The sequence below is a fragment of the Xyrauchen texanus genome, chromosome 45 (assembly GCF_025860055.1).
Source record: "Xyrauchen texanus isolate HMW12.3.18 chromosome 45, RBS_HiC_50CHRs, whole genome shotgun sequence".
In the NCBI taxonomy this organism is placed as follows: Eukaryota; Metazoa; Chordata; class Actinopteri; order Cypriniformes; family Catostomidae; genus Xyrauchen; species Xyrauchen texanus.
In genome coordinates this window covers 15,741,205-16,005,446 of record NC_068320.1, presented here as the reverse complement: position 1 = coordinate 16,005,446, position 264,242 = coordinate 15,741,205, and the positions used below count along the sequence as shown (strand labels likewise).

General features: G+C 38.8%; 11 protein-coding genes across 21 annotated transcripts; 6 read left to right on the top strand and 5 right to left on the bottom strand.

The window, feature by feature from the left end:
* The first annotated feature begins 67,446 nt into the window (after positions 1-67,446).
* Positions 67,447-125,271, top strand: LOC127637205 (protein shisa-like-1a). Of its 2 annotated transcripts, XM_052118158.1 has the most exons (5): positions 67,447-67,614; positions 89,389-89,565; positions 100,956-101,169; positions 112,062-112,355; positions 120,577-125,271. In XM_052118158.1, coding segments are annotated over exons 2-5 (576 nt in total). In that variant the 5' UTR covers positions 67,447-67,614; positions 89,389-89,498; the 3' UTR covers positions 120,578-125,271. The 2 variants fall into 2 exon arrangements, with proteins under 2 accessions (XP_051974118.1, XP_051974117.1); XM_052118157.1 differs by lacking the exon at positions 120,577-125,271 and having other exon boundaries at positions 112,062-112,359.
* Positions 125,272-132,052: 6,781 nt separating this feature from the next.
* On the bottom strand, positions 132,053-140,822 carry si:dkey-14k9.3 (C2H2-type zinc finger protein). Of its 4 annotated transcripts, none has more exons than XM_052118611.1 (9): positions 140,535-140,822; positions 139,893-140,098; positions 137,519-137,596; positions 137,264-137,359; positions 137,076-137,186; positions 136,533-136,656; positions 135,821-136,406; positions 135,523-135,578; positions 132,053-135,414 (listed from the first exon to the last, which is right to left on the bottom strand). In XM_052118611.1, the coding sequence occupies exons 2-9, from the start codon at positions 140,040-140,042 to the stop codon at positions 134,078-134,080; spliced, it is 2,538 nt and encodes an 845-aa protein (XP_051974571.1). In that variant the 5' UTR covers positions 140,043-140,098; positions 140,535-140,822; the 3' UTR covers positions 132,053-134,077. The 4 variants fall into 4 exon arrangements, with proteins under 4 accessions (XP_051974571.1, XP_051974570.1, XP_051974572.1 ...); XM_052118610.1 differs by having other exon boundaries at positions 140,612-140,822; XM_052118612.1 differs by having other exon boundaries at positions 139,893-140,094; positions 140,612-140,822.
* A 1,716-nt stretch (positions 140,823-142,538) lies between these two features.
* akr1b1.1 (aldo-keto reductase family 1, member B1 (aldose reductase), tandem duplicate 1) lies at positions 142,539-147,698 on the top strand. The gene is made up of 10 exons (XM_052118461.1): positions 142,539-142,669; positions 142,936-143,103; positions 143,408-143,524; positions 143,638-143,715; positions 143,810-143,932; positions 144,031-144,137; positions 146,786-146,867; positions 146,994-147,077; positions 147,234-147,316; positions 147,419-147,698. The coding sequence occupies exons 1-10, from the start codon at positions 142,607-142,609 to the stop codon at positions 147,459-147,461; spliced, it is 948 nt and encodes a 315-aa protein (XP_051974421.1). The 5' UTR covers positions 142,539-142,606; the 3' UTR covers positions 147,462-147,698.
* A 25-nt stretch (positions 147,699-147,723) lies between these two features.
* Positions 147,724-153,486, bottom strand: akr1b1.2 (aldo-keto reductase family 1, member B1 (aldose reductase), tandem duplicate 2). The gene is made up of 10 exons (XM_052118462.1): positions 153,418-153,486; positions 151,701-151,868; positions 151,471-151,587; positions 151,088-151,165; positions 150,786-150,908; positions 150,278-150,384; positions 150,086-150,167; positions 149,914-149,997; positions 148,787-148,869; positions 147,724-148,339 (listed from the first exon to the last, which is right to left on the bottom strand). Exons 1-10 carry the CDS (start codon positions 153,481-153,483, stop codon positions 148,297-148,299), a joined length of 951 nt encoding a protein of 316 aa, XP_051974422.1. The 5' UTR covers positions 153,484-153,486; the 3' UTR covers positions 147,724-148,296.
* Positions 153,487-153,980: 494 nt separating this feature from the next.
* LOC127637417 (PR domain zinc finger protein 4-like) lies at positions 153,981-167,484 on the bottom strand. Of its 2 annotated transcripts, XM_052118459.1 has the most exons (12): positions 167,343-167,484; positions 166,946-167,020; positions 165,758-165,873; positions 165,466-165,654; positions 163,230-163,994; positions 162,571-162,720; positions 162,328-162,446; positions 161,766-161,851; positions 158,479-158,606; positions 157,979-158,389; positions 156,779-156,947; positions 153,981-154,512 (listed from the first exon to the last, which is right to left on the bottom strand). In XM_052118459.1, exons 3-12 carry the CDS (start codon positions 165,870-165,872, stop codon positions 154,209-154,211), a joined length of 2,436 nt encoding a protein of 811 aa, XP_051974419.1. In that variant the 5' UTR covers position 165,873; positions 166,946-167,020; positions 167,343-167,484; the 3' UTR covers positions 153,981-154,208. The 2 variants fall into 2 exon arrangements, with proteins under 2 accessions (XP_051974419.1, XP_051974420.1); XM_052118460.1 differs by lacking the exon at positions 166,946-167,020.
* A 61-nt stretch (positions 167,485-167,545) lies between these two features.
* Positions 167,546-172,787, top strand: psmc2 (proteasome 26S subunit, ATPase 2). Its single transcript, XM_052118211.1, has 12 exons — positions 167,546-167,714; positions 167,950-167,987; positions 168,092-168,173; positions 169,678-169,777; positions 169,912-170,043; positions 170,151-170,223; positions 170,387-170,482; positions 170,810-170,974; positions 171,085-171,172; positions 171,800-172,002; positions 172,201-172,297; positions 172,475-172,787. The coding sequence occupies exons 1-12, from the start codon at positions 167,645-167,647 to the stop codon at positions 172,630-172,632; spliced, it is 1,302 nt and encodes a 433-aa protein (XP_051974171.1). The 5' UTR covers positions 167,546-167,644; the 3' UTR covers positions 172,633-172,787.
* Positions 172,788-175,742: 2,955 nt separating this feature from the next.
* On the bottom strand, positions 175,743-200,158 carry LOC127637256 (prestin-like). 3 transcript variants are annotated; one of them, XM_052118208.1, is made up of 19 exons: positions 200,051-200,158; positions 198,832-199,106; positions 195,132-195,271; positions 193,220-193,330; positions 189,679-189,851; positions 186,751-186,915; positions 186,389-186,541; positions 186,195-186,277; positions 185,681-185,828; positions 184,201-184,314; positions 183,910-183,987; positions 181,864-181,959; positions 181,475-181,581; positions 181,056-181,125; positions 180,572-180,664; positions 180,237-180,365; positions 179,408-179,617; positions 178,153-178,207; positions 175,743-177,841 (listed from the first exon to the last, which is right to left on the bottom strand). In XM_052118208.1, exons 2-19 carry the CDS (start codon positions 198,984-198,986, stop codon positions 177,702-177,704), a joined length of 2,220 nt encoding a protein of 739 aa, XP_051974168.1. In that variant the 5' UTR covers positions 198,987-199,106; positions 200,051-200,158; the 3' UTR covers positions 175,743-177,701. The 3 variants fall into 3 exon arrangements, with proteins under 3 accessions (XP_051974168.1, XP_051974169.1, XP_051974170.1); XM_052118209.1 differs by lacking the exon at positions 179,408-179,617; XM_052118210.1 differs by lacking the exons at positions 193,220-193,330; positions 195,132-195,271; positions 198,832-199,106; positions 200,051-200,158 and adding an exon at positions 192,656-192,823.
* Positions 200,159-205,768: 5,610 nt separating this feature from the next.
* tspan33a (tetraspanin 33a) lies at positions 205,769-218,617 on the top strand. The gene is made up of 8 exons (XM_052118994.1): positions 205,769-206,117; positions 209,842-209,896; positions 210,791-210,918; positions 211,237-211,311; positions 215,915-216,010; positions 216,165-216,290; positions 216,472-216,633; positions 216,811-218,617. The coding sequence occupies exons 1-8, from the start codon at positions 206,019-206,021 to the stop codon at positions 216,910-216,912; spliced, it is 843 nt and encodes a 280-aa protein (XP_051974954.1). The 5' UTR covers positions 205,769-206,018; the 3' UTR covers positions 216,913-218,617.
* Positions 218,618-221,749: 3,132 nt separating this feature from the next.
* smo (smoothened, frizzled class receptor) lies at positions 221,750-234,430 on the top strand. Of its 2 annotated transcripts, XM_052119093.1 has the most exons (12): positions 221,750-222,574; positions 223,825-224,033; positions 224,142-224,354; positions 227,559-227,731; positions 227,927-228,146; positions 228,623-228,746; positions 228,826-228,918; positions 229,030-229,138; positions 229,267-229,452; positions 229,584-229,732; positions 229,900-230,034; positions 231,580-234,430. In XM_052119093.1, the coding sequence occupies exons 1-12, from the start codon at positions 222,310-222,312 to the stop codon at positions 232,185-232,187; spliced, it is 2,484 nt and encodes an 827-aa protein (XP_051975053.1). In that variant the 5' UTR covers positions 221,750-222,309; the 3' UTR covers positions 232,188-234,430. The 2 variants fall into 2 exon arrangements, with proteins under 2 accessions (XP_051975053.1, XP_051975051.1); XM_052119091.1 differs by having other exon boundaries at positions 228,826-229,138.
* A 477-nt stretch (positions 234,431-234,907) lies between these two features.
* Positions 234,908-245,805, top strand: cax1 (cation/H+ exchanger protein 1). Its single transcript, XM_052118974.1, has 20 exons — positions 234,908-234,968; positions 238,473-238,628; positions 239,136-239,248; positions 239,389-239,497; positions 240,294-240,410; positions 240,523-240,584; positions 241,354-241,536; positions 241,753-241,938; positions 242,119-242,218; positions 242,348-242,489; positions 242,737-242,920; positions 243,579-243,678; positions 243,935-244,053; positions 244,161-244,198; positions 244,284-244,396; positions 244,557-244,702; positions 244,903-244,997; positions 245,069-245,147; positions 245,248-245,356; positions 245,548-245,805. The coding sequence occupies exons 1-20, from the start codon at positions 234,920-234,922 to the stop codon at positions 245,619-245,621; spliced, it is 2,274 nt and encodes a 757-aa protein (XP_051974934.1). The 5' UTR covers positions 234,908-234,919; the 3' UTR covers positions 245,622-245,805.
* A 464-nt stretch (positions 245,806-246,269) lies between these two features.
* klhdc10 (kelch domain containing 10) lies at positions 246,270-262,341 on the bottom strand. Of its 3 annotated transcripts, none has more exons than XM_052118914.1 (10): positions 262,083-262,341; positions 256,181-256,273; positions 254,911-255,072; positions 251,170-251,324; positions 250,876-251,024; positions 250,602-250,686; positions 250,434-250,500; positions 250,305-250,352; positions 250,084-250,223; positions 246,270-249,345 (listed from the first exon to the last, which is right to left on the bottom strand). In XM_052118914.1, exons 1-10 carry the CDS (start codon positions 262,165-262,167, stop codon positions 249,136-249,138), a joined length of 1,194 nt encoding a protein of 397 aa, XP_051974874.1. In that variant the 5' UTR covers positions 262,168-262,341; the 3' UTR covers positions 246,270-249,135. The 3 variants fall into 3 exon arrangements, with proteins under 3 accessions (XP_051974874.1, XP_051974873.1, XP_051974875.1); XM_052118913.1 differs by having other exon boundaries at positions 246,272-249,345; positions 254,851-255,072; XM_052118915.1 differs by lacking the exon at positions 256,181-256,273 and having other exon boundaries at positions 246,273-249,345; positions 254,851-255,072.
* Between the last annotated feature and the right edge of the window lie 1,901 nt (positions 262,342-264,242).

Sequence of the window (264,242 nt, the reverse complement as noted above, 5' to 3'; positions counted from 1 at the left end):
GTAAAATATTGATCTGTTTCTCACCCACACCTATCATATCTCTTCAGAAGATATGCATTTAACCACTGGAGTCTTATGGATTACTTTTATGATGCCCTTAATGTTTTTTTGGATCATCAAAGTTCTAGCCACCATTCACTTGCATTGTCTGGACCTACAGAGCTGAGATTCTGCAAAACTTTGTTTGTGTTCAGCAGAAGAAAGAAAGTCATACATATCTAGGATGGCATACAGTGAGTAAATGATGAGAGAATTTTCATTTTTGTGTGAACTATACCTTTAAATGGGTTACAAATGTTATAAATTTGAAAATGAATATAAAATGCTGTTATTGTAACTTCCATTCAATTAGTTTCCAAACCAAGAAATCAAAATGCATAGTTGACGTTCATGCTGGTAAATGTAAAACGTAAATCTTTAAATTAATTCAAGGCCAGAAAAACCATAGACATTTAGGGGGATACTGATATTCAGAAAAGAGGTTGATCATTTGATTTAGGATTTCCGATGACTGATTCTAACATTTTTACATTTGTTTCTCCTCAATCTTAAATATTTGGTTACTTACATTTTTGAATGTATTGCTTTTGTGGGAATAAAAATTGGCACTGGAAAGAAAATGAACTGATAGTGATAAAAGGCTTGCAATGAGTTGTCATGAGGCCTCCTGGTCATACATCAATCAGATGCCAGGCAGACTTAGACTTGGTTATGAGTGTGTCAGGTATATTAGTGGCACAGTAGAGATGCAGAGGTGTTTGTGACTCACATTTTAAAACCTCAATTTAAAGTTCTGTGCTCTGGAAATCCCTTGACATTGTTTGTGACTGAATTTTAGTTTTAGCAAATATTGGGAAGCAAATAATGGTCACACTTCATATTAGGTGCCCTTAACTACTATGTACTAACATTAAATACATACAAGACTAAGTATTTACTGTATAACTACATGTTGTTCTGCAAAATTCCCACATTTGCTGCTACTGAGGTTGAGGTACGGGTAGGTTTAGGAGAAAGGGAGGGTTAGGGTTAGGATTAGGGGTTAGAGTTAGGTTTTGGGTAAGGGTTTGGTTAGGGGTAAAGTTAACATTGTAACTGCAAATGTAATTAAATGCAAGTGCTTTAAATGTAATTACAATGCAACAACATGTATGTACATAATAACATAGTAGTTAAGGCCACCTAAAATAAAGTGGGTCCCAAATAATCAGTTGGAGTGTAAAGCATATGTAGTGTTGCTAGCTTTTTTTCTGTAGCACTGTTGTAGTGTTGTAGTCAATGGTGCCTGCATCTGTAAGGTGGTGCATAAGGTGTGTACCATGAGTGCTTGGACTAACCTGAGAATATTTCAGCCATCATGACATGCATCCCGTATTTCTGTCGGCTGTTTCAAATTAGAATGAGTGATCCTAGATTTACAAATTAAACATCCTTTTGAATTTTTTCTGTGAATTGGCCAAACAGGTTAGCAAAACGGTGCTCCGGGACACTTCAGAGCACAGAGAACAAAAAGAGTGCTGAATGAAGTGGATATTTTACTCCAACCAATTGAAACAAAGGCTAACTTTTTGAGACTCAACTTTGAGACGCTTCGACTGCTGTGTCATGTGAGCAAGTCTTCTAGAGTTGTAGTCAGTTTAAATTCCTAAGTGTCCTAATCATTTACTGCACAAATTGTAGTCATCCTAACTTAGTTATTCTAAAACTAAGTTTTAGAATACTCAGTTTTATTATAAAACTGCAAGTATTATAATCTCTTTATGGCGACACACCCAAGCTTACTTTGGTCTCCTTCCTTGCAGGCATTACATATGCTCCAATCAATCAAATCCAGCCCAAGCACTAGAGCTCATCAAATCTGATGATGATGAATGTTCTACACACAGTTTCCTTTAGCTATAGCATAGCACACCATTGGTATTTTTAGGTAAGGGTTTCTTACCTTCCCGTGAGAAATTTAATTTGCCGAGTTGACATGGTCGTTCGTCAGCCTCATGGAGGTTGGTGACAGTGACAGCGGTCAGATTGCTGTTGACGGCTCTGTGATGTTTTAGCACATGGTATTCTGTGACCCATCACAAGAACCCCATGGACATACATCCTTGTAAAAAGCTTTTATTCCCTTGAATATTGTCCCATTTCTTTGACAATGAACTACCATTGTGGGAAATCCTGTTTGCTTAAGATACCTTTTAGAGTAATAAATCATGATCCAAATGCACTGATGTCACGTGTAATTTATTTCAGATTGCACACAGGCAGTTTTGACCAGTTTGCGTAATGATTAATAAACTACAGTGGGGTCCAAAAGAGTGAGACCAAGTACAAATATTTTGCATTCATTTCTAATTTGATTAAAAATAATAAATTATATTATCAGCATAACAATTGTTGTGAAAATATGTATTTCATAATTTCTTAGTATGTGGCATGTTCCCCTTTTGCTTTTATGACAAGCATGTACTTAAGTTGGCATGGAATCCACAAGTTTGTGCAAAACCTGATGATCCATGTAATCCAGCATGATTTGAGAATTTTCCAAAGTGTGTTAATGGAAGCAAATGCTTATCATTACATTAGAAATTGATGTGACTTGCTTTGCATGAGGCTTGGGGAAAGTGTCAACTGGACCAGAACAATGGCATATAAACTCTGAAAATTAACCTCACAGTAATTAACTAACAGCATAAGCCCGGAGCACATGGCCCAAAACCCCTTTGTTAATTAAATAGTAACGCTTCAGTGGTTTGAACAACTGCATATTCCAGTATGAAAGTTTTTTTGTTTGTTTGTTTGTTTGTTTTTTGTGTGTTTGTTTTTATAAAAAAAAATATGTAAGGGGTTTGGGTTGCATGCAGACTTCATCTTGTCCTAAATGCGAATTGCTTATTGGCTCCAAATTGCCATTTGGAAACTACTTGGTTTAAAAGGGTGTCAGGATATTCAAAATAATTTCCTCTCACTTTTAATCTTTGGCCATTTTAAATATAAACACGTACCAAATATGCTTTCAACTTTTTACCCTTTTTAACTTTGTTTTCATCTTGTTTAATTTACATCTCACTCAGATTTTTGTATAGGTTGTTTCTGCACATCCTTGCAGTCCTACTTTGAATCAAGATTATATGCTTTTCACCACCTAACGGTATCATAATGTTGCACATCTGGATTAGGAGAGCGACCTAATGAATGTTCATCTCCAACTGTTCTCTGTGTCTGTCATAGAGACCTGCATAATTAGATTTAATTGGCTGTTACTAGAAGGTAAAAGGGCTATTTTGGCTATTAAGTGCAGGATGAGGAACAACAACAACATTGGAAAAAGCCAATATAATCAGAAAGCAGATAATATTTCCCATTACTTAAACTGTCGCATGTTTGCCATTTCCCAAATGAGAGAATATTGAAGAGAATAGAGCTCCATTAAATTTCACTCTCAAAAGATTAATGTAAATCAATTTCTTCACTCATGACATCATTAATGAATCTGTCCCCTTAGTTTCCCACATGCCCCCAGTAATACCCCCAACAAATTAAATGATTTAGTGCAAATTGCAGTAATTGAAAGTGAAGGAGAGAACCAAAATGCTGGCATTGTTCTAGGCTGTGTTTTGAAGTCACAAGAGTGCTGCCCTCCACCGCTGTCTGTCTCTTTATTAGGTTGGCTTGACAAGGCAAACATGCTATTATTTTACAAACTCGGTTTAGGATTTTTCCAAAATCTCTAACCAAAAGCTGTGTCCCAAATGACACACTATACACTTACAGAATGCACTATGCACTCAGCAATGTAATGTATTAACTTTCAAAATGTAATACCATTCCAAATGGAACACCCTTTTTTACTACACAGAAGCATTCGCTGTTTAACAGCTGATGGAAGTGATATGGTGCCACTCAGTTCAACACATATCTAAAATTGATGAGAATATTCACACATCCTGGGGTGACGGTAAAACATCCAACTCACATTTGTAAGATGTTGCCACATTCTACAATATTTACAATTGTTTTGTCAGACCAGCATTGCAACCAGGTAACTCCCATTCCACGAGGCACGTCAAGCCGTAGGTGCTGAGTGCATGAAATGTCCAACATTCCACACTCCATTTTGTCGATTGAAGAAGTACATCATCTGTCGTCTCGTAGTACACTTCTTTTTGTTGCATTTTTGAAAAAAAAACAAAACATGCACTAATTACACAACAAAACGTGTGCGGTTTGGGATGTACCTAAAATGACAAATTCTACCGTTAACTACTACTTAAGCTTTCAAGCTACATCCACCAAACTTCGCACAGACCATCAGACTGTGCTGACTTTGTAAGCTTTATCTTTTTTAACTGATCGGACTTACAGTTTTCCCGTAACAGAAGTTTAAATTGGTGAAAAAATACCCCAAATCCTACATTGACAGACTTTTAAAATGGGTCAAAAGAATGTCAAAGAACAATTAGAAACTCCAACTGTCAAAACTGTCACACACAAATATACCCATCCATCCATCCATCCATCAGTTGGTTAATCTATCTATCTATCTATCTATCTATCTATCTATCTATCTATCTATCTATCTATCTATCTATCTATCTATCTATCTATCTATCCATCTATCTATCTATCTATCTATCTATCTATCTATCTATCTGACTGCTTTTCTGTATCTGGGCCTGTAAAACCTTCTATCTTCAATCTTGTAGAACTGTTTAACCTTTTAACTCAGGCTTTGTCAAGCCAACTTCAAGGCTGGTCTTGACAAACTTTATTTTTCTAATTGTTTTTGAGCTTCTTAAGGTGGAGAGATTTTTTGTGTGCCTTGGTTCTCTTCAGAGTATGAAAATAGAATGTTCCTGGTCTCCATTTTCCATTAGCAAGGTGCCCTGTTGACTCATAGTCCATATGTGACGTCCATGTTGTTGTCCATTTTCATTGCTTTGCCTTTTAAGCAACCCCTCAGGATTCTTCAGTGCTCTTTGCTGTGGTCTGATGCGAGAAAGCTCTTGTTTACGCATCTAGAGAGCATGAGTGACAAGCTCAATAAAGTTTGATCTCAGAAAGTATGTTCTTTCCCTGAAGAGAAACACAAGTGCTCTGTCCAGCAAACACCATTGTACCAAGGTGAGCTTATCCTTCACTTGAGAAAAATCCATTGAATTATGCATGTGGCACAGAGGCACTGTAGTAAAGAGGCAAAGATTGAGGGCAACTAAGTCCACCAGCATTACTGAGTAAAGCTTTCAGGAGGAGAAAGTTGAAACCCACCAGGGGCCGAGAGGAGACAGAGAGGGTGAAGCTTGATATCAGAGCCACAGACGTAGCCAGAGCTGTGATAATACTATGTGATCTGATTACTTTTTCCATCGAACCATAAGAGAGATGGCAAGAGGCAACAACTGAGTGAGTAAGTACAGAGGTAGAGCAGTCTATCAAGGTGTTCACTCAGCGTAAGTGGTCATTGTCACTCTCACCATGGAGTTCTGCTTTCCACTCCATTGGCTAATGGCTCCGTGTAGAAGCCAGAAAACAGGTTTACACTGGCAGGTACAGATAGCAGCAGGGGCAGGCCTCAGGACACCTCTATCAACAAACCTGACAGATAAGAGCAACTGCCTAAGATTTTCAGAAGTGTGAAATAAAATCACATGAAGTTAGCAGAAAAAAGAAATTGTTACGCAACTTAAACTTGTTTGAGGCAAAAGTCTCTAGTTTCATCCAATATGCCATTTTTCAAATTTGAGCTAAATGTATTTATATTTATTGCAAAAAAGCATGCTGTTACACACAATAACCACGTACATGGACAGTATGCTAAGTTTCCTTTAAAATATCCTATATTTACTGTGCATTTTCACATTGTGAATCGATGGGTTCATCCAAAAGCTGGAAAATGTTGCTTTCAGAGGCTATATACGGGTGAAAATAAGATGCATTTTGAAAATGTCTGAGACCAGTGCATACAGACAGCTCACTGGAGGTTAAGTCATTTACTACTTAAGTCATAACGGGGAGCAAGGGGACATCCTATAGCTCTCTAAGTGCATTCCCTCCTAAAATCTGACCAAAAGTTCAGTTTCAGGCTGCAGATGATGTTTGGAACTTTCATCCTGTTTGAAAATAGAAAATAATTAAAAATAGTAGCATTTCTGATGCTGACTTCCTCCCCTGGAGACATACACGAGTTTGAATCAAGGGCATGCTGAGTAAGTCTCCTAAGCAACCAAATTGGTCCGTTTGCTAGGGAGGGTAAAGGCACATGGAGCAACCTCCTCATGGTCGCTATAATGTGTGGTTGTCGCTCTCTGTGGGGTGCGTGGTGAGTTGTGCGTGGATGCCCCGGAGAATGCTGTGGGCCTCCTCACGCGCTGTCTCCACGGTAACGCACTCAACAAGCCACGTGATAAGATGCATGGACTGATGGTCTCAGACTTGGAGGCAACTGAGATTCATCCTCCGTCAACCGTATTGAGGAGAGTCAGTATGCCACCATGAGGACTTAGAGTGCATTGGAATGGGGCATTCCAAATTGGGGAGAAAATGGGAGAACAAAAAAATTGAATCTTTTCTACAACAGAATCAAAAAAGTTTACTATAGAACAGGAAATTAAAAATAGAAAAATAGAAGCATCACGAGTGGTCTCAGACTTTTGGGTCCCACTGTACATCCAACTACTTCTCTTGGTCCCATATGGGCTCTTTACCACAAGTACTTCCTTATGATGGTCATTCTCAGAGACAGGACTGCGCAACCTGTACAGGCCAAAATCCATTACCTCCCTGTAAACTTTCTCCTGCCATCAGCACCATAGCTCCCTCCTAACCCTATCTGTTTTTCTGTAAAGCACACTCCTGAACTCCTCCATTACTTTTTGTTCAGTCCATGTAACTACCAGAGGAATTAGGATTGAATTGCTTTAACATCAGCAGTGGAAACTCTCTAAATGGAAGTACTAACTCTCAGTTCTTTATTAGTACCTAAAGTACTCTGCTGTCTTGTTCACAGCACATAAATTACCGAACCTTCAAATTCAAAGTCTATTTTACAAGATAAGCTCATTCACCCTAATGTTCTATCCTTGCATATGTGAAGTCCACTGATAATGTAATAGTACTTGTAGTGTCTTGAATCTGATCCTTATATGGAGAAGCACTTGCATTTGAAAGGTTACAGAGTATCTTGTCCTGTTTTGACCTGACCCCCCCAACCCGTTTATTCTTTACTTATTCCATTATCTTTCACTCTCTCTCTCTCTCTCTCACTCTCTCTCTCTCTCTCTCTCTCTCTCTCTCTCTCTCTCTCCCTCTCTTGCAGATCTTATAAAAGATGCATTACTTTCTCAGCATAAGTACCTACAATGCTTTTATTGCAGTCTTTCAAGGTCATACATCTAATGCTAAAATGCATTAGTAATAGGAAGAGGTGTGTCAATATATTATATGCACGTACCCACATTAGTGTTTTTGTAAGACTGAGCAATAACTTTTATTTCCATCCTGTTTATTTTCTTGCCATTATGTTAATGAGTTAAAATGAATAGTTTAAGTGCTGAACATGACCAGAGCATATTTCTGGACCTCTGATATAGACAAACTTACTCACAGAGCTCAAAAGGTACTGTGTAACAAGAAGTATAAATTATGCTTTTCGTATTGACTTCACACCACAGTTATTAAGAATAATATATGCAAAATACTGACACTTAATGGCACTGACATTTGATGGCAAGGTGACCTTTCATTAGTAAGTCATATAATCAACAAGCAACCTTATCCACAAAGTGATTACAAATAAATATTCAACAATCCCTCATTTAAAAGAATTAGAGAGTGCACCTAAAAGGTCACTTTTGTCTTAAGTTAGTGGTAGGGAATACCACTAACTTAAGAAACCACATTAGCCGTTTTCACCATCAAACGATATCAACTTTGCCACCCAACTCGGAGAAAGGGAAGATAATAACCAGATCTGTGGCAGCTATCATAGCAAAGGATATACAGCCTTATTCTGTGGTGGACAACCCAGGGTTTCGCCACCTTTTGAAGACGCTGGAGCCGCGTTATAAGCTCCTGTCATGCAGCCACTTTACTGAAAAGGTTATACCTGAACTCTACCACGAAACCAAAGCCCAAGTAATGGCGTCAATAAGCCAAGCTGATCATGTAGTAATAACATGTTATTCCTGGACTTTGTTCATGACAGAGTCTTATGTTACAATAACGGCACATTACGTTAGCTTGGACTTTCAGATTATGTCACATGTGCTGCAAACGAGAGTCTCACACGGGTGCTCATCTGGCGGAGCTACTGTCTCATGTCATGGAGGAATGGCAGCTATCAGATAAAGATGTAGTGCTTGTGACAGACAATGCGTCGAACATGATCGTTGCAGCTCAAGTGGGAAAATTCCCTCATGTAAAATGTTTTGCGCATATGCTGAATCTCATGTCCCAGCTGGCACTTAAAGTGGCCATGCTCTCCAGGCTTCTGGGAAGAGTCAGACGAATATCAACATTCTTCCACTGCAGCACCACAGCGAGCCACTGTCTGAAAGTAAAACAGCAATGTCTAGGCCTGAAAAATCATAGGCTGATAACTGATGTTGCAACTAGGTGGAACAGCCCATACGACATGGTCGAGAGGTTCTTGGAACAACAGCCTGCAATCTGTGCCACCTTGCTGTGTCCAGAAGTCAGAAAAGGAGAGTCAGACCTGTACACTCTCACTGAAACAGATGTGGCAAATGCAGATGATGTAGTGAGGGCATTAAAGCCTATGAAGGATGCGACCACACTGATGTCAGAAGAGCGCAATCCAACAATGTCTCTCATTGCTCCTCTAAATGCGCAACTCCTCCAGAATATGTCAGACACCATTGGAGACTCACCCATGATCCATGAGATCAAGAATTCAATCAAAACCGATCTCTTGAAGAGGTACAGCAGTGAGGCAGAGAAGAAGATCCTTCATACAGCCTCTGCCCTGGATCCCCATTTTGAGGGAATGCCTTTCATCACAGAGGAGGAGAGATTGGAGATAAAACAAACAAACGTAAAATACACATAATATTAAAAGTAGCTACAATGAGTAAAAAAACTTTATTAATTAGATTTTAATAAATACTGTTATCCACAGAGTACACTGTCTGCTAGTTTAATGCTATTTTGTATTATTTTGTTCAAACACATAATGTTTATACAACTAGGAGGACAAAAGTGGATGAAGCGCCTGGGGGAACAGAAACTCTGGAAGAAGATTCACCCATGGAGGACAGCCCCTCTGCTCCCAAACAAAAGGCCTCATCGCTGCTTGTGAGTTTGCTGGGACAGTCTTTCACTGGCACTGAAGGCACAGTAGAAACCAAGACCCCCTATGCTAGGGCTGAGGAAGAAATGGAGATACACTGTAATGCCCCATCTCTGCCGCTCACCGATGATCCTTTGAACTGGTGGCGGTTCCATAAGGTCACATTTCCCCTTCTCTCTCGGCGTGTCTACAGAGCGGGTTTTCTCCACTGCAGGAGATGTGGTCACAGCTAAAAGAAGCATCTCAAACCAAAGCATGAGGATCAATTAGTGTTCTACAGAAAAACCTACAAATTCCCAAATGCTGAGCAGTGACTCATGTTTGTGATGTTTTGCACATTCAGGAAGTGCCCTGTGCCTAGTGCTGTTATTGTATATTTGTTATTTGCTTTTATTTTGTATATATATTGTATGTAATTGTTACACTGATATTATTATATATAGTAAACATAAAACTGTATTTAAAATATAGAATAATTTTGTTATCAGACTTTTGGACCTCACTGTATGTGTGTAATGCCCCACTTTGCTGAGATGAAATTACACAGCAGATTTGCTTAACTGAGAGAGAAAGAGATAGATGGCCTGCCTCCATTATGTGTCTGGACTCTGAGGAAACCAGAAGCTTCTTCCTCTCACAGCCACACTCTAAAACGATAACCTTGTTTTAATTCTAACTGCTGATTTACTGTCACCATCATCTTTCTCTTTTTTTCAGAGAGCAAAATGTTTCTTAGGACATGTGAAACAAAACAACAGAGACCATTTAAATTGGTGCCTTCTTTAAAATCAGTTTTACACAAAGAAACTAATAATACGTTTGAAAAAAAAAAACTGAAATACGCTCACATGAGATAATGACTCCAGTCATATCAGAATACAAGCAGTTTTATTTTACATGGAGCATTTTACTTTATGGGTGCTGACACCCTCTCTCACTGAGTGCACCTTTAAGACAAGAAAAACATTATTTTTACGACTGCAGAACTCTGAGAATTGTCAGCACTGATTTAGTCAACTCTGAGAAGTGTCAGCAGTAGATTTTATCAGTCAATATTGTATGTCCTGAAAAGATGACTCTGCTGAGTCATAATGGCTAGCTTCAGCTACTGACGGTAATTTGAAACTCATTTAAAGCAAATCTCAGGCCAAATCTGTCTGGAAATGAAAACCTTTAGTCAGAAGGTCAGAGCTTAACAGCCAGTATACAGCTTAGAAGTGCTTAGAAAAGTTGGTAGCTTTGATTAACTCTTTAGTCGGTACTTTTTTCTCTGCTTTATGGTTGGTAGAGATGGAAAAATATCTGTATTGCAAATTGTCTCTGCTGTGTATCCCATTAATTCATAGTTAATAATAACAAGCAACACTGTGACCTTTTAGGTGCACTCTCTAATTCTTTTAAATGAGGGATTGTTGAATATTTATTTGTAATCACTTTGTGGATAAGGTTGATTGTTGATTATATGACTTACTAATGAAAGGTCAACTTGCCATCAAATGTCAGTGCCATTAAGTGTCAGTATTTTGCATATATTATTCTTAATAACTGTGGTGTGAAGTCAATACGAAAAGCATAATTTATACTTCTTGTTACACAGTACCTCTTGAGCTCTGTGAGTAAGTTTGTCTATATCAGAGTTCCAGAAATATGCTCTGGTCATGTTCAGCACTTAAACTATTCATTTTAACTCATTAACATAATGGCAAGAAAATAAACAGGATGGAAATAAAAGTTATTGCTCAGTAAATGTATTGATACTATATGCTTATGAGGGTGCAAACCTGAAAGTAATTTTGATGTCACAACCCTAGAAGATAAATTCATTAAGTAACTGGTTTTGTTAAAGGGGCAAAAGATTAACAGTATGGTGATATTGAGGACACGCCTTGCTTTTATTTGTTTGTTTGTTTATATTTAATATAAAACCTTAATTGATTCTATAATGTTTTATAGGAGCAGTTTGGAGGAGCAAAAGGTTTACTGAGGTTTATAGCACTTTCAAAGGTTCTTTATGGAACCTTTAATAACGGTTCAATTTAGCACCAAAAAGGGTTCCGCTATTGTTACAAGCCGAAGAACACTTATTTGGTTCTTCTTGGAACCATTTTTCTTAAGTGTAGAAAATGGTTACCAATAAAATTTATTATTTTGATTAAATGTGAACATTCTGATTAGAGAAACAGAAAAAAAGGAAGAAACACAAATCAAAGGTGTGAATTTTAAAATTAAATCAATATGAATTAAACTAATATTAAATAAATATAATTCAATCGAACTAATGTGATTTCCATTTTTTTAAAAATTGAGAGTCTAATATTTTATCAAATATTTGAATGTATATACTTTATGATGGAGACCTGATCTTGACCATATACGTATACGTGTGTATATGTATATATATATATTTGTGTGTGTATGTGGTCTGATGGGCTGAGATATATATATATATGTTATTTTATTTGATGTGGAACAATGTTGAACTTGTTTGCGCAGAAGTAGATTGATAAATGCTGTTTAAGTGCGTCTTCAGGTGAAATGTCCTTTTCTCCATTTTTCATCAAATAAGGCTTGAGGGTGTTCGTGAATAAGAAAGAGAGAGCAGTGAGAGGAGGGAAAGAGGAATACTAAAGTGCAACTCTTCTAAAAACAACAACAACAAAAACAAATCACCCCAAATGCCACAATAGATTGTAGAAAGCAATTTATTCCATCCAGCTGAGAGACCTGCTGTAAATCAGACTTATAGGAGTCTGTAGATACTCTATGAAAGGTAAAGTCTGGCCGTGGCCCTTTCGGTGGCACTGATAAGGTTGGCCTAATGATTACATGACACTCCCAACAGCAGCTCTAAATAGCCGTCTTGGAGGTAACAGGATGCTGAAAAATTGGTTCAGAAAGATTAACATATGAAGCTGCGCCCCCCCAGAAATATGTTTCTCTTCACGGAAATCCCAGAATGAGCCCTCTACATGAAACTGAGCTATAGAGCGAAAAGATGGAAAGAAGAGAGGGCAGAAGATTACAGTAATGCTGTGATTGAAATGTGACATACACCACAATGACCTTGGATCAGAACAGAATTTATGTGGCAATTCAAAGCTGGGATAATTTTGTGGCAAAAATGTGATTAAGAAGGATAGAGAAACAAATTTGGAGGCAGCTGGCAAAATAGTAGTGTAATATCATGTTTCAGCTTATATAACAATAGGACAAGGGATGGGAATAGGATATAGGATTTCAGCATTCCATATGAGATTGTGAGTGTCTGACAGGCATGTGAAACATCACATTGCACATGGAAAGAACACCATACTAAATACATCACAACTCTCTGTTGCTGTTTTACATATTAACATTGTAAAAGTGATGTTATCTGGCATTATTAGACTTCAACCTTAATTTGAAGCCAATTCCATTACATCTGTTCCTGGCAGAGCATTGCACTAACAATGCCAAGGTTATAGGTTTGATGCCTAGGGAACAATGATTATAAAATAATTAGCAAAACACTGCTTAAAGGTGAACTCAGTCATTTTTTATTCATTAAATAAGTTTTATTCCTAAAGAAATTAATTGCAATTTTTAAACATGTATAAAATCATGAGCACTCACACAGTAATCTCAGTAACCTTATAAAAGCAGTTTTATTCTACATGGAGAAGGTCCCCTCATGGGGGCTGCCATTTTACAATCACATGACCAGTCAAATACTACTTGCTTAATCTCAATAACTGCCCTGACATTGGAAACTTCTACTCATTGGTTGAATTGAGGGTTATCAGTTGACTAAAATTTTTAAATCATATTTAAATCACAGAAATGTTCTTAGTTAATAGTTAATAGTAAATAATTTTACTCTAAATATAGTTGAGCCTGGGTCAGATCTACCCTTGTGTGGTTCTCTCAGTGTCTTGGCTTGGTGCACTTGCAGTAGAGCCATGGTTTGCAGGGCGGAGGATGCCTGTCCATCGGCACTGTAGGCCTTAGTTGCCAGTGACGACGTGAACCTACAGGCCCTGGACGGAAGTCTTGGGTGGTTCTGCCAGGTGTCGGTGCCTTGCGGGCACAAGTGCACCACAACCGCCTTATCCATGGGGAATCGCCGAGTACCTCCCTGCAGCCCCACCGTCGAGGGTAGTGAAAGTGGAGGCGCTCAAAGATCGGGTCCGGTAAGTAAAAGGTGCCCGCCACGACTTTGTGAGCTCCTCGTGCACCTCCGGTAAGACAGTGACCAGGGAGAGGCATGGCCATGAGTGGCACTTCATGCCCAGGAACCAATCATCAAGCTGGCAGAGAGGCTCCCATTGGAATCCCCAAATCGTCCCCAGTGGTAAAAGAAACTGCCTCATACTCGTTGGTAGAAGGACCGAGGCGGGAGCTGCTGGGGTGGCTTTTTCTCTGTCGAAAGAAAGCCGTGACTGCATTGTTGCCATGGTCATGTTCTTGCAGTGAGAACAAGACCCGTCCACGAACGCTGTTTCCATCTGGGCAGTGCCCAAGCACATGAGGCAGCACTCATGGCCATTGGAAGTGGAGAGGTAACGATCGCAACCAAGAATTATACACAGATGGAAAGGCATCTATAAAAAGATGCTGTCCATCAGTGCCACTCATATAGAAAAGGAAATATACTCTTTTAGGGGAAGAATATACACATTTAGTCTGCTGAAGCGCCCAGGGGCGTTTCATGCACTCCATCGTGCATGAGGGGGAGAAGACGCTGTAATGCGGCATTAATCCAACAGCTTTGTAGATGTGAATGGACCGGCTGAGGAATTTAGCTAGCTGAAACACAACTGTTTGGCTCTGAAGAGAAAATCTGAATGAGTGGTTGCAAGCCAGCTACTTTTATACCCATATGACCAGGGGAGTAGCATGCAAACTCCACTCGCCAATTCCCATTGGCCTTTTCTCAAAGATCAGAGGTGTTTGGGGCTCCCAACGGCAACCACTAGTATCATTACATCGACACAATGTCGAGTGAGTGACAGATAGGGAATTACAGTTAAGCTAATAGTGTACACTTGAAAACTCTTGCCTTATACTCTGATTTATTAAAGAGACCTACTGCACATGGAACAAAGTATTTTTTATAAATTAACTTTGTAGAAAAAACATCAAACACAACAGGACAAACAGCAAGACACAGGGTCAGCAGCAAGTTTATGCTGGTTTATGCTCTATTTCTGTTAAATGCATTCAATGGAGTTACAAACAAAGGTTCGGTAGGAGCCTACTAATCTGATCCTATTAATCAATCATGCAAAAACATATATAAGCAGATCTCACCTCTCTCACGGCGCTCATCGCTTCTGGCAAGCAGCCATGGCTGACCCAGACGAGCTCAAACTCTTCACCTCAGATGACGAGTTTTCTCTCTAGTCAGAAATTACCACAAGACTCTACCATCCCGACTTCCAAAAAAAAGAATAGAGGTCATTCAACACCTTGCACCCCCCCAAACCGGCGTCACAGAAGAAACTCCTCTCCTTCACCGGCTATCTCCACAGAACGGCCTTGCCATTCTGTCACGTTGGCAAATCCTGCTCCGTCTTTGCAAATACAGTTATCCCAGTGATCACAAAATAGACCATCAATGGCTTACATCATTCCCTTGCTGCTGAGTCTATCCCCTTCCAACATAGATCAAATAAAATTCAATTCAAGTCTTCTTGACTGATCAAAAACAAACCTGAAGATTTACCAAGTTTACCAGGAAGCCAAGAAGCCCCGGCCCCAAAAGTCATGAGCATTACCTCCCAACACTCAGCGTGCTGTCACACTCGGATTGCCAGCACCTCTCAAAACCCCCCCAAAAATGTCTAATACTGGGGTCTTCCCTTGCCCCCCACCCCCCTTTCCCCCTTGGATTGCTTCCAGTATCCCACCTTTAACTATGCATAATCCAGCCGCACCTCCACTTTCTAATTCATTCAACCCCCTTTTCTCCTTTCCTAATCAGCCTATTCCCGGTCCAGTTCCCAGCATGAGGCTGCCTCTGCAATAGGTAATGTTCCCGGATTTAGCTCATTCCAAACTGTCTCTCTTTCCTAATTATTCTATACTCGGAGCTGACCCTATCGTGAGGGTGCCTCCGCAAGCGGCAACCGCTCCGGTTCCCCCTCAGGCCAGTTTTTCTATTCCAGTTCGGCCCCCAACTTACACCCTCTATACCTCAACTCCCATTGCAGCTCCATCACACGCACTCACCCTGGAGCCACCACCAATCTCTAGCCATCTCTGATTGCAGATTTGATCAGTTGTTGATATAGAATTGGCTTCACTTCTCTCCTCAGTCTCTAACAGTGAATCATCTTGCTCCCTCAACTGTGGGGCATTCTCTGTAATTCAAAAAAATTCCAATCCTAACCTAAACTGCATATTTACCCTAGATGAATTCCTTTGGAATATACATAGATGTTATCTGCTCCACTTTCCCAAATAAACACAAGGAACTAAACGACTACCTAACTATAATTGCTGAACTCTCTCTTTCCTTCAGAGGCTGCAATTTCTATACCTACCACAAACTCTTCTCTGATGTGCAGAAAGAGTTGCCCACTAGAACCAATGTCCATACTGGGGTGCCCTAGACATGGAACTCTGCAATAGAGTTTTTCTTGGCTGTCGCAATGTCTCTTGTGCCATTTGTAGGTCTTCGGATCACTAAGCCTCCTCTTGCCCTCTAATCAACACTCACATTCCAGAACCTAAATCAACTCCCGAAACCATCATCAATTTCATATGTCCCAAAACCAAGGAACTCAAAAATCCCCTCAAATTCAAATACAAACAATAGAATAACTATTTTCAATTCAGGAAGGCAAGTATGCAACAACTTCAATGAGTTTGGTTGCCCTAGACAACACTGTCGCTTCCTCCACATCTGTAATTACTGCAGTGGTGCCCAAACCCACCCTTTTGCCCAGTACAAATCCTCTGCATGAAATAATAAAGGTCTAAAAAGTACCTCTCCTCTCCCATCAGTGTCTCTCTCTTGGATAAAGAACTAAAAAAATCACCCAAACAAAGACTGAAATGTTTCTCATTTCAGGTCTAAGCCAAAGCTTTGACCCAGGCCTAGAAATCCTACCAGATAACAACATTATCTGCAATCATTTATAGTCAGTGTTGGCAGAACCAGAGGTCATCAACACTATCCTAACAAAGGAACTAGATCAATGTTTCATGATTGGTCCCTTTGACTAAAATCTTCCTATTAGTCCCATTGGGATTGCTACAAGGAAATCCTCAGGAAAATAGCGTATTATCATCATCATTTCAGCACCCTGTGAAAATCTCTACCAAAGCATCAACAGTCTAATCCCAATTGACGAGCACTCCCTTCAACATCATGATGTAGACCAAGCTATTAAACTTATTAAAATTGTCAGCCAAGGAGCCTGGCTCACTAAAGTCAACATCACCTCTGTTTTTAAATTTATGCCAGTACACCCCGACTTCATCGTCAACACTATCCTAACAAACGAACTAGATCAATGTTTCATGATTGGTCCCTTTGACTAAAATCTTCCTATTAGTCCCATTGGGATTGCTACAAGGAAATCCTCAGGAAAATAGCGTATTATCATCGTCATTTCAGCACCCTGTGAAAATCTCTACCAAAGCATCAACAGTCTAATCCCAATTGACGAGTACTCCCTTCAACATCATGATGTAGACCAAGCTATTAAACTTATTAAAATTGTCAGCCAAGGAGCCTGGCTAACTAAAGTCAACATCACCTCTGTTTTTAAATTTATGCCAGTACACCCCGACTTCTGGCACCTTTTCGGAATTTGCTGGTGAGAAAAATAATACTTTGTTGAATACTATGTTCATTCATTCAAATCCTTTTGGGAATTTCCCTCCCTAATTTGGCATGCCCAATTCCCAATTTGCTCTAGGTCCTCGTGGTGGCATAGTGACTTGCCTCAATCCGTGTGGTGGAGGATGAATCTCAGTCCTTTGCATCTGAGAATGTCAATCCACGAATCTTATCACGTGGCTATCACATGGTCTACCCACCCTAGCAACCAGGCCAATTGGTTGCCTAGGAAGCATGAATGGAGTCACAAAGCACACCCTGGATTCGAACTTGCAACTACAGGTGTGGTAGACAGTGTCTGTACTTGCTGAGCTATCAACCCCCCACCCCCCCACCCTACCCCCCATACTCTCCTTCTTTGGTTTTCTCCACAACTCAGAAATATCCATAAATTCCAAATTTGATCTTAGTATTCACCCCACTTTTTCAGACCTCCAAATTCTAAATAATGACACCATCAAATTCCGTATTAAACAAAGCAAAACTGATTAAATTAAACGTCGCCATTCCATCTTCAGTCTACAAACCCCAATCCAACCCTACCAAGCTCTGAGTCACTACTTAGCCTACAGAGAAACCCAAATTTATTCCCCCGTAGACCCATTATTCGTTGATGATGACCACAAGCCAGTCTCGAGACACTGGTTTCAAAAACACCTCAAATGCATCCTGCTTAAATCAGGTATACATCTCTTCTCCCTTCATTATTTCTGCATAGGAGCTGCAACAACAGCCTCCCTAAAAGGCTCACCTGACCACCTCGGAAGGTGGTCCTTCAAAGCCTTCCACTCTTATATCAGAACATAGCTAGCAAATATTATACAAGCTCACAAAAATCATATCTCTTCCCGATAAATCAATCACACAGCATTCTGAACCCCCTGGTGCATACTATGTTTCTCCCAAATTGCAGTGAGGGCCCTCCCATTCGAATGACGTGTGAGCAACCATGCATTGGTCATGGACTCTCCCATTCGAATCATGGCTAGGGCTCTCCCATTCGAAAACAGTCTCAGCCCCCCCCACCCCCCTTTTCAAAACACAGTGTGAATATTTACCTCTTCCTAGGATCAGGCAAGGAGGCAAACTTGTGAATCTTTAATTTTGAACACTCTAGTTGAATATCAGTACATGCAATGGCATCTGTAACTGAGAACTAGTGAGTTTGAATGATGTTGCATCCACACCGCTAGGTGTCATTGTAAATCCAAGATCACTCAAACAAAAACGTAACTGAGTGCACCATAAAAATAGTTCTAGATGGAGTATAACATGTCATGCTGCAGTACGTCAAGTTTGCCACTACTCTTTGGTCATTTCTCAATCACATTCATCCCCTTCTCATGATAATTTCTGGTCCTTTAACAAAAGGGGCAAAATGGCTAAAAAAAGTAAAGTAAAAAAATTAAGAAATTTTGTACTCTTACAGCACCCCCAACCGCCCTTGTACCTGTCCTCTTTCCCAAGAATCATCTCTGCTCAAATCTTCTTTTACACTTTTCTGGCAGCCTTTTATAAAAGAACAGACAGACAGGGAGGTCAGGGTATTTAAACAGGCTACCAGCTCTGAATTATGCAGGAGCTGTATTGTGGGTATGTGAGGCAAGTTTGTTGGGTTTCAATGTACTATCTCAGTGGAGGGAGATCAAAGGGAGAAAGATTGGAATCCAATACCTGCTTCCAGCCCTGTAAACCAGCTTCAGTCTGGGGAGAGAATGGAGGTGCATCGGAGACAGAACCGAACCCAAAGCAAAAGAGGAGAAACTCACATCTATGCTGACAAATTTTCACAATGCCATTTTCTAAAATAAAGTGAGGTTTACATTTGATAATGGACAAAAGAATCTGTAACATTGGTACAGATGCTTAAAGTTAAATAAAGTATTAATTTATTGTAGAATACACAACTACATTTGAATGGCTCTCAGTGGAGAAAGATGCTTTCTTCGTCATCTACTATTGCTAACCAGTCAGAACCTGAGTCACCAACTGCGCAGAAGTAGAAGTAGCATCTCTGAACACGTGTTCCAAATCTTTTTTGTTAGCTAGCTTATAAGTTATTGGACAAGGGGGAAAAGTTACCTTTGTATGAATATTTATCCCAGGTGTGAATAACTGTGTAAAGTCAATGTTCTCATTCATAATCTCTTTTTACTTTAGTACTTGAGATTATTACATTTGCTGTAGTCACAAAATTTCACCATTTTGACACCTTTTCATCAGAAACAAAAGAACACTAGCAATAAAGCCAGGTGTTCACTACATCAAACACAAAGTTGTCATGCTGCTGCAGATTTTGCTAGACACTCTACTACAATTCCCTTCAATAAAAAACAAAGCATGCTCAATCTGGTTCTTCTCAGATTCAAAGTGTATGCCTTGTTTTTTGTCACTTGCAATTATACGGAACAGCTTTGGCTGGTGGCAGATGGTCTGGCAATCAGGGACCGAACCCTCCATTACACATCTGCTTGCCAGAGTTGAGTTTATGATTGTTTATTTGCTTCAACACAGGAGTAGATAGTAAGCTACAAAAGCAAAAACTGTGAAATTAGAAAAAGCACAGTTTGAAGGGATCAAGATTTGATCTTAGTCTTTGTATATTGTTATAATGAAAGGACTTGTCCAATCAGAGTCATTCACCTATTTTTTCTTTTTTATTATTTATTTATTTATACTGTTTTTGGAAGTGGCATTCCAGATCCAATTATCTCAAAAATATGTGGGGGCACATTAAAAAGAGATGAGTGTAGACCCAGTCAAATCTGTTTGGATCAATGGCACAACTGCGGAGAAAAAAAACTGCAGACTGACTAAGCAATAGCAGTCATTAACAAGCATAAAAGAAGAGATAATCAATATTCGTCTGGACCCACCTTTCACACAGACAAAAGCACTGAAGGGACACACAACCAATGCAAATTAGCTTTATGAATGGGTGAAATGGAGAGATAGATCCAATCTCAATGAATTCTCCCTTTAACTCTCTCACTTGCACACAAACAAAGAACCATTTATATTGATATTACAAATGGGTAAGAATTAGATTAATCACTTGATAAAGTCTTTGTCCAAAACCGGGTTCTCTTTTCTGCTGAAATAAACTTCCAAATCTCTGTAAAAACTATGGAATAATCGATAGGAAAAGACGCAAAAAAATAAGCAAGGGAAGGGTAGTTTTATCTAAACAAAATCCAAAAACATTTTGTTTGTAGAAAATTTGGAGTAATAAGACAGACAGACAGTTTCTTAATAAGTCTTTTTAAGTGTGTCCAAATGTGTCCATGAAGATGGGTTTTCATCAAAATGTTTCACATTCGCATTTCAAAAAATTGGACTAAAGAAATCAAGTGTTTCCTTTCAGGTTAAGTGCAAATTTAAGATTTGCATAAAAACAGTTGGATGGAAACCCAGCTATGTTTGGAATGGAATATTAGCATATTCATAATTCTTTATGAATACTTTACAATTTATACTGTATAGTACTACTTTTTATAAATAGTAAGTGGAAAAAGTATAAGCACTTCAAACAGAAGTATGCTATTTATTTGTCATATGACCCCATCAGGTTGTATGTCTAATTTAGTGAGTGGTGTCTAGTTAGGAAATAAGTTATTTTGTATTTTAAATCCAGAAATGTCATGTAAAAGGTGAGGCTTTAAGTTCTTCTGGTACATTTTTGACACTGGAAATATAGGTCGGATCCAGAATTCCTGCAGTCAATTTTGTTGTTTAATGCACATTCCGGGAAATGTATCAGCTCATCTGGGTATTCAATGCATACAGAAAATTTGAATAATGTCCACTACACAGTATACTATATTCTTTAGCAATAGTATGGCAGTATGCTGTTTGAACATTGCCAGTGGCATTATTCTCTTCTGTTTTGTTCTAGTTATTTTTTATCTGTGTTAATTACTCAAAGGTGTTGAGTGAGAGATGACAACGGACAGAAAATAACAGGCTCATTGATTTTCAAATGAGTGTGAGATGCTTATTGATTTTTAATCATGTGAAAACTGCAGTAAGGCAGCATGTCTTGTCATGACCATTCCGTGTCTCCAGCAGATATATTCATATTAATAATGAACCACAGCACAAAACAGAAAAGACAAACTGTTCTTTGAGTTTGACAATTTGTGCCAGTTGGCTTAGTCTTGTCATACATTCATGGTCCTTTTATGGATATGTTCCATAGCGAGTTAGATATACTGTTCTGCCAAGATTAACCATTATCTTATTACATAGCTCTCTGGAATCAACCCTCTACAGACAAGTTGGAGAAAGAATCACCACCGGCTAATAATATTTTTTTTACTTACCAGACTTTTGACATCATGTAAGCGTAATACAACTGAAAACATAAAAAGATATTAAACAAACTGAGAAGGGGTCATCTTCACATTTGTATTTAAAGTATTCATATATTTGATTTAATGTGATATAGTTTGTGCAATTGTACATTTTGTTTCATTTTTTGCTTTTATCATTTCAATAACATGTTAGGTTTTTTAAAAAAAAGTACAAATGTTACATTCTTTCAATTTTTATGATGTCATGATATTACAAATATAGTAATGATACAAGCAGTTGTCACTATAAACAACAGTTTACATTTGAATTAGTGCATCGTGCATTAATGAGAGAGAAGTTGCACAGTGTTTTTTTCCCTCAGTGCAATGTATGATTATAATGAAAGTTTATTTCTTACTTTTTCATCACCAACTGACTGTAAATAACAGAAAGGATATTTAAAAACACATGAAATAAAAATGTGTGTGGATCTCATTTGGACACAAAATAAATGTAATGAGCCAATGAAACTTTTACTTGCATAATGGGTATTGACTTGCTTGTCAAATATTTATTGTACAGGTTTTCAAATTAAAATCTACAAGCTCTCCAGTTTTGCAACACATTTACCTTCTAAAAGATGTCCAACAGGTGCATTAAGGGTCTGTAGCCATGCTATAAAATGGAAAATGTTTAAGCAAAATCAGATTTTACATCGCTAAATGCAATGGAAATTTAGGCATATCACGGCTCAACTAAAGCGACGGTGACAGCGGAATCATGACACCTCAGGATCCACTGCAGCTGAATAAGGTAAATTTCCATCAGAGTGCATGCTCAAGAGACACAGCATGCAGTAAAAGACGAGGTTGAATCCAGCTTCTTAAACGCAAGCTTTTTATTCAGTAAAAGGATCGCTGTGCTTAAGTTCTTCACAGCAACACAACACAATCACTGACGAGTGAAATCTGAACATTTACTTGCAAGTGGCTAATAACAGACATATTTTAGTCACATAGCCCATAATTTGTTGCATATGTAAGTGATTTACTCACTGTGATGAGGACTGGGAATACTTGATGCTGATTGATGGATTATGGCATTCTGTTGTCATTTTTTTTTTTTTTGTATATTGATCACTAAGCTGTATAATTGACAATTATCCTTGGCAACCAATCTCCAATACTATGTTATTGTCATGTCTGTCATAACACTCTTTGATCTCTTTATAAAAAATCTATATTTCATGCCCATTATTTAGCAGGATAATGTAGTCAGCTGATCATCATTGCAAAATGAACACCTTCCAGATAATGCAAGACCATCTCTCTCTGCTTTTGTAATAATGACTGAATGACTGAACTGAAGTACAAAGGAAAAACGCAGAAACAACAAAATTTGTCAAAATTGAGTTTGAACCAAAATTGGATGACTTAGGCTTCATCCACACTAATCCGTTTTTGTTTGAAAACTCCCATTTTCAGTTTTATAACATCATAGTTTTTCAAAGTTTTTGAAACAAACAATGGGTTTTAGGAAAACAGATTCATGTGAATGTGGCCTTAGACTATGATCTGTGCTCTGACAGACAGGCTTGGCTCTACAATAATCAGATAGAAGTAATTTTGAAGTTATTCCTGTTTCAGTGGTGGTGTAGTTACTGAGTTTTGCTTTTTAAGGCAGTGTACAGTGCATTATGCCTCAGTTACCTGTTCTGCCACTGTGTTCTAGTAGCTCAAGTGGTAGAACATAGTGCTACCAATACCAACATCATGGGTTAAATTGCTAGCAAATGCAGTCATTTACAAAACTGTCTGCTTTTAGGGCACTACAAATAGCTTTAGATGCAAAAAAGGTTTAAAACAAAGATTAGTTTATATCTGGACTTAAATACAAATCTGACAAAAAGCCTTTTTGTAGTATCAGTATAGCACTGATATATAGCACACGGGCAGGATTCTAAACTGATTCTCCCTCCCCTTTTTTTCTGCTTCCTGTATGCTGAAGTACAGTGTAAGACCTCTAGTTTTGAGCTCCAGGGGCCACAGCTTGTGAAAGGGAATTGCAAGCAGGGGCCCAATAAAAGCAACCATTTTAATGGAGATGTTAATGTATTCTCCTGACTATACAAGCCATGCTACACTACATAATGATTTTGCCCTTTCAGCTGTCATTCAAACTTTACATTGTGCTTGTTTTTATACTAGTGCATGCTGGGACTCTGCTTTTGTTTTGTTCACAGCTGAAGCTAAGGATGAAAATTTAGCTCATTAAAAGTGGTTGGGCTCCAAGGGAAAGGCTGGTGGACTGCCTGTCTCCCTTGGTGACGTTTAACGTTTGTTTGGTCGGTCTAATTTGCGTAAGCAAGTCGTTGATCCTTAGTGACTGTTGTCAGGGGTGACTGTAATACTGCTACCTCAGCCTGACCCAAGGAGTAAAGTAAAAGCAAATAAAACCAGAAGGAACGATATGAGAGGAATAAAAGGAGTTTTTATACTAGAGCTTTTGGTGCGAACCCAAGTCTGTTTAACATTAGAGTTTGGTTTGTTTGGTCGGTATGAAATCGGTTTTCCTATCTCCACTTGTAATCGAACTCTGGTTTGGACCAAGCAATCAAACGAAGACAGAAGGAGAAAAAGGAAAAGAAACAGAGGGAGAACATTTAAGAGAAGCCCATTTAGGGGGCCTGGGTAGCTCAGTGGTAATGATGCTGGTTACCACCCCTGGAGTTCGTTAGTTTGAATCTCAGGGCGTGCTGAATGACTCCAATCAGGTCTCCTAAGCAACCAAATTGGCCAGGTTGCTATGGAGGGTAGAGTCACAAGGGGTAACCTCCTTGTGATCGCTATAATGTGGTTTGCTCTCAGAGGTGTGAAGCCTCCACACGCACTATATCTCTGCGGTAACGTGCTCAACAAGCCATGTGATAAGATGCATGGATTGATGATCTCAGACTCAGAGGCAACTGAGATTTGTCCTCCACCACCCGTATTGAGGCGAGTCACTACGCCACCATGAGGACTTAGAGCACATTGGGAATTGGGCATTCCAAATTGAGAGAAAAAGGGGAGAGAGAGAAAAAAAAAAAAGAGAAGCCCATTTACACCACCTCTACTAACGAAGGTCCTGCAGAAAGTCTATTAATTGAAGCAGTTCAAGGAAAGCAGCTGCTTATTGAGGCATTTAAACGCATGTGAGCGTGTCGAAAGAAACTGCAAGAAGATGAATGTGGATTTACTGGAAGAGCCTGACAGCTTTTGACCCAGTAGGACTTGGACTGTATATAAATTCCTCAGTTATCTCAGGTGTTCAATAGAGCCGAGCACAATCCTCTTTAATTATATATTTTTTCCAAAAAGAAAAAAAAAAAGCAATAGCATTGTCCTGCACATTCAGCAAGTTCAAGAGTCCAGTGAACCATGCCGATATCCAAGAAGAATTTCATTTGGAGTGCTCATCAAATGTGCTAAATTTCTGCAAACTTCATCCTAAAGGCCCTTCAATACTTTTAAAATGAATGTTGAACCTTTAGAGGAAAGGAGGAAGAGAAAGAGATAGCTAAATAAAAGTGAAGAGGAATGCATATTTTGTTAACTCTACCCTAAACCATTAACCTGACCATCAGCAGAGTACAAATTTAATGTTAGAGGGAAAATGGAACCTCTGAATCCCGGTCGTCACTTATTATGCAAACGAGATTACTTCCAGGATTTAATGCATTGTACAAACCCATATATCCCACATTGCTGATGCATTTGAAAAGATAAACTGACATGAACCGATGCAAAAATGTCTGACTGGAGATGGCACTTGTCAGTAACTCGGCATGATGGGGCCGATGCCAAAGTACTGGAACATTCAGAAGCAACACGCCGACATTCTGTGTGATCATGTTACAAGGGCTACTCTTTTCTCCTGTGGCTGAAGGACAGTTTCTCTGCTTGAGTAACTTCTGTTTCTCTAATCTCAGGCTGAAAAATCACAAGGCCAGTGAGACACAATGTGACTGTCCTGAACTCGCAGAATCTGGTCATGACAACTTCTCCCAACAATTCCCTCAGGAAAATACCCAACTTTGATATTAAATGTTTCTGATATTGGATGGAGTGTACTTACACTGTTAAATAAAATAAAACATTTTAAAGGAAAAAGGTAAAAATACTACAGTAATTGTTTTTCTTTCTTAACTATAAGCAATACTATATATAAAAACTTTTTTTAATTTACAGTAATTTTACCGTAAAATATTGTACGTTTTTTATATAAAAAGAAACAAATATATAGTCACCAAAATGCCTTCCTGTAAAGACTGAAGCACTGTATTTTTACACTAAATGTCTATTTTCTTTTTACTGAATATTGTTCATTTTTGACAGTATAAGTGTTATTTATTGCCATTTACTTCTAGTACTCTATCCTCTTCTTCTAGCATCTGGCTATCTCTCAGACCTGCATCATTTTAATGTTTTTAATAAGTTTAATCTTGTGTTCAAAATGGTTTAATCATGATTTATCCATGTTTTTCTGATTTTGACAAGACATTCTTCTTATTTGCTCACAGTCAAGTCTAAAGGTTTCCACTGCAGTTCCTGACATTTAAGCCTGAATATTTCATCATTATAATACATTATTGGAAAAAATGTCAGTATGATCCAGCCCACCACATAAGGAGTTCTTTAACTCAATCTTCCAGGCTGACAAGGCACATCAGACCACACGGCTTTCCATCAGCTGTCAGGATTATCAAGACCTGTATTTACTGCTCAAGTGAGAGCAGTACAGCATAATGGGAACCAGGAGGGCAGTCTTAAACATGCTCACAGCTCATAAAGCAAGAAATGCTTTTACTGTGTTTATATAGCAAGCTTGTTCAACACGTTTGAATGCATCCAATCAACTAGATGTTAAGACTTCATGCTTGTAGTTTGGTACCTATAAACTATTTGTCTGATTCTGTCAACAGGTGAGGCACCACAAATAAGCTTAATTTTCTCTTAGCTTTAATGATGTATGGCAATGAAGGGCCTGGGTAGCTCAGCGAGTATTGACGCTGACTACCACCCCTGGAGTCTCAAGTTTGAATCCAGGGTGTGCTGAGTGACTCCAGCCAGGTCACATAGGGAACATCCTCCTGCTCTCGATTAGTGGTTCTTGCGCTCAATGGGACGCAAAGTAAGTTGTGCATGGATCATGGAGAGTAGCATGAGCCTCCACATGCAGAGTCTCTGCAGTGTCATGCATGGCAAGCCACGTGATAAGATTCATGGATTGACTGTCTCAGAAGCGGAGGCAACTTAGACTTGTACTCCACCACCCTTATTGAGGTGAGTAACTGTGCCACCACAAGGACCTAGTAAGTAGTGTGAATTGGGCATTCCAAATTGGGAGATAAGGGGATAAAAAAAATGCTGTTTGGCAATAGTCAATATTGAACTTTCCTAAATAGTAAATAAAGTGTTTGGATGTAATTTGTGCTTAACTCTTTCCCCGCCAAACACGGAATTTTCCGTGTTTTATGAAAAAACGCTTCCCCGCCAAACACGGAATTTTCCGGGTTTCCGTGTTTTAGGTGTTATACGGTAAGGAAGACCCCTCCGCATGTTTTGAAAGAGTATGCAACTCTTTGATCAAAGAAACAGACTGCGATCGTCTCAAACATGAAGAAGTGGAGTATTGAGAAGCTCAAAATATCAGACATAAACATGCCTTTTTATCAGCTTTTTGTCTGAAATGTTGTTTTTTGACAAAACCGACCTCTGTTCAAGTCGCAATAAAAAAAGAACAAATGAAGATAAAATAAAATCGTTTTTTTTTTTTGCCTAAAAGCAGAGGCTCAGATCTTTATTTTGATATATAGCATCTTCATATATTCATGGAAGAAAATATTCTGCGGGCCATTAAAGTTTAGCGAAAATCGTCAAAAACCCTGGCGGTGGCTGGCAACTTTTTTTTAAAAACGCTGGCGGGGAAAGAGTTAAAAGTGAGGTTTAAAGGTGCACTCAAGCAAAACAGTTTCCACATTCAAATGTTGAACACAAAGAAGTGTACTAAAATGTTTAAAATGCTTTAAACTCCAAGCATGCAATGAAGATTCCAGTCACAACAGTGACGTAGAAAAATTATTTGACACTGGGATTGACATTGGGGCCAACATACTGAGGCCGACATGCATTCAAGTCAAGTCAATTTTATTTGTATAGTGCCTTTCACAACACACATCGTTTCAAAGCAGCTTTACAGAAGATCAGGCATTAACAGACTATAAAACTGTAATGTCTATAATGTTGATGAATCATCATTGTGTAATTAGATAAAATACGATTGTTTATCATGTTTAAAAATAAGTAATTAAATAATAATTGTATTAATAACCCCAGTGAGCAAGCTGAAAGCGACTGTGGCAAGGAACACAGAACTCCATAAGATGTTGATTAATGGAGAAAAAATAACTTTATGAAGTATCCCATATGAAGTATCCCATGTCTTGTGGTTGGAGATGGCATCAGTTCATCCTCTGAATTCATCATAATAGACTGAAGTGATGTTTGGCTGGCACCGGCTACATTTAGTCATCATCATTCAGCGACACGTAGCAGGGGAGTCCAACACAAAGCAGAAATGGTGCTGATCCAGCCGGTTCCGGTGACCTCAGGATAGGAGTCCCGAGGTTGAGACAGGAAAACAAATAAAAAAAATATAAGCATAGATGCCATTCAATTTATTGCGAGTTATAAATCATGATCAATGTTACTGGTTTCAGCAGACCCAACTAAAACAGCCTAATTGTGGGTTGGAGGATAAATTAGATGTTTGTCTAAATAGATGAGTCTTTAGTCTAGACTTAAACTGAGGCAGTGTGTCTGCATCTCGAAAAATGTTAGGGAGACTATTCCATAGTTTAGGAGCCAAATATGAAAAGGATCTACCTCCTTTTGTGGATTTTGATATTCTAGGAACTATTAACAGGCCATAATTTTGCGATCGTAATGAACGTGATGAATATAGCGTGGTAGAAGGTCACTTAAGTACTGCGGAGCTAGACCATTCAAAGCTTTGTACTTTGTTAACAGAATTTTTTAATTCATATGGAATTTAACAGGAAGCCAATGTAACGATGATAAAATGGGGCTAATATGGACATATTTCTTGGTTCTCGTCAGCACTCTGGCTGCTGCATTTTGAACCAATTGAAGTTTATTTATTGAACTTGCTGGACATCCTCCCAGTAATGCATTACAATAATCTAGTCTTGAGGTCATGAACTCATGAATTAGTTTTTTTGGCATCAGCAACAGAGAGCATATGCCTTAATTTAGCAATATTTCTTAGGTGGAAGAATGCTGTTCTACAAACATTGGTAATTTGATTTTCAAAGGACAGATTGGTATCATATATTACACCTAAGTTCTTCGCTGTTGAAGATGATGTAACAGTACATCCATCGAGAGTCAAATTATATTGTGGTGGCTTATTTTTAGAGTTTTTTGTTCGAATAATTAGTACCGCTGTTTTGTCCGAATTGAGTAGACAGAAATGTCTTGCCATCCAATCTTTTATTTTATTGATACACTCTGCTAATTTCGAGAATTGTGAAATCTCATCAGGTTTTGAAGAAATATAAAGTTGTGTATCGTTAGCATAGCAGTGGAAACTTATTCCACGATTCCTGATAATATCTCCTAGTGGAAGCATATACATGGAAAAAAGCAGAGGCCCTAAAACTGATCCCTGTGGCACTCCATATTTTACTTTTGTTTGGTTTGACAATTCCACTCCACAAATGCCAACATAATTCTCTATCCTATTCAAGAGAATGTCGTGATCTATCATGTCGAATGCAGCACTCTAAAAGATCTAAAAGAAGAGGTGCCGAGATTACAGGTGATACTCTTTTAAGAGCTTAGTTGGTATAAGATCTAACAAACATGTTGTGGCTTTTGATGTTTCGCTAAGTTTTGTTAGCTCTTCATGAACTATGACAGAGATGGATTGAAGTTGCATGTGAGGAAAATTATTAGACACTGTTTTCTGAGGTGCTATGACAGATGATTGCATAATTCCATATTTCTGATTATTTCAATTTTATCTGTAAAGAAATAGTCATTACTCTTGTGCTGCAATGGAATATCTGGTTTTGTTGAGGCTTTATTCCTAACCAATTTAGCCACAGTACTGAATAAACATCTAGGATTGTTGTGGTTATTTTCTATGAGTTTACTAAAATATGCTGACAAGGCAGCATTTTGTGCCTGTCTGTATCTACAGATACTATCCTTCCATGCACCACGAAATACTTCTAATTTTGTATTTTCCACAAAATACTCTCCATTTTCCGAGCTGCTCTCTTGAGAGCATGAGTGTGATCATTGTACCATGGTGCAGTGCTTATTTCTTTAATTTTCTTTAATCGAAGTGGGGCGAAAATATCAAGAGTGCTAGAGAAGACTGCATTTATATTTTTTGTTATTTCATCAAGATCTTCTGGGCTTTGGGGTTTATTGAGTGTATAAGATAGATCTGGAAGATTATTAGTGAAGCTATCTCTAGTGGTCGAAAGAATAGTTCTACCTGAACGATAGCGTGGTGTAGATTGAGTAACATTAGCTGATCACATCATACAAGAGACGAGGTAATGATCCAAGATGTCATCGCTCTGCTGCAGAATTTCTATATTATCAGCATCAACTCCATATGACAGAATTAAATCTAGCATATGATTATGGCAATGAGTTGGTCCTGTTACATTTTATCTGACTCCAAGAGAGTTGAGAATATCGATAAATGATAGATTTTCATTATCTATGTGAATGTTGAAGTCACCAACAATTAAAGCTCTATCTACAGTAGCTACAAGATCTGATAAAGAAAAATTAGCAAATTCACCAAGGAAATCAGAACAAGGCCCGGGTGATCTATACATTGTAGCAAGGACAAAAGACGACAGAGATTTTTTATTTATATCTGACGGTGTCACATTTAGCATTATTAATTCAAAACTTACAATTTTATTCTTTACAAACTTACATTTATATCCTGTACTCTGTGTAACACCAAAAACTTCACAGTAAATTGTTGCAACACCTCCTCCTCGACCCTTCAGATGAGGCTCATGTTTATAACATTGGGGACATACACTGAGATAACATTACAATATGCCTGCAAAAAGGCAATTTCTATGGCATCGGTAACTAAAACTTTTTGTTTTGTGTGATTCTCCATCCATGCCAAAAGTTGTCTGTTTAAAGTCCAAGACTATTGTATCTGCCAGCCAACACAGAAGTGCACTTTTATGGAGAAAATGACTCTCCATGTCAGGAGTGGGAATCTTGCTAGATAGTATAGATTTTGTTGTTTAATGTTTCAGAAAATGTATCAAATGAATGTCAAAAATAAGACTCACCTATGTGCAATATTGGTAAGTGTTTTTAAATAGGCTTTATTCCTGCGAGCCAATCAATCTATCTAATAAAGTCTACTTGTATCAAACATGAAAGGCTCTGTATTTTACTGGTTTTCTGTGCGATGTTATGATTGTTGGACACAGTGCAGGTCTGTGGTGAGAAGGGTCTTAATCTCTCCCTCTGATCTTCATATTCACATTCACAGCTGTTCAGATTTCTCAAAGAGTGGGTATCCACCTGCCCAGCAGGGGAAAAAGATTTGGTTAAAGTGGTATATTGTTCTAATTCTAATTTAGTTCTTTGTTCTTTTGTATTTTCATGCATCCATTAGCAGAGACACAGTCAGTTATGCAATGATCACTGGGTGAGATATTCAAAGCTAAGTGCTAATTCAAAGCTACTTTTTTTATACACAGTGTCAGTTTGTTTGCCAAAAATAGATCTGATAAAGCAAGTGTTTCCCATGTGATTACTAGAAAAAAAGATTGGGCAGATTGGGCAGATTGGGCAGCACAGTGGCTTGGTGGTTAGCGCTGTTGCCTCATAGCAAGAAGGTGCTGGGTTTGAGTCCTGGCTCAACTAGTACCTTTCTGTATGGAGTTTGCATGTTCTCTCTGTGTTTGTGTAGGTTTCCTCTGGGTGCTCTGGTCTCCCTCACATGTCCAAAAAACATGCAGGTTAAGTGAATTGGAGACTGAGTAAGAGAGTCCACCTGCCATTGTGGGTTGCATCAGGAATGGCATTTGGTGTAAAATTGGCCAAATCAAATATATATATATATATATATATATATATATATGCAGACTATCATGAAGCAGACCCTGCACCTATGTGGGAAAAATGCCAGAGATTTGGCTGGATGAATCACTTAATTTGTGCAAAAACCAAAGTTAACATGTTAAATATCTAGGTGAAGAAACCTATGTGAGTCAGTAATTGCAATAATGTAATGGCCATTTAAAAGTACTTAATCTGATTATTTTTGGAGGGCTCTTAAAAGTGTGAAATGGATATTTTTCACTAACTGCTGCTTTCACATCACCATAGTTGCTGGTGAAGGGCTTGTAACTGTGTGCATCCTTCAGTGCTTGTAACTGTGTGCATCTATCAGTGCTAATCAACATTGGCATTTATGGTTCTGGTTATTGGCTAAACAAACCTTTACTATATGCAGAGCCAAGTGCAAAGATGGCAGATTCCAAATTTTGCATACTTCCAGACGGTCATGCAGCAGCCAAGCAACTGCCAGTGAGATGAATGCAAATACTAATGGTTAGCTTTAGTGGATAATAGATATTATCTACCTCATTGGTGCTCACTAGTTTAGCATATGTAATGCATACGTATAGGTTATTTTATTGTCTGGCATTTTTTATAAAACCCAGCCCTATAAAGTACTGTTTATGCAGAAATTCACTTTAACAAACCAATTTTGTTAAAAGGAGACCAAATCTGAACCATATTCAAAATACTGTATAGACTAAGGTCAGTGCTTTAACAATATTTGATATGGTTTACGGATTAACCAACTTTACATATCCAGGAGATATGTTAACCACTAAACTGCATTATGAGAATCAGTTTTCACAGATGCGCACAATATTTGATCTCTCTCAGCCCATAAACTCATTGAAATTCTCTCCATGTCCTGTCACTACACAGCGATGAGTGAACCATTGACCCAACACAAATACTGCTTCAGTCCTGGCCTCCTACAGAGTCATAACAATTTATGCTATCTGTTAGCAAATCTGATTGTCATTTGCCAAGCTATGATACTGATACTATGATACAAATCTCCAAACCTCCATTTCCTGAAAACACCCACAATGAAATAGACCTCAGAAGAAGCTAATCTTTTATCATTATTACTGGCACAGCAATGCTTTCTATAATACTGTATGTGACCTGCAAGGCATCCCTATAACACTGTAGGGAAAATAATTTTATGTTTAATAGATACGAATTTGTGTGTTCTTTAATCTATTTTTAATGCTGAATATGCAGACAACTTGTATTACTCATCAGATTCACAGAATGTCAGGTGATGATTCTTGAATTATAAATCATCTCTGGGAGAGTAAGCATTTGGGGAAGCTTCACATTATAAAGCAAATCACTGATCACAGAAAGATTATAATTTTTACAATTTTTTTATGATACACTGTACCTATTTACATCCTTTCTGAGTTACTCTAGAATTATCAATGTAGAAAAAAAAAACTGTGGTAACATCTTAGACTGATACATTCATGTTTTGTTAAAATATAAGATGTACTGTACTCTGAAAGAGGTAAATCATTAATTTGTTGATGTATTGATCATTACAGTCTCAAAAGAAAAGGAATTTAGTTAATATGAGCTGCAGAGGGATGACGAGAGTATGATTTGCCCTATAAGAAAAAGTTACTGTATTCCATGTAACCTTTAAATATTTTACAAAGATAAATGTCATCTCTGGCAACAGAATGACTGGCTGATTTTTTTCATATGAGGTACAGTTTTAGGTGTAATCACATTCTTATTGTATGCATGTGTACATATAGGATCAATTTAACTACAAATACGGCCAAGGCAAAAAGAGTGAAATTATCAAAATGAAAATCACATTGAAATAAAGAATTTCAAGAATTTAGGAAATAATTAATCCATTTACTTTGATATATAGTATTTGATATATTCCAGGTCTTCTTCCTCAGGATTCACTGATGCACATTGTTCCAAAGAAAATTAGTATTTGTCTTTGTAATCTTTCATCCAAAAATGCTCATTTGCGCAGACTCTGAAAAATAAAGCCAAGCCCGCATTTTTCAATCCACCCCCTCCAACAACCTGTCATTTACAGATGACATTTCACGATCCAATCAATTCCTGATGGATAATTAAGTCCTACCCTAAATCTTTTCTTGTTGAATACCTCTTTTTACTAAGAATTACACCATATTATGGAAGAAAAATGGGTTGCAAGCAGTTTCATGTTATCGAAGCTTCTGACCATGTTAGGTACCGCATAATTAATTAAAAAGCTCCATATTGCACATGTGAAAGAAACAGAAAAAAAGACAATACATAAGAAAATAAATGGAAACTAGAGGGACAGGAAAATGCACCACTATGCCAGCTACTCAATCCACCAGCCTTCATACTGCACTCCCACCCCTCAAACTGAATACCCAAGTGGCTTTTTTAAGACTTGCCTCTAAACCAACACAGCTGCCAGTAATTGGCAGCATTAATTTAAAATGCACTCTCATTGGTGTTTGATGCAGGGTGTGCACAGGGCAATTACAGAGTGATCAGTTCCTTCATTTTTGAGTTGGGGGCATGTCAATTTAAGAATCATGTTGGGAGTGAATTAGTATTAATCATAATTAAGTTTTCACAGGGAGAGTTTGCTGTAACATTATTGTGTGTATTTTTGCAACAGTAACCAATACGTTACAGAAATTTTCAAACCAGCCCATCTGGCACCAACAATCATGCCAAGGTCCAAATTATAGAGAGCAAATATTTTCCCCAATCTGATGGTTGATGTGAACATTAACTGAAGCTCCTGACCCATATCTGCATGATTTTATGCACTGTACAGATGCCACACAATTGGCTGATTAGATATTTGGATGATTGTTTGAGCTAGATGGGATGTTTAAGTATTTCTGTAACTGCTGATCTCCTGGGATTTTTACACACAACAGTCTCTAGAATTTACTCAAAAAGGTGCCAAAAACAAAAAACATTAGTCTGAGGGGCAGTTCTGCAGATGGAAATGCCTTGTTGATGATAGAGGTCAACAGAGAATGGCCAAACTGGTTCAAACTGTCAAAGTCTATGGTAAATCAGATAACTGCCCAGTATAATTGTGATAGTATAGTTTCTCAGAATGCTATTCTGAGTTGCTAGTTGGCACTGTTTTGGCGGCATGAGGGGAACCTAGACAATATTAGGCAGGTGGTTTTAATGTTGTGGCTGATCGGTGTATACTTTAACCAGGTGTAAAGTGACGAATTACAAATACTCATGTTACTCTAATTAACTACTTTTCCCAAGAAATGTACTTTTTAAATAGTTTAAACATTTTATAATTTTACTTGAGTATATTTTATGTGCTGTAACTGTACTTTAACTGTGCTATTTTCCCACAGTCTGTGTTCGCTACTTCCCTGTCCTGATTTTATTTTTACCAATCAACATGATTGGCTAGGGAGATTCTCGTGACTCCCATACAATCAAATCACACTTAATAAACTTGAACGACAGCGGCAGATCTGGTGACAACTGTTATGGATGTGGAGAATGCCTTAAGCATTGTTTACAGCTGAACATCTCGGCCGCACATGGAAGGGCTTTTTGCAGTGAAAAAGGCCAATTGCTTGATCGTGTCATGTGAGTTTAACTTGCTCAAGCCAGATATCAGCATTAATCCTCTCTCTAATTTGAAGAAACATATCAAGATAAATGTCATATTTCTTTCTTCTGCTTACTAGATTCTGTGTCTATAACGTAGCCTGTAATTTAGCTTTCTATCATTGAGATTATTGGTTTATGTGAGAGATTAATGCAACGTTATCAATAGGGCTGTGCAATAAATTTATCTAGATGTTTATCAGAACATGTTTTATTATAAAAGAGAGATATCCTCGATCAAACTAGTAGTTTGGAGTAGTTTTTTTATCTTTAGCCTAAGTTTTACATCTAGAAGAGGGGTGTTCATTACAATCGTGATAGCAAGAGCACCACTGGTTGGTTGATCTAGATTAAATATAAAATATTGACTTTTTATTTCCTGACATCTGTAGCTGTGTGTTGTTTGGTTGACAGGAGGCTAATGTTTGAGCATTAATGCGGGTAAATTATCTAACAATGGATAATTCTGACAATGCCTGTCTTGATGAGGATTTAATGTAAATGCAGTCATTTATGTCTAAAGTGAATTTAAACAGTGGGACAAAAAGCATATTTGCATTAAAATGTTGGACTTGAAATGTGCATGTAACCGAATTGAGCACTGTATAGTAGGCTATGTCATATTAAGGCTATTAATCAAACAACAATAACAAGGAAATGAGAAAACCATTCACTCCTATTGGCTGAATAACTTGAGTAGCTTTAAAAGTATTAATGTAATAGAATAAAACAGTGAATTTTTTTATAATAATATTTTTTTCAAATATTGTTCGTTTTTTAATAATACTGACCCCTGATGTAGAGAGTGTGTTAATTGGTATTATAAATTACCAGGAATGTAGAGATGATAAAATAATTTATAATTATGCTTAGTATTGCTTAGCCCCGGTACCAAACAACTTTTACCATGCCTGCTCTACCTCCTCTATTGCGCAGGATATGACGTGCCAAGTGATCCTACTTATTTAGCTTTTTTTTTTTTTTGCATTCCTTGCATTGTTTGAACATGTTTTATGCACAACAATAATGCTCTGTCGGCATTAAGGGAAATTTAGACCCTACACATAAACTGATTTTAATGTATTTGTTTCATACATTACAATTTAAAATGATGATCAGTGTATTGAAAATAGCTTTTTAATATTTTAATTTCTGTTATCATGTCTCCCTTTTATTTTTTGGAATCAGATTTATGTAGTGTTTATCATAGATATGTGATATATTTTAAAAGTTGGCATACAGTGTTCATTATAATGGGGCATAGGTTTTGCAACTCAGTACTCAATACTCTCTACTCATGAGTACTTTTAAATGAGCTACTCTTTTACTCTTACTTGAGTAGTTTATAGGACAGCGAATTTGACTCTACTCAACCGAAATTTTTTGGGAAGTAACAGTACTTTCTACTTGAGTATCATTTTTCAGAACTCTTTCCACCCCTGCTTTTACCTCATGCAATTTTTTCTTTTTTTCTTTTATATTCTCTCCTCTAGAAACATAGCAACCCTCACAACCATCACAAACAATTCTCTCTTCTCCCAAAGTCTTTTTGTCAGCCAGACTCTCTGGTAACCTTGCTATTAATTGCTGAGAGCTCTGTGTTCCCAGCTATAAAGTGTGAAGGGCGGTCATACTTTCACTAAAGAGTGTGACGTTGTTAAAGTTTCACGAACTCTGCACACAGCTGGCCAACCCAGTTAGCATCCTTTCTTTTTCTATCTTGTCCTCTATGGCTCTCAGTCCCAAGAGTGAGAGAGTTTGCCATGAAAAACAGACTGCTCCCACACTCTAGTGTTAAAGAATTAAACCAATCAACGTTTACTGATGTGCACACAGTCCAGCATACATAGCACCATTTTATAAATACACCAAGGCTTCTGTTTAGGAAACATTACTTAATTATGGATGTCATTGAGGCTGAAATTTACTTTGTGATTTCTTTGTGATTCTAGCGTTAAGGAGTACTCGCTAACAAAGTATTTTAAAGTTCCTAACATAGTCAAGAATGGCATGGACAATCACCTGTTTTGGACATCCATAAGCAGCCCTCCCATGACTGTACATTTTTATATACAAGAATATTTGCACTTTAGGACTATATGAACACATGAACTCATGAAATATATCTGATAATAGAATGAGCAAATCAAGATGTGATCAGACACACTGAGCATTCTGTCTTCTGTAATCAGCTGTAACTGTAAACGTTTTGAAGACATAGTCTTGTATCGCACCTTTTGTACCCAAATAGTTTGAAATGTCTATAATACTTGAAAACATGCTGGTATGAGCATTCGGAACTGAAAATTGCATCATTGATGGATCCCAAACACCATCCACAGACTATGAGGAGGAGTGGTGAGAGAGTCCAGACCTGCGTTTGGCTCTTATCTCTCAGCTTGTATAAACGGGCCTGAATGGAACACCATGCCAGACTCTCTGTTTAGCAACATAACTAAAACAATACTGGCAGTAGCTTTATGTGCCATGAAAAGATCATAGGCCCCGGCTATTTTCTCTCACGCTATTTTGCACTAAGGTACTTCAAATGTATGTCCAAGAGTGTGCGCTGGTATTGATAGATTGTAAGACTTGCTGTCAAAAGAGACTTGTGTTTGTACTGCCTATACAAGAGTGAAACTGATAAAGAAAGAAAGAGATTAAGGAAAAGGTGTGTGTGTGGCCTCCACAGATATATTCAAATATTTATTTTCTAACAGCCAATGGTGCCCATTAGGAATAGGCTTAAAGGATACCTATTATGCCCCTTTTCACAAGATGTAATTGAAATCCCAGAATGTGTCTATGAAGTTTCAGCTCAAAATACCCTACAGATCATTTATTATACCATGTTGAAAATGCAAAGTTTTGAGTGGGAATAAAAATGAGCGTTTTTGTGTGTGTGTCTTTAAATGCAAATTAACTAGTGCTCCATGCCCTGTATCCAGAATTATATTTACTTCTTCTGGAGGTGAAGCTGGATCACGAACAGTTGGTACTGATCCATCCTTCAGGAAAATATTTATTACAAAACCTGCTTTGTACTGACCCTGGTTCACAAAGCAGACTGGTGTAAAATTATTAGTGCAAACATAAACGCATTTAGGTAGATTGGAGGGCACAAAAACAAAACTAATCCACTGCGTCTTCAGCGGCTCATATGTCAGGAGTAAATGAAGACTGCTATGTTCATTCTTGCATCCCAAAAAAAACACCTCAATCGCTTAGGAGACATTCTTGTCTGCAGCTGTTCCGGCGTCGAAACAATGGCAGACTATGTACAACTCGCTCAGGGTGGGTCTATGCTAAAACGACAGTGCCTTTTGTACAGAATCTGCAAATGGCTTGTTCTGAGACAGTGCTTATGATTAATGGGGATTCAAAAAATGGACTGGGTGGATTTTTATCATTATAGGGTGGTTGTGTACACACACTGCCAACACACATTTATGTTCAAAAACCATGTAAAAGTGAATTCTGTATAATAGGTCCCCTTTAATAAACATACTAAATAAATTTTGTGAAAATGTTAGACTGCATTACATTGTATTGAAAGTAGCTGCATCCAAAATCACAGTAATTAACATTCACGAAATTGTTATTGTGGGCAATTCAAAATATCATAAATAATTCACAATAACCTTTTAGCCAAATTTTTTAGATTTTTTTTTCAATTTTTTCCATCAGTGAATCAAGATTCACAACAGAGTGCATATGCGGCATAAATCAGTGGTTCTCAACAAAGGGCCGAGGCCCACTAGGGGGCCTCAAGGTGACTACAAATTATTCAAAATAAGTAAGTTATATTCAAATATGATAACTTAATATAAATTCTGAAATTATATAATCATGTAGGCTTACAACATAGAAATGTCTAGGTTACGGATGTAACCTCCATTCCCTGATGGAGGGAACGAGACGTGTGTCGAAGAAACGACAATAGGGGTCTCTCGCCTTTTGCATCTCTGATCTATGAGAAAAGGCCAATAAGAAATTGGCAGACAGAATTTGCATGTCCCGCCCCCGGACATACGGGTATAAAGGGAGGGAAATGCGTCTGTTTCATTCAGGATTTTTCTGAGGAGCCGAAAATGAGGTTCGGCCCCAACAGTGGCTCGGTTCAGCGACGTGGCCAGGAGGACACAACCTCTCGTTCCCTCCATCAGGGTTACATCCGTAATCTAGACGTTCCCCGTCTGTCGCTCGCTTCGGCGTTTTGTCGAAGAAGCGACACTAGGGGTCCAATTTAAATTAAAAACACTTTAAAAACATGACGGCGGACGCGCTGTCACGACAGGTTTGTAAGGGAATGCCGTCTCCATACAGAGGTTAGCCCACTGGGTCGTTGATGCTATTGCCTTAGCCCAGGGGTGTCAAACTCAGTTTCTGGAGGGCCACAGCCCTGCAGAATTTAGTTCCAGCCCTGCTCCAAAATGCCTTCTTGTAATCTTTAAGCACTCCTGAAGACCTTGATTAGCTGCTTCAGGTATGTTTAATTAGGGTTGGAGCTAAACTCTGCTGGACTGTGGCCCTCCAGGAACTGAGTTTGACACCCCTGCCTTAGCCTATCACACCCAGGCCATGCCCGCCCCCTTGCGGGTTCGAGCACACTCTACTAGAAGTGTGGCATCCTTGTGGGCACTGAGCCATGGCATCTCCGTAGCAGACATCTGCAGAGCAGCGGGTTGGGCAGCACCCAATACCTTTGCCAGGTTTTACAATCTGAGGGTCAAGTCAGTCTCGTCCTGTGTTTTGTCAGGTCCGAGCTAGTAGAACTCGTTATGCGGCACAACCGACCGGGTGTTCCGCTTGCACCTTGCGCCCTTCACCAAGTTGATCCAGTGCGCCTTCTGTCCCAGGTCAGCCACTGAGTGTCGCTGCCTGGATGTTTCTCCTCCCTAGCCCTCTGGCCCGCGAATTCAGCGGAGCAATTCGTGGCCAGACCCACTACGAGTCTCAATGCTCTGTACTGGGTTCGGGCTCCACGGGCATAGTTCCCTCTTCAGGCTAACTCCCCGTGATGTATTTTCCGTGGTATGGTCCCCCTTGCCAGCGGACCCGTGTTTCCCCAGGGCAGTCCCGCTGCCCCGGCCGCCGTGCTTGTAGAGTCCCCCCTCATTAGGCTGGACCTACCACCACCCTTTTAGGCCTCTTCCTCAGTCTCTAAATCCACCCCCTGCCGGGTGCGCAGAGCAGGGTAAGGGCTTCGAGTCTTCTCTCAGCACCCTGGCCTCAGGACGTCATCCTGCTCCCAACATGCTATCCCCTGCTCCACCCGGAAAGACCTCCTTCCCCAACTTAAGATCCTATGTGAGAGACATAGTGAGAGAGAAGGCCGCGGCTTACCTTAAAAGTCAGCATAAGTTTGCGGCACTGAATTTGCATTGAGAGCACAGAGTGCGCCTATTATGCCTTAAAATGCTGATTAGGTAGGCAGCTTATATGTTTTGGAACAGAGCTACAGTGCTTAAAAGCATCAGTCTATCAGAGGCTATCTTCAGGCCACTCTATTGCTTTATTGTCCTCTGTGAGTGAGAGTGATAGGGAAACCGTGAAACTAGTGAATCTCCTCACTTAAGAGTGTTGTTCTCATTCACTCTAATGTAGAATTTTACATTCAAGCATGTCAAGGTCTGACTCTCATAACATTTTTGGATCTTTTCTCCATGGAGCCTCTGCTCCACATAGACTAGATCTCTTTGATTTGCTCTCTCTTCTTCTTTTAAATATATACTTTATTCAGCCAAAGAAGGATGCACTTATTATTTCCTCACAAACTCAGCATGTTTCTTTAAATTGTTCTGGAAATGTTATATGTTACCATCAGTACTTTTTCTTCTTGTTTAAGCAATTTAATTCCACTCTTATACAATTTCACTGCTTGCTGCTGGGTTTTCTTAACTGTATTGTTGCTGACAGTTAATAGTAGTCTAAAAGTTGTTGCTAAATTAATGCATTTTTGCATATTTCACATTCAGAGAAGAATTCCCAAGGGTACAGCATGAATATTTAAATATTTGTTATTAACTGTAAATATAATCAAAAACATAAATAAATTTAGCTATCCCTTCACAAAATGTCCCGGCAAATGTTGTGCAATAGTATTCCCATCCTTCAATATTTGATCCTTCATAATTTTTCTCTTCCGGTAAAATTGACCAAAAATCATGATGATTCATCTTGCACTACATTGATTTTTGTCCAATCAAATGCTCTCAAGTGATTTCATGGGATTTGATTTAATACTCACAGTACTAATACTTTAATACTGCATAGAACTGAACTGACACCAATTACCCTTCAAAAATGAAAACAAATGAGAAATCTTGTAGGTATCTATTTTTATGGTTTCATTACTCCATAAGAACCTTCTGTTGAGATGGACTGTCTTTCTTTTTGTCTATTTGATGTTTCTGATTACAATGGACAGGTAAGAATGCTTGACTAAATTAATTTTTATCTCTCTCAGCCTTTCTCATTCCCACTCTTCTCTTCACAAATGTTATTTAAGGTTAATGTGAGTTTTCATACAATTAATTTAACACATCCAGTGTAACATGCACCAGCAACTATGAGCTTCTACATCAGACTGAACTCACAAGCCCTTTACTGTGAGTCACTATTTCCTCATTAAAGGCTCAACATTTCTGAAAGTGCAAAGACTTCAAGACAAAAGTTCAGACCAGGACAAACCAAAGCTTTTAGTCTGCTGATAGGCTGTATGCAAGGGTCAAGTAATTTCTGATCATTCCAAGTTAATGTTTTACTTGGCCTATTTCAGCATTATAATCTCATATTTTTTTGCACACAAGTCAGAGGTCAGAGGTTGATAGAGTATATATGGTAATGTGAAACAGAAAAGTCTCAGAATTTAGTACAGTGGTATTCTTTGTAAGAAGAATATATGGATTCCTTGCAAATAGATTGCATGGATGCCAGCAGTGCAAAACCAAAAAGGCAAATGAAACTGTTCTCATTAGAGCTTAGATTTTAACTAGTGAAAAGAGGTGTCTTCTTAGAGTTGGTGTCTTCTTAAGGTGATGCAACTTGTTTGAATACTTTCTCCTATCTCATCTTAATATGCAGAGATAACTATAAATAAGCAATTATCAGGCCAATTCCTTTGAAAAGTGTAAACACTGTGGATCTGAGGGGCTATTAAAACGGCTTTGTTTGTTTGAGCATCTTTTGTCATGATGTCACTTTACTGCGGCTCCAGAGTAATCAGTCGCATGACATCTACGGCATTTCCATTTCAAATTGAGAATTTTCTGCGTCAGCTGAACAACTTCCATTGGGATGAGTGGGAATGTAATGGAGAGCTTTCTTCAGGTATTATAGACCTTTTTGATCCTGACCATCTCAACATCCCAAAAATGGCTCCACCAATGGTGAAAGTTTAGCCTGCCAATGGCAGATGGGGGAAGTGTTCAGGTAATCTATTTGAAAACAGTAATTGCTTTTGCAATTCTGATTGCAAAATGACAAACTTCACTTTTGAGTTGAGGTAGAACTGATTTCAGTTCAAATATTTATGCACAGTTGGTGCAATTGTCTTTAGAAAAGGTCTTCAGGTATTGAGTGTCATTCGAAAGATTATATGCAGCTGCAAGATGTTAGTCACTAATAATGAGAAATGAGGAGAAATGGTTCTCTCCACAAAGCATAAAAACAAGGACAGAATGAGATCCATATTACAGCAACTTCACTTAATGTTCTCTTTGTTTTTGTCAGCATTAAACTCTCTCACAATCCAGTCACAGAACTTTTATCCATTATTCAGAGGGCAACATCCAGCTGGCTGGCTCTCAGTACATTTGACCTGCTTGCACAAATACAACAGCTCTAATTATGCCTCATCTCTTTGTCATGGACCACAGACTGGAATTGTGTTCCCTGGACTAGTTGTCAGGTTTCAGTTTGCAGATGACTACAGACTGCAAAGTGACAGGCATGCCCGTGGTGTTATCTGTCCGAGCAGACCACTCCATGACATGGTTATTTTCAAAGCCAGGTGGGCAACATGTTTTGGAGCAATATGACAACAGGTACTGTGTGTTTGTCAAAGAGATGTAAGGAAATGACAGCTCCATTTATGGTGGTGTAAATAGGACTCGACCGAGAGGTTATGACTCTGAAAATGAGGACCCATATCTACAGCTTCGTGCAGGGACTGCTAGTAAGCTGCCACCAAGCCTAAATGGTTCTTTAAGATCCATCCAGTAAACCAAAATCCACATCTCATAATAGGGTCCATAATAATGCAGTAGAACTGTAACCTTGATCAAGGTGTGAATGACATTTCATCAGCTCATTATTTTTATTGTTCTCTGATGGTTCCAAAACCTCAGCCAATCATCGGTAATCAGACTATAAATCATTGTTATGTTTTGGATTAAACACCACTTGCTGTATCTGACATTTCATTCTTTATCCATGTCTCCCTTTTTTCACCACAGAGTCAACATGGATACCTTTTTAGAGTTTCCATTATCTAAGCCCCAGAGCTATGCATCATATTCATGCTGAAGGACCAGGCAGAAATTGCCAACCCCCCCCAAAAAGCATGGGCTATAACAGCATGACAAGCTTTGAAAGTGCAAGGTAACTGAAGTGTCTCTGTCAAAAGATATATGATATTTTTGTAACAAAGATTGAGATTTAGTGGCTAGACTTAAAAGTGTGTCTGCAGCCTAATACGGTTATGGTGTGTCCATGTTTCATCATCAGTTTTTATTTTTAATTTTTGATTGAGTTGTTGGTTTCTGTGTAAATTAACATTGTAAATTGATGTACATATGACACATTATTGGCAAGAATTATTCTGATGTCAATTTTAGATCTACTATTTTTAGTGAATACATTTCACAAATGCCAAAGAGCACTGCTTTATCATTGGCTGTTTTGCACAGGCAAACATATTCTGAACTGCTCTCTCTCACTTCACAAATCTTACTGATCATTGCAGGTCTTATCAGGCAGTCTCTTTGTATTGGAGCCAAATACAGAAATTCTTTTCCTGAGCCCAAGCAAGAGGTTCTGTTCATTCTACTGGTGGAGGTCACTTGAAACTCGAGCCCAAGTTTATCAGTCTTTCTAGAAGTTTGGATGATTCTGAAATAGAACCAAAACAAATGTGACTATATCATGACAAATGCCTTTGTGATCTTTAGGGAGGGGCCTTGAAATGTTCTGTTATCCATGATTATGTAAAATGCTGTCGATTTGCTTTCTACCTTGTCATACTGTGAAAGGGGTGTAGAAGACATCCATGCACTTCAGTAGCACGTGTGTGTAGCTGCGGGCTGTGCATTTTAAGTCTAGTCCTTCAGTGTGAGTCATGCCATAAAGAAAACACAGTTTCACAATGAATAACATGCTATGCCTATCATACATTACGTAGCAGTCAACTAATAATACCAAATTACATTTTAAAAACACATCCATGCACCAAAGCCAGAACTTGAAACAACACTTAATGCTCAAGTCTAATTTTAACTGCAGCATTACTGTTTTGTGAAATGAATTTCAAAAATCATAATTTTTCATATGAATCTGTTATGTATGACCTTGTCTTGTTTTACCGTTGCCCCTTTGTTTTCCATTTTTGTCCCTTTTGTTATTCCATAGTCTTCTTGTTAGCGTTCGTGTTTTCTGTCATTGTTCTCACCTGTCCGTATTCTCAGTGTTGTGTTTATTTCCCCATTGAGGGTTTTCCTTTGTGTCTGTTTTGATTTTGTTAAATAAAGTAAGCCTGCGTTTAGATCCAGTCTCCTCGTCTGCCTTCGCTGCCTTCTGTTCCTAACAGAACGAAAGACCAAAAATGGATCTAGCGGCTTACTGCAAGGAGCCTGTGCCCACGCCTTCCACGGTCAGCGAGCCTGTGCCTACGCCTGTCACAGTGAGCGAGCCAGCGCTCACGCCTGTCACGGTGAGCGAGCCAGCACCCACGCCTGTCACGGTGAGCGAGCCTGCGCCTACGCATGTCACTGTGAGCGAGCCAGCGCCTGCGGCCTCTACCGTCCCAGAGCCAGCGCCTGTAGCCTCTACCGTCCCAGAGCCAGCGCCTGTAGCCTCTACCGTCCCAGAGCCAGCGCCTGTAGCCTCGACCGTCCCAGAGCCAGTGCCTGTAGCCTCGACTGACCCAGAGCCCCCTTGGACTTCATGCCTGCCCTCTGTTCCCCCCTGGACCTCTTGTCTGCCCCTTGTTGCCCCCTGGACTGCCTGTCTGCCCCTCGTTGCCCCCTGGACTGCCTGTCTGCCCCTCGTTGCCCCCTGGACTGTCTGTCTGCCCCTCGTTGCCCCCTGGTCTGCCTGTCTGCTCCTGGTGTTTTTTTCTTTGTGTTTCTTTTATTTCGGATCGTCTGGGATCCGATCCTTTGAGGGGGGGCTATGTTATGTATGACCTTGTCTTGTTTTACCATTGCCCCTTTGTTTTCTATTTTTGTCCCTTTTGTAGCTCCACAGTCTTCTTGTTAGCGTTCGTGTTTTCTGTCATTGTTTTCACCTGTCCTCATTAGTTTGCCATTTGCTTCTATTTGTCACCTTTGTTATCTTGTTTTGAGTTCTGTTTGTTCATTGGCCCCTTTGTCCCTTGTTCATGTATTTATACCCCGGTTTTTGGTTCAGTCCTTGTCGATCGTTGAATGTTTGTGAACGTTGTTAGCCCGGTGTGTTTTCCCTGCCCGTATTCTCAGTGTTGTGTTTATTTCCCCATTGAGGGTTTTCCTTTGTGTTTGTTTTGATTTTGTTAAATAAAGTAAGCCTGCGTTTAGATCCAGTCTCCTCGTCTGCCTTCGCTGCCTTCTGTTCATAACAGAATCTACCAAGGAGGTCTATAATACTTGTGTCTTGTGGCTATACTTATGAAACACCATTTACTTCCATTGTAAGAGTCCTTTTTTTAAAGGAAAGTCGAAATTATTTATTATTTATATATATTTAATTAATTATTATATATATATATATATGTAATAAAAATTATGCCACAAATTCTGTCAAGTGACCTTAACTTGTATTGAACCCGGAACATTCCTTAAAAACAACAGTTCATAGTGACCATGTTTGTTAGGCACAATTATTGAGACTTATCATGATTATAGAGATTATTTGAATTCAATACTTCTGTGCAGACATGTATGTGATATTGCTCCATTTCAAGCTTCACTAAGCCTTAAATATCCTCATTCATGGCAGTAAAATCTTCTGTGTTAAGCTTGAGTGATCAGTCACCCTGTCATGTTTACTATGACCCAGAACGGCCTACTCGTTCTGAAAAGCAGCTCACTTCTCCCAGAACACTTGACACCTCTCTCAGTACACTTGACCCCTCTTTCAGTCTCAGTGTTCATGGTACAGTTACCATGGAGTCTCTGGCATAAGGATGGTAGAATTCAAAATGCCATCTACTATCTCAGGGGAGATCATTGAAGAAAACTTGGAAAAACACACCAATATGAAGAGCTTCTGTATGAAGCCTTGCCGAAAGGCTTTTTACAAGATGCAGTATTGTGAATTGCTCTTTGTTCAAAATCCATGTGAATCTTTCAGTAAGGAAAGTTGCTTCCTTTCTCTCAAAAGGTCAGGCCTTTGGTCTTGCTGTTAAATATAATTATTGAAAATTCAAGACCAACTGAAGCTTTTCAATAGGGGCAACATCAGCCAGTTGTCACCATGGGAACCTTTCGGCCAAGAATAAGAGGTAAAAGAGTGCCTGCCTACAAATTATCTTAATTAAATTAATGTACAAAATCATAATTAAATTTCTTGCTGAAATTAAAAAAGGCAAAGAAGCATCTCTATAAAACCGTTTGTTCTTTAAATGGATTACAACTGCAACAGCATGAAAGACTCAAATCAAGTTAAATCAGGGACATGTTCATACAAAAACAACAATTTCAAAATAGGTGTGTGTAATCACAGACTTCTATTTACTGTTAGTTTGATTGCTCAAATGTAAAAGAAATCTAAATCACCTGATTGCATTTCAACCTCAATGAAATGGCTGTTACACAAACAGGCACTGCAGATCTTTCTAGAAATACTAACTGTATAAAGACCCTTGAAATGGCTTGATGAGCGCAGTTTTCTTTCTTGTGTTGATACATTTCCTCTTGAAACAGGAAGCTGGTGTGGAGCATTTTGAAGGGATTACAGTTTAAAAAAAAATATCCAAAAGGCTTTAGTTAACAGCACTGAACCATGATTTGTTACATGCTAGTTAGAAATAGGTGGTTCCCCTTCTGTCACTCACTCGACATTGTGTCGACTGTAGTGACACAAGGGGCTTCTTTTGAGAGCCTCGGATACCTCTGATTATGAAAAAGGCCAATGCCAAATTGGCGAACAGAATTCACACGTCCCGCCCCCGGACATATGGGTATAAAAGGCGGGGATTGTGCATCTGTTCAGTCAGATTCTTTCTTCAGAGCCGAGTGGTTGTGTGTTCAGCGAGCTGAGACACTCACTACTGTTCCACTCACCTCTTAAGAGCATTGCAGTTGGATCCTACGGTGCATTATCAGCGGCTTTCTCCCTTCTCTGCACGCCAGTCCAGTCCACGCCCCTGGACACTTCGACAGTGTTTCCTAAAAGAGTATACTTCCTCTAAAAGAGTTTACACATTGGCGTTGAACGTCTTTTTAAAGATGCGTTTTTTTCAAGATACCTTTCCGCCTTTGTGTAGTTCCTGGATGCGGTAGATATCTCTCCACTTCTGATGGTCATATATGCTGCCTCACATTTATGGGCTGCGATACACTGAGGCAGTGTTTATGAATGGTTCATGTTCTCATTGGGAGAGCCTGACCATGGCAACGTTGCAGTCGCTTCTTTAAAGGAAATACCACTCCCGGTCGCCGTGTTTGTAGAGCTCCTCCCTCATTAGGCAGGACCTACCACCGTGCCAATACCATATGTGGCATAACAGGCCCATGTGACGTATTTGCCACATTTTCACCTCCCCAGCCTGGGCAGGATGTCGTATCTGTGGAGTCTTTTCCCCAAAAAAGAATAGGACTGGAAAAGAACGCCTTCCCCGAGATATGTTATAGCTAGATGGCCTCAGCCACATCTAACACTCTATGATGAGAAACATAGAGAGATAAAAGGCTGCGTCTGGCGAGGCCTACTCCCATGCTTGTCACGTCTCTTGTTCCCACCCCTCAAGGGAAATCCTTGGTGGTGATGCCGGGAACCTAATAAAAACAATATGACGTCTTAGTGGGGCATTGGGGAAGGTTACGTGCAGTCTTATGCCCATACTCCTTTGGCACACTACAGCTTGCTGCACCAGCACCAGCAGATCACGTAACACAGTTCAGTGAAGGTGGCGCTATTGAATAGGGACACAATGTCGAGTGAGTGACAGAAGAGGAGCGTCTAGGTTACGTTGTGTTCCCCTTGCCACAACACTGTACCAAGCCGCTGTAATGGCCGAACCTTATTCTCGGCTCCTCAGTGCAGAACCTGACTGAACAGATGCACGATCCCTGCCTTTTATACCCATATATCCGGGGCGGGACATTCTGCAAATTCAGTTCGCCAATTAAGCATTGGCCTTTTTCATATTCAGAGGTATTTTAGGCTCTCGAAAGTAGCCCCTTGTGTCACCACAATCGACACAACGTCTCGTACCCTCCATCAGGGAACGGGAGTTACACTAGTAACCTAGACATTTTAAGGGGCATTCTCATTCTAGAGTGCATTTTATTGGACAAGAAGTATACTGTGTGTCAGATGAGTCATCAGTATTTTGTGTTTATTTTCCCAGAAGGGAAAGATTTAACATTTTAAATGTGCATATCTGCTAAGTACATTTAAAAAACATTTTGGAGTACACTAGCATATAAATGAATTCAGAGCTAACAGACATGAACTAAAAGCCACAAAACTACCATTTTGATTTCATGGGGCCTTTAAAGGAATTTTCCAGGTTCAATACAAGTTAAGATCAATTGACGTTACCGTCATTTTCTTTAAAAAAAAAAAGCACAGATCTAAATTACAGTGAGACACTTACATTGGAAGTGAGGGTTTAAAGACAGAAATGTGAAGCTTACAATTTTATAAAAGCACTTACATTAATTCTTCTGTTAAAAGTCATGTATATTTTGAGTTTAAAATGTTTTGACTGTAAAGTTGTTTAAATCATCATTTTAGGGTTTGTTGGCATTACATCGTCATGGCAACAAAGTTGCAAAATTTGCTATAACTTTACACAGAAAAGGTTAGTAAGTGATTTTCTCATGCTAAAATCATGTTAACATGCATATTGTTTGTCTTGTGTCTATACTTTTGAAACAGTGAGTATTTTAATGTTTACAGATTGGCCCCATTCTCCTCAGTTGAAAGTGCCTTACTGGAACCTACATTTGTGGTTTTTTTGGGACAAGTCAAAATAAATCTTTGTGGTAATCAATATTACACAAATGAGATTCGATTGAGCTCAACTTGCATTAAATCCAGATTATTCCTTTAAACTTGATTAATTCTCAATGGCTTTAATATTCCTCTGCTTACCCAATTTTATCATTCTCAAATAGCTAAAAATAACTCTGATTGAGATAATTGACTTTGTGGATGGATCTGATGCTGAGAGCTAGTCAGAGCTCAGTGAGAATCTTTTTTGGCAGAATTCAGTCAAATCTGGCTTCCTCAAGGGAGTAAATTGTCCTGTAACTCCCAAAATATCCCTCTATCTACATGTTGCCATTTCTGGGAAAACTTTTTTTGTCACATGGCCCGCTCTGCTGGTCCAGGGTGACAGATGGTGACCTATCAGCAAATACAATTTGCAGGTCAATGATACACCAGCCATTGGTATAAAGGACACCCCTGCTGTTCTCACTGAATGGCAGAAATCACTCTGTGAGTTAAAAGGGGTAGAAATATCTGGCTTCATTTTGTAGGAAGCCAAGTCTCTTTTTAGATAAAAATAACAGCTTGACAAATGTCAAATTCAGCTTTACTTAGCCTCAGAATTGTATGTCTGACGCGGATGACTCGACTGGGCTGCCGCCTTCGGGCCAGCACGCCCAGTCTGAGGCTGACACCCAGATGTCTGACATGCTTGCCCGGGCCGCCGTCAGCGTGGGGCTGGACTGGAACCCTCCGTTCTCCCCACAGCCTCACATTGGTTCCTCGGGTCTACGCACCGCTCACGACTCTCTTACTCAAAGACGTGATAGAGCCTGTCCCTCCAATCGAGATGAAGAAGGGTTTCTAAAGCCCTTAATTCATTGTACTCAAGAAAGGTGATATATTATCATATTGCGACCTAACTATCAATATAACATTTTATTACCAGGTCCCTACTGATTTCCATGTTTACCTCAGATGAAATAATTTTTATGACATTCTTGGTGAGATATTTGTCATCTCTTCATGTATACTGGTGGAAAGAGAACTGATTCTGAATGCTGATCAGACTTTAGCGTTAGCCTTATTTAAAGCTCAGGAGAGCAAGAGTACTTCTCCATACTCCTGATTAGCTGAAAAAGAGGAAACATCATGCAAACAAACACAAATCATTAAGACGAATGAAGATGAAGAAGGTGATGGTGGTGTTGATGAGCATATTCCTTTAAAGCTTAAAGCTACTTTCAGTACAATGCTTTTAATAATTGTATCCTTTCATCATCAATCTGTCCCTCTATCCCCTTTCCTCTTTAATTATTCGCCTGACCCGTTGATTGTAATCTGCCATCAGCGCAAATGAGACAGTGTGAAGTATCTCTAAGTGTCATCTGTCGCCCTGTGTCTTGAGATAAGGAGATATTAACAGCAGGTTGGGTGGGAGGGAAGTAGCTGAAGACTGTGCCAAATTGTTACCTTCAGCAGTGACGGAGTATATACAGAGTGTATCTATATCTATATTTATATATATATATATATATATATATATATATATATATATATATATATGTAAACAGTGGTGGAGGCGTAGTGGAAGCAGAAGGTTGCTGGTTCAATCTCCCACATCCACCACCACTGTGTCCTTGAGCAAGGCACTTAACTCCAGGTTGCTCTGGGGGGATTTTCCCTGTAATAAGAGCCCTGTAAGTCACTTTGGATAAAAGTGTCTGCCAAATGCATAAATGTAAATAAACATCAAATAAAGATTTTATGCAAAATAGAGGCATTTTCACTAGTGATCTCATGCTGTTTTCACAGAGACTTCAAATGTCTTGAAAGGTTTCAAAGGGTTGTGCTCTGAGTTAAACTGGATAATACTGGTGTATCCATGTACTTTTCATTATATCCCTCCTGATATACAGAAAAGAATCAGCCATACTCAAGGTCATTCATTACTGCAGTTCACAGACAGGAAAGTGTCACACAGCCCACGTACAAGCAATTTCTCTCATGGAAAAGATGGCGGGTCAGTGAGAATCTAATAAAACGATGTTCTTGTCATGCATTCCAGGTAGTTCTGATACCAGCTCATTTTGACAAGCCTAACCAATTTTAGTTTTAGTGAATATTTCTATAACTGGATACACTGGTTTGGAAAAGAGACAACGAAGAAGAGAGATAAATGAGAAACAGTGAAATGTTGGGCCATAACGTCATTCGATTCTTTGATACTCATCAAGCTTCCCTCTAATAAGATCCTAAATGAGTCTATACCAATAAAATTAGACTCTAATGAATAATAAGAGTTCCTCAACACTCTTAAGGCCCACTTCACCAGAACAGATGCATCTCCATGACAACGGCTACATCCTGTCAACCTTGCAGAGCAAGAAAAAGACATCTCTTAAGACAAGCTGACCAAGAATATAGACATTTTCTGTATCATCCACCAAACAAATTCATGTTGATTTACATTGAATATACAGTTGCAGGGAAAAACATAAGTGAATTTACCATGACTTGTTGCATAATTTGGTTATAAAATCTTCACTAAACTTCAACTAAGTCACAACAACCTGATTGAGATGCTTTGGAATGACCTCAAGAGCAATTCACACCAGATATCTCAAGCATTTTGCTTAACTGGAACAGTTTTGTTATGAGAAATGGTACATAAATTCCCCTAACCATTGTACAGGTCTGCAATTATCGGAAATATTTGATAGAAGTTACTGCTGCCAAAGAAGGATCAACCAGCGTTTAAAACCAAACATTCAAATGTGTCTACACAGTGTGTTCAATAAGGGCATGACACTGTTTTATTGTTTGTATTCCTGCACCATAAGTGAGTGCCATTGCATCTGTTTTTGCCGTAAATGTGTGTACATGATCAAATTGATCTCATAAATACTTTCATTGCTCCATGCATTTTTCTATAAAAATACATTTGCATAGCAGTAAGCACAAAACAGCTAAATGACTTAGGCTGCATCTATTAAATAAATGTGTATTTTTAATAAATAAATAAAAAAAAGTGAATAATAATTTTCATGAAAGGCAGAATGGGGCCAAAAATCAGCACTGTGTTTGTGTGCACTTTTAAACTCTGTCCTCTCCCAGTACTCTTGGTCTGGATTAACAAGCTTAATTGCATCAAAATGAGAGCAGTATTATAATCATTCTGGGATTTTGGATTTGCATTTTTTAGGGACACTCTTTTTAGATTTACCTGCTGATTTTTTTTTTTTTTTTCATGCTGGTTAGTGCTAGTTTGTTGATGGTCTAACTGGTGGATCAGCATAACCATAGCAAAACTTAGCTGGTGAACTAGGTGAACCTTTTTTGTTTATCAGGATCTTTCTGGCAAGAAAAGCTATTTGCCCTTTTACATCAATTTCCATCTCTCATCTTTTTCATCCCACTTGACAGGATCATAATATCTACACTGGAGGAATAATTCCCAACCTGCACATATCCATCAGCCAGATTCTTGCAGGTACCAATGATTCTGTAGATCATATTCCATGGCACAAGCATATGCATCAGCTATGTCGAGAAGAATTTGTATGCCACTCCTCCGGACATACGGGTATAAAAGGGAGCTGGAATGCTGAGCTCATTCAGGTTTTGTGTTGAGGAGCCGAGACAGTACCGAAGGTCCCAGACATTACAGCGGTGTAGTACAGCCTGTGGCAAGAGGGATACAACATCTCGTTCCCTACATCAGGGAATGTAGGTTATGACAGTAACCGAGATGTTCCTCTTCTGTCACTCACTCGGCATTGTGTCGATGTAGTGACACTAGGAGTCCCTAAACGAAACGCCACAATGGCTGAACTGTGTTACGTGAACTGCCAATGCAGGTGTAAGCAAGCTACTGCGAGCGTAGGAACAGAAGCACTCAGACTGCACGTAGCCTCCCCAGACTCCCCAAAAAAACATTGTGTAGTTCCCCACATCCGACACACCTGGACACTTGCTGTAGGGGGACTCCAGCCTGCAGAAACGCAAGGTCTGTTCAAGGGCTGAAGAGGCGGCAGCAGGCGGGCTGTGTACCTTGGGACTCGTGTCTGAAGCCAGTGCTGTAGCAGTCTCATATGTATCAACCCGAGTGGCATGACCACCCTTGAGGATGCCATATATCCCAGGAGCCTCTGAAGTATTTCAGTGGGACCGCTGTTCTCTGCCTGGATAAGTTCAGGCAGTTCAGCACCAACTGCACACACTCGCTTGTGAGGCTTGCTAACATTGAGACTGAGTCTAACTCAATATCAAGAAAAGAGATGCTCTGAACCGAGGAGAGCTTGCTCTTTTCCCAGTTGACCTGAAGCCATAAATGGCTGAGGTGCGTGAGCACCAGGTACCTGTGTGTACACATTAACTCTCGAGAGTGCGCTATAATCAGCCAATCATTGAGGTAATTGAGTATGCAAATGCCCACTTCCCTTAATGGGGCAAGGGCTGCCTCTGAGACCATCGTGAACACGAGGGGACAGGGACCGGCCTAAGGGGAGGACCTTGTACCAATACGCCTGACTGTCGAACGCAAACCATAGGAAGGATCTGTGTTGAGGTAAAATCGAGAAGGGAAAGTACGCATCCTTCAGGTCTACTGCTGCAAACCAATCATGATGCCGGATGCACGTCAAAATCTGCTTCTGCATCAGCGTCTTGAATGAACCAGTCAGAACCGGTTCAGAACTCGCAACCCACCACCCTTCTTCTGAACGATGAATTAAGGGCTGTAAAACCCTTGCCTGGAGGATCTCCGCACGTGATGTGACGTGAACGCCACAGAACAAGGGTGGTCGCCTGGTGAATTTAATCACAGAGCCGAGTCGGATGGTTCTGGCCAACTAGCGTGACGGGTTGGAAAGGGATAGCCACGCATCCAAACTCTGGGCAAGGGTCACTAATGGAAGGATCACATCTGATGTACCTGGGGGTAGGGCCTCGCAGTGGGGAGCAGGGAATGCTGCATTGGGAGCGATGCTCTGACCCAAGGTGGCCGAGCTGAGGGAGCCCTCAAAGCACTTACCTTGTTCTACGCACTCAGCCTAAGACAGGCAGGCGACTGAGGACGGAGGGCCTCTTGGGTTGTCCTTGAGACTCGTCACCACCAGCTGGCCGGGGGAAACTGCTCTTTTTTTTTTTGTTTCTGCAGTCCTACGCCGGGGCCGAGAGCTTGGTTCAGGCTGGGGCGGAGCTGCTTGGACAAGTGACGCCACAGGGCCTCTGTGAACAGACGGGGTGCGCACTCTTGAACCGCACCAGGGCAAGATGTGCTGGATGGCATCGTCTGTTGCTTCACCACCGAGAACTGCTGAGCGAAGTCCTCGATAGTGTCACTGAAAAGGCCAACCTGGGAGATGAGCGTGTTCTGGAAACGTACCTTTTCCTCGACCCTCATCTCAACCAAGTTCAGACACAGGTGGCATTCCTGGACCACGAGAGTGGTCTGCCAGAGTGTGCACCATGGCCTTTGTCACACAGAGGGTGAGATTGGTCACCGAGCGCAGTTCTTGTAGCACATTGGGATCAGAACCCTTGTGCAGCTCTTTTTCTTTCTTTGGCCTGATGGACATGTAGAGGGCCATAGCATGCAGGGTGGAGGCGGCCTGACAGGCAGCGCTGTAGGCTTTGGTCATCAGAGACGACGTAGTCCTACAGGCTCTGGAAGGGAGTGTAGGGTGACTCCACCAGATGGCGGCACTCAGCGGGCACGGGTGTGCCGCGATCGATTTATCCACCTGGGGAATGGTGCCGCTCCGCCGTCGAGGATAGTGAGAGCGGGCGAGCTGAAGGATCGGGTTCGGGCAGTGAAAGCTGCCTTTCATGACCTCGTGGGAGGAACCGTACCCATAGAAGCCCCCGAATAGCCATCAGCGTCAACCGGGGCGAGCTCATACCCGTAGGTATAAGGACCAGCGGATGGGACAGCTGAAGTGGCTTTCCCCAGAAAGAAGGAAAGCAGTGACCGCAATATTGCCATGGTCACGTTAGAGGTGAATTAGAACAGCAGTGGATTCAGCTAGCTGATACTCAATAGCTTGGCTCCGAAGAACAAATCTGAATGAACTCTGCATTCCAGCTCCCTTTTATACCCGTATGTCCGGGGGAGTGGCAATCAAATTCTACTCGGCAATTCTCATTGGCCTTTTCTCAAAGATTGTGCTCCCAAGAGCGACCCCTAGTGTCACTACATCGACACAATGTCGAGTGAGATTTTGCAATCCCTTTTGATGATGCAAGTGGGGAAGAAATTACACACAGCTTCTAATTCTGCTATTTAGTAGGGAAAAAAAGTAAAATTGTTACCATAGTTACTAGGGAGAGACACAGCCTGTTAAAGGGTGTATGATGATGCACTATGGAAAAGCACTACAGATATTTTCACAGGTATTTTCCTCAGAGAGTCCAGCTGTAATGCTTTGTAGTCTTGTGTTCCATATCATGTAGAAGAAAAAATAAACAGAACAAAAATAGATCGTCTCCTCCACCCACACATCCCTCACACTGGTCTATTCATTTATTCCTCTTTTTTTCCTCCTCCTCCTAAGATGTAATGTTGCATCGCAATCAGTTAATTTGTCAAGTGTTGAATGACTTGAATGAAACTAGTATTTAGGCAAGAGAACATCTGTAAAAGACATCTTCAGAAATCTATACTACCTACATTTAAAACTGAGTCTAGTTTTAAATATATTTGATGGATCCATGCATATACAGCAGTAATTCTACATTTGAATTTTTCAAAATGTTCTGGTCTACTTTGCAGCTTAATCTGGCCAAAATACGCCCACTTAGACAGGAAGAGACCACAGAAGAAATTTGCAAACAATTTTAAAAGTAATCACTACAGATTATTTCACAGATAAAACTAAGAAAACAAATATACAGCTGTACTAGTGAGATATCTTGTTTACTTGCTGTGAAGTACCCCAGACAAAGCTGAATATCTTTCACAGATTTGACGACATCAAAACTGTCAAAACTTCAAGTCCAGTGGTTTGTTCCCCAGAAAAGTTAATAATATCAGTCCAGTTCCTTTCACATGACTTTGTTTACTGGTGGCCAGAAAAAAAAACTGCCAATCAGATTGGAACAGAATATTTCAGCTAGTTCCTTCCATTTTTTGCGCAAAATGCATAAGGTGGTCAGTGTAAACACTATAGCTTCTTCAGTAGGCATTGAGAGATTTACATATGATAAATGTAAGGAATTAGTTAAGCTGACGGAGGAGGTTATTGAGTTAGAGATACGCATCTGAAAGCTAGATGAGGTCAGTCAAATAGAGAAGCGGGTAGATACTGTTTCAGATGCGGGTAGAACAGTGAGCAACACACACACACATTGGTTCCAGCTGTAGAGTCCCTGCAGCAGGGCATTTGGGTGATGTCTTTGCAGCATACTCGCTCAGCAAATTGACACCACTGTCCCGTTCCTGTTAGGGTTTCCAATCGATTCTCCACACTCCCCAGATTCTATTGTAAGGAACGTGGAATTAGAGACTACAGCCACTTTGGTTAAATGCATTTCGGGGCTCAGGCATCAAATTTACAAGTGCTAAACATTTAACTTGCTATTCACATCCACACTAACGTTGTCTGGCTTTGCCACATGGGGTAACCTCATTGTGTAATGTGTGGCTATAATGTATGGTTCTCGCTCTTGGTGGGGCACATGGTGAGATGTGCGTGGATGCCGCGGAGAATAGCGTGGGCCTCCACATGCACAATGTCTCCGCGGTAAAGTGCTCAACAAGCGATGTGATAAATTGCGTGGATTGACGTCTCAGTCGCAGAGGAAACTGCGATTCGTCCTCCACCACCCGGATTGAGGCGAGTCACTATGCCACCAGAAGGACTTAGATTGCATTAAAATTGGGCATTCCAAATTGGGGAGAAAAGTATAGAAATATTAGTAATTGAAAAATAAAAAGTAATAGAAAATTATAAATAAATTAAAAAAAGGAGAGTGAACTTGCAAAAACAATGACAGACATTGTAATATGCTTGTGTGGCGACCAGGTTTATAGTAGATTACTGTCACTGAATGGCTGGATGTCTGAGTGGTGTCTGGAGAATAGCATAGGATTTATAGACAACTGGAAGAGTTTTTGGGGTAGACCTGAACTGCTAAAGAGAGATGGTCTCCATCCCTCCAGGGAAGGTGCCACTCTCCTCTCTAGTAATTTGGCCCATAGTCTTAATTGTGATAGTATTTGACTAACTGGAGCTCAGGTCAGGAAGCAGACAAACTGGCTAATCCGAACATCTGCGTAACATAAACTACAACATATAGAGACTGTATCACCTAGATATCACATAGAGACTGTCTTTTTCCCAAACTACTAAACACAAACCCCTCACTATATAATTTAGATATAATTGGGTAAAACTTGAAAATAACACAAATATAAAAAGGTAGGGCTACTAAACATTAGATCTCTTTCAATCAAAGCACTAATTGTAAATGTAATTATTACAGATCATAGTTTGGATGCACTCTGTTTGACTGAAACCAGGCCTAAACTGATGAATATATTAGTTTACATTCATCTACACCCCCAGGTTTTTGTTATAAACATGAGTCTCATCTGAAGGGTCAAGGAGGAGGTGTTGTTGCAATTCGTGAATTAGCACATTTTCAGATCTAGCAGTAACTGTGGATAATGAGTAAATGAAACACAGGCGAGGACAATGGAAGACAGATGGCTGTGGGGAGGGAAGTGTAGTCCATGGGGAATAGATGACAGAGGCAAAACACAGGGCAGACAAAAGTGAATCGTGACATTCCCCCCCTAAGGAGCGGATTCTAGGCGCTCCAGCAGATAGGAATAAACAAAATATTGTCCATAGGGTGTAGGGTAAAAAGGGTAAAAAGGCAGTTCAAGGGGGCACAAGAGGCAAGAGGATGAGGAACAAGGCAAAGACAGGGAGGCAGGACCAAGATGGAGCCGGAGACCAGGGAGACCAGAGTGGATCAAGCAGAAAGCCATGAGACCAGGGAGACCAGAGCAGATCGGGTGGTCAGATGAAAGACCAAGGAGACCAGAGCAGATCAGGCGGACAACCATGAGATCAGGGAGACCAGAGCAGATTGGGTGGATGGCTGAGAGACCAGGGAGAGCAAAGCAGATTGGGTGGATGGCTGAGAGGCCAAGGAGACCAGAGCAGGTAAGGCGAACGGCCAGAAGACCAAGGAGACCAGAGCAGATCAGGCAGACGGCCAGGAGACTCAGAAGATCAGAGCAGATAAGGTGGATGGCCAGAAGACCCAGGAGACCAGAGTATATCAGGTGCACAGCCAGGAGACCAAGGATACCAGAGCAGATCAGGTGGATGCCATGAGACCCAGAAGACCACCTCAGGGTAGGGACTGGATCAGGAGGACTGGTTGGCACCCACAGGGATGAAACAGAGTCAGAAGGCCTGGGTGGCAACCACATACTAGAGACTGAAGCCGTTGAAGACTTTGATGGCGGAGCCATGGAATGTGGAGCTGTAGTAAGCTCAGGGGGTGAAGCCATGGCAGGCTCGAGGGGCGAAGCCGTGGAAGGCGGAGACGTGGCAGGCTGCAGGGGCAAAGCCGTAGAAGGCGGAGCCGTAGCGGGCTCGAGGGGCGAAGCCATAGAAGGTAGAGCAGTGGCAGGCTCGAGGTTGTGAAGCCGTAGATGGTGGAGCTGTGGCAGGCTTGAAGGGTGAAGCAGTAAAAGGTGGAGCAATGGCAGGCTCGAAGGGTAAATCCGTAAAAGGTGGAGCCATAGCAGGCTCGAAGGTCAAAGCCAAAGAAGGCGGAGCCATGGCAGGCTCGAGGGGCGAAGCCGTAGAAGGCAGAGTAGTGGCAGGCTCGAGGTTGCGAAGCCGTAGAAGGCGGAGCTGTGGCAGGCTTGAAAGGCGAAGCAGTAAAAGGTGGAGCAATGGCAGGCTCGAAGGGTAAAGCCGTAAAAGGTGGAGCCATAGCAGGCTCGAAGGTCAAAGCCAAAGAAGGCGGAGCCGTGGCAGGCTCGAGGCTAAGAGTCCAGGATGACTGGGAAAAGTCTCGGGAGTGACCTCTGTGGTCTTGGGCATGGTCTGAGACTTGGGAATATTCTCTGTGGTTGTGGGCGTAGACTGAGACTCAGGTACGACCTCTGTGGTAGTGGGCATAAGCAGAGACTCTGAGACGACCTCTGTGGTCGTGAACATGGACATAGTCTCGGGAAGACCTCTGTGGTCGTGAACATGGGCAGAGACTTGGAAAAGACCTCTGTGGTCGTGAACACTGGGAGAGACTTGGAAACGGATGCCTTTTTCTTCCTCCTCCTCCTCCTCCTCCTCCGGGAAGCCAAAGTTGGCAGCGCAGGCTCTGGGACGGCTGAGGCTGGCAACGCTAACTCTGGTATGGACAAAGCTTCCAGGTTGTTGGCTGTGGCAGGAGTGGCCGTTGGCTCATTGGCCGTGGCAGGCATGGGTGTTGGTTCATTGGCCGTGGCAGGCGTGTGTGTTGGCTCATTGGTCGTGGCAGGCAGGAGTACAGACAAGCTGTGAGGAAGGGTCTTCATGACCCTACGCACAACATCAGTGGAGGATAATTCAACTTGGAAACAAGGGCCAAGAAGGGCTTCAAGAATGGAGTCGCAAAAGGCAATGTTATGACATGGTGTGGAACCAACTCAGAATTGACTGGGACATGCAGTCAAGCAGGCTGATGCATTGCTGTGACATGCATGGAGCAGGCTGAGGGGTGGTTGTGACATGGCATTGAGCAGGCTGAGACGTGGCTGTGACATGGCATGGAGGCGGCTGAGGCATTGCTGTGACATGGTTTGGAGCAGACTCAGGCGTGGCTGACTCGGAAACCGGAACCAGGATAGATTGAGGTGGATCTGCTGAAGCAAATGTCTCTAATACCAGCTCAACATACCTACCACGTGTAATCCCCGGTCGCCGGCAACTCCCTCCACTGGTGTGCAATGAGTCCGATTGAGAACATGGACTTCAGGGTTGAGTCAGAAAAGTCTGTGCATTTGGCCAGGACACAAAACAGACGGGAATATTCTGGGATGGGTAAGTTAGTTCGAGTCAGCCGAATGAAAGGTGCTGCTAGATCCATTTCAGTAGGTCAGTTGTTCTGTTACAAGGAGGGAGATCATAGGGGCAGGATCTAAATGCAGGCTTAAAAGTATTTAATAAAACAAACAGTGTACAAATTAACGGGGTAAACACAGGAACAAAAGAAACATCCACAATGGGAAAAATACAGTAACAGAGAAAACATGAACAATGGGAACTGGTCACGAACGGGAGGTCAAAACACATACAACAACTGACAAGGAATGAGCAAACAACAGGGCATTAAATACACAAATACTAATGAGTAAATGAAACACAGTGAGGACAATGGAAGACAGCTGGCTTTGAAGAGGGCATGGAATTATGGGAAGTGTAGTTCATGGGGAACAGATGACAGAGGCTAAACACAGGGCAGACAACAATGAATCGTGACACCTAGGTGTTTATTCAGTACTGTGGCTAAAGACTATCTCCTTATATATGCTTCCCCTGGGAGATACAGTATTATCAGGAATCGTCGAATCAGTTTCCACTGATATGCCGAAGATACCCAACTTTACATTTTTCCGAAACCTGATGAAATTTCATAATTCTCCAAATTAGCAGTGTATCAATTAATTCAAAGATTGGATGGCCAGAAATCTCCTTCTACTAAATTGAGAAAAAACCAAAGTACAACTTATTGGACCAATAACCTCTAAAAATAAGCTGCTAAAATATAACTCTCAATGGATGTACTATTTTATCGTCTTATACAGTTGTTATATTTGATACCAATCTTTCCTTTGAAAATCAATTATTCAATGTTTGTAAAACAGCATTCTTCAACCTCAGAAATATTGCTAACTTACAACACATGCTTCCTGTTGCTGATGCCGAAAAACTAATTAATTAATTCATGACCTCAAGACTAGATTATTGTAATACATTACTGGGAGTATGTCCTGCAAGTTCAATAAACTTAAATTGGTTCAAAATGCAGCAGCCAGAGTGCTGACAAGAAATATGATCATATTAGTCCAATTCTATCATCGTTACATTGGCTACCTGTTAAATTTCATAATAATTTTTATAAATTTTGGTAACTATGTACAAAGATTGTATGGTCTAGCTCTGCAGTACTTAAATTACCTTCTAACATGCTATATTCCAACACGTTCATTACGATCACAAAATTCTGGCCTGTTAATAGTTCCTAGAATATCAAAATCCACAAAAGGAGGTAGATCCTTTTCCTATTTGGTTCCTAAACTATGGAATAGTCTCCCTAACCTAATAGGACACTGAGATAGGTTAGGTTAGTTTAGGGTTAGTTAGTGTTAGACACACTGAGTTTAATGATTCACATGAGACTAAAGACTCTATTTAGACAGACATACACCTAAGGCTGCTTTTGTTTGATCTGCCAGAACCAGAAACTTTTATCATAATCTATAACTCTGCAAAAAAAAATTATGGCATCTACACTAATATTATTTTATCTGTTTCCCTGTCTTATTCTCGGGATTCATCTCCCGAGGTTACCGGAGCCAGCCAGAACCAGCTCTGTTCCTGCTTGGTGTTGGACTCCACTGCTACATGTCAATGAGTGATGATGACTAAATGCAGCCGGTCCCAGCCAGACATCACTTCAGCCTATTACGATGGACATGGGATACTAATTATGCCACTGCTTAAACCTTGTACATAGGATGGACCTAACCAAAACTCACAGAAATGACCTGCCAGTTGAACTGCCGATGCACCTCACTGATCTCTGCCTTTGTCTAATGATGGACTACTCTCTTAAACTAGAATACATAGACTATCAATTAATTGCCAACAAAAGCCTTTATCAGACAACTAACAAAGGACAATGCATCTATGTGAACATCTGCAGTTAATCCAGGATGGAATTCAAAGACATAAGTCATTAATCTTACAGTTAATTCAAAATCTTTTTTTAAAACACTGGCCCTTAACACTTACTTTGTTTACCAATTTTAAACCATGACTTGCACTGCACATAAATAACTAATACTATCATTATATTCATGCTGTTTAGCCAGAGGGGAACTGGCCCCACAGTGAGCTTGGTTTTTCCCAAGGTTATTTTTCTCCATTAGCCAACATTTTATGGAGTATTTTGTTCCTTGCCACAGTCGCCTTCAGCTTGCTCACTGGGGTTCTAAACACAATTATGATTTAATAATATTATTATATATATTATACACAATTTACAATCATATTTAATCAAACTACACAATGATCACTTTAAGAATTTATATATGTTACATTTTCATTTTCTGTTAATGCATGATTTTCTTGAAAGCTGCTTTGAAACAATGTGTGTTGTGAAAAGCGTTATACATATGAAAATTACTTGACTTAAACTGGATTTACTGGATGACAAACGGTAGTGTAACATTAACACACACCCATTCAATCTTTCACATGAAAGATTTCCTTGAAACAGCTGTGTTTGCCTTGCCATAGCAACAGAGCACCAGTGATGACAATGCATGCCATATCTAAACATTTCCAAATAAATATTAGTGGGAGGATTCATTTCACTTCTAATTAAACATACTGTTTTGGACTAAACCCTGACCTTTTTTTAAAAAAATTAACATTTTTACTTCATTTAAGATTAATTCTATTCTGTGGAATTTCTAAAGACTTGTTGAAACAATTTCAAACCATTTAGACCAATTTTAAGAGTATTCATAAAGATTTGTGCATCTCTAAATTTGTTCACATGAAAAAAGTTTGTTTTAGATTCTGACATTTACATTGACATAAAATGTAGTAATGGATAAAGGATGGGCAAGGAGGATGCAGGAACCGGCAGAACAGTCAACATAACTTTATTACATAAATTAACTTTAACAAGCATAAACACACACAGCGGCCTCGTGTGTCTCTCTCTCTTTCAAACTGGCATCCCCGGCTCTTCTTTATCCCTCTCCTGCTCTTTGGCAGATTCAGCACCGGGCGTCCATCGTTACGGCTCGGCCCTGCCCTCCTCTTCATCACACTCCTCCGCCAGCCAATTCAATCCGGGGAAACCTCCGGTTTCGAGGTGTTGCCTTTCTGGAGGTCCTACCCACCTCTCTAGATCCCTGGGAGAGATGAGAGGAGGGAGAGGGGAGAGGGAAAGGGTGAGGGGGAGAGAGAGAGAGAAAAAAACTCGCTCGCCGGTCCCCGGACATGCCGTCGCCTGGTCCTCAGCCACTCCTCCACCCTCTGGCGGATGACAGCCGCTCCTCCCCTGGTGGACGGCAGCGAGTTCTCCGACCCCTGTTGGAGTGAACAGCTCCTCCCCATCCCATCGGACAGCAGTGGTTCCTCCAACTCCCAGCAGCAACTCCTCTGTCCCCTGGCAGATAGCCGCGGACCCTATTTAACTGTATTACTGTATAAGAAAGTGTGTGAGAGAGAGAGAGAGAGAGAGAGAGAAAGAAAGAGAGAGATGCACACACTAGTGTAAAAGTTTGGAGTGTGTGCAATTGTGTTGGTGTGTGACAACTGGACTGCAGAGGTGTGTCATAATGCAGCTGCCCTGTTTCAGAGGCTCAATGCCGTTTTCAGAACCTTGAGGGAGTCATTGTGTTCCAGTAATGTCTGGATTCCTCATTTAGTATCTGTGACAATTAATGTTTATTAATGTTACTTTCTATGATTAGTTTGAAGAGAAACATGACATTTGCTTTGTTGCTGCTTTTTTTATGGCCATCCATTCATGAGGTGTGCCTTTATAATGACAGCTCACATAAAAAACTTCATCCTTTCTCTGAGTAAAACTGCAAACAATGATGCAATATCAGTTTTGACAGGGATGTGCATTCACACACACACACACACACACACACACACACACACACACACACACACACACACACACACACACACACACACACACACACACACACACACACACACACACACACACACACACACACACACACACACATTATTAATGTGATCTGAAGTAAAATGTGCCTCCTGCCTACAACCAAATCACTGCTGTGCTGATATTAAGTCCTACAGCATTTTTGCTTGTGAGATATTGCTTTATGCATACACCGGTTATATAACAATTTTAATATCAAGTAACTTACGCTTCCAAAAAAATATATTTTTCCCCCACCAATACAAATAATTCTAAAAGAAACCAAAGCCTCAAGCTTTGCATTTTGCCAAGCAGTGTACAGACTGACATCAGTAATCAACATACCACCTTGGAATTTAAATACTAAAAACAGCATATACCACGTGAGACCTTCCTTTACTCTACAGTCATCAAGGTTAGCACTGACTGCCTTTTCATCGCTAAAAATATATTCGTCGCCTTTTTTTTTTTTTTTAATGAACTCGTCCCTCCTTTTCTCGTCCCTCCCTCCTGGGTTACAGTGAGGCATTTACAATGGAAGTGAATGGGAATTAAAAAACATTTACATTAAAATACTCAAAATTTATAATTTCAAAATTATAGCCACAAAACATAAAGGATATATGTGTAAACATGTATCCTTTCAACACACTTTCAAACCTTCTCTGTGTTAAGTTACAGCCAGTTTTACAACTTTGTTACCATGATGATGTAATGTCATCAAACCCTAAAACTATAAAAAATTATGATATAAACAACTTTACAGCTCAAATAATACCCAAGGTTTAAAAGAAAAAAAGAAAAAAATTTATCAAATTTATCAATTTACGGTTTAAACCGAGGCAGTGGTGGCTCAGTGGTTGAGGCTCAGGGTTACTGACCAGAAGGTTGGGGGTTCAAGCCCCAGCACCACCAAGATGCCACTGTTGGGCCCTTGAGCAAGGCACTTAACTCCAGGTTGCTCTGGGGGGATTGTCCCTGTAATAACTGCACTGTAAGTTGCTTTGGATAAAAGTGTCTGCCAAATGCATAAATGTAAACGTAAACCTTTCAAAAATTGTCCCATTCACTTTCATTGTAAGTACCTCACTGTAACCCAGATTTTTGCTTTTTTTAAGAAAAGGAGGACGATTTGAAATACATATAAATATGGTATTCAGTCATATAATTTGATTACTACAAAAAGTATTTCAACTCATCTTCCTTTTCTGGAATATTCCTTTAAGCTTTTTTATGTATTCTAGCTTCATACAGAGATCAAGCAGAATTAATGAGTCGCTGATTTCTAACTGAAGGGATAGAATGTTGATCTTTGATGATTGTTTTATTACTGGGTTAAGTTGGAAGTATGAACTAAGACTATTTAGCAGAGACAGACCAGTTCTATTTAAAAAATGGAAGAAATTGCAATGCCCAATGTTTGTAGAAAAGGAAATAGGTACAGCCAATTAGCTTTTAGGTACAGAGATCGCCTGTCAATCAACTCGGAGATCGCCTGTCAATCAACTCGAGAACACACATGCACATTAGCTGAACCAGCTTGAAACAAAATATCGTTTTTTTTAGCGTGATCTGAGATAAAGAAGTACAATTTATGATACCATTGTTGTCTTGCTGATTTTAAATACTGTTCTTAGATCGTAATGACCAACTGTTTTCAGTCTTTCCCCATTCAAGTAGATATGAGCTGTATGCCGCTTGTTTAGATAACAGCTGCCCAGACTATCCTGACTACTTTCGAATGGTTTGAGTGATTGGATTACAATAAGTTTTGCACCCTCTTTGTACCACTATGTAGCTGTCCTCTGAATGGACCACCCAGGATGGATCTTAATACCAGGTGTAAATGGGGTCTCTGTCCATCTGTCTGCCTGGATCTGTCTGTTTTTCTCTCTCACTCATTTTTCTATTAGGAGGGAGCGATGCTTATCCATGGAAGCCCACTTGTCTGAACTACATTAAGGAGAGAGAGAGAGAGAGAGAGAGAGAGAGCAAGAGAGACTGGTTGATTGAGCTCAAGCCAGCTGTCAGAATCCCACCCAGACCATCCCTCATTAGTGAGCCAATACTGACCTTGTGCCTTCAACTGTTGGAATATATCCAGATACTGCAACAAATGTTGGCAGAGCACACCCACTCACACACACACACACACACACACACGTACAAATTCAACAGCAATATCCCACTCACAAACACATTTGTCACACACACACACTAAAGGTATACACACGCACACACACACCTGTTTGTTTTTCTATGGAAGGGGCTTTGTATGTATGTTTTTTATACTGAGCTAATTATAATCTCTATCCCTTAACCCTACCTCTAAACTTAACCTTTTTGCATTTTAAAATTTTCATTTATATTTAGTTTTTATGTAATTATGATGTCTTTCTCATGCAGGGAACGTTGGATTGTCCCCACAATTTAGGCGATTTCAGGTTTCACTGTCTTTGTGGGAACATTTGGTTGCCAAAATGTTGGCAAAACCAGTCACACATTTAGTAGCTAATCTAAATGAACTTCATTCAATGAACTTCTAGACTGTTTTCATATAAAGCCTTTATATAAAATATAATTACTATAGACTAACCCTAAGCCAACACCTAACCCTTGAATTCCCTGAAAAGAAAACATTGGGCATTTTTCAAACTTAAATGCATCAATTGTATGAATGTGTGATATTATGTATCAACATGTTTTTTCCTGAAAAACAAAGGGATGTTTTGTCAGATTTAACACACTTTTGTCAGACACTATGAACACACTGCATTTTCATACACACGCACACCCTCTCCCTCCAATTATCTCTCCGTCTCTCTCTCTCTCTCACTTACACACTCAGTCTGCATGCAGTTTAAGTGCCTCGACCGAGCACATGCAAGGTAGAGTGCAGAAGTACGTGTTTCCTCTCCTCCTCTTTACCTCCGCTCATCATCTCTCTCAGATGACAGTCTGTGACTGCTCACTCACTGGAACAGTAAGATGAGTGTGTACGTGTGTGTGTAGTGTACTCTATCAGCGCTAAAGGAGAGTCTCATTCAACATGCTGTAACATCAGGAAAACTGACTCCACAAAAAAGAAAGACACACAGAAAGAGGTAAGAACAACTCTCCGCTTCTCATTAACATGGCATATTTTTCTTCTTTTCTTTCCCTTATCAAAAGCACAGCCAAATTCCCTGCTTAATTCATATGTGCTGAAGTTGGCTTGAAACAGACCACTGTTTTCTACACTTTTACAGGCGAGTTGAAGTCTGTTATTGATATTTCCAAGCTAACTAAAAAGCACATTAATCGGGTGAAGGGGTGGAATGCACTGTATTGAGCTCATATGGGTGGCTAGTGTGGATTGTTCTGGAAGTGTTTGTGGGGTCACATTATTTTAATAAATCATGAGCTTCAAGCCTTATATAATTAGACAGGTTGAAGGGGAACTGCTAAAGATTGGGAGCATTAGTGAATTAATGAACTGGTATGAGACAGAGCATACATGTCTGAATTTTCCTTTAGCTCAGCAGTGTACAGGGAATGTCAGGGGAGATGATTGTAACTTGGAAACAGGAGCCTGGTGATCAAACCTTCTGTGTCTCAGATCCATGTTTAGATACCATGTTTAGATCTCGATCTCTCTCTCTCTCTCTCTCTCTCTCTCTCTCTCTCTCTCTCAGTCAGGCAATATTGAATAGACAGAGGCAGATGCAGGGGAAGAGCAGGAGGCAGGGGATAAATTGAAGACAAGAAATGAGAAGAGTTTATTGAATAATGGCTCATCAGAATGGAAATGTACTGCTTTTTAACAGTGTATTAAGCCTTGAAAACCTTGAACAGAAACAACCTCTTATCTCTAACCGGAGTCTTTGATCCTACCAAGATTGTTCCCTTAACTACTTTATCTTGGGAAGTTTTTCCTTGCTACTCAGTGTAGCGTTTCTTAAGTATTACACTTTGTAAAGCTGCTATGGAACAACATGTATTGTTGAGAGTGCTTTACAAATAAATTATATTGAACTGAATTGCATTGCATAAATTTAACTTGTGAAGATTATACAGAATGCCAGTATCCAGCATGAGAAAAAACATTCTACAAGAAACAATATAAAATAAAAAGTAAACATACAAGTAAAACGGCATAAGAGTAGAGACAGACAGACAGACAGACAGAGAGAGAAAGAGAGTGATGGACGGACGGATGGACGGACGGACGGACGGACGGACGGACGGACAGACAGACAGACAGACAGACAGACAGACAGACAGACAGACAGACAGACAGACAGATAGATAGATAGATAGATAGATAGATAGATAGATAGATAGATAGATAGATAGATAGATAGAAAATGGGAAATGTAATGAACTTGTCAAAGTCAACAGCAGATGGGCAGCCATTCATTCTCTGTGTGTTTGTGTGTCAGCAGCATCTCAGCGGCAGCCCACTAACTACTAATTGGGTTCCCCACCTCTGTTATTTCTCAGAATATGTGTGAGTGAGCATGTGTGTTTGAAGGAATCTTTTATCTATGTGAGTGGTTGTGATGTCAGTTGGTATACTCAAGCATACTTCAGTTAGTCAAAATACATCAACAGCTAAATAGTGACAAGTGATTTTGGACATAGTCCCAAAGTATGCTGTCAGGATCCTCCCACAGCTAGATCTAGACATATTTAGGTGTCAAGCTGACACCTCAACTAACAACTGGCATTTTTGTTGACTTTCCAGAGCTGCTCAAAAGCTTAATATGTATTGTTTTACAGGCATAAAATAATGTGTTTTACAATAGATAGTTCAAACTAAAATTTTAATAAAGTCATGAGTTAAATGACTTGATTAAATTCATTTTCTTTTTTAGTCTTCTTTTTCCGTAGAACACAACATGGGTTACATACACTCATACACACTCATATACTCTATATATATAGAACTGGATTGCTGATGACATCTTAACAGTGAAGCCATTGTGCTGCCATATTGCTTTGCCCAAACATTCCGATACGCGTACTGACTTAATAGAAAATCATCTCATTTCAGTGAATAAACATTAGCCATTTAATCACTGATTCAATTACAAGTCCTACACATGTAATTATTTATGTATTTAAATTCTGGATTTTTTTTAAAGCCAGAACGAGTTATGTACAGTATATCAAACAGTACCCCTCTAACAAATTTTAGTGGTGAACAGATCAGCTGAATGTAAGCAAGGTCACTGAAACTGAGGTAAGTTACAAAAATAATTTTCTGAGATATTTATTGCAAACATCAAAGTGTTCGTTCAGAGTTACTTGTTTCATGTACGGTGAAGGTTTTCATTAAAAAGTGCCTTTTTCTCCACAGTCACTTGCCTGGCTATGTATGACACGTATTTATGTGTGACTACAGCGAACACTTCAATAGGAAAATAGGCAAATCCAGGGCATTTTTGGCAATTTAGAAATCCCAGTCTGATTTTTTTAAGAACCCTTCGAGGGAAAGGACGTGTTGTCACCCTAAAACAAGCAGATATTACAGCTTTTCCAACTTCCATTAGGCCTACAACTTGTGGAAAGTTTTGCCACATCTGTGTTACCCTAAAGGAATTTGTTTAACTTTCTTAAATGGCTTCTTTAAACATTTGCTAGTACCTATTTTTTGTTAAAATAAGTTGATAATTACTTTACAGTTTAACAGACTTGTTTGTAGAATTTATATTATTTCAAGAGAAAGAGTTTACCTAATAAACTATTGAATATCATATCAGCTTTTCACCTTATAATTTAACTAGGATCTTTATTGATCTTAGGGTAGCTCTGAGGAACAGTTTATTTCTATGTACCCAGAGGAAAAGCTCCAGTTCCCTCAGGCTATTTCAGGCTTTTATTTTATTTTATTTTTTTGTGAATGAACAGACATATTAGAACCTGCAGTGCGAGCATGGGCTTAAACACTTTCTAATTTTCTCCGATTCCAATGTTTAAAAAGTCAAATGTCATTAGCCATATTTATTTAGTCTCAGGCTTTTGGAAATACTGTCCGGAAAATATGGTCCCTGAATCAGAAGCCAAATTTGGATGGAGAACAAAGGGGTTGGTATTAAGGAGGGACATATTTCAGCCCCTTAGTTATCTGCCTTTCACACAATAAGAGAGAGAGAGAGAGAAAGCCACTGAAAGGACCAGCATGAATTAGTGCTGGTCTAGCAAGTTTATCTCCATAGCCATGATGATCACCAGCGAAGCTAGTAAAGCTGGTTGACCAAGGAAGTTTTGCTGGTTAAGCTAGTTAGAAAGCCTTGTGGGGACATCACCATCCCATGGGAACAAGCATTAAAATACAACATTTACTGGTGACCAGCCATGCCTTTAAAATAGGTTGCAAGAGATGTGACGAGATCTATGTTATGTTTCTTTTATGGATTAACATTGTCTCAGATGTTTCTTCTAAAATCCCTTAGGGGATAATCAAAATGAAAAATTAGGAATTCATTGACATGAAGTAAGTTACAAAATTTCCTTTGAATAGCATTGCTCAGATAATTTGTTCTTTGAAAACTGGTGATTCATTTTTGAGTTCCTGTTGAAATTCCTGACTCTAAATTGCAGACTTCAGTGTCTTGGCAAATCTGAGCACAATATGAGACACTGATGAGCTCTCTTCTGAAACTGTAGAATAATCAAATTGCTGTCCAGGAGAAACAACTGAAGTATTAAAGATATCTCATGTGTGATATTTTTTCACTATGGGTACCTCTGACTAGTTTGATTTGAATGCATTTCTTAAAAGGCAAAAATCCTCTTATTTTTAATACCCACCCAGTGTCTGTCCAAGTATTACACTTGATAAAGTGGCATCTCAGTCGGTAAAAGAAAATGTGCGTTAATGTGTATAATGAATAAACCACTCTCCATCATTCTCACGTTACAGGGAAAATTGAAAAGAGGAGTCATATAAAGCTCTTCAGTGAGATAGCAACCAAACGAGAGAGAGAAAGAATTAGGCATAAACGGACAGAGAAAAGGAGGATATGAATGCTACTTGCAGCTTTATTCTCACAATTAAACGCTGTTAATGCAGTTACCCTCTTTGATAGGAAGAAAATGTAATTTGTACAGAAACTGGTAATTCACAAGCAGTGGTATGGGGCAAAAATGTGTCTTTCTGTCAACAGAGGTGCACAAGCAGCAGACTTTACTGAAACTCAAAGTTCAACCACAGAATTAATAATATAAAGAAAAGGGAAATTTAGTGGAAGAGTGGTGTTGGAATCATCGAAACGTGTGTAGTTGTTTAAAAACACTTGGGCTATTTGTGGTTGCATAGCACTGCAGTTTAGGATCCCATTCATTACAGTCCAAAGAGAGCATGCTTTTAAAATCAGAAGCTTAGAGGGCATAAACAAAATGCAGCGCCTCTGTCGACCTAGGTTTACTAAACATTGGTGAATTTGAATACATCTCTGCATGCTAATATTTCTTTTGTCAAAATAGCTAACAACAAACAGATAAAAATGTTGCCATTCATGTTTCTTGTTTACAGCCATAAGACAAAGTGTTGCTATGGTTATCGGTATATGAATCATAAACATTTTGCTGAATACATTGAGTGCCTCAGACTTATTCTGTACACACATAGAACGATAGTTTAGGGTATTCACTCCCCCAAAACATTGCAGTGTGTACGTCGTCTTAGAGTTAGAGTTGGTAGGATTAAATGGAAATACGCTTGTCAAACTAAACATTTTTGAGACATTTTCCTCCAATGATTAGCAATGACAGTCTTTCACCTGGGAACTTTAAGACGACCCTTTGTGCTGCACGTCAAATCAGAGTTATGTTTTTCCATTTTTGTCTAACAGTGTTTATGGTGTTGAAGTATTAGGGAAAACATTTTCTGTTAGCAGAGGACTCACTCACACAACAAAGACTGTTATCTGATAGGAGGTGTTTGTATCCCTGGGCTCTTTGTTCTTGTTTTAGGTAAATGCTATTGATGGTAACTATTGGAATGATTAAAGAACAGATTGTAATAGGAAAAGAAGCACTAATGACATTAGTTCAAGTTATCTACAGCAGTGTTACCCAACCTTTTTTGCTGTACTGAATGGACCCCCACAGCACCATCAGTAAGGCTAGTAAGTACCCCTTTAATGACACAAAACCAAAGATGTGTACCAAAGACTAAATATAATTTAACATTATCATTAATATAGATTATCATTGATCAATCAGTATTGGTTTGATCTCTTGACATTTCTTTATCAATACCCATTAGGGCTAGGTGTCGATGAAGATTTACCAATTCGATTCTGTCTTGAAATTGTATAAGTAATAAAACATATGTGTGCAATTGTGGCATAAGTTGAGGGTGCGTATGCCCACTTCCCTTCCCTTAGAGGGGCAAGGGCTGCCTCTACGACTTTCATAAAGATGCGAGGTGACAGGGACAGACCAAAGGGGAGGACCACCATGGTGGACATGCCTGCCCGAGAGCCCGCGCCATGACCTTAGTCGCCTGTAGGGCAAGGTCGGTCACCGAGCGCAGCTCTTGCATCAATCCCGGGTCAGGACTACCCTCGTGCAACTCTTTCAGTGCCTTGGCCTGGAGGACTTGCTGGAGGGCCATGGCATGCAGGGTGGAGGCAGCCTGTCCAGCGGCAGTGTAAGCCTTGGCTGTGCAGTGGGGGTTTCGGCTTCGTGTCTATTTTTGCAGTGCAGCTCACACTCAATAAATGTTATAGATATAAATTCACAGTATTTTTCTGTAAAAATGCTTTCAGTTTGAAAGCCCAGTAAAGTCTACAGCTGCAGTTACGCTGTAGTTAAGCTGATGCTATTCTCACTTCTTGCTCAAGCTTGTGATGTGAAACGGGTGCCAGACCTCAGAGAATATCAGTCCGATTTAATGAGTAAATCATTCCAAAATTATATTACAGTGACTGGCTTTTACATAGCGCCATACTGCCTAGCACATTTATTTGCCTGAGACAGGAACTCTTTTTTTATATATATATGTAACACCCGTCACAGGAAGGAGGACAGGAAACAAGTATTCGCTGCAAGGTAAGCCTTTAATGCTCTTTTCTCTTCCAATCTCACAATAACACACAAAATGTACTACAAGCGCACTGGGGTAGCTTGTCATCACTCTCTCCCCTGAAGGCCCTCTGGCTGCCCTTTTATGCCGCTCTCCCCGTGCTCACTGAAATTAGAGACAGGTGTTAGGCATAATTTAGCTCAGGTGTAAGCGCCCTTACTGCTTTCCTCTCCCGGACGGGCGCTTGACCACGCCCCCGCTGCCACAATATAATTTCATTTTTCAAATCTCTGCACTAAAATCTGTCCAATTGGATCAGTGGTTCTAAAATTTTTTCAGGTGGTTGTTCAAGACTACCTTAACAATACTTTAACTAACAACGCCTTTTCACCAATACTATCTTAAGCCACTGATCCATGATGTTTAGGTCTAATTAATTTACTTTAACAACTATTACTATTATTTATTATTTTACTACAAATTAACCTAAATAATTAATTCAATGTGTTTTTTACCATTTATAATTATTTTATTTATTTGAGTATATTTATTAATCAGCCAATCAACTCCTGAACCCCTTTGAATCCTTAATGGACTGCAGTTTGAGAACTACTGAGTTAGACGCTTGTGTGTATATTGTGCGAGAGAAAAATCACCTGTTCTACCCAATCAAAGTCCCCTTACAACCAAAACAACTGAACAACTGTTGTTCAAATAACATCTGCAAATCTCAGAGGATGATGCTTCATTCTCTGGCAATCTGGCATTGGTTCCCTCTAAACGAGCACATTATCTAACTACATTTTCTGCAATAAATAATTAATAAGCAATACTACACATTCACAAGCAGTTAGTAAGTTGCTACTCCATTATTCAATAGTAAGAGGCAAGAGGTATGTGAATGGCTACAGAGCATATGCATAAACATTTTAATTAATCTTAAGAGAGGAACCATCAGGGCTCAAGTTGAGGGAGTATGTGAGGGGATGGAATCCCCCTTGTTGCAAGAAATACCAAAAAGCATCCCCCTTGTAAATCTACCATCTCCCCTTTCCATCCCCTTTTGATTAATTGTGTCATGTATTACTAAGAACTAATCATGCAAGTAAAATATTACATTTTCTACGTTTGATAAATAACAGACTTTAAATAAGGGCAATTCGCCAGTCAGAATTAGATTTCATGTTTAAGGTTGCCAGATTTCTATAGGTGAAATCCCCCAATCAAATCTTGACACTTGTACAATTTGGAAATATTCTGCAAGGGTGACAATCATCCAATCTGGCAAGCTTGAGTACGCAAGCTCTCTCTCCACGGTGAACAGACTCCGGTTTTCTGAAAACACTGGCAGGTATGTCTGAGTTTAGTGATGGGTTGATTTTTCCATCCTAGTGTTCACATGAAAGTTACGCCACTGAATGTAATGCAAGTTTTCACATAACAGGTGGGAAACAGGTGGGCAACAGGTGCATATTATGGCCATGTGTCCTAAACGTGGCACTAATTTTTTTTTAAAATATATGAATAAAACAAAATAAAAAAACAATTTACACAAACTTGAATTTACTTGAATACACCTCTTCTATGATGATCATATTTTCAAGTCAAATTTATATTTACTTTGGGGCTTAAAGTAAGATAATGTCATGTGGTGTCCAGAGGGAGACAGTAAAAAAAGGTCTCTTAAAAAGCTGAAATTCCTGAAAAAAACTGCAAGACTAGTGCAGAATAATCTTTTATTGTTATTTCTTAAAATAATTAAGCAGTGAAACAATTTTGTTTTAAAATACTATTAATAATTAAAAACACTTTTGTCCATCAAATCAAAGTCATTGTGTGAAACCAACATGTAGGTAGTTATTTTTCAGAGCGGAAACCTTTAGACCCTCAAGAATGAGCATGAAGTTTTAACAAACATCAGATATTAGTTTGACAATGTAACAGTTAAAGGATGGTCAAGGAGGAGGTGGGAACTGGCAGAACAGTCAACATAAAGTTTAATTTAAAACTCACCATTAAAAAAACAAACAAACACATGCAGCGTTGCCATGTGCATCTCTCGCGCGCGAACTGGCACCTCCTGCTCCCCTTTATCTCGCTCTTCCGCTGATCAGCTGATTCAGCGCCGGCCGTGCATACTTTTTACTTTATGGTTACACCACATTGCGTAGGTCCCCCTAATCCCGCCAAAACAGAGGCAACCTGCATCTTAGAATAGCATTTATTGTAGAAAATGCAATAAAGTTTTTCAAAAATTTATGAATCTAAATTGGACACAAAGATTACTTTTTGGAAACCTTGACACAAGTGCCCCCCCATACCACCCCCCTTGAATTTATTTTTTTAAATTGACCACTGGGAACAATGATTTCAGTGACACTAAAGCAGAATTTTGTGATATCTCTTTTTTGAGGCAACAGGAGTGTGTCCCAATCTCTTTCGCTTTTTTCGACATACACACATGCACCAACACCCACACAAATGCACAGCTGTTCCAGAGGGAATAGATAAAAACGCTCTGTAGTATAGCCTTGGGAGAAGACAGTCCTTCACACTTTCTCTGCTTCTGTGAAGCATTATGTGATGTAGTGCCAGCAGAGGCACTGGTGATGGAGTCTGTGAAATCTGAGCCATATGCACCACACTTCTGTGTCAAAGCAAGTGATCCTCTCTCTCTCTCTCTCTCTCTCTCTCTCTCTTTCTCTCTTTCTCTCTCTCTCTCTGTCTCTCTGTGTTCCTCACAGTCTTATTTCATTGTTGTCCTTGTTTTTTCCCCTTTTACCAATGGCTTCGCTTTGCTGCTTTCTATGCTTTGATAAATATCTATTTTGTCTTTAAAGACCTAAGCTGAACAGAATACATACAAACTATCTGTTGAAAAAAGAGCTGTTTGTCATAGAACTATTGCACACATTTTCAAAGTTGACATGAAAAAGGAACTGTGTTTGAGTCGCATTTGCTTGAACTTCAAGCAAAAAATGTCAAGATATGTCAAATTTTTCACACCCTTATGTTGTTTCAAAATGGCATGACATTCTTTTTTCTGTGTAGCACTTGACGAGATGTTAGGCAGTATGCTAGTCTCAGTCAACATTCACTTTCATTGCATCTTTTTTCAATGAATGTAATGTAAATGGTGACTGAGGCTGTCATTCTGCCTAACATCTCCTTCCTCTTCTGTCGCTCTCTCCACGTTGTGTCGGAGAAGCGACACTAGGGGTCTCTCTTAAGCGCCGATATTCACCTCTGATCTTATTGAAAAGGGCCAATGGGAGTTGGCAGTCAGTATTTGCATACCCCGCCCCCATACGGGTATTTAAGCGGGGCAAATATGGGAGTTCATTCAGAAAATTTCTTCGGAGCCGATGGTCTGTCTGCAGTTTGCTGCGAGTTACACGCCACTTAAACGTTCCTGTTTTCCTCTGACGATCTGCATGCTGTTGGATCTTGACGGCGCACAACAGCGGCTTTCTCCTTTTCAGTGCACGGCGTGCATTGTTGCCCCTGAGCGCTTCGACAGCGCAGACACGCGAGAACATGATCATGACCACTTGCGGTTGCAGCTGGCTTTCAACAGTAAGCAAGCCACCCCAGCTGCACCCCGCATTGCTCCTTCTTCCCACGGGATTAAGGACGGTGCGGTTGGCGCTGGGGGCGATTTGGGGGTGGCAGCGGGTGCAGTTTCGCCGGGTAGCCCCCCGCGAACCTCCCGTTCCCCGACACGCTCACTGGTCTCTGTCCACGCTCGCGGCGATAGCGGCTCGCCTCACGGCCCGGCTGTCTATCCTCCCGAGTCCGAAGCAGATGAGCTCGCCGCTGCATCGGAGAGTGTGGTGTCTGATGCCGAGGACTCCCCTGGACTGCCGCCTTTGGGCCAGCAGGCCCAGGCTGAGGCCGACGCTCAGATGTCCGACATGCTTGCCCGGGCCGCCTTGAGCGTGGGTTTGGACTGGAACCCTCCATCCTCCCCACAGCCTTCTCGGTTGTATGATTGGTTCCTGGGGGCAGCGCGCCGTTCGCGGCCTCGCATCCCCCCGGTCCCTTTCTTCCCGGAGGTGCATGATGAGCTGACGTCTACGTGGAGAGCCCCACTCTCCGCTCGTCTAGGTGCCACCCGCTCCACTCTCTCCACCCTCGACGGCGGAGAGCGCCACGGGTACGACGCGATTCCCCAGGTTGATAGGGCAGTTGCGCACCATCTATGCCCCTTCCTACGGTTCGTGTTCGACGGCCAGGCATTTCAGTACAAAGTCCTCCCCTTCGGCCTGTCTCTGTCCCCTCGCGTCTTCACGAAAGTCGCAGAGGCGGCCCTTGCCCCGCTACGAGTAGCCGGCATCCGCATTCTCAACTACCTCGACGACTGGCTCATCCTAGCACACTCTCGAGAGTTACTATGCACACACAGAGACCAGGTGCTCCGGCACCTCAGCCGCTTGGGGCTTCAGGTCAACTGGGAAAAGAGCAAGCTCACTCCGGTTCAGAGCATCTCTTTTCTTGGGTTGGAGTTAGACTCAGTCTCAATGACAGCACGTCTCATGAGCGAGCGTGCTCAGTCGGTGCTAGACTGCCTCGCTTCCTTCAAGCCAGGCACAGTGGTCCCTCTAAAACTTTTCCAGAGGCTCCTGGGGCTTATGGCGTCCTCCGCGGTGGTCGCGCCGCTGGAGTTGATGCATATGAGACCACTCCAGCACTGGCTCCAGACTCGAGTCCCGAGACAAGCATGGCACCGCGGCACGCATCGGGTAAGGATCACCCCCGCCTGCCTCAAAACACTCCGACCCTGGACAGACCTCTGCTTTTTACGGGCAGGAGTGCCCCTGCAGCAGGTGTCCCGACGCGTCCTGGTCACAACCGACGCCTCCCGGTCCGGGTGGGGTGCCGTGTGCAGCGGGCACGCAGCAGCGGGCCGTTGGAAAGGGGCCCCGCTGCGTTGGCACATCAATTGCCTGGAGTTGCTGACCATCCTTCTTGCTCTCAGGAAGTTCCTCCCGTTAGTTCGGGACAAACATGTCCTCGTGAGATCGGACAGCACAGGTGGTGGCGAACATAAATTGCCAAGGCGGCGTACGCTCCCGCCACATGTCACAACTTGCCCGCCGTCTCCTCCTATGGAGCCAGCAGCGACTGCGTGCCACTCACATCCCCGGCAAGCTCAACGTCATAGCAGACGCGTTATCACGACAACGCCTGCCCGGCGGGGAGTGGAGGCTTCACCCCCAGTCGGTCCAGCTGATTTGGGAATGGTTTGGCAAGGCCTAGGTAGACCTGTTCGCCGCCCAGGAAACCTCCCACTGCCCGCTCTGGTACGCCCTAACAGAGGCTCCCCTCGGGACAGACGCGCTGGCACACAGCTGACCCTCGGGGCTGCGCAAGTACGCATTTCCCCCAGTGAGCCTTCTTGCACCGGTGCTGTGCAAGGTCAGGGAGGACGAGGAGCAAGTCACGTTGGTGGCCCCCTACTGGCCCACTCGGACTTGGTTCTCGGAACTCAGGCTCCTCGCGACAGCTCCTCCCTGGCGAATTCCCCTGAGAAAGGACCTCCTCTCTCAGGGACGGGGCACGCTCTGGCACCCGCGCCCAGACCTCTGGAACCTCTACGTCTGGTCCCTGGATGGGACGCGGAAGAGCTAGCCGGCTTACCGGCGACCGTTGTGAATACCATCAACCAAGCCAGAGCTCCCTCTACCAGGCACCTTTACGCCCTAAAGTGGCGCTTGTTCGCAGATTGGTGTTCTTCCCGAGCCGAAGACCCGCAGAGATGCGCGATTAGGTCAGTGCTTCTGTTCCTACAGGAGAGGCTGGACAGGAGGCTGTCCCAGTCCACCCTCAAGGTGTATGTTGCCGCTATCGCCGCCCACCACGATCCTGTAGACGGCAAGTCTTTGGGTAAACATGACCTGATCCTCAGGTTCCTGAGAGGCGCCCGGAGGTTGAATCCCTCCCAGCCAGGCCTAGTTCCCTCCTGGGATCTCTCGGTAGTCTTGGCAGGACTCCAGAGACCTCCCTTCGAGCCACTCGAATCAGTTGGACTCAGGGCCCTCTCTCTTAAGACGACCCTGCTGATCGCGCTCGCCTCCATTAAGAGGGTCGGGGACCTGCAAGCGTTCTCTGTCAGCGACACTTGCCTGGAGTTCGGTCCGGCAGATACGTCTGTGATCCTAAGACCGCGACCGGGCTATGTGCCCAAGGTTCCTACCATACCATTCCGAGATCAGGTAGTGAACCTGTAAGCGCTGCCCCGGGAGGAGGCAGACCCAGACCTTTCATTGCTGTGTCCAGTGCGCGCCCTGCGCATTTACCTGGCCCGCACACAGAGCACCAGACGCTCTGAGCAGTTCTTTGTCTGCTTTGGGGGACGGCAGAAATGGAATGCCGTCTCCAAACAGAGGCTCGCCCACTGGGTTGTCGATGCCATCACACTGGCTTATCACACCCAGGCCGTGCCCCTACCCTTACGGGTCCGAGCTCACTCAACAAGGGGTGTTGCGTCCTCGTGGGCACTGGCCAAGGGCACCTCCCTAGCAGACATCTGTAGAGCCGCAGGTTGGGCAACACCCAACACCTTCGCGAGGTTTTACAACCTCCGCATTGAGTCGGTTGCGTCTCGTGTTTTCTCAGGTCCGAGCCCGTAGAACTTGGTAACACGTAGACCGACCGGCCAGGTGGATCGCTTGCGCACAGCGCCCTTTTCCTGACGTCAAGGTAAAGTAGTGCGCCTTCTTCCCAGGGCGTCCCACTCCGAGTCGGTCGATTCCTCCCCAGCCCTCCGGGTCCACGGTTCAGCGGAGGAACTCGCCGACCCAAGCCACTGCGGGTACCCTGATGGCCACCCCATACTGGTATAGGGGCTCCACAGGTAAAATAAGAAGGCCTCCTGTTCGGACTCCCCTGTGTGTAATTCCACGGTTCTGTCCCCTTACGAGCGGACCCCCGTGTCTCCCTTAGGCAGTTACAGCTGCCTCGGTCGCCGTGCTGTAGCAACTCCCCCCTTTCGAGGCTGGATCTACCACCGCACCATACTTTCCACACGAGCCCTAAGATGGCCGTGTGACGTGTCTACCACTTTTCCTCCCCAAGAAAAAGGGCAGGTGTGGTCTCCGCAGGGTCTGGGTAAGACCCCCTTCCCTATATGCGTGTAAGGGCCCCGGCCGTGATTGCTCTATGCGAGAAACATAGAGAGAAAAGAGGCCCAGCCAGGCTGGCCCGTTCCCATGTTGGCAAACATCGCCTTGTTCCCCTCCCAGGGTAACTAGAAGGACTCCGATGTTCTTATGGGGCATTGGGGAAGGGTGCGTGCAGCCAGGTACAGACGATGCGTGGCACTAGATGAAATACCTGCCCGCCTCTGTATCGGCGGTCCACGTACAAGGTTCAGCGCATGGCAAGATTGGAATGGGTCCCCTAGTGTCGCTTCTCCGACACAACGTGGAGAGAGCGACAGAAGGGGAACGTTTGGTTATGTATGTAACCTCCGTTCCCCGAGGGAGGGAACGACACGTTGTGTCTTTCCTCCGCCATGTCGCTGAAGCGAGCCACTGTTGTGGCCGGACCATTTCCGGCTCCTCAGAAAAATCCTGAATGAACTCCCGTATTTGCCCCGCTTAAATACCCGTATGTCCGGGGGCGGGGTATGCAAATACTGACTGCCAACTCCCATTGGCCCTTTTCAATAAGATCAGAGGTGAATATCGGCGCTCAAGAGAGACCCCTAGTGTCGCTTCTCCGACACAACGTGTCGTTCCCTTCCTCGGGGAACGGAGGTTACATACGTAACCAAACGTTTTGTGTTCCACGGAAAAGAGAGAGTCATGTGGGTTTGTAACAACATGATAGTGAGGACATGGACCTTGTTTACAGCAGCGCCATCTTTCATTTTTGATGGGAATGACAACGAGGCTGTGAGGGATAGACATTTCAACATTTGGCTAATTCGTATGATATGTATGACTTTCACTACAGCCAATGATGTCACTGGACCTCTTTACCAATACATGACAATTACTTGCTTCTGTCACACAGCTTCCTATCATGTTTACACACTCTACTCATTGATCGGTTAGGTTTAGATAAGGGGTTTGGGTAAGGGTATTATATTAATACGTCGTTAATGCCTCATGCACTTACTTACGCATTAGACATCTGGGTATTTGTACGTGATGATGAATCAAACGAAATAACCAACTTGGATGTGGGAGCTTTATTCAACGCATCCCATTTAAGAGACTGTAAATCTATCTCTCACAGCATCATATTCATTCACGTCAAAAATCAAATATGGTTCACAAGTGAATAAGGTCTAATACAGAATTTTCATTTTTCACTATGCTTATAAAGATGCTCTCCTTTTAAAACGATGATGCTTCTTACACCTGTAGTCCAGGAGTGTTGCAGTTTGTGTGTGTAGTAGTGTGTGTATAGAGTTGTGGATGTGGAAAGTTAAGTGCTTGCAAAGTAAACGGACTGCACTTATATAGCGCCTTTTTAACCTTAGCGGTATTCAAAGCGCTTTACACTGCGTCTCATTCACCCATTTACACACCAATGATGGCAGAGCTGCCATGCAAGGTGCTAGCCTGCCATTGGGAGCAACTTGGGGTTCAGTGTCTTGCCCAAGGACACTTCGGCATGTGGAGACATGTGGGTCGGGAATCAAACCACCTAACTTGTGATTAGTGGACAACCCGCTCTACCACCTGAGCCACAGCTGCATTTTTTTTTTTGGACATGAACCATACTAGTGCCATGAGTTTTTGAGTATTTGTAAATAGCATGGAAATTTTATGAACAAGGTAGTCATTCAGCAAAACAGTAAAACCATCTGATATTCCTATGGTTTTGTATGTGTTAAATGTTTGATTGGAGCTGCATAATTGTGCATAAAGCTTGCTTTATGTTTATTGGTCACCAATTTCTGAATGTCTCTGAGTTTCCACAGGGACAGTGTTGTTTGCCGTATGCTTTTTGTTTTCTGGTTTTAGCATATAAAAGTGCAATGTTGGTTTCCATCTGAGACACGCAGCACATGTTCAGACTAACCTCAGATCTTGGTAGATTTTTAACAGAGCTGTTTTCTTTATATGATTAAGATAGAAAGATATAAAATATAACTTATGGGCAATAAGCAAACAGTCATTATCTAATTTGGACTTTAGAGAGAGTGGTACAGGAATAAGATTTGAATGATGATGCTCAAGGGTCTTTTATTTTTTCTACAGTATTTTGCAGCATGATTACATGTGTAACAGCATAGTATGATTCAGTTAAAAATGTTAGTAAGGACATAATCAATAGGGTTTAGGATCTCTGGTTATACTGATTATTTGTATTGCATGTACAGCTATACCTTTTGCAGGGGGACACCCCCGACCTATTGCATGAGGCACCTGACTGTCAGTAGAATTTAGAATACAATTGTAACTTATGACTGCCTATAAGAGTTATTATTATTTAATTGTATCCTAAATGTAAAAATTTTTTTAAACTTAGTGGAAAAAGTTTGCACACAAAATGTACTGTCTTTTACAAAAGTAACTGTCAGTATCTGGTGTGGCCACCAGCTGTATTAAGTACTGCTGTGCATCTCCTCTTCATGGACTGCACCAGATTTGCCAGTTCTTGCTGTGAGATGTTAGCCCACTCTTCCACCAAGGCACTTGCAAGTTCCCGCACATTTCTGGGAGGAATGGCCCTAGCCCTCACCCTCCGATCCAACAGGTCCCAGACGACCCCTGGTGAGACAAAACCAAGACTCATCAGTGAAGAGCACATTTTGCCAGTCCTGTATGGTCCATCGATGGTGGGTTTGTGCCCATAGGAAATGTTGTTGCTGGTGATGTCTTGTAAGGACCTGCCTTACAACAGGCCTACAAGCCCTCAGTCCAGCCTCTCTCTGCCTATTGCGGACAGTCTAAGCACTGATGGAGGGAATGTGCAATCCTGGTGTAACTCGGGGAGTTGTTGTTGCCATCCTGAACCTGTCCTGCAGGTGTGATATTGGGATGTACCAATCCTGTGCAGGTGTTGTCAAACGTGGTCTGCCACTGCAAGGACGATCAGCTGTCCTTCCTGTCTCCCTGTAGCACTGTCTTAAACGCTCTCACAGTACAGACATTCTGCAGTCCTCATGCCTCCATGAAGCATGCCTAAGAGGCACGTTCACGCAGATGAGCAGGGACCCTGGTCATCTTTCTTTTGGTGTTTTTCAGAGTCAGTAGAAAGTTTTTATAAGTTTTTATAACTGTGACCTTAATTTCATACCATCTGTAAGCTGATAGTGTCCATTTCACAAATGCATGTTAATTAATTGTTTATGGTTCATTGAACAAGCACGGAAAATGTCTAGGTTACTATTGTAACCTCCTTTCCCTGATGGAGGGAACAAGACATTGTGTCGAATGAAGCGACAGTAGGGGACTTCTTTGAAGGCCTCGGTTACCTCTGAACTTGAGAAAAGGCCAATGAGAAATTGGCAGAGAGAATTTGCATGTCCCTCCCCCGGACATACGATTATAAAAGGAGGGAATCATGCGTCATTCCATTCAGGTTTTGCACTGAGGAGCCGAGAATAAGGTTCGGCCATAGCAGTGGCCAGGGGGGTACAACATCTCATTCCCTCCATCAGGGAACGGAGGTTACAACACGTTGTAGACGTTCCACATCTGTCGCTCACTTCGACATTATGTCAAATGAAACGACACTAAGGGATCCCTATTTAATCACGCCATGCTCTGTACCGTGTAAGTGAGCTGCTGACGCAGGTGTGGGCAGACAGTTGCATGCCAAAGTGACAGGCTGCGTCAGACTGCATGTACCCTTCGCCAACACCCCATAAAAATCGTCATAAACTTTTTAGGTTCCCGGCACCCCGAAGGGGGGAACAAAGTGAAGTGCCAAGCATGGGAGCAGGCCATCTTAACACTATCACACACACATCGGGGAAGGCGTTTTTTCAAGCTCCAATTCTTTCAGGGGGAAAAGACCTGACAAAGACCACCTGCTGCCCATGCTGGGGGGAGGTAAAGAGTGGTGAAATACGTCACATGGGTTTTCAGGCCACATGTGGGAATGGTGCGGTGGTAGATCCTAACTTCTGCGAGGGAGGAGTTGTTACAAACACAGTATCTGGGGGACAGTGGAGACTGCCCAAGGGAGACGCAGGTCCGCCTGTAGGGGAACTGTACCGTGGAAAATACACACAGCGGGATAAATTCCAAACAAGGGTCCATCCTGTGGAGCACCTATTCCAGTACAGAGTCATTTTAGTACCCGTAGTGGGTCTGGTTGGGGAATTCCTATGCTGAATTTGCGGACCAGAGGGAGGAAGAACATCCATCTAGTGGACTCTCCTGGGGGAAAGAGCGCACGTGATCCAGTGGATGGCAAAGGCACTATGTGCAAGCGGAACACCCGGTCAGACGTTCCGCATTCCCGAGTTCTATGACTCAACCCTGAGATTGTAAAATCTCGTAAAGGTATTGGGTGTTGCACAGCCTACTGCTCTGCATAGGTCTGCTAGGGAGGTGCCATTGGCCAGTGCCCACGAGGATGCCACACTTTTTGTCGAGTGTGATCGAACCCACAAGGGGACGGGCACAGCCTGGGAGTGATAGGCCAATGTGATGGCATCAACGACCCAGTGGGAAAGCCTCTGTTTGGAGACAGTGTTCCCTTTCCGCTGTCCACCAAAGCAGACAAAGAGCTGCTCAGAACATCTAAAGCTCTGCGTGCGGTCCACATAGGTATGCAAAGCACGTACCGGACACGGCAACGAAAAGGCTAATTCTGCCTCCTCCCGGGGAAGTGCTTGCAGGTTCACTACTTGGTCCCTGAAGGGGGTTGTAGGAACCTTGGGCACGTAGCCCGGTCACAGTCTTAGGACGACATGGGTGTCTGCCAGACCAAACTCCAGGCAGGTGTCGCTGACAGAGAACGCTTGCAGTTCCCCAACCCTCTTGATGGAAGCGAGCACGATCAGGAGGGCCGTCTTCAAGGAGAGGGCTTCTAGTGGCTCTAAGGGGGGGTCTCAGAAGGCCTGAAAGGACCACGGTGGGCAGGCAGTTGCCTAAGCCTCCGGGAAGAAAGGAACTGGCTGTGAGTAGCGCCCAGACCTGAGGAACCAATCGTCTAGCCGTGAAGGCTGTGGTAGGATGGAGGGTTCCAGTCCAGCTGTGTATTGCTCTTTTAGAGAAAATAAACTCTTTACAGAAAATACTCTCTTTTAGAAGCACTGTCGAAGCGCCCAGGGGCAAAGCTGCACTGGCTTGCAGAGAAGGAGAAAGCCAATGATATGCACCATAGATCCAACATCATACGCTCTACAGATGTGAGTGGAACAGTAAGTGAATTCAGCTCACTGATCTCACAACCGTTCAGCTCCGAAGAAGAAATCTGAATGGATTAACGCATGATTCCCTCCATTTACACCCGTGTGTCCGGAGGAGGGACATGCAAATGCTGTCTGCCAATTTCTCATTGGCATTTTCTCAAGTTCAGGGGTAACCAAGGCCTTCAAAGAAGTCCCCTAGTGTCGCTTCATTCGACGTCGAAGTGAGCGACAGATGGGGAACATTGTTTAAACAATTTTACAATAAAGATCTGTTATCAAGTTATTTGGATTTTTACAAAATTATCTTTAAAATACAGTGTCCTGAAAAAGGGACATTTCACACAAGTTTATTTCCACCTGTAAAATAATTTGGGTATGTTTGCAAGCAGCTAATATTTTAATCAGTGTTCATCTGTGGCATAGGCTTATATGGAATATTTACTACTTGTCACTTGTCTGGTGTGTTTTGTGTATGTGTACAGTATATATGCATACACTGTATGTTAGTCTCTGTATATGTGTAACTGTGTGTGGTGTGTTTCCTCTCTGCTGGCAAGGGTGTGACTGCCAAGAAGCCATTCAGCGGTTTGCAAGGGTGAGGGAGGTGGATTGGCAAGGTGATGTGTTATGACAGGCGGCCAGCTCAGAGTGACCAGGCTGTTAGTGTAGCTGTAAACCAAACATAGACATTCTGACTGCTGGGTAAACACTGAGAAAGATAAGAAAGATAGATGATATAAATACACACCGATCAGCCACAACATTAAAACCACCTGCCTAATATTGTGTAGGTCCCCGTTGTTACTACAAACCATCGCCAACCCGCATCTCAGAATAGTATAGTGAGATCCTTTTCTTCTCACCACAATTGTACAGAGCAGTTATCTAAGTTACCGTAGACTTTGTCAGTTCAAACAAGTCTGGTCATTCTATAATGACCTCTATCATCAACAAGGCATTTCTGTCCACAGAAATGCAGCTCACTGGATGTTTTTTGTTTTTGGCACAATTTGGAGTCAAATATAGAGACTGTTGTGTTTGAAAGTCCCAAGAGATCAGCAACTACAGAAACACTCAAACCAGCCCATCTGGCACCAATAATCATCCATGTGATTATCTAATCAGTTCGAGCTGACAAAGTCTACAGTAAATCTGTACAGTTGTGGTGAGAAGAATAGCATCTCAGAATGCTATTCTGAAATGCGGGCTGGCGCTGTTTTGGCGGGACGATGGGGACCTACGCAATATTAGGCGGGTGGTTTTAATGTTGTGGCTGATCGGTGTATACCTACAGTAGAGAGAGATTTTCACAGAGTAATTTCCCAGTCAGCAGTAGTTTCTCACAAAAAAAGAGCCATTGCTTCTGTCACAGGTTACACATACAAGCACATGTTCTCAGTAAGCCCATTAACCCAAAACATGACAAATGCAAATCAGTTCCATTTAAACAATAGGCCATTGCCCTTCAGGGAGATACTTCGCCTCTCCCAACCTGAAGATCTCTGTCTTAGTTATTCAGCATATGTAGGTAACATGCATCTGTTCCATGACCTTCTTTTGCCTGCTCCTTTCTCCCTCTTCCTCTGTTAAAACTCTCTAGCTATGTATGGAATCGCATAGTACTTAAAATATTTTTGTGTTATGCCGGAATGATCAACAACATTTGCCAAAAAGTGTATATATATATCCCAAAAACAAAACAAAAGCAACGACAATGTCAAATGAACCAGAAATTATATCACTAATTCTAAGTAATGAGTCATCTTTTGTTACTCATTACTTGACTGGACTGCCAAACATTTGGATATTTATTTGATAAAATACTGTTTGCCTATTGCTGATTAAGCATGCAATATAGTGAAAAAAAAAAAGCATTAAACTTTGCTAATTATTGTAGCATTTTATTTCAAAAACAATTTTATCTGGAAATGATGCATGACATATTTTAAATCAAGCTGCTTGCATGAGGACCATGGCACATGCACTAAATGCCAGTCCATGGCTCCAACCACATAATTAAAGAAAAACTGTATATTGTTCCATCTATGTTTCCATTTGAATGTATTCCAGCAGTTGTGCCAGGTTATCGACAGAGGATCTAAGAGGCTCTGAAAGGCCTTAAGACAGAGAGATTTGATTTGATGTGTTGTTTTGGGACTGGATAGGTTTATACATATTGCTTTTTTGTTATAAAAATTTATTTTCATCAGAGATCACATGTAGAGAGAGGCATGGTTGGAATCATCAATAAGGAATTATCACATATAATCCTGAGCAACATGTAGCATCTATATTTCATGAGTGCACATTGCGTGACATTTTCTCTTATCTGTTGTACCTAGATTCCTCACATCAATAGTCTCGTCTCTCATGTTTATCTTCAATCTCATAATTCCCCTTGGACAGTCATGATGAAAGGTTGCTGTTTGACCAGAGAATTCTTGGAAGAAAACAATTACAGGCCTTCATTTTGAGAAAAGGGGAAACTCTACCTCAAGTACATCAGTGTTAAGTGCAACAGAAATGGACCCTTTTCACAGACCTATTATTATGCATTTCTGCATTCTTTAACATCGTAAATGTAGCAATTTTATTTATTTTTTATTTACAATTTTTTAAATATTTAGTGTAAATTTATAACATAGTACTTTGTTTTATATTACCCTGGAATAAGTTTCAAAAAAATGTGTTACCATAGTTGCTACGCTGCTGAGGGAGTGACAGAAAATTTCAAATAGGTATAGCTGCAGGCCGGAGACCTCCAAATGGGGGTGGGATCTCCAAAAGGGGAGGGGGAGGGGGGGGGTACTCCATGTTTGGGTATCGGCATCTCTAGAAAGGGGCGTCACGTCAACTCACAGTTAAGTTAAGAGAAAGGTTTAGGATAGGGTCTCCCTATATCTTTAATGGCAATTTGGAGTTCATGCCCCTTTTTGGACAATCTGGCCTATTTCTCTCCTCTTACTGCTTTTATCCAGCGCTGTATATTTATATCTTCTTTTGCAAAGTTGCGAAAGCATAGTACTTGATTATTTTCTTGTGCTGTTGGAGCAAATGGGTAAGCAAAAATTACATTTGCTGTGGCTCCCCCATTCACCACCCTTCAAGTTTATCCAACTATGATGACTTCCGCTTCGTGAACGCGAACATGTGAAAAGGGTCCATAGACAGGATCTGAATGTTATTACTGATTTGTAATGAGTTATAGTCCTAGTTGTGAAAAATCCATCCAGTGGACCTTAATCTTGAAAGATGCTGTATTAAATTTGACAAGAACGAAAAAGAGGCATCAATGGGCTGTTCTGTTGAAGCTTTGTGTCTAAAGTTCAGCCGAAGAAGCATTGACAACAATGATTGGATTGTAAAAAGAAAAAATCTTACATATATTTAATGATGTGCACTTTCACACACTGTACCTACAACAATTTCCATCTTGCTCAGTGGCAATAAAAGCTTATTCTATTCTATTGTATCCTATCCTAAATTGTATATTTACAGTTTAAACACCTATAAAATTATGTGTGTGCTTTCTTTCAGAGCTTGCAGAACAAATGTTATGAGCACTTGGCAGTAAGCAATGAGTGTGTGTTGACTGAAAAAGGCCCTTAATCTCTCTCCTCCTACTGAGTCTTCATGAGGACTGAGAGATGACCATGCATGGCCACTGCAACTTCAACACCCTGGCCGTCATCTTAATCTTGCTTTCTACTGCAGGTAATATCATACATACCCACCTAATAGACCAGCGGTACAACATTCCAAATCAACTCATTATGAGTGTGATCCAGTTTCAGAATTATTACAGTCCCTCCATTCTGTCTTTACTCACTAATACTAGTTTTAATTTGGTTTTTAAAATTACACTAGTTTTTTATTTTTATTTCATTTTGGTTTTCAATTTTAGTTAATGCACATACATTTTATTTAGTTAAAATTTTTTAAATGTCTCTTTTTAGATTTTGATTAGTCTTAGTATAGTTTTAGTTTTAATACATTATAACACCACACAATATCTGTAACACTTTACAATAAAGATACATTTGTTAACATTAGTTAACTACATTAGTTTTTATTTACAGCACATATTAATCTTGGTTAATGTTAATTCCAAAATATACTAGTACATTGTTTTAACATTAAAATGCATGTTAATATATGGTACATGTAAACATGAATGCATTATGAACTAACATTAAAAATGGTAGATTTATAAATGATCTTTAACCAAGATTAATAAATGCTATAATAAAAATAGTAACACTTTATAATAAGGCTCCATTTGTTAACATTATTTGACTACATCAATAAACATGAACTAACAATAAACAATACATTTACAGCATTGGCATTTGGCAAATGTTAATTTTAACATGTAACAATACAATTTTAAAATTAAAAGTTGTATTCTTTAACATTAGTAGATGCAGTATGAACTATGTACAAACAATGAACAATTGTATTTTTATAAATTAACATTAACTAAGATAAATACAGTAAATGCAGTAAAAATAATAGTTTTATTATTAGTTTATGATACCTAATGCATTAACCAATTAAAAAAAAACTAAAAACCTTATTGTATAATGTTACCAAAAATATTGTTTTTTGTTTGTTCATGATGCATTTACTAATATTAACTACTAGGCTACAACCTTATTGTAAAGTGTTCCCCTGCATGTGATAATAATTTGTCAGAAGCTATTCGTGCTTAAAATGCCATGAGAGATAAACTAATTTTATTTTTCAAATTTAAAAACTACATAGCATACTGCAGCACTTGCTGACATGAATAAAATGTGCTATAAATGTTCCATTGTCGATACATTCAGCCGTAACTACACAGACATCTCCTCAGCATTTACTGTATCAGCAGCATGGACTGGAAACACACAGGTCTTGTGGCAAACAGCCCGCAACAGTGAACAACTAATCAATTAGACCCTGTTTACGCACTTAGTATTAAGATTGTCTTGGCTGATCCAATCACATGTGGTAGGGTGAAACACATTACTGTTACACCTGGTCGCTTAAATGCATCTCCTATGACCACTTGTGTTCGGATTTGGAGGGGAGGGTCTCTGTTTCATGACAACATGCATCAATCACTATGTCAGTGTACTACTGTATGATAATAAAGTGAAACAAAGTCAGAAAAGACAAAGAAGGCGTGAAAAAAAAGGCTTTCTGTTTCTCCCAGATGCGGTTGAAATTTAATGTAAGCACCAACACAACATGACAAGCAGAATTATCTGTTAATTTAGTGTAATACCTGGATTAAAGGAGCTTCAGGAGTTTGTGTTTCTCATCTGTGTTGATATCAGACACACTAAAGAAGATCAGTAAAGCTCTCTTGATTCTGTATGTATCCACTTTTTAAATTTTCAAATCGGACATTTATTCCTTTTTGAAGCCACTTGTTAACAGCAAAGCTTAAAACCTTGTTTTAGCACAGCAGTTGACTGATAGGTGAGGGGTGGCACTTCACTGCTGCTGGGACACATACAGGATGGATTAGTGTTTACACATCAGATGTGATGTGGTCAGATGTGTTTTTGACCACATTTGTTTGTGTTTTTTGTGATCTGATCACAAAACGTTTTAGACACCGTTTAGACCTGTATATAGGGCTGACCACATGTGATCAGATCACACGAAACGCATCTTAAAGAGCACCTATTATGTTTTTTAAACGTGCCTACTTTTGTTTTAAAGATCTACATGTGTCCAAGGTCAAAAAACACTTTAATTTGCTCATAATTTAAATTGCAGCATTACCTTTTTTTCCCAGTGTCATAAACAACTCATCAATGACCTATTCTAAAGCATTCATTCAAAACTACTACTTTCAGAAAGCCTACTCTGCTCTGATTGGTCAGATGTCCCAGTCTGTTGAGACTGGTCTACCGCTTAGTGTAATGTTTAAGGGCGGATGCTGTCACTGAAATCCATTTAGATTTTTGTAGTCTGAACAGGACAAAAACACATTAAATCCGATCATTAAAAAACAATAAAAATCAGATTTTTCTTACGCGTCTCAGTCTGTACAGTCAGATGTTTTTTTGGTCAATTGCTGTGTGCGACGGTTATACGTCAGGTTTTGCGACGAGAAAACATACTGCGCTCTGAACGGCATAATTAATGCTTTCACAGGGCACTTTGAATTTAATACAACAATGATGGCCAAGCAGTAGGATCGTTACAGAAACAGAATTTTCAATAAAAATGACTTAAAAAGTGAATTCAGCCTGTTGTATTACACTTTCAGCATCTCACAGTGGAAAGTAAACAGAGCGTAGAGATCATCACTTCTGAATGAAACACCCATATGTAATTTAAATGTTACAGGACATGCAAAGCACAGCAAACATAATAAGATAAAGTATTGAATGTCACGCGAATACGGGGCACTTGAGCATTTTGAGCATTTCATCACAGAACGAGGGTCCTCGTTTCACCATCTGACCATTTATGATTTAATACGGGACACAAAGCCTTCAATACAGGATGTTTCACTCTCTGGCCACTCAATGGTTCTTTTTGAGGAAAACCCCAGGAAATCAGGTTTGAAAGATAATTTTAATCCGATCATCCATCAATGAATGAAAAGAAAAACAGAAAGTATTTTTTCCCTTATTCTATTTAGTTTCCGTTTGTTTTGAAGTGCACATTTATAGTTACAGTTTATTTTAGTTTTTATATAATACGAAAAGTTTAATACTAGTTTTAGTCTTAGTAATCATTTTCGTTAATGATAATAACCTTGACTAACACTCAGTTCTTGACACAATAGCCACATTTCCACTATATGGCCAGTGTGAGCCAGTGCTATGTATTATTCAGCCAGGGCCAATTACCACAGACCTCAAGACCAAATCGATTTTCATTTCCACCATTGGACCAATAGCCCTGCAGCATTGAACTAAAACCTGCCCTTAATAACCTGGTGCCAACGTCACACACCCTGCCCATTTCACAAGCAAGAGGGAAGCTCAAGTGGTATCAGACTCTGGAGACTAGCTAGCCCTTGATATCAACATGGTGGAGACTAAAGATGCCATTTGTTTGCTTATTTTGGTCTTTGCTTGGTGGAAAGCGAGACCTGACACAGCAAAACTCCACCTTTGACATTGACCCCACCTCAGTACCCATTTGACTTGTTTTGGCCCAAGGGTAATCGGCGGCCAAAGGCGCTTGTCCGTTAGCCCCAAGGAAGACCCGGAAGTGACAGTGGGAACACAGCTGGCCCTGGCATGCACTGGCATGCCCTCATTTGGCCCAATATTTTTTTGAGCCAGTCACCTGACCCATGTGAACAATTGCTCTGGAACAGCAGGAAAATTATGTCATGAAAATGCTGACTGGCCAATGGCACATATTTATTTCACATATTTAGTTTGTAGTTTTAAACAGTTTACACGTGGCACTGGAATAGCACCACATCGATTCTGTTTTGGGAAATTTAAGAAGATGACTGGAACAGAAGTATTGCAAATAGTTTTCCATTAGCTGGAAGGAAATACGCACACACGCACACACACACACACAAAAACACACAATCTTAGTCAGACACGTAAACTGACAAGTCATGACTTGGACCTGAGGTAGACTGGAGTGACTTGGCAAATACTCTGATTCAACTTTGACCTTCTCACAGTTACTCGTGACTGGGTTTGGAGCGAGCACTGCAGATGAGTAACTGCAGATAGAGCACTGGCCTTGTTGGTCTTTCTGCTGAGCAAAAAGGGCTATGATTTGTTAGACAAGCATCAAACATGTGAGGGGAGAAAAACCAAGTCTATCATGTAATCGAAAACAATTCATGGGCCATCTACATAATGCTAAATAAATTACATGCAATGTCTTCAACTAACATTTGTGGACCAGTTCCAACAGCAATAGCCATTAGCGGTCTGCTAATTATCATGAAACAAAAATCAACTGTAAAAGTCTTATATTTAGGACATCATAGTCATAGAATAATGTGTTAGCCCACCCTGAAACAAATTAATTGCTGTACAATGTTTTTGTATATATTATGAATAGCAATGCAGAACGTGTATATTGTGGTTAAATAGCACTGTCTTTATTTGTTATTAGAGTCCAGATGAAGATTAGATCATATCCTTGGCTGTTGGCTAAGTTCACCAATGGTTTACTCTTGCAAGCATTACATACAAATATTTTACCTCATCTTTACTTGAAGAAGTCTGAAAGTTTTTTCAGATTTTTTGTTGAACCTATAATTCAACAACTTGACTTAATTTCCTTTGCATTCTACTCACATATAATTTCAAGCATCTCACTTCAGAGAAAGTTGATAGAATGACAACTACTTGGTGTCTTGGCAAACACCTTAGCAATGCAACCATAGTGTTCATAATAGGAATGGTTTCATTATTTTAAAAAATGAGATTTGAGAGTTAATGCAGGGGGTGAGCATCCGTGAAAACAACTTAATTTCAGTCAGAAGAAAGAAAGAAAATAATATAGGTTTGAACATGGGGATGACTATATGATGACTAAATTTTCATATATAGGTAAACTATTTCTTTGAAATTGGAAGGTTGTCTACTGGTAACTAAGTATTCGAGAGCAGATTAACAAGAATTTACATCATAATTACTTCTGTTTCTTTCTTCTGTGCTAGCACCCTATACTACTCCAGCCACCTTGAGAGCTTGGCAGTACAACACTGTAGATGTGGTTGAACTTTGTATGACAAATTGCTTGCTATGTTCCTCCTTTGTAAGTCATATTTGATAAAAGCATCTGCTAAATGACTAAATGTAAATGTAAATACTTGTCTCATTCTTTCAAGTTCACTTACTAGCATGGCTCTACTAAGTGCTCTCTTCCCGACTGCCTGGCAGCAACATTCAAATTGATTCTACTTATCAATGTCTATCAGAAATAGAAACAAATTAATTCTACTTTTATCTCCTCTTAAGTATACCAAAACAAATCCACACAAGCTCCTTTTTTGCAAAGGAACTAAAACTTAATTTGCTCAATAAGGACTCTCTAACCTTTCTTCAAATCTTTCGGAAAATGGTCCTCAAATGCAATCAACACCTACAACCACATTTCACAAAAGAAGCACAGCCATACCCCTGAAGACACACAGCTATACCCTCAAGCCTGATTTTGCCATTACATTAAAAGCCAGGGTGATTAAAGATGTGTGCTTTGGAATGAGCTCAGTAGACTATGCTATTGAAACAGGGTGAGAATGAGAAAGGAAAGGAACAAAAAGGACATTTGAAGAAACATTTTGGGGCATTTAACTAAATAAGGTATTTTGGTCCTGCTCACATATTATCACAATATTTCAACTTGGACGTTTGAGACTTTTTGTTTATGAAACGCCTCAGCCACTTAAATGGAAGAGATGAATATCTCAAATGAACAGAAACCTGTCCTTAAAGTGAATAAGTAAGGAATTATTTTTATTTTTATTTTTACAAGCTTAATGGCTAAACGTCATAGAGAAATGGTGCACAATATCATTCATAAAACATTTTCCTGCCATTCTCCAATTAATGTAGACATGTAAATTGTAACATAGACAATTACCAGAAGGTAAATTCAGGACAAGGCCCTTTTTAAAACATCTGTGAATATTTAATATTTCATTCATGGAATGTTTTTTGCAGTCATGTAGCTAGTTATAATGAGTGAAAGCTATTGTCCACCATCATTATAAAACACAACCAGGTAGATCTACTCTCTCCAGGAGTTCTGCCAGAAAACACATGCTGACTCGCATCATCTGCCAAACTCCACAAGAAGGTGAACTTTTGCCTTTAAGAGTCCACACATGGACTCTTCCATGCCTCGTGTTTGGCTTCATGAGGCATTAGACCCCATCCAAAATCTGCTCTTCTCTGAGGTTAATATGCGTAAACCGATCCATTTATGGTAACTTTAGTCTCCTAACAACATTCGGTAGGCTCTCGTTACTAAGCTCACATTGGACAAAAACACTCTGGATTCATTCTTCATCTTATGTTTGCTCTGAGTTAAAGTCTTGTGTCCATTTTACATGAAACATGAGACGTCATTGTTAACTTTTTAGCACTTTTTGCATGTCTTTATCTCAGCATGTGGCTTCTAAAGTATAGAAGCAGCTGTCTGGTGAAGAGGACTTGCCAAGCACAGTATTCAGTGAAGAGGACGTGGGATTACTGTCTAAATCAACTCAATGTGTTGTCTACAAATTTATTGGCTCTGTGAGTGAAACTTTGGGTCTGACACTGTGTCCTAACAAGCATAATGCGTTTCCAGTGACAAGAAATTTGCCTGTCCACAGGACTCCACACTGAATATGAATATGCAATGATTGTATCACATCACACAGCCAATCAGAAGATACCGTGCATTCAGAAAGTATTCATGCCCTATGCTATGTTACTTGAAAGTTAGCTAAGGTGCATCCCATTTCTCTGGATCATCTTTGAAATGTTTCTACACTTTGATTAAAGTCCACTGTTGGGAAATTCAATTGATTGGACATGATTTGGAAAGGCACACACCTATCTATATAAGGTCTCCCATATGAAAATGCATATCAGAACATAACCCAAGCCATGAGGTCAAAGGAACTACCCACAGAGCTCAGAGATAGAACTGCGTCGAGGCACAGATCTGGGGAAGGCTACAACAAATTTGGCTGCATCGAAGGTTCCCAAGAGCACAGTGGCCTCCATAATTCTTAAATGGAAAGCCTTCCTTAATGAAAACCTGGTCCAGAGCACTCAGGACCTCAGACTGGGCTGAAGGTTCACCTTTCAACAGGCCAATGACCCTAAACACACAGCCAAGACAATGCAAGAGTGGCTTAGGCACAACTCTGTAAATGTCCTTGAATGGCCTTGCCAGAGCCCGGACTTGAACCCAATCAAACATCTCTGGAGAGACCTAAAAATGGAAGACTTGAGGCTGTAATCGCTGCCAGTTACGGGTTAAGGGTCTTAATACTTATGTTAATGTGATATTTCAGTTTTTTCTTATTAATAAATTTGAAGTTATCAAAAATCTGGTTTTTACTTTGTCAATATGGGGTATGGAGTGTAGGTTGATGAGAAAAATAAATAATTTAAAGCATTTTAACATAAGGCTGCAACATAACAAAATGTGAAAATGTGGTGTGGGATTTTGGACAAGTGAAGCGGGGCTACTCTGCATGATACTGCAGAAAAAGATACCAAGCAATTGACAAAATGTCCTGTCGTTTGTTGTAGCTGGCTAGAACAAAAACCCTTTTATCATTTCTATTGCTTGTTACTTTATCGTGTAGTGCCTGTTTAGGACACTGTGTGAGAGTGAAACTGGTATACTTCATTTTAGGGTTAATATCAGGGTTTCAGACCAGTCAGAATGGTGTCTGTCTACCTGGATATAGTGCGTGAACTCACATACATTTCATTCTCACTTCTGGTCTGCATGAACTGAGGTGTTAGCACTGAAACCTTAGAGGGTGTTGATAAAACACTGTACCAAAAGCAATGCTGCCATGATAAAAACTTAGAGAGGAGGAGGGGAGGGGGGAATCTCCAACAGGTGGTTTTCATTTCACACTCCAGCTTTTTCCTTTTGTTTTTTTTTGTTTTTCCTACAAATATGAGAGACCTGCCTTATTGCCTGACTTATTGCCTATTTGGTTGATGGATACATTGCCTGAGTGCTGCCAAATAACTTTCCATGCAATACTGGGCTCTTTATGGGGTTAGAGGTGGTGCTGGAGGGCTCTTTGGCCCATGCTGCTGTCAGCACTGATTTATTCCGATCATTACCAGCCTCTCTGTATGCCTGAACACTCCAATAATTGAGCATTTTGGTCATTAGCAAGGGGTTAAATATGGAAAACATTAAAATGTTTCCTGTGTCATAATACTTTTGTGTTTTTTATTCAACTTCAATTCACAGCAATTAATGTGAAAAGGTCTTGTTTCTTTTCCAGTTCTTGAAAGTCTTTTCCAGGTCAGAACCCCTTCTTTGCTGGACTTTGCGTGGTATCATGAGTGGCGACATGGCTCTGTGGGACTGTGTCTTTTAGCATGTCTTCGAATCACGGCGAAGCTAACTTTATTTTCATCTGTAAGATTATATATGCAGAAGAATTCCAGCAACATGATGAAAACCCCAGCCTTTCAGTTTGGACTGTTTCAACTTCATAAATTACAGGCCCCCAGCAGGAACCCGCACACAGAGTTAAACCAGGCTGCTAGATAATGCTGAAAATCACTTTAAACTGTGGTAAAGTTTGTATCTGACAAATTAATGATTATAGACTGATGGACCTCTTTAAAAGGTGTGTAGCGATGTGCAATCACCTATAATTGATAAATATAATCTTTAATTTGTATGATTCATCTCATTCTACTAAGAATGGTAACTATAAGGCTTAACTTGATCAAATGCAATGATGTGTAAAACCAATATGATTTTGTAACCAGGGATTTTCGTGTTTTGTTACATACACATATGATATTCATGAAAGAATGTAATATTTGGTATGCATGCATTTGTTTGGTTACATAGAGAAAGCTGATGACAACGAATATCATGTCTCTTGTACCATTCTCAAGATATAAAAGTCCATGATTAAATATGCACTATTTTTGAGTGGGAGATTTGTAAGACTCTGGAACAAAGGACCATAAAATCTCCAGAAAGGACAGCCCAGTCAACCATGTGACTCTGAAAACTCACTTCCGACTGGCGCAGGACACCTTTGGGGATGCGGTCAATTTCAGTTAAAATATTTCCAAACAGGAAGAACACGTGCTCTTGTCTTTTCTTGCTCTTCTTCGGCTCTTCTCTCTTCCTCTCTTCTGCCTGAACGAGATTAGTCTGGTCACTCTGCTGACTACGGTTCACACACCCATGAGAAGGCCTCGCTTCAAAGCTAACCTCATCATTCATACGGACAATAACTTCAATCATACAGAGGTCAAAACATCGACGGAATGAACTTTCAACCAAGCACCAAGAACCAAGCAACAAGGAAACACCACAAAGACGCGCAAGTACATCTCCAATATTGTGCTCAATGTGCTGGTATATTAATTAAATAATTTGGGTAATCCGATAGCAAATCGATGTAGACTCAAAGAAGGATAAATGGTTCTTAAGGTATTATCAACAGACTCTGTAAAGTTCATTTTCACTGTACTGATAATTTATTTCACATTCTGTCACTCTGTTCACCAACCTGTCTCATGTATATATGTGTTAGATTAGATTTATGTTTAGAATATTAATAAAGTTTGTCTGTATTCAAAGATGATTGACTGTGGTATATTTTGATAAATAAGCTCATCCCTGTTTCTAAAAGATTTCGCTTCAAAGCTGTACCTAAATACATTATTATTTTCAATAAGCCTTGAGAATAATATCACTCCAATAAGTGAATTAATCATTATTCACTTATTAAAGCTAATTCCTTACAGTAGAAATTGTGAGCAGATTCAACGAAACGTTGTATTACAATTTTAATGGTGGAGAATCTAGTTATTTGTCACCTAATATCTAATTTATAATGGTTGTCGAACGCGACCAATTCCATTATACATTTCATTACCTAATAAGGTACAATAAGGTACAATAAGGACAGTTTAATTTAGTTCATAGCTCACATATTTCAAGACCCTAAATTCCCTTCTAAATTTAACATAGCAAATATCTTGCATATAATGGTGTGAGAATGAGGGCACGTTAAGTTCCCTCCTAAATATCACATACCAAATATCCTACACCTCTGTAACACTTCTGCCATGGATGTTCATATTCTCCTGGCTGAACAGCTAGTTCAAGTAGCCACGCCCCAAACTCACACTATAGGTTGAGCTAGAAAGTGATGGGTGGAGCTGAGCAGGCCGCTCAAAATATAAACATCAATGTTTTGATAGTGCCTGGAAGGCTCAGCGTTTATACTTTGGGGGAGGTAAATGAATGGCTTACTTATAGTTGTCAATGAACATAAATTGGGATATTAGAATATACTTTTACATAAAAAAAGTTACATACTTCAACTTAAAGGCATTTTCACAAGGGAAAGCTTGTACAGAGCATCACAGCAAAGCACAATGCAACAGTACTGACACTCAGTTCACAGCAATGATAACTCCATCGCAAATATTAATACACCATAGAAATGGACAGCAAGGTTCATCAAATCACAGAGAGGAACTGATAGAGGACTCTAGTGTTCCTGTCCATTCCACTTACCAATCCTGCATTCTCAGACAGCTCTCATCTATATGCAAATGATGGCACGGTGCTTTCTTCTTTAGTAAAGCTGAAAATGAAGCTTTAGAGATGAGCAGCTGCACTTTTTGAGTGAGTCTATGGGCATTGATGATGAGCAAAGAGAAACTGTTCGGGATTTTTCGTAGGAAAGTAAAGTAGTGAGGAATAGCCAAGATACTTCTTTATTGCCTTGTCATTAGAATGTTTCAGAGACTGTGAAACTTCATTATCTGAGCAATTACTGATGGCAGGATTGTTGAATGGTAAATTAGTTAGAGCTGTCTGCTTTGGTGTGAGACGAACATGTTTGTTGTGTCAGTTATGATATTAAAATCCCTCACTTGTCCAGTGTGTATGGTTCTGGAACAGTTGAAATGTGTTCATATCACTGACTTCAGAAAGTCAGAAAGGACATATTTGATGAATTTGGCTGTGTTCAGCCACCAAAGCTCTAATTATTGAATATATGAAAATCTCCCCTGTAAATATCTATCTCTCCCTTTCTCCACACTCTCCCCACTCTCTGGTCCACCCCAATAATCTCTACTGAGCATCTACACTACATGGCTAAAAGGATCTGGACTCCCGTTTCTAATTATCAAGTTTGGCTATTTCAGGTGTATTCATTACTAACAGGTGCATAATCAAGCACAAACAAGAGCTCAGTTACTATCAGGTGCCACTGTCATAGGGTGCTACCGGTATAATGGTTAACTTGACATGTAGTATTTGGTTGTTGATATCTTTTGACAATGTACCACATTAGAGGTCACTCATCCTACCTAAATTTAATCACTAATAATGTTTGAAATCACTGCTTTATTTCCTTTATCCTCTGTTTTTTCTCTCTACAGCTCTCTCTGCACACTTCAGAGTGTGTGAGCCTTACTCCGATCACAAGGGGCGATATCACTTTGGTTTCCACTGTCCTCGACTCTCAGACAACAAGACCTACATATTTTGCTGTCACCATAACAATACAGCCTTCAAATACTGTTGCAACGAAACAGAGTTTCAGAGTGTGATGCAGCTCAACCTCACAACCAATTCAAACGGCTTTGCCCACAAGTAAGTGGATGGTTTGATGCAGTGAAACCTACTGTTCATTATCTAATTAGCCTTTATCACGGGAATCGGAAACTACTTCACTGCCGGAACAAAACTACTTCTGCTATGGGTTTGCGGCTATTGCTGGTGTTTACATTTGCCTCTAATAATACTTCTTACCTCTTCTGTATGGTCTGCTTTCCAACAAATCACAACATGATATACACCGAAATTATTTATCTTTTTCCAACTGATTTGGCAATTCAGTCCACAGTATCCTTTGAATTTATGTGCTGAAATGCAGCACTGCATTGGTTTCTTCACTAGCTCCCATCTCATTAGCAGATATATTCATTCAGCCATTTTACTCCTTCACCATATCATGGGAAATACATTTTATAAAGCAATGTATATAGTCCCAGCACAAATGCAAAAATACAAATTCAATATGTCTAACTGAACCTTGTATGAAACTCAAAAAAATATGAAATGCAGTTTTTAAAAGTATAAAGGCGGTTCCCCTTCTGTCACTCACTCGACATTGTGTCGATTGTAGTGACACAAGGGGTCTTTCTTGAGAGCCTTGCGAACCTCTTGAGAAAAGGCCAATGAGAAATTGGCAGACAGAATTTGCATGTTCAGCCCCCGGAAATATGGGTATAAAGGGAAGCGGACATGCGTCTGTCAGTCAGATTTTTTCTTCAGAGCCGAGCGGTTGTGCAGCAGCAAGCTGAGTTCTCACTGCTGCTCCACTCAACTCTGCCAGAGCACTTCTCCTTCTCTGCACGCTGTGCAGTCCACGCCCCTGGGCGCTTCGACAGCGCTTCAGTGAAAGAGCTTATACTCTCTAAAAGAGAAGTGTTTTCCCCTCTAAAACAGAGTATTTTCATAAGTAAAAGAGCAATACACAGCAGGCGTTGATCATCTTTCTCAGGACGCGTCTTTTTAAAGATGCCTTTCTGCCTCTGTGTAGTTCCTGGATGCGGTTGTTTTCTCTCCGCTTCTGACGGTCATAAACACTGCCTCGCGTGTCTGGGCTATGATCACATGGAGGCAGCATTTATGAATGGTTTATGTTCTCATTGCAAGAAAATAGCCATGGCAACGTTGCGATTGCAGCATTTTTCCTTCCGAGGGAAAGCCACTATAGCCGCCCCCCGCACCGCACCTTCTTCCTACGGGATTAACCCTCTGGGGTCTGAGGGTATTTTGGGCCCTGGAGAAGTTTTGACATGCCTTGACATTTGTGCTTTTTTCAGTTGCTTAAAAACATATTAATGGCGAAAGTCTGATAACACTGTATTCAGCACAAACTGGGCTACAATAATATGTGAGCAACATGTGTGTACAGGTATGTTTTTTTGAGAAAATAACGTTTATGCATGGTTTTTGAAAAAACAAAAATTTTAAGTCACTGAAATTAGGTCATATAACAGATACAAAATATTTGTCCACAAGACTTTTGAGAACTGGATCTTGTAGCCTAGAGTTTTTGCTACAAAATGATGTGAAAACCATCCTGATCACTCATTCATACAAAACAATATAGTAATTTAACTTTTGTAAGACAATTTAATTGTTGAAAGGTAATATGCGAGGAGGTGTGAATGATCATGAATATTGATTGTAATTCACACCTGAGGAGACAAAAGACCCCTCCTCTGGGCCTATCAATGAGGGATAGAGAATGAATGTGAGGAGACTTAATGATCCAAATCAAGTTTTAAGTTAAAAGAAGTAATCTGACTATATATTTTCCCTATTTATTTAATTTTAGACCTACACTACTGTTAAAAGAAGTCTCCTCTGCTCCAAGACTGGATTTATTTGATCCAAAATACAGAAACAACATTGATATTCTGAACTCTGTTTACAATTTAAAAGAACAGTTTTCTATTTAAATATATTGTAAAATGCAATTTGTGATCAAAGCTGAATTTTCAGCATCATTACTGCAGTCTTCAGTGTCACATGATCCTTCAGAAATCATTATAATACGCTGATTTTCTAATATGGGAAATAAACACCTGAACAGATATTTGCAAGCACAAGCTTTGTTGATGATAATGAGGCAGCATAAACGCTATTTAAAATATAATCTAAACATTCATATAATTTTATATCATATTACATATCATATTTATATTATACAGCATACAATTTAAAAACCTGCTTTAAACGTTCATCGGAGTCCCGCTTTCTTCTGAGGAAAATGTTAACTCTTCCATAATATCCTGGAGCTTTCTCGTCTGTGTATTGTTGCAAACGCGCAGAAAAATGAATGAAATGTGTTTAAATCAAACCTCACAGTCGCCTGTGTATCCTTACAAACACGCAGAAAAGTTGAGCTGTGTTGTGTTTACATCAAACCTCACAGTCGGGGGCGTGTACATTTGCACTGATCGTCTCAGAACATTAGCGTATGAATGGAGCGCTCTGCTGGTGGGTGGGATCACATTACAGATAATTAGATAGCCTAGTAAAAACTGTACATTGCTTTGTTTCAAACAGATTGCATTGCAGGAGAATATTTGTTTTGTTTTAGACATATGTTTCATGTTTGTGTGATAAGTATTCGCAGAGTTTCGGTTCATTTTTGTGACGTGTTTCTGAAATATGCTCGTGAACACAGAGACTGCTGAAAGCTCACCCTTTTTATTTTCTTTATTTTACAAAAGCAAAAGATTTTGTTGTTATTGTGAGTGTACACAAATAAAAGTAGACCCTTTATAGTCTCTAATGATGTCTTAGTCTTAATGATGTCTTAATGATGACACTTATCTGTATACCCAAAAATGACAGAGTATTTTAAGTTGTATCCAGAAAATATTAAGAAAATATCCAGCAGGACGCACCGGCGCCTCCGACGATGAAGGCGATTTGGGGAGCGCAACATCCGCTGTGCTTTCCCGGGCCACCGTGAGCACAAGGCTGGACTGAAAACCCGGAAAGACGATTGGTTCGATTGGCAGGCGATGGCCACCCTTGTGGTCCAGGAACGTCACTTATGGCTTAAAATGGTCGAGATGTGACAAGGTTCGCGTTCTAAACACCCACGTCTCCTAGCTTGGCCTCTTCAGCAACACCGTCGACGACTTCGCCCAGCAGTTTTCAGTAAAGAGGTAGACAGAAGCTATCTCGCACATCATGCCGCGGCGGCGCCCCAGTGCTCCTAAGCACTCCTGAGATGGTAGACCCAGGGAGTCAGACGTTTGGGCTGACCACCACCCCCTTCGGGCTGCAGCACCGACATTGTTAATAAAAGAGTGATTTCCTCACTTCCTGGGTCATCTTGCGCCGTTCTCACACCACCCCGTCACCAAAAAAACACCTCCGGACCCTCAACTGCCCATCCCCTGAAGGCCGGCACTGACGAGTTCTGAGGACATCTTCACAGGACCTCCTCCTCAGTCTCTAACCCGCCCCCTGCAAGATAAATGCTTTGAGGGACACCCAAGCCTTGGGACACGCTTTTCAGTTCGCCAGGCTCCCGCCTCGTCTCAGCGGTATTCGCTCCACTTCAATACACGGCGAAAATGCCAGAACTTTATGTACAGAGATTACAACTCTGCTACTCAAGGGCGCGATAGAGCATGTCCCTCCAGCCGAGATGAAGTAGGGTTTCTACAGCCCTTACTTCATTGTATCCAATAAAGGAGGTGGGTTGCGGACAATCTTGGACTTGCGAGTTCTCAACCTGGCTTTACGCAAGCTCCCATTCAAAATTCTCACGCAGAAACAAATTCTAACCTGCGTTCGGTTGTTATTTTTGCATTAAAAGTGCCTTTTTTCACTCTCAAGTGGCTGTCCTCTCCCTCCCTCTCTTTCACAGAGACTGAGGGAGAGATATTCCATGTGAAGATGGTTTAAGCATGAAGAGTTTCTTGCTTGTTTTTATGTGTCAAAATTATGGACAGAGTTTTCAATAATGACGGATTCATTTAGTGCTCACACACAAGATTCTGAGAAAAATAGTGAGTCAAATTAAAATGTGCGAATCCGTAACAGTAAACCGCATGCCAGCGTCCTCATCTGACTCAACGTGATAAGCAAAATCTCAAACATAAAAAATTCTAAATCATGAAATGTCACTCTACCAATAACAGCCTCTTTGCACAATTGCGTGAGTATGACACGCACCGAATTTACAGTATTCTGCTTCTAACGCAGGTGTGCTGGTTGTCGTTTGGACAAGTGCTTGTGGGTTTCTTTTTCTTGGATCTTCAAAGGTCATGAAAATTCTATAACATCATAACCAAGCACTGCAAGACTGTAAAAACCTCTTAAAACGGCATACCTTGTTAATGCTTTATAATGAGACCATCAAGCAGCTGTATGGCTCTGCGTCAATGTGCAATAGACCAGTATAAATGTCAACTGCTAGAAATGTATCAAGTATCATGTTTATCGTTGTTATGCAAAATCCGTGGCAATGCACGTTCCCAAAATCATTGTATTATAATCAGAATTTTGCATTTCTCAGACATCGATGATAGCGCTCTCTTGCACGTGCACACAAGCAAACACAAAGAGCGTTAGGAGAGAGTACACATCCATGGCGGTGATATACTGCATGTGTAGACTTATATATAAGTAGAGGGGGCTTCAAGATAAAAAGGTTGGGAACCACTGGTCTGGTGCATTTGCAACAGCATATACAGACACAGAATTTCTTCTTTGTGGTAGTTTATGTCATAGAAAATATATTAACATTGTATAACATTCATGAAAAACCTATTAAGCATTATTGCATTATATAACACTTAAGTGACAGTTAAAACTGAAAATACATTAATGTAGTTATAAATGTCATACTCCATGTTCTTTTCTGATTGGCTCTGTTGTGTCATGTAGCATTTTTACTTTCAGTGTGGACAGTCAAATTGCTTGTTGCTTGAAATGTGTTGCAAAGATGCTGGTCAGGCCAAAGTGTTGTGCTGCAAATTTGTTTTATGTATGTTGTATAAATGCTAAATAAAAACAAATAGTTTTTTTTCTATGATGCACCCCATATACAAATTTTAAATATGTGTTAAAAGTTGACAGGTAAACTGAAATATGTTTTTGAAAGATACAATTATGCAGTTGTAAATACGTATTGGGCTCTTTCTGAGTTCAGACTTATTATACACATGTATTGGACATACTCGGCAGGCAAAGTAATCTATTGCATGCAACAAAAGCTCATCCTAGCCTTAAATAATCATCATAGACTTTCAGCGGACAAACATTCTCTGATCCTGCTCATAATTAGAGATTCTCTGAATATTTCTGGTTCACACTCTCTCTCTCGCACTTCTTTTTTTAATAATTTGGTGTGAAGAGATGCACAGTGCAATCTGCTCACACCAGAACACACTTCAAAAAATGGTCCTTGATTACTCCTTCCTACACATTAACTCTCAGCTTGCACATCCACCCTGACAGAGAAGCTGACCACATCACAGATACCAGTCTGTATGAGAATGCAGCAGTCAAAACCTTCCTCTGGCAAGATTTCAACCCTTACACTCTGTGTTATTACAGCATAGGAAGGAATTTAACAACCACCGTCGGCTAGCAGCACTGTTCAGATTTCCCTGTTAAAGTAACAAAGTCTGAAAAGTGTGAGGCGACAGTCTGTGTTCCGCAACTGTTACCGGATCCTTGAATAATGTATTACATGCTAGTAATGCCAGCCGGTGGAGTTTACGCTGCCCCCCTAGGGAGTTGGTGCCCTACGCAGTCTGCGTAATATGCGTATAGGGAGCGGTAGTCCTGCCTGGAGCAGTGATCTGGAGCAGTGTGTTGGACCAGAGATCAGTAGTGATGCCTTTCTTCTGAATATCATCATGGCTTGTTTATCCCTCCAGCTGACTTAGAATTTTTTTTAGAATCTGATGTTTTGTCTGCCACACTCACGGATATGCAAATAAAGTCCAAAATGCATAATACAGCAGATGCATTCAGACACGCAAGTAAGCTATAGGCTTGTGCAATAATCTAACATAATGGGTTAAAGGCTGTACATTTAAGACATGACAATTACATGTAACCATACAATAAACGTCACAATACACTGTCATGATTACATATGTTACGATGAATCAAGATATCATGAGAGTGATTCTGCAGTATCAGTTTTAATTTAGCTTAAGCTGTTTGCTTAACTTTAGTCCAGTACAGTGCCTTAAAAGAGTGGAAATGACCAGACTAATAAATACTGGTTTCAGTGATTCTGCATATTTAGACAAGTCAGGGCTGTAACATTTACATAACATTCACCACAGACATTGACCACATATACATGTGCTGAAGAAAGCGGGTTATTCCAGGGTTTTTGCAGAAAGCTGCATTTTGAAACGTCATGTAAACAAGAATGCATATTTCCTTACGCCGTTTAAGGGATTAAGAGAAAGCAGTTTAACACACCTAGGTTTCTCCCAGAGAAAGCTGCTTATCTGGCCATATAAAAGGTTTTGGTGTTCTTAAAGGTTTTTGAAGAGTACGCATATGTGTCAAATGTCGTTGGATGGAGCCCAACCATTCAACAAAACATTTCTGCGAGTACAGTGGGAAACGCTACATACACTATAAACTACACCCATTTATAAACACCACTATAAAATATCGACGGTCCCTCACGTTTGTGTATATGCACTCATACACTGAGGGAATGGTTTATGTAGAAAACCCCACTATTGAAGCGCAATTCTGCTGCAGGCCACAATAGAAAGGTAAAGAAACAAACACAGCAACCGCTCTGGAATATCTGGAAATAAAGTGAAGCAACAGAGAATAAAATAGTGAAGTCTACCTCTGATACCATGTTTGTTATTTACACAAGCGTTGTGGGTTAATTACATTGCTCTGGAGAAAGCTGCTTTATGACTGAGCCACATGTATTTTAGAGTAAAGTGTACACCACTTATACAGTGCATGTAAACAAGAACGCTGCTTTCTCGAAATACGCCGCTTTCTCGCAATAACCCTGTGACAGGGCAGAGGGCGGGGCCGGGTCGTGATCCTACGCACTCGGTCCCGTATTAGGGTAATTATGCCTCCGTAAGGGTTAAAGGCTGACTGCAGGGGACCGTGCGAGAGAGAGAGAGAGAGAGAGAGAGAGATCGTTTACGGACATGTCCGTCAGAGGCCAGTGGAAAGCAATTACAGCACTTTACTGCCACTGTATGGGCACTGACCTCTCTTTTCATTGCATCGGTTGATTTAAGTGGAAAAAATCAGGCCTATTTTCCCTAGTATTAATATAACTATTTCAGTTGCTCATTCAAAATGCACTTTTTTCTTTCTAATAGATATGTAGTATACTTATATCAAACTAAAGAGTATAGTGTTTTATATCACATTAACGGTATACACTCACTGAGAACTTTATTGGGAACATGGTCCTAATAAAGTGTCTAACATGGTCTTCTGCTGTTGTAGCCCATCAGCGTTCGATATGTTGTGCATTCTGAAATGCTATTCTGCTCACTACAATTGTACAGAGTGGTTATCTGAGTTACCGTAGCCTTTCTGTGTGCTCAAACCAGTCTGGCCATTCTCTATTGACCTCTCTCATCAATAAGGCATTGCCTTATAACTAACTTGATGTTTTTGTTTTCGGCACCATTCTGAGTAAACTCTAGAGACTGTTGTGCATGAAAATCCCAGGAGATCGGCAGTTACAGAAATACTGAAACCAGCCAATCTGGCCACAACAATCATGCCACGTTCGAAATCACTGAGATAAAAAAAATTACTAGGGCTGCCCCCGAAAAAAGATTTTCATAGTCAACTAGAAGTCGTTTTAAGCCATTAGTCAACTAGCTGTCGCATGTTTATTATATTAATTTAACTACTTAAATATATTGTTTGGGGGCATCAGAAAATGGTTTGAGTTCCAGGGCTGAGAAAGAACGTTATACGTAGAATTGCTAACACTGTTCTACTTTACAGAGAAATACTAAACCATAATGATGAGCCTTTAAAATATAAATTTGACAAGCGCACACACAAAGCGAGCCGCAGCGACACCGGCAAAAGCAGTAATGATTCTGAATGTGTCGGAAAAAACAGCAAGGAGACTGTCTGAACATTTTGTTAATTTATAGAGAAATGCACAGTAGGGTTGTGCCGACATATGATGATCTCGAGGATCGATGATGGTCAGAGTGATTGCCAATAGCTGATGCCTTTGACGATGTCAAGATGATTTTTGGCTCGCTTTCCCATTAACGTATTAAATTATATATTATTATTATTATTATTATTATTATTATTATTATTATTATTAAATTAATGCATAGACACACAGACACGTGCTTGAAGAAACACACTTTATTATATTATTAAGAACAGATGACAGAAAATCCATCTATGCGCATGTAGACAAGCTGTTTGTACGAAGCTGTTTGTACAGAGGTATGCAGTCTTGTGGAACACGCACATGTAAAAGGTTCTCATTCTTCCTTTGTTTCTGTCTTCTGAATTTCTTTTTATTAAAAACTTTTTTTTGCAAGAAGAGTATCGTCTATGAGTGCCGCTCAGGAGGTGTTTTGGGTTCAGTTCACTTTATTTCCACTTTATTTTCCACAGTTTCATTGTGACCACAACTCTGCAGCCTATACATCTGTGATTAAAACATAAAAAATTAAAAAAAATACGTTCAGCTCGAACCATGATTTATATTTCAGTGATTTATTATTATCATTATAATTATTATTTGTACATTCATAATTGTTTTTATGGAAAAGTAATTTTCCACCTGCATGTTTTGATAGATACTTGCCTGATGGTACATGGAAAGGTGGTTACTTATAATTTATATATATATTATTATTATTTTTGATCACTTTAGTTTTTTCAATAAATGTATTTAATCTTCAATGCAAAATCACTAAAGAGTTGCCGATGTAATTGGATATTGGGAGGGAACAAAATTTATTTCCAGTTTCATTTGAATTTTTTGTTAAAATAAATACAAAATAATGTTCAAAGTTGAACTTCAAGGTGTTTTGATTTATTGTGCAGGCTTAACCCTAACACTGCTTAGTGAAAATTACCCATAGTACCACCTAGGGTCCAATCAGCATTAATACCGGTGTTCGTCGGTTTGATTGTGAACACCATTTTTTTTTCTGCGACCAACTGACCAATCAAAACTTGGTCGACCAAGACTCTTCTCATCAATTAATGTTTGGTCAACTATTAGGGGACAGCCCTAAAAATTTTCCCATTCTGAAGGTTGATGTGAACATTAATGTGAAGTTCCAGACCCATATCTGCATGATTTTTTTATTGCAATGCTTCTAAAGGATTGGCTGATTTAATAATTGCATGAAGTGGTGGAGTGGTGGTGGTGTAGTGGTCTTAAGCACATAACTGGTAATCTGGTAATCAGATTACTGGTTCGAGCCCCACAGCCACCACCATTGTGTCCTTGAGCAAGGCACTTAACTCCAGGTTGCTCTGGGGGGATTGTCCCTGTAATAAGGGCTCTGTAAGTTGCTTTGGATAAAAGCATCTGCCAAATGCATAAATGTAAATGTAAATAGGTGTACAGGTGTTCTTAATAGTTTCAGTGAGAATATATCACAAAAAATGGTTTATATTAAATAACGGAGTAATGCTTTATATACTGTATATATATATATATATATATATATATATATATATATATATATATATATATAAAATCTAGTCAATTAAACACTGTCAATTAAAAAACATTTATACACTTTATCTCAATTAATTTTTTAATTTTCCCTATTTTTGTGGAACTTGGAGGCAAACCAAAAATAACATTATTCATAAATTAATAAATGAATGATAAGTCTTGGAAGCAGTGCAAAAGCATGATCACTTAATGTAACAATTAAAAAAACACAAAGACTCAAAAATAGTATCAGATGATCAGTGAAAGAGAGAGATAAAGGGGGGCTGGAGACACCAGTTTGAGAGAGAGAGAGAGAGAGAGAGAGAGAGACGCACGTGGCTATGCTACATGTGTGTGTGTTTGTTTTATGTTGAGTTTGATATTAAACTTTACGTTGACTGTTCAGCCGGTTCCCGTCTCCTCCTTGCCCGTCCTTTATCTGTTACAGTAGTGCTGAAATGCGGGAGGGAGGAAGGATGCGCTGTCGCAGAGTCCTCGCCACTGCCATCCGCCAGGGGAGCAGCTGAGGCCATCTGCCAGGGGACAGAGGGGTCGTTGCTGGCCACTGTGATCCGGAGGAACCGCTGCCATCAATCAAGAAGGGGAGGAGCAGTTCCGTCTGCTAGCGGTTGAGGACCGGGCGACAGCGTGTCCGGGGACCGGCAAGCAAGTTTTATCTCTCTCTTCTCTCTCTCTTTCTCTCTCTGTGTCTCCCGCTCACCCTTTCGCTCTCCCCACGCCTCACCTCATCTCTCCCCAGGTTCCCAGGAGGCAGGGTGGACCACCGGCTGACAGACGGCCAGAAGGGCAGCATCTCCCCTCCAGAGATGGGGGGGGAGTAGGTCAGTCCGGTGGTGCCCCGGCCTGAATTGGGTGGGGGAGGAATGTGACGAGGAGGAGGGCATGGCTGGGCCTTGAGGGTGCACAGACAATGCTGAATCAGTGAGAAAAGGGGGGCTGGAGACACCAGTTAGAGAGAGAAAGACACATGCGGCCGTGCTGCATGTGTGTGTGTTTGTTTATGTTTGTTTTATGTTGAGTTTGATATTAAACTTTACATCAATTGTTCAGCCGGTTCCCGCCTCCTCCTTGCCCGTCCTTTATCTGTTACAGCGGTCCTACCCACAGCAATCTAAACAACATTGCAAAATCTCTACATTTCCACCATCACATGGTATATACTGCCAATCCCTAGCAAGCAATTGTATGCAATGTCACTGCCTAGCTGCTATTAACTTTCTTTTCTCTCTCTTTGTCCTTGTTCCTGTTGCTTTAGTAACTACACTGCCCTCATTGGTGTGTGGATTTATGGCTTTTTTGTCATGGTCCTTCTTGCTTTGGACTTCCTATACTACTCAGCCATGAACTACGAGTTGTGTAGGGTGTATCTTGAGAAATGGGGGCTGGGTGGACGATGGCTCAAACAGGCCAGGAGTCAGTGGCACAGTGCTGCTCAGGAGGGTGAACAGAACATGGGATCAGGCCTGAGTCAGCACCACCATCCAAGGCACAGCTTGAGAGGGGAGGCACAGAGCCCAACACTCCTGACCTTCCAGACCTCTACAGCCTGGTGAGTCTCTTGGACCATTAGGGAGACCTGCCAGTTAAATTAACAAATACTATTTACTAAATTACATTTAAAAGTATTGCTATTTGCTATTTCAAAGGCAAGCATTACTAACCTCCAGTATTAAACTTCATTGTATAACACATCCTGCAGTGTTTGTGTGCAAAGAACATGAATAATACCTTAAATATTGTGGTTTGTTGAGGAGAGGTTTGCTATTACTTTTCTAAGTGATCTTACTTGCGGATGATAAAGATGGTGAAAAATTCCATATACCTGGACCTTATGAAGAGACCAAAATATCATAGTAGATTTGGGAGATGGCTCTTTAGACTTTTTACACTGGTAGGCACCACTCACATTATCTTTAGAAAATATAGTTGAAAAAAATATAGTAAAAATATATAGTTGTAAACTGGCATGCTGAAACACACAGTTGCCTGCTTGGCTCTTTATTTACCAGTGGATTTCATTCAAGAAGAAGTGTAAAAGGACAGGATATCTGACTAAGGACCTTCAACGTGCTTATCATGTACCTCATTCAAGAGTCATTCATGCATGTCATTCACGCATTATCCACCCTAAAGACTGCGAGACAAACTGTTCGTATGTGATGTCTACACCATGTGTGAAGAAACATCTTAAAACCCTGTGTAACAGATGTTTAAAGAACATCTGAAGTGCTTCAATACTCAACATCTAGCAAAAATGAAGTATTTTATGATTCAAGCAGATACTGAATGCACAACACTGCTGATCAGACATGGTTAATATAAGAAGGGTGAAAGATTAACTTTTTAAACAAGGGTTCCCCAATTAGTTTTCACCAAGGGCCCAATTCTGTCAACAATACATAACCAAGGGCCACCACTCTTGATGTTATGACAAAGTATTCAAAAATCGGGCTACGAGCGTTCAGTGCTCAGGCACTATGCTGATGACAAAATTTGCATCTGACCAAAGTATATTTTGGGCTTTAGTGCAGGCCAAACATCTGTCCCTCGTGTGCCAGAAGTGGCCCATGGGCCAGCTATTGAGAAACCCTGTTCAAAGAACAGTGTCTCCAGTGCAAATTATTGGCTCAACCAGAGGAACTTCTCAGACATGTCAGAATTTGTCCAATGGTAGATGTTGGCCACATGGGCCTGTCTCACATGGCTAATCTGGCTCAGCATGAGGTAGCATTTGCTCTGCCATCTGTTGCATCTCTTGGTGTCACTTGCTGTTGCCTGACATAACCTTCACACAATGACCCTTGGCATCCAATTCAAACTCATGCCAAACCAAACCCTTTGCAGCTTTTCCCACATGGAGTCAAGAGGGCAGATCTGCTCTCAGTGCATGTTCTAGGGTTGCCGTTATTTTTGGTGCTAGTTATCTGATTATTGTCTGCTTGTCACTTTAAAAAGTAGAGCAATCTGAAATGAGCCGATAAGCTTTCTGTTCACTCCTCAGCCCTCCCCTTACACATGTTCCATCATGTTGCCTGACATCTGAGCCTGGAACGTCTGGAGGCAAGCGAGTGGAATCTAGCGTGTAATATGATAATGATGCATCTCACACTTTGAAGATACAGGAGAAATGGAGCTCTCGCAGCTCAGAGATAAGACAGATGCATGGCTGCAATACATTTGTCAGGTTTTTCATCTGTAGACAGGTTAATTTAATATGGTCAGATACTGTATAACAGTTGAAATACTGTTTCTCTGAAGTCTGCATTCATGATCCAATTTTTTTACAGTCCAACTAAATATGTAGTGAAGCAGATACACTTTATCAGGAGTTATTTTCTCGGGTTCTTCGCTTTATAGCTCAATTGGTAGAGCATGATGCTAGCATTATCAAGGTCGTGGGTTTGATTCCCAGGGAACACACATACTGAGAAATTACATACTGTACTTTAAATGCACTGTAAGTCACTTTGAGCAAAAGCATCTGCCAATTGTAATGTATTTAATACCTTGAACTTCAGCCATAAATTATATAGCATTTCCACTCTCAATACAAGAGAGCAATCTCAGTGCAACAGTTAATGCATAAAATCCAACAATGCAATTAAAAATGTGATTGAGATAATATGATTCTAGCTGTCACTTTCTGCCTGGTTGATCTTAATATGTGTGATGCGCAGGTGCTTCTAATTAAAGTCCTGCACCTGCATGCTGTTGGCAAGAGATAATTTAAAACATATTGCTTCCCTCTGCCCTCCCATAGACTGTCTACATAGAATAGACTGATTCTCTTCCAGCTAGCTGACTCTTCAAATTATTTTCCAAATGTTCCAAATGTCAGAATTTTTTAATTTGCAGAAGAACAGTAGCGGGTAGATTGAAGGATTATCCCAAACCCAAGGTGTTTAATATTGAGTTTTGTTGGACTGGCTGTATGTATGCTTATATGCTATTCCAAACATAGGTAGTGTCTTAAGTAGTCACAGGATCAAAATGAGTGGAGATGCTTATATGCTTGAGCACAATGGCTATTTAAATCGGCAAACTAATGAAGTCTGTATGGGTAATGTTCAGATATGTGTGACAACCTTACCTACAAATGTTCAACATCAATCTTAATTTGTTGTTCTATTTCAAACCGCTCAATTAAATTTGCCATTACATGTCTTGCCAAGACAAAATAAAGTACACCAAGTCACCCACTTCAACATTAGTGATTTTTGTAGGAATCTATGACAAACTGTAATTTCTGAGAGCTGCAACTTAGTGGTTACTGGTACATTGTTATAATAATGCAATTTCTGACTTAGTCGTGGCACTAATGTCACAGTTTGTCACAGAATTTGGTGCTGAAATATCACATTCCTTCAAACGATAGCGGAACAACCTTTACTGACTCTCCTGCTCATTCAAAAACACTTGCTCTTTATTGAATGATTAGAATTATGTTTATGTAGTGGGGTGACCCCCTTTGATGGGTTTTCTTTTTTTTGTGAATAGAGCCGAGCTGCCCCTTTAAAAATGTGGGGGGTTTCCTGTATTTCCATTTCCTCTGGTGTGGCGTGCAGGCTGTATTTTCATGTCGCAAGAGTTATCCGGTATTCGTTAAGCACTGAGCTTGCACTAAGCATATTTTGTGTGGAATCTGACAAGTTTGCGATTCTCTTTACCTCTGGGAACAGGCCTGAGGGTTTTTACCTGTTGCAACGTGTTTCAGGCATGATCCAGCTAGTATTGGTGGGTTGTTCATCGGTTTTACTAAGGGCCCAGTCAAGTGTGCTGCAGAAAACTGTTCGCTGCTGTTTTGCTGCTGTGTGGCAGTTTGCGACCTTGTACTGCGGTGCTGTGCCGTGGAGAGAGAGGGGATCTTCGTACTACATTGCCAGGCTTCCCTTGCGTACATTGGATCGTGTGTGTCTGAGAGACGTCGCAGATATCTAACAGTGGGGTTTTAGCTGTATTTGTGTGCATGGGTGTTTGTTCATGTTTGTGTGCGTGTGTGATTGTGGTGTGTGCGTGTGTAGTTGGGTGTTGTGAGTGTTATTTTAGGCTTGGTATTTGTATTTTCTTTATTTATTTTTGGTATCTTTGCCTGTTGTAGTCAACCGCGAGTATTGTGAGTGGCCGTTACCATCTTTGACTAACTGTTGCCACTCATTACCAACAAGGACTATTATCTGCTGGGAGGATTTACTTTATTTTATTTTGTTGTTTGTTGTATGGATTGTATTGTGTTTATTTTACTTTGATTTTTGGGGTTATGGATTTAATTTAATTTATTTGGTTTTGTGTTTTTGTTTCTTTCTTTTAATGACAAGTTACCCCAGGGGGCTCTGATATTGATTGTCCTACATACTCTATTACAGGTAGCTACTGGATGGTATTAGGATTTCTTTTGTTTGGTTCAAATATTATTGTGATTGTATTTTGTGTATTTTTCTTCTGAGGCTCAGTGATTAAAATTTTGCCCCACTGTGTTGCTATAGTCCACTCTCAGACAGTTGGGAGGATCTACTTGCAGGTTCTGGCTTCTTATTGGCAGCTGTGGCAGGGAGGAGGGCATTGACAGGTCGTGATACTGCACACCCAGCCCCTAATCAGGCTAATCAAGCCCTCTAGAGGGATAAAGGTGGCTGGAGGTTGCAGTTCGAGAGAGAGAGAGAGAGAGAGAGAGAGAGAGAGTTGGTGCTGAGACTAATCGTCCCCCCTCAAACACATTTTGACCAGTCTCACATCAACACTGTTTTCCAAACACCAATCAGAGTAAACCAAATTATATCGCAATACAAAGAAACCTATTTGGAAACTAAAAGCCAAAGTAGATTAGAATGTTATCTGGCCCAAACAGAGAGTATGAGTTGGCTAAATATCTCTTTACTGTCAGAGATAGAAAACAGAGACAGACCCTAACCAAGTACAGGCTCAGTGACCACACATTGGCATTTGAAACAAAAGACACAAAAAATCATGGCAACCAAAAGAAAACAGAATATGTGGTCACTGTTGGACAGGTGAGGTCGAGACAGAAATGCACTTCCTCCTAAAATGTGAAACATTCAGAGAAATAAGGAATGTTTACCTAAACAAGTTTAACTCTGAAACTTCAGAATTTAAAGACCTAAATGACCTCTCAAAATTACAAATACTCCTAGGAGAAGGAGACAGGGCGCATCTTGCTGCCCAATATGTATCAGCATGCCACAACCTGAGGGACATTGAAAGATCTAGACAAACACACAATGTGATGTGGTCAAATAAATAATAATAACAATAATAATAATAATTTATATATTGCTGTTATTTATATATTACTAATAATTATATACTGTCCAAGTTATTGGACAAAATGTATTTTTCTTTTCTATTTTATTTATTCTATATGATGCTTTGGCAACATTGTTTTTGAAACTTTCATGCCAATAAAGCCCATTGAATTGAATTGAATTGAGAGAGAGAGAGAGAGAGAGAGAGAGAGTGAGAGTTACGGGCAGCTGCCCTGCATATGTTTATTTTTGTGTCTTTTTGTTTAATTAAATATGGTTTTGACAATTCGTCTGGTTCTCGCCTCTTTCTTTCCCCTTTACCTTGTTACACTGGTGCCGAAACCCAGGAAGGATGAGGGAAGCTCCATAGTAGAGTCCTCGACACTACCATCCACCCCAATGGAGCAGTATGCCATCCACCGGGGGATGGAGGAGCCCGGCCGCCTGAGAGCGGAGGAATAACCACCGACAGCGAGTCAGGGACACTGCCAGGGGTGGAGGAGACCCCTACTGGCTGCTAAAATGCGGCGGGGTCAAGAGAGGACTGCCCACCGCGAGTGGGGAGGGGATCCTGGCCAACCGCCAAGGAGTGGGAGAACCACTGCTAGGGGCGGGGGAAACGCCTACCATCCACCGAAAACATGGCGGGGCGTTCCGTCCACCAGGGGCTGGAGGACTGCCTCCAATCTGCCCGGGGAGGCACTGCTGTCTACCACTAGAGGCCTTTTCCTCTCATTTTTTTTGTTGTTGTTTTCCCTCCCCTTGTACCCTCCCAGATCCGAAGAGGCCGGGATGACCTGCCAGCAGGCGGTGCAAAAAGGAAAGGGGGGAGGGGTGTACGTCATGGCGGGGCTCCCCGACCTGAAGGAAAGGAGTGAAGGGTGAGGAGTGTGGCAGGGAGGAGGGCAGGGCCGGTATGTGATGCTGCACACCCGGCCCCTAATCAGGCTAATCAAGCCCTTGAGAGGAAAAAATGTGACCGGAGGCTGCAGTTCAGGAGAGAGAGAGAGTGTTACGGGCAGCTGCCCTGCATGTGTTTAAGTGTGTGTCTTTTTGTTAAATTAAATTAAATGATTTTAATGCTTCATCCGGTTCTCGCCTCTTCCTTTGCCTTTTACCTTGATACAGCAGCATACCAAATAGTTTATTCCACAAAGGGTCACTGAATAAATCGTCTCTTATGTAATTTTTCATGGAATTGCATCGATCTGGTAATAATTACACACAAATTCTCAATGAGTGCCGAGCGAAGAATGAGTTCCTGTAGCTTTCATGATTGAATTGCTTGACTATTTTGGAGTTTTCTCATCATGGTTCCAGATAACATAGATATTGGGTTTGCAGATCCCAGTTTAAAAAAAAAAAAGAAGTAGTAAAAATGTTGTGGAGACTAAGGGCTTTGAAATACAGATAGAACATTACAGATAAAGTCACAATTGCTGGGTTATGACACATGCATCATTGCATCTTCAACATGAATTTAACAAATATGAGGTGGTAAGCTATTTTTTTATTTTATTTTTTTTAGCTAGAATCTGCACCTCTACTTTAAAAACAAGCTTTAAGCCAATTAGAAAGTGTAAAAACCCAGAATTGGACACATTACGCTAAGCCGAGAGTGTAGCAGTAAGCATTGTTTTCAAATGAAAAGCCATTCAGTTAACCTTTCATACCAAAAGCCTTTGACCTCTGAATTTCAAACGCATTAATTTAGCTATTTTCCTCTAAAAGGACTCCATTCACAGAAAACTGATATTTGTATCTGAATGTCAACAACTGCTTCAGAACATCTCAGAATTTTTCCCATTAGAACGTTTCTGCCTCATTTACCAAAACAATCATCTCTCAGGGGTTGTGGAGTGAAGAGGAAGAAAACCTGTGAGCCCAGTTATATTTTTGTATTTCACACAGAGGGCAGCTCTCATCTTGTGTAAATATCTCAGTGTGAAGTGACTCACCCATTGTCTCTGCTCCTGTACCCACAGGGTTTGGTTTGGAATTCAAGTACCAAAAGACTTTTCTCACATACACACACACACACACACTACAATGCTTTTATCTGTCTATAAGAGTAGCTTTTAATCCTCTCATACTCATGAAAAAAATTCATAGGGTCTTAATTAATTTTTAGGTTTTAAGTTCTACTTCTAAATCTAGTGTGTTCTATTTTGAGTATATTCTAGGAGGCCTGTGGAGTTAGGGAAGACCTGTGTGTGAACCAGACACATTTCAACTCTCTGCCTGAACAGTGTTATGTTCCTTAGAGGCAGTTTCTCCAAGACCAACAAACCTGTCTGTGCTCGTGGCCTACATTGCTTAAAAGCATTCTGTAATACATTATAAATGAGCATTGGACTCTGTGCAGACATCTTCTCTAAAGTAGGCCAAAGATTTGACATTGCCTAAACTTCTTGAAAATCTGAACACATCTATAGGTGGGTAACAATTGGCCAGCCAGTTGGAGCCAGGCATTCATCATTACAAACTGGAATAGTCTGTAGGAATGGGTTGCTTAAATGTTCTGTCTTTATCTGACATTTCCATTTATGTGGCTCACAAGACTCACTCAAGTGGCTGAAGGATTCAAGTGTTTATGCCCATTGCAAGATGTACAACTCAGGATGACAGAAGTTAAGTGATTGTTCTGCCAAGATGGACATTCACTTAGAAACACTTAAAGCTAAGATTATTTAAGTGCTCTTTTTCCAAGTGTGTTTGCTTAATACTGTTCTATCACATAAGTGCATCAGCTTATATTTGTGATGGAGAAAAGTAAGCTTACAGCGGTGAAGTGAAGTTCCAAAAATATAGTATATTGACCTTTATGATTTATCTTGAAAGTATTTTGGGGAGAAACTCTGTGTTGTGTGATTCTGGCTTCTACAGATACATGCTGCCTGTAGCTACACTTGTTTACCATTATAGTTACTAGCAACACCAAGGTTATGGATTTGATTCCCAAGGAATGCACATACTTATAAAATGCATATTTTGAAACGGTTTTCCAAAAGTGAAAATTTTAGCAATCCAGAGTCTAATTGAGGATGCTCATTTCACTATGATTGATGTAGATCAGTGTATGAACAGGTTGAGATGTGATATGAGATTGTTTGTGAATGCAGGGCTTGATCATGCTCTGACTTGCCCATGGCTCTTACAGAGCTGTTGTCTGATTATAGTGTAACATCCACATGGGCTTAATCAAAACATCTGTTCCACTGAGAGTTCCTGTAATTCCTTTAAAGATTACCATACATCACTGACAGAAATGCATGCTTTGAATTTATCTGTATTCTACAGTATTCAGATTATACTCTTTAAGTAATTAAAGTTTTATAATTATAAGTTAAATTAGAAGTTCCAATGACTGAATCACTTATGTGAATGTGTCACAGTTATAGATCTTTATAACATAAATATACAGATTGGATATCCAAGCCAGATTTGTGGATGTTTTGTGAAGAATATATTTATATGTAATCTTAATCTTCTCTCTCCCTTTTTCTCTAGATATTCAGCTTTGATCACATGAATATTTTTAATATGGCAAAGAAAGCTGGGGAGAAACAGCCAGAGAATATGGAGCTTTAGTTTGGAGACTCTTTCCTGGCCTCATCTGCATTTGTGACACAAACTGTGGCCGCTACCTCCTGCAGCTATACTGGATGGCATTTTGTCCACATACTGATGCTGAGACTGAGCATCCACCATTGACATCTGGAAACATGTTTCTCATACCAATCAGAGGAGGCATATTCTACTAGCTGAATTTACTCTCCAGCAACTGTCAAGAGACTTTTAATGAGACTGGTGTCTATTACGCCCACTACATTGCCTTGTCATTTTGGGAATTAGGATTTAGATGCAGGGAATATGACTCCACCAAAAGAGAGAGAAGAGACTCTCATCACCATATATCTCTCTAGAACATGTGTCTTGTTTGCACTGCTGTGAAGCCATTGGTTGGTATTTCTTGAAGTAGCGGAAAGGATTATTTATTGTTGTCACCACGGTTGCACAAAATGTATCACATTCAGAGCTCATCAAAGAGAAAGGAAAATTATAAGTGAAATTTAACCCAGCGGGATTACATAAATCCTTTTTAAATAGCAATAGAGCAAAACAATGCCCGCCCACTTATTCAGCCATCTGGGTTCCGGAAGTATGTTTCCCATTAATGTTTCCCATAGACTTTTCATAAAATCAATAATTAAAGAGTTGTAAGCCATGAAACAAACCAACCAGCTCCGAGGTAAATCACAACATCACAAACTTTATTTTAAGGCAAACAAGTATTTTAAAATTATACAAAAAGACAAAGATACAAGACTGTGTATTTACCATCTTTCATGAGGGCATAAACTACAATCCCATGAACCAGTGATGGGAATATACAATGCCTGGCCATTTGGATATAAATAGGCAGATACTTAAGAGCCTCTGATTGGATCATTATACAGGGATTAGTATGTTTCTGCAGGCAACAATTATTTTAACCCTAACTGATGCCGTGTGTAGCTTCTCATTTCTTAAACGACCATGTCGGAAGACATATCTCGTGGTTGTGGAAAAGATGTTTCTGTGTTTCAGAAGGGGCAAATTATTGGCCTGCATCAAGCAAAGAAAACAACTAAGGATATTGCTGAAATCACTGGAATTATGTTAAGTACGGTCCAACGCATTATTAAAACCTGGAAGGATAGTGGTGAACCGTCAACTTCGTGGAAGAAATGTGGTCGGAAAAAAATCTTGAATGATCGTGATCAGAGATCACTAAAACCAGACATGGGGACTTGTGACTTGGTGACTTGGACTCGAGTCCACTCGAGTCGCTATTTTTATGACTTGTGACTTGACTTGACAAAAATAAAATACTTGAGACTTGACTCGGACTTGGAAGTTAAAGACTCGGGACTTGACTTGACTTGAGACAGGAAGACTTGAATGACTTGAGTGTTAATGACATCATGTTTTCAATTTGAATATAAAATATGTAAATTATTTTAAAAAATAAAGTTGATCCAGCTGGAGCGCAGGCTGAGAATACTCACGACACTATAGGCTATCATCAGCCATGCCCTCTCGTACCTTACGCACACCACGCCCACTTAGATCAGATAACACATCAACATGTCAGCCGTGGGGTAACGTTACCGAGGGTCATCGCTTTCGGCTTCAAAAATTATTATCAAGATGGCAAAAGACGAACAGCGCTTTGCAAGACATGCAACGTTAAGATCGCGGACAGCCAGACGACAACCTCCAATTTCGTCCGCCATTTGAAGAGCCATTCTGCCCAGTAAGTGCTTGTCAATTTGTTAATTTTATCTGGTTAGTTGGTAGTTAGCTAATGTAATAATAGCAGGGTTCCCACGGGTCCTTGAAATCCTTGAAAGTTTGTGAATCTGAAAAATAAAATTCAAGGCCCTGGAAAGTTCTTGAAAATAAACATACATAGATACAGGTCCTTGAAAGTGCTTGAATTTATTTTGTGCAAGAAGTTTTCTGGAAAAAAAAAATCTGTCCATTAATTTTTTATTTCGCCAACACTTCGTGGCTTATGCTGCATACTAGCCTGCTTGATTTACCTTAGTTACGCGCATTTACGTTAAGTGTTTCCCGCGCGAGGTACTTTGTTTTGTACGTTGCCATGACGTTCACGCGCGCTGGTACCTCAAGGTGCAATACCTTTTAAAAGAGCTAATGACTAATGGATATACTCTGAGTGTGTGTGTGTGTGTGTGTGTGAGTGAGTGAGTGAGTGAGTGAGTGAGTGTGGGTGTGTGAGAGCGCGAGAGACGAGAGTGAGTGTGTGTGTGTGTGTGTGTGAGCGCGAGAGTGAGTGAGTGTGGGTGTGGGAGTGTGGGAGAGAGAGTGAGTGTGGGTGTGAGAGTGAGTGTGTGAGAGAGAGTGTGTGTGTGTGTGTGTGTGTGTGTGAGAGAGAGAGAGTGTGTGTGTGTGAGAGAGGGAGTGTGTGTGAGAGAAAGAGGAGAAATGTAACAAAGTTTAATGTAGGTAACTGTGTTTGAGAGAGAGGGAGAGAGAGGGAGGTGTTCTGAGAGGAGTCTGTTGGATGTTAAGCTGTTATTTGTTTTATGGACTCAATGTTGAAAATTTAAAACATTTCAAACACTGTTGGCAGAAGTGAAAAATAAATAATTTTATGAAGTTACAATTTTGTTTGATTCCATGATGTATTTTACTGAACATGAGTATTGTAATTTACTGACAGTTACTTATATCTTGTCTTTTCACTTTATTATGATCAGATTCTGCAGGTAAAATTACAATAATAAGGTGACTTGACTTGGACTTGACTTGACATAGCCTGTGACTTGACTTGGACTTGACTTGACATAGCCTGTGACTTGACTTGACTTGACTTGCCCAAGAAAAAAATACTTGGGACTTACTTGAGACTTGAAGGTTAAGACTTGAGACTTACTTGAGACTTGCACATGTGTGACTTGGTCCCATCTCTGACTAAAACCCTTGGTGAAGTCACATCGTAAAAATCGTCAGTAGAACTCACGGCTATGTTTAATAGTGAAATTAAGAGCATTTCCACATGCACAATGAGATGAGAACTTACAGGATTGGGACTAAACATCCATGTGGCCACAAGAAAGCCACTTATTAGTGAGGCTAATTGGAAGTGATGCACCCGTCATGCATAGTGCCAACTGTACAACCCTCTGGAGGCAGTGCTATGATCTGGGGATGCTTTAATTGGTCAGGTCTAGGCTCAGCAATGTTATACAGCAATAAAATCAAAGTCACCAGACTTCCTGAATGTACTGAATGCCCAGGTTATCCCATCAATGGATTTTTCTTCCCTGATGGCACGGGCATATTCCAGAACAACAATGCCAAGACTCATCAGGCTCAAATTGTGAAAGTGGTTCAGGTAGCATGAGGAATAATTTTCACACATGAATTGGTCACCAGAGTCCTGACCCTAACCACATTTAAGGTCTTTGGGATGTGCTGGAGAAAACTTTTCAGAGTGGTTCAACTCTACCGTCATCAATACAAGATCTCGGCCCAAAAATTAATGCAAACTGGACAGAAATAAATGTTGTGAAGTTGCATAATGTTGTTGAAACAATGCCATGACAAATGTGCGCTGTAAGTAAAGCTAAAGGGGGTCAAACAAAATTCAGACAGACAAATGGCTTTAACGGAAGCATATACCATCAAAAAACAACCTTGAAGCTCAAGGTAGGGCTGTCTTTAAAGATAAATCAGTTATTGTGAAAATCTTTATGGGACTTTTACTTCCAGAACCAGACTTTTGCGCTCTATTCATTTAAATCATATATGATGATGAAAAGTTGTTTTGGATTAAACATGATTTGGAATTTGCTCATGCAGTTTCCAGGAAATGGCATAATTTTACGATGAATTACTTCATTCATACTTCAACGTTGAAACACTTGAAATTACTGAAATTTGGGTGGGCGAAAATAATTTCTGCATAAAGCAATAGATAATAAAGGAGAATTATTCAGATAAATTTGGTAAGTATATGTAGGGTGTCCCACTTTGTACCTGACAAACTGATCAGCCTTACAGACTCAAAAAGGGTAGGGGTTGATATAAGGCCTTTTTAGCCTACTAGTAACAAAACAGGGCACCTTCCACCAATGGATATACAGTAAATGTGTCATGGCCATAACGAAAGAAAAAACTTGACAAGTGGCATCTCTTTATGAAGCGTAGATCTTTAGACACATGCCTCACTTCATTGTAGAAATACAGCAACATAATTTGTATGCCTACTGAACTTGTGCACTGAGTTTAAATTGACTAGTCATAGGTAACAGTAGCTACTGTTAGACTGGGAGTATTCTCCTACAATAACTTGCAGCATTGTGCCGAATTGTGTTGTGTATAGAGGAGAAAATGTTGTGATCATGTTTAATTATTTAAGATGAATCTAATAGTTATCACCTCATGGAGGGAAGAGAGACACATTATGTTTTGGAGTTATAAGTTATACTGGTATAAATTGCCTTAAAGTTAATGTGTAGTACATGCCTAGCACCTTGTTCTGTGACAGTGGTTGGTACTTCAGTTAAAGTGTAATTTGGACATCCACCTGTTAAATTTCTCTCTGTTTTTATTATGGGTTTAAAAGGTGTGTGAGTGGGGTGGGTGGTGGGGGGGTGTTGAGTTACAATTGCACTTGTTAACTTTTTACTGTTACAATCTGGGAGAAATAAAGATTTATCTTTTACAGTGTTTTTAGATGTCAACTGGATTTTTCTCTCTTTGTCTCTCATAATCTTTATTAAAACCTCCTCTAAAATTTGTTTGTTGTTTTGCACATGCAGCCCATCAAAACTTTCTACACACAAATATTTGGTCAAAGGGGTCATGTAATACCTTTTTTATTGATTTATTATTATGTAAGTGAAGTTTTGAGTGAAAAAACAGTTAACATTGTGTTTTTCATGACCATGTTCTATCCTCTCTCAGACCATGTGTATTTTTAGTGAAGTAGTTGATTGACAGGTGATTGGGTGGTACCTTCAATGCTATCTGGGACACATCAGGATAGATTAGTGTTTACACCTTAAATGCTATGTGGTCACATGCGTCCTGGACCACATCCGTCTGTGGTTTCAGTGATCCTATTTAAAAGCATGTTAATACCAGGTGTAAATGAGGTCTATATGATGTTTATTTATGTTAATTTGCCATCAGAAATCCAAAGATTTCAGAACAAGTTTTTGCGCCTTGGTTTTGATAAACAACCATTTTGGAGCTGGAGAGGCAGTTTTGAATTCTTGTAAATGTAAATGATAATCGCCTAAAATATCCCAATATCTGATTATATGGTCAACCCCCAAGGTCAGTGTAAAAGACTCTCTCTGTTTTATATATCTAGCCAAAAGCTTCCCTGCTTTGTCCCCTGACTCAAAATATTACTGTCTTGTCCTGAAAAGCCAAAACTCCACCTTCCGTGACAAAACAGTGTTATATCTGTTTTTCAATCGGGTCAATTCTCTGAGGCCATCATTTGACATATGGTGCTTCAGCTCTGCCTCTGATCTTTTAATATTCCCTTCCAACTCCACGAGTTCCCATGTTTTGGATTTTTTGGATAATTGAGGCAAACTGTATGATCCGACCCCTAAGAACCGCCTTAAGTGCCTCCCAAGCCATGTCCACAGAGGATACTGAGGTCTAGTTGGTCTCCATAAAGACATTGATTTCAGTGTTTAGTATTTGTTGGATTTCAGGATTTTGCAAAAGGGATACATTAAAATGCCAACTAAGATGTTTCAAATTGATCAATCAACCACAGATGAAATGAGGGACTTAGATATATATATAAAAAATATATATTCTAGAATAAATGTTATGGACAGATGAAAAAATGTATAGTCCCTACCAGATGGATTCAAAAGTCTCCAAATATCTTTAAAACCAAGATTTGTACACATCCTGTGAAGCGTCAATGTTGCTCTAGGGGGCTTGCACACTTTTGCTTCACTATAATCAAGGACTGAGTCCATCAAAAGATTAAAGTCTCCTCCCAATACTATATCATGAGGGGTGCCAGCGGCTTGCAATATCACTTTAAGATCTATAAAAAAGCCCTGATCATCAACGTTAGGTGTGTAAATATTAGCCAAAGTCAACTTTTGCCCCTGCATTTCTGCTAAAACAATAATGACTCTTCCTAATTTATCTTTGCTCAGTTTGAGACATTTGAAACGTAGATGTTTACTTATCAACAAACTCCAGCCAATAGGTGGGATAACACAGAGACATGTAGATTCAGCCACATACTGATCTGAATGTGTGTTCCTGCACAAAACAAACTCCAGCCACTAGCGGAACTAGCAAAAAATAACAGTTCAGTTTCCTCAGGCAGTCAAACGAATGTTCAGTGAGCCGGCTGTTTCATGATTGTAACACATGCCCTAATCACTCTAATGATTTGGAAGAAATTTTCCATAAAACCATCAATCTCCATCCAAAAGGAGGCACAAGCACACAGAATGTGCAGATTCATCCACATACTCTCCCGAAGGAGTGTTATTCCACAAAACAAACTCCAGATGCTAAGCAGAACCAGCACAAAAAGAGACAAAGAAGGTGATCAGGTTCCTCGGACAGTAAAGTGAATGTTCAATGAGTAAGGCCTACTCGGCTGCTTCACACAATGACTTACTCAGTCCATTGACTTTATGAAGGACATTTCTTGCTGTGGGCATGTAAATATTTTGCGACCATCCTTAGTATCTATTCTCTGGGAACATCTATAGTATCTATTTGGCTGGGAACATCAGTGCAAAAACGACCTTCCATTGATGTAAGTGTTGATAGGGCCTGTCTCCCTCAGCGGATCTCCGAGCCGGAACTCTGTGAGCTCGCTCGATTTCCAGCTTATGGTCTGTTATGTCGAGCTGACTCAGGAGGAGCTTGTCTAGGAATTTCACCATATCTCGTGCCTTCTTCATTCACAGGAATTCCAACAATTCGGACATTGTTTCGCCGATAATGATTCTCAAAGTCTTCCAACTTCTCCCAAATGCATTCCAAATCTATCTTGGTCACTAGTGAATTAGCAGCTAATTCCCTCTCCGATGACTCCAGATAATTTATCAGTTTCTCGACAGCCCCCATTCTTGTAAACCAACTTTGTCTCCATTGTTGTGATCGACAAGTCTGCAACGACCTTTGCCAGCATTGCAGAAATGCTCAACAGTTTAAGCTGAATCTCTCCCTCTGCACCATCCAAACCGAGTCCCTGGTCTGCGGCCCTATCTGGGGTACCAGCTTGAGCACGTACGTGTTTTATGTCTCCAGAGCCTAAGGATTTTGACTTCTTTGACATACTGTCTTCATAGAACAGTATCGAATCTCACCGGTTTATGACCTTATAAGTGTGCAGAGCTTGCTGTTTACACATCTGTACGCGACTCCTCTCTGAGGTTTTGAATTCTGAAAGTTAGATTATCCTTTCATAGTACGATAAATTCTTATCTCAAAATATCAATAAAAATTTGATTCCTCACAACTTCCTTCCTTTAAACTTCTTTCACACAAACAACAGTCTGAAATAGATGAGTCTGACCCAGCACTCTCAAAAGCTTTCCATCTCAACTTAGAACAGAGGTGCTGTTACTTCTCCAGAGAAGCGACAGTAGCACCTGACTCGCTCTCCCTACTCAAGGCGCCTCTGGTGGACTGGTAAAGGGAGTCCTTCTGCTTTAATTGGTTCCAGGGCTGGAAGTTTGTCTCTAAGGGGGAAAGAGAGCTCAAACGAGTTTGTGTGACCAGCTATTTATGAACTTCCTGTCTGAACATAGAACCCAAGGCCACTAAAGTGGCAAAGCCTACAGCTGACAATCTTTTTAAGACCAACCCTGTCTGAGTGTTTGAAAGAATGACTCACATCATTAAAGCCTAAGAGATAACAGGAGAACAAGAAAACTGCTGAGAAACACATGTGGCACAGGTGAGAATCTTCAGATATATAAAAAAATAAATTTTCAGGTCTTGTGTGCTCACTCGCATAACTTGCGTTTGAAAAAGTAGAGACAGAAAAGAGAAAGAAAAAACAAAAGCAAAATAATTTTTTTAAATCTTTAAATCTTAAATAATCACCTTCATTTATCACTAGTTCTAGAGGTCCTGGATACGACTTCAACATCGACACAGCAGCAAATCATATAAATGAATGAATCTATTAAAGGCCTATTTATATCGCTGCTGCCGTCTTTTGTCTGAGGTGAGTCAAGAGGTTATTCTTTGGGTGAAGTTAGCATTAAACGGAGTAGCTCATTAAGCTGAGACAGGACTCTTTATGTATGCTCTAAAACTCCATCATGGTCTCAAAAGAGCTATTAAATATCACGAATCCCATCAAATACACTGAAGTTACATTCACCTCATGTAGGTGATGGCCCTTTTGGGATCATGTTTGATTGTATGTGTATTTATTTCTAATCATTTATCAGAATTAATAACTACCTAAAAAAAAAGAGATAAACTATCTGCCCCAGTTTGACAGCCATTAAATTACATTTCAGCAGTTAGTAATAGCAGTTCTCTTTGTCTTTTCTAAAACCGATTTTCACAAATGGCTTTCTCCTCTGTAATATGGTGCAGAGGATATTCACAAAATCACTCAACACCTTCTGAAATGCTCTTGAAATGGTCCATCAAACATATGCAACTAGGGAAACAATTGTCTGAGCCACCTGATGTTTTATCCAGTAAAGTGACTGATTGTGACCCCAAGCCACATTACATAGTGACTGTGTCAAGGTGTGTGTTTATGTTTCCATGTTCAGGCACTGATTGCTCATGTTTTTTTCTTGCTGAACAAACTGACACATGACTACATTGGCTGCCAGGTAAGACAAAGTCTGTTTTCTACATTAGCTTCATATGTCATATGCAGTTAAAATCATTGTTATTCTGACTGCAGGTGTTCCAGACGACATATTCTGCAGGTAATCACCAATTGAATGTGCATATGCTCTGCACCAAAGAAAGGTCTGAAGACCTCTTATGAAGATCTAGACTTATTCATTGTTATGTAAATGTATCAAAGATCATCTAAAGTTTTGCATGCAACTCATTAATGTAATCTTAACTCATAATGTGTTTATAATATTTAATATAATTAAATTTAAGTTCAATCTTTGTTACCATTCACTGTATAATTATAATAAGCTTCATTATTTTATTCTAGTTTACTCATATTTCTATCCTCACACTTCTCATCTTCAAAAACAAAACCCTAGAAAACCAGAAAATCCTTTCCTTAAACAAAGCAAAACACACATAGACAGAGCTTGTGAGCTGTTTACACAAACTTATCGCCCTGAGAGCTGAGGAGTTTGGCAGATGAGGAAATTTGTCCCAGTCAGAGGCTCAGCCCTTTGGAATTCAATCACCACAGGCTAATCTGGTTAATTTGGGCTTCCATGGGCGCAAAGGCAATTTCCAGCTAAAAGCATTAAGGGGTTTCTTCAGCCAGGTAATTGATTGTTTGAGATGAGAGGTGAAATAAGATAACATAAATGGATTTGGGTGCCAGTAGCTTTGTAAAGCGAATGAAGGGACCACTCAAACCTAAGTTAGAGTATCAAATTAAACTGGACTAACACTTAAATAGCCTTTTAGTCACATTAGCGATCAAATTGAGATTTCGAAACTTTTATAATTTTATATAGGAATGAACTGATATGAAAATTGTTGTCTCATAACGATTCTAACCAAAACTATAGGCCAATGACAATACTGATATTTTGCAACTTATTTGGTCATCAGATTACTGTTTTACTTTGGAATGCTTAAAAAAATAAAACATTGGTACAAACACTCTTTTACTGTTCTAATAATAAATAATTTCCATTGAACTTTGGATCTGTTGAACACGTGACAGGGCAAAAGATTTAAAAAAAAAATTTTTTAAAGAGAGCCACAGTGAAAGACATATACATACAAGATAAAAAACATTCCAAAAATTAAAAAATATGGTAAAATGATGATTGATTTGGAAAACAAAAAGGTTATTTTGAACATCTAAAAACAAAATTCACTTTTGTTATTGCAGTTTAAAACAGCCCTTTAAGGTTTAGTACTCACACTGCCATATTGCAATTTCAGTCTTAATTTAATCAATCATGCAGCATTAATGGATATTATACCAGTATCTCAGAAGTCAAAGTCTGCTGATTTCAAAGCATTTTGGATTGCTTCACTCATCATGTAGCCTATTGGTAAGTGCCACTTTCACAACTGTCAAATCCATTTATTTAATTTTTTCCACATTAACGTGAGAATGAGACAGAATAAAAAAGCAATTTAGGTGCTAACCCTTCTACATATTGTGGCTATTATTATTTCTGAATTGTGCATTTGAATTCACAGAGAATTTACAAAGTGTGTTAACAATTGATTATAAATAAACCATCAGTTTTTCATATCTGCATTTTCATGCTTACATACGATATGCGGAGGGTTTTAATTTGGCCAACAACTGGTCGATGAACATCGGCAGTCAATACATAGATGCATCCATACTTGCATATTTATATTGGTATGCATGACTCCTGGCCTACCACAATTAATAAATATGCACATTAAATAAGTTATATATAGTACATCCTAATGCTCAACATATGCTCAGTAGGGATTAAATCACACGTACAGGCTGTATTCACCATCTCTTGTAGTCTTGTGTTTAATTAAGGAAGCTACGAAGGGCTCCATCTCTTTTATATAGAGAGTAGAGTCTGTCAGTACTTACTCTGATATTCAAAGGCTGCATCACTTCTGCAATGCAAGATGATACTGGGGAAAAAAGGGTGGGGATTGGTCAAAGTTGGCCACAGAATACAACTTATCGCTCTGATTTTTATTAATACAATTATGCATGTGAACTATTTGCCTCCTCGTGAAATTCCATTTTGATTGAGTGCCACCAGCAACATAGCTGAGAAAAACACTGGATGGGAGCATTAAATTTACAACTGCACTAAAAACATATTTTTAACTGCAGTGTCAAACAGTGTAAATGTGACTGTTTAACAATGATTGGCAGAATTTCACTGATAATCTTGTTGTTCCTGTACAGTACAATGACAATAAAGAGATGGAGTCATTTGATTGACTATCTGCCTGTCATGCATGATAAAGATCCTAATAAACAGTGTTGTGTAAGTTACTCTAGAAGTTATTAATTACATCTTCTACAGTGTAGATTACTGTACTAATTACTCTGTCTGAAAAGTAATTGCATTACTTATTACTAGTAACTTTCTAAAACCCTTATCAACCTCGACCAGATGAAACATACAAGGATAGACATGAAACTGTTCTTTTAATTCTTTCAAATAAATCATATCAATTCAAATAAATTATTCATGAACTGCCCAAAGAATTTAAAGGGGCTGCATTAAATTAGAAAACATACATTTTAATATTATACATTCCATTTTGATTTTAAATTCACTGTTGTTTTTTATATAGAATTGTCCTATAGTTACATCAGAAGTAACTGTAATTAAATTATTGAGAATTAAGAGTAATCCCTTACTTTTTATGAAAAAGTCATTTAATTACAGTAATTCATTACTTAGTAATGCATTACAACCAACACTGCTAATAAATGAGAACAGACAAACCTATCCATCAACTAACCACAGAAATTTCTCATTTATATGCAGACATGTTACTTGCTCGGGCTGAGTTTACTTAAAATGTTTTCACTGCAGTCCATCGTTCAGTGTGATTTATACCCTTCACAAACAGCCTGTAAATGTAAAGCTGATGTAGAGGTACATTTTCCTCTTAGAAACCAACTCAGAATTTCAAAGTCATTTGGATCTTTAAAAGCAGAGTGTGCCTCTGGCATTACTAAATGACTCTGTCCCTCCTGCTGTATGTGGAAGGTCAGGGCACAGCAGCTGGGCAGGTGGCACCCTCTGCCATCCCAGCTGGAAACACTTACATACAGAGTGAATGGGCCAAGGGTCTCCAAACAACCACCCACATGAGTCTGCCCTTTGCTGCTTTGTGTTCTAATATAGCTGTATTGATTGTATGTTTCTCTGTGAGGGGACTCCATTAATGACAGCTTGCATTTTGCTTGTGAAATCAAGGGAAAGGAGAGAGACAAATGGACAGAGAAACATGTTGAATTGTGGAAACAAATGTATTAATATGCACTCATTGTTTTATTGTATTTTTTTATGGCAAACTCACCCTTATATTCTATTTAAAGTCTGAGAGATGCCATTACCAACTAAAATTTCTGCATGTAAAAATCAGGCTGGTATTATGAGTTTATGACCTTTCCTAATTTGATGAAAACAAACTATATTTCAACATGTTTCAAAGGCCATCCTTGAAAATGTTTACATTATTTCTTATTATTGTCTCAAGCGATTCTAGGTTAAAACATGAATAAATGCAACATTTTCTCGGTCTGTGATTCTTTGGTGTGCACAATGTAATACACTCCTGCCAGTTGTGTGTGGATGTTGTATTGAAATTTTCAGCAATTTGTTCTTGCTGAGGTCAAATTGAGAATAAAGCCTATATTAGTCTGAGTAATATTCAAATATAAAGTGCTGGGCAACATCACGCACTTTATAAACTCAATTGCTGTATCCTTGTTACTCATCTTAAAAATATTTTCACAGTGCTGAAACAATGTTGTCATACCTGTTCCCTTCTGTCTGTCGCATTATTAAAAGCGACTGGAGATGATGAAAACTGCACCTTGAACACGTGTAAATGGCATTGTGCTGGTGACATCTGGCGGACAGAACACACATTGCAGAGGACACGAACGAAGGTTATTACTCCGTTTTTACATGATAATTTTGGTTATCTTTCTTTAACAAATGTTTAAATAACTGACTTACTATGCTATAAATTGTTCCAATAAACAGGACACGTTTAACGTAAAAGAGAAGATACTATTTGGGAATTATACAATGTCTTTCAGTGTGGGGTCTGAAACTTATCTATTTTGACCCTTGTCTCCGGCAACCCAAATTGTCTTTTCCCGCCCCAAGTAGTTTAAAAGTTTATACAAAACAAACATAACTTGTTGTGATATACTTGTTGTATGTAAATCTGCAGTATTAAGAAAAATAATCAAACCATGCTGTTTTTGACCAACTAAAATATTTATCCCAACCGAAAGCGCCTTATTGTATGTTCGTGAGCGTCAAATTGGCGCAAAAAGGTGTTTTAGGCATATGTATTTTTATACACTCATACTTTTGTTTTGATTTGCTTTGGGGGCACTTAGCATTTAGCCCAGCAATTTTTAGCAATCTGCAGATCAAATCGACAACACCGTTTTTATTAATTTGTTATTTTATTCTGGCACTCTGGAGCACTGATAATGATTGCTCATCTGAGTGAGAACAGACATAAAACCAAAAAGCAAAAGTATGTCATCACTTGAACCTTGTAATACTGTGATCCTCTTTCACGTTTAGTAATTACAATGCCTGTAATAGTACTAAAAGGTACTAACTGTCCTACTTTCAGGTTTCTTTTCTTGGTGAATCTGTAGGTGCACCTTCAGATTATACGACTGTCGAAATCTTTTTCCGCATTCAGAGCACTGGAAGGGTTTCTCTCCAGTGTGAATCCGCAGGTGTCTCTTGAGGCGGTAAGAACTAAAGAAGCTCTTATTGCATTGGGAGCAGGAGTAGGGGCGTACACCTGTGTGGTGCCTCATGTGGACTTGCAAGTAGCAGGCTTGAGTGAAACTCTTTTCACAGTCTGGGCACTGGAAAGGTTTGTGCCCAGTGTGGTATCGCTGGTGCTTGAGCAACTCTCCAATAGAAAAAAAGGCCTTTCCACATTCAGAACAGAGAAAAGGCCTCTCTCCAGTGTGTGTAAGTTTATGTCGAGTCAGACTGGCTTTGAACGCGAATGACTTCTCACACAAGGTGCATTTGTAACTTTTCTCTGTGGTATGGCCGGTTGAGTGTAAACAAAGAGAATTCTCTGTATTACTATTCTCGCCACAGTGTGCGCAAGGGAAGGGTTTCTCTTTGGAGTGGGTCCTCTGGTGTTGCGCCAAAGCCCCACGGTAAAGAAACCCCTTTCCACAGTCCATGCAACGGAACGGTCTGTCCTCAGATTGGATATGTATGCGCTGGTGAGCCAAAAGAGCACCCCTATACGTGAACCCCTTCCCACAGGTACAAAGGAAGGGTCTATCAGGCTGGTGGGTCAACATATGCCGTTTGTAGGTGGTTGAGCAGATGAAGGTAGAGTTACATTCTGTGCACTTATAGGGTCGATCTTCATCATGGATACGCTTGTGTCTAATAAGAGCTGCCTGACAGCTAAGCTGCTTCCCACAGGAGTTGCAGCGATGCACCTTATCTTCAGGGTGGGTCTTGTGATGGTCTCTCCTGGCTGCGATGGAGCTAAAGGTCTCTCCACAGTACAGACAGTTGTAGGTCTGAGGTTTTTTCTTTTTTGGTTTTTTCTTTTTTTTCTGCAGAGAATCTTTTGTTTGTGCATCTTCGGAGGCATGAACGAGTTGATGGCGGCGCAGGGCTCGCGAATGGGAGAAACTACGGTTACAATCAGACACCGGACAGAGAAAAGGACGCTCCCCTGTGTGGGTGCGCTGATGGGCCTTCAATAAGTATGGGAACCGGTAGCTTTTACCACAAATGTGGCAGCTGTTAGGCAACAATGGATCAACTGCAGCCTCCGCACCATCATCACTCCCCTTAACCTCAGTTGAGTGGACTTCCTTTATATGACTCCTGAGGTTTTCTTCCTTAGAGTAACTGAACAGGCATTGCAAGCATGAGAAGCTTTGAGAGGATCCATCTGCAAGAAGAAATATTCATCAGCTGTGTGGTTTAGCTGTGTGGTTTGGCTGTCTTGTGTATTCTGCTATGAAAAAGATGATGAGATGCCCATAGAAATGTGACTCACCTCTGTTCCTTTCATCTGAAGTAAAATCAGACTCGTCAAAGCCTTTGATGACATCCCTAAAAAAATAGGACATTTAACAATGTTACCACAATCATTACTACATGTGATTAATACCAGGTCTCAAAAGATTACAGTATAAATACTAATAAAATCTATATTCGCTCTGTGTACTCTGAGTACTTTTAGATGAAGACACTTTAAGGCTGTATATCTGTTCAAAAATATCTGTTTATCTTATGAATGCCACCACAGAATAAAATGAATTAAATTGTGACTACAAGCATCACAATCAGCTTACTTGTTTGAGGGAACAGGATCTAACTCGGCTTGATTCTGGAGGTTTCTTGCATACATTCTTTTAGGAGTTGCTGACTTTCTCTTGTGCTTTTGAAGGTTCACTATTTTAATCTTCCATGTGGTCTTAGGCTTCCGTGCAGATCTGCGTGTGTCCAAAGGTATTTTTGGTACAGTATTTTTCTCAGTCACTGATTGAGTAGCCAAAGAGGGGCTACGTGGAGAGAGGATTTCTGACTGCTCAGCATTAGAGTCTGATTTCTCTGAAACCACCATCTCTGCCTCATCTTCGGATCTATGGTCTTTTTGAAGTGTTAGCACAGTATCATCCAAATTACAGTCAGATTTGACTTCCCTCTTCTGCCCAGAACCTGTGACGAGAGGTAACTGCTCTCCATCCTGAACATTTCCTACTTGAGTCTCTGTCCATTCAGACACCCCTTCGACTGTCTCCATGGCACTTTCCTCAAAGTGGTCTGAAGTCTGTCTAAAAATCTGAACGTGACCTACACCGTGCTGAGGGATGTCAATTGGTTTACCAGAGAGTGTGGACAGGATGCAACTTCCTACACTTAAGGGCTGATGTGAAGCTGGAAAAAAATGTGGTGCAGATAATCACAGTGAATAAAGAGCATTTGTTATTGCATTTATGGCATTATAAAACTTTGCTTCTGAATCGGGAGTAAATAGACAGAGACTTTTAAATAGGTACTTACTGTTGGTTTCTAAATGTCCGAGGTTCTTGTGGTGGTCAAGGAGTGATTTCAGATGATCTGACTGACTCATGAACTCCTCACAATTTTTAGAAACAGGCAACGTGAGGTCAAGCCAAGCTAAAGTCTGAAAACAAAGTTATTGAAAGCACTTTTAAGACATATATGATTAGGTTTCAGCCTAATTTTATATTTAAAACAAAGCATAATATCCATACAATAGGCTGAACGAGAAACTTCAGAATCAGTTTAGCTCATAATTGAAAAACAAATGAGCATATGCACATAATGCAATCAATAGCAAAAAACTCAAGTACATCTGTTAGAATATTTAACTAATTTTATCATTAGCATTATTATAGCATTTAAGTTAAAACTAAAAATAATATTCAAAACATAATGTAAAAGTAGTGTTTGTGATTTGGCTTTGCGGAACCCCCATTTTACATAGTTAAAAAAACAATATCCAAGTTTACTGTTCTTTTCAGGTTAATGGAGACTAGTTTAATGGGAAGAATGGATTTGAGATTCACACTGACTGCCCACCTGTTGGAGGTCAGGGACTGGAAGTAAGTTCGCCAGCCTGGACAGGAAATGCCACATCAGAACCTGAATGGCTGAGTCAAAGTCAGTGCCAAAATCCACTGGAAACACATGCTGTAGAAATCAGGCAACAGTGGTTACCGGTTCTAGAGTTAAGAATGTTTACAGAGTGCATGTTTATTAGATCGGACCTGAAAGAAATGCAGCCTCTCATCCACATCTTTAATGAGTCTTTGGACCAGCTCCACAAAACAAACACCTGCATCTCCCACTGCAGTGTTATCCACCTGTTTGGCATCACAGAATCCATCTGTCTAACATCACTCCTTAACACTTTAAAGTATTTAAAACATACAAATCTACAATATTATAAGATAAACATTTGAACATTTAAAGCATCTCAAAATATAGTACTACAGAAGCTAATTAAAGAAAATTAGATTTACGAGCTGAATGCTGTTGAGGTGTGGCTGGATGGCGAGCATGTCGTCAGGGTCATCACTTTCACACAACTTCAATATGAGCTGGATGGAAGAGAAAACAAGTCACCCACAGGATTTCAAGCAGACAGGGTTTCCATTTCTATATTCTAGTATTCTGCAAATACATTTATAGAAAAAAAGAGGAAAGGTGTTTGTAAAGCAACATATCCAACAGGGCAGATAAGATATCAGACAACAGCATGCTTTTAGTAAGGATAGTCTCCACCACGGACTGAAAATGTTCCAAGGAACGAAAAAACAAAAACTAATTATTTTTTTTTTTTGCACAAAGTAACTGAAAACATGAACAATGTCCCTTTCAATTGTTTTGAAGAGAAATTTGTATTTTTAAATATTGGTAACCTGTTATTAACAGTTAATTTCGTTCCAGTAATTTTATTCATGAAACCAAAGTCGAAATGGTTTATTACAGTAAATTTTTGGAACTACACCACTTCCTGTTGCCCAAAAAAATAGGCTTCTCTCTTTTAAGCCAAACATGATAAGCATGTTCATTGATTCTAAAGGAAACTGCTGCATTACACATTTCTTTGCCTTAATGCATATTGTTGATGTAGCCTTCAGTGATATACTGGAGACCTTTTACTAGACAACTATATATAATTACTATGAATATACACAAGGTTAATCCAGATAGAAGAAAAAATACTGAGGTAAAAAGTTAATTTCTCAGTTGTTTTCAAGTCTTCACTGAATTATTGTTAGATATGATGCATTGATACAGATTTAATGCTGCCGGGTTGTGACTGAAAGCAGATCTGTAATTAAAACAAATAATACAAATTAAATAATTTTTACATGCTTAGGTGACGTTACGTTTTTCAAACAGTGCGTGCATGCATGCAGCAGAGAGAGATTTAGGCTATTAATGGACAGATATATTATTGAAATCTTATAAATATTTTAGGGGGTATATTTAATATTAATAATATATATTTATTAAGTTGTTATTTTATATAGGCTACTGTATACTTTGCTTGTAATGATTTCTATGCTGATAATTCCCCCACATGGAGAATATACACTGGCGGCCAAAAGTTTGGAATAATATACAGATTTTGCTGTAATCTAGACAGGCCCCATTTCTAGCAACCATCACTCCAACACCTTATCCTAGAGTAATCATAATAAATTGTTAATTTGGAACTAGAAAATCACTAGCCATCAAAACACAGTTGAAAGCTATTTGTTTCATTAAATTAAGTTTATCATTGTCTTTGTGTTTGTTTTTGTGTTGCCAGTGTATGCAATAGACTGACATGTCTTAAGGTCAATATTAGGTCAAAAATAGCAAAAAAGAAACAGCTTTCTCTAGAAACTTTTCAGTCAATCATTGTTTTGAGGAATGAAGGCGAGGGGACTCGCTGCATGACCATGCTAGCCACTGCCAAAACATTTTAGATTTCATACTAAGGTGTACACTACAGTCTTCAAAGACAAAGGACAACTGTCCTCTAACAAGGACAGAAAGAGATGTGGTAGGCCAGATGTACAACTAAACAAGAGGATTGAGAAATAGGAGTGACTTAGGAGTGCAGGTCTTATGGGAAGAATTGCAAAGAAAAAGACACTTTTGAAACAGAAATACAAAAAGAAAAGGTTAGAGACGGCAAAGACACACAGACATTGGACAACAGATAATTGGAGAGGAGTGTTATAGATCTTAACCCCATTGAGCTTTTGTGGAATCAGTTGGACTGTAAGGTGTGTGAGAAGTGCCCGACAAGACAGACACATCTATTGCAAGTGCTACAGGAAGCGTGGGGTGAAATGTCACCTGAGTATCTGGACAAACTGGCAGCTAGAATGCTATTTTTAGTAGATGTTCTGAAAATGTTTTAGTAATTTTTCATGTTATTAATGTCCTGACTATACATTGTGATCAGTTGAATGCCACTTTGGTGAATAAAAGTACCCATTTATTTCCATAAGTGCAAAATCTGTACATTATTCCAAACTTATATATATATATATATATATCTTTTTTTTGTGTGTGTGTGCTTATTATCACTTATTTTGATTGAGGGTAGTCCTATATTATGTTTCTATTTTTTCTTGAAAGATCTGTTAAGCGGTAGCACTGCAACTGGTTCATCATACACCATTAGCACAGATTGCTGTCATAAAAAAAAATTATTAACCGTTCTTTAATTTCATTATAACCGGTTAACAATTAAAAATGAGACAGCAAAAGACTGGAACCAGAACGAAACTATAAAGTTTCTGCTCAGAACAAACCTAAATGGAAGACATTTAATTTTTAGTCACTGGTTTCCACAATGATGTGTTTACAAATAACGCATCTGTGGTCACCTACCCTTGCGCGCAATCCCAGAATAAGCTCAACTCCTTGTCTACGACTAACTAGTTCTGGAACGGTCTCTGACACCAATGAAACAAAATCTGCCAGCATCCCATATTGCATGACATCCATTTGCTGCACAATTCTCCACATGAAAGCAGACATCAGGCGTATAGGAGGGACCAAGAGTCGTATGGAGGACAGAGGGAGGGGAGTTCTGTCTGAAATGAAATTGCAAGTGATTTGAAGCCACTATCAAAAGCAGCAAGTCAAACGGCTTGATATCTCAAGATTAAAAGATCACACTGGGCTGTTTCTTCAACTTTCCCATTTTCTCTTTTCAAAATTGAGTGCACTTGATTTCCAAGTCGACAAAGCTTCAGTGATGAGCATGCTTGAGATGACATCAGACAAGTAATGATTGAATACAACACTTGTGAGCACAGTATTTCTATTGGATTATATTATTATTATTATTATTCCAATCAAGCTATCATTTGGCAAATAAAAAGACAATATTATTTATTTGTGCTTTTAGCCTTAGACATTAGCCTTAGCAAGACAGAGTCGGCCATAACATACACTGTTGGACATTGCTTGTAGACCAATACAAAATAAACTACTAAGAGTGTGAAAAAGGTTTTACTGAGACGTTACCTCCAAGAAGTCCACAGTGCTAAAACGCCCGAAGTTGAAGAAACACCCTTAAATGGATATGGGGTAATAACTCTCACCCATTTGCGCGGATTGTTTGGGGAGTCCAATGTCCATGTTTTCAAGGAGTTTCAATTCCACATAATACACCGCTTGTTATATCGTCCAGTAAACTGGAGGAACATTACACATTTCACCTCCACAGGAAGAGCTGATTTAAACGCAAGTTTACATTACTTTTACTGAACGTCTTTGATTCCAGTGTTGAGAATCCTGTGAAAGCAGCTGAAACTTTCGGTTGAAAACGGGAAATAGAGTTTCAAAATAAAAGCTTCTGGAATCCTCAAAGAAACTTGCTACTAAGAATGAACAGCCCCTTTCTGACATGCATAAATTACAGGACAATTGTTGGGTTGCCTGTACTGGTAAATGTACCACATTTGCTGTATACACATTCCATCAATATGGAAATGTATGGTACAACTTTTTATTAAGGAAAATTGCCAGAGCAAAATGTACCAGTATTTTCAAAAAGGTTGTGATCAGACATAATCACTCTAACCTAAAAAAAAATGCAGTACATTTTCTAGAAAAGGCTGTATGAGTGAAAGGGGCTATTGACTCATTGGAAAGACAAATGTTTAAGCATGTGTTATCTATAGGTGGTTTGATTTATTGATTTATTTTGTTCTGTGTTTAATTTTTTTATTTATTTATATGTATCTTCATAGGTATTTATTTATTTTGTTCATTTGTTAGTTAGTTTATATATATGTATATATATATATTAATTTGTTTATATATATAAAAAAAAGTGAACCACATACATAAGGTTACAAATATAAAACCATACAAATATATATATTTGTAACCTTATGTATGTGTTTTATCATTCACTTTTTTTATTTTATGTTGTATTAGGCTTGCTGTTTTTTTTTTATTTATTTATTTTTTTTTATCCCCTTTTCTCCCCAATGTGGAATGCCCCATTCCCACTACTTAGTAGGTCCTAATGGCACAATTTACCACACGCGCCATTGAGAGCGAGTACCACTAATCGCAACCATGAGGAGGTTACCCCTTGTGACTCTACCCTCCCTAGCAACCGGGCCAATTTGGTTGCTTAGGAGACCTGGCTGGAGTCACTCAGCACACCCTGAATTGAAACTCGTGACTCTAGGGGTAGTCAGCATCAATACTCGCTGAGCTACCAATGCCCCTATTTTCTGCTTTTTATATTATTATAATTATGCCAAGAACAATCTGCATATCTAAAGCAGTTACATACTGCAAACATGAACATGGCAACAACAAAAAAAGAATACATCAATTAATAAAACAGCCAGAGGGAAACATTTATAAGACTTGTTTGTTGTTGTTTTTATTATTATTATTATTATTAAGCTCAATAAATATGTAACATAAGAATTAAAGTTAGGCTGGCTCTGTTCTACATATCCCCTGTACTTTTTCTAAATTCAAAATAAAAGCTAACAAAATAAATAAATATATACAGGTTGTTTTAGAGTTATGCAATCTAAACATGTTTTACTGTTTTGTGTGTTTATCTTGGATGGATATATTTATTTAGCATATATTCTACTATGTAATAGGCTGTATCATGCGTTTCTATTGTTTACACTTTGTCAAAAGCAAATTCTATAATCAAATATTTGTTTGTACTATTGTTTTTGTTGGTGTTATATATTATTGTTGTATTATTTTTGGCCTTCACATGGTTTTTAGAGGCAAGATTGATTAAGTAGTTATAAGATTAGATGTAGTAAAAGGAATATTAATGAGTTATATGATTAGTTATTTTAAAATAGGAACAAAACTATTTTCTTATGAAAATTAATCTGTCTGCAAACATGTCTGATGTTGGAATGTAAGGATTGAGGAATTTCTCTCCCTCCCTTTAAAGGGGTGGATTCAAGACCTGACCAATCAAATTCAGATGCAACCTCAGGTTATAATACCATCAGCGAACAAGGCTGCTAATGAAGAAGACTGTAGAGGTGTAAGGGATTACACGTGCTCTGTATACTAATAAGTGCTCTATTTTAAAATTCATAATGACATCTGTAACTCTCTATAATGGTGCTAAAATGCCCATTGTTGGACTGGGTACATGGAGGGTGAGTATTTATTTTTTACTGCTTTACCACAATACAATTTCATTTTGGATGGTTTAAATATTGTGAATGCTTTATACTGTTGCTTTTACTGTTGTTTTATCATATATATACTTCTACAGACTAGAAGTGTTTCACAATTATTCTTTGATTCATTTTTAAATCTTCTTATAATCATTTTAATCATAATTTTAGAGACATAATAACAATTTAAAGTGAATTCAAATAATAATAATTTAAAAAATACTTGTCTTTTAAACCTCCACCAGTCTGAACCAGGCCAGGTAAAAGAAGCTGTAAAGGCAGCCATCCTGGCCGGCTACCGCCACATTGATGGGGCTCTTGTCTATGAAAATGAGAAAGAAGTTGGTGCCGGTATAAATGCTATGATCAACCAAGGGGTGGTGAAGAGAGAAGACCTTTTCATAGTCAGCAAGGTATTTACACATTTTAATTTGTTTCTGTGGCACATGACAGGAATATGGTCTCACATGGCCAGTCATGTGCTGAGGAATTTCACATGGCATCAAGCCAAGTCATTGATCTTACACGGTTATGTATATGTATAATGTGTATTGTTGTGTGTAATTATCCACTGTTACACATACCCTAATTGGAATTAAACACATGGTTAGAATTATGAAAATAGGTTTATTACATAAGCACATTGTTTGTAGCAGGCTACTGTATAGGATGTTTCACATTATACAAATGTACAACTAAATCCTGCATCTTTTGAAGCTGTGGTGCACTTACCATGAAAAACACTTGGTAAGAGTGGCATGTGAAAAGACCCTAAGAGACCTTAAAGTGGACTATGTGGATCTCTACCTTATGCACTTTCCTATGGGTGTTAAGGTAGGACTCATTTAGAATTGCTTACAGTATAATTAATGTATATCATATTTAGTTGTGTCAGCAAGAACAATACAAAGTTAACATTTATAAACAATGTACATTTAAACTGGCAGCCTGGAAAAGAGTTATTCCCAGTTGATGAGGATGGCCATGTTTTTCCAGACAACAGCAACTTTCTAGAAACATGGGAGGTAAATAACCACACAGAATCAAAACAATTAATTACAATTAATGTAAGTTTTCTGCAACTAAGAATTACCATGATTTTATATTGTGCTTACAAAGGCAATGGAGGAATTAGTGGATGCTGGGCTGGTCAAGGCCATTGGTATCTCCAACTTCAACCGAGATCAGATTGAAGCAATCCTGAATAAACCAGGACTCAAGTACAAACCAGCCAACAATCAGGTATTGTGTTTCTCTCAATAAATCTGAAACAGATGGATTAAGACTTGGCTGTTCATAGCAGACAAAAACTTGTCAAAATATTTATTTTTCATCCCCAGATTGAGTGCCACCCCTACCTGACTCAGGAGAAGTTGATTAACTACTGTCAGTCCAAAGGCATTACAGTTACTGCATACAGTCCTCTGGGTTCCCCAACCAGACCATGGTAGGTACCCTTAATATCAGAAAAATAAATAAAAGACAGACCAGACAAACAAAAAAGTCTTGCATGATTTACTCAGGGTGAATAGAGCAAGATACATAGATTGGTCTGTCTATACAGTTTGTGGCACATGAAAAATATAAATGGTTTGTTGGCATGAAATGCTTTTGAAAGGTTGATATGTCCTGTGGTGTGACATGCTATACATTTCCAGTATATATTCTTTAATAATTATTATGCTTGTATTATTATCAGTGCTTGGTAGTAATGGATTACATATAATCTGCATTACATAATCAGATTACAAAACCAAGTATTGGTCATAATGTTTTGGCTCCTCTGTGTATATACATATACACTCACCGGCCACTTTATAGGTACACCTACTTATTCATGCGATTATCTAATCAGCCAATCGTGTGGCAGCAGTGTAATGTATAAAACCATACAGAGATGGGTCAGGAGCTTCAGTTAATGTTCACATCAACCATCAGAATGGGGAAAAAAATTATTTCAGTGATTTAGACCATGGCATGATTGTTGGTGCCAGACGGGCTGGTTTGAGTATTTCTGTAACTGCTGATCTCCTGGAATATTTATGCACAAGAGTCTCTAGAGTGTAAAGAGAATAGTGCGAAAAACATAAAACATCCAGCGTGCTGCAGGTCTGTTGATGAAAATGGCTTGTTAATGAAAGAGGACAGAGGAGAATGGCCAGACTGGTCCAAGCTAACAGGAACCCAAATAAACACGTGTTAAAACAATGCTATGCAGAAAAGCATTTCTGAACATTCAACACATCGAACATTGAGGTGGATGGGCTACAGCAGCATAAAACCCCTCTGGGTACCACTACTGTCAGTTGGTTTAACAAAGCTGGATTTCTGCTGAGGAGCACAAATGGTAGGCCAACTGCAGCCTCAGTTTTCTGTTCTTGGCTGACAGAAGTGGAATCTAACGTGGTCTTTTGCCGTTGTACCCATCCGCCTCAAGGTTCAACATGTCGTGCATTCTGAGATGCTATTCTGCTCACTACAATTGTACAGAGTGATTATCTGAGTTACCATAGCCTTTATGTCAGCTCCAACCAGTCTGGCCATTCTTGTTGACCTCTCTCATAAACAAGGCAATTTCATCCACAGAACTGCTGCTCACTGGTTGTCTTTTTGTTTTTTCGTACCATTCTCTATACATTCAATAGACTGTTGCACGTGAAAAGCCCAGGAGATCAGTAATTACAGAAATTCTCAAACCAGCCTGTCTGGCACAAACAATCATGCCACAGTCTAAAAGTAACAGTCAGTATCTGGTGCGGCCACCAGCTCCATTAAGTACTTCAGTGCATCTCCTCCTCATGGACTGCACCAGATTTTCCAATTCTTGCTGTGAGATGTTACCCCACTCTTCCACCAAGGCACTTGCAAGTTCCTGGACATTTCTGAGGGGAATGGCCCTAGTGTTCACCCTCCGATCCAACAGGTCTCAGATGTGCTCAATGGGATTGAGATCTGGGCTCTTCGCTGGCCATGGCAGGACACTGACATTCCTGACTTGTGGGTGTTCTAGGTGGTTGTCAGGTTGTTGCTATGCTGTTAAGTTGTTTTAACTGTGTTTCAGCACATTGCTATGCAGTTGACAGGGTGTTCTGGGTGGTTGCTTATTGGCCCCATAATCCCATAAATATGATCATTCTGATGAGACTTGAATGTACCATTAAAGGGATGGTTCGTTTAAAAATGAAAATTCTCATTATTTTCTCACCCTCATTCGATACAAGATGTGTATGAATTTATTTATTTTTTCAGCAGAACACAAACCAAAAAAGATTTTCAGAAAAATATTGCTGTGATGTAGGTCAATTCAATGTAGGTAAATAGTTGCCAGAACTTTAAAGCTCCAAAAAGCACATAAATGCAGCATAAGAGTAATCCATAAGACTCCAATGGTTTCATCAATGCCTTCTGAACAGATTAAATAGTTTTTTGGGTGAGAATAATTACAAATTTAACTCCTTTTCGACTATAAATTTTGACATTAGCATTCTTCTTGGCGATCAGGATTTCAAGTTCGATTACACTTCCTATAGTGCCACTTAGGGCTCTGAGCATGCTTCAAGCACTATAAAGTGAAATAAAGCTTGAAATCATGATCGTGCAATGGCAAGATATACAGTGAAAATGAGTTACAGTTTGTAACCAACTGAATCACTTCAGAAGACATGGATTTAAACACTGTAGTAGTATGGATAACTGTATGCTCCCTTAATGTGCTTTTTGTAGCTTGAAATATCTGGCCCCAATTCGCTTGCATTGAATTAACTTATAGAGCTGAAACATTCTTCTAAAATCTTTGTGTTCTTCAGAAGAAAGTCATACACATCTGGAATGGCATGAGGGCACATAAATGATGAGCACCACCAATCAAATAAGTTGCCATAAGTTTAAAGAACTGTTCTGTAATTTATGCAATTTACCTGTACTTTTGATAATATCAGTTACTTTAATACTTTTACTTAAGTCGTTTTCTCAGGAGCTAATTTAACTTTTACTTCAGTCAATTTCCATGAAGGTATCTTTACTTTTATTAAAGTATGACAAATGGATATTTTATACAACACTGTATATATATATTTAAAATTATACTTTCTCAAGGGCAACGCCAGATGAGCCATCTCTGCTGGAAGAACCAAAGATCAAGGCCATTGCAGATAAGCATGGTAAAACCACAGCACAGGTAGGTGTAAACTCATGTTTGTTTTAATTGCTTTAAGTCAATACATTTCCATTACACCATTTATGGATCACAAATATTGATCTTTGTCTGTCATATGATATGCTAAGAGTGGAACTTTCTTTCCAGGTCCTAATCCGCTTCCACATGCAGAGAAATGTTGTGGTCATTCCTAAATCCGTCAACCCTGCCAGAATCAAAGAGAATTTCCAGGTATACCTATTTTAATTAAACCATGTCTTCTATGTTAAATGAGTACTGATTTTACTGATAATAACACATAAACATATAAATGTAATATATAAGTTATTTGGGGTGTTTATGCATGTACAGTATATAGCTACAGATTTGGTTCTTTTATTGCTCCAGGTCTTTGATTTTGAGATGAGTAAAGAGGAGATCAACACTATAATGAGTTTTAACAGAAACTGGAGAGCTTTTATGTTGGAATGGTGAGTCATGGTTATGTAGATTCATGTAGACTTTGTATCCATATGTGTAGTATAAAATTCCTGGAAACATCAACTAATGGCCTACTTTGTTTCTTGTTGCAGGGCTTCCAATCATAAGGATTATCCATTGCATGCAGAATATTAAAGCCTTTGTGAACGGTGTTATCCAACATCCCAACTGCAGTGTGATTACAACCACTACTCCTGAATTTTTCCTTGAGGGTCTATCTATCAGTCTATAATATAGTATGATAACATATGGCCAGAAAGTGATAACTGATAAACATGGTTATGTATAAAAAAACAACACATTATCAGCATTTATTTAACTGTGATTAAGCCACTGCAGGGTAAAAAAAAAAAAAAAAAAAAATTCAATAAATGTCCAAATAAGTTGTTCAAGACAAAACAGCTGTTTGAGGCAGAGGAGTTTATGTTGATTTTCAATGCATCAGACAATACACAAAGTATTAGCTGATCTTGCAAATAAACTGGAAGGGTTTTTATATCAAATTATAAAAAATAAAGATTGTCAACATTTACATAATTGTATTATCTGAACCAATTCATAACTTGTTAAAGCATGCATGTTATAATTGTATTTTACCAGCTGGGCAAAATCTGTAATATCTTTTAAATAAAACTTCTAGTTACAAGTGCATATTTGTAATTTCATCTAATTTCTTAAAGAGGAATTGTTTTTTGTTTGTCAGGTGCAAAGACTGTGTACACCAAATTGTGTAACTGTTAGAGCCATCAATTTACATTAATATTAACAAGTGAGACATATCTGTGGTCAGTGGAGAATTTGGCTAAATTATAGCAATAACAAAGCATATAAGGATGAACTGCAAACTTTAACATTTTCTCAGTGACAGTGAAAAACTGTTTTGCAAGTACATTAATCATCTGCAAAGACAACAATTCCAGGAACAGAGGAATTCATTTCCACCAGACAGCATGTTTTGAGATGTCGTCTTTTAATACTCAGCATTAAATGGGTAGTCTCTGTGCTTTACACCCCTGGGATGACAGATGAGATAAGAAATTGTTACTATAATATGATAAAGAGTGAAACTGTATCACAGTTTGCATAAGAAGTGAAATGGCAGGCTTTCACAATGACAGCACTTGTGTAATCAAACTGTAGTCCTATACAGAAAATAACATGATTTTTGGGTTCACATTTATATTCCAAAACCTTAGTAATCATCATGAAATGGAACACAAACTGTAACTATAAACTGCTTAATCATCTGGATTCAATCAAATTCACTGAATAGAAAGTGCCATTTGTGTACATGTTGCAGTTTACGGTGTGCATAACTTGCATCAAGCCAGACACATTTTATAATATGGACGTGAAAATAATATACACCGCTTGCGCAAGCAGTGTAAAGCATGCCTAAGACACATCCTTCAATACCTCTCTAATTTCTTCTCTGTTCACATAGAGTAAAACATACTCACCAATGCATTGGACAAACCCTGAAGTTCCGGTTGAAACCCAAAATGGTCTTCATGTCCTCATCGCTCAGTTCAAAATCAAACACCTGTGGAGAAATATTAAATGACAATTCAACATCTTTCTCATCGTTCTTATGCACAAGTCATCACTATGATTCAGAAACCTTACAGATATGACATTAAAATGGACTAAGACTTTAGTAAGACTTTCCCCATGTATGCCCCAAGTCTTACGGTGCAAAAACAGATTTTATCATGACAACAGTATATATATATATATCATACACATATAGCACCTTTTTTGGAAAATTAAAAATCTATTAAAAAAATATATTGTACAGCCTATTTTTGGATAAAACAGTCAGTAATTTATATACTTCCAAATACTTCCTCTCAAATACTTTTCTCTTAACTTCACAATAGTCCATGTAAAAAAATAAAAACACAGTTTGCAGATAAATTTGTTCTGCTCTGTGTTGACTTTTATGAACCTAAACAACAGACTTCTCGGTTTTAATGACAAGCTCCTATTAATTTTCTTTACTTGTTTGGGAGTTGTCCCGTTCTGTGGAAAACATTTTCAGGGTTTTTCCCTGGGTCAAAAATTATTGAGTAGCACGACTGATCCCGCTCTGCGCTCTCCTGTAAATATTGGGAAGCCTGCTGGACTCGTGCGCACTTGCTCCACAGATAGCGCACGTGACACGCACATGAATCACAGATGAGCATCATTTTAAGTACTTAGAAGGTCCCGAAGGAGATGAATGCCATTGAATTCGCTAAAAAAAAAATTATGCCATCAAAATCCTATCCATGTTTCTCACATGAAGCCCTGCCCACAAATAGAAAAGAACACACTGCGTGCATGGATATTTAGATTTTGCGAAATAGCAAAATCTTTATACTTTATATCATTGCCATGATATTTATCATCATATCGCCCAGTCAATATATAATATATATATTAATATTAACCTTTAATAAACATCACATTGTGGAAGTTAAGTGTACGACAATCAAATGTGGTTTCATGTTGTCTTTAAGAGGACACAATTTAATTGAATATGTTGGCCACATTTCTAATAATCCTATGTGAAGGAGTTCTGAAAGTATGGCTGAGATGAACTTACTTGAAAGTTCTCTTGAATACGTTGAGGTGTAACAGACTTTGGGATGACGATCACATTTCTCTGAATCTGGAAGCAGATGAGGACCTGTACATGGTGACAAATAGACATGTCATGTTTTAAGTTTATAACAAGCTCTAAATTACGCAGGTGGCTGCCTCCTAAGTGTCTTTACCTGGGCGGTGGTCTTTTTGTGTTTCTCTGCTATAGCTTTGATATTTGGGTCATCAAGCAGTGAGGGATCTTCTGGTTTAGCCCTAAGTTAGAAAGATAAATGTCATTCATTTAAACCATATAAGGGCACACACTGCACTCACATACTACAATACAATGCAACTCAAACAAACAGCACATCGGAAAGGCCTACCATGGTCTGTCTGGAGAACCCAGGGGACTGTATGCAGTAACTGTAATGCCTTTGGATTGGCAGTAGCGAATCAGCTTCTCCTGATTCAGGTAGGGATGGCATTCAATCTGAAAGTCAAAAGTGTTATAGTCAGGGAAGTACGAACAATCCAAAATGTTGGGTATCATATATGAGATCCTTCATTTATTTAGTTTATCATGGGATAAAGTATAAAAGTGAGCTCACTTTCAATACAACATAAATGTTCAATATTCCCTGTTCTCAAGTATTAAACACTCCCCCAAAGTAAACACTTTGCCTGCAGACTGCAATGCAGACAGCATCCTAATATTTGAAGGACAAAGAGCATGCCTGTCCTTGACAAATAGTTAACAATTAAGGAGCAATTGCATTAAACAGTTGCTGGGGGCGAAATTCTGTTTATTAGATAAATGTTGATCTTTACCCAAAACATTTGTAGTCAAAAGAAACAACACGGGTGGCCTTTAAAGAGTATAAAGGTACTGACTTGATTGTTAGCCGGTTTGTACTTGAGTCCTGGTTTATTCAGGATTGCTTCAATTTGTTCTCTGTTGAAGTTGGAGACACCAATGGCCTTGACCAACCCAGCATCTACCAACTCCTCCATTGCCTACAACATAAATATTACACAATGTTGAATTTTAACAGCTTCAGAAATGAATAGCTAATAAGAGCTGGAATTGCAATGGCAAGCAACTACTATAATGATTTTAATAATAGTACAAACAAATGCATTCAAGAACAGAATCATATGAAATATACTAGTTCATCTTGTTGAGGTTAACTTACCTCCCAGGTGTCCAAGAAATTGGTGTCATCACTGATGGTTAACCCTTCGCTGTCCAATGGGAACAACTCTGACCCAGCCTGAAAAACAACAATGACATACAAAAATATTCTTTAATGAAACAGCACAGGTGATACCATCTGATCTTAGTAATAACACCAAATCATCACCACTCTTGGCTTCCATTATGACAATCAACACTAAATGCAAACCACGAATGAAAAAAAAAAAAAGTGGTTTTATAGGGACTTTCTGAAGTTACAAGTCAAATGGTTAAGGGGTCTACTTATTTATGGAGACCATGCCTTAACAAAATGTCTTAAATGAGTGCATCGCTACAAGAATTGCATCAGAGATGTCAAAATTTCTCAAAATAATTAAGTACCTTAAAGCCCATTGGCCAGTGAACCAGGTAAAGATCCAGGTAATCCAACTTAAGGTCACTTAAAGTCTTCTGACAAGCACCCTTCACTAAGGACTTGTCATGAAAGGTGCACCAGAGCTTTGAAAGCAAAAAATAAATCATGTGATTATATGGGTTTCTTTAATCAAAAAGACACCATTTCTTATTCATTTTTAACAAATTTCATGAAATTCTTGTGCAAGCTGTCATACCTTGCTGACCACAAACAGCTTCTCTCTCTTTACCACACCATCTTTAATCATGGCCTGAATTCCCTCCCCAACCTCTGTTTCATTCTGGTACACAAACGCCCCATCAATGTGTCTGTACCCTGCAGCAATGGCTGCTTTGACAGCCTCGGTCACTTTACCCGGAGCAGACTGGAAGAAAAACAGCAGTACAGCAATCCCATCAATAAAACTCCATTTTTTAAATATGACAGATGCCACACATCCTGGAGATCTCATAAAGAGATGGACAAGAACACATTTCAGAACAATTTTGTCACTCTAATGCGAGACATTTTAGGACTTGTCAAGAAAATGTTCTGGTGATATTTAACCCCAAATCTATATAAAATGTTAAATTATATTTTGCATAAAGACAATTTACAAAGCCTACATTTAGGACCATTTGATTTTTTTCATTGTGATATTTTCCAGACACTTAAAGAAATAGTTCACCCAACATTTTTAATTCTCTCATCATTTACTCATCCTTATGCCATCCCAACTGTGTATGTTCTTCATTCTTCAGCAGAACACAAACAAAGATTTTTAGAAGAATATCTGAGCTCTCTAGGTCATACAATGCAAGTGAATGGGTGCCACAATTTTGGAAGCATAAAAGTAATTCATAAGACTTCAGTGGTTAAATCAATCTCTTTAGAAGTGATATGACAGGTGTGGGTGAGAAACAGATCAATATTTAATTACATTTTTACTATATATTCTCCTCCCCGCACAGTCAATTTCCACTTTCACATTATTCTTGAGTTTTTGGTGGTTCACTTTCTTCATACATACATACATACATACATACATACATACATATATATATATTAGTTAAACAGAGTATATATATGAGAATTGGGGGTATAATGTGCGTAAATGTCATATAGACTTCATTATATGTAAAATAAGATTTCTTTGTTTCTTCTTCTAAAACGGCACAATTTCCTTGAAATGTTTCATAAGCACCACTTTTACAAGTACACAGAGTGATTGTATTGAAACTCTGACCCCAGCTTAGCTGGGATATGTGAAAACTAAAACATTTCACTGTATATATATGCAAAAAACTGTGTGTATATTGTGTGACCAAAATAAAGGATTCTATTCTATTCTAAAAGACAGTTTCAGCATGATTCTTGCATTTGAAATCAGGAATTCTTGACCTTTGGCCTCTTTAGTTTATAGATCTCATGTTATCTTTCTAATAAATGTCTTATTGAATGTTATCAGCCTAAACCCACACAAAAGACTGATAGTGTGGACTTGCTTCGTCACTGTGAGCAAGTCCTTTCGTTAATTTAACCTTGCAGGAACTTGGAAAAGGTTTCATATCCGCATTTTTTTTTCTTCTAAAAGCAAACATTAATTTTCTAAAAACTACTCAACGCAGATTATTTACTAGTGTGACTTTATTAATAACGTCATTTTGTCACATAATTAATCTATCGAAATCGTGCAAACCTTTTAAATGAATAACCTGATTTGCAACTTTTTTGTTGTTGCAACTTCGCCCATCCGTTTACCGTTTGTTTTGCAGTCACATAATTACAGTGCAAAGACATTCTGACAGCATCTTTTTTTTTTCCCCTCTTTTACATGTGTAACTGATTATATAGGCATGAACTGACCATGCAACGTGCCGACTTATGAAATGTAACATGATCGCTCTTTATTAACTGAAGTAACCAGACTATACCTTCCATGTGCCCAGACCGACGACGGGCATCTCTGCCCCGGTATTGAGCTTCACAGACGTTGCCATTACGAAAGAGAAACGTATTTACAAAGAAACGTTTCGTGTTAGCTGCTTGTCCACACTGCTGCCGCTAAGCATCGATTGTTCTGATCTGAACGCTAGTTAGTTCCAAGTCAGGTGACATGCACGCCACTGACGTCACTGCGAATTTACCAATCAATCCAGTTGTACTCCCTTTTCCGTGGTTTTGTGACTAATGCTGTCAGACTTGCAGCTTCATTATACATTGTGTACATTTATTTGCATTATATAGGCTTAATGTCAAAAAGTACAATTTAAATTAATGGATGTCAACCTGCATGTATATTTCGAGTATTTCTTTTTTATTATTATTTTACTGAAAAGAAAAAATACAGAGTTAAGTGTACAGAACTGACATTGTTGCTGTGAAACAAAGGAGCACAGTGGGTGTAAACAAATACTTAATATAAATAGTTTTTTACGAGTCAAAAGGCATTATTTATATATATATATTTATATATATATATATATATATATATATATATATATATATATATATATATATATAATTCGACAGTGACACTTGACTTTAAATGCATAATTTTCCTTATTGCAAATGTAATTACATTTCTGTGCTCTGCTGGCCATTTTGGCAAAAGGAATTAAAGGCTAATGGCAGTACAGAAACAAAAACAAAAAAGGAAAGGAAAGAGATAAATAAATAGGCTAAGCAAAGGCTTGAATTCATCCTATTACAGTTACGGGTAAAGTTATAGGGTTTTATCTAAAGAATATGCTGGATTGATCTGTCCTTCAGTCTCCCTCTCTTCTTCCTCATTCTCTTCCTCCTCCTCTTCATCATCGTCCCCTTCATCCCCCTGTGCTGCCCCTCTACGTGTTTTAGGACCCTTGCAGATTTTGAGGTGGCGTGTGAGATGGTATTTAGTGAGAAAAGCCTTGTTGCACTTTTCACAGATGAAGTCCCGTTTCCCATTGTGAGAGTTTAAGTGTTTTTTGAGATGGTCTGTCTTCAAGAACTGTTTGTCACACTTTGGGCAGGTTATCTGGCGGTCTCTGGAATAGGGAAAAATAAGCACGAACATTTTTAACAAAAATGAACAAATTCAAGCAAAAGAAACGTATTTATATAGATATATATATATATATATATATATATATATATATATATATATATATATAGTGTAGTTCCCCTCGTGCCATCAAAACAGCACCAACCCACATCTCAGAATGGCGTTCTGAGATGATATTCTTTAAAGAGCGGTTATCTGAGTTACCGTAAACTTAGTCAGTTTAAACCAGTCTGGCCATTCTCTGTTGACCTCTCTCACTGGATGTTTTTTTGTTTTTGGCAACATTCTGAGTAAATTCTAGAGATTGTTGTTCATGACTATCACTGGAGATCAGCATTTACAGAAATACGGAAACCAGCCCATCTGGCACCAACAATCATCCATGCGATTATCTAATCAGCCAATCATGTTGCAGCAGTGCAGTGCTTGAAATCATTCAGATAAGGTTAGGAGCTTAGTGTTCACATCAACCATCGGAATGGGGAAAAATGTGATCTCTGTAACAGCTGTGATTGTCATGTACAACAGTCTCTAGAATTTACTCTGAATGGTGCCAAAAAGCTTTTATTTCTTTCGTCACATTTCCAGTGGATCAAAAGTTAACATACACTTTGTTAGTATTTGGTAGCATTGCCTTTAAATAGTTTAACTGGTGTCAAACTTTTTTGGAAGCCTTCCACAAGCTTCTCACAATAAGTTGCTGGAATTTTGGCCCATTCCTCCAGAAAGAACTGGTGTAACTTTGTCAGGTTTATAGGCCTCCTTGCTCGCACAAGCTTTTTCAGTTCAGCCCACAAATGTTCTATTGTATTCAGGTCAGGGCTTTGTGATGGCCACTCCAATACTTTGACTTTGTTGTCCTTAAGCCATTTTTCCACAAGTTTTAACTTTCTGGCTGATGTCTTGAGATATTGCTTCAATATATCCACATAATTTTCCTTCCTTATGATGCCATCTATTTTGTGAAGTGCACCAGTCCCTCCTGCAGCAAAGCACCCCCTCAATATGATTCTACCATCCCCATGCTTCACGGTTGGGATGGTGTTCTTCGGCTTGCAAGCCTCACCCTTTTTTCTTTCAAATATAACAATGGTCATTAAGGCCCAACAGTTAAATTTTTGTTTCATCAGACCAAAAAAAAAAAAAAAAAAGTAAGATCTTTGTTCCCATGTGCACTTGCGAGCTGTAGTCTGGCTTTTTTATGGTGGTTTTGGAGCAGTGGCTTCTTCCTTGCTGAGCAGCCTTTCAGGGTATCTCGATATAGGACTCGTTTTACTGTGGATGTAGATACTTGTCTACCTGTTTCCTCCAGCATCTTCACAAGGTCCTTTGCTGTTGTTCTGGGATTGATATGCTCTTTTTGCACCAAACTACATTAATCTCTAGGAGACAGAATGCCTCTCCTTCCTGAGCAGTATGATGGCTGCATGGTCCCATGAGGTTTACACTTGCTAACAATTGTTTGTACAGATGAATGTGGTACCTTCAGGCATTTGGAAATTGCTCCCAAGGATGAACCAGACTTATGGAGGTCCACAATATTTTTCTGAAGTCTTGGCTGATTTCTGTTGATTTTCCCATGATGTCAAGCAAAGAGGCACAGAGTTTGAAGGAAGGCCTTAAAATACATCCACAGGTACACCTCCAATTGAATCCAAATAGGCTTGACATAATTTTCTGGAATTTTCCAAACTGCTTAAAAGGCACATTTAACTTAGTGTATGTAAACCTCTGTCCCACTGGAATTGTGATATAGTCAATTAAAAGTGAAACAATCTGTCTGTAAACAATTGTTGGAAAAATTACTCGCGTCCAACATAAAGTAGATGAGGAAAAGACTTTCCAAAACTATAGTTTGCTAATATGAAATCTGTGGAGTGGTTAAAAAATTTGTTTTAATGACTTCAACTGTGTATGTATGTGTGTGTGTATACATATACATATACACATACATATATATATATATATATATATATATATATATACACACACACACACACACACACACACACACACACACACATACATTTTCTTTATGACATTATTATGCAGATATTTTATTAAGTAAATATGGTCCATTTTAATTTTATACAATGACTTTAAAACCTTGTAATTTAAAACAAGGCTTAATTTAGCATCTTTTCTTAAATTAAATATTATTCAACTATTCAATTAAATCTGCATGTTTTAACACAAATGAAATGTGCAAAATAAAAAAAGAAAGGGATTTGGATGAAACATGGCCTTACAATGAATGTGAATACATGTGCTGTTTGAGGTCTTGTTTCCGCACAAACATCTTGTCACAATGGTCACATGTAATGTTCTTGGCACCCGTGTGTATAACCATATGAGATTCTACGTGTGATTTTTGAGTAAAAGACTTCCAACATACTGTACACCTGAAGTTCTTTTGACCTGCAGAACAAAACAAAAACAAAAACTATTTACTTCCATAAAGTGACACATGCCGCAAATCAAAAAAATTGTAATAAAAGAAACAGGTCGGGATTTTATACATCAGGATCTGATTGTATCATGAAATATTAGACTATAATATTATCGGTTAATATATTTTCTAGCCAAAGTGACATCAGCTGAAAAGGAAAGGTGTTGAGCAAGATCATTTTGATAAAAGATAAACTATAAAAAAAAATTTCCCCGTTGGAATAACTCATGAATCATGTACAATAAGACCAGGATTAAGAATGTCAATTTTGATTTCATGTTGACTTTAAAGGTGCTGTAAGCATTTTTCTCATGAAAAGGTATGCATAATAAATGCCCTACTTGCTGAAAGATATCACTGAAATAAGTGTTGTGAGATATCTCACCGGTCTCTGACTTTGTAAACAGCAAAAAAAAATGTGTCCACGGGTCTATGACACTTTCGACCTGTCAATCATTTTGCACGTTCTCATAGTGTTGTCCTTGCAGTGAAATATTGAGGCTTAATGCCGTATTTTGATTAATAATTTGTCAGTTGAGGGCGCTATTTTGCTACTGTTTGACAACAGTGGGAACATTCTTTGTGTCGTGGGAGTGTTTTAGAAAGAGGGGGGCGTGGCTAAATCAACAGCTCAGTTTTGTGGAAGTTAGAATGGCTAATATCGCTTACAGCCATAGGCGGAAATCTCAGGGGGGGTTGGGGGGGTCAGGAACCCCCCTATCTGAGGGTTGTCCATCCCCTAAAATATCATTAAAATATGTGTATTGTAAATAATATAATGATATATTTTTAAAATAATTGTTTAAGAAATAAAATAATACAAATGCAAACGGGGCAACAACAAAAAAACCCTTGGTGTCCCCTTCAAAAATTGCTCTTGAGAATTGTTATGTTTATTGTCCCCCCCAATATTTTGATGAAATTTTCGCCCCTGCTTACAGCTCCTTTAAATCATAGTGAATAACTGGTAACAGTGGTCATCTATGACAAACGCAATTACCTGTGTGAATTCTCAAGTGCTTTCTTAGATTGCTAGGATCACTGAATGCTTTGCTGCAGTAGCTGCACTTATGTGGTCTCATGCCCATGTGGCCCATGAAATGCACGTTTAACTTAGTGGATGTGGTGAAAGCCCGTGAGCACATGCTGCATTTAAACTTCCTCTCCCGACCATGAGTGTGCCCGTTGCTCCTCGAATGTTCATTCACATCTGAGTGGCACTGCCACTGTGGAGAGGAGGCAGATCGGGATGGCTCATTGCTTATCAACTGGCAGTGGGCAGAGTGAGAATGGTGGTCTTGGGTGGGGCTATGCCTCTCGGCGTGGCTGGTAAAGTGAGATTTAAACTCTGTGAAAGAGGCACAGTCTTTTCCGCAGTGACACATCTGGCCCTCTGGCACTTGGGGTACACCTGTAGAGATAGAGTGGCAGATAATCAACTTAATATCAACTCTGACAATTCTTTGGTTTAGAATTATTAAAGGGGGTCCATTGTCACACCTAGTTGCCTGCTGTACTCCCTGCTGTAATAGAACAACAGTTCCTGATCTGGTAGAATCTCTCTGGATGTGCAGAAATAAAGCTTTCCATTGTCAATATATGCTACCAGATTCTGCTCCTCTGTAGTGCTGCAAATGGAATTGATTTTAGTTTGCAAGTACCGGACACTTTTCATACAAAGCATGACATGTACATACAACATACATTATACTTGCAGTGAAGCTGCTCAACAACCACATCACACTCAAGGGCATGTTAACTGATCTACCACCAGGCCAAAGAAAACGTGAACCTGAACCCCCCAAGAAACCCCCACAGTTCCCCAATAACTGTCCCTCAACCATTCAAGACCCATCCTACCTTCCCCCCAGGAGAAAAAAAAAAACAAAACAAAAATATATATATAAAAAAAATGATGCAGTTAATCTAATTCCCCACCCCCAAGAACCCCTAATGCACCAACAACCAACACAATGAACTAAAAAAAAATAAAAAAAGGAAAATAAAAATAAAAAAGGGGAAGAGACAGAAGGAAACAACAAGCAACAATACATAAAATAAAAAAACAAACAAAAAAAAACAAAAACAAAAGGGCATCGAGGACAATTAAATTCATAACAGCAAAGCCAACTTCATATTTGTGTGCATGTCTGCACTATTACATGTATGTGATGTGTGTATTCTTGTAAAGGTTTATTTGAATAAGAACGTTTTATATACATGTGTACAAACAACTGCACTGCATCAGCCTCATGCAAACCCTCATTAGTTTTAATTATACTGTCACTCAGCGTCATTCAACTGTACTTTTTATTTAGTTTTATTTTAACTCCAACCCCTATTTTTGCTACCCTAATCTTTGACCAGCATTCTGTCTCTCACACCACAACTCCACTCCCACTTGTCTCCAATTCCACATCCCAACCTTCAGCTTCCCTCAGCCCATCCCATCTATCTCTACTGGCCACTCCTTTGGGTTTCTACGCAACACACATCTTTCAACTATGCTTTGATGTTTAACGTACAATTTCAATCTAATCGAACAAAATCCACAGATTGCGAGTTGAAAATAAATACTTTTACTAAAAGTATTAGTATATTATTAATTGACTGACCCGGTCTCTCCAAATCTCCTAACAGTACTATTTCTAGGGTCAATTTTAGTTAAATGCTATGCATTTTCAGCCATTCCTGAACCTGAGACCAGAAATAGGCAATACCAAAATAAATGGTCTATTGATTCTGTATCTTCGCAACAAAATCTGCAGAGCTTCGATGATTTTATGCCCCAAATATTCAACATTTTGTTGGCGGCAAGAATTCTATATAATAAATTTAGCTGAAAAGCACGAAATATTGAATCTTGCATTGTTTTATACATCATCTCATACACCCTGTACCATAGAATCATCAAAATCTCTTCCCAATTATGTTGCAATCTGTATGGCAAAGTTGTCAACATTATGGTCCTCAAATGAAACTGGTATACTTTCTTATTTATGCTATTTTTATTCCTCTATATTGGGCAGACAGACCAGTTCCCTACCTCCTCCCGCTGCCACCTGCCTCATCCATTTTTGGGGTAATGATGTAATCAATTGGTTGTACTTTTGGATTGAGCAGACCTTCCTGTACAATTCTAATAACTCCTTGAAGAACACAACTCTACCATTCCAATTTACAATATCATTTAAGAACAAAATACCCTTTTCAATCACCTTTCCCATAAATACAGGTATTTAATCAACCAGCACATTAGAGTTCAGCCATATTATTTGTTGTAATATTGGTTCTTTATCTTTTCAGGGGGATGAAATTGAAATTGTAACCAGCTCTGTAATGCTTGTTTGAAAAAGTTAGATACTTTGAAAAAAGTATCGTTTTCAATTAATCTAAAATGAGACATAGCAATCTGTACAAAGGCAAAAAGGCAATTTTTAAACAGTGGATGAGCTTTTCTTAGTAATCTAATTGAAAACCATTTAGGGTTCAAATAAAACTTTTGAATGAGTGAAGCTTTTAGAGAGAGGTTTAGTGCTTTTATATTTAATAATCTCAACCCACCCAATTCATATTTATTATATAGATGTTATACAGAGCACATTTTATTTTGTCTGGTTCAGCATCCCAGATGAAGCTAAATATTTTTTGCTCATATGATTTGAAAAACGAATCATCAGGAGTAGCCAGCGCCATAAGTAAGTGAGTAAACTGAGATATGACTAAAGAGTTAATCGGGGCAATTTTTCCATAAATAGACAGGTATTTACCTCTCCATGGTTGCAAGATCTTGTCTATTTTGTCTATTTTTTCTATTATTTCTAAGTTTTCTACTGAAATTCATTGTGGAGAGCTTATTTATATCTTTTGTGATATGAATCCAGAGTATGTCTACTTCACCATCAGCCCATTTTATAGGTAAACTGCAGGGTAATGTAAAAGCTGTATTTTTTTTTTAAGGATCCAATACGTATTATTGTACACTTATCATAATTAGGTTTTAATCCAGAGAGTACAGAAAAGTTATCTAGATCTTCAATGAGACATTGCAGGGATCTAGCTTGCGGACTTAATATAAAACTTGAGTCATCGGCATACATGGACACCTTTACTTTTAAGCCTTGGATTTCTAATCATCTAATGTTATTATTGGATCTGATTTTAACAGCTAGCATTTCGATGGCCAATATGAATAGATATGGTGACAGCGGACACCCTTGTTTAACTCCTCTTAACAATTCAAAACTCTCTGAGAAGTAACCATTATTTATGATTTTACACCTGGTGTTGCTATGCATTATTTGTATCCATTTTATAAGAGAATTACCGAAATTGAACAAATCCAGGCATTTATAAATAAAATGAAGTCTAAATTTATCAAATACCTTTTCAAATCTGCTATAAATACCATTCATGGCTTCTTATATGTTTTATAATGTTCTATTATTTCTAGTAACTGTCATATATTATCTCCAATGCATTGTCCATGTATGAAACCTGTCTGATCAGGATGAACAATACCTGGTAAAACCTTTTTAATTCTGAGTGCTATGCATTTTGCTAGTATTTTTGCATCACAACATTGAAGTGTAAGGGGCCTCCAGTTTTTTAGATAGACTGGGTCTTTATTTTTGCTATCTGGATCTTGTTTTAATAATAGAGAAATCAGACCTTCCTGCCGAGTACCTGACAGACTACCGTTTCTATAGGAGTAGTTAAAACAATCTAACAATGGAGCTTTTAGTAAACTAATAAAATATTTTTTTATTACAGTACAGTTGTTTTACCTTGCTTTCTGCACAAACATCATCCAGTTACATTCATGCTCATCTGTCGTCACGATGCAGAACTCTTGGATATCATTGTGGAACATCTACATTAGATTAAGGAAATGGAGACCTATTTGATCCATTCTTACAATACAACATGTCTGTGTAATGAGGAATAAACTTGTCTTAGATGACTCCATTTAATTGAAAAATCTTCACACAAATATCAGAATGTAAAATTAAATAATGCCAATTTACCCTCATGTCGTTCCAAACTCATATAACAATGCTAAATAGTGCAAGTTATCATGTAAATAGTCATAGTGCTCACAAACACGCTACGGAAGTCGAGATTCTAACTGAAAATGACATAGAATATGACACAGTAGGCACTGACTATTTTCATGATAATTTTGGGTCCTTTTAAAAGCAAGGCACTATGAACTACAACCCTTTTTTTCATATAAGAATAAAAGTTATATGGGATTGGGAAGATATGAAGGTGAGTAAATTATGAAAAATTTTTTGGGGTGAACTTGAACTTCAGCTATTCCTTTAAATTTAGACATGTGACAATGACCTTCCATATCTGAGGGGTCTCCTTGTCAGGCCAGTCTGTAAGTTCTACACTGCTACAGTGCTGTCCAACCATAGGCCCAAAGCAGGTCCGGGAGGGTATGGTTTCTCTAGCAAACACACCTATAGAAAGCAAAAATTGAAAGAGTAGCTGACTAAAAAAGCCATTTGGATATGTAGTGAAAAGCATTCAATAAAAGGAAGTTAGACTCCTATAGATTCCAGTGGCACAGTAGGCTTCACTTACCAATGGGCTCATCAGCTACAGAAATACGGAGGCAGAGAGGGCGGGGAAGTGAGAGGCGGGCTCTGCTCTGAATGGGCGTGTCTAGGATGAATGTGACAGGCCCGTGTTCAGGGCAGTCAGAGGGATATGACCGGTCACATAAAGTACACCCTTGAAGACAAACAAAATGCATAAAATATACATTACATTGATGGGAGTCACAAAACATTTAATTGACTTGAGCTGTAAAGTTATTTAAATTATAATTTTTACAGCTGTTGTAGGTTTTTAGAGTTTATGCCATTGTCATCATGGCAATAAAGTTGTAAAATTGGATATAACTTTACACAGAAAAGGTTAGGAAGTGATTTTATCACACTAAGTCATGTTAACATGTATAATGTTTATGTGTTGTGGCTATACTTTTGAAACAGTCGAGTATTTACATTTTTGCTTTTTTTGTTTTTAAATAAAAGGACGGACGAGTCCAAATTTATTTTTGTGTAATCAACATTATGCCAAAAATACTGTCGATTGAGCTTACCTTGTATCGAACCCAGAATATTCCTTTAAAATGTCTGTATAAAACCATGTGAAGAAAGATTGCTCTTTCTGACTCACTGCGCTCACATTGGATAATATAATTAAGACCCAATGCAAAATCAATATTCAAAACTTACAAATGTTGAAGGCAGTTATCATGTTTTCCTTATTGGAGGTTGAATCTTCTAGTTGCAATGTAGAGTTTACCAGCACCAGACTGTTGTCTGGTCCCAGAGAAACCTCTGCAGTGATGGATGATACATTGACAGGTTCCAATCCCATACCTGAAGGTGCATGTAGCAATACAGGTTGTAACTGAGCCTGTTGGGGCATGGCCCCAGTGAGCACCACACTAACCACCCCAGAGTTCAGTTCTCCAGTGGAGTGCAAGGCTTCGCCCAGAGTTCCTGGACCACCTGCCCCTGTAGTGCTCGTTCCTACTCTACCACCCATATGCTCCTGTTCCATCCCCACAGGCAGCTCCAAGCCCACTCCATGCAGGGGCATAACACCACCTGAAGAGTTCACACCGGCCAAGCCCTCATGAGGCTGAGGTCTGGTGCCAAGCTGCTGCTGAGTCTCTGCCACCACTACACTTTCCATGGTGGCCAAGTCCTCTTCCATTCCATCAGGAGACATGGGACTGCTCACACGTGATTCCATGGTTAGTCCGGTTGTGTCCAGCTGTACCTCGTGAGAGCCTCCTTGGTGTAGATCAGGCTGGCCTCCTACCTGACGGGAGTCTAAGGACACAAGGCCTTGTTCTAGAGGTCCACCTGGGCCACTGTATGGGTCCAAGCCAGATGGGTTGTTGTTGGACACAGAAAGGGTTCCATCCATGTTCAGGCTGCTAGGGTGGATGTACTGGGGTGGAGGACGATCTGCCAAATATGACAGAATACCTAAAGAAAGAGGGCCAGATTTAATTAATGAACTAACTTGATGTATTATTGTACTAACACATCAGTTAAATAGGTTTAACACCAGGGGTTTTACCATGAATATAATGCGGGCAGTCAGAATATTTAAGACATTTCTATATTTCAAAATGTATTTCTAAATGAGGTAAATTTGGTCGTAGCTTTATTTAAAACGTATTGTCTAATTAAAGGCTGTCGAATTAACGCGCCAATTCTGTGTGATTTCTTTTTTTTTTTTAAAGAACGCCGCTTTAAGGGTGCACTCCGTTATTTTTTCCTTATTACATTTTTTTTATTTCTAACTAAATTAATTTTTAATTTTAAACATATGTATAAAATGATTACCACTCACAGACTTATAAAGTATCAGTATAACCAGAACCACCATGTTAGAATCACATGACCTGCCAAATGCTACTCCCTTAATCTCAAAAACCACCCTGTTATTTGACACTTACACTCATGGATTGAATTAAGCATGGCTGACTGTGAATAGTGAATTTCTACAATGGCATCGGGAACAGAAAACTATTGTGTTTTAAACGATACTGCATCCACGCCACAAGGTGTCCATCTTTAATAAGGAATCAAGCTTGAAGTTCCATCTCCAAGTTTTTGCGAGTCTCCATCAGCATGGTGCAGTAAGCGCAGCTCCATCAGAACAGGCAATGCTGAAAACCAGTGAAATGCACACAACTGCAGTGTGACGCACCAAAAGTGTCCGTCTGACACATGTGGAGAGACGTAACACAAGAACACATCTTGTGAGAACGTCTACCTTGGACAGATTGATTAACTTAATTGTAAAATGGATATCAGCAGACTGCAGGCCAGAGATAGACATATGTGCAATGATATGGAAATAAACCAAACAATATATTGATTTATTAAGCCACTTTTTTGTATTGTCTAATCAAAGCTTTACAGATCTGCCACAATAATGCAAAGTATTTGAATTAGCTCTGATATTATTATATAATTGAGAATTATTGTTATTATATATTATATTTATAATTATTTTGATTAGCCTATTACATATTTATTTATTTGTTGGTCTTTTACAGCAAATATTGATGATTAATTGTGATTAATTAGAATAATTAATTGGCATTTCATGTAATAAATTTGATTTAAAAATGTGATCAATTGAAAGCCCTACTCTAAGTTAATCTTTGGATGATTTGGTTGGTTCTTAAGTGCATGAAACCAAAATGAGACAAATGTAGATGTGGATTCATCGCTCCATTGTATTGTCAGACAATACAATGGAGCGATGAATCCAGGACATGGCAAAGGATGTAAAGGTTGGCTAGCTAACTGTGAAACTAGGTCAACGCTAGCACAGCATAATGTAAAAATGCTTGTACAAGTTTTCATGTTATATTAGGGGGTCCTTGGGACAAAAACATTTGCCAACCCCTGGTTTATAGTCACAGTTTTTCTGTAACATTACCTGGAAGGATATGTCTGAAGTAACTACTCTCCAGGTGAGGGTATGGAGGAGGTGGTAATGTATAATTTCTCTCTGGAAGGCCGCACATAACACCTCTGTCTGCTAAAGGACCCATGGGCAACATTAGGGACAGGGCGGAGGGAAGCGGCCCAAGTGAAGGACCCAAGCTGGGTATAGTGACTGGCATGCCTGAAATTAAAGCAAATAGTGTTACCTCTCCATTCAGTCAAATTCTCATAACACACAGAGCAAATGTTATACCAATACACCTGAAAGGCATTTGTTTCCTGACCTGGAGTGGTGATGGGGTTTTGAGTTGGGGATGTAGGGAGGCAGAGGTGACCTGCACTCACAGGGGGCACACTGAGCTGCTCCATGCCCACCGGGCTGAGGTTCATGTCGTTCATGCTGGATAAAAGAAATGTTACTGTATTCCACAATCAACTTATTTACCCTGGTGTATGTGCAAACTAGGGCTATGTCGATACAATCATATATCAATATATTGCAATACTTTTTCTCATAATATTGTATCGATACTTTAGATCCATGTATCAATATTTATATTAAACTATTTGTGTATTAATATCATGTAAACACACAACAAATTTGGTGCACTGTTACTTTCAAATCAATTTAATGAGCTCACCAAGAGACAAAAATTAGATGTTTCAAGCTACATGCTCTTCATCAGACATCAGTATATAACTGAAATATACCCAAATTAATTGATTAGCAATCTAATCATATTATAATAATGTGATGTATCGCAATATATCAAATTGCAACATGTGTATTGCAATATGTATTGTATCGTGAGGTGCCAGGCGATACCAGCCCAAGTGCAAACACAGTTGAATGCAAGATGTCTTTGTTTACCTGACAGCATAGGCGGCACTAGGTGTGGGCTACCAGGGCTTAAGCCCCAAATGTTTTCAGTAAAGCCCCGAATGTTGTAGTGATGTCAAAAGTACTAATGCTTCAATATCAAGTTAAAATTAAATATATTTTAATATAAAGTAATATATATTTAAATGAATAATACCAGTCTTTCTACACAGTATTGATGATACCCCACACCGACTCACTTCAATAACCACACGCTGTCTTGTTGGGCGGCTGCTATTCAGCACTCAATCGCGCATACTAGAAGAGCACAGATCAAGAGTCTGATTTGTATGTCTTGATGAAATATTAGAAACTGTTCATCCAAATGCAGTAAGCACCAAATATTTAGATATACAACCCTGAAAATAAAGAGCAATACATAAAAATGTGCTCTAAGAATTTTTTTGCTCTAAGAATTTTTATATATATATATATATATATATATATATATATATATATATTTAAAGATGTACTATGTAAATATGTAACATTTAAAACTTTTATTATAAACCGTATTGTATTCCAATATTTTAATCAAAGGATGGCTCCATGCATCCACTGAGTTCTGACTAAACCCTGAATATCCACTGACCCTAGAACAGCTCCAGCTTGACAGCACAGATCAGGTAAGGCATTGATATGATGGATGCGTTCTTAGATCTGGAACCTGAAAGATTAATCAAATTAGTATTGATTTAAACGTTTAATTCTGGCTTAATGGTTTAAAACAAATAAAAATGCTATTTTAGCCACTGGACTGAATTTCAAAGGCAAAATCTAGTTATTATAACTACTAATAAATGTAACAAATAACGAAGAAATTTGTAGTTAAACAAATATAGACAGGAGAGAGTCAGTAATACAAACAGGGTTTCAAAACAAGCGGCTGATTGCATGATGTCAACGCAAAATCATACGGGATGAATGTCATTACAAATGCATGCAAGTGTAAATGTTATTTAAATAGACAAAATAAATAATTTTCTTACTTTAGAGACTCATTACTACCCTCTCCGTAGAAGATTTGTGGTATGAAAACAATAACATGGCTAAAAGCAAACAGTGTATGTGACTCAATGCGGGTTATGTTTCAAACTGAGTCCCATAAAGTGTTCTGATGCTACAGACGCTACAGTAGCACGTTTCGAACTTTTATTTTGAAATTCAATGTTGGTTCCTGTAATCCCTCTGAACCGGAAACAAAAGTGCGCGGCTGCTCGTCTGAAAATTTGCTGTGTAATCTCGCTTCAACAGTCACGAAACATATTTTATTCAGAGAAAGAATTCAGCCATGCCTGACTATTTAGGAACCGAGCAACGCAAAGTAAAAGAGGAGGAAAAAGAAGATAAACCAATTCGAGGTATAAATTATGGGGATTGATTGTTAAAATAATTCGCAAATAGGTTAGCATTGGAAGATTAGCCCTACTGCAATTGCAATTTCTCAACAAAAAGCCAGAATGCTCGAACTAAATATATTTAAACTGTTTTATTGTAATGTTTAGACTCCATTTAACCTATTTGCTTTGTCATATTCAAAGTGAGCAGTAGACCCAAAACCGTGCCTCATCATGATTTGTTTTGTTTTTTTCTCAGCTTTGGATGAAGGAGATATTGCACTCCTGAAAACCTATGTGAGTATTCTTGCAAAAGAAACAAGACTGTTTGTATGATTAAATATTGTAATTAAGCCTGACGGGAGTAGTTTGTAATTCTATGTTATCTTTTTTGTGAACAGGGCCAAAGCACTTATTCAAGGCAGATTAAACAAGTGGAAGATGATATTCAACAGCTTCTGAAGAAAATCAATGAGCTCACAGGTCAGTGCACTGTCATTGTGCATTTCAAACTAATTAAAGGTATAGTTCACCCAAAAATGAAAATTATCTATTTATTTACTCAACCACTTAAGTATGTATGATTTAAGTCACATTATAGTAAAAGTCGTTTGGATTACTTTTATGCTGCCTTTATGTGCTTTTTGGACCTTCAGAGCTGAAAAATGCTTCTTAACAGCTTTGTTTGTGTTCTGCTGAAGAAAGTAAGTCATACACATCTGGGATGGCTTGAGGATGAGTAAATAATTATCTTCTTTTCTTTCTTTTTTTTACCCATTGCTTTAATGAGGGGTGGGGAACTAGTTTTTGGATCACTACTTAGTAATCCAAATTATTGTGGAATACTATAGAATATGTAAAGTTAAACCTGATTATATATTATATTTTAAAATGTAGATAGCAGTTTCTTCAGATTTCTGTTTAGTCATCATATTTTAGTAATTTTTTTGCCCATGAAGAAATTGTTAATATATTTAGAAGTAAATAACAGTACACATAGTAGTCCAGCAACCATGGCTGACATGTCCACATTAGCAATCGCATTTTTTCAAAAAAATACAGAATGAAACTAATTGTACATACATTACATAGTGAATAAGACATTTTTCTTATAGCACATGTGAAGTGCTTTTACTTTGAAGTTGCATTCACGCGCTCATCCAGATCCAGCACGAACGGCAATCTCCTGACAGTTTAAGTGGCCGTCATGATCTGGGAATGATAGGAACTTTTGATCCTGATCCTGAAGTTTTTGATTCTGGCTGATGGAATACGCGCTTAAGAGGAAGATATTACATGAGGGCTCGATGGGAAGAAAACACTGGATTTTCATGAGATTTGTGAATTATATCCGTTTAAATGAGATATCTGCATATTTGCAAATGGTATATAATACAAGTTTTATTCATATTTGCCTTTTATCATTAGAACAGTTACAGAAAACTGTTGAAGAAAGGATGTAAGAATGTGCTTTAGAGATAAATGAGCGCTCCAAAGGACACTGGATCTGCTGAAGTTATGTGAGGTTGGTTTATTACATCTGTTTAAATTAGATATTTGCAGAGGGTATATGATATCAATTTTATTGATATTTCCCTTTTATCATTAGACAAGACAGTTAAAATTTACAGTGAACTGTTGAGGAGAGGAAGAATGAAAAAGTCAAGCACTTTATTATGAGCTCAAACGCATCTGCAACAGCTCTGATATGCGGACCGTTTAAATGACACTGTGTTGCACACCAGTATACTACTGTAGTAACACAATGGCACATAACAATAAAACGAACCGTGACTGGATGTTTACATGTCTAAGTCACTTCACATGCAGGCAGGCGATTCTCGGCGCCCTCAAGAAACAAATCGTCCAAACAGGAAAACGTATCGTCCGATGCTGAGAATGAAACAAAATTCGGAATATCAACCGATATATTGGCCGACCAATAGTCCTGATATCCATGCACTGACACATCTGTGTGATTATCCAGGTATTAAGGAATCTGATACGGGTTTGGCTCCTCCTGCATTATGGGATCTGGCAGCAGACAAACAGACTCTGCAGAGCGAACAGCCATTGCAAGTGGCCAGGTATGATTATTAAGAGACCAATAAAAACAAAATGCCTATGTAAATTTAAGGGACGACCACATTGCAATGGGGAAAAAGCTAAGATTATTTATCTATAATTAGTATATGTAATGTTTTATTGTTGTTGTTCATAGATGCACCAAGATAATCAATGCTGATTCTGAAGATCCAAAGTATATCATTAATGTGAAACAGTTTGCCAAGTTTGTAGTGGACCTGAGTGATCAGGTTGCTCCAACTGACATTGAAGAAGGAATGAGGGTTGGGTAAGGATGAAATGTTGGATCAGTCAGATCATTTTCCTACTTCAGTAGCACCCAACAAACTTTTTGCTGATCTAACAATCTCACATTTGTTTTTTATCCATTAACAGTGTTGACAGGAATAAATATCAAATTCACATTCCACTGCCACCCAAAATTGATCCTACTGTGACAATGATGCAGGTAAGAAATATCTCCAGCATCCTTAACTTTATATTTTAATGCATTGATCTTTGCCTGCTCTAAATTAAATGCATGTATCTGTAAATTCATAGATCAGTTCAATGCAATTGTTCATAATTAAGGCCAAAAATTGAAGGAATAATTATTAATGGTACATTAACAGGTGGAGGAAAAGCCTGATGTGACCTACAGTGATGTTGGAGGATGCAAAGAGCAGATTGAGAAGCTCAGAGAAGTGGTTGAGACTCCTCTGCTCCATGTAAGTCATAATTGCATCCCAATCTACCTATTACAATAGCAGATTTTACTTGTCTGTAGACCAGGAATATTGATCATGTGTAGTGCCATTTTCAAGTTTCTCAGTAATGACTATACAATATCCCCTACTTCCCCATTTAAATGAATTAAACTATATGCATTATATTTATATTAAACTTATTTAGTATTGTTTTGAGAGCACTACTCCCTGAACTACTTTACTGCAATAAGTGTTTTTTTTCTTCTTTACTTGCTTTTTAAATTGAGTTGATTTAAATTCCCATTTTGTCTTAATTTCTATTGTCAAATTCCATGTTCTTAATTCCAGCCTGAGCGTTTTGTGAACCTGGGTATTGAGCCTCCAAAGGGTGTGTTGCTGTTTGGCCCTCCCGGTACAGGTAAAACTCTGTGTGCCCGAGCTGTGGCTAACCGCACTGATGCCTGCTTCATCAGAGTAATTGGATCTGAGCTGGTTCAGAAGTATGTTGGAGAGGTCAGTGCCTTTATTTTCTAGCAGAAAGCTGGAATGAAAATACAATTTAAGGTTGTACTGATTAAGTGCTAGCAAAATGTATATACAAACCTTTTTTGTGCCTAATCCAGGGTGCCAGGATGGTTCGTGAACTGTTCGAGATGGCGAGGACTAAGAAGGCCTGTCTGATCTTTTTTGATGAAATTGATGCTATTGGAGGTTGGTTTAGTTCTATGTTATTGATGCTTTTCTGAAACTATATGCACAGTATTAGAAATAGTAATATGGGCAACTTCTTACAAAGTAATAGTTCACCCAAAAATGAAAATTCTCTAATAATTTACTCACCCTCATGCCATCCTAGATTATTTCAGCTTTGCAGGTCCATACAATGCAAGTGAATGATGGCCAGAAATTTGAAGGTCCAAAAAGCCCATAAAGGTAGCATAAATGTAATCCATAAGACTACATATTTTCAGAATGGATATGGTAGCTGTGGATGAGAAACAGATCAATACTTAAGTCCTTTTGTTTTTTACTCTAAATCTCCACTTTCATATTCCATGTGCATATCATCACCTACTGGGCGGGGAGTGGAATGTTTTAGTAAAATTTACTTAAATATTGATCTGTTCTCACCCACACCTATCATATCGCTTCTGAATATATAGATTTAACCACTGGAGTTTTATGGATTACTTGTATGCTGCCTTTATGTACTTTTAGAGCTTCAAAGTTCTGGCCACCATTCACTTGCATAGTATGTACCTAGAGAGCTTTCAACCTATTTAATCTGGTTCTGTAAGTCTCATAATGGGTCACTATGATATTGCTGCCCTCTTGTAGGTGCTCGTTTTGATGATGGAGCTGGAGGAGATAATGAGGTGCAGAGAACTATGCTGGAGCTGATTAATCAGCTGGATGGATTTGATCCCAGAGGAAACATTAAAGTCCTGATGGCCACCAACAGACCAGACACCCTGGATCCTGCTCTGATGAGACCTGGCCGACTGGACAGAAAGATTGAGTTCAGCCTGCCTGACTTAGAGGTGAGTGTTAGCCTCTAAATTGTCAAAGTAAAAAAAATAAAAAAAAGTGGTCAAAATATCTTCAAGGCAATGGGTTCAGATTTTTGCAATGCTGGTTTGGGCTGTCATTCATTGGCAAAAGATAGACGTGATCAGGTAATGGTACATTCTAGTATAATTATAATTGTTTGTAATGATTTGTGCATGCTTTGTTTCCAGGGGCGTACTCACATCTTCAAAATTCATGCTCGCTCTATGAGTGTGGAAAGAGATATTCGCTTTGAGCTGCTAGCACGTCTCTGTCCTAACAGCACAGGTGAGTTCTTACCACCATTCTACTGATGAACATGCAGCATTGCACAGCACACAAAGTAAACGGGTAACATTTATCTTCCATATAAGCTTAAGCAATGTTGATGTTTAAGGTACCGGTAATCATGCATCTTTATTTGCAATAGTTAAACGTGCTAATTGTGTTTTCTTTACCTCTCAGGTGCTGAGATTCGCAGTGTGTGTACAGAGGCAGGAATGTTTGCCATCAGAGCTCGTAGAAAAATTGCCACAGAGAAAGACTTTCTGGAGGCTGTGAACAAGGTTATCAAGTCCTATGCTAAGTTCAGCGCCACCCCTCGCTACATGACTTACAACTAAAGAATTTTTCCCATACTCTAATCTGGGCTCTTTTTTTCTTCACAATGTTTGTTTTCTGCCTGATAATTATAGAGGATTCTTGTGTATGTCTTATCACATTTCTGTGACATCACTCGTCAAATAAAAAATATTATACATACTTTAAGTCCTTTATTCAATGTGTAAGGGGACTGCCCCCCTTGGCTCACATGGGGGGGGGCATTTTATTTACCATTACAAAGGTATTTTTTCTAGCCTTTTGACTCTGTCATTGGTTTATGTCAAATACTTTAAACAATTAATTCAATTATAAAATGGCATGTTTCAGTAATTGCATAATCTCTACATTGCATAATGTGCATTGTTACTGGAAAAAAAAAAGATAAATTCTCAGTCACATATTTGTAAATATGTTGGCTATTAAATGAACAGCCTACAAAACAAATGCATTGACACAGAGATGACAGCATTTCTAAAGATTTGGGATGAGGTTTTATATTAAAAAAAAAACTTTGCAACTTCATGCCAATTGAATAAAACAATGAACATATTCAGAGATGATTCATACACCAAAAGTGGTTAATGTTTTGTAAGATTATTATTGTACCATTAACGTTTTATGAACAGAACGGATCTATCGGATAGTCTATATCAGATTGCAGTGAATTTGTTTTTTGCTCAGAGTCTCCATTAATTTCCGACTCTTTATGGAATTAGATAAGAGATGCAACAGGTGTTTAATTGTCTCTCTTCGCCGTGTAGCTGTTATGCAAACATGTATGCGTTTCTTGCAAATCTGCATTATGAATGAGGCAGCGCCAAGATATGAAATGCGCTTGCAAGGTTAACATCTTTGTTGATTATAAACGGGAACTATATAGTTTTTATCGCGACGCTCTCTTACGGAGACGTGGCATAACGCCATTTGCATGTCGAATTAACAGGTTGAGAAAGGTTTATATATCTGTAACATCTTAACTTCATTAAATATGCGAAAAAGCACCTTTTCACTTCGCGCGCAAGGCCGTGTCCACCAATGTGGTTTTGCCAGCTGAAAAGGTCCAGCGTTTTTTCGGCTGAGACTCTTTGTTTGCAATAATACGGAATATCCACTGAAGTAATGCGTTAACTAAGTAATGTGCAAGTACCGTATTTCGCAGATAGTTTGTGTTCCTATCAACAAGTACTGAATGTAAAAATGTCGGCACAAGGAAGAGTTCTTGCTCTAGTACAAGTAGGATGCGACGGTTGGTCGGTGTGGTATTTGTCCCGCCCCTCCTCCATTGTGATTGGATGGCTGGGTAAAAAGTGACAGTGACGTGGAATAGACACTCAGCGCCTCGTCACGCTGCGTGGCGCGGGCTCTGAATGCAATGGCCTCAGGAAAACAAGCTTTGGTGGACACACTCTCAGTTTGTTGACAACAGCACGAGAGGGAGAGACAGAGCTGATTTACTCGCGCAGCTTCTTGAATCACAGCTTGATACAAAAATTAATTTATTGATTTGATTTGTTAATCTGTATCTATTGGTTTAATAGTTTAGTTTAATAAAAAGTGTGCGGGAGTTTCCCACAAAATGAACGTGGAAATTGTGGGAATTATTAGCCGAATTTCAGGCTCTGCTAACTATTATATTGAAATAGGAATGTTGCCCTGTTCCCCCTCCTTTATGATTTAATTATACAAAAATACTCTGCAATCTGCTAAATGAATGCAATGAAAACTGCGTCAATAGCATTTTTCCTCCCCTGTCGTCATATACGCCATCGTGGGCAACTTCGGGCATTCCTGATTTAGAGAAACAATTTGCATTTATTATACAAATATATCTAAAATCTTCAAAAGCATATAAAGATAATAAAATGCACTGCGTTTTAGGCAGTTGCGACTGATTCCTGTACTTTGGCCGCCATTACTGCTAAGAAAAAGCATCTAAATATTTGTACAAAAGAAAATTCTCAAATGTGGACTGTAATGATCAATGACGGATGTATGTGAGCGCATGTTGTGAACTAAAAAATGATCAAATTGGTAATTTCATAGGCAGTACATCCAACAAGTCCCGGACAGTCTATTTCTGAGGACACATTGAGAGACACTTTCTGTCATTCTCAAAAAACAATAACACCTGAATAAATTTAAAGACTTCATGGAATCAGTTGTAACATTTATAACTACTCACTAAAATCAGTTGGGTTAAAAATGACAAAATGCAAAATGTGAGGCATGAGAGGCTCGAAGGGTGGAGCAAGGTGGATTCGGATGGAGGTGGGCCTGGACGGGTAAGCAGATGTTTGCTTGTGACTTGGAACCGTGGGTTCAGCTGAAACATGGCGTGGAGCAGACTGGAGCTTGGCTGTGACATGGCATGGAGCAACCTATTGCCGACTCCTGTATTACACAATAACCAGCATCTACATGACATTGGGTGATATAATCAGAAGCCACTTTTCAGATAGTTCTGCACCCCTGAATTCACGACGGTTATGACATTTATCACTTTTATTGTGACTTTTTAATGTCAAAAAGCAGCAACATTTTGATGGTGTTCTTTTATGGCATGCGTGCCAGCATTGGCACGTGGAGGGGTAATCATTGGCATGCCAGCAACAGGGAGAGAGTAGACTATTTATATAAATTCCGCACCTGCATTCCAATCTACAGCTTGATGTAAATCATTCCTCATGATTTCGCAGCGTGTTTTCATCAGCTGAATGCGAAGCTAAACTTCATTAAAGTGTGATGAGACTAGCGCTGCGTGTGCATATGCCATTCGCGCATCACGAGCCAGCAGCACTTCTCTTTCGATTAATCGCGCGTGTAAATGCGCCCGCTTTGCTTCGGTCAGACTGCGCGGATGACAGCCTACATTCCGTGTTTCGTTTGTTTCTTTTTGCTTTCAGACCAACACGTCATGTAACAAGGAAAACACCACTATTAATCCTTCATCGGCACAGCCATTGACTAGGAAAATAAAAAATGGCACTCCATGTCAAAAAGGTTGCCGATCCCTGGTGTAATATCTTGAGTCCAATTTGTGTATTATATAATTTAGTGCCTTGCAGATATAACTTTCTAAAATAAAATGTTATTTTACATAATGACCCCCGCAAAAAAAGTGTCCCAATTAATAGTTTTTACGTCACAGTTTAAAATAGGCAGGATTTATAGCAAGTGCAGCAATACAGCAGACCCAAAATTAAGGGGAAATTACTTAATTATTTAATATTCAGCTATTATTGTATGTTGATAAAGAAAACTAAAAGCGTTCATATAACGTGATATTATTAAGTACCTCTGTATCTTCTGTTGGCAGTGGCACTGGTAGACCGTTGAAATTTAAAATGTCCTAGCGAGACGTTTTTGTACAATTCGTTATTGTAGAAACAACTCAATAAACTTTAGGAATAACCCAACGACCCAATATGTTTAAACCAGCTATTGGGTAAAATAAATAACCCAACGTTTTTTGGAGTGTAAATGAGATGTTGCAAGAGAACTGGGAGCAGCTATGATTTTCTATTAGCATAAAGTGTTACATAGATTGAATGGAGTTCATCACTAAAACAAAATGAAAACATACAATAAATATCTGGGAGATAATACTGCCTTCTCAGAAACATCAGTTTAAAACATAAAAAGAAATGGAAATCAGCATCCTCACAACAGTGCAATAGCCTACCATGATGAGCTTTTTGTAAAATGTAACCAGGGTTGGGCAGTAACGGAATAAATGTAACGGGATTACGTATTTAAAATATAAAATATAAGTAACCGTATTCCACTACAATTACAATTTAAATCATTGGTTACATTCAAAAAGTATTTTGATTACTGATGTGATTATTTTGCATTTTATTGTCATTTGTTTCATTAAATATTTAGTGCTTTCAAATGGAAAACCTTTCTACATATAAATGATGCAATACAAAGTGCATTTGAACAGCGGTGCAACACTTTCTTATGTGTTACATTCATACGAGCAGACAGAGAAGTTTGAAGTAAGTTTGGAGCAGAAGAAATAGAGATAAACCTTGTGTAAATTGTCAGCTTTACACCAAGCTAAAATGCTATTTCTAGCCATTTTACTTGCACATTACCAGGCACAATCATATTTTTTATCAAGAAAATTCATGTTGGATCATAATAAAAAAAAAAAATATAGTAAGACCTTTGATATTAGGTCAAAAATTATATTCTTGATAATTATTTTGTATTGTTTTCCTATTTTAAAAATTCTTAAAACAAGATCAAATTGATTAATCTTGATTTAGAAACAACACTGCATTAGATATTTATGTTTTCAGAGAATGTATTTTTAACACGTGTATTTTGTCTTTCTGTACTGGCAGAGTTTTTACAGTCAACACAAGTAAAAAAATTTACCAGTGCTGAAGTAGTAAACTAAAGTATTTAGAATACGTTACTGAATTTAAGTAATATAATGGAATACGTTACAAATGACATTTTACAGCATGTATTCTGTAACCTGTAGTGGAATACATTTCAAAAGTAAACTTCCCAACCATGTATGTAACATACTAAACTGCTTATTTGTTGAAATCTACAGCCAGTTGAGAAACTGGCCTTGCAGAAAAATCAAATATTGTGAAAAGAAAAAGGTTCAAATGTGGTAACAAACAGCAAGCACATGGCGTACAAAAACTAAAATTTCTATCATGAAAATAATCTCACTGGAATGTCAATAAAAGCTAAAAACCAATCCAAAAACTTTGGTCAAGAGTTCTTTACGCTAATTGCACTTAAAAGAAGGGAACAGAGTGTTCTATACTTGCCAATAAACGTCAGTAACAAGTTACAATCATGGCCTGTGTAATACCACAAAAGCGCCAATGATGTTAAGCCCAACATTTGCTGGTATGTTCACATTAAGTATTTCCATCTCAAATGGATCTAATGTTTTGGCCTGTTCATTGCAGCTTAACCTTCCCAGCCCCCTCGTGTTCCCATGACTTCCAAAAGCTAAAGTGACTTGGACTGAAATATCTGTACTTCAACAATAGCGGTTTCCACCACACCTCAACTCAAACATAATTCAATTGTTAGTGCTGTAATTTGGTTTGTGTGTTCATAGGATCTCAGGACAGGTGGGGATATCTTTCCAGTGCTGACAGTGTAACACAGCATCATGAATTGTAGGGAAAATTAGGTCAGAGGTCACAGGGTCACTGAAGAACTGTAGTGTCCTGAGATCAGAGATAAGGCTCCCTGCAAACACAAAAAAACAAAAACATAAAATATCTTACAGAGATCTTAGAAAATACTTAACATATTACAATGAACTAAAGTCAAGCTTGAATGGTCCAAATATCATCCTCGCTTTACAAGTTTAAACTCTAGATGGAGATGTTTCCCCACATGCAACAAATATATCAGATGAGGAAAAGAGGTACTTTGTGTAGAACATCAACTAGAGCAATCATATAAACTTTCATTGAGGAGTTTAGCATGCTGCCTTTATTACAATTTTATTACATTAATTTAATTACATTACTCTAAATTCCATTAATTATACTCACTGCTACATCCAGCAAGGACAACTTTCACATCCACTGTTGCAAATTCCTTGATCACCTGCAGGATAAAGAATAATCATTCAAATCATCAAACTTCAATATCGTTTCTTCTACATAGTTTAGTAAAGAATCTTTGGTAGATTAGTATTTTTCAAATAATAAATGGTAGCCTTAAAGGGATAGTTCACCCAAAAAGAAAAATTAATTTATTTGCTCACCCTCATGCCATCCCAGATGGATTTTTTGAATAATATCTCAGCTCTGTAGGTCCATACATTGCAAGTAAATGGTGGCCAGAACTTTGATGGTCCAAAAAGCATATGAAGGCAACATAAGACTGTGAAAGTGTACATTAATAGTAAAAAAGGACTTAAATATTGATCTGTTTCTCTCCCACACCTATCATATTGCTTCTGAAGATATGTATTTAACCACTGGAGTTTTATGAATTACTTTCATACTGCATTTATGTGCTTTTTTAAAACTTCAAATTTCTGGCCACCATTCACTTGCATTGTAAGGACCTACAGAGCTGAATTATTCTTCTAAAAATCTTTGTTTGTGTTCAGCAGAAGAAATAAAGTCATACACATCTGGGATGGCATGAGGGTGAGTAAATGATGAGAGAATTAACTTTTTTGGGTAAACTATACCTTTTATAGGAATATTTACTCACACTCATGTCATTCCAAACCTGTATGCTGTTATTGTTTTCCGTATGACACAAAAGGAGATATTTTGGTAATTCCACATTCAGACACGCAAGCACGCACGCGCACACACACACACACACGCGCGTGCGTGCACAGACGCACACGGGGCCATGGGGTTTGGTGTCAATGACATCAAACCTGGCTGACACGTCTAATGGCACCAAGTTTGACATGAACACAAATGCAAATGAGAATTCTGAGCCCCAAATCACAAACTATCATATGGAGTCGTATGGACTGTTTTTGTTTTGGTAATTGTAGGGTGTTTTTTCATTTTGCCATGGTCACAAACTGTTGCTGTATTAAAAAAAAATCTGCCTGACCATTCTTTAAAAAAAATCCCTTTTGTCTTCCACAGAAAAAATAATTGCAAACAATTTGGAACAACATAATGGTGAGTAAATAATGACAGAATTTTCATTTTGGGGCTATTCTTTAACCAGTCAGAGCCACTTAAAATTTAGATTTCAATCCTCTGATTTATGCAGACTCTTCCTTCACTAATGGTGTGATGTCGTCATTGAGAATAAGGGCTGTAAGCTTACGGATTTCATAGTTTTGGCCCCTACAGAGTCAATAAAGTTAACAGGGGTAAAGTCCAGTATGATGAAGTGAATGGGGGTTAGACGCTGCAGGAAATAATCGGCCTCAGATTCTGACTCAGTGTGGGTCTCTGTCATCTGTCCATTAGTATATACATCCATCTGTTTGTTTTCCTCAGACACCACCTCATGAGTGACACCCAGCTCCATATCCTGTTGTGGTACAATACAAAATTTTATCACAAACAGTTTGTATCATAGGGAGAAATGTTGCATCACTAAATCGCCCCTTTACCAGCGACTGACTCATATTCATTCAAGAAGTTATAACACATAAAACTTGTATGATAGATCTGAAATGACTTTAGCCCTGCAGTCAAATGCATTCATGCACTGGAAAAATACTATAATTGAAAACCACTATGTTCAACAGAATTGAGTAATCTGGAACAACATCGCGTCCCTGCTGTTTCAAATATTTGTGTAAAGGATAAGACTTCATTGACAAGGTCAAAGGGCGATTGCATTACAAGGAAAGTTCAACCTCAAATGCAAATTGGGTCATATTATACAAACCCCTTAATTTTCTTTCTTCCATGGAAGAAAACAAAAGGAGATGCTTGGCAGAATGACAGCCTCAGTCACCATTCACTTTCATCATATGGACAAAAGATGCAATGTAAGTGAATGTGATTGAGGCTAACATGCAGCCTGATATCTCATTTTGTGTTCTGCAGATGAAAAAAAGTCATATGGGTTTGAAACAACCTTAGGGTGAGTAAATGATGACAGATTTATGGGTGAACTATCCCTTCAAGGACAAAATTCATACCAATAAAACAACAGCATTTTTCTTCGAAGGTGAACCGTGGTTTACGCTCTTCTTCCCTCTGGTGTCTCTTTTTGCATATTTTAGCTGTGACTTTCTGGCAGAGAGAAGTTGTGCGGGGTCAACTCCAGTCTGTATGTGCAAAAAAATTAAAATGTATAGAATAACAGAACTATCATGTTTTTACAACATACAAAACTTTAAGGTCATTTTTTTTCAACATACAATATACAATACATACTCAAGAACAGAAGAGTTAAATATTAGTAAAAAGGCTAAATATGTTCTTTATGTCTAAATCACTACAAGTTAGTAATACACTCAGCATTTATGCTCACCTTTGCCTTGAGGGCGCTCACATACAGGTCACTGTTTGCAAAGTAGATGGAGGTATTGGACTGAAAAATCTTAATCCCTGAGCATTCCTCAGCCTTAAGCAAGAGAACAAACGGAACAGATAGGACAAAGATTGTGGGAAAAAAATTAGGCCTGGATTAACTCAGGCCTAATTGGCTGTAAGTGACTTAGAAAAGCTGAGAACAGCATTGTTTTGAAGACAGATAGTCTAATGGTTAGGATCTGGGTTACTAATGCAATGGTAAGAGGTTTGGTCACAAGAGGAGACTAGTTAACATGATCACAGTCTCGTATGTGAAGTCAAAGCAATCCATATTCAGCAGTGCTATATACTATTACTAACTGATTAAAAAATGCAAATATAGCCTATTTTTCTAAGGCTTCATTGACAACTATATAATAAATACTGTATAATGCAAAATCTTGTATTATGAGACTAATTCATTTTACAGTAACATGTCTTACCTCTTCATATTCATCTATGTCAAAGTATAGTCCTGTATCTTGGATTTGTCCAAGGATAACATTTTTAGGGCTAGAATGAAAGGATCAGTTCAGAATTAGGCATTTCCTTTTGCAACAAAGGAATATTACATATCCCTTACAAGGTTGAAATGCTGAAGACACTCAAGCAACAAAATTATTTCTTTACATGAAAATCTAATATAGTAATTATTAATCCAAACATTAAAAGACATGAAAATCGAAACAGAAATATAAAGTGGTAAAAAATACTTCAATATTTCAGGTTTAATTATCCAATAAAAATATAATATACTTTTATAGGCTTATTTCTTAGGTAAAAAAATAAATAGATCTCTTATGTAAATTTTCTATGCGTTTTGCATCAATTTGCATTGGAGCAGAATCTGACTGTGTTTTACCACTGTGTTCTGTAAATAACTGTGAATATGGCAAAGCCCATGGCAACCACCAGCCCATAATCCAAACCCAGGAGAACAGACGCAAAAAAGGACACCAGCCAAATTGTCTGAAAAAAAAAAACAAGCTCACCATTATTAACAATAAAATAACTATTTCATCATATCCCAAAACATAACCCAAAATCATTAACAGAATAATGAAGTTTACTGGGTGGAAAGTTCAGAACATTGTAAAATATTAGCAATGCCCTTTCAAAAGCCCTTCAGAGATGTTTATCAATTTCATCAACAGGCTAAAACATGGGTTGATGGCAAACAAAAGAACAGCAGGGTGTAATTGGATGATGAACACAACTAAAAAAAATTTACTAAATGCCATTTGCACTTACCAATTCAATCTTGCTGGTTCTCCATAATGCAGGAATGTCTCTTATTTGCTTAAACATTCCCAGGAGATTGACCATGATGATAGCAGCCAACACAGTCTAATGAAAGTAAAAAAGACACCAATAAATTAACTTCATCTGATTTCTGACCTTTGCCATCTTGCACTAAGAATCTTTATGTTGTGCCAAGAGTAGAGGTTGGCCGACAGTGGATTTTGCCGATACCAATAACAAAGGTGGTGAAAAAGGCAGATAACAGATTTGTCATCCGATAGATTTGAAAATCTTTTTTTTTTTTTTTTTTGTGAACGTTAAAAAAAAATTCTTAGTCTTTCATTACAGTGACGGGAACAGAAATAGAGGTCACAAGAGCAAAAATAAGTAAACTCCCAGATGCATGTTTTTTTTAACGTGATAACCAGAAACAAAAAAAGATTTGGTGCTTAACGTGGGACTTTTAATTACAGTGATGTGAAAAAGTATTTGCCCGTGACTGATTTCTTCCTGAGTGTTTTTCATACTAAATTGTTTGAGATCTCCAAATGAGATATAACATAAAACAAATGCAACCTGAGTAAACACAAAATACAGTTTTCATTTTCATATATATATATATATATATATACACACACACACACACACACACACAGTTGAAGTTTACATACACAGTAGCCAAATACATTTAAACTCAGTTTTTCACAATTCCTGACATTTAATAATAGAAAACATTCCTGTCTTAGGTCAGTTAGGATCACTACAATATTTTAAGTATGTGAAATGTCTGAATAATAGGGAGTATGATTATTTCAGCTTTTCTTTCTTTCATCACATTCCCAGTGGGTCAGAAGTTTACATACACACAAGTTTACATAAATAGTATCTGGTAGCATTGCCTTTAAATTGTTAAAATCAAATGTTTTGGGTAGCCTTCCACAAGCTTCTCACAATAAGTTGCCGGAATTTTGTCTTGAGTCAGGTTTGTAGGGCTCCTTGCTAGCACAATAGAAATGACTATAAAGAAAACATTGTCAAATAGGCTAATAAATACTGTATGAGCAGTAAATAATATAGTGTATATCATCATTCATGTCAACTGTCATATGGGTCTTTATTTGCATTACTAATCATGAATTAGTTCATAAACAGTGTAAGTGACAGAATCTTGGCTCTGTTTTTTTTCTGTATTTACCAAATTAAGCTTTTTGTAGCCTATTGTGACAAGGAGGAGAGCATGGTCTCCTTCTTGTGAGGAGACCATGGCAAGTGAGGACAGAGCCCAGCATTGAATTGTCCTAATCAGACGGGATGGGTATAAAGACAAGCCGGAGGCACCAGTTTGAGAGAGAGATACACACACGTGGCCGCGTGTGCTTATGTTTGTTTAAGTTCATTTATGTCATTAAAGTTATATTGTCTGTTCTGCTGGTTACCGCTTCCTCCTTGCCCATCCTGAACCCCGTTACACCTATATATTCACGAGACGAAGGGTTTTGGTCACAGAGGAACATGGGGGATTGAGAAATGTAATTTTGCAGATAACCGATAGTTCCAAAAAGCAACTATCGGAACCAGTTAATTGGTAAAACCGATATATTGGTCTAGAGGGTCTACAGGGCTTTGGTAATATAAATCATATTGTCCTTTGTGCCTCCCTAGAAATGCCAAATAGTCTGAGTCTTTATTTTATGATGTTCTTAAGCAAAATTACAAGAGCAAAAGTGCTTTTACACTAAATATCAGCATGACGATAAGCACGAGCGTTACCTTGCTTTTACACAGCCCTAACCTCACCAGTTCAAAACGCAAATAGTATAAGTAATTTACATTTTAAACACAATATAGCTAGTTACATTGTCAATATTTGCTCCACTGACAAAAATAGTTTTACTAATTATCAGCTCTTTTGTAATGCTAGCCCAGTCAGATAAGAGGACCAGAACAAACTACATTTAAATATCAAATACATTACGCTACTTTTTGTAAAACTAAGGGCTCAATGACTAGTTTCTAAGTACAGTTATAAGAGCCATATTCCAACACTTCACTTACTGTAGGTAAAGGCTGAAAGACAAACCCAATGGCCACTACCACCAGTAGCACAAGTATGGACGCCAAGAATCCAGCAATCTACAGAAACACACACACATTAACTGTCTTATCTTATCTTTACAGTTTTACAACAGTAATGCAGCTAATCATTAGCAAAGGGACACTCCATATAAGGAAAACGACACATTCATAATGCATGATTATATAAATGCAATCATCAAATGCATTCGTCAATGCATATTTGCTACATGTACAGCACTTTCTTGATACTTATGAGTGTATTTTTCTTACTTGAGTATGTCCTCCTGTGCTTTCCTGTACCAGGCTGCGTGACATTGAGGCAGTTACAACGAACGTGTGGAAGAATGAACTCAAAAAGTTACAAAGCCCCAGCGCAATGAGCTCCTACAATAACATGAGCACAAAATGAGTGCATCAAGCCACACTTTAAAAAAAGTTGTAGTTTTAACAAGTTTAAAGGTGCTATATGTAAGATTGACAACATGCGTTAGAAATGGGTTCTGCAGTCCAAATTCAAAATATTGTAGATATTATATCGAAGCTCATGCGGATTGCCAGAATGAGGACACACAAAAGGACTACAATATTTATTTAATTTTACTACGCCTCTGGTCATGATGGTATTTTAGATGGATGGTGAGACTTTTTAGGTTGGGTGGAATCTGTTATCTCTGATCCAGTTCGTTTGCTGGCTTCCATGCAGTGTTGTTTGCCTGCAAACTTGTTCAAATCTGGCAACCCGTCAGTGTCAAAATACTATTGGTGAGTGGGCAGTGGGCGATAACACAGACTAAAACAGAAATTCAGAAATTTGGAAGTAGAATATACTGGCAGTAGCATTGTTATTGGAGAAGCCACTATTTAAACTTACATTTTTATGATTTAGTACAGTGAAAATATTACATATAGCACTTTTAAGGGTCATCAGATTAGTAAAACTTTGCTCTACTTTTCATAATTTTATGGCTATATTCAGAATGGAATACTACCTTGCTACTAGCAAAATACTGCACAATATACACTGCAAACTGAATTCTGTTTTTTAAAGATAGTAAGTGAAAATGCTTGCATTTGGCAAACATAAACATTTCAATCAGTAGAATTCTGATTTTATATATTTGTTATTTTGAGTTATTTACTATGTTTAAGTTATTTTAGTTCAATTTAGTGTAGAAATTTAGGGCACATAATCTGATGTTTATTGCACACTTCTCCAAATCTAGTAAGCATTCTATTCTTTCTACATTCTGCAGAGACTGTACGAGTAGTGTGTTAGTATACTATCCTGTACATAGTATAATCTCCCTGGTTCTCTATATGAAAGGGGGTTCATGCATGCTATTTAGTTAATTTCTGGTAGTTAATTGAGTAAATATTGGTAATCCTATTTGAGGATCTTGGCTGTTTACACAAAGTTTCAGCCCCAAATAGGGTAACTGGTAAGTTACTAAAGTCACAATCCTTCTCTATTATTGTTGTTCAATATGGCATGGCACTTCACCCTATGTTGCCCCAGATGTACAATCCCTCTAATTAGTGTAACATAAGTCACTTTGGACAAAGCGATCTGTTAAATAGCAAATCACTAAGTAACTATGGAGTCACAGCCATAAACTTTCTAAATGGTGCGTCACTGTATCCGAGAAGAACAGAATGTATTTACCTTGCAAAGAATGAAGGTACACATGAAGAACTTTAGAAACAAGGGTGATTTTTGAAATTTACAACTTATTAGTTCATTATTCTCTACCTGATTTCCATCCACACTGTAGCCATGCTTCAGAGCAAAAGTTTTGGCTAGTGAGATTGCAATTGAGAACCCAACAACAGCTATAGCTATGGCATCTGTGAAGAGGTTTGGCAATACTGAGAAGTCTGGAATCTTGGGTGGCAGCAACCTTAAAAAAGTTGAAAACGTAAACCTGTTAAAAATTTAAACAGGCCAGTATATTTAACAATGAAGAGTGTAAATTCTTCACCACTAGTATAACCAAATTGCAAAAAGTCAGTCATACAGATATTCCCACCCTAAACTCACACCATTGGTTGAAACAACAAGCAGTGTTGGGCTGGTTGGAATGCTCAAATTAAACAAAGCATAGTTTTAATATCACCACAAAGATGCCATGTTTACACTTTATGTGGAAGTCAATCTACAAATGGCTTACTTTTGGTTGTCTCAGCACATTAAGCTGGGAAAGGAGAAAATATTTTAACATTACACAATTCAGTTTTAAGCAAGGCTCATCACTGCATGATCTTACCCAGTCGGAATTTTTCCCACAACTTCTACACCATAGTTTTCAGACATAGTCATCCCATACGAGATCCCAGTGGAGACAATTACCTTAGAAGAACCACATGCATATTGACTTTCATACAACGTACATTTACACCAAGAGATTTTGAGTACATATGTGAGCACAATGTTTCCTAGAAATGGCTTTAAAAGCTTTACCACTATGATCTCTCCAGGGATAGGGATAGGTAGCTTCTTTTTGAAGCGCTCATTGAGATCTTTCACAGCGTACAGGAAGACAGAACACACCAGTCCAATAATAAGAGTGGCAATGTTAGTGCTTGCAATGTTCCTGAAGACAGCATCAAGACTCTGGGGGGAAAATAAATGGATGGAAAGACAAGCTTGACCTTTATCCATTCATCTAATTAAATGAATGTAGTTCAAGTTCCTTTGAAAATATAGCAAGCTAAGCAATAGGAAAGCAAAGAGTTTATGAAGTAATTTGAAACATGCAGTGTGAAAGTGTCACATAACAAAACAGACATCCTGAAGTTTTCAGAGAGTCAAAGCTTACTTACATGAAGGACGGAGAGAGGCCCATTGAAGCGTGCTGTGTGCACTCCTAGCAGGTATTTGAGCTGTGAGACTGAGACGTGCACAGCAGCAGCTGTGGTGAAACCTCGCACCAACGGCTCAGTCAGGTAGATTGCCAAAAATCCGAATCTTAGCAGACCCAGAACCAACTACAGAGGATCCGAACACAATAGTGTTTCAAATCTCTTTATGAAAGTACCTTGGGCCATAGTAACATTATAACTTGAAGGATGTGGCTAGCAGGTTTACAGTATTCCATCTAAGGTGTCTATTTTAAACACTATTTAGGCCTGCGTGAGATGGCTTTAATGTATTACATTAACTTGCTTTAATAGGTTTGCAGTAACATTATATGGAACCTTGTTCTAGTACAAAATACAGCATTTCTGTACAAAGCTGACCAAGTTGCCACTGTAGCTTGCCATATGAAGGGATTATTTTGATTTCAGTTAGCATACACTGCAGCAAACCGTGTTCTGAGAAAGTGACTAAGAATTGTATCTCTGGTGATCTGTCTGCATAAGGTGGAGTGATATCATAAACATGACTTTATTGGTTGGCAATTGACTTGCATGACTAAAACTATAGAATAACCTCATCGATTGCCCTCACAGAAAAGCATAAAATGTCCTAATTATGAGCAACTACATTGGTGGTGGGGAAATTAACAGTCCAAGTGCGACAAATTAGAATTTCAAAGACTGAAATACAAAAATAAATAAAAAAAATAAAAAAATCATATATACAGGTGAAACTCGAAAAATTTGAATATCGTGCAAAAGTTCATTAATTTCAGTAATTCAGCTTAAAAGGTGAAACTAATATATTTTATAGACTAATTACAAGCAAAGTAAGATATTTCAAGCCTTTATTTGATATAATTTTTATGATTATGGCTTACAGCTTATGAAAACCCCAAATTCAGAATCTCAGAAAATTAGAATATTGAGAAAAGGTTCAGTATTGTAGGCTCAAAGTGTCACACTCTAATCAGCTAAACACCTGCAAAGGGTTCCTGAGCCTTTAAATGGTCTCTCAGTCTGGTTCAGTTGAATTCACAATCATGAAGAGTGCTGACCTGACAGTTGTGCAGAAAACCATCATTGACACCCTCCACAAGGAGGGAAAGCCTCAAAAGGTAATTGCAAAAGAAGTTGGATGTTCTCAAAGTGCTGTATCAAAGCACATTAATATAAAGTTAAGTGGAAGGGAAAAGTGTGGAAGAAAAAGGTGCACAAGCAGCAGGGATGACCGTAGCCTGGAGAGGATTGTCAGGAAAAGGCCATTCAAATGTGTGGGGGAGCTTCACAAGGAGTGGACAGAGGCTTCAAATGTCGTATTCCTCTTGTCAAGCCGCTCCTGAACAACAAACAACGCCAGAAGCGCCTTACCTGGGCTAAAGAAAAAAGAACTGGTCTGTTGCTCAGTGGTCCAAAGTCCTCTTTTCTGATGAGAGGAAATTTTGCATCTCATTTGGAAACCAAGGTCCCAGAGTCTGGAGGAAGAATGGAGAGGCACACAATCCAAGATGCTTGAAGTCCAGTGTGAAGTTTCCAGAGTCTGTGTTGGTTTGGGGAGACATGTCATCGGCTGGTGTTGGTCCACTGTGCTTTATTAAGTCCAGAGTCAACGCAGCCGCCTACCGGACATTTTAGAGCACTTCATGCTTCCTTCAGCAGACAAGCTTTATGGAGATGCTGACTTCATTTTCCAGCAGGACTTGGCACCTGCCCACACTGCCAAAAGTACCAAAACCTGGTTCAATGACCATGGTATTACTGTGCTTGATTGGCCAGCAAACTCGCTTGACCTGAACCCCATAGAGAATCTATGGGGCATTGCCAAGAGAAAGATGAGAGACATGAAACCAAACAATGCAGAAGAGCTGAAGGCCGCTATTGAAGCATCTTGGTCTTCCATAACACCTCAGCAGTGCCACAGGCTGATAGCATCCATGCCACGCCGCATTGAGGCAGTAATCAATGCAAAAGGGGCCCAAACCAAGTACTGAGTACATATGCATGATTATACTTTTCAGAGGGCCGACATTTCTGTATTTAAAATCCTTTTTTTATTGATTTCATGTAATATTCTAATTTTCTGAGATTCTGAATTTGGGGTTTTCATAAGCTGTAAGCCATAATCATAAAAACTATATCAAATAAAGGCTTGAAATATCTTACTTTGCTTGTAATGAGTCTATATAATATATTAGTTTCACCTTTTAAGTTGAATTACTGAAATTAATGAACTTCTGCACGATATTCTAATTTTTCGAGTTTCACCTGTATATATATATTTAATTACTTCAAATGATAAAACAAGATACTAAACTCATTGTAATGAGTTTAAAGGAATATTCTGGGTTCAAAACAAGTTAAGTTCAATCAACAGCATTTGTGGCATAATATTGATAACCACAAAAAATTATTTTTAAAAGAGTTACAGTGAGGCTCTTATAATGGAAATAAATGAGGCCAATCCGTGAAAATACTCACTGTTTTAAAAGTATAGCCACAAGACATAAACAATATGCGTGATTTAGTGTGATAAAATCGCTAACCTTTTCTGTGTAATGTTATGTCTCATTTTACAACTTTGTTGCCATGACGATGCAATGTCAACAAACCCTAAAACTATGATTTAAACAACTTTACAGCTCAAATAATACATGAGTTATAATAAAATTATAAGCTTCACATTTCTGACTTTATACCCTCCAAACACTCGCCACATTCCATTGTAAGTACGTCACTGTAATCTAAATGTTGCTTTTTCTAAAGAAAAGGAGGGTCGAGAGGAATGTTTTTTTTTTTTTTTGACATTCAACATTATGCCATAAATGCAGTGGATTGAGCTTAACTTGTATTGAACCTGGAATATTCTTTTAAGTTGATCAGACAGTGGCCCACCTGAATGATTCCTACTAGGGTTGTTAGAGCTACAACCACCTCCACTCTCCTGGCATCACGTGTCTCAATATTCACAATCTGTGATGCGTTGGTCCCATTAACTGCAAACATGGAGTCTGGGGCCTCCCTGACAGCAACCCCCCCAATCATCAGACTGATTACTGCAAATGTGCCTGCAAGAATACAGCAACAACAATTTGCCTTTTAATGGCCTTCAGGAGGTATAGCACTTTTAAACATACCATGTAGCCTACTAAAGTTTTTAGCATGGATCTCAAATACTTTTAGCTGTTTTATGTCATTGGTTTTCCCCAGAAAAGTATCTGAACACTTAAATCACATAAAAAATATTGGAATTTCAATGCACTAGATTTAAAATTTTATTAGATATGTTTGGACTTATCCAACTGGTCAAGATCATTTTTAGTGGATGTAGGAAGTCAGTCCTCCTCGTTTATACAGACGCTCTAGCAAAGTAACCATATGAACATGCTCCATAAAGACTAATAACAAGAATGCGTCAAAACACTTTTTTGTATTAATTGTAAATAGTATATCTTTATACCTATGGTTTTATAATTTATAAACCTAACAAACTAAATTTTGTCAAATGTTTTGCTTGAGCATCTTTCTTCTTTCAAATAAATATCTGATATTTTGTTACCTAACCAAATGTTTTTTTTGGCCAACTATAGGTATTTATTTGACAAAATTGTACAATTGTTCCCTCTGACAAATCAATAAAAAAAATTAAATGAGTAACCTACTGTCACCTCAATCGGCCACCGGAGATCGGATTCACCAGAGTATTGACTTTAAAGACTACATTTCCCATAAGCCTGCATACCTGGTCTGATTACTTTACAGCTGTTTCTCATCATCACCACTCTACTTAAACCATGTCTGTTTGCTCCTTCATTGCGAAGTCTTGTTTGCCCCGGCTACATTTCTGAGCGTTATTCATTACTTATCTGATCTACTGTGTACCTACCTTGCCTTGTTTCCTCGACCACGTTTGTTTGCCACCTGCCCTGTTATACTCTCGCCTGTATTCTGATTATCACCGTTTGCTGCCTGCCCCGATCTTCTGCCTGCCTACGTTAACTCTGCCTGCCTGTTGCTTGACATTGCCTGTACGACTTGTGTATCCTTTATTAAAACTGCTTATGGATCCCAACCTACCTGAGTCTTCATTACACCTACATTATTGCACTCAAGGCCTATGTGCTATTCTGACAGAAAGGAGACTAACAGAGGCACTGTGTGATAAAGAACAAGTTTTGTAGTCACTCTTGCACTCATAGGTAAACAAAATGTGGTGGCTGAGTGGCATCATCATGTGAGTGTTGCAAATATGTCCCAGTGCATTTATGTAAGTTTACTGAGCTCCACCTTGGCTATCAATCTAGATAAGGCCCTCTGCAACTGGATCTGTTTTTTTTGTTTTGTTACTAGAACACCATACAGGGACAGAGTGCGAGTGTTGTTTAAACAAGAGACAGGATGCCTCTTTGCAGCAGAATCTTACCCCACACTTGGACTAGTGCCCACTCTCTCCCTCTCCTAACCACAGAGGCCAAGTAGCAAGATATTGAAGCAACAACTCTTTGACTTTTGAACCTTTGATCTATTTTCACTGTGGTGTTTTCAATATCCTGCAGAGATTTCTGAGGGTTTGAAGAACATCTTAAACAAGAGACAAACATAACACTGTGGGACATTTATCCACTCATAAATAAATACAATGATGTCCAGACCACCACTAATAAAGTTCTTAGAAATGCAGTGGTGCAAGAGTATCCCTGCTCTCCTTTCCCGCTTCCGCAATACAGAATATTGCAATGAGAGCAATCTTGGTGAGATCAACCTGTACACTTGGCAGTGACCATTATAAACTGACTCCCTGATGGGACCACACCACAGGACCCCAGAACCCCAGAGTTTAGGGCAGACAGGGCCCTGGGAAAAACAGTCTAATGATTTTAGGCCCCGTTTACACCTGAATGAATGAATGGTTACATTTATATAGCGCTTTATCTGACACTACACTCAAAGCACTTTATACAGTGATCAGGAGACTCTCCTCAACCACCACCAGTGTGCAGCATCCACCTGGATAATGTGACTGCAGCCATAGTGCACCAGTACGGTCACAACAACCTAGCTATTGGTCGAGAGGAGAGAGTAGAGTAACATAGCCAATATATGGATGGGAATTATTAGGAGGCCATTATTGAGAAGAGCCAATAGGGGGAATTTAGCCAGGACACCAGGGTTACACCCCTACTCATTACGAGAAGTGCACTAGGCTTTTTAATTACCACAGACAGTCAGGACCTTGGATTAACGTCTCATCCGAAGGATGGTGCCTTTTTACAGTATAGTGTCTCCATAACTATACTGGGGCATTAGGACCCACACAGACTGCAGGGTGAGCACAGTAGAAACAGTAGTAGAGGTATCGGTTTTACTGAATATTGAAACATCCCATGTAAGCAAATACTTAATATCTTGTGAATAACAATATATTTAAAAACTAATTTGGTGAATATATAGGCTATAAAAAGCTTAATTTGGTTAATACTTACATATAGAGCATTGTAACAAAGCCAAGTCTCCGTCATTTCATTTTACTTTTATTATTTTGGATGCACAATAAACTGCATTTGGGATTTGTATTCATTTTGGACTCTTTTAGTCATAGTATGCAAAGAAAACGTATATAAATCAATTTTTAAAAACTATCAGCCGATTCTACCACCTTAGTTATCAGTGTCTGCTAAATCCACTATCAGTCGACCTCTAAATATTAGTGTAAAACTTCTTCAGTTTGCCTATCAGCATGTAAATGGTCTGCACTCATATAGCGCCTTTTTTAACCATAGAGGTTACCAAAGTACTTTACACTGTGTCCCCACCCATTCACACACATTCACACACCAATGCGGCAGAGCTGCCATGCAAGGTGCTAGCCTACCATTGGGAGCAACTTGGGGTTCAGTGTCTTGCCCAAGGACACTTCGGCATGTGAGTCGTGTGGGCCGGGAATTGAACCACCAACCCTGCGATTAGCGGCCGACCCTGCGATTAGCGGCCAACCACCTGAGCCACAGCCGCCCGCATGCAGTGACAGATTATGTGAAAAAATGTGCATCTGCAGGTACTCAAGTAAAATAACATCATGTTTGTGGTTAGATTTAAGTGAAAGTATATATGGGATAAAAAGTGTGTTGTTTTTTTCTGTTTTTGTTTACTTCTTTTTTTACTTTTGTTGTAATGTATCAACATGTTATTACACACTGACATAGTAAGTTTGTATGTATTCATTACATTTAGAGACCCTCCCCTTGAAATCCAATCACAATAAAAATGTTACGATCAGGTCTAAATGGCAATCTGTCTCGCCTGACCACTTTTGATTGGATTAACCGTGATGGATCTTAATACTAGGTGTAAACAGGGTCTTGTAAAACTGAATCAAGCTTATTATGCTTTGCTTAAAACAATGGCTTAGCATTTTATGAACGTCAGTGAGCCTCACCTACTGATATATGTCTGGAGGTACCAAAAAATGTGTATAACAGGACTGGATAAAAAGATGAATATAACCCAAACACTGGGGGAACAGCTGCCAACATCGCATAAGCAAGACCTGTTGAATGTGTGGAATAGAGAAAGAGAGAAAATCAGTTTTTTAATAGGGTGCAATAGATACAGTGCTGAGAAAAATATTTGCTCCTTTCTTCTATTTTTGTGTATTTTTCATACTAAATAGTTTTTGATCTTCAAACAAGATATAACATAAATAAGGCAACCTGAGTAAACACAAAATAAAGTTTTTTACAAAAAAAGATATCCAATACCTATATCAACAATGTGAAAAACGATATGCCCCTTAAACTTAATGGCTATTGTAAAACCTTTAGTAGCAACAACTGCAACCAAACTCTTCCGATAACTGGAGATCAGTCTTTCACAACACTGTGGTGGAATTTTGGCCCACTCTTCTTTGCAGAACTGCTTTAGTTCAGCCACATTGGAGGGTTTTCATGTATGAACTGCCCATGTAAGGTCCTGCCACAGCATCTCAATCAGGTTCAATTCAGGACTTCGACTAAGCCACTCCAAAACTTTAAAACTTTTGCTTCTTTTGAGCCATTCAGAGGTGGACTTACTCCTATGCTTAAGATCATTGTCTTGTTGCATAATCCAGTTGCACTTTAGCTTCAACTCACAGACTGTTGACCGGACGTTCTCCTTTAGGATTTTCTGGTAGAGAGCAGAATTCATGTTTCCCTTAATTATTGCAAGTCGCCCTGGCCCTGAAGTAGCAAAGCATCCCCACACATCACACTACCACCACCATGCTTGACCGTAGGTATGATGTTCTTTTTGTGTTCTGTTTGATCGTGCCAGGTGTAATGGGACCCCGTCTTCCAAACAGGTCCACTTTCGACTCATCAACCCACAGAACATTCTCCCAAAAGGTTTGAGGATAATCAAGGTGTGTTTTGGCAAAATTCAGATGAGCATTAATGTTCTTCTTGGATGTTGTCCTTGCCTTTTTTGTGACTTCCTGGATGAGTTGTCGCTGTGCTCTTGGAGGAATTTTGGAAGGTCGGACACTTTTGGGAAGGTTCGCTACTGTGCCAAGTTCTCCATTTGGAGATAATGGCTCACACTGTGGTTATTTGCAGTCCCAGAGCATTTGAAACAGCTTTGTAACCCATTCTCAGACTGATGTATTTTACTCACATTTTTCCTCATCATTTCTAGAATTTCTTTCGACCTTGGAATAGCGTGCTACATTTAAGCCAACTTCATGCAAAAGAAAAAGTTATATTTTGGTGTTGATTTGATTGAACAGGGCTGGCAGTAATCAGGCCTGGGTGTGTCTAGTCCAGCTGAACCCCATTATGTGGATTTAGTAACTAAGGGAGCAAATAATTTTTCCACACAGGCCCAGTTGGTATTGGATAACTTTTTACTTCAATAAATAACATTACCATTTAAAAACTGTATTTTGTGTTTACTCAGATTGCCTTTGTTTTATGCTAGATTTTGTTTGAATTTTTTAAACAATTTAGTTTGAGATATTCACAAAAACAGAAGAAATCTTGAGGGCAGATACCTTTTCAAAGCACTGTACTTTTTAATTTTCCACATTGTGTACATTGTAATAAGTTTACTGTAAAGAGTTGTACTGTAATATATACAATGTGCAGTATATTGTGTGAATTGTCTACCTTTTTTATAATGTTATCCTTGTAATTTCCTGTATTTATTGTATTACATGTGGTATATTCTGCATATTATACAGTTGTTGTCTGGCTGCTAATGCACCCCAATTTCCCACACGGGATCAATGAAGTACCTATCATATCCTATACAACACAAACAAGAAAAATAAAAAAAAGATTTAAAATCATAAACAGTAATCAATTTCGTCTTACCTTGAGGTAGCTGCATTACACCTGTGCTGATACCAGAAACAATATCCCCAAACAGGTATTTCTTCAGTGGATATGATGGCAGCCATGTTATAATGGGCAGAAAACTAAGTGCAACAGATTTGGCTTTTCCAGATGAACAGCTGAAATACAAGAGAGAAATGAATGTTATTATGTTTCTTTAAAGAAAACTGAGTCACCTCTTTATCAGACTTAGACTGGGAAGGGCAGGTTTAACAGATGTAATTAAAATATGTCGCTTTACATTGGTGTGTAATACTAGTAGTACTGCAATATAATAAGTAAGGTGTGTAATATAAGGAAGACTGTCATAAATTACAAAGGGTTGTTTACTTTTTTTATTAGGCATTTCCTAGGTTCAGATAAGACTCGAAACTAATACAATAATTACAGTTTGTTCACAAATACAGCTGTGAAAGCCGTTCAATTAGTTTAGTTGAAATTCTGTATTATTATAGTATCAAATAATTTAGGATAATGGAAAATAGATAAGTAAAAAAAAAAGGTGCGTATACAGCTAAAACAACACAACGCAAAAAACACACGCGTGCAGAGTTAGTGGAGTGATTGAGATGAGATTTAGGTGTACGTTTTCAGTCCTTTAATGATAGACGCTGGATTGGAACTAATGGCATACTAAACATAACAATACAAGAACTGACAAGGAATGAACAAAACAGGAGGGTATTTATACAAGCAGGTGCTGATGAGGGAATTGAGAACAAGTGAGGGGATTGGGAACAGATGGTAGTGATGAGGGCATAGCATTATGGGAAGTGTCGTCCAGGGGAAACTAATGAAGGATGACACAAAACCAAATAAAAATTGAGTCCATAGAACAGAACGGAGAATAACTGTGACAGTTGTGGCTGATCGGTGTATATACACAGTGGCAAGAACAAAATATGTGAACCCTTTTATATAAATAACAATTATACTTATAATATCAGGTTACGTTCTGGGCTCTGACTGGACCACTCCAAAAGGTGGAGGTTTCTTTTTTTTTTAAGCAATCCTGTAGTGGATTTACTTCGATGTTTTAGGTCATTGTCTTGCTGCATCACACAACTTCCTCTGAGCTTCAGCTGGTGCACTGACATTATACTGTAGGTTATCTAGATAAACTTTGAAATTTGTCTTTCTCTCAATGATGGAAAGCGGTCCAGACCTCAAAACAGGAATGCAGCTCCAAATCATGATGCTCTCTTCACCATATTTTACTGTTGGTATGTTGTTTTCAGACTACACATAGTGCTGCGTGTTCTTCCCAAAACAATTCAATCTTGTTTTCATCAGTCAATAAAATATTTTCCCAGTAGCATTTGAGTGTCAAGGTGGTCTTTGGCAAACTTCAGGCATAGAACATTGTTTTTGTTGGAAAGCAGCGGCTTCCTTCGTGGTTTTCTGCCATGGACACCATGCCTGTCTGTATAGTAGACTCATGAACAGAGATTTTAACCAGTTCCAAGGTTTCCATCAAGTCTTTTGCTGTCACTCTAGGGATCTTTTTTACCTCATTGAGTATTCTGTGGTGTGCCCTTTGAGTCATCTTGGATGAACTGTCACTTCTAGGGAGAGTACCCACAGTACCAAATCATCTCCATTTATAGAGTGTTTGTCTAACTGTGGACAGATGAATATCTAAGCTCTTCAAGATAACTTAGTAACCCTTTCCAGCTTTATGCAAAGCAACAAGACTTAATAATAGGTCTTCTGACAGCACTTTTTAAGAGGCATGGTCCACGTCAGTAGATGCTTGTAGTGAATTAAAACTCAAAATCTTTGAGTGCTTTTTACAAGTCAAAGTAGCTATAACACACACCACCAATCTTGTTTCATTAATTGGATGCCAGGTTTGCCGACGACTCAGACTCTAATTAGCTTTTGTCAAAGACATTAGCCTAGGGGTACACATACTTTTTCCAACCTACACTGTGAATGTTTGAATGATGTACAAGAACAATACAGTAACTTGTGTGTAATAGTTAAAACAGTTTGTGTATGTTCATTATTGTAGCTTAAATGAAGACCAAACCGGATTTTAAAACAAATTTAAACATAAATGCAGTCACTTCCATTCCTTATATATACACATACTTTTTCTTGCCACAGTTAAATTTTGAGTCCTATATTTCTAATGCATTCTTTTGAACCCCACTGTACATATACAGTTTAAGTCAGAAGTTTACATAAACCTTAACCAAATATATTTCAATTCAGTTTTTCATAATTCCTGACATTTAATTGTAGAAAACATTCCGTCTTAGGTCAGTTAGGATCCCTACTTTATTTTAAGAATGTGAAATGTCAGAATTATAGAGCGAATGGTTTGTTTCATATTTTATTTATTTCATCACATTCCCAGTGGGTCAGAAATGTACATACACTTTGTTAGTATCTGGCAGCATTGCCTTGAAATTGTTTAACTTGGGTCAAATGTTTTGGGTAGCCTTCCACAAGCTTCTCACAATAAGTTGCTGGAATGTTGTCCTATTCCTCCAGACAGAACTGATGTAACCGAGTCAGGATTGTAGGCCTCCCTGCTCCCACACACATTTTCAGTTCTGCCCACAAATGTTCTATCGTATTGAGGTCAGGGTTTTGTGATGGCCACTCCAATACCTTGACTTTGTTGTCCTTCAGCCATTTTGCCACAATTTTGGGGTATTCTTTTCATTGTCCATTTTGGAAGAACTATTTGCGACAGAGTTTCAACTTCCTGGCTGATGTCTTGAGATGTTCCTTCAATATATCCACATAATTTTCCTTCCTCATGATGCCATCTATTTTGTGAAGTGCACCAGTCCCTCAAGCAGCAAATCAACCCCACAACATGATGCTGCCATCCCCATGCTTCACGATTGGGATGATGTTCTTCGGTTTGCAAGCCTCAGCCTTTTACCTCCAAACATAACGATGGTCATTATGCCAAACAGTTACATTTTTATTGAATCAGAAACAACATTTCTCCAAAAAGTAAGATCTTTGTCCTCATGTACACTTCCAATCTGTAGTCTGGCTTTTTTATTGGCGATTTTGGAGCAGTGGCTTCTTCCTTGCTGAGCAGCCTTTCAGGTTATGTCGATATAGGACTTGTGGTTGTTCTGGGATTGATTTGCATGTCATGGCGTTTAAACTTGCGTACTATTGTTGTACAGATGAATGTGGTACCGTCAGGCGTTTGGAAATTGCTCCCAAGGATGAACCAGACAAGGGGAGGTCCACAATGTCTTGGCAGATTTCTTTAGATTTTCCCATGATGTCAAGTAAAGAGGCACAGAGTTTGAAGGTAGGCCTTAAAATACATCCACAGGTACACCTCCAATTGAATCCAATTACCCTATCAGAAGCTAAATAAAACTTGACATAATTTTCTGGAATTTTCCAAGCTGCTTAAAGACACAGTTAACTTAGTGCATGTAAACTTCTGACCCACTGGAATTGTGATATAGTCAATTAAAAGTGAAACAATTTGTCTGTAAACAATTGTTGGAAAAATTACATGTGTCATGCACAAAGTAGATGTCCTAAACGACTTGCCAAAATTATATTTGCTAATCTGAAATCTGTGGAGTGGTTAAAAAATTTGTTTTAATGACTTCAACTTAAGTGTATGTAAACTTCTAAATGATCTGTATTACTCATTATCAGTATCTAAGACTATTTTTTTAAAAAACCCTACCGGAACTTCTCAGCTATTCTCCGTCTACAGGACTTAGGTGTTCTCTTCTTCCTATGCAGAAGCTCGGAGTCTATATGGCCTTCATTAAATATAGGTCGTTCCACACGGTACATCAGCGTAGCAGATGGCTCCTCTTTAGCAGTTGTGTTCTCCATAGCAGCAGTGGAAATACGGGCATGTCAGGCTACAAAGACCTTGTGGGTGCAGCACTCGTGCTCTTTCTTCCTTTGCTTCCTCTTCCTGTTTTCAATGACTCATAGAAAGAGAACTACACTCTGTGAAGTGAGAAAAGATTTGAGAATTAGCTTCTAAAGAATCACACAGTTCTGTTTTTTTTTACCAGGGGAATTACAGTGCTATAAAGTAGCAATCCAATCTTTAGAGTTTGTCATACTGACAATCCCCCTGGTTTTAATGGAGACTTACTATGGACATACAGTTCTGGTGTATAATTACAAGCCCTCAAAATAATCTTGAGTGACAGCCAAGTTTAGCCTTCACAAGTGCCAAAAGACAGTGTTGATGTTTAGATTGCATGGACATACTTAACAATTGCACCAAGAGCCAACACAAAAAAAAATTGCAAGCAAACCTGCAAACTAACCTGCCAGGCGAAAAAAGACAACTCACATTTGTCCCCATTTCAACATTCAGGGGAAGAGAGACCAGATTTGTCCTTGTTATTTGGCTTTATGTGACCTATGTCACCCTATTGCAGTGAATTGTACAAATAGTCCCAATCCCAATTCTAAACATAAGAGCATCCAAAACACACACGGTCTCAAGGACACAGTGTACAGCTTGAGCAATAACAACCCATTAAACATTATATGTGATTAATTTCATTTTTAGCACAGTACACTGCAAGTAATCTAATTTTAGACTATATTCAACTTTAAATATTAACAGTGATTCAAAAATTACCTATACTAAAACTAAAAGTGACTTTAGTTAACCAAACCAACATGCATCTGAAAACAAAAACATATGTCTTTTGCGCAGTCATGATGAAAGCTTCAACATTGTACGTGCCTTTCTGCCTGTACTACTGTCAAAGCATAAAACAGGCACCAGAAACAAATAACATTTTAGAGAACGTACTCACTCTGTTTTAATCTACGACTTCACAAACCTCTTATACAGGTATGATACAGTGTAACCCAATGAGTCTGCGCAGTTATTGTAGTTTAAAGGAGGAGAGGAAAGGGAAGCATCTTACCTCTCACCGCCTCTGTCCTGAAAATGACCCAAGGTCGGTGAATTCAGTGGAGAAGATACTGCGGTTACTGTGTAACAGAGGAATACCCTTTAACTGCCGACGACTAGCTGCGTAATGAACACGCGCTACGTCAAGCTCATGCGTCACTAAATTCTCATAAATTGCAACATGGGATATGTAGTTTTCGTAAGCGTATCAGATAAAGCTGAAAGATACAGTATAATTGATGCCCGGAGATTAGAGAGTTTCTTACACATGTTAAAACTTCATGTTTTAATTCATTTAATACTTTTTTTAACAAGTTACCTAATAACGTTTTTTGAGTAAACAATTTGTAGCATGTTTTTTCAACTTCGGTCTGAATTATATATATATATATATATATATATATATATATATATATATATATATATATATATATATATATATATATATATATATATATATATAAAAAAAATAAAAAAAAATATATATATATGTAAGTTATTACATTTAAAATAAAAAAATAGAAAATTAAGATATAATATATTATATAGAAAGTATACTATATTAAACATCGTTTTTATTTTATTTTATGTATATACTATAATTATATAAGATTTATAATTAGTATTATATAAGTATATGTATATTTATATTTATATATAAATATATATAATATATTTAATTTTTTATATTTACTAATATATATATATATATATATATATATATATATATATATATATATAGATAGATAGATAGATAGATAGATAGATAGATAGATATAGATATATTATCTTTAAACAAAATGCTGTAAAATACTGTTTATATACAGTTCAAATAAATTTTTATATCATTTGTAATTTTATATAATTATATACATATAATATGTATGAAAAATACAGTAAACTGTTGCCCGGAGATTAGAGAGTTTGTTTTTGATAGATGTGAAAACGTACATTTCTTGTTGAATTTTTTATTTTTATTTTGAGCAAACAATTTTAGCTTGTTTTATACTTTTTTAACTTCTGTATAAATTAAATAAAATCAGTATGAATTAAATAACATATTGTATTGAAATATGCATACCTGTTTTGCACATATGTTATGACGTAAAAAATAGAAAATTAAAATAAGAGCTGTTAAAATAAATCTATATTTTAAATTGTATAATCATATTAATATATTATACATTATACATTATTAAATAAAAAAATAATGTACTATTTGAGGGGTCGCGTGACGCCATGCAGGGGTCGGACGTGTGAATGGCGAGTTCTGCACACTTTGCTAGTTTTTAATTATTTTTGTGTCCTAATGCACTCTGTTACATAATTCATTTACATTTATGCATTTACATTTATGCATTTGGCAGACACTTTTATCCAAAGCGACTTACGTGCAATTATTACAAGGACAATCCCCCCGGAACAACCCGGAGTTAAGTGCCTTGCTCAAGGACACAATGGTGGTAGCCATAATTCATCTATGAAGACAATTTGTCAAAGAATTCAAAATTCTCGAGCTCTGGAGTCATTAAAAGATATGCTCATGCTGATACCCCAGACAGAGCCACAGATCAGGAACTTAGCTTGGACTCAGTAATTGGCGGAACAACATTCGAATTGTTGGAAGTCCTGAGAATGAGGAAGGCCGAGATATGGTGAAATTCCTAGACAAGCTCTTCCCGAGTCTGCTCGACATAACAGGCCATAAGATAGAAATCGAGCGAGCTTAAGATTGTCTGAGGGAGACAGGCCCCCATGTGCGGACTGGCCATTGGGAGAACCAGAACTTTTCGCAGTTGGCCATCCGCGGAATGGGGCCGCCGCGTTATGCAGAACGCACTGTAAAATGGGGCTGCAATATGCAGAAGGGGCAGCGATATGCAGAAAAGGAGATTTTCTTCCCAGTCCACCCCAGCAGGCCCCGATCAATTTTGGCCAAATTTCTGAGATCATACGATAAAGATCTTGTGTTGTGCGAGGTGAGGAGTAAAGGAAGGCTTTCTTGGAAGAACAACAGCGAATTCGACAAGAGAGAAACGTGATCGATTCAAGGAATGCAAGAAATTCTTACATCAACAGAAGATTTTTTTGCACTGATGTTTCCAGCCAAACTGAGAAAAGACACAAAGGATGGCCGCAAAGTATTTACATTCCCACAACTAACCATGTCTTTCATAAAGTTATTTTACTGATTTTCATGTTGCTACTGAGTGAGTTTGACTCGCTGAACATTCACTTGACTGTTTGAGGAAACTAGCGCCTTTTTGTTGTTTCTCCTTTTCTGGTTCCGCCTAGAAGCTGGAGTTTATATTGTGGAATAACACTCCTTCGGAACATTTGTGGATGTATCTGCTCGTTCTTTGTACTTGTGCCTCCTATTGGATTGAGTTTGTTTTGTGGAATATTTTTTTTGCAGGACATTGGAAGGATTAGGTTTGTTTGGTTCGGGGGGAAGTTCGGGGGTTTGATGGTTGCACTAATGTTGGAATCAGAATCAGAATCAGAAAAAGCTTTATTGCCAAGTAAGTTTTTTACGCCTACAAGGAATTTGTTTTGGTGTTGTAGGTGCGTTCACACAATCTCTAAATATATGAAACAAGAATTAAAATATAAGCAATATAAACATATCAGTATCAATTAAAAGTAAGTATAAAATAAAAGAGAGCAGAGTAGTGCAGTGGAATGTAGAGCCAGAGGTGGAGTGTGGAAAGTGTCAGGGTGGGTAACGGGCATTGTTGATAAGGAAAGTTGCGGATGGGAAGAAACTGTTCTTGTGGCGTGAGGTTTTTGTCCTGATGGACCTCAGCCTTCTGCCAGAGGGGAGTGATTCAAAGAGATTGTGGCCAGGGTGGGAGAGATCAGCCACAATCTTTCCAGCACGCCTCAGGGTCCTGGAGTCGTACAGGTCCTGGAGCGGCGGCAGATTGCAGCCAATCACCTTCTCTGCAGACCGGATGACACGCTGCAGTCTGCCCTTGTCCTTGGCAGTAGTAGCAGCAAACCAGATAGTGATGGAGGATGTGAGGATGGACTCGATAATGGCTGTGTAGAAGTGCACCATCATTGACTTTGGCAGGTTGAATTTCTTCAGCTGCGGCAGGAAGTACATTCTCTGTTGTGCTTTCTTGATGAGGGCGCTGATGTTCAGCTCCCACTTGAGGTCCTGGGAGATGATAGTTCCCAGGAAGCGGAAAGACTCCACAGTGTCAATTGTGGAGTCGCAGAGGGTGATGGGGGCAGGTGCAGGTGAGGCTGAGTTCTTCCTGAAGTCCACAACCATCTCCACTGTCTTTAGAGCATTGAGCTCAAGGTTGTTTTGGTTGCACCAGGTCACCAGGTGGTCAACCTCCCACCTGTAGGCAGACTCGTCACCATCAGAGATGAGTTCGATGAGGGAGGTGTCGTCCGCAAACTTCAGAAGCTTGACGGACTGGTGACTGGAGGTGCAACTGTTAGTGTACAGGGAGAAGGGCAGAGGAGAAAGAGCGCAGCCCTGGGGGGATCCAGTGCTTATGGTCTGTGAGTCGGAGACGTGTTTCCCCAGCCTCACATGCTGCTTCCTGTCAGACAGGAAGTCAGTGATCCACCTGCAGTTTGAGTCAGGCACACTTAGCTGGGAGAGCTTCTCCTGGAGGAGAGCCGGGATGATGGTGTTAAAGGCAGAGCTTAAATCTGCAAAGTGGTCTTTATAATTTTATTTTTGACACACAATAATTTTTTTCTCATATGTCAAAAATGTTATTGTGGGTGGATGGTCTCCATGTGGAATGTGAATGGGTTGGGGCACCCCATAAAAAGAAGAAAAGTTATTTATCTTCTTAAACGTATGAAATATTATATAGTCACGCATCCTTCTTTAGTGCTGGCTCAAGAAAGAGCAGGGGAGTCATTACACAGATAAGTAAGCATCTTCAATTCAAATATCTCAAACAGATTGAAGATAAATTAGGAAGAGTCATTATCGTTTTACCAGAATTCATGGACAAAGGTTGATTTTGCTAATGTTTACGCACCTAACGTTGATGATCAGGGCTTTTTTTATAGATCTTGAAGGGATATTGCAAGCCACTTGCACCCCTCATGATATAATATTGGAAGGAGACTTTAAACTTTAGATGGACTCAGTCCTTGATCATAGTGATGCAAGAGTGTGTAAGCTCCCTAGAGCAACATTGACGCTTTGAGTCGGGGTGGTGGCGAGTGGTGTGGCGCATAAGCTTTTGCTTTACGCTGATGATATTTTACTATTCATCTCCGACCCTACTAGATCTATGCCTTGCCTCCACAGACTTATTAATTCCTTTTCTAAGCTCTTAGGATACAGAGTGAATTGGTCTATATCCGAAGCTTTGGCTCTGACAGCGTACTGCCCAGTAATAGCTTTTCATTAAGTATTTGGGCATTTTATTCCCAGCAAATTTGTCTGATTTAGTTAGAGTTCACTACACTTGGTGACCTATATGAGAGTCGAGTGTTGAGATCCTTTCAAAATTTGGTTAAACTTTTTGGTATTCCCAGATCTCAGTTCTTTAGGTATTCACAGCTGTGCCACCTGCTCTGTACTGTTTTTTGGAGTAGTTTACACCCCCCTAAAGGGGCAGATACTCTGGGAGTGGCGATTACTGCTTTTGGAAAAGGTCATGTGGCATCAGTGTATTAATCGCTGCTAATTCAGAGTCTGGGGGACAGAACTTCAATTCCTCTTAATAGATTATGGGAGAAAGATGTAAACTTGGTATTAGAGGAGGGATTGAGGGCTAGGATTCTAAATAACATCAAGTCTGTGTAACGGGAGCTAGCTGATAGATAGCTATGCAATGTGCATAAACTGCACTCTCCTGACCTCAAGAGGTGCTCTAGCGACTGACGCCAGGGTTCCTCAATAGGCCACATCCGGCCCGCGCTAAAGGCCTGTTCACACCAAATCCGTGACGATTTAGCGATTTTTTTTTACTGTGAGAGAGAGCAAGATAACGTGCTTATATACAGTTTACATAAATGTGTAGGGCCTATACATAATTTTTTAATCTTATATGATTTTATACATTTTATTCATATAATATATCTTGCAGAAATGTTATTTAATTCCCTCAATCACTGCTACATGCATGCATTTGATAAATAAACTTTGACTTGACATGACTTTAGGCCACACACGAATGTGATGTAAATGCGCCCTCTTCTGTAAAAACTGTGTAACAACAAGTTGACAACAACCAAGCATTTTTGTATTTCGAGAGGAAATACATAAATAAATAAATAAAAAAAAAACGTCTTATTTATGGAGAAAATACATCTCAATTGTAACTTTACAAATCAGTCAAAAAACTAAAGTGGCCCGTCAGCTGTTCATTTGCTTTTAGTTCATTCATCACACTTGATCTCTGTGTTGTCTTATTCCGACAACTAACAAACATGTTGTACAAAGCCACTTGCAGAACTGCCAGATTTGAATTACAATCTAAAAGGGTTTGGGGCCCTTTCTGTTTTTTTGTTTTGTTTTTTTTTTTCTTCCTCAGGAGAGGTCAGCATATAACATTAAACAAGAGAAAAAATGTCCCCTCATGCATTCTGCCTAACGCTTGTATCTATCATATATAATATTTTGCAGCACATCTTCACCTCGCTTATAGATTCAAGAACCCACACAGGTGACTTTGGTGCAAAAAAGGAAGGAAGGAAACGTCTATTGCTTCTACAGCACATACGACGTTCTGCATTTTTTTCAAGTTCATTGACTGCCCTAAATCAGGAAATGCTTTTTAAGACAACAAGTACAGATTCCCTGCGATGCGCTCGTGTGATTTCAGCCGCTCTGCTATGGACGCTTGCGCGGTATGTTGTGTTGAGAAATATCGAGAAAGTTGAGTCGTTTCAGAAAGAGCTGAACGAATGATTCTTTTCAGCATGATGAAAATCTAGTTGTTTCAACAGTGACTTGAACGTTAAAAGGGTTAAAAGGCAATCATACACCTTTAATCATGTCAAGAACGAAACAAACACCGAAAACTGACGAGGAGTTCTCCTTCGTGAGTTCGGTGGTGAAATATTTACTTTTCTTCTTCAACATGATATTCTGGGTAAGTAATTCTCACTAAATAAATAATAACTTCAAAACACTTGTGATATATAGCCTATATATATATATATATATATATATATATATATATATATATATATATATATATATATATATATATATATATATTTAACAAAGAGACATTGTATAATGTTGGATTATATAGAGAAAGTTGTCTTTCTCATGTGCTTTGGTTTAATGATTAATGTTTGTTTAACTACCCCCTAAAACAAAGCAAGCTTTGTATAAAAGCACACAGACACATTCATGAACTAAGTGCACTTGCAGGCTGAAGGCAGGTACATTTTAAAATTAAGTTCAAATAACTTTAAAGACACCTTCATTTTTAGTCATGTAGACAGAGCTGCCTTCACCATGTTCAGGTATGAACAAACACCGAAAACATCCCCCATGGGCATGTCTTGAATTACTACACCAAAGGTGGATTCTTAGAATACTTCAGATCAAGGGCATAGATTTGGCTTGAACATTGTGGTGGGTCACAGTGTGAAGAATTTAAGAATCTACGCACCTGCTTTAGAGCATGAACAACATGTCATGCCACACTTTACATTAGACTAACCTGTTTGATCTTGACTTGATATACTGAGAAATAACTGAGATTTGTGACTCTGTGTCTGCTGACTTTACATTAGACCTCATCAATAAACTTTTTTTGAACTTGTGGCTGTTGCCAAGCAGTGAGTCTAATCGATTCATATGCTGATAGAGTGCTTAGAGGGCCCTGTGCTTCTTTTATTTGTTGCCCTGTAGCATTTAGTGAATAATTGACTAAATTGAATAATGCCTCTTCTGTGAGAGAATCAGACACTAAAAATATATTAAACGGTCTTGGGTAATTACTTCTGCCATTATTTGGTTACTTGCAGAAAGCTATTCAAGATTATTTGGTCAACTCTCTTAATATTTAAATGCTTGTCCTAAGCAATGGAGTCAACAGTGTTAAAGGGGATAGTTCATGCAAAATGAAAATGATGTCATCATGTACTCACCCTTATGTGGGTCCAACCCTGTATGACATTCTTTCTTCTGTGGAACACAAAATAAGATACAAGGCAGTGCATTAGTCTCAGTCACTATTAACTTTCATTGCATCTTTCTTTCCTTACAATGAAAGTGAACGGTGACTGACGCTATCAGCCGAACATCTCCTTTGGTGTTCGACGGAAGAAACAAAAGCAGCTGGATTTGGAGCAACATGAAGGGGAGTACCATTAATGAATGCACAGATTAATTGTGGTATTCAGTACTGTGCATGCTTGCTGGTGCAAACACACAAATGCAAATACCAAAGGAGATTTCATGTTAAAAGCCTTAAGGACAAACCACGTATTATTATAACCATGTATAATACAACAATTGACTCCAGGACTCAGCTGTTGTTGACATTAGGTTTGTTCTTTGTAAGTTTCAATGTACTTTAGGGATGGGAACCCTCTTTTTATGTTTGCTGATACGCACATCAGTGTTCGTGTTCATTTTTAGTGATACCTAGTAATATAGTAATATAAAGAACCTTAGCAAAAGTTTTGCAGGTTTGTGATCAGTGAATCATATTAATGTACCACACAGTAATCATAATATAGACACATTGATAAAAGATATACACAGTAAAAGATATAATGATGTTTTTGGATCTCGAATGGCTTGAAGTAGTGCTCTGGGTTACAGAAAGATTCTAAAGTAATAGCTGCAACAGTTAGACCGCTGTAGGTTGGTTTTGAACACAGGAAATGCTTAAACATGTGCAAACCTGCATCTGTATCTACATGCACTTCTTCAGTCAATTCGGGAAATGACCTCAAAGACACTTAATCATTAGTCTTAACGTAACGTTCAGTCACTATCCTTTAGTTTTAAACATTTCCCACCAACATCTACTTAGTTTACTCAAATAATATATGATTTGTATTACACAAAAATAAAAAATGTTGGCATTAAATTTAAGCTGTATAGCCAGAGGGGAACTGGCTCCCCCAGCTGAGCCTGGTTTCTTACAAAAGTGTTTTTTTGTTTGTTTTTTCTATGTTAACTAACATCTTATGGAGTTTTGGCTTGGTCACAGAAAATCATGCATTAAAAATGATTTGAAATTAGGCCCCCAATCACGTTTTCATTTAAACAGCTCAATGAGGTCCTTAAGACATCAGAGCATCATTGCAAAGATGAAGTGATGCTTATAATTCATCTGTTAAAACTCATGTATTATTTGAGCTGAAAAGTTGTTTAAATCGTTGTTTTTACAGTCGTTATTAAGGTTTGTTGACATTACATTTTCATGGCAACAAAGCTGTAAAATTGGATATAACTTTACACAGAAAAGGTTAGTAAGCAATTTGATCATACACAAATAATGTTAACATGCATATTGTTTATATTTTGTGGCTATACTTTTTAAACACGGAGTATTTTAACATTTACGGATTGGCCCCCATTCACTTCCATTGTAAGTTCCTCACTGTAATCAAGAGTTTTGCTTTTTTTAAAGAAAAATAAGGGCAGTAGCTCAGTGAGTATTGATGCTGACTACCACCTCTGGAGTCACAAGTTCAAATCCAGGGTGTGTTGAGTGACTCCAGCCAGGTCTTCTAAGCAACCAAATTGGCCCTGTTGCTAGGGAGGGTAGAGTCACACTGGGTTACCGCCTTGTGGTCGCGATTAAGTGTTCCTCGCTCTCAGCATGGTACGTTATGCATGGATTGCAGAGAGTAGCATGAGCCTCCACATGTATGGCGTTATATACATGCTGTAAGTTTCCATGGTGTCATGCATGGCAAGCCATGTGATTAGATGCACAGATTGACTGTCTCAAAAGCGGAGGCTACTGGGACTTGTCCTCCACCACCCGGATTGAGGTAAGTAACTGTGCCACCATGAGGACCTAGTAAGTAGTGGGAATTGGGCATTCCAAATTGGAAGAAAAGGAGATCAAAAAAAGAAAAAGAAAAGGAGGGGGCAAGTCAAAATACATTTTTGTGGTTATCAATATTATGCCACAGATGCTGTTGATTGAACTTGTTTTGAACACAGAATATTCCTTTAACAGAGAGCTGGATGGTCAATTTTAAAGTAGGTGGCCAAATCACATCAACCACAGCAGTCAGGCAAGTATGCAGACATCAAAAATAAATGTATAATATTAAAAGAGGGGGAAATGTCACTTTAAAAAAATAAAATAATGTTTTTTAAAATGAAGCCTCTTTTCGGCCTTTGAAGTGAATCTAAGAATATGGACAGTGCTTTCTCATAGGAAAAAGGGATGTGGAGTTTCATAGTAACCTGATAGCTGTGTCAGTGAAAGGGGGCTACATTGTGTCAGCCAAGCTGAGATGTTTTGTTGTGGGAGAAATTGAGAGTGAATGCACCCTGAAGTTTCTCTTCTTTGTGTTCGTGCAGAGCAAAAACTGCTCAAAGTTTTCCACTCTGCTATTTCTGGCCTTGAGCAGGTGTTATTTCACCATGCAGTTTGTAAGTGCCTCAGTAACAATCCAATGACCAAGCAGCATACTTACACCTGTCAATAAGAGTCTTAGAAACTTTGACACATTTAAATCCTTATGTTTGTTTAAGGAAAAGTGAAAATTTTGGATTTCAAGCTGGGCAAACCCTCAAGAGGAATGAGTAAATTGCGATCACACCCTGTGGCTCTGTGCAACTTATGTTTTATCATTAAGACTACTATACCTTTCTTTTTTATTTTATAGATAATTGCTCTGTTCCTGATATCTATTGGCATTTATTCCAGGATAGTAAAACATGGTAAGTGTGTTTACATGGAACACCATTGCTTGTTTTACAGCTGAACTGAAGAGCATTGTTTAAAGTCTGCTTTGTTTTACACCCTTCAAAGACATTAGGGGTTATGGGTTAACATTCATACTAGTTAACATGTATGCAGAAAATAGGCTATTGTTCTCTGATGAACAGAAAAGACAAGGACCTTATAAATGCTGTCTTATAAACTAGCCTCATTCAATATATATATATATATAAATAAAAAGTAAAAACAAACATTTTTGTAACTTGTCTTTAGTGGCTTATCTTACACTTAAAGGGATAGTTCACCCAAAAATGAAAACGCTCTCGTCATTTACTCACCCTCATGTCATCCCAGATGTGTATGACGTTCTTTCTTCTGCTGAACACAAACCAAGATTTTTAGAAAAAATATTCCAGCCCTGAAGGTCCATACAATGAAAGTGAATGGTGACCAGAACTCTGAAGGTCCAAGAAGCACATAAATACAGCATAAATGTAATCCATAAGACTTCATTGGTTAAATCCATATCTTCAGAAGTGATATGATCGGTGTGGGTGAGAAACAAATCAATATTTAAATCATTTATTTATAATTGTCCACTTTCACTTTCTTCATTCACTTGCATTGTATGGATCTACATAGCTGACATATTCTTCTAAAAATCTTAGTTTGTGTTCATCAGAAGAATGTCATACACATCCGGGATGGCATGAAGGTGATGACAGATTTTTGGGTGAACTATCCCTTTAACTTTAATTGATGGTGAATGTATCACAAAACCTAAACAAATGCTAAAATTCTTGCTTTCAATTTTATTCCTAGTCATCACTCAGTATTGATTCCTCTTCAGATAAACACTGCCACAATCTGTATGTCTTTATGTTGCTATACAGAGACAGCCCTGGCCTGTTTGACTGTGGATCCTGCTCTGTTACTGATGATAGTGGGGATTCTGATGTTCCTCATAACGTTCTGTGGCTGTGTGGGTTCTCTCAGGGAAAACATCTGTTTACTGCAGACGGTCAGTAACTAGGCCAGCGAGTTACATCAGAAAGCTGTTCCTTTGTGAATGATATATCACAATCTTGCCAGTACCAGTGTAGGATCATTATGCAATAACAAACTTGGTAAACTTTTAAAGAGAGACAAAGTTTAAAAGTACATTTAATTGCTATTGCTCAGACAGGCCACTAATGGAACTAAAAAAACAAATAGCATCCAAAAAATAATGACCATTTTATTTACATTCTGAAATTCACATGTGTTTTAACATACAAAGCAAATCCTAATAGATGACTTCCTTTGTGTGTGGTGTCATTGTTTGTTCATTCCCCTGCAGTTCTGCATCTGCTTGACTGTACTCTTTCTGCTGCAGCTAGCGGCTGGTGTTCTGGGTTTTGTCTTCTCAGACAAGGTAAAGAGCATCATGAATCAGATTTGGAAAATAATTCAATGGAAAATCTAAGACTTGGGGATTACTTTCTCAAGTAATCAATATTGTTTTAAGTGTAGATTTGAACTGTAATTCATTTGAAGTATACTATTTTAATGTGCAGTTAAATGCCTCGGTCTTTGATAAGTAATTGTAGAGACATATGCAGGCACCCTGAAATAAGTGATGATACGTGTGGCCGCCAGAACAAGGAGTAGTCTTTTGAGCACTGTTGAGTGAATTGGCAGCCAACATTTTGGAATAATGTACATATTTTGTTGTTTTGGAAGGACATTTGTACTTTATTTCCCTAAAGTGGCATTCATCTGATCACAAAGTATAGTCAGGACATTATTGATGTAAAAAACAACACCATCACAATTTGAAAAAAGTAATTTTTGATAAAATCTAGACAGACCCCATTTCTAGCAGCCATCACTCCAACACCTTATCCTAGAGTAATCATAATAAATTGCTCATTTGGTACAAGAAAATCACTTTGCCATCTAAACACAGTTGAAAGCTATTTGTTCATTAAATGTAGCTTAACATTGTCTTTGCATTTGTTTTTGTGTTGCCACAGTATGCAATAGACTGGCATGTCTTCAGGTTAATATTAGGTAAAAAATGGCAACAACAAAAAAAGAAACATCTTTCTCTAGAAACTCATCAGTCAATCATTGTTTTGAGGAATGAAGGCTATACAATGCTTGCAATTACCCAAAAACTGAAGATTTCATACAAAGTTGTACACTACAGTCTTCAAAGACAAGGACAACTAGCTCTAACAAAGACATATAGAGATGTGCAAGTCCAGATGTTTAAATAAACAAGAGGATAAGTACATCAGAGTCTCTAGTTTGAGAAATAGATGCCTCACATGTCCTCAGCTGACAGCTTCATTGAATTCTACCCGCTCAACACCAGTTTCATGTACAACAGTAAAGAGAAGACTCAGGGGTGCAGGCCTTATGGGAAGAATTGCACAGAAAAGCCACTTTTGAAACAGAAAAACAAAAAGGAAAGGTTAGAGTGGGCAAAGAAACACAGATATTGGACAACAGATAATTGGAAAAGAGTGTTATGGATCTAAACCCCATTGAGTTTTTGTGGGATCAGTTAGACTGTGAGGTGCGTGAGAAGTGCCCGACAAGACAGACACATCTATGGCAAGTGCTTCAGGAAGCGTGGGGTGAAATGTCACCTGAGTATCTGGACAAACTGACAGCTAGAATAACAAAGATCTGCAAAGCTGTAATTGCTGCACATGGAGGATTTTGGGATGAGAACTCTTTGAAGTAGTTTAAAAAAAATAAAATCTAACTGTAATAGTAATTTTTCATGTTATTAATGTTCTGATTACACATTGTGATCAGTTGAATGCCACTTTGGTGAATTAATGTACCAATTTCTTTCTATAAGAGCAAAATCTGTACATTATTCCAAACTTTGGCCACCAGTGTATATACAGTGCATCCGGAAAGTATTCACAGCTTCACTTTTTCCACATTTTGTTATGTTAAAGCCTTATTCCAAAATTGATTAAATTCATTATTTTCCTCAAAATTCTACAAACGATACCCCATAATGACAACGTGAAAGAAGTTTTTTTGAAATCTTTGCAAATTTCTCATGTACGTAAGTATTCACAGCCTCAATACTTTGTTGAAGCACCTTTGGCACCAATTACAGCCTCAAGTCTTATTGTGTATGATGCTACAAGCTTGACACACCTATTTTTGGGCAGTTTCTCGCATTCTTCTTTGCAGGACCTCTCAAGCTCCATCAGGTTGGATGCGGAGTGTTGGTGCACAGCCATTTTCAGATCTCTCCAGAGATGTTCAATCGGGTTCAAGTCTGGGCTCTGGCTGGGCCACTCAAGGACATTCACAGAGTTGTCCCGTAGCCACTCCTTTGTTATCTTGGCTGTGTGCTTAGGGTCGTTGTCCTGTTGGAAGATGAACCTTCTCTCCAGTCTGAGGTCCAGAGTGCTCTGGTGCAGGTTTTCATCAAGGATGTCTCTGTACATTGCTGCATTCATCTTTCCCTCGATCCTGACTAGTCTCCCAGTCCCTGCCACTGAAAAACATCCGCACAGCATGATGCTGCCACCACCATGCTTCACTGTAGGGATGGTATTGGCCAGGTGATGAGCGGTGCCTGGTTTCCTCCTGACATGACGCTTGCCATTCAGGCCAAAGAATTCAATCTTTGTTTCATCAAACCAGAGAATTTTGTTTCTAATGGTCTGAGAGTCCTTCAGGTTTCTTTTGGCAAACTTCAGGCAGGCTGTCATGTGCCTTTTACTGAGGAGTGGCTTCCGTCTGGTCACTCTACCATTACTGGCCTGATTGGTGGAGTGCTGCAGAGATGGTTGTTCTTCTGGAAGGTTCTCCTCTCTCCACAGAGAAACGCTGGAGCTCTGTCAGAGTGACCATCAGGTTCTTGGTCTACTCCCTGACTAAGGCCCTTCTCCCCCGATTCCTCAGTTTGGCCAGGCGGCCAGCTCTAGGAAGAGTCCTGGTGGTTCCAATCTTCTTCCATTTACGGATGACGGAGGCCACTGTGCTCATTGGGACCTTCAATGCTGCAGACGTTTTTCTGTACCCTTCCCCAGATCTGTGACTCGATACAATCCTGTCTCGGAGGTCTACAGACAATTCCTTGGATTTCATGGCTTGGTTTGTACTCTGATATGCACGGTTAACTGTGGGACCTTATATAGACAGGTGTGTGCCTTTCCATTTCCAATCTACTAAATTCACCACAGGTGGACTCCAATCAATTTGTAGATACATCTCAAGGATGTTCACTGGAAATGGGATGCACAATTTTGAGTGTCATGGCAAAGGCTGTGAATACTTATGTACATGTGATTTTTATATTTTTTTATTTTTAATACATTTGAAAAGATTTCAATCAAACTTCTTTCACGGTGTCATTATGGGGTATTGTTTGTAGAATTGTGAGGAAAATAATGAATTTAATCTTCATATTTTGAAATAAGGCTGTAACATAACAAAATGTGGAAAAAGTGAAGCGCTGCGAATACTTTCCGGATGCACTGTATACAATTTCAAAATGCACAATATGGTAATACAAGATAAAGTGTTAACGTGAACATTACTACACTCATATTAACTACATTGCTTAACAGTTTATTGCGTATTATGAATTTGTTTATTAGTTAGAATAATAATAATGTATTGACAATTTTCCTAGTAGCCTGATAAAAAGGACATTAATGACACCTATTAATTTAAATACATCAAGTTACCAGTTTAAGTTTATGTGGAACTTTTTTTAAATTATTATTACACATTTTACATATGTACTGTATATAAATGTATTTAAGAGATCAGGTGTATGTGTTTTTTGTTTTTATGGGGGTGTGTGGTATGCCCAGTACAGTATGTTCCACAAGGGATTTCTAGTTTAAAAGGGCGCCCTCTACTGCCCACCACTTTTCAGTGGAATTTCAATTCACAGCCAATTGCAGAATAACTAGCATTTTTCAAGTACATTTTTATTTGTTCTTAACAGACCTATTCTAATAAATATGAGACAATACACTGATGAGCCGAAACATAATGACCACTCACATGTGAAGCGTATAATATTGAACATCTCCTAACAAGGCCACATATCAAGGTCTGGGCAGATTGGATGGTAAGTGAAAAATTAGTTCTCGTAGTCAACGTGTTGAATGCAGGAGATATGGGCAGGAGTAAAAACCTGAGTGACTTTGACAAGGGCCAAATTGTTATGGCCAGATTACTCGGTCAGAGCATCTCTATCCCAGTCAGCAGTGGTGAGTACCTACCGACAGTGGTCCGAGGAGGGACAACACACAGACCCGCGGCAGGGTGTTGGGCCCCAAGGCTCATTGATGTGCATGGACAACCAAGGCTATCCCACCTGGTCTGACCGTACAGAAGGTCTACTCTGGGACAAGTTACAGAACATTTTAATGATGGTTTAATGTGTCACAACACAGTGATGCACCCTGCTACAAATGAGGCTCCATGGCCGCAGACCAGTCTTAGTGCCCATAATGACCCCTGTCCACCATCGAAAGCACCTACAATGAGCACGTGAGTGTCAGAACTGTGCAATGGAGTATTGGAAGATGGTTGCCTGATCCGATGAGTCCCGTTTTGCTGTGTATGTGTGCACCATTTACCTAGGGAAATGATGGCACCAGGAAACACTGTGGGAAGATGACAATACAGTGGAAGGAGTGTGATGCTCTGGGCAATATTCTGCTGGGAAACCCTTGGTCCGGCCATTCATTTGGACGCCAATTTGACACGTGCCACTTAACTCAATATTGTTACAGACCAGGTACACTCCTTCATAGCAATGGTATTCCCTGAGAGCAGCAGCCTCTTTCAGCAGAATAATGCACCCTGCCACACTGCACACATTGTTCGGGAATGATTTGAGGAACATGATGAATAGTTCAAGTTGTTGCCCTGGCCTCTGAATTCATTGGAGGACTAACGGCATATTAGGCCAGTGGTCATAATGTTTTGGCATATGGGTGTATATTCATTCAAATGTATTTATCATCCACACGTTACAGGCACGTGGCAAGGTAACAGAAATGTTTAACAGCGCAATCAAACATTACAGAGATGACCAAGACCTGCAGAACCTAATTGACTTTGGACAAACACAGGTCAGAATTTGTATATCCTGTATATATATATATATGTATGTATGTATGTTAGATTATATCTGTTTTATGTTATTTTAGTTTTTACATAGTTATGGCATAGAACTAGTATGTAGTAGTTGATAATCGTAATGTTTTTGTCTTATAATATGACCAGTTCAACTGTTGTGGGGGGATCTCTTACATGGACTGGTCTCAGAACATGTACTTCAATTGTTCTAAAGAGAACCCCAGTAGGGAGAGTTGCTCTGTTCCCTTCTCCTGCTGTCTGCTCTCCAAAGAGGTGAGAAACAGCTTTACTTACTTGCCTAACTTGAATGAATGAATGAAAACTTTATTGAACAACAACAACAATCAACACAAAGTGTTCAAAAGGATAAAAACACAAAAAAGCCCAAAGGCTTGTTTCCATTGTGGTCCTTACTTGCCTAACTTACTATCTGCATTCATTTTTGTTTTGTCAGGCTATTATAAATACCATGTGTGGTCAAGGGATGCAGGAGATGGAATACCTTGCAGCCAGTGGTTTCATCCATACCAATGGGTGCATTGATAAAGTGGTCAACTGGATTCACAGTAACCTGTTTCTGTTGGGAGGCATTGCACTGGGCCTGGCCATCCCACAGGTCAGAATCAGAGAAGGGAAAACGCTTACAATTCTATTTCAATTAACATATACAAGATCAATTTAATGCTTGTTTCAACTTATTTCATTCAAAGTGACAATAGATTCTCTCCAGTCTGAGCATCTACAATATTTTCAATTTGTTTGACCTGACAGCATTTGTTCACCTCTCTTTCAGCTGGTTGGAATCCTGCTCTCTCAAATTCTGATTAATCAAATCCAGGATCAGATTAAATTACAAAATTACAACCTACAGCATCGTTCAGACCCCTGGAACTGAATACACTGTATTGTAGTTTCTGTCTCTGAAACGCATTTTTGTAGACAACTCAGCTTGAGTTTGATTGTCAAACTGATCTCATGATAATGTGTACATATTTTATTGTATGATTTCGTACAATTTCGTTCCTATAAATTTGTACGATTTCATAACGTGCAAATGCTTGGATGTCCAGCCGCGGCCCGTGCATTTTAAGTCTAGGCCTTCAGTGTGATTCATGTCATTAAGAACACACAGTTTCACAATGAATAAGACATACATTTACATTACGTGGCAGTCAACTAATAATACCAATTGACATTTTAAAAACACATCCACGCATGGAAGCCAGAACCAAGGTCAATACCAAGAAAAAGCTCTCTAATAATATTTTCGATTAAAAAGTTTCTTGCAATACATTTATTTCGTTAGCATACACAGTTACTTTTCAAAACTTGATCCGACACTGAATGCTCAAGCAGCATAATTTACACTTAGAAAACTCCTGATGTTGCTATAACAATGCAAAAATCACTTACCAATTTACTTGAAGTGAAAATCAGTCCTCCTTTCCTGTTTAATTAATCAATCGCTCGCTCATGCAGAACATCTCAGATTTTTAAATCCATAAGAATCTCTTTCTCAATGATGATGTGGCAGTGACAGCCAACTCGTCAGCAAAATCTCACACTCTTCGTTTTCAAATTACGCACATCACTTTAAGTGTGATTGCGTCACTCAAGGCCAGCTAGAAGGCCTGGACTGGGACATATCCTAAAGACCACACCCACAAGAACAAATAAATCTGATTGGCTGATAAATCTGACAATCTGAATTTAGACGCCTATTCACTATACACTGTTGAGGAATTCTGCAGAAATTCTGAAGGCCTGACGGGGTGGAGCTCAGACTCACGTACTGCTTTGGCTTAGGAGCGTGGCTTCGGGCATGCAATTTGTAAAACGCAACTGTCTAAGACAACTGTCTTGTCACGCTTTGCTTGAAAGCATCAAGGAATAAATTCTGACTGGATAATTTTTTTTGTTTTTTGCTATTCATTTGTAGATTAATTAGGAGTGGAAACTGATTGAAAGTACATATGCAAAAAGGTCAATGAGAATATGAATATATAAAAATGTTTATTAATTAGGCATGTTATGCCAGCAGAGAAGGCTTTGACTTTGACGATTTCCACGCACGAGGCATTAAGGACATGCTTATTAATATTATGCCCATACCCAAACCCCTTATCTAAACCTAACCGATCAGTAGAGAGTGAAACATGATAGGAAGCTGTTGTTTGTGACAGAAGCAATTAACTGTTGCGTATTAGATGTAAACGATGTCCAGCGATGTCATTGGCTGTAGTGATAGTCATACGAATTTATATGAGTGCAGTCATAAGATATCATACAAATTAGCCAAATTTAGAAAAGTCATACACATCCTGACCATTTCAACGTGAGAGTGTGTTGTTGTCATCAGCTTGGGAACGTCTTGCTGACTGAAGTGACTGACACGGATCAGATTTTTGAATGAGGAGAACAAGGCTTAAGAACAGGCAATCAAGTCAGGTTTTGAGATGTGGAATAAGGCCATCTGAACAAGAGATGTACTATTTTTATGAACCAGACTATTTGTATGAAATGTGTGAGATTCTCTAAAGATCTATAGGTCAATAAAACTATTTGTCATGGTTCCAGTGAGTTTGTCGGTTTGTTCTGTCTATTTTGTTATTTGTTACTGTTTTTTGGGGGGTTATTTACGAATTCATGTGAGGTCAAAATAGACAGCACTGTATGTCAATTCATTAATTAGCTTAAAAACATTCACTTCCCATCATGTCTTACATTGCAGAGTCATTTCTTAATTTCTGTATTATGTACCAATTTTAAAGTGGCATACTAAACTTTCTTTAACAAAAACTGTACTTTTTAACTATATTATGAAAACAACTGGTTTCATGATATATGACTACTCACTGGTCTACTCACTCCATGGTATTTGGCTGTTATTTTCTTATAATCTGTCTCCTCATAAAAAACACCTGGCAGTAACAAGTACTGCTAATAGTCTGCACAAACAGAACATACTTGGTTCAGCTAGAGCATCAAGTGCTTACTTCCTGTTCATACTCTTACAGTGGTGAGGATCTTACTCTTGTTTGGAGATTATGTTAATTATTCACCGTCTCTGCTGACTGAAATCTGTTTTTGAGGTTCATTCAGTAGATATCAATGAATGCATACAATAATTGATCATTTTAATGTTTCTTTGTTGTTTTCATCCCCATTTATTAAAATAAACGTTAACTCTTTGCAATAAGGTTTCATTCGTTAACATTAGTTTAATGTCTTAAAGTCTGCAGTGACTCCACAAGATGTTTAAGAAACATTTGAAGGAACCAAACAATGGCGTTATAAGAAATGTACCAGACAGCTTAATTTGTTGTTGGAAGGATAGTAGAAATGCAAAAACACTCTAAAGATATTTTTGTTAATGTATGTGTCAATGAGTGTGTATAAGAGAAAGAGAGAGCAAGAGTGTTAAGGGTTTTTGTACCAGCCTCTGCCTCTATTTGGGGCATGTGTGTTTGTGTGTGGTCCCCGATCTGTGCCTCTGTCTGACTCATTATACAGCACTCATTTTAGACAGGGTTTTTAAGGAGGCCATGTGCTGGGAACACAGAGCGTAGCTTACCACATTGAGAGACCAACAAGTCCTGCTGCCTAAATCTGATACACCAAACTACACAAAGTGTATTCTCCACCCTTGAAAATTATTTTCAGTCTCCATGGCAACTGCCAAATTTGAACATTCCACTGTCCCTATGGGAATAAGATTAAAAGAAAAGAATGATGTGAGAAAATTAAATGAGATGAACCAAAGTCATTCCAGCAAGTCAGTCCACTGTCGGACATCTTTGGAATGCTCTCTGGTATGGTGTTAAATATTGCCTAAATCAACATTTTTGTTCTTGATAATAAATTGGAGAAGCTGTGGGGTATCTTGAAATGTTCAGTATGTTGTTTTTATTAAGTTTATGCATTGTACCATAACCCATATGGCAAAACTGATTAAGAAAATAGGCCTACAAATATGCTAATTATGTCTCATTTCATAGTGTGGGGTAAATTAAATGTAAGGTGTATTGAACTGCAAAAAGGAAAAAAATATATCACAAGTGTTCTTAAGTTATAAGAAATCCTTAGCATTGCATAGGAGTCAATTTCCAGTCATGCCAGTGCAGCTCTAATCTACTTGAACAGGGGAATACCGGAATCTCAAAAACGGTTGGTCAAGATTACGATCAAAGAAAATATTTCAAATCAGCAATTAAATTTGATAATTTTGGAATCATAAATGGTGCTTCTTTTCCACATATTACGTTAAAACACGCAATTTTCCCGGCTTATATAGTTAATGCGCATGCGCCTTATCGAGTTGATTGACACACGTTGTCTGTTTCTAAAAGGTGATTGGCTCTTTTAACCGTAAGGCGGGACTTCCTTTCTACATCCGTTGACCGTTAGGCGCTCAGAGCTTCTTGGTTGGGCGCTCACATTCCTCCCATTCATTTAAATAGAAGTGGCCCGTCTCTGTTAAATACTCTCTGAATGAACTCCGTCATCAGTTACGTTCAATGTCACACCACTAATGCCCTAATGGAAAATAACTAACATAACCCGGTTTGAGCAGAAATAAGGCAAATTTAGTAATGTGGGAGGAATAAAGCCTGATGTGTGACTAAAGACATGTTGAAACATGAGCTCACTAAAGTACACACAAATAATCTTCTCTGTAAAAAGTGGCTACCTGCAATTGTTAACTTGAGAGGTTATAACTATCCAAACACTTAAAGGAATAGTCCAGATTCAATACAAGTTAAGCTTAATTGACAACATTTGTGACATAATGTTAATTACCACAGATTTATTCCAGCTCATACCTCCTTTTAATTAAAGAAAAATCAATAATCTGGGTTCTAGTGAGGATTTACAATGGAAGTGAATGGGACCAATCAGTAAACATTCAAATACTCTTTGTATAAAAAATTATAGCCACAAGATGGACACAATATGCACGTTAACATGATTTTAGTGTGATAAAATCGCTAACCAACCTCGTCTGTGTAAAGTTATAACCAATTTTACAGCTTTGTTGCCATGATGACGTAACACCATAATGCTAAAACCTCAAATGACCGTAAAAGTTTTAACAGAAGAATTAATGCAAGTGCTTTTATGAAATTATAAGCTTCACATTTCTGCCTTTAACCCCTTTTAAAAATTGGCCCCATTCACTTCCATTGTAAGTGCCTCATTGTAACCTCAATTTCTGCTTTTTTTTATATAAAAGGAGGGACAAGTCGAAATGACAGATGCTGTGGATTAATCTGAACTTGTATTGAACACGGCGGGGTTGTTGGTGTGACCTAATGTAGTCAGGTTGATTTGTTTATGTAAAATTATATATATATTTTTTTTTATCGAACCAGTTAATTTAGATGATACCACATTTATTAGGTTCATTTCTTTTTTTATTTTTTTTTATCTATGTGTGTTTTGTTTCATCTAGAAAAAAAGATGTATCATCATTGTAGAAGCTACAGCATAGAAATGTATGCACTTTAAAACGAGTCTTTTATAGTTTTTATGCAAGATAAAGAAAGGCAAGTGTCATCAAAAAGGCAGAGGGTGCAGGTATAAGAGGAGCATGCCATGCGAGTTCTACAACTGTATGCTGGCATGGATTGTTTTTCTCTTGCATTAGGGGGATGGGAGTGGAGCAGAAGTTTTTGTTATTTGTATGTGCACCTCCTCCATGTGCATACCAGAGGCAAGGGGAAAAACGGATTTTGGAGAGAGTCAAAGACATTTAGCACGACTGGATCTCAGGTCAACTGCGTCCTCTTCGTCCGATGAGCAGACGAGTTTTGACAACAGTTCTCTCGCTTTGGGTTTCCACGGGTGCGCGCTCAAGCGGGATGGAGCGCGCAGAACAGGCCTGGATCAAGTTACAGTCCCAGACTTTTCAAGGCAACATTTTTTTTCTCTCTCCATCAAAGAAGTGGGGGATGGTGAGTGCACTCTCAATTTGGTTTCCTTAAACTTTGTTCTTTAGAGAAATCCTCAATCCTTAATTGTGCGTTGGACGTTTTTAACTGGTTTCCGCGGAGCTTTTGTACAATGAAGAGATTTTCAAGAGTATGTGAGCCAGGAAAGACACATAAAAAACTTTGGAATCGGACGAAAAGACGTTTCTTTTGATGGAGAAAAAAAGTGCCATCACGGATCTAGGAAATATCCGCATTTTGGTTACTTAAGTGCTTGAAACCTTTGCGCGCATAACTCACGAGTGGAGAAAGTTTATTTGGAAACATTTGATGTAACATTGTTACATTGTCACGTCCCCAAGATGTCCTCCAAGCGCAACTGCTCCATTGTTGGATGTTTTTGGATGCTTTGGATCTGTGCAGCCACATCTACGGTCGCTCGGGCGGTCATTTTGCACACAAATGAAACGGTGTCCAACGACTATTGTAAGAAAACGTCAACTTGCGAAGTGCTGAAATACAATACGTGTCTGGGGTCACCTTTGCCTTATACTCACACGTCTCTGATTCTGGCTGAAGATTCAGAAACTCAGGAGGAAGCTTTGGATAAACTGGCCATGTGGTCTGGTGAGTTACTATTTGTGGTATAAAATAATAAAAAAGTTTTAAAGACAATTCAATAACAATAACAATTGGCATGTCCTCCATTAGTTAGCTTTAGTTCCCCATTCATCAAAGTTGTTGTTTTTTTAAACAATTGTTTTACATTTTGCAGTTGCATTGCATAAAGCTGAATATTGCCGAACATAGTGGGAAATCAGATTGTTTCAGTCAAGGGAAAGTTATGCAGAATAGAAAGAAAATAATGGTTCAACAGATGTAACAAACAACTTGCTTGACATAACAACTTTGGCTTTTATTTTATTTTAATGATAAATGAAACACCATCTTCTTAAATGACTTTTACATGAGTTATAATGGGAAGTCATCCTGTTCTTTTCACAAGCACCCCATAATGAGCAATATATCCATTTCCTCTCACATTCACACCTTAACCCCAAAGTTTCCTCTATTGTTTTCCAGAGTCCATGGGCCATATCCCATACATAATTAAAACAACAGCATCAGATCTCTTAAATATCATGCACTTCATCCATTTCTTCATCCATTTATAAAATCACTTTAATATCATCATAACCAACCAATTTGAATTAGATGCCGTTTGTGTAGACCGTGATTATTAAAGGGAAAGTTCACCCAAAACTTAAATTCCCTTATCCTTTTCTCATCCTCATGACATCCCATATGCCTTTCTTGTGCTGAACAAAACACTTTTTTTATAAGAATATCTCTGCTCTGTAGGTCCATACAATGCAAGTGAATTTTGAAGGTCCAAAAAGTACATAAATGCAGCATAAAAGTAATCCATATGACTCCAGTGGTTAAATCCATATCTTCAGAAGCAGTATGATTGTGGGTGTGAAACAGATCAATATTTAAGGACTTTTTTTTACTATAAACATTCACTATCACATTCTTCTTTTGTTTTCGGTGATTCACATTTTTGGTCATATCACCACCTTCTGGGCAGGGAGGAGTATTTATAGTAAAAAAAATAATAATCAAATCCCCTCTGAAGATATGGATTTAACCACTGGAGTAAAATTGATTAATTTGATGCTGCCTTTATATGCTTTTTTGGAGCTTAAATATTCTGGCCACCATTTACTTGCATCATATGGACCTACAGTTGAGAGTGGAGATATTCTTCTATAAATCTTTCTGTTCTGCAGTAGAAAGAAAGTCATACACATCTGGGATAGCATAAGGGTGAGTAAATTATGAGAAAATGTACATTTTACTGTCTCCCAATCCAGGGCTGAGAAATGCTCCTCGCTGTTGGGCGGTCATTCAGCCACTGCTGTGTGCCATTTACATGCCAAAGTGTGAGAATGGAAAGGTGGAACTGCCCAGCCAACACCTGTGCCAAGCTACACGCAAACCTTGCAGTATTGTTGAGCAGGAGAGGGGCTGGCCCAGCTTCCTCAAATGTGAAAATAAGGACAATTTCCCTGAAGGTTGCCAGGTATGACAATTTAATAAGACATAAATATTACACAAAAAGGCTAACAAAAACCCAAGAAGATTGGTTTGGCCTTGCCTAAAATGTGACTGCATTTACTTTTTCTCTTAGAACGAAGTCCAGAAGATCAAGTTCAGTAATATATCAGGAAAGTGTGAGGCTCCTTTGGTCAAAACCGATATCCAGGCAAGCTGGTACAAGGATGTTGAAGGCTGTGGGATACAGTGCAACAATCCCTTGTTTACAGAGGATGAGCACTCTGACATGCACAGCTACATCGCCATCTTTGGCTCCCTCACTCTCCTCTGTACCTTCTTCACACTGGTAGGTGAACAGAAGACATTAGACATCCTATAGTTGTGGAAAACTGGGAAATATGAAGGGATTTTAGAATGGCATCTTTCAGGCCTGGAACATTTTATAAAATCTTAAAAGTCATGGGAATTTCTAGAGTGAGTATACACTGTAAAATATGTAAAAATAATATTCTGTGTTAAATACAAGTTGAGCTCAATCGACAGCATTTGTGATATGATATTGATACTTTTGAATTACCACAAAAAAATAATTTTGACTTGTCCCTCCTTTTCTTTAAAAAAATGCAAAAATCTGGGTTCCAGTGAGGCACTTACAATGGAAGTGAATGGGGCCAATCCATAAATGTTGAAATACTCCCGTTTTAAAAGTACAGTGCTGTGAAAAAGCCCCATCCTGATTTCTTCTATTTTTGTGTATTTTTCATACTTAATTGTTTTAGATCTTCAAACGAGATATAACATTAAAGAAAGGCAACATGAGTATACACAAAATACCATTTTCAAATAAATATATATATTTTTTATTAAAGCAAAAAGGTTGCCCTACACTACCTCACCAATGTGAAAAACTTACTGCCCCCTTAAACTTAATAGCTGGTTGTGCCATCTTTAGCAGCAACAACTGCAACCAAACGCTTCCGATAAATGGAGATCAGTCTTTAACAACACTGTGGTGGAATTTTGGCCCACCCTTCTTTGCAGAATTGCTTTAGTTCAATGTATGAACTGCCCGTGTAGCATCTCAATCTGGTTCAAGTCAGGACTTTGACTAGGCCACTTCAAAACTTTCAAACGTTTACTTCTTTTGAGCCATTCAGAGGTGGACTTACTCTTATGCCTTCATTCTCTTACTGCATAATCCAGTTGCGCTTGAGCTTCAACCCACAGACTGTTGACCGGACGTTCTCCTTTAGGATTTTCTGATAGAGAGCAGAATTCATGTTTCCCTTAATTATTGCAAGTCGACCTGAAGTAGCAAAGCATCCCCACACATCACACTACCACCACCGTAGGTATGATGTTATTTTTGTGGAATTCTGTGTGCCAGGTGTAACTGGACCCTGTCTTCCAAACAGTTCCACTTTTGACTCATCAGTCCACAGAACATTCTCCCAAAAGGGTTGAGGATCATCATGGTGGGTTTTGGCAAAATTCAGACGAGCATTAATGTTCTTCTGGTTTAGCAGTGGTTTTCACCTCACCACTCACCTTCCATAGATGGCATTTTTGTATTTTTCTGATAGTGGAGTCATGAACAGTGACCTTTATTGAAGTGAGAGTGGCCTTTAGTTCCTTGGATGTTGTCCTTGCCTTTTTTGTGACTTCCTGGATGAGTCGTCACTGTGCTCTTGGAGGAATTCTGGAAGGTCGGACACTTTTGGGAAGGTTCGCTACTGTGCCAAGTTCTCCATTTGGAGATAATGCTCACACTGTGGTTATTTGCAGTCCCAGAGCATTTGAAACAGCTTTGTAACCCATTCTCAGACTGATGTATTTTACTCACATTTTTCCCTCATAATTTCTGGAATTTCTTTCGACCTTGGAATAGCGTGCTACATTTAAGCCAACTTCATGCAAAAGAAAAAGTTATATTTAGGTGTTGATTTGATTGAACAGGGCTGGCAGTAATCAGGCCTGGGTGTGTCTAGTCCAGCTGAACCGCATTATGAATGCACTGTCATAGATATGTTGATTTAGTAACTAAGGGAGCAAATACTTTTTCCACACAGGCCCAGTTGGTATTGGATCACTTTTTTGCTTCAATAATTAACATAATTGTTTAAAAAATATATTTTTGTGTTTACTCAAATTGCCTTTGTTTCATGCTAGATTTTGTTAGAATTTTTGAAACAATGTAGTATGAGATATTCACAATAACAGAAGAAATCAGGATGGGGCAAATACTTTCCCACAGTGCTGTATAGCCACAAAATAGAAACAATGTGTTAACATTATTTAAGTGTGATAAAATCAGTAACAAACCATTTCTGTGTAAAGTTATATCCAATTTAACAACTTTGTTGCCATGACCATTTAATGTCAACAAATTCTAAAATTATGGTAAAAATGACGATTTAAAAAAATGTACAGATCAAATAATACATTAGTTTTTACAGAAGAATTAATGTAGGTACTTTAATAAAATGATAAGCTTCACATTTCTGTCTTTATACCCTACAAAAATTGGCCCCATTCACTTCTAACTTCTTTTTTATTTTTAAAGAAAAGGACAGACAATTCGTAATAATTTTTTGTGGTTATTAATATTATACCACAAATGCTGTCGAACGAGCTTAACTTGTATTGAACCCGGAATATTCCTTTAATGTAGTCCAGTTGAATCAATGATTTTAAATAATATTTTTTACTTAAAACTTGTTTATTTAGATTTAGCCACATGAAGCACGTTACATGACAAAACGTTTTTTACAGTGTACATTTCTCTTGTTATGCTCTAAGTATTGCTCTTGTGTATTGCTCTTGTGCCTCCACGTCTGAGACCGTCAATCCACGCATTTTATCACATGGCTTGTTGAGCGCGTTGCCGTGGAGACATAGCGTGTGTGGAGGCTTCACACTACTCTCCACGACATCCATGCACAACTCACCAAGCGCCCCACCAAGAGCGAGAACCACATTTTAGCAACCACGAGGAGGTTACCCCATGTTACTCTACCCTCCCTAGCAACCGGGCCAATTTGGTTGCTTAGGAGACCTGGCTGGAGTCACCTGGCTGGATTCAAACTCGCAACTCCAGGCGTGGTAGTCAGCGTCTTTACTCGCTGAGCTACCCAGGCCCCCGATGCAGGTATCATTGAAAAGAGTCTGCAAAGAGGGGAGAAAAGAAGTTTGTGACACTACTTATCTGCATAAAGTGAAATAGAATTCAGCTAATTTACAAAGTGAGACAGTTTAATATAGTTACTCCACTTTCACTCAGCAAAGCCCTTATAATAAAATCGAAACTAGCTGCAGACTTGCTGCAAATTTGCAGCTCGTTATTTTCACATGCAAATGAGCTTTTGAATCACCGCAAAAGTTTGCCACAAGTTTGCAGCAAAGCTCATTTGCATATAAAAATGATAAATGGCAAATTTGCCATGAACTCTCGATTTTCGTAAGGGAGTATGTGGTATATTCTACAGTGCAGTGCAAGTTTAAACTGCAGTATTTAATTTTGTATTCTGTTTCTGCTTAATATTTCACACAGGCCACATTTCTTGCAGACTGGAAGAATTCTAATCGTTACCCTGCTGTCATCCTGTTTTATGTCAATGCATGCTTCTTTATTGGAAGTATTGGATGGCTCGCTCAGTTCATGGATGGAGCCCGCAAGGAGATTGTGTGCAAAAGTGACGACACCATGCGGCTTGGAGAGCCATCGTAAGTATAGAAAATCCACCCTCCAAAAGATTGGATTACAGTATATTATAGTGTACACTACATATAACAAATGTGGACCGATAGACACATTATATACCAAGTGTAAGTAAGGAAATCATAATTATTATGAATTACCAACATTTTCAGATGAATTAGAATGAATAATGGGGTTTTCCATGGCTTATTTTTCTCCAGGTCCACTGAGACACTATCATGTGTGATTATCTTCGTCCTTGTGTATTACTCTCTTATGTCGGGGGTCATTTGGTTTGTTATGCTCACCTATGCCTGGCACACGTCATTCAAAGCCCTGGGCACCACCCACCAGCCTCTGTCTGGAAAAACCTCTTATTTCCACCTGGTCACATGGTCCATTCCTTTCATACTGACAGTTGCCATACTGGCCATTGCAGAGGTAAGGTTGCTTATGTCTAAATATCAATGGATGTTGTAATTTTACAACTGATACTAATCATTATTATGTTTAAGTGTCTGATAATCGATAAGCAGATAAAACTGTTTGTTTTTATTTCAGTTTTTTGACACAATAATACAAATCGCTACGCTACAAAACATTATAAACATTATAAATATTTTCATAATATTAATAATAATTCATGATTATTATGTATGCTATTATATTTAATTAAAGTTGTTTTGCAATCTAAATTGTCAGCAATATATTTATATCTTTATTTTAATAATTATATCTAACTATTAAGCTTTCAATTCTATCGTTTTTCTCTCTTCAGTTGCAAAAAAAGGTTTAAGCAAACCATATACTAAATGAGCAAGTTACTTTACCTGTTAACACCATTTATTTCCTGCTAATATCGGTCAAACTCATTATTGGTCCATTTCTTCTAATTGTCACTGTTAAATATTCTTTAGGTGGATGGCGATTCTGTTAGTGGCATTTGCTTTGTCGGCTATAAGAACTACAGATATCGTGCAGGGTTTGTTCTGGCTCCCATCGGGGTGGTCCTTGTCATAGGCGGGTATTTCCTGATACGAGGTGAGACAGATAAGTTGTGCATGGTATGGAGGTCAATGAATTGGCCAGTGTGGACTGATCAAAGGCTTTGGTTTTCCAGGAGTCATGACATTGTTTTCCATTAAGAGTAACCATCCGGGCCTTCTTAGTGAAAAAGCTGCTAGTAAAATCAACGAGACCATGCTGAGGCTTGGTAAGTTTGGGAATATGGATTTAAAATCTTACAATTGTATATCTAAAATTAGTTTATGTAAGAATTCAGTCCCTATAGTTCTGTTTTTAAAGGTCTCTTTCTGTATCACAGGTATATTTGGATTCTTGGCCTTTGGTTTTGTTTTAATTACTTTTGGCTGCCATTTCTATGACTTTTTTAATCAAGCCGAGTGGGAGAAAAGCTTCAGGGAATATGTACTGTGAGTACTTTTTCTTCTATCCAGATTTTCTAACTGAGAGCATTTTCTATCATTTAATTTACAGGAACAGTATTTGATACCTTATGGCTACTAGAACTGTCATCTAACAGATCAAATTATTATTACAGATGTGAGGCCAACGTCACCATTGCTCATCAGACCAACAAGCCGATCCCAGAGTGTGCCATCAAGAACAGGCCCAGTCTGCTGGTGGAGAAGATCAACCTTTTCTCAATGTTCGGCACGGGCATTGTAATGAGCACGTGGGTTTGGACGAAGGCCACCATCCTCATCTGGAAACGCACATGGTGCAGGTAAGTAAAAGCATACTGCGTTAATTATTTATTGTTCTCTTAAAGCCATTCTTTTTCTGATGTTATTGTGATATTAAGTGTTAGAAAATAAAAAATGTATTGTAATATTAAGTATTTTCCTTCAATCCAAGAATCGTTGGACGTAGTGATGATGAGCCGAAACGGATCAAGAAGAGTAAAATGATCGCCAAGGCATTCTCAAAGAGAAAAGAACTGCAGAAGGATCCAGAGAAAGAGCTGACCTTCAGCATGCACACTGTCTCTCATGAGGGACCTGTGGGTAAGCATATCCACATGAACATAAAAGAGTAATTGTCTGGACGAAAGAGTACTTAACATAAATTATGATTTTAAAAGAAGTTAGACAATCTGGAGCTAAAAAGTGTTTAGCTCCCTTGTGTAGATATAAGTTACTAATATTGATTTTTTTTTTAAACTCTTGTACAGCGGGTATTAACTTTGACCTGAATGAGCCATCCTTGGAAATGTCTTCTGCTTGGGCTCAACATGTGACTAAGATGGTGGCTAGAAGAGGGGCAATCTTACCACAAGACATCTCAGTGACACCCACTGGAACACCTGGTTGGCACCCTACTTACATGACATTATTATACAAAATGAGTGCTGTCAGGCAATACATTTTTTGTCATCATTAATTGCATAATTTTTTCACAGTTATTCACTAATAATTGTGTGCTAAAATGTGACTCTAAATATACTTCTTTTCCTGTCAAAATGCATCAAATCCATTTTAGGAAAGAAGACAAAACAATATGTAACTATATATTGCTTTATTAAAATTTTCCAAACAAAGCCTTCCACAATATGAAGATAGAAATGCACTAAAATAGCACCAATTCAAGTAACATTAAATGTTTCCCAAGTCTTAGTGGGAGGTTGACTAATTGAAAGAACTAGTCCCCACATTTCATTGCAATATGTATTAAATCTCTTAAACTCTCATCCTCCACAATATTAATCAGCCGGTAGACTGTGGCTATCTGGTTTGTTACAGCAATCGTGAAGCCATATTCATGATTCGTGTCAGGGTTTCAGCTCCAGCATCAAGCACAGCTTTGTACTCCACATGAAAAACACTTGCACCAAAACATCTCATTCTGCATTTTGGTGATAGTTAAGACTTGGTGTATTTCTGTAGTAATTAAAATGTGCACTGCTTAGGCTGGAAAATACTTGATTTCTGCCACAATTTCCACATAGGCTTGTTTTGTACAAAAAATAGCATTAAGAGCTCCTTTCCCCATCTCTTTACCGCTGACACTGACTTCGGGCAGTCACATAGCAAAGATTTTGCCCTACCAACCAGTGTTTATGCTGGTTTATAATGTGTTAATTTACGTGTTAAACTTTTTTAATCGCACGTGATTACATTTTATTGACAGCTCTAAAAAAACACATGTGCATCTTACATGTGTGTTCCATGGGCAAACTTATACTGATTATGCTTAAAAACCAACAATATGTAAGGTCACCCTTACAAAAATCGAGAATTCTGGCAATACCCTGTGGCAAACAAATAAGCTTTGCTGCAATTTCGGCAATCTCAAATTGTTGCCACAGGTTTGCCAGAGAAGTGTTTGTCAATAGTGGCAAATTGTCCATTGTTAGTTTAAGTTTGCTGCAGTTTCACCACTAGAGCTGCAAACCTCTTCCATTAATTTTCGGTAAATCGCAAGCTCATTTAAATGTGAAAATAATGAGTGACATATTTGCAGGAAGTTTGCCAGGACTCTAGACTTTTGTAAGGTAAATGCCTTAAATGGCTTTCCATATGCAGTTTCATAAAAAAAAAATGTACACCGGTATATTTTTGCCTATTACCCTGATTTTGTTTTGCATGTAAACACATGTACCAACTCATCCAATATGTGTTGTGTGCATGCCTCTTTGAAAATGCACTTTGATTATAATGACAACAACAAAGCAGCTCTGTCTTGCATGCACACTGCTATTTCCTGCAGGCAAGGCAAATCTTTTTGATGTAATTGTTCAATGATAAGTGATAATAAAGTAAGCAAAGTACTACTGAAATTAGTAGCTAACAATAAGTCATGGTCATTAGTGGCATTTTAAATATAATTTATTATCATGCATTTCTCCCTACAGTTCCACAACCAGAGGAGATGAACAGGCTCTGGATGGTTGAAGCAGAAATTTCCCCTGAAATGATGAAAAGAAAGAAGAAGAAGAGGAGAAAGAAGGAGGCACGTCCAAAGGGACCTAAAGTGGATGAAGGGAATCATTTCTACCCTTGCAGAGAGTTTGGCACCAGTGCAGTGCCACGCCTCCCAAAGCTGCCTGGTCACCGGAGTCTGGTGACTAACCTGTGGGAACAGCGGCGACAAAACCAGGAAGATCAGCATGTGCTTCCAGGAGCCTATCCAGAATTCAGGCCTTCCTGTTCGCTTCCCTACCAGGAGAGGAGGTATGATGGGCTTGGATACCTTCCCTCCAACTCATGCAATAAACCCTCCAATCTACCGCTTGCCAACCCCCTGACACTAAGGGATAGCATGCAACACGACTCAAGTCGCTTCCAACAATCATCATGGCAACCAAATGGGGGTTTCCGCCACCTCGGGCAGGAGTCTTGTGTGATTGATGGTGGTAGGACTGCCATCGTGCCACAAGCAGATGGCAGGAGGGGTGTTCCAATACATTCCAGAACCAATCTTATGGAGGCTGAGTTAATGGATGCAGACTCAGATTTTTAAGCCCTTGGAGTTGGTGGTGCCTTGATGGATTATAACTGTGCTGGCTCCACTTTTCTTTAAGTATATTGCTTTTTCATGCACCCATCATGATATTATAGAACACAGACCATGAATTGCAGTTAGTTATGATTTGACTTTATTAAAAAGTCAGACATTTATGTGTTCAAAACACTGGCAACTTGGGGCTTTCATGCCATGTATGATTCTGCAATGTTCCGTGGTGCCCATTTCTTTTGTTTGCTTGCTGGGCTACTATGACATCGTTTTGACGACTTGTATTGTTTTGAAACAAGTTAGTGTGTCATGGGGCCACACGATTTCTGATCTTGGCTTAAAGGTGAAGTGTGGAATTTCTGCGGCACTACAGCTCCAGGGTTCCCCAGCACTCTTGCCATCAATCATTGGTAAAAAAACAGATCGTCCCGATACAAACTCATGCCATTGGTTGAGCCAATGTTGCTGTGCTGGGCTGGTCAGGATGTTTAAACAAACAGCAATGTATTGAATGCACCACAGACCCACAGTGTTTACACTTTTCATGAATATTAATCTATGGATGGCTTATTTACAATCTCTGCATATGAAGCTGGGATTTAATAAAATATTTTAACAATATACGCGGCCCCCACAGTGAAAAAGGAATGTGTTTCATCTGTTGTTTGGATAATAGTTTGGAGAATAGTCATCTGTAGACTGACTTCATATCTGTTGGACCTTGGGAACACTTCTATAGACCTAAAGAAAAGGAACTGACAGAAGTGGTGGTACATTGGAAAAAAAGAAATGTATTCATAGCTATTATTTTTACTTCAAATCTTTTTGTTTTGGAAAAGTTGCCTGGTGCAATCACAAACAAGTCCACCTCTCATTCAAAGAATTAGAGAATGTAAAGGGCGTTGTTCTTGTTCTTTTAAAAATATGAAAGATTTCCATTGACAGTTATTTCTGTACAGTGCTATTAAAAAATACTATTTTTGTACTTTAGATTGTTTTTTCCACCAGTCTTTTATATTATAATATGTCATAATGTACATACTTTAGATAACATATTTTTGTTTCTTACACCCTTTGGAGTGATGTTTGGTTTTTGGAAGCTCTGCGTCATACATATATGGAGATGTCAAAAGGATTTGTTTCTTGTTGTGCATTTTTTTTAAATGTTAAGCTCATTTACACTTTATATTATTTTTATTTTTCAATTTTGCATTGGTCTTTGTTAATATCACTGGCATTATTAACAAAATGGCATCTGTGCAGCATTTTAAAAGACAAATTGAAGCTGCCCTTCAAGAATGTATTTTAAGTGTTTAATGTATTTTAAGTGTTTAATGAAGATTTTTGTGCTGTGTGACTGTGACAAATCGTTTTTTTAACATAACTTTTGCCATTCCCTCGTGAGAGTGAGTATTTCTTCATCAAATTGTACTCTATTAGTGCCACACAACACATTTTCATTTGGAATTGTATTCCCTCTTTTGCCAGTATTTCCACATGTGTCTGTGTTTGTAATCTTGCTGTTTTCATGCCTACCAGTCTCAGACCATTGTGTATATTTTAGTATTGATAAACCACCATGAATTAGTACATTGTATTGAAATTCAAGTAAAAGAAAAAAGATTCAAATGATAAAATGTTAAAAGATACAAGGTCATTTTCATCATATAAAGGAGATGGTACATTACCCCATAAAACATCAGACTATAATGGGTTTAAAGGTGCTCTTAGTTTTGTCTTTGCGTCATCTTGGACTTACACTGACACTTACCGGCTTAGATGCAGCATCATTTAAAATCAATAATTTTCAGTTTCAGATGACATTATAGAAGTTTATTATTCACAGTCAGCCATGATTACTGTAATCAATGAGTGAAAGTAACAGGACAGTTTCTGAGAATAGTTTACGGCTGATCATGTGATTCTAACATGGCAGCCACCATTAGGAGACCCTCTCCATGTAGATAAAACAACTTCTATAAGGTTGAGGATATGACTGAAGTCTTCATTTTAATGTGAGTGGTCTTGATTTCCTACATATATTGCAAAATTGCAATTCATGTCTTTAGGTGTTAAACTTTTTTAATGAGGAAAAAATTACTGAGTGCACCTTTAATTATGCCTCTCCATAGTACATTTTTTTTTATTTCGGTACAAAACTGAATCTTCATAACTGATACATTGATATCTGCCAGTGTTTTAAGAGAGCTGTCATATTTTGTAAATAGATTATTCAAATAAACAGAAAACTAATTTAATAGTGTCTCTGTTCATTCTTAAACTCAGGAATTCAGCATAAAAGTATGTGATTCTAAGATATTTCTATAATTAACTTCGTTTGATGGCAAGATAGATAAATGATAGTTAAATAATAGATGGTAGATAAAAAAAATTGTAATTCAATTAATTATAGCTTAATTAAGTTGTACATAATTATAAGATCATATGTTTATATTTGATATCGAAATATTTTTATATTCATTTATTTATTTACATATATGCGCACTACGGACACATATTTATTTATATTTTTTATTTTTACATATGCGCACTACTGTAGATTATGGTACAGCTGTGTGAGTGATACCGCCTCAAAGAAAAAGCAAAATCCAGTTGCCATTGATAGTGCGAGCCGCGTTCCCGTGAGCCGGCGGTGGCGCGCACAGGCCGTGTCAGACGATGAACTCATGGTAGGGAAACGCGCGTCTGCAGCAGGGATTGCTCAAACCAAACACACGATGTCCGCTGATGTGGAGAGTCGGAGGCGACGGTCCACTGAGAGTTCAGGCGAGTTTTTGAATGATTTTGCTTAAATTAAGAGTGCCAAAGACAATTGATTGTAAATACTTTGCATTAACCATGACTGTCTTGAATTTTGTTTGTTTGTTAGATTGTTTGTACCTCTGGCACAAGTGCTTTACAGATCTGTAGAGATATTTTTTTTTGTTAATAATGCCAGTTAGTAAAATTAGAGATAGTAAAAAAAAAATGTTTTATCAAAGATGACGCAACTTTGGTCGTTTTATAAGAGACTTACACCGTCTGATTTGACCTGTTCTACTCCCATCATTGATCAATTTAAAGACTTTATTTAAAGACTAATGTATAGGCCTACACTTAATTAAAACTCAAAAAAAACAAAAAAAAAAACAAGATATTTGCTTTTTTAAAAAAAATAATTATTATTGTTTTATATGTCATGCATTTAGATCACTATATTGCACTGTGCTGATAAAGGCATACATTTTTTTCATGTTGACTGTGTCAGTAGTATTTCATTATTTAGTTTGTGACCTTTGTTTGCACTACAACCAATTAAATTTTTTTTTTAATGTCAAATGAGTAACAACTTTAAAGTCTTGTTGACTATTTACATGGCCTCTTTTTTCAGCATAAAAATGTTAGGTTCAAATTGATTAATTCTGTAGCCTATGTTAAGGAATATTGCAGTTCGGCTTTCAACACCATCATCCCACCTACTATCCGGACAAAATTTCACCAACTTTCGGTTCCCAGCTCTATCAGTGCATCCCCAGCTTTCTGACAGACAGGCAGCAGCTAGTAAGACTGGGAAAATGCACTTCCAGCACATGTACATAAAGCACTGGTGCCTACCAAGGTTATGTACTCTCCCCACTACTCTTCTCCCTGTACACAAATCACTGCACCGCCATGGACCCCTCTGTCAAGCTCCTGAAGTTTGCAGACAACACTACAGTCATCAGCCTCATCCAAGATGACGGGAAGGGAGGTTGAATGGCTGTCTCACTGGTGCAGTCAAAACAACCTGGAGCTGAACATGCTGAAAACAGTGGAGATGATTGTGGACTTTAGGAGGAACACCCCAATATTGACCCCACTCTCCATTATAAACAGCACTGTGGCAGCAGTGGAGTCATTCAGGTTTCTGGGCACTACCATTTCACAGGACCTGAAGTGGGAGACCCACATTGACTCCATTGTGAAAAAGACCCAGCAGAGGTTGTACGTTCTTCACCAGTTGAGGAAGTTCAACCTGCCACAGGTGCTGCTAATTCAGTTCAACTCCGCAGTCATTGAGTCTGTCCTCTGCACTTCCGTAAATGTCTGGTTTGGTGCAGCTATGAAATCGGATATCAGAAGACTACAAATGACAGTTCGGACTGTGGATTATTGGTTGCCCCATGCCATACCTTTAACTGTACACTTCCAGAGTGAGGAAAGGGGATGGAAAATCACTCTGGACCCCACTCACCCAGCCCACTAGCTTTTTTCCCCTCAGGATATCCATCTCATGATCAGTTAAAACTACCCCATTGAGCAATAATTATGTGCTATACACAGCTTAGTCTATTTATCCATCATACCTCTTCTGCCATACATTCCCTTGCATCTGTATATAACAGATTTGTATTTGTATATTGTACATTTGTGTATGAGTGTGTATATATATAACTTTTTCAGGACACTCTATTTTAAAGATTTATTGTAAAGGGTTTAAACAATGTTTTCCATGCTTGTTCAATGAACCATAAACAATTAATGAACATGCACCTGTGGAACGGTCATTAAGACACTAACAGCTTAAAGACGGCAATTATGGTCACAGTTATAAAAACATAGGACACTAAATAGACCTTTATACTGACTCTGAAAAACACCAAAATAAAGATGCTCAGGGTCCCTGCTCATCTGCGTGAACATGCCTTAGGCATGCTGCATGGAGGCATGAGAGCTGATGTGGTCCAGGCAATAAATTGCATGTCTGTACTGTGAGACGCCTAAGACCCCGCTACAGGGAGACAGGAAGGACAGCTGGTGATGGTCAGACTCGTGTTTTGCATCGAATGAATGAGCGTTACACCAAAGTCTGTACTCTGGACAGGAACGATTTTAAGGTGGAGGGTCCGTCATTGTCTGGGACGGTGTGTCACAGCATCATCGGACTGAGCTTGTTGTCATTGCAAGCAATCTCAACACTGTGTGTTACAGGGAAGGCATCCATCTCCCTCATGTGGTACCCTTCCTGCAGGCTCATCCTGACATGACCCTCCAGCATGACAATGCCACCAGCACATACTGCTCGTCCTGTGCATGATTTCCTGCAAGACAGGAATGTCAGAGTTCTGCCATGGCCAGCGAAGAGCCCAGATCTAAATCCCATTGAGCTCATCTGAGACCTGTTGGATCGGAGGGTGAAGACTAGGGCCATTCCCCTCAGAAATGTCTGGGAACTTGCAAGGTGGAAGAGTGGGGTAACATCTCACAGCAAGAACTGGCAAATCTGGTGCAGTCCATGAGGAGGAGATGCACTGCAGACGCCATACCAGATACTGACTGTTACTTTTGATTTTGACACATTATTCAATTTCTGTTAGTCACATGTTCCGTTTATGTCTTAGTTGTTGAATCTTTATGTTCATACAAATATTTAAGTTGACATTATTTTTGCTGAGTTTGTGGCATAATATTGATTACCACAAAAATACATTTTGACTTGTCCCTCCTATTCTTTAAAAAAAGCAAAAATCTGTGTCAGTGAGGCACAATGGAAGTGAATGGGTCCAATCCATAAACGTTAAAACACTTGTATAGCCACAAGATATAAACAATATATGTGTTAACATGGGTTTAGTGTGATAAAATCACTTATGAACCTTTTCTGTGTAAAGTTATAGCCAATTTTACAACTTGATGATGTCTTTTCAACAAACCCTGAAATGACTGTAAAAATAACAATTGTAATTTTAACAGAACAATTAATTATGTGCTTTTAAAAATTAGAAGCTTCACATTTCTGCCTTTTTAACCCTCCAAAAATTGGCCCCATTCACTTCCTTTGTAAGTGCCTGATTGTATCCTTGATTTTTGTGCTAATCAACAATACGTCACAAATTCTAACGTTTGAGCTTAACTTGTATTGAACCCAGAATATTCAAATAGTTCTGTGGTGTGATAAATTAATTTCTAAAAGTACAAATAATGTACTTTCACTGCCTAACTTGTCATGTCAACAACCCAAGTAACATTTGATTTCTCATGTTAAAATATAGTAGTACATATCTGCTGTATTAAGATGTTGTTGCTTTGTTTCTGAATCTAATGCTATGATATCCATTAAGAATGCAGTCAGACACAGCAGATTCACTCCTTAAGTTATGTGGGAGACTGACATTCATGTGACCATCAGGAGTCTTATGTTAGTTCCACTCTGGCTGGTTGGGGACTCAACCAAAGACCTCAAATGAGCATGAGAAAAAATCCACTCTAAATCCACTGAGACATGGATTTCTTTCTCTGTCTGACCTTTAGAGCCCCTCTGGGACCATGACCCCAGAGGTCGCCGCTGTAGCTTGCAGTGTGACCGACTGTGTGTGGCTGGTGCATACCATGAGATTCCTGATACTCCCTCCCCCTGCACCTCACAGTATTTCGGACCGTACACCCCTAAATGCTTCTCTGCCCACAGTGAGTGTCTTTCCCTTGACTGTGAAACTCTAGAAAAGCATGTAACATGTTAGAAATATTATTAGCACTATCTTCTACAAAAAGGGTACAATTTGGTGTCCTGATACTATATTTTTTATATTAGAGGCAAAAATCCAATTTTAGTTTTGTTTGAAATATAAGATAAGCTATATCTAATGTAAAATTAATCTTATGAAATGATCATTATATGTGTGTGTGTGTGTGTGTGTGTGTGTGTCACACCAAAAAAAGTTTAAAAAAATTAGACTCCTCCCAAATTATTTAAAAACAATTGCAAACCTCAAATAAAATGAATGGCCAACAAATCGGCTCATATCATAGAATATTTAGCATAACCTCCTAAAGGTGATGATCAATATTGTCAAGGTCTCTGATCATTTCAAAACAAACACACACACAAAAAAAGTGTTAGGCACTATTTTGTACCACTTGCAACATGTAAGTTTTAACTTTAGATCCATTTCAGCACAATCAAATTTTCTTTAGAGCATTCACAGCACTCACGGTGCCCAGATGACGTTTGGCAGGAAGCGAGCATCCGAACAACCATCCGAGCAGAAAACGAGGTGGAAGCACATAAACTTGCCAACAACTACAGGGTGTGTAAAAATGCTCATTAAAAATTCCACCCTGCATTATCAGTCAGGGTTGTTTCCAGAGAGAGAAACAGAAAAAAGCCACAAATTCTTGCAAATATTTAGAGGAATTTTTTACAATTATTTGTTTTTCTGTATGCAAGTTTGGTTTCAGGAAATGGAAGAGTCATGTAACCGAACGGCCTATTGAGGACAGATCCGATGTGGTGAAGGAGCTTTATTCTGAGCTCAACTACATCAAACGTCATTCAGGTTAGCACAGAAATCCAAAAGAAGTTTAGATGTAGTGGCAGCAAAAAGTGTTTTTGTATCTCCGTAGTTAATGTGAGGAACTACTGTGGTTACTTTGTTAGGACACCTGTGTAAACTAGACGGGAACTGATTTGCATCCATTAAATCTTACCTTACGACCAGTTGGTTAATTGTAATTGCATATAATGATTCAGAGAAAAATATCTTGCATCTTTTGTTTGATGATTTTTTTTTTAATACAATGACATTCATACATTAAGTGTGACTGAAGTGTCCAAATGCTTTTTAGAGCCACTGTAGTCTGTTAAAAGTAATATATTGTGTGTACTATTTAGGGATGTTCACGAGTAATCGAGTACTCGTTCAGCTTTAAATATTCGACTATTAAAAACACTACTCGAATATTGCAATTTTATTTTCCTTTGTACCTTTGCCTGCCGTGGGCAACAATGAAACCGCTTCTCTCATCTAAATCTTGCAGTGTTATCTTGAATGCTTTGGTTGATGCTGTTGTTGATAAAGGAATAGTTTGCCCAAAAAAGAAACAATCATTATTTAAAGTGATTGTATCACTTCAGAAGACTTGGAATGTACAGTATGTTTCTATGTGTGAGTGCTAAGGATTTATTTTTGTATTTATTTTTTTGAATCTAGTTTTTACAATTCTACATTTCAAGTAATATATATATTTTTTTAATGTGTTCGAGTACTCAACTACAAAATTATTGGAAATGCTCATCCCTTGTATATTCTTATGTTAAGTATGTGTTCTTATTTTTATCTCTTCTGCTCATAGGATCTCTAATCACTCCTGGGAATGTTATATACGTGTTGCTCTTTGGCTGGTGGATCTCCTTATTTTATTTCTTGGTCAGTCTACTGATGTTTTGCTCCATTGCTGGGATCCCATATGGTATGTCAGATATCTTTCATGGTCATTTTCTCATTATTTATTGTTATAGAATTTAAGATCCACTATGATAGTGTTGCCTCCCCTGAATCTGTTATCTCATGCTTTGTGATAGGAAAACTCTGTTTCCAGTTGTCAGGTTATTTCTTATGGCCATTTGGAAAGGCATTACAAAAGGTAAGGGATACAAAATGTTCACACTTGCCTGAGGTTCCTCAAGCGAGGAAATGTCACTCTAAGTACTGTATGATTCTATCATGTTGTAAAACATGTTTTGCTCTCATTTAACATCGTGCGTGTATAAACACAAAATATATAAACTTATAAAACATAAGTTTAATTTTGAACTGATCTGAGACCAGTGCAGACTGAAAGCATACTGGAGGTACAGTCATTCACTAAACAGGGAGCAAGGGGACATCCTATAGCTCTCTGTGCAACTAAGTGCATTCAATACAAAATTCCTATCAAAAGTTCAGTTTTAAGCTGCTGGTGTTTGATGTTTTAACCACTCAACCTGCTTGACAGACATGGGACAATGGTAATCGGTACATAGATTCAGAATTTAATATGTATAATTTTAGTTTAGCAATGTTGGAAATGATTGGATGATGCTGGCCATTACTTTGAATCAGAATTAATTATGCTAATTTGTCTGTAACCTCTCAAAAAACACAAATAACCAACACTCCTGGAAACAAACAATTTGATACAAAAAAATCTGACTGTCTGTATTTTGGTATTATTTAGAATTTCACAACTTACTCTTGCTGTACACATACTCTGGACTTGCAAAAGTGTTCAGACCCCTGACCAATTATTACATATTACTGAATTAGAAACAGTTCAATGAAATTTCATTCTGTTTGACATTTTATTTTCAAACACTAGAATCAGAATGTGACTTCACTCTTGTGACTGCTCAATTTTACATTTTGTCCTTTAGAGCAGTAGCCTGGTGAGGAAATGCTGTATAAAATTCCCCAACTGCGAGGCCATTCCGGAGGAGGGGGATGAGGTTAAGGATTCCTCAGCGGTCAAAGAGTCCACACCTCTGTTGCACTCCGCTCCAACTTTCATCACAGAAATACCTGTGACTACTATGCCCCCCAAGCAGACACGTTACTGGGTGAGACTATCAGCAGCAAGCTGCTTGACCATCATTATAAATCAGTTTGCAAGATCTGCAAAGTTGGTAGTATTGGAATAGTATAATTAAATGGATGTCTGCCACATTTGAATGTTTTATAAGCTTTATTTGGGACTTGACATGAACCTTCAGGAATTCTACATATGTACCTATATGCAGTTTATTAGTATATTCCTAATATTTTCTTACAACTAGTGTCGTCTAAGCACATATGTTTGGCTGGTGATTGGATACCCCTTGCTGGCTGTGGTTCATTTCTTGGCCATCTTCCTGTCATGGATGATGGTTTTCACCATCCCTGTTTCAAAGATGAATGCCAGGACATTGAGCACCATCCTGCTCATGCCACCAGAAGAGGTCAATGTTCGTACAGTGAAAAAAGTGAGCACTGATTGTCTTTATAGTCTGGTTTGCATCACTTATTGTGAAAGTGATGTCCTACACCTCTCTAAATTTTAAATAGTTTAAACATATCTAATGTTACAGCTCTATACCAGCACACTTGTTATACATAACATGCAAGGCTGTACTGTAATGTTTGTCCAATCTTATATTCTTTAGCCACAAGGCTGTGAGACCAGAGTTCTGCTTTGCTGTTATAATGCCTTCAACTGGTATTACTACAAATACACTGTGGAAGGAATCAATGTGTTTGCAGTCAGTATCCTTTAAAGCTGGTGCCATTTTTAAGCCCATATCAGATGGTTCTTCACATTTTCTTGTAATGCATTATTACAGATAATTGTTTGTTTGGTATTCCCTGTTAAAGTCTTTAAAACCCCTTATTCAGATCTGTTGCCACTGGTTTTCATCACTCTTGTGATCGGCTATGTGGACAAAGATAATTATTATGTGAGCTCAGAGGCAAAGTTTGCTACAGCACTGAGTTCGATTATCCCCCTGTCTTATTACATCGGAATGGGAATAGCTAGGTAAAATTGCTTTAATGGAGTGTATTTGCTGTTGTTTTGGGTACAAATGCACATTTTGCTTTAATCAAGAATTCTTAAATATTATATAGTTCAAGGAAAAAACTGAGATATTGTTTGGCGTCATGTGTAGATGTTGTGTAAAGTGTGAAGTCTTGACCATTTTATTTACACTGGACATGTTTTAATTGTAATCAATATTAAGAAATAACCTTAAATCACTCAATGTAAAATATTGTTTTTGCTGTAGTATTTCAGCACAGAGTAACTTTGCAGTGGGTGCAGTTGTAAATGCCACCTTTGGGTCCATTACGGAGATGGCTTTCTACATAACAGCTTTGCTGCAGGGCCACCACGCAGGAAGCAAGTGCTACGCAGAGATTGTCAAATCTGCACTGACTGGCACCCTGCTGGGCTGCATTCTCTTTATACCTGTGAGCGAGTGTTTGTGTATCGTGTGTTTTATTCTCACTTGTCTTACTGTTCTGTAACGGCCATACACACACTCCCTGAGCACTTTATTAGGAACACTATGATTCTACTAAAGTGCCTGATGTGTGGTCTTCTGTTGTAGGCCATCTGCCTCAAGTTTCAACATGTCGTGCATTCTGAAATACTGTTCTGCTCCCTACAATTGAATAGAGCAGTTATCTGAGTTACCGTAGCCTTTCTTTCAGCTCAGTCCAGTCTGTCCATTCTTTGTTGACCTATCTCAACAACAACTGAGACACTGGATATTTTTAATTTTGTTTTTCACCATTCTGAGTAAACTTTAGAGACTGTTGTGTGTGAAAATCCCAGGAGATCAGCAGTTACAGAAATACTCAAACCAGCCCGTCTGCCACCAACAATCATGCTACGGTTCTGATGGTGGATGTGAACATTAACTGAAGTTCCTGAGTCCTGACCCATATCTGAATTATTTTATGCACTGCACTGCTGCCACATGATTGGCTGATTAGTCACATGAATAAGTAGGTGTACAGGTGTTCCTAATAAAGTGATCAGTGAGTGTACATGCGTGAAATTTCCCAAAACTGAGCTATATTATGTCTTTCTCTGATTTGTCCATGACGGCTAAATGTGTTGTAGGGGGTCTGTATGATCATCGGGGGCTGTAAGCACAGTGAGCAGAGGTTCAACAGCAGATCAGCAGGAGTGAGTTCAGCTCTGCTCTTCATATCAGTGGGAGGTGAGAACCAGTTCACAACAGTAGAATCCAGTTAGGTCCTGTTTCCACCTGGTATTAAGATGTTTTCAGTGACCATTATATTTCGAGTAGAGGTCTGATTTCATGGCGACGTACATCAATCACCATGTAAGTGTATTAATGCATGATATTAAACAACAAAAAAAGTGTGCTCTTTTCATTCTAGTTAGTGTGACTGTACACTAGAATGGGCAATGAGTTGGAATGTTTGACCTTTGTCCCCTCTGTCTGATCACAGGTGTTTTTGCCCCCACGCTGTTTTCAAAAGCCTATGGAAACTTTATTTGTGAGGGCTGTAGCAATTCATCTGGTAACTCCTCAAAGCCCTTCTTATGTAACAACTGCCACTATGACCTGGTATGTATTTTTCTTCATTAAACAAATTAAGACCATTTAAAGAATGTTTTATCTTATGATGCAAATAACACACTGATAATCACAATGTTCTTGACATTTTCCTACAGAGCGAAAACAATCAACCTCTTTTTTTGAGTCACATCGAGTGAGTATCAAAAACATGCTTACTTTTATAGTATAAAGACGTTTAATCATATAAATCCATTTCTAATCCAATCATGTGTATTCAGGCCTTTAGTGTACACTATCTCTGTCCTGTTACCTGCTGCGTATCTCATTGGTCTGATCTTCACCCTGAAAACCCATTCACATATTTATGACATCCATGTCAGTGATAGCCACTGTCACGGTGCGTATCAACAAGAGGGCGGAGTCTAATTTACACCAGCTATTTTAAAATGTCCTGCATTTATTATGTCATGTGTTAACCTTTATCACTTGGATCAGTTAATCAGTTGCTGTAGAGTTTATATTCTGTATTTATTTACTTGATATTTCATCAGTTATGAGTGATCATGGAGCAGTTGCTCACTGGTCGAGAGTGAGGGCTCTAGTGGTGCTCATTTTGGCTACATTACTGATGGCAGCGTGTGCTGATCTTACTACTGAGCACATCAAACCGATCATTTCTAACTCCAGTGTCTCACAGGTAAACACTTGTGTACTGTATATTCACACCTTGGTTGTGCGTCCACAATTATGTCTTTTAAACCTCAGAATTTCACTTTTCAAATGTGCTTTGCACACTTGTTCTGTATTCATATTTAAATATGCATGTATATTTTACTTAAGTGCATAAAATGCTTCTAATACACAATCTCTTTAGTCTAAACTGTTATTTTGTTGCAGTATTTTATTGGAGTGACTGTGTTAGCCATGGTGCCCGAGCTTCCTGAGATAGTCAATGGAATCCAGTTTGCTCTTCAGAACAACATCAGTCTCAGGTATTTACAGTTAAAATAGAACTGTTTTTAATATGTGATATGCATCTGACATGTTTTTTTTAACCATCTAGCCTGGAAGTAGGGAGTTGCATTGCAGTTCAAGTGTGCATGCTACAAATACCTCTGCTGATCCTATTCAATGCTTTTTATGTAAGTAAAACTCAAAATAACATTCTTTTAATACAATTCTTTCACTTAGTTCTGCAGTGTGGTTCAGAATATGCTTCACATGACATCTTTCTGTTTCAAGGATGTTGGATTCATCCTCATATTCAGTGATTTACACCTCTGGGCAAGCATCTTTAGCGTTATCCTGGTCAACTACATATTTATGGATGGAAAGTCTGACTATCTCCAGGGTAAACATTATTTTTTAACGATTTGCTTTCCTATACCCGTTTTCTTAATGTGCTTGATTTGAGAAAAATTCTCAAATTTTTGTTTGGTAAAGTGTCCTAGATCTATGGTTTGACAAACTGTAAAGATCTTGATCCAAGTTTCCTTGTTACATAAATTTGTACTCTCAAAACTAAATCTTGTTCTTGTACAGGGACAGCTCTGGTGGTCGTTTACCTCATTCTCCTGGCCTTGTACTTTTTTGCGCCTGCTCCCCTCGGCTGCTGAGAAATATGGATCCAATTATTTTTCTTTTATTGTTGAAATGTCTGTAAATTGTGTTTGTCTGTTGTTTGTTCCTGTACAAGGAGTGTGAGCTTTTATTTGTAAGCTTGGTTATTCTGTAGCTTAGAGCAATTTCACTAAATGTATGCCTATGACACAGAAAATGTATAAATGCAATGGAAACTTAAGACCGATAATGTGAATGTATATTCCATGTGACAGAAAAAAAATGTATTCAAAAGAAAATGGATACAGCAACCTATCATGATGAAATAAATGTAGTATTCCTTTCATAAACCTTTCTTGAAGTTAAATGTGCGGCCATGTTTGATATAAAGATTATATATAATATTATATAATTAATTTACCTGAGTGAAATTGACCTGAATTTGAGGTTTTTCATTTGCAGTTGGTAGTTTGTGCAAGACCTGATGATGCATGATTTAAAAGCACACTCAGTAATTTTATCCTCATTAAAGTTTAACACTTAAAGACATTAATTGTAATTTTGCAATATAAGTAGGAAATCACATTAAAATGAAGACTTCAGTCATATCAGAAACCTTATAAAGCGGTTTTATTTTACATGGAGAGGGTCCACACATGGGGGATGCCATGTTATTAGACACTTTCAATCACTGATTACATTAATCGTGGCTGAATGTAAATTTGGCATCTGAATTAAACCAAAAACTGATGATTATAAATTATGCTGCAAGCCGCTAGGTGTCCGTGTTAGTCCAAAATGACACGAAGACAAAAGTTACTGAGTGCATCTTTCAGGATGCTGCCAAGAGAGTTCTGAGTGTTTCTATGAAAGCAAGAAAAGCAACATTTTGAACAATTTAAAAGGCTAGTTCACCGAAAAATGTACTCGCATCATTTACTCATTCTCATGCTATCCCAGATGTGACTTATTTTTGTCCAAAATATATCCCCTTTTTCACTGTACATCTTGACAGCAGTCTCCAATGGCATTCATGATTTCAAGCTCGATTAAACTTCCTATAGCGCCATCTAGCGATCTGCACATGCGTCAAGTGTAGTCGAGCTTGTTCAACTTTATTGTCAGGTTCCGAGTCCATTAGGAGATTCAGTATGGCGCTACCAATCATAAAGCAAGTTTTACAGCCTCTTAGTTATTCAGACACAATGTCATTCATGTACACTTTAAAGAGGGCTGGTGAAGGTAATCCCCCTGTCATAAGTAGAAATGTATATTTTATATTTTAGTCTGCCCTCAACCAAAACCAACGGGATCGCTTCAGAAGACATGAATGAATCCACTAAAGTCGTATGGATTACTTGTATGCTGCCTTTGTCTGCTTTTTGGCGTTCTGGTCATCATTCACTTGCACTGAAAGGATCTACAGAGCTGAGATATTCTTCTAAAAATCTTTGTGTTGTGCAGAAGAAAGTCATCCACATCTGAGATGGCACCAAGGCTTAGTAAATGAGAATGTTTTGTTTTTGGGTGAACTATTCTTTTAACATGGTTAGTGTAACCAATTGCTCATTTGATTAGTGAACTAGAAAGTGCAAAATCTTTATTCATTTTACATAATGTTATGCCTTTTTACGGTGTAAAAAAACATATCCAGGCCTAAATTAGATTTTGAACTGCATCTGTTTTGAACCACACATATATATATATATATATATAACAACCACTGGTTTGAACAAGTTTATTAATTTTCCATCAATAAAAACAAAACGGAGTACCTTGAAAACATTTGCTGCACAATTTGAAGATGGAAGTCCAATGAGACTCCTTATCTCAAAAACACAGAAATGTAGGGACTCTCGTCCATCAATGCAGACTGAGTGAAATATACATGTGCTGTAGAAATGGTTTTGTCATTGTCATGGTCTGCACAGTGCCTGTATGACAAAGCACCCTTAGTCGTGACTCACGCAAACAAGAATCCAGCAATGCTGAAGTAAAAGGGCAAAAAGTGGGTAAACAGGCACATCTTATGGGCATGTATGTGACTCCTGCCAGAGATAAGCTACTTAGAAACATGATAGAAACAGAAATAGACAAACAGGGCATCTAGCAATAACTATTTAAGGATGCGGAGGGTGTAGAAATTGAAATGGCAATTAAGAAACTTTTACTCAACATCAATTGCTGGTGCCTAATAATGTAGTTAAAGTTCTTAGAATGGACCATAATTGTAAGGAAACCAACAAGGCTAAATGCATTAACTCACAATTCAAAGATGCTGCATTTGGCTTTTCTCAAGCAGTGATTTTTTGTAATTCAGAGACGGATTCTTAGTTGTAACAGGTCAGCATAGTAAAGAGATGCTCGGCTACATTATTGCCAACCATAGGTTTATCTGTTTTTTTTCTAAACTGTACAGATATACACAAAGGCTTAAAAGATTTGTCAATATTATTATCACTGTGCTGACCAGGCATTAACTGTTTTTAATTATTAACTGTAAATGTGTCAAGTGCTAGAAAGCTTTATGTAAAAATTTGCACTTTTTTTTTTTTTTCACTTCAGGTCGGCTTCTCCTGGAGCAGAATTTGAATCAAATCATAATAATAAAGTGTATCGAGCAAGGCTTTATATCACTGTTAAATTTAGCACATTATCAGGTCTTGCTTGGAAAGGCACTAGACTAGATCAATTAAATGAGTGTCTGCCGTTGGCTTAAATATGTAAAATATAATAAAGATTTGGATGAGGAATGATCAGTGTAAGGAAAAACAAACAGATTTTATTTCAGTAAAAGCATTAAAAGTTAGTTAAGGAGCACCTTGTTCACAGTGATGTAACGATTTGTTTACAAAACTGGATGGCTGAGAGGAACATGCAACGCCAAATTCGCCCAAGTTTCTTTTATTCTGCTAAAACATTCAACTTTGAAACACTCGTTCAGCACTGATTTTGTACCATTTTCTCAAATCAATAAAAACTTAAATCGTAATCCCAGGCATCAATATTTATGCAGTGACAATTTGCACCAATAACTGTTCAGCAGCAAACTGTAAAAATTGAAGCAGATTAAGCCTCAGTTACACAACTGCCAACTGAACAATATTCACGTTGTGGTGTGATAAATTTTCATAGTGATTCATAAAACTTAAATAACTCTTAGATTGAAAAGAAATAGAATTAAGATACTTCAGTAAAAACAATTCAACAAGCCCCCCAATATAACTACAGAAGGCCAATAAATAACATTACAATCTCACGAAAGAAAAAAAGACAAGATTTTGTGGTCACTGACCCATAGTGTTTGAGAAAAGAATCTCTCGGTGTTGGATATTTGTTTTATATTTTTCAAATCATTAAAAAGATGCATAAGCAAAAAAAACAAAAGGCATCCTACAGTTTTTGGTTTTAAGGTGGCCTACAAAAGTAGGATGGGCTTCCTTAGAATCACGCGCGTTCTTTCGGTCCGCACGTTGGCTCAAGTGTTGTCATCCTGTCCATCATCAGCTCCACAAAAAATAAAATGGTACACACATTGTACATACTCAATCACTCGCAGCCCCCTCCTCTTCATTTCAAGCGTTCAATGAGTTCCTGGGTAAGGCCCAAGTTTAGCAGCTGTATCGGGGTGAGTTGGGCCAGGTGTGGGAAGGCTTTGAGCAGACGCTCCCAGCACAGCTCCAGCAGACTGGGCACCACCAGCCAGATCTTAAACAAGGAACCAGTTCGCTTATTATCATGGATGTTCACCACGCCACCGTGGATGTACATGCAACCGGCCTGAAAGCAAAGAGGATGGACAGGTTTTAAAATGAACCAGAAAAACCATGCAATTCTTCTCTCATTAAATACGCTAACTGGCTGAAGCATCTAGTCTTAAAGAGACAGTACCAATTAAGCACATTTTCTGCATTTCAATGTAAATAATTGTATATATGCAACAAAATATAATTTCAAGACATTAAATGGTGAAATATACAGAATTTGACCATTTAAAATTTGTCAAGCTAAAGTTGACTCAATGAAAAACTACTAATAAAATATAATTTGTAAAAATAATATTTTCGAATTGTACCTAGAAAGACTGCCTAGAAGGTTCCTACATAATTAAGAGCATTAGCTGAGAGAGAATGTCTTTTATATGTAAGCAAAATGAATATTGTTACAGAAATGTACCCATTTGAATCTATAAGATTGGAATCGCAACTGTGAATCGGAAAATCTGTATCAATACCCAGCCCTAGTTAACAATATATAACAGTAACCAACTAATGAACAATCTTTTTACAGCATCTATTAAGCTTGTTTAAATGTTAATTTTAACATCTAATACATTTTTAAAACCAAAAGTTGTATACGTTAACATTAGTTACATTTCCGAGGCTACAATTCACAGTTTTAAAATACCCTGATATTTCCAGGTTTTCCATTTACTGTGGAAATCCTGCAAACAGATGCTTTTAAAAAATATTTACTGCAGAATAAAATGTAAATTGCTGTAGATGTGTGTGAACTGACCGGGGTAACAGCAGCACAGTGGAAGTACGCAGGTTCAGGCATCAATGCAGGTAGTTTATTCCACTGGAACGACTGCAGGTTGATCTTCCACAGATCGTCTAGTATAACTTCACCATTGTATCCACCACATATAAATACATCTACCACAAAAGATCCACAGTATGAAATAATGAGCTTTAAAAAAAGCATGCAGAAAAACTTTTACATCAAATACTACTTACCATTTTTAATCTGCACACAACTATGACATCTACGAGGGGCTGGGTATCCTAAAGACAAGAAAGTACTTTTCAAGCACTGACCAATGCATTCTCTTAGATGTCTTCAAAATAAAGAATTTTACTACCAACCTATTCTTTCATGAGGCTTAGTTGTGATTTCCTCCCAGGAATTTGTTTCGAGGTTATATGCATGTATCTGATACACAAATTAGAACAGAGCGATAACTTAAGATTACAATAAAACAAAAATATCACTATACAAGTCAACACTGTATTGAGGTATACTGTAAACTGTACCTTGTCTAATGGGTAGGAGGTCCAGGAGGTTCCCCCACCTAGGATATAGATCCTCTGTCCATCATGGGCTATCTCATGTCTATATCTGTGGGAAACAAATGCAGTAGGGAAGTTGGTCATATCAGCTTTAAATTGAAATTCCAGCATACAAGGATTGGTTTATAGAGTCATTATAGCTTGACAGCCATAGCATTTACTGATTGTGACAGTGAAATATCAATTGTACCCATCATTTAACATTAACGAACCAAAAGCCAAAGATCAGGTCACTCACCGCTCCTCAGGCAGGTCATCTGGAGGGTTGTTGGGTTTCAAGTGATTCCACTCTCGTGTTGTCAGATCCAGTCTGTGGAGATCAGTGCTGTAGATGTAACCTGTCGTCCCTCCAAACACGTACAAGAAGCCATTGATTATGGCCATCGCCTGCAAAAACAAATACGGGGACATCTCAATCAAATCAATCAACCAACATAACAGAACACGTTTACTAGAACACATCAGAAGACTTTTTCTTATCAATAGATTTTATAAGTAACAGGTTATATCAAAGAATTTGCTCGGTTTTTACCTGTCCATATATTCGATTAGGTTTCTTGCCCCGGCAGTTAAGGAGAGACCATCGTTTGTATTTCACATTGCAGACGTGTACGTCATTTCCATTGTTCTCACCGAATGGGATTCCAGTCCCACCAAACACAAGCAGGTTGTTTCCATGCAAAACAGCTGTGTGACACACACACACAGAAGATGGTCAAGAGGGGTGTTTGAAATACTTAACTAATTGGAAACAGATGTGTGGCCAATCAACACATCTATCGTCAAAAATTACCAACACATTACCATACAGCATTAAAGGAATATTCCAGGTTCAATACAAGTTCAGTTCAATCAACAGCATTTGTGGCATATAATACATGATAATTTGATTACCACAAACACTACTTTTGTAACCCCTCCTTTTCTTTAAAATAAAAAATAAGCAGAAATCTGTTACAGTGAGGCACTTACAATGGAAGTCAAATGGGCAAATCCATAAACAATAAAATAATCACCATTTCAAAAGTATAGCCATAAAGCCACAAGATGTAAACAATGTGTTAACATGCTTTTAGTGTGATAAAACAGCTTAATAACCTTTTCTGTAAAAAGTTATAGCCAATTTAAATTTCTTGCCATGATGTAGTCAACAAACCCTAATACTACTGTAAAAATAATGATTTAAACAAATGTACAGCTCAAACAATACACAAGTTTTAACAGAAGAATTAACGTAGGTGCTTTTTTATTCTCCTCCCCTTTCCCTCCCAATTCCCAATGTGCTCCAAGTCCTCATGATGGCGTAGTGACTCACCCAATGAGTCGAAGGATGAATCTCAGCTGCCTCCGCATCAGAGACATCAATCGGCGCATCTTATCACACAGTGCTTGTTGAGCGTGTTATTGCGGAGACGTAGCGCGTGTGAAGGCTTCACGCTACTCTCCACAGAATCCACGCACAACTCACCAAGCGCCCCACCGAGAGCGAGAACCACATTATAGCTACCACGAGGAGGTTAACCCATGTGACTCTACCCTCCCTAGCAACTGGACCAATTTGGTTGCTTAGGAGACCTGGCTGGGGTCACTCAGCATGCCCTGGATTCAAACTCCTGACTTGAGGGGTGGTAGTCAGCGTCAAAACTCGCTGAGCTACCCAGGCCTCCCAACATAAGTGCCTTTTTGTAAAATTATAAGCTTCACATTTCTTTAAATTTATTTTCTTTAAACCCTCCAGAAATTGGCCCCAATATTTTCCATTGTAAGTGCCTCACTGTAACCTCCATTTTTGCTTTTTTTTAAAAATTTTAAAGAATGAATGAATGAATGAAGGAACATACATTTATATAGCGCTTTTCTTACACTACACTCAGAGCACGGGACAGGGGACTCTCCTCAACCACCAACCGTGTCTGGATGATGCGATGGCAATAGTGGACCAGTACACTCACCACACACCTGCTATTGGTAGAGAGGAGAGTTAAAGAGACAATTAATGGATGGGGATTATTAGTACAATGATTTATAAAGGCCAATGAGGTGAATTTGGCCAGGACACCGGGGTTACACCCTACTCTCTTATGAAAAGTGTTCTGGGATTTTTTAAATGACCACAGAGAGTAAGGTCTTCAGTTTAACATTTCAGTCCCTGTGACATTTTTTTTTCTTTAAGTATATTGTCCCCATCACTATACTTTACGCATTAGAACTCACACTGCAGGGTGAACAAGCCCTGTTGGCCTCCCTAATACCTCTTCCAGCAGCTACCTTAGTTTTCCCCAAGAGGTCTCCTATCAAGGTACGGACCAGGCTCAACCCTGCCTGGTCTTGACCTACAGGGTGATATGGCTGCTGCTTTAAACAAAAGATCAGGAATGGCAACTCAAAATAAATGTTTCTGGTAATAAATATTATGCCACAAATGCTGTCGATTGAGCTTGTATTGATCAACTTGTATTGAACCCAAAATATTCCTTAAATGTCTAATATGGAAAAAAATACGAAGTGCTTTGGTTTATGACGTTTATGCATCAAAATAATAATAACTGGATTCTACTGCATATTTAGACTTTTCATGTTTTTTAAAATATATTTTTTAAACAATAGATTATAGAGATTGTAAACCATTCCCCAAATAATAAAACATTCCCCTTTCTTACACGATGTCCTGACTAGTTGCCAGCATTAAGTAATTATTCTGTCTTCATTGAAAGCAATATACACTCACCTAAAGGATTATTAGGAACACCATACTAATACTGTGTTTGACCCCCTTTCGCCTTCAGAACTGCCTTAATTCTAATTGGCATTGATTCAACAAGGTGCTGAAAGCATTCTTTAGAAATGTTGGCCCATATTGATAGGATAGCATCATGCAGTTGATGGAGATTTGTGGGAAGCACATCCAGGGCACGAAGCTCCCGTTCCACCACATCCAAAAGATGCTCTATTGGGTTGAGATCTGGTGACTGTGGGGGCCATTTTAGTACAGTGAACTCATTGTCATGTTCAAGAAACCAATTTGAAATGATTCAAGATTTGTGACATGGTGCATTATCCTGCTGGAAGTAGCCATCAGAGGATGGGTACATGGTGGCCATAAAGGGATGGACATGGTCAGAAACAATGCTCAGGTAGGCCGTGGCATTTAAACGATGCCCAATTGGCACTAAGGGGCCTAAAGTGTGCCAAGAAAACATCCCCCACACCATTACACCACCACCACCAGCCTGCACAGTGGTAACAAGGCATGATGGATCCATGTTCTCATTCTGTTTACGGCAAATTCTGACTCTACCATCTGAATGTCTCAACAGAAATCGAGACTCCTCAGACCAGGCAAAATTTTTCCAGTCTTCAACTGTCCAATTTTGGTGAGCTCTTGCAAATTGTAGCCTCTTTTTCCTATTTGTAGTGGAGATGAGTGGTACCCGGTGGGGTCTTCTGCTGTTGTAGCCCATCTGCCTCAAGGTTGTGGCTTCACAAATGCTTTGCTGCATACCTCGGTTGTAACGAGTGGTTATTTCAGGCAAAGTTGCTCTTCTATCAGCTTGAATCAGTCGGCCCATTCTCCTCTGACCTCTAGCATCAACAAGGCATTTTCGCCCACAGGACTGCCGCATACTGGATGTTTTTCCCTTTTCACACCATTCTTTGTAAACCCTAGAAATGGTTGTGCGTGAAAATCCCAGTAACTGAGCAGATTGTGAAATACTCAGACCGGCCCGTCTGGCACCAACAACCATGCCACGCTCAAAATTGCTTAAATCACCTTTCTTTCCCATTCTGACATTCAGTTTGGAGTTCAGGAGATTGTCTTGACCAGGACCACACCCCTAAATGCATTCAAGCAACTGCCATGTGATTGGTTGATTAGATAATTGCATTAATGAGAAATTGAACAGGTGTTCCTAATAATCCTTTAGGTGAGTGTACAGCACAAAGGAGACAAATGTTTAACAAACACTGTTGTAAGTGGACTGAATTTTGGACCAATGAGATTTCATTGTGGGTGGAGCTACCAATGTAACAGGATACTCACACACAAAAGAAACCATCAAAATGTCTCATTACAAAACCGCATTAGCATGAAAGTGATAATCGCCTGTAGCTTCATTGCATCACGCCTGGTTAGGGCACGGTGTTAAAAATGCACAAAACATCTCAAATATACAATTAAAAGATTCAATTGTGTAATATAGCTTCATACTACCAGACATTGAGGCCAGCTCGGTGGGCATAAAGCCCTCTGTGCGGATTTGTTGCCAAGTACCCGTGGCAAAGTGGAACCTCCACAGCTCCCTGAACAGCGGATAGTCTTCGTTATCTGAGCCACCTGATTCATTGTAATCTGGATTGTACCCTCCGAACACATAGAGGCTGGTGTTGTCAGCCACACAGCGATGGCCGCTACGGGCCGGAGGGGCTCTATGACCTACAGAGACAGACAGCAGCCTATTGATGTTGAAAAAACAAATATATACACCGCTAGACAGAAGTGGTGAAGATCAGAATTCCATTTTATGTCAAGTTATCTTTTGAAAGGAAGGTTTAAAATTTGGGAAAAATGTATATCCATATTTGCTTAGGGAATAATATTCAAATTTAGCAAGAAATTCTAATAAATATTCACGCATCCACGGTTCTGTAACGGAAGGAGATTAAATGCACACCCGAGTTGGTTCTTCAGAGGTCACCTGTAGGATTAAATATAAACTATATTGTTAGTCTACAGTTATTTCCATAATTTGAGAAATTTAAGCCAAAATTTAACAGAGAAGACTTGTACCCCTAACAAGCACATTACTGTGTAGTTTGTATGAAAAGGTCTTGAGGTTGATCCATTCATTTTACCATTGAATCTTTGAAAAGAAATGACCTGCACACTCCAAAGATTACTGAACCTACTCCAACAACACGTGCAAGCTAGCAGCCTCACCCTTGCAAATTTCCTGGCACGGAGTTTGCCTTGGAACCCAGATGTTGCACCCGAGTGAGAAAATCGCAGTGATGAACTAACAGAGATGGAAGGGAAGTATAAATACTGAGACACAAATACATGAAACAAAAAGGAAACACATTCCTAACACACAACTAGCCAAAAACTTTGGCCTTTCCATTTTTTGGTCAAAAATCATGGATAATACGCACCTCCAAAAATATTTTGATGCAGGTACACGCCTTGAAAATATATCTATGAAAATGCACCAAAGTTGGCACACCGCCTTAAGCTTCAGCTTATTGAATGTTTTAGGGATCAACAGTGTGCAGACTTTGGCACATGCTTTCCTATTTTGTAGGACCCAAACCATCCTGCCCCAGCTTTGCCCCAATGAAAGCTTAGCGGAAAAAGCCCAGGTGAAAGAGTGGTGGTCTTTTTTGTGAAGGAGGAGTTTTAAAGAGAGGGGTGGGGTGGGCACAGCATGGGGGGGTTGTTTTCCCATTTCAGATTTTCCCCCACAGACTGCAATCTAGATTTGTTGTGTGGGATATCTTTGCTTTTTCTTTTTTAGGTTTAAAATGCAGACAAGCCCATTACCCACCTTCTCCTAAAAACCTGTTAGGGATCCGTAGACTGGGGCAGGGTTGGCCGAGGATTCTTCGAGCATGTAGCCAGCAAACTCTCTTCTTAGAGCCTGTTACCACAATTACCGCAGTCAGACAAACAAAAAAATAACAGCAACAACAAAAGGACAATGGCAAAATAAAGAAATAAACACACACACATAATGGACAAACACCTGACCATAACTGAAAGATGATATTCAATGGGGTATTTGAAATAATGAAAACTAACACAATTAGGTGAGGTGTTGTCATATTCAATGGACACAACTCCTGAACCTCTGCAATTCCTTATCTACTTCCTCACATCCTACAGTCATTTGTGCAACAGCCATGGAAAAAATGTATCCCAATTAAAAGAACCAAAGACCAAAATGCATAAGAGTTCAACAGCCCTAATCTGCACCTGATCTACATAGATTATCTCAAATGAAAGCAAATATCATAAATAGCCTTTAATATTAAATGCTATTGCATGTAATTAAAAACATGTATATATGCAAAGGAGCCGAAACAGAACAAAATACAACCATATGCTTAAGACTTAAACAAGGAATAACAAGAAATCTGAGCTGCAAGAAATCAGAACAGAAAATCAGTTTTTACAGAATTCTAAATTGATTCAGACCATGCAATTTAAGCACCTGAATTTAATCATATAATTTTATATGATTAAAATATCAGGTGATATTTAAAATATCACCTGATATTTTACATTTTAAATAACCTAAAACAAGGTCAAAAATTATATCTTGTCACATACAGAATAGGGATGTGCCAGAGTGGTTGACTAATCAACTAGGGGGGTCAACTGCTATCATTCATATTTTTAGTGGTGATGATTTTAATGGGAGTTGCATTTTGCAAAGTAAAGAGAAGTCCAAAAAAGAAAAAAAAAGTTGCATTTATAGAGCTTTTTCAGACACTACACTCAAAGCACTTTACAGTGAACAGGTGACTCTCCCCAACCAAACCGCATGCCGCATCCACCTGGATGATGCGACGGCAGCCATAGTGCGCCAGTACGCTCACCACACCCTAGCTATTGGTGGTGAGGAGTAGAGTAATAGAGCCAGTTTATGGATGGGGATTATTTGGAGGCCATGACTGAGAAGGGTCAATGTGAAGAATTTGGCCAGGACCTACTCCCCACACTTTTACAAGAAGTGCCCTAAGATTTTTAATGACAACAGAGAGTCAGGACCTTGGTTTAACGTCTCATCCAAAGGAGAGTGACCTTTTACAGTATAGTATTCCCATCACTATACTGGGGCATTAGGACCCAGACAGACTGCAAGGTGAGCACCCCCTGCTAGCTTCCCTTACACCTCTTCAGGCCGCAACCTTAGTTTTCTCCAGGAGGTCTCCCATCCAAGTACCTGCCAGGCTCAACCCTGCTTAGCTTCAGTGGGCAACTGGTCTTGAACTACAGGGTGATATGTGCTTAACACATATAATATAGGTTTAATCTTTATGCACTATTGTTACAGCAATAACAATAGAAGTTGACTGATATATCAGATTTACCGATTAATCATGGTTTTTTTTTTTTATTCCTCTGTGGCCAGAGCTGGAGGGTTGTACAGTCTGAACTCCTTGGTTCAGCAGTATAACGTGCCCTCTAGAGGTTAAATAAAAAATAATTACTGACTCAAAGTGGAGTCTGTTGTGCAATGTGACTAGGCTATGCAGAGAGACAGGCACTTCAATAGAGGACTTAAAACAACAACAAAGCCAAAGGATATACAATACACGTAATTATTATTGTCGCGGTACAATAAATTAATATTTTAAGACAACCAAATATGGTTTGATCATTTGTTTCTAATTGCTGCACTGGAGAACTGCACTGCCAACAAGGTGGAGAGAGGATAACATTAGAGCTTACATCTACTGTTCGAATGGTTAGAACAATGCTTACCTTTCCTCTTAATTCACCATTTTGAATGAAAAATTTACTTATGAATTCATGCTGATCCATTGTTTTTTCCAGGGTTGAGGGGCATTCAATTTGTTCGAGTCAGGTTATAAACGGGAGTACTCTGAAGAGTTTTTTTTTTTCTTTTTTGCATTAGTTAACCATAAGTATTAATACATTTCATGTCAATGCCAACCTTATGTGAAAATGCTGCCTGAGTTTTTGCCTCTGCTCGACTGATCTCTTGTGAAGCAAGTGATCAGCCGAGCACTCTACAAGACCCCTGAAGGTGTCCTGTGGTATCTGGCACTTAGACATTAGCAGCAGATCCTTAAAGTTCTGTAAGTTGTGAGGTGGAGCCACCGTGGATCAGACTTGATGGTCCAGCATATTCCACAAACCCTAAATCGTATTGAGATCTGGGGAATTTGGAGGCCAGGGCAACACCTTGAACTCTTCATCACATTCCAGAGCAATGTGTGCACTGTGGAAGGGCGCATTATCCTGCTGAAATTCCATTGTTGCATACCTGGTACAACCCTTTATGGCAATGTTTAGGCAGGTGGCACGTGTCAAATTGATGTCCACATGAAAGGCCTGGCCCAGGTTTCCCAGCAGAACATTGCCAAGAGCGTTGCACTCCCTCCACCAGCTTGTCATCTTCCCACAGTGAATCCTGGTGCCATCATTTCCACAGGTAAACAGTGCACACGTACACAACCAGTCAAAACTTTTGAAAGACTTGACTGAAATGTTTCTCATGATCTTAAAAATGTTTTGATCTGAAGGCGTATGCTTAATGGTTTAAAATTTGTTTTGTAGACAAAAATATAGTTGTGCCAACATATTACTTTATTTCATTATAAAACTAAAATGTAATAATAGAAAAACGTTTTTGAAATTGATTACTTGGACCAAATAATAAAAGCAGCCAATAAGTGCCTTACATAGATGAGAACTCTTTCAATACTGTTTAAAAAGCATCCCAGGGTGAAACTTCAAAAGTTGGTTGAGAAAATGTCAAGAGTACATGACTGCAAATTCTAGGCAAAGGGTGACTCATTTGAAGATGCTAAAATATAACAGTTTTTATTTAATTTGGATTTTGTTTAGTCACAACTTAATCCACATAGTTCCATTTATGTTATTCCATAGTTTGATGACTTCACTATTATTCTAAACTGTGAAGAAAAAAATTATAAAGAATGAGAAAGTGTTTCAAAACTTTTGACCGGTAGTGTACATGGCTGTCAATGTGATGTAAAAGAAAACAGGACTCATCGGACCAGGCGACCTTCTTCCACTGCTCCAAGGTCTAGATCTGATGCTTGCGTACCCATTGTAGGTGCTTCGATGATGGACATGGGTCATCATTGGCACTCAGACTGGTCTGAGGCTACACAGCCCATACACAGCAGGGTGCGATGCACTGTGTTGTGACACATTCCTCGCGTAACCATCATTACAATTTTCTTTGACTTGTGCCACAGTAGACCTTCTATCAGTTTTTGCTCTTGCGCATTCATGTCGCTGTTTGTGGTTTGTCCCTCCTCGGACCACTGTCGGCAGGTACTCACTACTGCTGACTGGGAGCACCCCACAAGCCTTGCCCAGGTCAGTCGTATGGCCCTTGTCAAAATCGCTCAGGACTTTACTCCTGGCCATTTCTCCTACATTCAACACGTTGACTATGAGAACTGATTATTCGCTTACCATCTAATCTACCCAGGCTTTGACATGTGGCCTTGTTAGGAGATGATCAAATTTATTCGTTTCACCTGTGAGTGGTCATAATTTTTTTGGCTCATCAGTGTATAATATATACAATATCTTTCTAAAAATACATTTAAAAAGACAAGGATTGAAATGATTTCATTTCTACCCATTTTTCTCTCTCACTTGTACATCATTCATAGATTTCACACTAAAATAAAATAAATATTGTCATAATGTCACAGTCACTATTTGGCTTTGTAAGGCAGTGTTATATGTTACTGCTGAATATTTATATTAATAGTTTAATTAATTTCATATGGCAAAGACTTAGAAGGTGGTATACATTTGGGAGAAATGTATTATAGTACTGCCATGGAAAGCGATACGTATCAAAGTTCAGCACTATTTTACATAGAGTGGAAAGTTTTTCATTCATATTATAGATTTTAAAAGCTACTGGCTGATTAACACACCATTAACCTGTTTTCCTACCTTAGTTATCAGTAAGTTGAATTGCTGAGCTTTGCAGCCATATATCCCTTTGAAATGCATCTGATCGGGGTCACGTGAACAAAGCCAAATTATACATTATCCTTAACAGACTAATCGACTAGTCTTTCACAAAACGGGTAGTTTTGCACATCCCTATTACATAATACAAATGGGAAAAGAAGAATTTGAGCAAATACAAAAGTACAAGGATTTACTGTACTAAATATATCTTGATTCAGTGCTTGAAAAAAAAATTAAACACATGAATAGCTTATTAGCTTGGGTTTAACATATTAATTCAGTTTTGCTACACAGCAAGCAAATGATGATCTTGCACCCCTTGAATAAAGACAGAAATTGAAAATTAAGCTTAAAAGTCAGTAAACTCCTTCAAAAGGGACATAAATGTCCACTAAATAAATGAAGTCATACTGGAGGCTGTGACAGCAGATATTAATACTGTACCACAAGTAGGTCACATAGTTCCATTTGAGATTCTCAGATATGCAAAACATCATCCGAGGGCTTTGTTGAAGTCCATTACAGTGAAATTAATAAACCTGTTGGCTTATAATAAACCAGTTGGCTTTCTATATAGAACAGGCTGCATGAGAAGTTCACATTATCCATGTGTACGATACCCAGTAGCTCAAAAACACGTCATTGAACCAGTATGCTGCTAGTTATCATCAATGTACTCATGTGATGGGTGTACATAAGATTTTCTTTTTCACACGCGAAGTACTCATCACATATGATGTCTTACTACAGGATTAAAAGAGCACTCTGCCTTTGAGATGAACCAGACTACATAGGGACAGAGCTTTTATTTACTCATGGCGTTTTATTTACACAAGTGCTGGTCTGTGACACTATTCGGTTACGTTTCAAACAAACAAGCGAGTGAAATACATCCCTGAACAATAAACCAAATTGATCACTGATGTATTCTATGTAAAAACATCCATTAATTTTACTGGTGGTGCGCATTTCAAATCATTAATCCTGACAGCCTAAACCTTAAAACAGCACTATTTTTTTATATATCTTATCTAGATAACTAAATATAATATGAACAATCTTAAATTTGTTGTATTTAACAAAAGTTTTTTTAATAGATCACTATTCAGCAAGAGCTAGCACAAGATTGCAAACAGGATTGTTGATTCAGGGTGGATTATACTCTATAACAGTTGAAGATCTTACAATCAATTATGTCTCAAGAGTTCCTACATTTTGAAATGCTTCTTTAAACAGATGCGTTTATTAAAAAAATATTGTTAATGAGAAAAGAGAACCAAACATCAAATGACAAGCACAATAAATACATATTGCATTAAACACAATTTTCTTTTAATAGTACCTAATTATACATAGATAAAGTCTTACAGTTGAAGATAAATTCAAATTAAGTTGTCAAGCTTCATCCACAAGCTAACAGTATTTAATGCCCAAATTGTTAATAAGACTAAACATCTTCTTTCAAAACCAACGTCAAAGAGCGATTAAAATGCACACTTTTATTTACAATGTATAAAATTTAATTAAGTAACATTTAATACACGTGAACTTGAAAAGTTTGTTAGCAAAACAAAGCTATTAGCGACACATGCTAACGCCATTTGCTAACAGCACGAAAGACCCGCATTACAAAGTACGCGTGCAATATACATCACGATAGAAACTAAATGTGGATTTGAGAGAAAGTACTGTTATTTTGTGTTATTCAATCTGTTTACCAAGTCCCCACTGACCTGCTTCTCTTAACGGAGGCCTTCCAGACAGCCGTTCAAACTGATTGAGTCTATCCGGGCTGTGCGCTCCTTCTGCGGCAGACATCTCTTCAATAATTACGCTGAAATCATCCACCTACACGGGCTCAGAATCAGCGAGGCTTCATGCAGCAGATAGATGCGCAAATCAGAGCATCACTCAGCCCATTCTCCCCGGAAATAGCCGTTTACATTTAATACAAGGACCTGACCGGTGTTCTGAAATATTCGGTATCTGAGATTTTTGGTTGCACTGGGCGGAGCATACATGAATATTCACGAGTACCCTGTTTCGTGTTAAAGCTACAATTAAAATATTAGTGCCTGCTCCCCGGATCACAATTCATCTAAACTATGTTTTCGGAAAGGTAATTACTTTTCTGCGTCAAACGCAGTTCAACTTAAACTACGTTTGTTCATCTGTTCATATCATTTCAATGATGCAGTTCAACTATTTATATTGTGTCGTGTGTTTTGCTCAGAATTACAGCCATTCATTTGTAGTAAATAAATGAACCTACAGCCATTAAGTATTTTTTTTTTGTTATATTCATGTTTCTTTACTATTCAGTACACTTGACATTGCGTTCTGCTAAGGCATGGGGAGTGTCCTTCTACACGACCTAGTTGAAACCTCTCTACAATAATGCCAACATTCTAAGATTGGCTGGTGTTTGAGCCCCAGCCTTTTAGATGCAAAGCTGTCCACTATAAAAGCAGGCGTGGAAACACCATTCTCATCTTTGAGGGCATGAGTCTCAAGACACTTCGCTTGCAAATCGCCCTCATTCTGATGGACAGTTTAGCCTCACACGCCCGCCTCTTCTGTGACATCCGAGGGATCACACGAGGAGGCACGGTGGTGCCGCAAGGTCGAGCAGGATGAATTTTAGGTAGACCTTGTGTTGGCACATGCCCCGTAAGGCCCTCAATCTCCATGTACTGCATCTATCCTGATACAGTATGTGCATGATGAGCTTCGGCCCTCTGTAGGAGGGCACTGCCTCTTCATGTTCGGCAGTTTTGACGCTGGGAATGATGATGTTATGTCCACTGAGCCGCTGGTAAAGCTACACAAGCCGTGGCCCAAACAAAGGCAGCTTCTGTTCCCCATATGCGTTAGCAGAACGCAATGTCAAGTGTACTGAGTCGTAAGAAAACACCTCGGTTACGTACGTCACTAAGACGAAGGGAACGAGACACTACAGGACTCAAGAGTTCTTTGAGGTGCGAGCGATGCGTTCTTTGTTCCTCAGTCAGAAAATTCTGAGGAACGGTGTTTGCGTGCCTGCTTTTATAGCGGACAGCTTCATGCTTAAAAGGCTGGGGCTCAAACACTATAGCTAATATTGGAATATTGACATTATTGTAGAGAGGTTTCAACTAGGTTGTGTAGAAGGACACTCCCCATATGCATTAGCAGAAAGCAATGTCTCATTTCCTTCATCTCAGTACATACTTCCTAAATGAGACATTTTACGCTGTGAAGCTGCATTTATTATTATTATAAATGTTTTCATTGGTTTGGTACTTTCAGAAGTTGTGAATTTTCAAAACTCTTAATACAAAACTCTTAATTGATCACACTTCATGATCATACACCTTGTCATTCTTTCAAAACCTGATCACATGCTTTCATTGTTGTTATGTTTTTCTTTCCATGTAAACATTGTTTCAAAACACAAGATTATTGTAACATGTAATAAGAACATTTGGTTTAATCATGAAAACACGACAGTATGGTCTTTAAACAATCAGTTAATTCAATAGCAAACAATGCAATATACATCTTCAATATCACCCTTGGTGCTGAATAAGGAAGTTACTCTACTACAATACACATTCGTCACAATGGGCATTACACTTAAATGATCTAAACAAAATTGACAAAATCCATTATGCATAACATATTTATCCAACATATGATCAAAGAAACATTAAAAGTAATTCATGCAAATATACGAATATTACATGTAATTTACAGTTTACATCAATACTGTGGTTGCATTGTGAAACAACAGAAAAATATTTAAACGTATCAAATTTTAAATAATGTCAAATAGTAAGGCCTTTGTTGCAGTAACCACAAGGTCAAAAATGATGGCCCAGACCTCATTTGAATTGCCAGTATGCTGCCTCCAT

Bases quoted from the DNA above. Each gene is read 5' to 3' on its own strand.
- LOC127637205 (XM_052118157.1), top strand. From the start codon at position 89,499: ATGACCATGCATGGCCACTGCAACTTCAACACCCTGGCCGTCATCTTA. The intron at 89,566-100,955 runs GTAATATCATAC...TTCTCTCTACAG, and splicing joins AATCTTGCTTTCTACTGCAG to CTCTCTCTGCACACTTCAGA. The intron at 101,170-112,061 runs GTAAGTGGATGG...CTGTTGCTTTAG, and splicing joins TCAAACGGCTTTGCCCACAA to TAACTACACTGCCCTCATTG.
- si:dkey-14k9.3 (XM_052118610.1), bottom strand. From the start codon at position 140,648: ATGGACATTGGACTCCCCAAACAATCCGCGCAAATGG. The intron at 140,099-140,611 runs GTGAGAGTTATT...ATTTCATTTCAG, and splicing joins CAAACAATCCGCGCAAATGG to ACAGAACTCCCCTCCCTCTG. The intron at 135,415-135,522 runs GTGAGTCACATT...TTCTTCTTGCAG, and splicing joins TTCAGATGAAAGGAACAGAG to ATGGATCCTCTCAAAGCTTC.
- akr1b1.1 (XM_052118461.1), top strand. From the start codon at position 142,607: ATGACATCTGTAACTCTCTATAATGGTGCTAAAATGCCCATTGTTGGA. The intron at 143,525-143,637 runs GTAGGACTCATT...TTAAACTGGCAG, and splicing joins ACTTTCCTATGGGTGTTAAG to CCTGGAAAAGAGTTATTCCC. The intron at 143,716-143,809 runs GTAAATAACCAC...GTGCTTACAAAG, and splicing joins ACTTTCTAGAAACATGGGAG to GCAATGGAGGAATTAGTGGA.
- akr1b1.2 (XM_052118462.1), bottom strand. From the start codon at position 153,483: ATGGCAACGTCTGTGAAGCTCAATACCGGGGCAGAGATGCCCGTCGTC. The intron at 150,909-151,087 runs GTAAGTTAACCT...TTTATGTTGTAG, and splicing joins ATTTCTTGGACACCTGGGAG to GCAATGGAGGAGTTGGTAGA. The intron at 148,340-148,786 runs GTGAGTATGTTT...CTGTCATCCCAG, and splicing joins AGGGTTTGTCCAATGCATTG to GGGTGTAAAGCACAGAGACT.
- LOC127637417 (XM_052118459.1), bottom strand. From the start codon at position 165,872: ATGAACGACATGAACCTCAGCCCGGTGGGCATGGAGCAGCTCAGTGTG. The intron at 158,390-158,478 runs GTGTGACAATGG...CTATCTCTACAG, and splicing joins GGAGTACAGCAGGCAACTAG to GTGTACCCCAAGTGCCAGAG. The intron at 156,948-157,978 runs GTAATTGCGTTT...TTTGTTCTGCAG, and splicing joins GCACTTGAGAATTCACACAG to GTCAAAAGAACTTCAGGTGT.
- psmc2 (XM_052118211.1), top strand. From the start codon at position 167,645: ATGCCTGACTATTTAGGAACCGAGCAACGCAAAGTAAAAGAGGAGGAA. The intron at 170,483-170,809 runs GTAAGTCATAAT...TCTTAATTCCAG, and splicing joins TTGAGACTCCTCTGCTCCAT to CCTGAGCGTTTTGTGAACCT. The intron at 172,298-172,474 runs GTGAGTTCTTAC...TTTACCTCTCAG, and splicing joins TCTCTGTCCTAACAGCACAG to GTGCTGAGATTCGCAGTGTG.
- LOC127637256 (XM_052118208.1), bottom strand. From the start codon at position 198,986: ATGGAGAACACAACTGCTAAAGAGGAGCCATCTGCTACGCTGATGTAC. The intron at 195,272-198,831 runs GTAGGGTTTTTT...CTTGTATTTCAG, and splicing joins AGAATAGCTGAGAAGTTCCG to CTGTTCATCTGGAAAAGCCA. The intron at 180,665-181,055 runs GTAAGACATGTT...CTCTTGCTTAAG, and splicing joins ACATAGATGAATATGAAGAG to GCTGAGGAATGCTCAGGGAT.
- tspan33a (XM_052118994.1), top strand. From the start codon at position 206,019: ATGTCAAGAACGAAACAAACACCGAAAACTGACGAGGAGTTCTCCTTC. The intron at 209,897-210,790 runs GTAAGTGTGTTT...GTTGCTATACAG, and splicing joins TTCCAGGATAGTAAAACATG to AGACAGCCCTGGCCTGTTTG. The intron at 216,011-216,164 runs GTCAGAATTTGT...TAATATGACCAG, and splicing joins TTGACTTTGGACAAACACAG to TTCAACTGTTGTGGGGGGAT.
- smo (XM_052119091.1), top strand. From the start codon at position 222,310: ATGTCCTCCAAGCGCAACTGCTCCATTGTTGGATGTTTTTGGATGCTT. The intron at 224,034-224,141 runs GTATGACAATTT...TTTTTCTCTTAG, and splicing joins ATTTCCCTGAAGGTTGCCAG to AACGAAGTCCAGAAGATCAA. The intron at 229,139-229,266 runs GTGAGTACTTTT...TTATTATTACAG, and splicing joins AGCTTCAGGGAATATGTACT to ATGTGAGGCCAACGTCACCA.
- cax1 (XM_052118974.1), top strand. From the start codon at position 234,920: ATGTCCGCTGATGTGGAGAGTCGGAGGCGACGGTCCACTGAGAGTTCA. The intron at 242,219-242,347 runs GTATCCTTTAAA...CCCCTTATTCAG, and splicing joins AATCAATGTGTTTGCAGTCA to ATCTGTTGCCACTGGTTTTC. The intron at 243,679-243,934 runs GTGAGAACCAGT...GTCTGATCACAG, and splicing joins GCTCTTCATATCAGTGGGAG to GTGTTTTTGCCCCCACGCTG.
- klhdc10 (XM_052118913.1), bottom strand. From the start codon at position 262,167: ATGTCTGCCGCAGAAGGAGCGCACAGCCCGGATAGACTCAATCAGTTT. The intron at 250,501-250,601 runs GTACAGTTTACA...TTTGTGTATCAG, and splicing joins CCTCCTACCCATTAGACAAG to ATACATGCATATAACCTCGA. The intron at 250,224-250,304 runs GTAAGTAGTATT...CTTTTGTGGTAG, and splicing joins TTGTGTGCAGATTAAAAATG to ATGTATTTATATGTGGTGGA.